The 243,779-nt window shown below is 40.7% G+C and overlaps 1 protein-coding gene and 2 pseudogenes across 6 annotated transcripts; 2 read left to right on the top strand and 1 right to left on the bottom strand.

Moving 5' to 3' along the window:
• Nucleotides 1–87,613: 87,613 nt before the first annotated feature.
• Nucleotides 87,614–223,379, top strand: ARHGAP28 (Rho GTPase activating protein 28). Of its 6 annotated transcripts, none has more exons than XM_059706593.1 (18): nucleotides 87,620–88,017; nucleotides 137,570–137,660; nucleotides 162,197–162,414; nucleotides 163,909–164,126; nucleotides 180,739–180,828; nucleotides 185,692–185,776; nucleotides 186,457–186,599; nucleotides 189,034–189,199; nucleotides 189,304–189,395; nucleotides 191,683–191,760; nucleotides 199,488–199,650; nucleotides 205,286–205,368; nucleotides 208,706–208,903; nucleotides 209,240–209,353; nucleotides 211,675–211,731; nucleotides 214,061–214,185; nucleotides 217,663–217,727; nucleotides 220,608–223,379. In XM_059706593.1, the coding sequence occupies exons 3-18, from the start codon at nucleotides 162,231–162,233 to the stop codon at nucleotides 220,700–220,702; spliced, it is 1,956 nt and encodes a 651-aa protein (XP_059562576.1). In that variant the 5' UTR covers nucleotides 87,620–88,017; nucleotides 137,570–137,660; nucleotides 162,197–162,230; the 3' UTR covers nucleotides 220,703–223,379. The 6 variants fall into 6 exon arrangements, with proteins under 6 accessions (XP_059562573.1, XP_059562572.1, XP_059562571.1 ...); XM_059706592.1 differs by lacking the exon at nucleotides 87,620–88,017 and adding an exon at nucleotides 128,597–128,796; XM_059706589.1 differs by lacking the exons at nucleotides 137,570–137,660; nucleotides 220,608–223,379 and adding an exon at nucleotides 219,774–220,088 and having other exon boundaries at nucleotides 87,616–88,017.
• On the bottom strand, nucleotides 122,220–123,359 carry LOC132240107 (interferon-inducible double-stranded RNA-dependent protein kinase activator A-like; annotated as a pseudogene).
• A 5,457-nt stretch (nucleotides 223,380–228,836) lies between the features above and the next one.
• Nucleotides 228,837–230,101, top strand: LOC132239071 (sodium/hydrogen exchanger 9B1-like; annotated as a pseudogene).
• Nucleotides 230,102–243,779: the final 13,678 nt, after the last annotated feature.

A 243,779-nucleotide genomic window follows, 5' to 3' on the forward strand; every position in this document is an offset into this window, starting at 1 on the left:
AGCTGCAAACAGTTTCACTGAATACTGTATAAAACAAGCAGCATACTAAGCTCTTTTAATCTGGGTAGCCAAGGTCTTAAGCTACCGACCTTGGGCTGGGGCTCTGCCTCCACAGCAGCTCAGGGTTTAAAACAGGGGGAAGCAAGGTCTTGAGTTGGAAATGGGAAGGCAGCCTGGCTCTCTTGGGACTGAAGGCCATGCCACCCTCTCTCGGTTCCTGCCTGGTCTGCAGGATGGGGAGATGAGAGCTAGCAAGGGACCCCAGCCTGCAGTATGTGATGTTTCAGGCTGAAAGTAACAAGGCCAGATCATCCTTCCCCACGTGACCAGTGAAGACTGTACAGCATCCTTCAGACCTGGTAATGGACACAGAGAGCGAGTGCTGAGAAGCCACCAGGAAGAATGACTTAAGAGGGCCAGCATTGCACTATAAATTTTGTGAGGTCAGGGACCAGGGAGTTGGCATACAGTAGGTGCTCAATAAATGTCTGTTGAATGAATGGGTAAGCAAATGAATGGTGGCTTCCGTGGATGACAAACGGTCACTAAATAGAAGGCCTGAACCTCCACATGACACAGTAGAAGGAAGGAGTGTGAGGTGTAGGGCAGGAGGACAGGGGACTACTGCTCAGGGTGGGAACTGTAAGGTTCCAGAAATTCTGACAGGCTGCTTACTGTCATTTTCATTACTTGCACATTTTCTCTCAGGGTGGTATTGCTGACTATACAGTTATTACACTGATAGCCAGCAAATAATTAAGTTGTTTAGAGCTTGAAAAATTTGTTCCTTTACTAATTAAACTTTATGTATCTAGCTGTTCACTGAACATTATCCTAACATTGCTCCATGAACATTACCACCTTGTGTACCGTAAGTACCGTTAGATTGACATTAGTACCTGCTAGGGAATATTTTATGATGTATGCTATTAAACTCCCAAAACAGATGAACTGGAGACATAACCCATGAAACAAATCCTATTGGACTTGCATTAAGCATTTAACATTCACAATTAAAATGATAATGTAATACCCTTTTGCACAACACATAAAACTTGACAAGCACTATGAGAACTCCATCTTTTTATCCACATCTGATATGCTAGCACAGTATACTGTAATGTATTCTGTGTGGCAGTTGAAAGTAAATAGATTTTACATTCCAGCTGTGGAGCACCCTGCAGCTGCAATCCTGGGACCATCCTAAAAACTTCAAATGTCAGTTTGTGAATATCACTTAAGAAAGAATCTCTGAGGATTTACATGTATTTAGAGAGCTGACAGTCAACAGATACGGTATGAGAGTACTAATAGTCCTTTAAAGAAAAAAAAGCCAAAAAAATATGCTGTATACTTGTAGATGTCAAGCAAATACTATAAAATAGAATAATAATATCTATTCGGATTTATGAACAAATGACATGTATCCTCAGATCACACTGAGAAACAAGCTATCTTCCTGCCTCTGCTGTTAGAAATGTATGCCATGCTAGCAGCTTTCTTCTCCACGCTGACAGCGCCTTGGCTGGCTTGCTGCAGAGGCACTAACAAGGAAGACTAGAGGGTGGCACAAAGGCCCTCACCTGTCTGCAGCTCCTGCCCAACACTCCCTTTAGGCAAAAAACCATTCCTTAGTTATTTTCTCCAACCCGTCAAATTTTCTGTTCTGCATTATAGAAAAATAATTAGGTGGTTACTATCATATGGTTGCGGTTACTATGGAATTTGGAACCACTGAGGAATAGTGTGATTTATAAAACATAATGAGGAGTCACCAGAAACTGCTTGTAATCTTTTTCCAGCCAAAGATTGCAAATTAAAGAAGCTTCCGTGGAATGGGCTGACCCTGGAGAGCAGCAGCGTGACAGTCAGATGGTGGACACCACACCGACTCCCAGGCAGCATGGAGAGGCTGGGGCCCAGTGGCTGGCTTACCATCCTCGCCCACACTTCAGCCGTATTATCTATTCCCTGCAATCTCCAAAGGGGCCAGGCATTTCCTGAAAACATGATTTGTTTCTCCAATATCAGAAATGCAGCTAGAAAAAGGATTTGGGATGTATAATACAGCAGTTTGGGTTGGGCAGACTCTTATTTTCCTATTAAAAAATCATTTCTGAAATACAAACTAACATAAAAATGGATAATGCTTAGTAAACGCGGCACACTGCAATCTGGGAAACAGGACGTCCTGACTGCCTGCAGAGCACAGAGACTTCCCTCGGAGCACCCAGTGCCTCCGTGTCCCTGTGCTGTAGAGAAGCCAGAGTCGTTTGGGGCAGCTGGCGTTTTAAAGCTCTAACAGGAAAAGCAACAATCACCAGAACCCAATCTCCCACAAGGGGGCAAGTGAAACTGAGGCTGCACATGAATCACCAGATAGGACAGAAGAGAAGAGATCGAACATTTATTGAGTTCTTACTGGGTGCCAGGGGCATTATATATCTTTGTCTCATTTATCTCTCATAATAACTCTATGTGCTAGGTTTCATTATTCTCAATTTACAGATTGGGAAATTTAGCTAGGAAAAGTTACTCCCGCAGCTCGGTGAGCAGCTAGGTCTGAGGGTTCACCTGTTACCAATTACTCAAGAAGGTAGTCCATTGGGCCACCCCATGTCAGCAGGGAAGAAAACTCTGCATATTTGGGGTTAGTGAGCACCTCCTCAGTGCCGGCTATTGTGAGGCATCAAGTCTAAGCAACAGAGAAGGCTCAGTCCCTGAAGAGGACAAGAGGTGGCACAACTCTCATCGCAGCTGGGAACCTCTAAGCAAGCCTCAGCTTTCTTCCTGTAACTATAACCATGTCCAAAGTCATCAAAGCACCATAGAAAGACAGCTGCCATAGAGTGAGTCTAATTTGTGTTAAGTATTGTTAGGTTCTTCAGAGAATCCAAAGAAATAAGACCGTGAAGGAACAAATATATCCAAAGATTGAGCCACAGGACCACTTGGAATTTGCTACAGTATAGCAAAAACAGTTTGGTAGGCCTTCCCCCATACCTGAATATGCAGCATAGGGACATTCTCAAATTAGTCTGCACCACCAGGACCTAACTTCCTGCCCAGTGCGGAAGCTTGGGAAAGCCAGAGCCCCAAAAGTGGCACCGTAGAAAGCTTTTTGTCTACATAGCACAGAGGAAAGAAAACAGCTTCTGAAGTTACGGCAGATATGGCCCAATCTCTGTTTCGGACAGCAGATTTAGCGGATGCGTGATATTTTCAACACATTTCTCAACGATTTCTGGGTTTCTGCTCTGATTTCAAAGGGAAAAGTCGTGTTACCTTTTCAAATTTGTTTATTCAACCAGGGGATTACTAGGCAACTTGACATTTACATTTTAACTGCTCATTGTGCTAACAATTCCCCCATTGTTTTCCAGAATCACTGCAACTGCTTCGTTTCTAATCAACGTTTTTCCTCCAGGACTGTTTTCTCTTCCTATCTACTGAGAAACGATATTGGTTTCTCTCAAGAAGATTCTGTTACCTCAAAGTCACCAAGGACAAACCAAGGCTGTTCTTTTATGAGGCCTTCAAAAGTATTTTGATGACATTGTAATGGTTTCCTCTGATCAAAAGAAAGAGGAGATGTGGCTGGGAAAGTGAAATAAATAGAAGGCTGAACCTTAAAACAGTTGTGTCTAGGCAGCCCTGCTGGGCCAGAGCCACCACCCAGAGGAGTATTCTGTTAGCGGAGGAATGTCATTACCAGAAGACCCCCCACTCCTTAACCTGGTTGTTTAACTGAGATGTCACTTACTTCCCCCCAAAATGATCAGCCAGGGAATCAGCAACAAGCAGTGTTATATTTTTTTTGTAGACAATGAGAAATGCCAGGAAGAAGGCCACTTACATACACAGCATTCCTGTGGGGCCTGAATCCGCTCCCTCTCAGGCCCCCACCTGGCACAGGCACTTCCTGGCAAGCCTCCTGGACAGCAGCTGCTCAGCCACCTGGCAGCTGAGGGCTTAACCAGCAGCTACTTGTTTCCGTTACATCCAGAGGTGACAAGGACAAAAATTCCTAAGGGCCAAGTGCCAAAGTAGAAAGAAGAGAGAGGGAGTCACAATTTGTGAGACAGCTAAGGCCTCCCTGGAACTCCAGAATTGTCCACACCTCCTGAAGGGCCCTGACTGTTGGTTATTTGAGTTACTTGTTGGGGTCATAGAGTTGTCTTACCCCACCTGTCATATTTCAAACAACTTGTGGGTATAATGCTATTTGATTAAAAATTATGTGCTGACTTTTTCCTTGGGCCTATACTGGGATAGTGACTAAAGGAATAAGAAATAGTTCTTGTCCCAAAGAATATCCAGGTGGATGAAGCAACTAAACCATATACTATAATGGCAATTGGGGCAAATACGAAGTGCTTAGAATCAGAGGGAGAATGGGAATATTTGTGCCCTGGACTCCCTGGGGTTTGAGCAATGAAGGGAAGGCTGCTGCCAGCAGAGCATGGAACCAAGGCTGTCCTGGGGTGAGAGGTAGGACAGCTGTGCCTTAATGTGAATAATGGGAGAGATTGAGTTTTTGTCTTAACCACTGTGCAATCTTGCATGACACTCAACAATTTGGTCTCCACTCTCTTACAAAATGGAAGCTTTTGTAATCTTGTAATTCCTTTCAGCTAAAGATGTTATGTTTTCATAAAACATTTTTATCTGTGTGCTATGTACAAATAATGTTGACACTGTGTGGCAAGTAAGGGTGTGAATACAGTCTGAAAAGGGTCACAGTGTCACTTAGGGGTCCTTCCCTCACCTTTTCCTTAGTGATAGTAATGGCGACTGAAACCGTGCAGTGGGATAGGGACTACACTAATGCTCACTCCCATGAACACCTTTGATCCTCCGATGGGAATATGGGAAAGGCTCTATGACTATAATCTTCAATTTGCAAATGAAGGCACAGAGCCCTGGATAGGTCAGTTCACTTGCCCAAGGTCACACAGCCACTGAGTGGCAGAGCTGGAGTAGAGATGGAGGCGATCAGAGCCCAGAGCCTCTGTGCTTGCCCATCACTTCCTATGGCTTCCCGGGGCTCACCATAAGCAGCCACGGATGGATGCTAATTCCCTGCATAATAAGAAGAGAAAGTAAGAAGAAAGTTAGCTATAGAAAGTGCCTCAGACACTTTATAGGAGCTGGAATAAGGAACTAAAGAAAAGACAGAATCAGAGATCAGAAGATTGCTGAAGGGCGTGAAGTTTTATTACCAGAAACATGAATTGGTGAAGCAGTCCTGGAACTGCAACATGGCTTCAGATCTCAATTTGGAAGAGCCACCTTGGTAGTGATATGAAAGACACTCATCATATGTCATTAGGGAACTGCAAATTAAAACAACAATGAGACATTGCTACTCACCTATAAAAATGCTGAATAGCCAAAACACTGACAACACCAAATGCTGGTGAGGATGTGGAGTAACAGGAACTCTCATTCATTGCTGGTGGGAATGGAAAATGGTACAGCCAGTTTGGGAGACAGTTCGGCAGTGTCTTACAAAGCTAAACATAGTCTTACCATAAAATCCAGCTGTTGTGCTTATAGGTATTAATTCAATTGAGTTGAAAAAATCCCATCACACAAAAACCTGAACTAAAAATTAGGAGAAACCAAGATGCCCTTCCATGGGTGAATGGGTAAATAAACTGTGGTTACCTACACCATGGAATAACCTGCACAATCTGATAAACAATATTGGGAAAACCAAAGGAACTTGATCTAAGTGGAGGTGCTTAACCTGGGCTGCCCATCAGAATGACCTGAGAAGCTTTACAAAAAGTACTGATGCCTGAGGTTCACCTCCAGAATGCAATTCATCTGGATTTTAATACTCCTGCTGCCTTGCTGGTGCCAATTGCAGGTGGTGCCAATTGCAGCTAAGTTTGAGAACCCTGGGACAGAAAGCACTAGGGCAGCGGTTCTCAACCTGTGGGTCACGACCCCTTTGGGGTTCGAACGACCCTTTCACAGGGGTCGCCTAAGACCATCGGAAAACACATATATAATTACATATTGTTTTTGTGATTAATCACTACACTTTAATTATGTTCAATTTGTAACAATGAAATTGGGGGTCACCACAACATGAGGAACTGTATTAAAGGGTCGCAGCACTAGGAAGGTTGAGAACCACTGTACTAGGGCCTTGTTCTAGCCCACCTCTTCTCAGCCCCCAGGGGTGAGAGATGGCAGTCCATGGAGCTGACCCAGCCCAGTTCCAGGACATAGGCAGTGATCAGGTGAAGACGGTCCACCCCAGGCTAAGGCAGGAAATAAGACCCCTCATGCTAAGGCGGCACCTACAAGGGCAAACCCAAGGGTACTAGGGAGATAACATTTTTTACATTTAAAAATACTAAAGAAAGCTTTTGCCTATCATAAATGGAAAAACCCAGCCTGACCCTCAGGTCTGTGCCATTTGAAAGCCCACGCTCCCTTTCAGAGACCCAAGGGAAGAGAGTTTTGTCAGTGTGAGCCTATCTGAGCACTGGGATGTGACCACCTGACAGTATGCACCACAGAACCTACAGGCTTATAGGATTTATTTTCAAACTAGTGGCCTGGTGCATGAATTCGTGCACAGGTGGGGTCCCTCAGCCTGGCCGGTGATCAAAGCCTATGGGGGTGGGGGAGGGATGGCCAGTTGGGAGGAGGGACCATGGAAGGTGAGCCAGCTGGCCGGGGGGAGGGGCCATGGCCAAGGGAGGTTGGCCAGATGGGGAGGGAGGGGCCACAGGAAGTTGGCTGTGTGAGCACACTGACCACCAGGGGGCAGCTCCTGCATTGAGCGTCTGCCCCTGGTGGTCAGTGTGCATCATAGTGACTGGTCGACTGGTCAACCGGTCGTTCTGGTCATTGTGGTCGTTCAGTCATAACGGTCACTTAGGCTTTTATATATATAGGTATCTGACAAGCTCTTCCATCTGCAGACTGCATTCACTTTAGAAAACACAGGGATGGTCACAGGTATTTGTTGTGTGTGCAACAAGACCTGTAGCCAGGACTGCTTAGGAGAGGAATAGTCCTGGGAGCTGACAGTGAACCCAAAGGAGACTGAATCTCATTCTAGCTTGAGATTTTTTTTTAAGCATCATTTTCTTTCTTTCTTTCTTTTAATATATATATTTTATTGATTTTTTTACAGAGAGGAAGGGAGAGGGATAGAGAGTTAGAAACATCAATGAGAGAGAAACATCGACCAGCTGCCTCTTGCACACCTCCTACTGGGGATGTGCCCACAACCAAGGTACATGCCCTTGACCGGAATCGAACCTGGAACCTTTCAGTCCGCAGGCCGACGCTCTATCCACTGAGCCAATCCGGCTAGGGCGAGATTTTTTTTTTTAATCAAAGACAGAAAACTAAATTCAGCTACTTGGGCAGCACTTAGTCTAGTAATGCTCCCCAAGAAGCAGAGAACAAAATCAAGGAGGAAAATCTGTAAGTCATTGTTTCATATTGTCCGAATTCGAACCCAGCATTAAGCTCAGGGACACTGCGGTGGCCTCTGTCTCCTAAACAACAGAGGGACAAACTACACCACCACACCATCCTCCCCAACAAAGAAATCCTGAGGCTGATCTGCTCACCAGCATTAGAGTGAGGCTCGTCACCACGTAGTCTCAGGAGCTGAAAGCAGTTGTATTTGGTAGAAACTGAGGCAGAATATTCACCATCTGGGTGTGGGGAACATTGGAACAATGCGGTTCCCTCCAGAAATAGTCCCAATCCTTCCATAAAAAAGAGCAATCTCACCTCACAGTCTGACAGACAGTACTGAGCAGACCAAGGGGACTAGATTTAAGTAGGGATGCTCAACCTTGGCTGCACATCATCGTAACCTGAGATTTAAACAGTACGGATGCCTGACTTTCATTCCGATGGCCTCCGTGATCTGCCTTGTTTCACTGAGGTGCTCGACTGAAGCCGCACCTGTAACTGCGCAGCTGGGAAGTCACAGTGACCGTCAAAGTTGGGGGCGAAACCGGCGTGATCTGCCAGTCTGCCAGACAGGTGAACGGACGCGTCTCTGAGGGAGATGTGCTGCCTCCATCCTTTCCATCAATACCCATTAGCAGATAATGGACAGAGCAGCACTTTAAAGAACATTTTTCTCCCAGGGAGCAAAGAATAGATGGACCCTGCAGAGGACGGTGTGATGTGAGGCAGAGTTGGAAGGGAACATTGGCTGAGCACTTGCTCTGCACTAAACTGAAGCACCGAGAAGAAACATCGGAAGGACACTGCCTCTGTTTGAAGGGGCTCGTGGTGGATGAGAGGTGACGGACATCGACACACACCATACCCACCTCGTGCTTAAAGTACTCCAGGCTGATATGTGAAAGTCTTCCCGATGAGCAGGTGTCAGAGCGAGGCCAGGGGAGGAGCCAGCCAGGAGGAGAGCAAAGGAAATGCTCCGAGCTGTGGGACAGTGGGAACAGGGCAGACGTGGAGTCGAGAAGGATCCGGTAGATGTTTTCAGAAGTCCTAACAGGTTCTCCAGTTATGTCATGCACATGTTACTGCTGCATCATCATTTGTGTGCAGAGTAATGCCCAGAGACGTCAGGACCACGGTTGGTAGCCACGTGCTCCCTCGTCTCACTATTCCATACTGACTCCCTCCATCCTCCATGGACGGCACCCCTGAGGTGCTCCCTTTCCTTCTCCTCCATGCTGGGAGAGCTGCACACCCCACGGCTCGCTCTGGGGACACAAAGTACACTCTCGCCAGTATTTCAGAAGTGAGCAAGCTGTCACCATGTCCATCTTGAGTGGGATTTTTACAGCATTCTTCTCTTCATCTTTTCTACTGTGGAGTAGAAAGGACAAAATCAAAGCCAGACAGTCCCAGGTTTGAGTTTCTCCTACACCACCTGTCAGCTGGGTGGCCTGGTCCTCTGACTATTCCGAGAAGTGTGAGGGTGGCCTGAGCAGAGCGCTCGGGGAGGGCACTCTGACTCGGAGCTTGCCCTCCATTCCCTTCCCTGTGCTTCTCTCCAAGCCAGAGCCCATTCTGAGATGCCCCCGTCACTGTGCAAGCAAAGCCTCCTGGGTCTAGCTTCTCCATCCTTCACCTTAGAATTCCCCCTGAGGTTCACGCCAGGCAGTGCAGCCTCAGTGACCTCACTCGCAGGAAATGCTCCGAATGGGTCCCTTCTCCTCAACACAACGCTCTCCCTCCGTTCTTTAAAGTCCTTCAACGGGATTGTGCCTCCCTGGGAACATGTGTTCTTATTGAGCTGCATGTGCTCTTATGATTCCAATCTGAAGCAAATCATCCCATTTTAGTCTCTCTACTTTTTCTCAGAGCTCCCTCCTTTCCCAGAGCTTGCCCTTTCCCCACTCACCTTCACTAACTGGCATGACCATTATCTCGTTATATCCTCCCCTTCCCCTCCCTAGGCTCGCTCCCTCCTCTCCTGACAGAAACACCATAACTGTCCTTCCCCGAGGGCCCTGGTGTGCTCAAGCTCCTTCCTTAGCCATGAGAGGGAAGAGGTCGAGGAAGGCCTGCATGGAAGAAGACAAAAGAACAACTTCTCAGGGGTTTCCCCATCCTCAGTTCTGGTGGAATATCTGCTCCTCTCCCCCAGCAGAAAAGACAAGAAAATCAATCTAGACAAGTTAAACAGAGTGATTGATTTTTGTTGAACTCACTTTATCCTTGGTCTTACTATATCATCTATTCTTAAAAGATTTTGCCATTTTATGTCAAAAGATTTAGTGATTTGGGGTTAATCACTTAGGTCTGGGTAATTTCTTTTACAGTAAAGACAATAACATTCAATATAGTGAATCAAAATAATCTTAATGCTCTTCACTTGGCAGCTACAGGGCCATCGTCATGATCTATGTGCTTTCCATGTAGGTAAATAATGATAAGAAAACATTAGGAGCATAGCTGGTGCAATAATTTTAAGTGCTTATCCTCAAGCAATTTTTCACAAGGAATATTCAATTAGATTTCCAAAGGAAATGAGCAAATGGCATTCTTAGTATTCAAAACTAAAGGCATTGTACAATGGTTTACTTCTTAATATTTTTCAAATCACTTTATCTCTATCTTTTTAGGGAGGGAATATGCAAATCCCTCCCACCCTCAAAAATAGGGCATAGCACAGAAAGAACCCATCTGTTTGTTTATATCAGATTTCATGATTTCCCAGGAAGCAATGATTTAGTGGCAGGCTACTGGCCTTCCATGCACTTCTCCTGTGCCCAGCTCAAACTGCTGCTCCACGTTCCTGAGCCTCCAGCAGAACTAATTTCTTGAACCCTTTTTTCCTTCTTGCCCTTTACTTCAGCCTCACCCTGTTCTCATCTTTCCATGCCATCCAACCCTACTCATGAAATCCCATCAGAAGCACTTAACCTACCAAAAGCACTGAGCATAATTCAGGCCAAGACAGTGACTTCATTCCTCAGACTTTGATATAGCTATTGTCTTAGTGCCCCCAGAAGCCCTCCCTAAGCCCACCATTAGAGTACAAGTAGTTCATCTGGGAGATGATTCCAGGAAATTCCATAGAGGAATGGAGTAGAAAAGAAAAAGAAGCAAGTGAAGGTTCATTATCAAGCAAATAAATATTGTAAGTCCATAGATATGATAACTATGTATGTGGCTCCCAGAGTACCCCCAAAGGAGTTATATCTGAGGGGAGAGGGAGCTGAGGTATTTATACAATAATTCTCACCAGCTATATAGCCATTTATTCTTAATTCCCAACATTTCCAGCCTTTTTATGGAGGTGGGAAGTGGATTCCATTAGCTATAGAGGACCTCCAGGCAATGGAATCCAGATGCTTGCAGCTGGAGGTCCAGCAAATCCACACTGAAATTGTAAGGACAGGGACATGGGCAGGTGTGGCAGGGTCTGCAACAGCCACTGTAGTGCTTACTTGCCTAGCTAGTGATGGAAAATGTGTTTCATTTGGAGTGTTAAATCAAGTCAATGACTAGTGGCTTTGTTGAGAAAGATTCTGAGGCTGTGTTAAAGATCAGCAGGAGAGAGAACCTGTGGTTGACCAGAGATCTCTGACCAGCGAGAGTTGGACAAAGACTGGTGATGTCTTGCCTGATGTTTGTTGACCTGAATCCTGCAATTGCGCCTGAATCAAGTCCCCTGAGAACCACCAAAAAATGAGAATGCCAAAGGGGAAGGGAATCAGGACTCTGTTGAAAGAACCCCCTCTCCCCCTCAAATCAAACTTCCTGCTGTCCTCAGAAAGCCCACACATTCTTAGTGCCAGTATTACTTTTATTGGGTTTTCTGACATTATCTGGGCTTTTGCTGTTATGCCTGGGCAGAAGTGGGAAAGCTCACCAGAGGGAGAAAGAAAATGAATTAGCTTGAGTCATGGCAAGTTTTAGGTGAAGATTGAATATTTTATGTGATTTCTAAAAGTTTAAACCTACATTTCTCCTATTGAATATTAAGTAATGCCGTTATTTAAGAAGTTCCTTCAAATATATGTTATATGCTCTTTGGAAAATAAAAAGATGAATGAAGTATAGTCCAGGCCCTCAAAAGTTCCATAACCCAGGGAAAGGGTGATACCCATCCTCTGAGGACAGCCTGAGAGAGCTGGTAGGTAAGAGCACAGATACTCTGGGCCTTTGTCTTGAGCCTGACACTTGCCACCTAGGGGACCTGAAGATGTTTATTTAATCTCTTTATGCCTTGGTATCCTCATTGCTACCTACCTCAAGGGATTGTTTCAGCAATTGCATCCAGTAGTACCTGTAAAATCAGAATAGTGTCTGATGCATTGTCAATACGTGTTCACTCTGCTGCTCCTATGAAAGCACAGACGAGGAGTATTGCATTTCCTATTGTGGAGAATTGGGAAGACTCAAACAAGGAGCTGGTACTTGAACTGGGCACTGCTGGCTGAATGGGATTTCACCAATGGAAAGGGGAGGAAAGCTCCTCCAGGCAAAAGAAAGCCACTGCAGAGGGCAGAGGAGGGAAGCAGGGAGTCCAGGGAGCAGCCACCACTGACTGCCACGCAGAGAGAGTACAGCATGTCACACTGTCTTTGTCTGCCAAGCAATGAACATGATATGAACATGATCAAAACTGTATTTTTAAAATATACTCTGACAAAAGAATCTATAAGTATATATGAATTGCGATAAAATTGCCTCACCCCTTTCTCTCTAGGTTTACCAAATAAGCATTGAACGTAAAATAAAAACATTCCAACTCAAATGTCCTGAGTGACTTAGCCCAGTGTGAATCCATGCAGCAGCAATGCAGGCAGCCATCCATAGTATCTCAGACACGCTGGGAGCCACTCTGGACCCAGCTCCTCTGGGAGGCCAGTCACAGCATGGAGCTCATGCAGCCAGATGGGGCCAAATGCCACCCGAGAGCTAGGACTCCAGATGCCTTTTGTCTGCAAATGTGCAGAAAAGTCAGCAGCTTCCACTAAGGCAGCTCCAGGAAGCCAGCTAAACCGACCTCTTTGAGTCTGATTAACAAATTATTGTTTGCACCAACTTTGGATACATTAAATCCAGGAAAATAAAATTTTTGCTGAAATTTAACTTCACATAGCACAGCTTGCAGGGGCATCTGAAGGGCAAGGTGAGGTACAGGAAGCAGGGGTTTATAAAATATATTAATTCCACAGGAAGATTTCTCTGCTGTCCTAAGCTAAAATAAGCAATAATGGCAGAATTATATACTGCTCTGTTCCAGCTGAAAGAATCCTTTGACATGGTCTAATTCAGTTCCTGTATTGTCACATGGGGGAACTGGGGACCCTGAGGGAAGCAACTCAGCTCCCATCTTGCAGCAGCTATTGGCAGATCCAGGACTAGAGTCTGGTTGGTAAATATGGGGAGGAAGATGCTTAAACAACACTGAGAGGTAACACACTGACTTCATGATTGTTCTCACAAAGGCATAGACCAGCACTAGCAATTGGAAAATACTGCGAACCACTTAGGTGATTTTTTTTTTCCAGGAAGCCACAATGAAAAAAGGAAAAAAGAACAGGTAAAATTAATTTTAGTATTATATTCTACACTTCATTAACTCCATATGTCTAAGATGTTACTTAAATATATAATCAATCTAAAATTATTAATGAGCTATTTTACACACTCTTTGTGCTAAGTCTTTGAAGTCGAGGGTATGTTACACATATGGCACATTTCAGTTTGGATGAGCTACATCTCAACTGCCCACTAGCCATCTGTGGCTGGTGGTGCCACCATGGACAGCACAGATAGGACAATGTAGTTTCAGCTATTCCCTGTGAGAGGTTTAGCGATATTTATTAATTTATTCACTGAATATATGGAGGGCTCTTACTTTGTGATTCTCTCTGGATATGAAACAAACACACATTTCTTGGTTTTAGGGACTTAAGTGTTCAGTTCAGGAACCCAACAATAATATATATATATATATATATATATATATATATATATATATATATATATATATATATATTCTAATATATAAAGAGCCAGGGTTCGTCACAACCTAAATGTCCGGACGGACAACCGAATACCAGACTAGGGTCCCAGTCGGCACAGCGGGAGTCAGTCCTGGGTCCTGGCCACCTGCGGTTTGGCAGCAGGAGGGAGCTGTGGGAATGGAGCCATGCTGCCATCAGACTGGCCTCTTGGTTCCTCCCCCCGCCCACAGGCTCTGGGGAACCAGAGCCATGATGCATTCTGGAAATCTTGGTCCCACCCTCCACCTGCAGGCTCCGGGAAACCGGAGTCATGCTGCATTTGGACTGGCCTCTTGGTCCCAGCCCACAGGCCTGGGGAACCAGAGCCATGCTGCAATGGGACTGGACCCTACCCGAAAGGTCCCGGATTGTGAGAGCGTGTAGGCTGAGCTGAGAGACACCCACCCTTGAGTGTACAAATTTTTTTCGTGCACCGGGCCTCTAGTACACACACACACACACACACACACACACACATACACACACACGTGTGTGTGCATATATGTGTGCACATGCACAAAATTACTTTTGAATTGAGGGTGGTAAATGAGCATGGTGCTGTTAGACATTGATGAACAAGCAGGGTAGGTGTTCCTTTATTTAGATCATGAAGCCTTGGGTCACTGCCCCAAGGATACAACAGCTAAGCCCCAACCCGAGGGAGAAGAAGCTCATCGTTTGAAGAACCATCCAGGGGAAAGTATTCCAGCCTGAACCAAGGACCTTCGAGAAAGAACCAGAAAAAGACCAGCGTGGCTGGAGTGAAGTGCCGGGGAGCGCTGGTGTTTTCTCCCCGGCTTGTTCACATGTTAGAGCCATGGGTTCTGTATTATGCATTGTTCATGATTCTTCTGAAAATAGGAAGTAGTTATGCCTTAATGGAAGTGTGAGGTCTGATTAGGAAGAGCAGAACAATGGCACAAGGCCCTGGGCAATCCAAAGGAGAAAGAAGAGTCTGACCCAGTTCAAGGCTAAAGCTATCCTTAAATGCATGAAGGATCTTAACATAAATGAGGTGACCATCAATCCTGTGGTGCTATATTGGGGCATGCCCCCTCTTCCTAGGAGAATCCCATTATTTAGCACTGGATTAAAACACCAGGGAAGTGATGCCTTAGGATTACCTGGGAAAGCACTCTCCTTGATCTTTGCTCCTATTAGTCTAGAATCCTCTCATCTCAGAACCAGGAAAAGCTGTAGCCAAATTTCTAGGGCAGTCACTTATCATTAGGAACAATCACAATGAAGTCATTTCAGAGAAATTAGTTGTCTTACCCTCCAAAGAAAAAAAATCTCACATTTTCCTTGAATAATGGCTTCTAGTGGTTGAAGCCTTTTCCAGGAAACCACCCTTGTCTGATCACACCCTCCCATCTGAGTTTAGCAGCACTACTGAGTGCTCTGAAGGCAGAGTAGGTGCTTTAAAGGGGTACAGGAGTGGGCAGGCACACAGGGCCGCGGTGTAAGCCTCTGTGCTTGTTCTCAGTGGAACCAGTGGAAATGCATATTGTGACTCTCACTTTCTCTAGAGAAATGTTCACATTTTCTCTCTCTCTCTTTTTTAAGCCCTTCTTACGACTCCCTGTGGAATTGTCTAATTGTCTTTATGTTCTCCTTTACTTCTTCAGCGGTGGAGAGCAGAACAAGTTGCTGGAAATTCCCATCGACAGAGACAAACCACTGGAAGGTGGACTGACTTCACTACTGAGCAACACAAAAGGGATGTGCATTCAAAATAGCCCCTGTCACCTCCTAGGCACTCAAATGCCTCTTAGGATGAAATATATATTAGGCCATGGTCAGGTACAGGACTTAAGTTTGATTCAGTCAATCAGGTTACACAGCAGGACTCCAGAAGGTGGGGGTAGTGAGCTAAAAGGATAGGGAAGTTTTCATAAGGGAAGGTGGGGGAGAGAGGTAAAGGAAGAAAAGGGACTGCTAAGAGAGGATGCAAGGCCTCCAACAGAGCAGGGGGCGTGGGGAGCAGGGGAGTGGCAGGCCTGTGAAGAATACAGAATGGGGTATTTAGGAAGCACGAAGGCTGTGAGAACCTAAGGCAAGTTGCCAAAAACAGAGCCAGAAGTGGGTAACTTTTTACAGAGTTAAGGCAAACCTCATCCACTTCACAGTTTTTCCTAAGGCCAGCCTGCTAGAAGTGCAAACTCTTTTGATGTCTGAGATGTTGCCTTGTTTGCATCAATGCATTGCTCCTCCATTATTCCACATGTACTTATGAATGTCCACTGTGTGCAAGGCACCATCAACTCCTGGGTATGTTACCATGTCTTGACTAGACTTTTTAATGTATCTGGTTAACTTAGACCATCCTTCAATACGCCTTATCTTGTACCATTTTGGTTTCCATTCACTTAGCTAACTCCTGCTTTCTATGTTGTATGATCCTTTGTTGGTGTCTCAGTATTTTTTTTGATGATTGATTTGAAAACCAAACATTATATTAAACACTTAGATTTATTTAGCATCTATTATCAGCTTCTTCATCTAGTCTAAATGATGGAAAATTAACCCCTTGCTTTTCTTGTGCTGCTTATCAGAATGGTGATCAAGAATGTAAGAAATAAGGCAAGCCCCCCAATTCAGGGGTCTTGGTAGAACACAAAACATACTCAGGAGCCAGGCAGTAAGGCAAATATTTTTACTTCTATGTAGAAGGGTGAGCAGCACATGGTCTGGAAGCAGGTGCACACTGTGCAGGTGATCTGCTTGGCTTTATAATCCCTGCACATGACCTGCCCCTCACTCTTGATTGGTGCTCAGGCACATAGTCTTTCGTGATTGGCTAATTCAAAGGGAGAGGTTGGCCTTTGCTGTTTCAAGATGGCAGCCCCCAGGGGAGCTGCAAGCCATGCGGCCAACATGGCAACTGTCTAAATTGTTCTTTGACAGAAAAGATGACTTGTTTATTCTCACAAAGAAGAAGCAGGGACTAACATTAATTTAGCATCTCCCACTGTGCCAAGCATTTTACTTAAAATATTTCATTTGATTCTTATAACAACTCTATTAAATTTATTTTATGGATAGAGAAACTCAAGTTCAGAGAGCTAAGTAACTTACCTAAGCATGGACAGCTGAAAAGGAGAAGAGTCAAAACTGGACCCAGATCTTCCTAAGCCACCAAGCCAAGCTTTTCCCACCAATGTACAGAGTTTCCTGCTAATTTCAAAACATGGTGGTGGTTAAGAACACGGGCAGTGGGCCTACACAGCATGGGCTTAAGTCCCCACCCTGCCATTTGTGAGCTGTATAAACTTGGACAAGTAACTTCAATCTTCTGTGTCTCAGTGGTGTTATCTATAAGATGGGGTTGCAAATAGTGCCTTTCCCTCATCGGCTGTGGGTGAGAAATGAGCTAATATTGTCAAACCCTTAGACTGCTGCCTGGAGCACAGGAGATCATGAATAAACACCAACTGCTATAATTTTTAGTAGCACGTTAATGAAAACAGTGGTGACTGTAGAAGTACTCCATGGTTTTATTTTCAAAAGCATTTCTATATTAACTATCTATGATAACTTTTTTTTTGCCTTCTGCCTTAAAGTCATCATGTATTTATTTTAAGCTAAAATTCTTATTAATCAAAATTTGCTTCACCACTTAATTCCCAATATAAAAGAGTTAAGAAAAATATGCTATAGTTACTTAGTGGTATATTAAACAATTTTAAATGATGGCAAAAGGACTACATGCCCACCCAACCAGTGTGGCTCAGTGGTTGAGCGTCGACCTATGAACCAGGAGGTCATGGTTTGAAACCTGGTCCGAGCACATGCCCAGGTTGCTGGCTTGATCTCCAGCAGGGGGTGTGCAGGAGGCAGCCAATCAATGATTCTCTCTCATCAGTGATGTTTCTATCCCTCTCTACCTCTCCTTTCCTCTCTGAAATCAATGAAAAGTATATTTTAAAAAAGGGCTACATACCCAAATAAAGACATACGTTTAAAATAAAAAGTGAAAAAAAGGAGTAGAAAATTATGCAAATACTATGATGACATGCCTATGAAAAAACAGATAGGAAGGAAAAGACCAAAAGTATAACAGTCTTTATATTATTAACCTGAACTTATGTGTGAGTTTTTCCTCTTTTTTCTAACATTTTTGTCATATGATTTGATTACTTTATACATTGTAAAAAAAATAATCCACCACTCCAATGCTTTCCAAAATACACATAAAAATTATAAAAACATCTGTATATAACCTGCTATAATAATTTTAATCTCACATGTACGTGAGAGGGTGAGTTTTATATGAAATAAAACATCAAGCATATTTAGGAACATCATATAAATGAACAAAACCTTTTAGAAGAATAAGAATCTAAGTCTTTCATAGAAAAAATTTAAAAAAAATTGTCCTTAATGGCTCAAGTTGCCTGTCTGTGCTAAGAAAACACTAGAGGAGCCAGGAGGAAATCGGAGGCTGCTTGCATTTCCGCTCGGGAAGTATTTCTGACAGATGGAGGCCTCCTCTCCTTCCCCCTTTCAAGCCTGCAGGAGCTCAGCCCCAATCAGGGGCCACTGTGCTCCCGTGACCCCTCACCCCACTCCTTCCCCAGAGTGGGGTCCCTCTGGCAGTATTTGTCCCTTGTGCTTCAGCAGTGCCCCAGCTGGTTCCAAGACCTGGGCAGGCGCTCCCTTCTACAGCTCTTGCCTTAACCTGTTCTCCCCTCCCTTCTCCTTCTCTCCCTTCTCCCCTTTCCTGACATTAGCGGGTCAGTTTATGGTTGTTACTAGAATCTGGCGAAAATATCTACTGCTATTGTTGGGCCAACCAGTCACAGAGAAACTTAAGGCGTGTGGTGGTGGCCAGGCGTTGTCCAGCATGGCGGTCATGCAGGAGCTCTGGCATCTGATTGTCTGGTTTGAATTCACAGCTTCACCACTTAGCTGCTGGTTCATTTCAGGCATGTCCGTTCAACTCATTAAAATCAGCTCCCTGTAAAGCTGGGGAGATAATGACATCTGTCTGATGGCCTTCCTGTGAGGAATCAACAGGCGACTATATAAGGTGTTGTGGTCAGTACTCAATGAAAATGACCTACAATTACTACTTTTTTCATGAAAGTTTCACTCCAGTTCTGCCCCTGAGATACTGGCCTCAGCAACCCTTTTCTGAATCCTCTTTTTAACCTTTAAGTCAATTGCAGCCCTTCCTCCCCTCCCACCCCTCTCTCTCCCACCACTTCCACTAGACATTATTCTATAAAGGCAGGAAAAAAAGGGCCTGATAAACTTCAGTACTTGCATATCTAGAGAAGGGCACAGCCACCTACCCACAGAGCCTAGTGAGAGCCACCACTGGGTCCCATCTAAGCTCGAGTCTCCATTTTCATCCTGTGAGACCCAAGGGAAGTAGGCAACCTGCCCAAATCTCTGCAACAAAGTGGTGGGTCTGAAAGACAAACCATACTGTTCAACAAACCCAAGTCCAATATAATATATATATATATATTTCTCCTTTCCTTTTCTTTTTAAACAGATTGACAGATATACCAAAGAATGAATTGGGTACCAATAAGGGAGGGCCGAGAGTCACACCACCTGAGAGTCCTCTGTGGCTGCCCAGGGCAGAGTCTCCTTGTCCCTTTGTCCTCCATGGAGTTCCACACCTCCCGGGGCGAGGAGCACCCACACTTCCTGTGTGAGAGCAGGACCGGGGCAGAGAGTCCTCTCTGGCTCTTCTGCAAAGGAAATTTATTAAGAAACTAACTATACTGTAAATCATTGTAATTGTATTCTATTTTCAATTTAATTTCAGCAACTTGTTCCACAAAGAGAAATCAGTCCTAAGACCACAAAAGAATACAGTAACCATGTACAATCATGCATTTAGATGAAAAATATTATAAAATGTTTAACACGTCCAATTCAGTAAAATAACGTGATAAAAATAGAGCAGAGGTCACCAGGCCCTGTATAAAGAGGAAAAAGACTCACTTCATTGGCGCAGCTCTTGGGATTTTCAGGTGTATATTTTTTCTTCTTACACCAGAATGACCCTCAAAGGTCTATTCTCCCAACAACTCTTCTCCCCTGGGGGCTCTCGGTGGCCCTTCTCACTTACTGGCCTCTTTGAAAACACATTCCCTCCAGCCTGGAGCTCCATCCCAGCCTCCGGATGCTCCCTGGGGTTTCAGTCCTAGCAAACGTGAGCACACAGAAAAGTAAGCCCTTGGTAGTTATTTGTTTCAGTAAAATAGGTAGACAGGATGGAACTTTTCTTCTCAGTATGGCATCTAAGAGGTATTTAACGACGAGGAGGTCAGCTGGGGGCAGCGGAACCAAGCTGGAAGCCTTCTGTTTCTCCCCCACCTGTCCTCTCACCTTGAATGGTACCTCACATTAGAGCCTGTGTCACCAATTTGGACAGGTCATGCTGGAGAGGGTAATGGTTTCTGAGAAAGGGGAGAGTTAAGGGACCTAGAGGGTGGTATTGAATGAAGAGGTTGCATTCCAAAACATCCATGTGATTTCTAAGCATTTTGCTCTTAATGGTAGTTAAGGCCTGGCTGCACTACTTAACCCTTAATTCTGGGAACTAGATCTTAATACTCAAATTTGTGGACTGGTGAATAAAGGATAGAAAAAGAAATTTCAGTACATGGGGCATCACAGAATATTCAAACCCTTCCTTCCACTCATGTGCAGTTTCCCGAATCAGGGCCAACTCTGCTGAAAATGTGAAAATACCTGAAGTTCCTCACTGGTATCCATCTGCCTCTATCTGAGTTGATTTCCACCTGCCTCCGTTTTTGCCCAAGGTCTGCAGAGCCTGAGTCCCACAGAACAGCCCTTCCCCCAGAACCACGCTGCCCCAGGGTAGCTGTGCTACCCCCCTCCCTCGAGTCCACTAATTTCATCCAGGTGTTCGAAGAAAACCAGTGGATTAACTCAATCTATCCAAATGTAAGAATGATTGACAGCTACTGAACTCTTCAAAGACTACATGCATTTTTGAACAGTTTGATTACTGACCCCTGAAACCTTTTTGCTATGGAGTGAGAGAGGAAAAGTGTCACCAGGAAGCTAACACGCCGGCAGGCCTGCTCCGACCGGAAATACCTCCAACCTCTTCTGTGTTCTTTCTTCCTGCCTCCACTGTTGAGTCTGCAGTTTCTTCCCCAACTCCAGGTTGTTCCCAACCTGTTTCTGCTGGTAAGTGGCCATGGGTACAGTTGCCATTATGGCCATTGTTTTGTAAACAGCACCTGTCATCTCCCTGAGCTTTAGTTTCTTCGTCTGTAAAATGAAGTTTAACATTATCTACCAGAGGAGGCCGTAAATGTTAGTTCCATTCTGCAATAAACCCTGTGTTGTCAAGCCAAGGAATTACTTGCATCACATGGGAGGTACTCAGAGCTCTTAGGGGAAACATGCTTTTGAAAAATAATCTTAGTGGACTAACATGATTCTTGCCTAATAGCATCTATTCCCACTTTTTCTGAACCCACCATGACCTCCCCTCTCCCCCTACCCTCTCCCTCCCTCTCCCTCCATGACCTCCCCTCTCCCCCCACCCTCTCCCTCCCTTCTCCCTCCACACACTCACATGTCCCACAGTCGATTGTGGTTTGCATAGAACCGGTCTCTCCATTCCTGTCTAAAGATGAGCACATGATCCAAGGAGCTTATTCTACACTACTGGGCATATTTTTATGGAAGAAGAGAATCAATGCTTCTGAGGTTTGCAAGCCCTCTAAATGTTAAAAATGTTGTAGCCTTGTGTTCTATTAAATAAAGTGGAGATTTTGCATTCCAGTTGAAAATATAACCATTGTGTTTTTAATTATAAAAACACTTTAAGTTATATTGCCTTAATTTCTCTTCCACCCTTTCACATTTTTGAGGAAAATTGGTGCCATTTATCCTGTGGATTGCTTCATATCCCAGGGGTGCATGTGACTACATTTGAGAAGTACACATTAAAGGAAACCAAAACAAGAGAATAGGCCGTGGTCTCAGCCCCAGGAATGCCAACCATCAGAGAAGTCTGCCCTTCTGCTGCTATGTAACAGTGATTTAAACGTGCACACTTACTTCAAAAGGGACACATTTAAAATCACATCCTGTAGATATGGCACCTGCAGTGACATTGGTATAGACGTAAAGGTCCTGAATATTGCCTAGCTCCATGGTCGGCAAACTGCGGCTCTCGAGCCACATGTGGCTCTTTGGCCCCTGGAGTGTGGCCCTTCCTAAGCCTTAGGAGTACCCTAATTAAGTTAATAACAAGGTACCTACCTACATAGTTTAAGTTTAAAAAATTTGACTCTCAAAAGAAATTTCAATCGTTGTACTGTTGATATTTGGCTCTGTTAACTAATGACGTTGCCGACCACTGGCTAGGTGTTCTGTGACGGTGATGGCAGAGGAGAGAGCAGAGTCCGTGTCCCCTGAGAGAACACGGGCGATTGCCATTAGAAGGACAGAATTGCTGAAGAAGCTATTTCATTTCATCTCTGTTTTAACCTTCCCAGTGCTCAAAACAAAAAACGAGCACTATAAAAATGAGGACAAGGAATGATTAATGTTAAAAGTTAGAGTTCTGCCTTTTTCTAACAGTTATCTCATTTCTTGGCTAGTTGCCTTTTTGGCCTCCACCTCTTATTTTGGATTGTTTTTCAATCTTTTCTCCCTAATTTGCTCCTTCTCTGTGGGGAGTTCATGCCTTGACCAGCCTCCACATGGCTACAGGAGGTGGAGGTGGAAAGGGTTATGTTCTTCTAGAACAGCGGTTCTCAACCTGTGGGTCGCGACCCCTTAGGGGGTCGAACGACCCTTTCACAGGGGTTGACTAAGACCATCAGAAAACACATATATAATTACATATTGTTTTTGTGATTAATCACTATGCTTTAATTATGTTCAATTTGTAACAATGAAAATACATCCTGCATATCAGATATTTACATTACGATTCATAACAGTAGCAAAATTACAGTTATGAAGTAGCAAAGGAAAATAATTTTATGGTTGGGGGTCACCACAACATGAGGAACTGTATTAAAGGGTCACGGCATTAGGAAGGTTGAGAACCACTTCTCTAAAAGGATCCATGAATTTAACCTCCTTTTGCATTTTAAAAACTGCAGCTGGATTTGCAAACCTTTCCAAGATTATGAAGTTTTCTATTGGCAATCATATTTGATTGTCATGTGGTAAATGCACACCAGTATCGAATGTTAACAACTAAATTGAATTCTATTGATTGTGATATTTCAACTAAATAAATTAAAAAGTGGGGGAAGTTGGAGTTAGAAAGAGTTTTGGGGTCAATAATTACATGATAAGCCTAAGAGGCTTGCTTCCATCTAGGAATCATTCAAGAGAGAGCTGTGGTTTTGGCCAAAGATAGAAAGATTTGGAAAGTATATTAGCTGCAAATCCTTTACTTAAAATGGAATAAATCATACACGGCATTTGGAAACTGCTGCTCTAGCAAAAAATAAAGGTATTAAGGTTTCTCAAACGTAAGATTGAGATAAAATATGAAGACTTTTTGAGAATTTAAAGCATAATTTAGAAACTTGGAGGAAAACTCAGTTTCTTGGAAGAAGCTTGGTAAAGATAATGTTTTTCTTGGCATCATGTGCTTCATTTTTCTTAGGGAAAAATTAGACAAAAAGAAAAGGTTGAGAAGGGCCAGTTTGCATAAGTGGGGCGGGGACTGAAATAAAAAATAATAAGCATTCCAAGCACATTTCTTTTTCATTTCAACCAAGTGGGAAGGAGCAAGCAAAGAAAAATGAAAAATAATTTGATCAGAAATTATTTGTTTTAAATCAAAAGCCCTGTGGATGCCAATCAGCGGGATGGGGGGAGGGCTTCATGTTATGGAGAAACATCCTTAGCAATAGAGTGAGTACGATACTGAGTACTGGGATGTTATCAAAAACCTCATCTGTCTGAATTCTGAACTGGAGAATAGAAGACTTACCAATATCTAAGTCAGCAAAGGGCTCTGAGGCACATCAGCCTAAATTCCTTAATGTCTGGTTTATGGGATAATCTTCACAATTTCTCTGTACGGGGGGGGGGGGGCGGGGGGAGGAGGGCTGTAGAAATCTATGAGTCACCTGTCTGCTTACCTATATGCAAATACAAATATGCCCGTATTCCTAGATATAATCAAAGAAATTGCAAAGTGTGTACAAAATCACAGCTGGCTGTTTCCCCTTCAAATTTTCCACTAACACAGAAGTCGGAACCTGTTTGTCAGGTTTTGGCCACAGCTAGTTTCTAGAATAAAATCGTAAACCTAACAATGGAAGTTAATGACAGAAACTCCGACGGAACTGGAACCAGCAGTTCTGGTAGAGCTCACAGACAGTTTCAGGATATAGTCTTGTTTTTAATATCTTTTTATTTGACTTGAGACTGAATGTTCATCCATTCTTCATCAAACTGAAAAATGAAATGATACCAAGGAACAGGATTAAAGATATGGGTGTTGCCCTAACGGGTTTGGCTCAGTGGATAGAGCGTCGGCCTGCGGACTGAAGGGTCCCAGGTTCGATTCCGGTCAGGGGCATGTACTTTGGTTGCGGGCACATCCCCAGTTAGGGGTGTGCAGGAGGCAGCTGATCCGATGTTTCTCTCTCATCGATGTTTCTAACTCTCTATCCCTCTCCCTTCCTCTCTGTAAAAAATCAATAAAATATATTTTAAAAAAAGATATGGGTGTTAAATATCCCCAGACAAATCTCTCTCTCCAGTTTCAACCTGAATCCCAACGTGCTTATTACTTTAATTGGAGTCTCCAAATTCCAGTGATTTTCTGAACTCCAGAGACTACCACACCCTTCCGAAGAGCGAGGAACAGCTCCGTCTGACCACAACATCCATCCAGTCTGTAGCATGCTTCCAAAACATGCTTTTGAAGTTTCTAAACATGTAGCCATCAAATAAAAAATCATGCAACAGTGAACCTTATGTCTGTCTTTCCAGACGGATAGACAGATACCTAAAACTTTAATTATCCAGAGTCTAAGTACCAAGGAAGTGCAGATAGCTGAACATTTTCTCTGTACAGAGTGAAAAGCCAGGGCAAGAAAACACAAGAATTTGATAGTTTAGTCAAAAGACTATTTGTAGTTCACTTCTCAGGCTTGGGAAACATTCAGGTCATCTTCCTATGTTGATACCAGTTTAGTTCTTGCTCACCTCTATTTACCCACAGATGTCAGGCCGTGCACAGGGCATTTTCACAGCTGCCCTTTCAGTTATTACTCCCAGATAACTCTGTAAACAGGCATCTTCATTGTGGGGTCCAAACTCCAGTTCTTTTCCCAGGTCAATGCTGGGCCCTGGGAAAAGGAAACCCTGCCTCTCAAGTAACATGCTCTGTGAGGATATGGACTACTTCAACGACATGAATTACATCAAGGTTTTCATTTGTAAAAAAAAAACTTTTTTTAATGTAAAAATTTCACTATCTTCAACATGCCTCCCAATTATTTATCAAGAAAATTTGTTAAGCTACATTTTCTGAAATTTATAGGAAAATAATATAATAAATGCTATAACATCAAATTTGCATTCAACACTAAAAAAGAAAAATATATATTCAATGCAAAGCAAATGCAATATTATAACTTTCTCTTTTTTTGTTGATTGATTTGAGAGAGAGAGAGAGACATCAATTTTTGTTCCACTGATTTATGCATTCATTGGCTGATTCTTGTATGTGCCCTGACCAGGAATCAAACCCACAACCTTGGCATAGTGGGAAAATGCTCTAATCAACTGAGCTACCCAGCCAGGGCTTCTATTATAATTTTCTACCTGAAAAAATGAAAGTTATTAGGACTTTGCCCTGAAACTCTATAGCACAAAAGAGACAAGCAGTCTTCACCAACCAACCAGACAAGCAGACAAATGAAAGAAAATTTTAAAAAGAAAGAGAAAATAAATTTGTACTCAAGTGAGATATATTTACAGATCCCCTCTTGCCAAAATATCAAATACAGCAGGTCCTAGAATAATGTCACTTCGTTCAACGTTGTTTTGTTATAAAGTTGCTGAATTGTATAAGAACTTAACTCTTTTTATATCAATTACTATTACACTTAGCTTATTATGGTAAAATGGCTTTTGTTATATGTTGTTTCACTTAAAATTGCAGAATATCTATGATGTAAGTGAGGACTTAATGTACTCATCACTTCAGGGACATATCTTCTATTAGTCCCCCCAACTCCTGTAGAGCTCCACGTGGAGCATTAGGTGGGCTAAGTAAAGACATGAGGATTGAGAGGCACACTGCCCTAGGATTTTCTGCCTGACTCATTGATTGGAGGGTTGAGAATCTAGTAACAAGAGACATATTGTCAGCAGGTATTCCATCCGACCTCAGCATATCTTTTCTGGAAGCTTCCAACTGCCAGGAGAAATTCATGGCAGAGCTGGCTAAGAATATCAGGTGTTTTTGAATCATAGTTAACATGAATGCAGCTGGACAAAAGTAAATGGAAAGGTGTCAGGGTAAGTCGTTGGAAACCCTGTTAGAGCTGTTCTGTGACCGGGGTCTTTCGTAGGGTCTATTCTGAACTCCATCCTGACAGCAGTTTGAAGGGAAATGTCCTTGAGCTGTGAACATTCCATTACAGCGCCCTTATGAAGTCTGTCTTTTGGGGATTCTAGGCTGTGCATTATGGCTTTCTCAGTGATTAGGATGCTCTGGTTTGATCCCTGGAATGCCATTTTAGTAAAGTTCGTGTGAAGACAATCCTTTCTTTAAAACGTTTTTTATATATTTAATTAGCATTGAGAACTGACCTTGAGAAAAGTGTTCATCCCTGGCGTCCTGGGAAGAATACAGGAAGTGTTGTCATCTGGCCGGCTTGGCTGTTCTGTCCTGTTGTGGAATGTAAAAGAGGGGTTGAGGGGTCTCCATGTGAGAGCAGGCTTTTAACTGTGGTAATTCAAGTGAGCCAACTTTGGAAACTTCTTTGGTCTAAAAGTCAAATTCAATGGGCTGTATTGTTTCTTTCAATAAAATGCTTGACATTCTGTCCTGCAGCAGACTGCGAGCTGTGCATTAAAGGTGTCTTAAACATTGGGATTCCTAATAAATAAGATACTAAGAATGGTGCTCATATATCAAATGCTCTCAAAATCCTTCAATAGATCTAGTCTACTTGTCTTTGCTTTAGTAGGATGGCCCCTGTCATCAAAATTACTCTGATTGCCTAACCCAGGGGTGGGCAAACTTTTTGACTCGAGGGCCACAATGGGTTCTTAAACTGGACCGGAGGGCCGGAACAAAAGCATGGATGGAGTGTTTGTGTGAACTAATATAAATTCAAAGTAAACATCATTACATAAAAGGGTACGGTCTTTTTTTTCAATAGTTTTATTCATTTCAAACGGGCCGAATCTGGCCCGCGGGCCGTAGTTTGCCCACGGCTGGCCTAACCGGTATGGCTCAGTAGTTGAGCATCGACCTATGAATCAGAAGGTTACAGTTTGATGCTTGGTCAGGGCACATGCCCGGATTGCAGGCTTGATCCCCAGTGGGGGTTGTGCAGAAGGCAGCCGATCAACGATTCTCTCTCATCATTGATGTTTCTATCTCTCTCTCCCTCTCCCTTCCTCTCTGAAATCAATAAAGATACATTTTTTAAAAATCACTAGGATTATATGAAGCCATGATGAAAGTGAGCTCCTTCCATCTTTAGTGCGATTGAATTCTCACCTAAGTTGCTTTCATTTTCTCTGCGGAATTCTGATACTGCTCGTGGCTGAAGAAATCCTCCTAAAGGAGCAGACAAGGCCCTCCCTGTTAAAGAGCATCCTTTCCTACAGGAACTCTGAACACTCGGTCAAGGTACTCACCCAGTGTGACCAAAATTCCAATTTTGTTTTACAGAACCTTCAATTTTTCCCTGTAAAATGTCTTTATCTTCCTCAAAAAAATAAAATAAAAAAAATAGAAATACATTTGAGTGCTTTCTGTGCACCAAATACTTTATTTTCATCATCTCTGTAATCTTCCCACAAAGACTATGATTTATGCATTCTGAAAATGAGAAAAAGTTACAATGCCAGCTCTTTATAATCCTGTTTTCTGGCATACTGTGCTTTTTACATGGTAAAATATGGTATTTTGGTGATTACCATTATTTACGTGAATCAATCTGAATTTAGAATCATATATATTTTAAGATAAAATTTGATTTAATTATATGTTAAAAAAAGGATGTGTGTTCTGCAAGCTCAGACAGGACAAAGCCTGCAGGATTCCCATCCAGTCTGGCATCGTGGTGCGGCAAGGTTTCTATCGCAAATACAAACTCTAGTTCAGAAACTTCCAAAGAATTGAACCACTATGTGACAATGTGAAAATGGTACAGATGGATGCTTCATTGGAAATTCCTTTTTTAAAAATTGAGATATAATTTACATATAACATCATATTAGTTTCAGGTGTACAGTATAATGATTTGATATTTGTGTACATTGTGAAATGATCACCAGGATAAGTCTGTTTAAATATGTCACATTACACATTTACAAAATTTTTGTGTGTGAAAACTTTTAAGATTTGCTCTCTTAGCAACTTTCAAATGTGCCACACAGTATTATTGCTAGTAACTATAATCACCATGATATACATTTTATCTCCATGACATTTATTTTATAACTGGAAGTTTATACCTTTTGACTCCCTTCACTAATTTCCCCCACCCTCTAACCCCTGCCTTTGGCAACCACAACCTGTTCTCTGTATCAATGAGCTTGGTATGGTGTGTGTTAGATTTCACATATAAGTGAGATCATATGTTATTTTCCTTTCTCTGACTGAGGTTTCACTTAGCATAGTGCCTTTGAGGTCCATCCAAGTTGTTGCAAATGGCAAATTTTATTCTTTTTTTATGGCAGAATAATGTTCCTTTGTGTATATATACACCACAATTTATTTATTGATAAATGTTATGCCCAGAATTCAAGATCCCCAAGATACCACGCCAGGGAGCCAGTCCGATGCAAAAGCAGAAGGTCCTTTATTGAGTTAGCTAACCCGACCCGGGCCTCCAGCCGATGCAGCGACCGGAAAACCGAGTGATATCCATGAGAAAATCAGGGCTTTAATAGTGAGGGGAGGGAGCTAGCTGTGGGCCTTGCCGATAGGCCAGGCGCCAAGTCGGGTCTTGTTACACAGGATGTGGTCATCTCTATGGCGCGCACATCCCTTGCTTGTCATTGGCTAGTTCAAAGAAATCCCGGGCGTAGCCAGCAGGGGCCTGGGTTTCCGGGAAGAAGGCACTCTTCTGAGCACATGGCCTCTGCCCCAACATGGAGGATCCAGGGTAGGATGGAGGGCATAGCCCTCGCCCTTTCAATATATACTTAGATTGTTTCTATATCTTGGCTACTGTAAGTAATGCTGCAATGAACATGGGGGTGATAAATATTTTTGAATTTGTGTTCTCATTTATTTATTATTTTTTAATATAAATGCCCAGACATGAGGTGTTGGATCATATGGTGGTTTTATTTTTAATTTTTTGAGGCACCTCCACACTGTTTTCCAGAGTGACTGCACCAATTTACATTCCCACCAAAAGTTTATACGAGTTCTTTTTTCTCTACATTCTCTCCAAAATGGTTCAGCCTTAATATTACTAACAAGGAGTGACCACTTTGGGAGTCTTTACTGAATGCCTTGAGTGATCACTGCATATTCTTCACTCTGGCTATTCAGATTGAGAACTGCTTTCCAACATGAGTGAGATTTGGAATTGTTCGATTTACCTACTCTTTTCTTGCCCACCTTTGTGGACAATCACTCTCTGCAAGCCTGGCCCAGTATTCAGCAGACTCTGGAGCACATCGTGTAGATTTCTACAACTGTTTCTGTGTCATTCCATCCTTTTAGGGGGCTCTGCCCTTCAATCTCCACCTGTCTCAGCCTCCCATGACTCTAACTTTCATTTCATTGTCTCAGCAGGCATTGTGGACCGTGTGTAGAGTCCCCCTATTTACACCTGTGTTTGGGAAACTGATTCTAGGCAGAAATATGGGGCAATTGTAGGGCTTGCTTTGTTTGTTTTCCTACCCTTAGGGGTCATAGTCCTGAGCTGGGTATTGTCCAATGTCTGAAAACAATTATTTCACATACTTTGTGCAGCTTTTAATTGTTAGTGGAGGGAAATTATATTTGGTCCTTGTTATTTTGTCTTGCCTGGCTGTGAAAGTTTAAGATATTTTTATACTCTTGAGATTTCAATTTGTAATCATAATTAGATCTTTCACACTTTGTCTTAAGATTGAATCTAAGAAGCAAATAAACCAAATAAATATTATTTATCATATTAAAAAGTTATATAAACTTCATTCACTATAGAATTAGAATGTGGTTCTATTATACGTCATATAGAATGAAATATAAATGCAATGCTGTGCAACTTAAACTCGGAAGGACAAAGGAGAATCTTCCAAGCACCACGTAGTAATTAATTACATTTGAATTTATTTCTAGCATTACACATTTCTCCTAGTCATAGTCATCTATGGCAATTTTTATAGGAGTATATCCCATATTGTCCTCTTTCTTGGATTCTTCCTTTATCTTGTTAGAATACTATTGTGGGAATGCCTTCCGTGACATTTGTGCATGCCTTGTTGCAGCCTTTGACCAAGACTATCTTTTCTAGGACATTTACAAAGCAACATTAATGCCTTCCTCTTAGGCAGAGGGCAGATGTGTTTCCTGACTAGATAATAAACATGATGTCTTTATTTTTTAATCTTCACCTGAGGATATGATTTTTTGTTTGTTTGTTTTTTCATTGATGAGAGAGAGAGAGGAAGGGACAGAGAGAGAGAGAGAGAGAGAGAGAGAGAGAGAGAGAGACATCGATGTGAGAGAGAAACATTTATCAGTTGCCTCCTGTATGCACCTGTTCAGGGATGGAACCTGAAAACTAGGTACGTGCTCTGACTTGGAATCAAACCTGCTATCCTTCCGTGCACAGGACAACACTCTAACCACTGAGCATACCCAGCAGGGCTAAACATGAGGTCTTCTTTCAAATTTCAAGGGAAATTTGGTCAGGTTTCTAGCAACCCCTTATCCAACTGGAGGTTTCCTAAAACCAGGGCTCCTTGACTGTGATGCAAACACAGTGTATAAATAGCACGTACCTGGGCTGCTCCACATCACTCCCTCGGCACTATGGGGACAAAAGGAACCAATGCAAATATACCTGCTATGCCATGAATAATAAAGTCATTTGTCTCTCACTCTCACTTGGGACTCTTGTGTCTTTTGTGAGCACCTATGAAACTGGCAGGCTAACTTGTCAGCTTGCAAACAGAGCAAGATCCTAGATTCTTCCTGGTTCTTGACAAGTACCTTTGAGTAATTTTCTCTTCAAGTATGAAGATGATAAGATTCATGTATGAACAGATTTTGTTTTGTCTTCACATTTGATTGTTATTTTGGTTGAGTGAAGAATTCTAGAATAAAAATACTTTTTTTTGTCAGAAGTTTGAGTGGATTGTTTCATTTATGTCTAACATAGTGTTTCTAACTAAAAGATTGATTGTTCTCATTTCTTTTTAGAGAATTGACTTTCTTTCTTGGAGTTGTCTGCTGGGGTTTTATCCGCATCTAGAAGGGTTCAGGAATCTGGAGAAGGGGCTGCGACGTAAATTAATAAAGAGACTAGACATGAAATATAAAATCGGGAGGCATTTTAGGGGAGCCAGGGGAGGCTTAGCTTTAGTAACTAAGTTCCCCAAATCTCCTCACACCCAGGGCGTTTATTCCCACATTTTGCCATGTAGCAAAGCAGATATACATATCAAGGGTAATGTTTGGTAAACAATAAAGTATTATCAGGTTGGGGGAACTGCCTTCAGCTGTCTGGCAACAGGCAATAATAATGCAAATCTTCAGCCCTGCTGAAGCCCCAAGGTTCATCAGCCTTTTGATGAACTTCTTGCATTTTAATATGCCCTGCTGGAATTTGCTTCCAGCAGTTCTCTATCCACAAAGCTTTTAGTTATTGCTTTCATTAGCCTTTCTTGGTATGTGGTGATGTCAGTCTGAAGACTCTTGTCCTTTTTTCCCTTCTATTACTTTTTAAAATTTCTTCTAAATTTTCTTTAGTCTTCCTAGCTGGAACTCCTATTGGATACATTTTGGATTCCCTATATATCTCCTGGCTTTCAACTTTAAATTTTTAATCTCTTTATTTTTTGGTCAATATTATAAAATATCTCCTTAACTTTGCCTTTCAGATTAATAATTTAACCTTCAGTTTTGTCCAATTTAAAAATCCAGCACATCCACGTATGTATGTATTTTAGGCAATCGTATTTATTTTTATTTCCAATCATACTTTATTCAAACTTCTACCTAATCAGAATCTAATTACTTCCAATCAACTTTACTTGTAATGTCCAGATTGAAGCTACCATCACCCTCAACTAGACTATTAAAATAACCTCCTAACTTGTATTCCTTGCTCTCCCTCTCTCCAGATTATGTTCTCCCCTCAAGCCAGAGTGATTTCTTTAAAAGATAACTACATCTTCCAGAGCCTTGATCTTGGCCTTCTCAGCTTCCAGAACTATGAGAAATATTTGTTGTTGTAAGTTATCCAGTCTAAGGTATTTGGTTATAACAACTTGAACAAACTAAGATGCCTTCTATTTAAAATCCCAGCTGTAGAGTTCACTCCCTTACTCAATTCTCTGCTGTTTCTCTATTCAGTGGTTCTCAACCTTCCTAATGCCGTGACCCTTCAATACAGTTCCTTGTGTTGTGGTGACCCCCAATTTCATTGTTACAAATTGAACATAATTAAAGCATAGTGATTAATCACAAAAACAATATGTAATTATATATGTGTTTTCCGATGGTCTTAGGCGACCCCTGTGAAAGGGTCGTTCGACCCCCAAAGGGGTCGTGACCCACAGGTTGAGAACCGCTGCATATTGTTTCACTTACTTACGACACTTGTTGTTCTTAATCCTCACCTGAGGATATTTTTCCATTGATTTTTAGAGAGAGTAGAAGAGAGAGGGAAAGACAGCGAGAAACTTCAATGTGAGAAAGACACATCAATTGTTTGCCTCCTGCATGAGCCCCGACCAGGGCCCAGGTGGGGAAGGAGCATGCAACCAAGGTACGTGCCCTTGATCAGAATCTAACTCAGGACCCTTCAGTCAGCAGGCTGACGCTGTATTCGCTGAGCCGAGTCAGCTAGGGCTATTTTTTTCTTATTGATTGATTGATTTGCTGTGTGCACATGTATAATTTGCAAGAGGGCAGGGTGTTTTGTCTGTTGTGAATACTGCTTTATCCCCAACACTTAGAAGAGTGTCTGGCGCATGGTAGACACTAATACGTATTTGTCAAATAAGCAAACAAATTGGTGAATAACCTCTTCTCACATTTTTACCCTAATATCCTCTAGATTAAAACTTCTCTGAGACATGATGACAATTTTAAGGTTCTATTCTGTTTGTTAAGCCAACTCTATTTTCTCTGAGATCAGTTATTAACATTATTCACTTTAGTCTAATACCTGTTCTCAGTTGTACTCAGAGTTCTGATTTTTCTTCATAGTGCGTTCTTCTTCAGTTACATTTTTCTCTTCTTCCTTCTTTATTAATTTTACCCCATTCATTTATATCTCCCATATACTCCTTAATATTTGGGGACCACTTTTGGTAAATTTATGGTTGCATAGTTTTAAAAATATCTTATTAGTAATTTCAGAGGGACATTGGGTGGACATAGGTACAAGCACTGTGTCTGCCGTCTGTAATGGGAAGCCTCTGCTCTCATTCTCAAAGTTGATCATTTATTTTCAGTGGCTCCGATTTGTCCACTTGGCTCTCTATTTAAGAATACCTTAATATAATAAATGTTGTTGAGGGATTGTTGCATAGAATCTGCTTCCCTTCATAAATATTCGTATCTCCTTTCCTGATATTTCAGAATGAACCAGAACCATCAAAAACAAACAACAAAGAAAAATTTTTGTTAATTGAACATTTGCCTTTGTGTCTTGAAGCACATGTTTTTAAACTGTCACATCAGCATTCTGTAAGTGCATCTTCCACTTTTAAACATAGTCAAAACTTTTTAATTTTAACTACTTGTGTGTGTTTTCTGCTTTCGTCTCATCTTTTCATCCTTAATATGAGAAAAACACCAAGTGACATGTGAAGAAAACCATGACCAGTTCATAGGAGGAATGTATAGCATCATTTTATGTTCATTTATTTTTGATTTCCTTGTATTTATCTTATTTTGATGTTCTTTGAAGCTGGATTAACTGTGTCCTCTGAACTTGGGGATTTCTACCAGATGAGCCATTTAATTAACCCACAATCCTGTATAGAACATTTTGAATGAATAAATCATCCCAGAGTTAACCTGTCAAATTAAAAGAGATTTTTCGGTATTGGGAGTTTTTTGCCTAAAACTATTTTCAGTTGATAAATAACATTCCAAAATAGTTAAATCTGCAGTTGGTTATCTGAGCCTGTATAGTCTCCCAACATAGCAAATATGATCCAAAAGGGAAGGAAGCAACTGGAGAAAAGCCTCAAGCTTGAGAAACAGTGTTAGGAATAACTCTATACTCTGTTAAGTGATTAAAAGGCAACGTTAAATGAACTCACTCTCTGAGTATATTTAGACAGTTATTTAACTAATAAATTTTAAAGAATACATTTTATTTCCAATGCATATTTGTTGATTTTGTGTTGTTGTTGCTGTTGTTTAAATCTCTATAGGCCTGAATGAGATGGTCCATTCTGAATTAGAATGAACCACTTTGGATTACTATTAAATATGTGGAGACACCAAAACTTCTTCTTAACTAAGTGATGGCATAGGACAGAATTCCACCTCAGAGTTATCATACTTAAGAAGTCATTTCCATTTCTCTTTGTGAATTCTTTTTTTGCATCAAGGTTTTATTTTCTAATAAGGACATTACCATTTTTCTCTTTTCTTACCTAAAGGTTGTTAAAATCAACCCAGCTACTTCATTATTTAGTTAAGAGAAAACTCCCTAATTGGAAAGCATGTGCCTTCTGCAGCCAATTTTAGAATTTATAGTCTCATAGCTGTGGCTTAGGAGAAATTTAGCAGAAGCACTTCAAGGTGCTAATTATAAAGTTACATAATTTACATAGATTTACATAGGCATTTCAATTTTTCTGAAACTTGATCTAGTGCAAACTGATGAGGGTAATTACTGGGGTATTTTAGGATTTTTCTCTTGTGATCAATCCAAGCGTATCATGTATTTTCAAAATGTGTATACACTTGTTCTAATGAAAAGTATCTCAGAAAGATATAAATATTGTTATTTAGCATTCATGAGACTACATGGAATAATTATTTAACAATGAGAATTGTAGTCCAGTAGTTTTACATTTGTCTGGGCAAAGAATCACCCGAATCTTTAGGAAACACAGAGGCCTGGGGCTGCCCTCCAACCTTAGGGTTTAGTTGTTTTAGAGTGGGGTCTAGGCCCCAATTCTTTCAAAGCCTCCTACTGAGCCGTCAGGTGGACTCAACAATAGGGCACTGATGTGGCACATATCACATTTCAGAAACCATGCAACTACAAAATAGTAAGTGAATTATTATAAATAAATTTCAGCCAGGGAAATATTGTAATGTTCTTTAAAGTTAATGATCCCATTGGAAAATCCTTATTATAACTAAGATGAAATCCAAAATTCATCTTCTTCCCTCCCTCTCTTTCTTTCTGTCATCTTTTGGTAGTATTCAAAATGATATAGTCTTCCTAGCTATCGTAGGTGATTAAGAAGAAATGTCCATAATTGTTAATATTGTTTTTATATCTGATATGTCTTTTTGCAAAGTCTAAGTAAATCCTTCTATATTCTCGTTTATACTAAATGGGTGCAATGTTATTTCTATACACATAGCATAAAGTGTATAATCCTTAGTGTCAAGCTAGTAAAAACCTGGAATGCTAAAAGATTTCTAAATTTGTGTCTTTTCATCATTTTTCTCATTAAATTGACTATTTTATATATATACTAGAGGCCTGGTACATGAATTCGTGCATGGGCAGGATCTGGCTGGCTTGCCCTGATGGGGGCCCATCAGGGCGGGCCAGCAGGGGGGAGGGGCAGCAGGCAGTTGGCCAGCTGGGGAAGGGCCGCTAGCTGTTGGCCAGCTGGCCCTGCCCCCAATTGAGGTGTTGGGAATTAACCAGGGGCCAGGCCATCTGGGGGGGGGGGGGCGTTGATCAGGGCTGGATCAGGCTGGTTGGCTGCCATAGTGCATATCGTAGCCACCAGTCATTCTGGTCGTTCCACTATTTTGGTCGCTGGGCTTTTATATATATATAGATATATAATTTTTTTTTTATTGATTTCAGAGAGGAAGGAAGATGGAGAGAGAGATAGAAACATCAATGATGAGAGAGAATGCCTCCTGCATTCCCCACACTGGGGATTGAGCCTGCAACCCCCAGGTATATGCCCTGAACAGGAATTGAACCACAACCTCATAGTTCATAGGTTGACACTCAACCTGACCCATACTGGCTGGGCTTAAATTGACTCTTTCTGATTACAGTGGTCTGTGGCAATATCTTGTGTTATCACAATCACATAGTCATTTTTTCAATGTTAATGTTTGTCATTACTAATTAATAAACTCTATCAAATACCAGTTTATACCTGGCTCAATCTCAGGACAGTTGGAAGTTCCGTGTGCCACCAGGGCACATATCCAATTGCCTGTAACTCTGGAAAGCAAAGTTTAACCATTTTTATTTTAGTTATATAAATATCAATGTATCTAGATTTAATAAAGGAAAAGGCACTAAGGTTTATTACTCTTGCACTTATATCAAATACTCATATTCAGGTAATCACAGCACAGTTCCTTTATTGACTTGATATACATGTATGTTAGAAAGCCACTGGTATGAGTCAACTGATAATTGTAATGAACTGATCCTCAAATTAAAAACACCCAGATAAAAAGAAATCATGAAGTTAGATTTGAGTATCTCTTAACAAGATTAAGTATCTAGCCCTTTCACATAAATAAGGAGAAATTGTATTTTCTTCTGATTGAGAAGAGTGTAAAATTATAGAGTAAGCATGTACAGTGAATGTGTTATTTGTACTTCTGTAAGTTTTTTAAATGGCTTATGTCAAAGTAAGTTTCTGCAGCCATTAAGAAATTATTCTAAAATAGTAACCTTTGAGGAGGGTTTATTGTCCTTCTACTATTTCTAATTTTTCTCTTAAAATTATGCCTAAAAAATTTCCTCTAAAATGTTATCAGGGAAAAAACAGTAAACTAATTCCAGCCTCCACTTGTAAGCATGCCAATTAGCCCACTGTATCTATTGAATGCCAGCTGGCTAATTGTACCCACAGTAGTATATTGTGTCAGCATCAGGCTTCTTTCTACACAATCATTTTACTACCAAATTTTGCATTTGCCAATGGACAAATTATGAATATAAATTAGAAAATTATACTGTGTTAAAATAACCCTAACTGTAAAACTACATTTTTTTTATTTGGATGTGGTTCCATATTTTACTTTCTTAGATAGAAAATTACTGAATTAAGACAAAATGTGTACATAAATCCTATCTCAACATGCCATCATTTCACAACAGATTGACACCAATATACCAGTGGCCTTTGAAGGGTGCATCTGTAGCAATTAAATCAACTTTTCATTTCATGTTATATTTCCTAAAGTGTGTTTCATGGGATTTTAAAATGCTCTATGTAGAAAACAAAAGGTAAGGGAGAAAGGAGGACCTGGCCATGTAAGTTTGGGAAATATTGTCTTGGAGTTTTAAAATACAGTGATTTTTAACTCATTTGATGGGTCAATATCTTCGTGAATTTCCAAGAGGGCATCAAAATATGTAGCATTTCCCAAATGTATTTGGCCATGTAGGACCTACAAAAAATGCTGCTTAGTGAATCCAACTACACATTTGTTTAGATAACTTTCATTCCCACTTCCATGTTATCATAATTACTTTTAACTTTTACCACAAGCTTGCCTGCATTCCAATAGTGTTACAGATTTTACTTATCTCCTAAGTATATATGCAAAGACAGTCTCAGTGGTTAACCCAGACAGCTAACTTTCCAGAGACTTGTCTGAAAGTTGGTATTACCCCTATTTGGACACACCACACAGGATCTAGGAGTGAGCAGGTTCTATGAGGTGGGCCTCATGGAGCCACCATGGCTACGGAGTTGAGCCCATTTACATACCTTGGTTCAAGCCACCTCCATGCACAACAGATATGATCTTTCTATTAATAAATGTTACTAGATACAGATTAAGGAAGCAGCAATAACCATGCACATAGTCGTTTGAATAGGAGCTACTCAGAAATTAATTTTTAGGCATGTATAATTTTCCATCATATCAGCCAAAGGATATTTCTGGGGTTTGTTCTTGGATTTTTCTGTCCCTTTAACCACTCTCAAATCCACACTTACCAAACTCAGGTTTTGCCTGTACTGCTTCCAGCACCTGTTGAAGATAAGGTTTTCTCCCCCTGAGCAATCCAGGATCCTTGGCCTGATAGGGTTTGTGTGGTACCAGGGGTGGACACAAATGGGCTTCTTCACATAAGGCTCTCTGGAGATAAATGGGTAACTGTTTCCAAGGCATATCCTGATGCTCTTTTTAAAGTCGACTTTATTGAGATATAATTTATATGCAACAAATGCACCTACTTCTATGGGTTTTGGCAAATCATGCCTCCATGTGATCAGCACCACAATTAAGATTTAGAACATTTCTATTACACTTGTTTCCCTTCGTCATCAGTCTCCTCAACCCCTGGCCCATTGTAAAAACTGATCTGTTTTCTCGTCCTATAATTTTGCCTTTTCCAGAAAATCCTATAAATAAAATAATACAATATGGACTCTTTTGTGTCTAGTCTTTTTTAGTTAGCATATTTTTAAAATGCACCTATGTTGCATATTTCAAAATTGTTTCTTTTTTAGTGTTGAGTAGTATTCCATTGCATAGATGTACTACAATTTGTTGGTGGACATTTGAGATGTTTCTAGTTTAGGGCTATTATTGACAACTAGTGGCCCAGTGCACAAATTCATGCACATTGAAAGGAAATTAATTAGAAGAAATATTTTAATATTGCTATTCATCCTTTCTCTATAATAGAAGTGTCAATCAAATTCACAATCGACAATGACTGATGGAAACACACGCATGTGATTGGCACCAGTGAGAGCTTTATATGTATTGCACATGCATGAGTCAACTTAGCCTTTTATATATATAGAATAAACTTGCTTAATTAGACCTGCTTGGTGATTCAGCAAAACTTTTTCCAGCCCAGTGAAGCACCCCAACTTCTTTTTCAGGTAATTGTCAGCAATACAGCAGTAAATATCAACACGAAGCAGATTATTATTGTAGATCACACAGGGAGAACAAAAGGTAAAATATTTAACTGCAGCAGTATTTGACTATATTCTGTGCAGTGAGAAAACCTGAAGTCATTTTCAAGGTCCACCATTTCTTACTTCTTTTCAGTCAGGTCAAGTTTCTAAGCTTTCTAAATCTCCATTTTCTGGCTAATGAAAAGAAAATAGGATTCCATCGAGTCTCCTATCTACCTACTCCAGGACTTCTGTGAGGATCAAATGAGATGAGATACGGAAAAATGCTTCACAGACATTTGGTTACAGTGTAAAGTGTTTGCACCTGTCTATAAAGCAAGTCGTGTTCCTGGGCTGAAGAAATTCCAAGGAGGCTAGTTGCTAGAGAGAGGAAGCCAGGTATTGCTATATGAGGTCATTACCCAGATGGTCAGACACTTAGCATATTAGCCTTTTATATATACAGATGCTGCTATGAACAATAGTGTTCAAATCTTTGTGTTGCCCTGTGTTTTCACTTCTTTGGAATGAATGTATAGCAGTGGCAGAATTATAGGATTGTATGGTTAAGAGTGAATTTAACTTTTTAAAACAATTGGCATTTTTCCAAGATGACCATACCCCTTTATATTCCCATTAGCAAATATATATTGCTCCACTGGAGCAAGTATTAATAAATAACCTTTATTAATAAGTATTAATAAATAACCTTTACTAATACTTGCTATTGTCAATATTTTTTATTTAAGCTTGTATTTCTGGATGGCTAATTTAGCATTTTTCATTGTTTTAACATTACTTTTATTTTATGTTGACCAAAATTTACTTTTAAATGTTCAGTACTAAAGAATTTTTATGGAGGCAAATCTCATGATCTCAAAATATTTTAGTTTAAAAATTAAGCCCCCCTTAAATATACAGAATTATTTTAAAACTCAGCTGTCATCTTTTGTCAGATATTTTGGCCTTGTCACCAGATAGAATTTCTAACCTCCTGTTCTGAAGTGCAGGGCCCCTCCCCAATCAGGAGGAGGGGAGTGCTGTTTTGAGGAGAGATAATACTTAATTTCACCAAAGCCTGGCTGTCTCCAGTGAACAAATCTGGGAGATTGATAACTGCCTGCCCAATATTCAGTCTCTTCTTGCTTTATAAGAGAAGTCTGCTTTTATTCAGTGTGGGGATGTGTCCAATGAAGAGACTATGTTTTCCAGACTTCCTTGTGGCATGGGGGAACCTTGTGGTTGGCTCTGGCCCACAGAAATAAGATGGAATGTTTGATGGGATGTCCAGGAGGCTGCTGAAAGGAAGCTGTTCCTCTTTTTGCCTTCCTGCCTTCTGCCTTCTCATGCGTGGCTGGTGGAGGTGATGGCTAAGCTTCAGAAGCCTCATGATGCCCTTGAGGACAGAAGTGATAAGGTAAAGATGCTGACAGAAGCAGAAAGAAGAAACCTGTGGAGCTGCCTTCCTGACCCAATTTGCCCAACTCAACATCCATGATGTGAGGACAGTTTTTTTATGATAGAACTAGAGGCCCAATGCACAAAATTCATGCAAGGGTAGGCCTTCCTCCCCCAGCTGCCGGCACAAGCTTCCCTCTGGCACCTGGGACCCGGGCTTCTCTCGCAGCCCTGGCTTTGTCCAGAAGGACATCTGGTCTGATTAGCATGTTATGCTTTTATTGTTATAGATGATGCTTATATACTACTATTTAGGATTTCCTCTTTTCTTCAGCCTGAACTAATCCTAAGTCCTACTGCCAGCAGAGTAGAGGCATGAGCACTGCTGCCAGCTACAATGTCCCTATATCTCCCCAAGAAGTACAGCCAACGGTAAAGGCGGAGGGACAAAAGCCAGCCAGAGCAGCTGGAAGCAGCAAGTAGCAATATCTACTTGGAGCATATAAGTGGGTCCTGACCTATTGGCAGATCTAGTTTATTCTAGCAGAGAGCTCCTTTTCAGGCAACATGTTCATGAGCATTCTGGTCATCTGAAAAAAAATTAAATCAGATTTATTTCATAAAAATTATGCCATGCAATCAGCGTGGGTAGAGTATTGAATGAAATATCGAGAATTTGGGGTTCTAGTACTGTTTCCATATCTAACTAACTTTGGGCAAATTGTATATGAGGTTAAGTGAATCACTCCACTGCTAGGAGGAATTAGACATGTTAGTCTTGATTGGATCCTTCTTTTCTTTCTAGTGATAACCTAATGGTCACTGTAGGTGCAGGTGAATGGAAAGATAGTGGTGAGGTAAAATAAGGTCAAATCACAGGAAGATGGCAAAACAAGCGAAAAGTATACTTTTGTATAATATCCTATGCCTGTTACATATAATTTTATATAGTATTATTTGCTAAGATAACTAGAGGCTAGTGAAAAAAAAATACAAATAAGCTTATTTAGAATCCATTCTGTGGCAGTAGAATAGAGGTAAGTAGCCAAGCTTTTGTCTTCTTTTCCACCTTCACTATTTTCTGTGTCTTATGTGGGCAGAGCATACTACCTGCATTAGACTGTAAAAATAGGCGCAGTTCTTCACCTCTCCTTGCATGCACATCTGGCTGTCCTGTTGTTGCCTCTGTGGCCCCGCTGGCAGCCAGCTGGCCTCTAGAAGCTAGCTGCTACCTTGCAGCTGATTTCAGACACACGAGAGAGCCCAGTCAAAACCAGAAGAACCATCCAGATGAGCCCAAACTGCTGACTTACAGAATCATAATCTACATAAATGGTGATTGTTTTAAGCCACTAATTTTGAGCGTGGTTATTCAGAAAAGCTAACTGATACTTATTTCTGTGAATATTTTCAATCAAATTTCCTATCTGCCCTTTTTCCTTCTCTAAATATGAGAGAAAAAAATAAGAAGTAGTCTTTGCAGTACAAAATTTCTTCCCACTAAAGTATCATGTCTGGGGCAACAAAACAGTGGTGGGGATGAATGGTGTCTTCTGTGTTCACCTTAAGGCCATCAGACTGACGGCATTTTTATTTTATTGTGCTGAAGCAAATGCCTGACTATCACAATATTTCTCTTTTCTTTATAATTGAGGTTTTATTGTTTTTTAATGCCATGGTAGGCTCTGCCATGAGCACACTAATCCAAAGTGAACTGCCAGTGCTTTAGGCACCTGGGCTATGAGGCCTCTGAGTAAATCATTCATTATCCCCATCGCCACCCTCTGGAAACTGATTATCTCCAGCGGCCCCTGTGACTGCCATGGGCTCAGTTGTGGGCTCACTCCCAGTGCAGAAAAACCTCAGACTGCTTTTATTTTTAAGCTTTCAAAGTTGGTTTTTGAAATCTGTTTGTCTTCCATGAAATTCTGGAGGTTTCTGAGGGTAAGTGCAGGTATAGGCTCATTAAATTATTTGTTTTCTGATGTCTCACCTCATCGTGCTGAGAATTGACAGTGGCTGTGGAGGGCTTATTACAAGTAGACAGATTGATTAGGAGGCCTCTACAGGAGGTAAATTTAACGGTGCTATGAAAACTCCTCCCTCATGCTGTCACCATGCCCGGATTCACTCCATTAGCTCATTATTTCTTCTGATCTTCAAGGATTTTTTTAATGTTTAAGTGTTCCTCATTAGAGTAAATCTCCCTGCTATTATAACTTAGCACATGAGCAGGGATTGGCTGAGAGCTGGTCAGGAGAAACCCTTTAAGAGAAGGATGTAGGCTGGGTCTTGAGAGAGGCAGATGGTGCCATTTCATGTGTTTCACCTTGTATTTGGGGTACTCCCATGTTATACTTCAGAGCTATCCTTCGGAGGCTCTGCTGATTACTAATCACTGCCTCTGAGTCTCACATTCCGCAGATGACAATTTATTTTTGTTCCCTGAGAGCTTAGTGTTCCCTCATCATTACTTTGGAAGCAGCTTTATTTCATTATGGAGTTTGTGTTCTGATTATAGAATTGCATAAGGATTCTTGGAGGTCATCTCTTTTCATCCTCCCTCCATCCTGATTTTATAAACCAGGAAACGAGGATCAAAGAGCAGAAGAGACTTCCCTGGGCTCTGAGGCTCCCCAGCTGCCTTGGTCCTCCCCTTAAACACACGCGCGCGCGCGCACACACACACACACACACACACACACACACACCTAAGAACCCTGGGATTTGGAGGAATCTAGTTTGGGATTTAGAGGAAAGGGGGGGGGGGAGGAAGGAGAGGGAGAAAAGGAAAGGACAAATAAAAAAATGAATGAATGCTTCAATGATTTTATAATACATATAAAGTCCCAATTTCCTTAATCCTCACCTGAGGATATCTTTATTTATTTTTTAGAGAAAGGAGAGGAAGGGGGAGGAGAGAGAGAGAGAGAGAGAGAGAGAGAGAGAGAGAGAGAGAGAGAAACATACATGTGAGAGTGAAACATCTATCAATTGCCTCCCACTCGAGCTCAGGCAGGGCATTGAACTTGCAACCTAGGTATGTGCCCTGACCAAAATGGAACCTGTAAGCTTTCTGGTGTACAAGACGACATTCCAATGAATTGAGGCACCCAACCAGGACAAAGCCCAAATTTTTTAACATGGCATTCATACGCCTTCATTTTTTACTGCAATATCACTGTTTAATCCCCTTTGCCACCTCCCTACCTCCTCCACATTTTATACTCCATCCATTAAAAGGCCATGTGCTATTTACCACCATAAATTGTACATGCTGTTCCCACCTTCGTATAAAATGTCTTTCCCCACTTGCTCTGCTTGGTGAATGTCTTTACTTCCTAAGGACTTCCTTGACCATCACCACTGCTGTGAGTCCCACCACTAGACTCCAAGTCCCCCGTCAGACTCTATTGCTTTGTTTATGTGTCCTACTCCTTTGTTCCTCAGGCACCACTTGTGAAAATAAATTGCGGTTGGTCACATGCATGCCTCTCTCCCTCCTTTGGTGTGTCCGATCCTCCTGGGATGAGAGCATCTAGGCTGCCAACCATTCAATAAATATTTGTTGAAGGTTAATGCCTGTGACTTTGCTGCTTTGGGTGATGTTTAGATTTCTGTCTGCCACATCTACTCAGGGTCCTGTGGGTTATTTCCCTGGCCCAGCTAATCAAAGGCATTCAATGCTACTAACTAGGTGGTCTGTGCCTGGTGGAGTCACAGATCATTAAACTTCACCCTGGAATTCAGTGAGCTGTTTAATAGGCCAGGCCTTTGCAGCGACCTCCTTTTGCTGTTCTCTGTTCTGTCTCCTCAAACTTGAGCCAATGGGTCTGAAACATCCTTGGTGGATATGTGCTGGAAATCAACATGTTTAACGTCCTTATTGAAGTTGTCCTTAACTTAGCCCAACTAATTTTTATTTATTTATTTCGGGGTGAGAAAAATAATAAGTGTATTTTCACTGACCTCAGACTAAAATTTATAATTTTATTCAAATTTGAATGAAGACAACAAAGCGCTGTGACATTAGAAGTTCCTATGATGCTACCAAAATAGATCACAGATCTTTTCATATCACATTACACATGTGGCAGATTTATGCTTATCACTACCTCAAAATTATATGAGGTAGTTAATTCGTTCAATTTATTTGTGTGTGCTATTTTTCCTCATTCTTTTCATAGAATGGGAAACTGTAGGTTCTTGCAGGTAATTCTTTTTTGATTTCTGGATGGATCCTAATATTGCCTTGCAAAGATAAATAGGTTTTAGTCTCAGATTGATATTAATCTGAGAGGTTTTGTCTTTGTGTGTATATGGGCACTGATATTTAGAGCCAGGTTTGGGGACAGAGAAAGAAAAGGAATCATGAATAAACATTCCCTAATGCAGGGCACTGGGACCCAAATGTGGCTGTTGAACTCTGTTAGCCGCCTATGCTACTCAGTCATCATGGGTTAGAGACCAGAACACCTGACAGGTCCCTACAACTCTGTTCTCAAGCCCGTTTCTCTTTATTTTGAGGTGTCCCCCTCCTCCCACCAAGCCTAAAGTCTACATCAGAGTATTGTCAGGGTTATTATTTTCTTGATTGAGCTTAGTCATATGAAACCAAAGAAGAAACGTTCGCTGAGGCCTAATATTCAGACATGTCTTAGATCTACTAGTATCTAATCACCCAAATCACATACTTTCACACATGCACACACAGGCGCAGGTAGGATAAATGGCTTTAAGTAAGATTCTAATGTAAGACCACTTTTGTGCCTGGTATTGCAAAACTAGTTTTTTAAGTGTTAGAGTTTTGTACTAAGAAATATAATGTGGATTTAAGCATTACTTTGTGTTGATATCTATGTTAAAATGAGTTGATAAGTCTTCAAGTATAAAAAGGAGGAATATACTAAAATTTAAAACTAATATTTACAACATGAGATAGATAGATGCAATATTTTATAACAACTTGCATAACAGGACCAGGATACAGTCAGTTGCAGTTCCTGAGCTGTATAGTGACAGATCATCTCAGAGGCATCATTATCATGTAAAATGACAGAAATGTGACCTGTTAAGTAGTTGGAGTAACAATAGGTTACTTTTAGAGAGTTGGTGTCTAGAGAGATAGCTTCTACACACCCTCATTCAGATCCTTCCTTATTTATTACTCCCGTTTCATAAATGAGGAAATGGAGCTTCAGAGAACATTAAGTAATTGCCCAAGATTACAAACTGGTAAACAAATTGAAACTCAGATGTGCCTGGTTCCAAAACTTACGTAGGCACAAATATGTTACAATATCATCTTCTCTAATAATTGCTCTCTTTTATTTATCACCTTCCTACTAATTTCCAACCCCTCTGAGCAAAGCTAGATCAGTGTGTAAAGAGAGATAGATGACTCAAAGGATATTCAGTCGAGTTAATGAGCTAAATTAACTTTGTCTTTGGTACTCTCTCTTAAAGAGCTAAATATACCTTGTCTTTGGTATAATTTCTTGAAGAAAATGTCTAAAGCAGTGGTTCTCAACTTTCCTAATGCTGCAACCCTTTAATAAGTTCCTCATGTTGTGGTGACCCCCAACCATAAAATTATTGTCGTTGCTACTTCATAACTGTAATGTTGCTACTGTTATGAATCGTAATGTAAATATCTGATATGCAGGATGTATTTAGGCGACCCCTGTGAAAGGGTCGTTCGACCCCCTAAGGGGTCGCGACCCACAGGTTGAGAACCGCTGGTCTAAAGAGATTAACTTAAATAGGGGAACCCAAAGTATATGGATTGTCAAGACTTATATATAGTAAGCACTTCTCTACTCATGAGTGGACTATCTATATATATAAAAGCCTAAGTGACCATTACAACTGGACAACCAGATGACTGGATGACTGGCCGGTAGCTATGACATGCACTGACCACCAGGGAGCAGATGCTCAATGCAGGAGCTGCCCCCTGGTGGTCAGTGTGCTCCCACAGCCAACCTCCTGCAGCCAGCCAGCCTCCTTTGGTTCCTCCCCTCCCCCACCACCCTTCCCCTGCCAGATCGCCCTGATTGGGACTGGGTGAGGCAGCCCCAATCGGTCCTGATTGCTGGCCAGGCTGAGGGACCCCACCCATGCATGAATTCGTGCAAGGGGCCTCTAGTTTTACCATAATCTCCTAATTGATTTCTGTGTCTCAGTGACCTCCTCTCTCATCTCTTTTGTATTCTGCCTCCAGGAAACTCTTCACAAAGCACGATGCTCTTCTCTTAAAAAACCCGTGGTTTAAAATTCAAAGTTCAGATCTCTTTCCCTCTGAATAAATATGTTCTTTATACTACTTATGTGATACTTAACTTACACCATCTTGTGATTTAGCAATATGGATACAATTTATGTTTCTTTACAGATTGTAAGCCTTTTAAAGATTGAACCCTTAAGTATGTGGCCAAAGGAAACACTTCATATGTAATTATCAAACTTGGAAGTTTCCACTAGGCAGAAGAAAATGCAGAATTTTTGTCCTGGCTTTTCAAATGAAATCAGCTCAGCCATGCTGTACATTCCTGAATACCTCAAACACTTCTCATAGTCTCATCTTGGTTACTACTAGATCTCCCTCCCTCCCTCCTTTGTTCCATCCCCCTATTCCTTGGGCTTTTCTTCCATAATCTCTTGACCCTCCCGATAAACCCTACCTCTGGCTTTGCTAGATTTGATGGCACATTTGACCTCCAATTATGCTTCTCCAACTCTGACTATTGGCTGCCGCGGGGCCAGGACCAATTCTCAACAACCTCCAAGGAGTGGATTCCCTGGTTGGTTCACATAGTGAACAGAAATTACAGGGAGGCATGAAAAGCCTGGTGTGAAACAATTATATAACAGGTTCAGGTTGCCAGGCTCTATTTCTGGTAGTGAGACTCAAAAAGTATTAGGACTAAGGAGTTTGTTTACTTGTTTTCAGGATTAATGAGTATGTTTTTATTTACCTTTTTAAAATAAGTATTTATTACACTTAATTTTTTTTATTGGTCCTCAGGAACATATACTTAGTCATTATTTGCTCTCTTGCTCTCTCTCTTTTTAAAAACATTGATTTTAGAGAGAGAAAGGGAGAGAAATAGAGAAATAGAAACATCCATCAAAGAGAGAGAAACATTGATTGGCTGCCTCCTGCACACCTCCCACTGGGGATTGAGCCTGAAATCCAGGCATGTGCCCTGACTGGGGATCGAACTGTACCCTCCTGGTTCATGGGCCCATACTCACCCACTGAGCAACACTGATCAGGCTCTTACTCACTTTTTAACATTAATGAATGCATTTTTAATTGAGATATAATTGACATATAATATTTTATTAGTTTTTTTTTGCTTTCTTTTTCATTTTTAAACATTGTTTTAGTTTTAAGTCTACAGCATAACTTTATATATGTCAAATGTTATTTGATATAACTAAACTTACCACAATAATTTTAGTTGGTTAACACCCACAACTACACATGGTTACATTTTTTTTCCCCTTTGTGATGAGAACGTTTAAGATCTACTCCCTTAGCAAGTTTTAAATATACCATACAGTAGTGTTCACTGTGGTCACCATGCTATTCATTATATCCCAGGACTTACCTATATGTGGAAGTTTTATACCTTTGACCACTGTCATCCATTTACTTTATTTAGAAAGTATTAGAAACAAAGACTTTTACAGCGGAATCCAACCTTAAGGTAGAGAATCTATCCGTGGGTAACACACAGCTCCTGCTAATGTTTTGCTGAGAGTAATTTGTTGGAAACAAATGCAATTAAACTTGAGACTTGCAGGGATTTGTGTAATCGCTTGTAGAGTCTTAGATAGCTAAAACTATCTGAATGGTGGATGAAGTGCCTGTACTTCAAGTCTGAACACTGAGAAATTGCAGCATGAGAGAGACAAAGGATCCCCAGAGTCATTATACAGGCCTGAGGCCTGTGCTTATCAGCAGGTGATAGGAACCGTGTGGGTTAAAGTCATAAACACAGAGGCCAGTCTAGCTAAGCTCAGAGGCCCAATTTCCTTTGTCACACTTAATCAAGTGTTTTAGCAAGAGACAAGACCAGACCCGTGGCATACAACATTCGCAGTTTTTATTTGAACTGTCCATACTTTATTCTATAAGTTTACTTTAATCATTTTCATTTCTTAGTTAGCACGTTTGGTCCTTTTTATAGAATTCTTAGAAAAAGATCTCTTTAGTGTTATGTGAATGATGGTCATCAGAATTAGATGACACACCTGGTAACTGTGCTTATTTAACTCTGAGCTGAGGTCCAGGGCAGCCTGAGCAGAGGCCAAGATAAAGCCTTTGGTCTGATGGGGTTCGGGGAGAGGGGCGGAGAGAAGTTTTCCTATCCATAGACACCACGCAGGAGAGTATTCAGAACAAGGTTGTTTGTAGAAACTCACAGCTGGAGTTGATGAGGAGGGGAGGAGAAGTACTCAGTAGACCAAAATAGGTCCAATGACCAAAGGTATAAGGCATGGTGAGCAGCTTGCCCGAGTGGGAAAATTGTCACGAAGAGCCAGTCAGGGTTAACCCACTGAGTACCTTTTGTGTATACATACAATCGAGAAGGTTCTCCATAGCAGAAAGCTGGGATCCATTTGATCAGGATGGCGGCAGTGTGCAGGGTGGGCATTATCTGGCAGCTCACATTTTCTCATCTTTGTTGATATATCTGCATTCTTTAAAAAGCACCTAATGTGGACTCTGGCACCCAGTTTTCAGTAAGTAGCATCCCTAACGAATGGTGCTCCCATAAGGCTGTTGGAATCACATTTGCCTATTGGAATCCACGTAGCCTTCCAACGTTTCATCCTGAGCTTTGGGATGGTGAAGCAAACCTCTCTTCCTTTACTTAGGTGGTGCTTGCTGTTGATTGGAAGAGTAGCTTTCCAGGGTAGGGCCTCTCTGCAGAGCCCGCGCCCACGTCCAGAGCAGGGGGTTTATTCAGCAGCCGTTTCCAAACACACTGCCTGTGGGAGACAGCTGATGGGTCTACTGGGTGGTGAGACAACAGCTAGGGGGAAAGGAACTACAAGTTAGGAATAGGGATTCGAGGACAGGTTTATAATTGGGAAAGGCCGCAGAGCCCAGCTATCTGCCCCGACGCTCGGGCTGCGCTGGGGCAGGAGTGAGGGTGAGAGGCCTCCCTGGTGGGAGCACCGAGTCTGGGTAAGGACAGACTGGAGCAGGTACCCTTCTCCAGAGCTCCTGCCCAGAGGTCACACCAAGTATGCATTAGGGCCACCCTCTGCCTGAGAGGACCAATCCCAAGTCTCCAACAGTTCATCTCTACAGCGTCCTTACTTACAAAAGTGGTAGCAAATTCACTGAATACAAACACTAGTTAAAAAAAAAAAAGTGGGAGGCATTTAAAAAATTGCAAATAGAAATGTTTCATCCCTCTCTTCGCTGACTTAGAGGTTATTCATTTTTAGACCCAAAGTCAGGAACATTTGCCTTATAAATGGCTCTTGAACATCTCCTGTGTCTTGCTTCTTAGCTGATGCTAATAAGTTCCTGCACCCTCTCTGTTCTGTGAGATGCATGCCTTCCCTTCCTGCGTCTGTTTCAACCTGGAGGTGGCAGGGGTCTGGCAGAGCCGTATGCACCAATTACCTTCCTAGTACTAGATGATCACTGCCCTCCTGAGCTAAGCTAGGCAAGAATTTATATTGCTTTTCCATCTTTCCCTCCCAATAATGAGGATTCATAGGTCTGGCCATTCAAATTAACAAGTATCTCAGCCTTCTATGGATCAGTCTCTCCCCAAACCATGAATTTTCCATGACAGGAGGGATTAAGACTAGGAGGGTAAATAGTCAGATTTCTTTTATTTTTATTTTATTTTATTTTTTTAAAATATATTTTATTGATCTTTTACAGAGAAGAAGGGAGAGAGATAGAGAGTTAGAAACATCGATGAGAGAGAAACATCAATCAGCTGCCTCCTGCACACCTCCCACTGGGGATGTGCCCGCAACCCAGGCACATGCCCTTGACCGGAATCGAACCCGGGACCCTTCAGTCTGCAGGCCGACGCTCTATCCACTGAGCCAAACTGGTTTTGGCTTATTTTTATTTTTTACATTTATTGATTTCAGAGAGGAAGGAGAGGGAGGGGGAGAGAGAGAGATAGAAACATCAATGATGAGAATCATCAATCGGCTGCCTCCTGCATGCCTCCCATTGGTGATTGGACCCACATTGGGGATCGGGCCCACAACCCCAGCATCAAACCTGGGACCCTTCAGGCCGAAGGCTGACGCTCTATCCACTGAGCCAAACCAGTCAGGGCAATAGTCAGATTTCTTAATATGAATTTATTTTTCCCTGGTTTAGGGCAAAAAACAAAAATACCTGGTGGCAACACTATAGATTATTTATTTGCTTTATCTGATTTTTATACGCTAAAGGGGTCATTTCTTCAATAACAATATGCATAATTCTTTGAAAGCAAGTTAGAAATTCAAGTGTACAAAGGAAATGTTTTAACCAATTCTCTTCCTAAAGAGTGAGGGACCCAAAGGAGAACTGAAACACAGGATCACAGGATCATAATCCTGGAAAGGACTCTAGATTAGCAATTCTGTAGTAGTGTATACACCAGACCCCTGCCATGAAGATGGGATCTATGCCGAACAGTGCTCTGTGGGAGGCCATCTGCACATAGGCAGGTGACTCCTGCATCTTCACTTCCTGAGACCAGGTATGCATGTTTACCCCACCTGGGGATAGCACAGCCTTCTCAGCCATGCAGGTAGAACTCACCATGCCTTCCAACTACGGCCCTGACTCCTTCTTCTCATCCACGTCATGCATTGCCTTTAGTCATCAAGTTCTAAGCTTGAAGCAATTTATTTCTTCACAAGCACATTTCCAGCCTCAAAAAGCCAGAGGAACCATTTGCTAAGGGAGGTACTGCAGGGAGTGAGTTGCATCCTCTGAATTTGGTCTTGACCTGCCCTTCAATTTGTTGGTAGCTAGTCCCATCTGCCCATCTCTACCCCTTCCCTTTTCATCACTGCAAGGCACATGTCCCATGTGCCCTGCCTATTGGCTCCCCACCTTATTTCATGATGTTTAGATTGTATCCTTCCCTACAAAGAAACTGCATAGACTGGCAAACTGGCAACAGGATGCTCTTTGGTTTGATCCACAGCATCAGCGCCCCCATCATGTCCTTACGATCAGATATTTTCCCTCATCTGTGCTTGGGATTGTGCCTCCCACCTGGACCTAGAGAACTGGCTCATAAATGGTTGCTTTTTCCTTTCCTTCTCCCTCAAAAGGGGCTCCCAGTTCACTGGGGCACACAGCATGTTCTCAGGGAAGCATCTGATGAATAAACAAATGATGATCAGACATGCTAATGAAAGACAGGCCAGGGAGAAAAAAAATAATTTTTGGTAATAATACATTCTGCAATTCACCCTTGCTACCTTTCAGCTTATTTGTTTTAACCTGAGATAACAGAAAGCCTGGTTTTGCAGACAATGCAAAACCTACTTTAAAAGTATGTTTGCAGAGAACATGGGAAAGTTGTTGGCAAGCTCAGAAGCTCATTCGCATACCTATAGACTAGGAGGGGGTATTTCATCAATAACAATATGCATAATTCTTTGAGAATTTGAGGAACTGAGTGAGACTCAGTTCCCATTGACTGGAGCACAAGTTTATAGTGTGCCTTGTCCACTTGGTATTTGCTGACAGAAGCTCATAGCCACATTTGATTCAACTATAGCAACCATTATGAAAAGATTATACTAACCATATGCAAAACCTCTTCCTTTGGCCTTGATTACTTAGTTCTCTTTTATTAACTTTCTCATACATGTCTTTGTTCTTATCTTCCTCATTGTATTCAAAGAGTATACACATTAAAATAAATTACCCAAAGGACTTCCTTCAAAAATGTTGAGGTCTGCACTCCTCCATGGCCTTGTGCCATGGGATGGAATTAGACACTGGGTTTTTGTCATTCTGTAATGCATTCAGCCTTTAAGGCCAAAACTCGCCGTGCTTACAAGGCTCAATTCCCTGCACTGTCAAGTCTCATTTGTGAGCTGGAACCACTCGGAAAACAACTTTCTCATTTTAGGAAAGTCCCCAGGAAATAAAATTATTAACATTAAAATGTTCTATATTAAATCGCTATATTACAAACACCCCATAACAAGGAGAGCAAAAAGAAAGTGCAGAGTAACAAGCTAGTTAGGATGCCATCTCTTTCTTTATTTCTAATTATCTCAACAAATTGCTGAGTCCATAGAAACTCTCACCCTCATGGTCTACACGCTACAGAAAAGAGAAATTTGTGGTTAGAACAATGTATCCCTAGTTTAAAGCTAATGCAAACCAGAAGTTTAAAGCTCCAATCATTCCAATGGTACTGAACTGAGGAAGAATTCTAACCTGGAATTGTGTATCCCTCTAGGGGGCCATGGATTTCAGACACTATTCTAAAGCAGAATTAGGCCTCATCCTGATTCTCTCTCTACTCCCCTTTTCAGGTATGTGTTACCTAGGAGCCTAGAGACACATTGATGGTCCCCAAACAGATGGGCTTTTTTTTATGCGTTCCTTTCCTCCTGGGCAAGAAAAGCACAACTTCATTGAGCAATGTTGTGTAAAAGATTGCTTAAACCCATCCACAGCTTTCACCTTGTCTTCAGCAGGGAGCTGGAACCTGGAAGCTTCTAGACCAGTGATGGCAAACCTATGACACACGTGTCAGAGGTGACACGCGAACTCATTTTTTTGGGTTGATTTTTCTTTGTTAAATGGCATTTAAATATACAAAATAAATATCAAAAATATAAATCTTTGTTTTATTATGGTTGCAAATATCAAAAAAAATTCTATATGTGACAGGGCACCAGAGTTAAGTTAGGGTTTTTCAAAATGCTGACACGCCAGCTCAAAAGGTTCGCCATCACTGTTCTAGCCCATTAAGGACTAAGCATTCTTATTCAGATCCTTATCCATTCTGTGCACAGATATGCTTATTAGCAATCGTTACTATCTTCGGAACCTTTTACTCTACCCATTTCCTAGGCTTTGCAGTCAGGAGTAGGCTAATTATATTAACAAATATTCCCTCCCCCAAATACCAGAATTTCCAAGGAATGCAAATGCTTATTTCCCCCTCAAGTCATAGGTCTAGATGTGGGGGGCGGGGGTTGGGCCTGTGGTTGTTCCCCAGACTCCTTCCATCTTCCATCCTCTTCTAGGTCCTCAGTGCCCTCTTCTTTTGGAGCCTAAGACAGAGCAAGGAAACTTGTGTGAGAATCTTTTCTGGGTCAGGCCTGCAGGTGGCACCCTTCATTCTGCTCAAGTTCTCGGTCATGTGGACACATCCATGGGCAGGTAAGGCTGAGATAAGTAGTCTGCTCTGAAGGGAAAGGAACTGGGGTTTAGGGAGAGCACACAGCGGTCTCCCCCTCATTTTTTGTTGCCCTGCCCCCAATTTTCTATCTTCGTTATATTAACAATTTTTGGTGAATGGGCTATTTGCCAGAAATTTACTCCAATGAGGAGCAAGCTGTTCAGTTTGTTCCTTAATTCTATTTTAAACCATATTTCCAAAGTCTCTACTTTCAGCATCAATACCTACCAGGACCCGTGATTCACTTCAAGTTTTGTTTGTTTGTTTCTCTCACCCAGGTGTCTTAATCAGAAGAACAACTCACATGCCTCTAGAGGTCAAGGCCACAGGATGTAGAAGGATGAATGTAAGAGAAAGTGAACTGCTGAAGCTGCTGAAAACAGGGAGTGCACCCCCCATGGAAAGAGGGGCTACTACGTGGCTCCTGCCAAGCCTTCCCCAAAAGGAAAGTGGCCTGAGGTTGTAAGAGCTTCTACTTGTTTAAGAGGCCCAGCAACCCAGATTTTAAGTAAAATGTCTTCATTTGTAAATGTTGGCCACTAATTAAACTACCTTTAAACCTCTGATCAGGCTATTCAAAATATATCCAAGGGCCAGACTCAGTCGGTAGACTAGCATTTTGCAACTTCTCTTTTAACTTTTCTGCTCTGGTGAGGAAAGGTAAAGGTTCAGACGAAATCAGAGCTCTTAACTGCAGGCCTCTACATGGAGCAGAAATGAAGGGTGCCTTCTGCTTCCGCACAGCCTGGTGGTAGGGGCTTAAGGGCATTCATCTCTGGAAGGGTAATCTAAGATTCAGAATTCTACATGTTGAATAACCTTGTTATTTCTTCGCAAATGTTACAAATACCAGATGTATTTGAAAAAGACAAAGGTCTTTCATGATCACATAGATCACATTTGGATGCTACTGAGTAGGAAACGTGTGTGTGCATGTGTGTGTGTGTGTGTGTGTGTTCTTACTGGACCAAACTAGGTCCAGTTACTCAGTAGTTGCCAGCCAAGAGACAACTCCAAGAAGCTTTCATGAGAAGGTATGTATTCATTGCCAGCCCACAGGCAAGGACAGGGTAGAAGGGTCACTTCCCCAAAGCGGTGTGCCCCTGAACAAAGGATCTTAATTCAAGGAGATCGTGCATAAACATCGAAGTGAGCTTCAGCATCATAACATGTACAGGTGGGGACATTCTTGTTCATGCACAGTTAGAAAACATGGCTATACGTACATCGAATGCTCAAAAATGGCGAAAATCTGCCCCCTGGGAGGAGAACTTAGTTTATAATGAGGGTGTAGTTCATGGAGAGATCAGTTTAGAGCCCTTCAGGCTGCTACCTCCAGCATCAGGCAGTTCAAGCCCGGTAAGCCCCTAGTTTTGGAAACCATCCTGGGCTTCTCCCTGACAAGACAGTTCTGACATGCCTCAGTGTCAGGGATGGCACAGGGATGGAAGGAAGTTTAATTAAGTCTCAGCTCCCCTGTTTAACTCCACAAATTGCAGGATATGGTTACACAAACCTTACAGCATCCAGGGTGATTTAAGTGGGTTTACAGATTAATTCAAGCAAAGTTGTGAATTCTAAATAAAAGTTAGTGCATATATATTTTAGATTAAAGTTTGTAGTGTAGTAGGTGCACGGTGGTGTATGTGTGTATGTGTGGTATGATGTGTGTGTGGTGTGTGCGTGTGTAGTGCGGTGTGTGCGTGTGTAGTGTAGTGTGTGCTGTGATGTGTTTATGGGTGGGGTGGTGGGGTTTGTGTGTATATGTGTGTGCTCACATAGTCAATGGACGTTGTCTATATTTAAAGTGGCATATACTTTTAGCCAAATTAGCAAGAATGCCTGGTAGAAATACATAATTTTATAGTATTTTGTTTTTTAAATCATGTTAAAGGGTGGTAAAAAAAAATGAAAGGGGCCCTGGCTGGTTTGACTCAGTGGAAAGAGCCTTAGCCTGTGGACTGAAGGGTCCCAGGTTAAATTCCAGTCAAGGGCACATGCCTAAGGCTTGTTCTCCATTAGGAGGCATGCAGGAGGCAGCCAATCAATGATTCTCATTATTGATGTTTCTATCTCTCTCCCTTCCTCTCTCTGAAATCAATTAAATATATATATATATATATATTTAAATGAAGGAGGAGGAGGGTGGAGAAAGAAGGAGCATGGTCAACTGCCGGAAGCCAATTCCAGCATGTCAGCAGGGCTGAATCATCTGGAAATGGCAGAGGGCATTTCCCCAAACCTAAAAAGGATGCATAAAATGATTGCTTGCTGCCAGACAGCTGAGGGCATCTTAATCTACATGTTATTGCCTAAAAAGCTAACTATTTTAATCCCCATATATTTGTCAATACTTTGAAAATTGCTTAATTTTCACTAGCTAATGATAGAGATTTCTGGAAAATATGTAAGAACCTCATAATGGCAGATATATTTACTCTAAAACCCTCTGCAGGTAAAAAAAAAAAGATGAATTTCCATGAACTCAGTAGGTTTGAGACAAAATCCCACTTGACTTTGTTTCCAGAAGTTCTATTGCCTTCATTTTTCAAGGCACTGGATGGAGCCTAAAAATGTCAAAGGTAGACTAACATTTAAATCTTACATTCCTTTAGTTATATGCCAAATTTGATTAAGGCAAGTGAACTCTTCTGAAAGGAATAGACAAATATAAAATGCCAAATAGCTGAATTGAAGCAGAGAATTCACCTTTTTTTGCCCCATTAACACTACAACACACTTAGTGCTGAGGGCGGGTCTCCACTTAGGGCTCTGAATGTTCCACTTCAACAATGAAAACAATCTAAAGAGGGAATCTCCTAAAATACCTACCCATTGTTCCCACACACATTTGGGGATTTCTTTTTAGTTGCCATTTAGGACTGAGAAAGCCAAGAACTGCATATTCTCCCAAACCAAACCACCAGCAGCAGCCACAACAATACAGGAGGGGAAACAAAGGGAACTAAGGAACAAGGAGGAATAAGCAAAACCCCAGTTAAGACCAACCAACTTGCCAGACTCCCCATGCTCTCCCCCATGTGTGTGCTGCTTCTGCTCACCTCTGTACCAGGGCATGTTTCCAGCCTACGCCGGGACACATAAGCACGGGCAGAATGACATACATAGCATGTCCATTGATTACAGAATGAAAGAAGTTTTGTGAATTCCCTTTGGGGCACTAGAAAACATACAGCAGTGAAATTCCCACTTTATAGAAAATTCCTACTATATAAGCATCATCCCTAATAAGTAATCCTAGAAAAATATGTGGAAGTGTTTGCTGAGAAAGAGAAGACCTGAGATTTTATCATTTCCCTTCACTAAGGTATTTGGTTCAGGAATGCCTGAACTGAAGTTGGTGTTGGTTTCTAGCTTATGTCTTATCTTTGAATGCATTACGCAAAGAATGTCTGTTCATCATGGTTAGCCCAATAAAATCTGGCATCTTAAAAATGTTAATGCTAGCCCTGGCTGGTGTGGCTCAATTGTGTACCAAAAGGTTGGCAGTTGTATTTCTCTGTCCAGGTACATTGCCCGGGTTGCGGGCTCGATCCCTGGTGGGGGTGTGCAGGAAGCAGCTGGTCTATGTTGCTCTCTCACATTGATGTTTCTCTCTCTCCCTCTTCCTTCCTCTCTTTGTAAAAATCAATAAAAATATTTTTTTAAATGTTGACGCTATTTTGGAGCTATGAACTCCAAAAGATAATTGCATAAATTTAAGCAATTATCACAATAACCATTTTCATTATGATTATTTAAATTAATGTTCAGTAACATAATACAATAGTAATGGCCTTGCAGGATGCTTATATTAGCTTAATTAAGCAAAATTTTGATATATCCGCCAAAACCGGTTTGGCTCAGTGGATAGAGCGTCGGCCTGCGGACTGAAAGGTCCCAGGTTCGATTCCGGTCAGGGGCATGTACCTGGGTTGCGGGCACATCCTCAGGGGGTGTGCAGGAGGCGGCTGATCGATGTTTCTCTCTCATCGATGTTTCTAACTCTCTATCTCTCTCCCTTCCTCTCTGTAAAAAATCAATAAAAAAAAAAAATTTTGATATATCCATAGTGTCAATTTAATATAAATTCTTGAGATTGTTTTCAAATTTTTGAGCACTTAATAATTTAGAATTTGGGGCTATATGATACTTCTTGGTATTATAAACATTTCAGAAGTTCTTACAAATGGACCCTGAGCTCCAACTTTGTGGTTCTAGCAGAACAGCCTGGCTACTCACCCACTTTTAGCCAAGGCACCCATTTTTTCATCCAGGAAAGCTCTGCTCTTCAGTGAGAGTGAAGAGGTACAGCTGTCTGACAGGTCCACCTGTCCAGGGTTGCAGATGTCACAGCCAGAATCTCAGTCAACAAAGAGGAAAATACATGGTGAAGACACGTGGAAGATGATGCAAATCTGTTTCAAAGAAAATGTTCCTGCTATTTTACTCATTCCCTCAACCATCAGTGCACAGATCCTATTTGAAATGGCTTCTGACTTCAATTTTCTGATTATGATGCCTGCTTTAAAAAAATTAATTCAAGGAATGATTGCAAGTCTTTTCTAATGTTTTTCCTGAGTATTGACGTTTACTGATGTCTCTTATATGTCCGTTATCTTCTCAGAGCTGCAGACATTATTCTGAAGAGTAAGGAGAAGAAAAGGAAACAGAAAGGAAGAAGAGGGGAAGAAGGAGAATAAGAATAAGAATAAAGTGGCAGCAGAAAATAATTATCGAACATTTATTATACGTCAAGTACTATGTTGAGTGAATTATCTCCTATCTGCTATCTACTAGATGTATTATCTAATTGAATTCTCTCAACTCTTTCAACTAAATAAGTAAATGTTTTTACTTTTCAGATAAAAAAACACTGAGTTTCACGCAGAGTATATTACTCCAGGTCAAACGGCTAGTAAATGACTGATCTTGTTTTAGAACCCAAGACTCTGATTCAAAAGGCAACACCTGATTATGGTACAGAGCATGGTCTCTGGAAACAACTGTAGGGTTCAAATTCTGGACCTGCTTCTTCTTGGCCGTGTAACCATAGGAAAGATAACCTGCCCCTGACCCAGTCTCCTATGGAGTTGTTTTAGATTAGATTCACTAGGATCTGTAAAGCACTCAGAATAACACTTGGCACATAGTATGCACTACAGAGTGTTTTTATCATTTCAAAGCCCATACTCATGACTATCACTTTCCTGTGTTTAGCAGAGAATCAAGATCCACAGATAAACCATTACAATGCCGTGTGACGGGCTCAGGAGAAGTGGAGGGCACTAATGTAATGTGCTGGTGGTCTGGAATCCACACTTGGAGCTTCAGGGAATGCAGCCTAGAGCAAGGGGCATCTGAGCAAAATTCCTGAAGAAGGAGGAAAGAGCTAACTGAGGGTTCAGAGAGTTGGCACTTGTGCACAGGGAAAATCTCTTATTTATGAGAAACACAAGTTCAAAAGAATTAATTCAGACAATTATTGCAAGTCTTTACTAATGTGTTCCTGAGTATTGAAGCAAAAAATAGCACACTTGACAAGTATAGTGTAAATAATATTTACAAATATATGCTAATGACTGAATCTGGAATTAGCATTTCAGAAATCAAGGATTTTTAAAGTACTTTTGATAACTGTTGATTGGTGTTAAACACTTAATACCCACGCTGTGTATGCAGAATACACAGAAATGTACTTTCTCATTCTTTTTCTGTGGCCTACTAGTCCTTTTTTTGTCCTTCCCTGTTTCTGTCCCTGTGCTCCTCACTGGCATTCCCCAGTGCCTGTATTCACATTAGGTTTAGGTGACTGCATAAACCTCATTGGCATCTCAGTGTGTGTAACAGCCTCAGTGGTGCCCCACTGGGGAGAAAAGACAGCTTAAACAATAGAAAGCTAGAGGAAAAAAGGTATATTCAGGAAAACATATTACAGTCTCGTTATTCTCTATGGCATTCTGATGTGTGTTAAGACTTACTCAGCACTCCGGTCTGCTCTACACTCATCATTTCCTCATCTTCAATAAAACACCTCAATGTTCAAAAAGTAGTATTTTCCTCTAAAACAAAATTAATAATATAATAAAATCTATATATATAAAAAGCTAGTGACCAGAACAACCGGTCACTGACACCTACTATGGCCAGCGAATTGGCCGATCAGGGGGTGGGGCTGGCTGGCCAACCTCCCATGGCCCCTCCCCCAGCTGTTGACCCCAGATCAGCCCCCTCACCCTATTTGAGGGCGGGGCTGGCCGGCCCATTGACCACAGCCCCTCCCCACAGCTGACCCCTGCCCCAATCACCCTCAGCCCCTCCCTCCCCCAGCTGGCCCAGCCCTGATCTGGCCCTGATGGAGGCAGGCCAGCCGGCCAACCTCCTGAGTCTCCTCCTCCAGACAGGCCAGGCCCTGAACAGCCCCGATTGGGGCCCGGCCGGCTGGACCCTACCCATGCAAGAATTTGGGCACTGGGCCTCTAGTTAAAATATAACATGATTTCAACCAAGACTATTATGAACTCCAGCCTTATCTTAGATGTAAAAGCCCACGCATGTGAAACCCATATTCCCTCACCTCTTAGCAAGAGAGAACATTGTAACTAATCTCTCAACTCAGGATTAGGCAATCCACAGAAGAGCAAAGGGAGAAAGATATTGCTTTTGTTAGCCCTGGCCATAAATTCCAACTGCTGTAAGAAGAAAAATGCAGCCTCGCCCTCCCCTGCAACAGAAAAAAAGCAAATGCTAGACATTTTTATTACAAAATTTCAACCACACAAAAGGAATTTTCAAGTTAAATTTCACATTCTTTTTTCTGTATAAAAAGACTTGTGCCTTTAAAAAAAATTCCTCAAGGAAAGAGTATTCCTTGTGAATAGTGCCTAATTTTCTGTAAATTTAGGTTTACTAGCTTGCCTGTGCTCTTGCTGTGTTATTTGTGGCAAGGCAGCAAGGCCAGAGATGCACAATGTCATATTCAAAGGGACACTCATGCTATCGATGAGGTCTTTTAAGTGTGATGATGGTTATAACAAGTGGGTTTTTTTAAATCTCTATTTTCTATGGTTGTAAAGAAAGAAACACTTGTTAGCAAAGTCTGGAAAGAGTCACTTTCTTTTTGATGACCTTTCTATTATATTGCTCACCAGAACACAAACTCATCTGAATCACCTTTCTTTTAATGGGACCTAATAGTACACCTGCAAAATTACAGTATAATTTTGTGAACTATATTTAAAAACTGATTACATCTTACTTGACCAATATTTTTTTCCATTAGAAAACCTAGAAATGTTTCACAATATAAATATGAAAATGCTCCAGACCAAAATATATCATTGTTTTAGCCATATTTTTATTTGTAAGGCACTGCACACTGAAATTGTGTTCTTGATAGCTTCATCCTATTAATTCATATAAGTACAAGCAATTAGGATAAAAGCAGTGTAACTGAGGAGGGTAGATAATTGCATGATCCTTCCTTGCTCTGAACACTTTCAGAATCACTGGCATACTTGGTGAGTAGTATATCACAGCCAATCCACAAGAGCATTAGCGCCATACATGACCCAATCCAAGAACCACAACTGGAAGATGTGTATTTGAGGAGCAAATAATCAGTATCATTAAAATATTCATTATTATATTTTTCAATCTACACTGCTGCCCTTAGTGCACAGACCCTATTTGAAATGGCTCCCAACTTCAATTTTCTGATTACAATGCCTGCTTTACTATTTCCTTTGGCTATTATAATGTCAAAACTCACTACTTTGCACTATTTTCAGTTTGACTTTTTAGAGCCATTCTGAATTTGAGGTTCTTAATCTATTGGAGACTTTTAAGAGAAGGGCTGGTGTGCTGAGGATTTGTGACTTCTATTTTGATGCCTGTTTTGCTTTGTTCCTGATTCTCAGTGGTCATTTGGTTAGTTGAGGTTTTCAGATAAATGAGGGGTTTACTATACCAGGCCATAGTGTTTGAAATAGAAAATTTGTGCCTCAGAGTGAGCAATTCTGAATATGAAAATATGTTTCCTATTAAAATAATCTGGCTGTCTATATCTTAGACATACCACAGTTCAGATTAATTCTAATTCAATTCTTTGACCAAAATCAAATGTTTTTACTATGAAAACATCTCCCCAAAATAACTTTCTTTTCACTTGATGCCAAGTGATTATTACCTTATTTCTAACATCTTTTACAGTTCTCTTGTTACAAGAATGTGGCTATGGAAATATATAGCTCTTTACTTTTCAACACATCTGAACTTGATTTCAGCTAAAAACAAAGCACATATTTTAAGCAAATGAGCAAAAAAACATTGACGCATAAGAACAAAAGAACAGTTAAACTATCATGGTTATTCAATCAGTGTGTGATTATGGCAAAGCATTTCCAGTATAATACATTTGTTGAACACATGCTTGGCAGTCTTCCAAAATAGTTTCATAGAAAATCAAGAGGGGAGGAACTCAAAGTGCTTTTTACATAAGTTTCTGCTAAGGCTACAACATGGATATAATACAGTTGTAGAAATATCAGGTAATAATTAACTATTTTATTTTCATTTCATCTTTTATATTTAATGCAAATTTTAAAACTTTTGGTAGAAACACCCAAATCAAAATCTGCCATAAAATATTCTTGGGCAAGCTGAAGTACAGGAACATCTCTGAGACATTGTACATAGTCCGTGTTGAAGACAATTCTCGCACTAAATCTCTTACTTTCTATACAATTTGGTATTCTTGAACAAAGGAAGAACTAAACCAATTAACCAGATAATTTCTTCTCAAATAAAGGTAAGTTTACTTTTTAAAATTTTAATTATAATATATACTCATGGAAAAAATTCAAGCAATATAGTTAATCTTCTATGGATTAAAATTTTGATAAAATTCATGTCACAAAACAGTCAGCTGGTTTTAAACTTGAGGAAGTTAGGCCACACAGAGTTAGATATTCTAAAGATTTAGAACACCTTTATAACCACCTCTCTCTATACAACTTACATGGGTAGAAGCACAAAAACAAATTCAAATGAATAGAATTATATGTTTTATTTCATAATCTGCTTTTAACTCAAGGTGGCATAGAGATCTTTCTTGTCTATGGATATAGATAGATATAGGTCTTCTATCAGAATTACACAGTATTCTTATATACATCAGACCATAGTTTAACTAATTCTGAATTAATGAATTATCAGACAACTTCTAGGATTTATTATTTTAAAAAAACAAATACTGTGATGAACATCTTGCAAATCTGACAACTTATGTGAAATGTTTGTAAAATTCCATTTATGTGTTGGAAACCCATGGACATATCCAAGCAATTATTTTTTGTTTCTCCTGAGAAGTGGACTTGACATTGCCCATTGCCTGTGATCTTTTATTTTTTACTAGAGACCCGATGCATGAAAGTCATGCATGGGTAGGGGCCTTAGACCTGGCGGGCAATCAGGGTCACTCGGGGCCTTTTGGCTACTGACCAGGGCCTCCCTTCATTTCATGCTGCCCCCTGGTGGTTAGTGAACGTCATAGTGAGTGATCGAACTCCTGGTCTCCCAGTCGAACTCCCGCGGGGATACTTTGCATATTAGCTTTTTATATATATAGATAATGATAGAATGAAGGTCTTTTTTTGTAATATACTGTTATTGATATCAGAGAGGAATGGAGAGGGAGAGATAGAAACATCAATGATGAGAGAAAATCATTGATCGGCTACACCCTGTATGCCCTGCACTAGAGATCCAGCCTGCAACCAAGGCATGTGCCCTGAACAGGAATCAAACTATGACCTGGTTCATAGGTCAATGCTTAACCACTGAGCAACACTGGCCAAGCCCATTGCCTGTGATCTTAAGCAATGACTGCAAGGATCTATGTTGTCCTTTCCAAAGTAGAAAATATATTTTTATAACAAGAAACAGAGCATATAATGTTTTAAATTTCCTTCTGAAAAGCCCTTTCTTGTCTAGATGGATATAGTTTTCCTTTTGTGTATGGTATTAAAATGATCTTGGAGAGAAGAAAAAGATGCATTTCATCCCATACAGTTCAGCTAAATAATGACAGCTTTGACTGTGCTTGTCTCCTAAGAAAGGACAGCCTTATATTTTAAGAAATTATGTTTGAAGCAATAATGTTATTGTCAGATAAACCTTTACCTCTCAGGAAGAAAGGGGTTTTTTTCTGGGTCTTCTTGTTAATAAAAATAAATCAAGTATTTGGATTGTTTGCTTTGACTTGGTTTAAAAATAAAGAGTCAACAAAAAATGGAAGAAACAGTTTTAAGATCACTGAGTGGCTTTTAAAGACTAGAATGAAGGCTTTATGCTAAAGGAATAAGTAGACACAATTATGCTGAATTGTTTTAAGAAGCTCCAAAGGGGGAAGAAAGACATTACTCTGAGACGGATGTATAACAGCCAAGAATCATTTAGAGCTTCCAGAAAACTGGGACAAAATCAATAAGAATAAGGGGTCTTTGTTTATAATGGAATTTGAAATTCAGAAGTAAAGGTTAGGAAGTCTCTAGAGCTCCCTGAAGAAATGCTCAGTGAGTGAGTGAGTGTGATTTGGGGAGGCAGAGGAGAATAGAAGGAGGAGGTGGAATAAATCTCTGACAGTTTCAAGGAAAGAGGAAGCCATGAGTAATTCCTTCAAGCAAACTAGGCTTTATCATGGGAGACATTCATGAATATTATATAAGGATTTTTCAAGTTTTTTTCTCTTCCTTCAGGTAAGCTGAGTTTTGCCTAATGCTCAGTGGAGATCCTTGGCTTTCAGTTTACTGTAGCTCTCTGTTATTACATTGGAGACCAATACAGAGTATACTCGTATTGATCTATTGTTTTGAGCTGATTGTTTTGAATGGTAAGATTAAGGGGATCTCTAAAATTCACCCAGACCTTCCATTAATGGAAATGGCCAGCTAGATGAACCTTCCTGCAGAAAACAATGAGAATGGGGCCAGTAGTTTGTTTTGTTCCATGGGAGAAATAAAGGCAGGGTGTTATATTGGAATGGCATACACGGAGGCTTCTGGGGTTCTGGCAATGTTCTCTTTCTTGATGTAAGGTTTCCCAGGTAATACTTACATCTCTTGTTTAATCTGGGTGGTGGTCACTTGTTTTTGCAAGGTTTTGTATGTAATTCATATATCATAATAAAAATTAATTACCTAATTTAGCCCTCAACCTTCAGGCAGACAGATGTTGCCCAGTCAAGATACATTTTCATTCTCCATGAATCACTATATTGTTTTCCTTTAGGATCCAAACAGCACTCTCAAATCCCACTTCCCAATGACTTTAGAAATATTATATATCAAATTGAAAGCTATAAGGTTCCAAGCTAAAATATTGAAAAGATTTCCATGGACGTTTTTGTCTAGAGCTTTAAAGTTATGAGGTGGCCTAGTAGAATAATTTGTAATAGGTATAGTCTCCAATTTTTCTACTACAACAATTTTGGTTTAGCAAATAAGTCCTATTCCTTTCATACAACTGCTTTAAATTTTGCAGTAGGATGACTGTGTTTATGTCCTACAGTGATTATGAGGGATTGTTTTTGTAATCAGAAAGAAAGAGATTGCATCAGACCCTTAATAAAGATTTTTGAGGAGTTTTTCCTCAATGATAAAATTCAAAGTCTAATCTGCCATTTTCTTTTCTCTACATTTCTTATATCTCTACATTCTCTGAGCCCATATTTTTCTTGAATAATTGGTTACTGCTACTGTTTTCCTTTCATACATATGATATTATCTGGTTAGACAGCCTTTTCTAGAATATAAATTAATGTTTCATCTCTAAGTGAAATTGGAAATAACAAGTCTGAAGGAATGAGAAATTTATTTTTTTAAGTGTAAAGGTAAAGCAGATTACAGTAAAGTTGTCTGATAACTCTATCTTCCTAGTTGATATGGAGATATCATGTCAGATTTGATTCCAATGAGACAAAGTTACTCAACTTCTGTTTAGTCTTAAATTTGGTGGTACATCAACCAGAATTTATTTAACAATCATACACATAGATAATGTGTAGTAGCGATATTTGGCCTATAAAAATTAACCAATAGTTAAAGGGGGTTAGAGTCAATATTGGTTAAACTGAAGTGTTCAGGTTATTTACAAAGTTGCTTTATTATATTGTTGGTAGGATTCATTTAAACTGCTCAAAGTGATGAATTTAAAGAAGGGGTCTACTATCTCTATCTCCTTTAAGCATGGTTCTATTCTCTGCTTTTTCTACCAAATGTGATATATTGTTTTGGCCTGTGCACGCACGTGTGTGTGTGTGTGAAGGAGAGTGAGAATTGTTCCAGAGGCTTCCACTTAGCACTGCCCACTATGATAAATCTTACCTCACAAGCTAAGGAACCAATGTGAGGTTCTTGCTATTAATCAACAATGTCCATTTCAACTAAACAGGTGGGGACTGGGGAAATTTCCCCTGGTTAGGTCTATGGACTGACCTACTGTAAGCTAGGCCTGGGCGAGGACTCCATTTGTTACGTGGCTCTTTATACTCCCCACTAACAGCGCACATCACAGTGACTGGTTGTTCGGTTGTTCCACCATTTGGTCTATTTGCATATTAACCTTTCATAATATAGGATGACAATCCCTATTAAATAGGTTGAAATTCACTTGCAAGTGGCATGATACTTAACCATCATGACACTTGCTCTAAATTTCTACCTGGAAGTCACATGATCATCACATTTGGTCAACCTCTAAGTAATAAGAAAGCTGCTTTTTCTTCTGGTGCTCACCTTTCCCATCCCACCTCAGTTCAGTTCTCTCCTGCATCAGTCATTACGGGATAATGTTTAACCCAAGAGACAGAACCCAGTGACAGTTCTCATTTCCTAAGAAACCTCACGAACTTGGAACAATATTTCCTTTGTGTAAACTGGTATTTTATTTCAGCCTTTGCAAGGTTCGCTGTCAGCCCCCAATGCTGTGCTGACTCGGCAAAGCAGGGAGAAGTAAATTGCCTGCTTTTTCAGCTTCTCTGCTTTAAGAATATAGTCATCCGTTTACATCCCACAATTTCTGTGTCATTGAAAATGATGTCTGATAACATTTGTAATCTGCTAAGGTGAAAGAATCTTCCAGGTGTCAAAATATATATGTGACACGGCTTTCTAAATCCTTTATTATGTTCTCAAATGCAATGGCAGAGAAAAAGTTGAACAGGACTGAACATAATACAGAGTGGGGCAAAAGTAGGTTTACAGCTGTGAGTTGCCAGACAGAGTTTATTCTTGTATTATTATTTATTAATTATTGTATCATTTTCTATATGAACAAGTATAAATCTACTTTTGCCTCAACCTGTACATAGTCTGACTTCACCCAGTTCTTGATAGGTACTGAGTATTGGTAAACTTTTGAGAGTTGCATTTTCAGTGTGAATGTTATTGTTCGAAATGAGAATCTTTTGTTTAATGTAAGATATCCAGCATTGATGAGCACTACAGTGCCCATGAAAATTTGAATTTCTACCAGGGCACCTGCTTCTAAATATGTAGCTTTGGTATGTATATGTATATCACTCTGGGTGGGCAGAAATTGAATGCACTTGTATATACATCAAATAGACCTCCAAATCATTAGACTTAACAGTAGGAAGATCAGAACTATAATTTATTAATTTGCTAATTATTCTTCTAAGCTTAGTACAGTTTGCTGAGGTTACCTTATTTTGGTATCAAAAGTTATATAAAACACTAGAGGCCCGGTGCACAAAAATTTGTGCTCTCAGGGGAAGGGGGGGTCCCTCAGACCGGCCTGTGCCCTCTCGCAGTCTGGGACCCCTCGGGAGATAACGACCTGCTGGCTTAGGCCTGCTCCCAGGTGGCAGAGGGCAGGCCCAATCCCTAGGTGCAGCCCCTGGTCGGGCTCAGAGCAGGGCCGATTGGGGAGTTGGGGTGCCTTCCCCTGTCATACACAGAGCAGGGCAGATTGGGAGGTTGCAATGCCACCCTCAGTCACACTCAGGGTAGGGCCGATTGGAGGGTTGGGGCACCGCCCCCTGTCACACTCAAGGCAGGGTCGATGGGGAGGTTGCAGCGCCACCCCCTGTCACGCACAGAGCAGGGCCCATCAGGGGGGTTGGGGCTCCATACCCTGTCATGCACAGAGCAGGGTCAATCAGGGGGTTGGGGAGCTCCCCCCTGTCATGCACAGAGCAGGGCCGATCAGGGGGTTGAGGAGCTCCCCCTTGTCACTCACAGAGTAGGGCCGATGGGGGAGTTGGGGCACCGCCCCCTGTCACACTCAGGGCAGGGCGGATCAGGAGGTTGGGGCACCGCCCTCTATCACCCACAGAGCAAGGCCGATCAGGGGGTTGGGGCGCCGCCACTGTCACATTCAGGGCAGGGCCAATGGGGACGTTACGGCTCTACCCCATCACACACAGAGCAGGGCCCGTGGGGGTGGGGGGGTTGGGGAGCCACCCTCTAACACCCACAGAGCAGGGCCGATCAGGTGGTTGGGGCACCGCCACTCTCATACTCAGGGCAGGGCCAATGGGGAGGTTATGGCTCTACCCCGTCACACACAGAACAGGGCCCATGGGGGGCGGCGGGGTTGGGGCCCCGCTCCCTGTCACACACAGAGCTGCAGGGTGATCAGGGGGTTGGGACGCCTTCCCCTGTCATGAACAGAGCAGGGTGGATAGGGAGGTTGTGGCCCCGCCCCCTGTCACACACAGAGCCGCAGGGCTATCAGGGGGTTAGGGAGCTCCCCCTTTCAGGCACAGAGCAGGGCTGATCAGGGGGTTGGGGTGCCTTCTCTTGTCAGGAACAGAGCAGGGCGGATAGGGAGGTTGTGGCCCCGCCCCCTGTCACACACAGAGCCGCAGGGCGATCAGGGGATTTGAGCGCTGCCCCCTGTCACGCTGATCCCGGTGCTGGGAGGCATATTACCCTTCTACTATATAGGGTAGAGGCCTGGTGCATGGGTGGGGGCTGGCTGGTTTGCCCTGAAGGGTGTCCTGGATCAGGGTGGGGGTCCCCACTGGGGTGCCTGGCCAGTCTGGGTGTGGGGATGATGGCTGTTTGCAGCTGGTCACACACCCTTCAGGGTGGGGGTCCCCACTGGGGTGCCTGGCCAGTCTGGGTGAGGGGCTGAGAGCTGTTTTCAGGCTGGGACTGAAGCTCCCAACCGCTCCGTTTTTTCTTTTTCTTTTTTTTTTTTATTCTGGGCCAGCTTTAGCTCTGAGGCCTCGGCTGCTGAAAACAGCTTTCTGGCCTTTCTTTACCATCTGTATTTGATACAATGTTGCAGTCCAGCTGGCTGAAGCCCCGCTGAGTAAAGCAGGTTTCTGGGGTCTTTTTAGCTTCTTTATTCGCAGCATAGTTGCTGAGAGTTGCAGCCGAGAGGCCGGCAAGTCAGGCGGGGAAAGTTGGAGTTCTCCGTCACTGAAGCAAGCAAGCCTCCCTGTTCCCCTCAGCTGCCTGGCTGTCGGCCGCCATCTTGGCTGCCAGTTAATTTGCATATCTCGGCCCTACTCTGTGAGTGACAGGGGGATTAGCCAATGGGAAGGGTAGCAGTCGTACGCCAATTACCATGTTTCTCTTTTATTAGTGTAGATGATAATGGTTAGACAATGTAGAGTAGACTTTCCAACACTCCTGTTTAATAGAAATATCTGCTCAAGAATGTCAAGGGTGGAGACACAGAGGCTGTTATAGCAGAGTTGCTTGGGGTTTGGGAGATACAGTAGTACCTTTTGCTCTGAGGGTTATTGAAAGTTTCCACTACCTTTTATTTTATTTTATTTTTTAATTTTTATTGAATTTATTCAGGTGACCAATCCACTGCCTTTTGAACTCAACTTCTTGGAGCCTGCCGGGAGCCGGTCCATCCTTGCTGTTTCAAGGGACCTGGCATATATGGCATATGGTTCTTAATATGTTTGCTCACCTTCTTGGCGCTGTGTTTTAACCAAAGTCACCTCTCCGAGAAAGGTTGAATCCCCAGGTAGGGATTTTCCCCTGAAGTTAGGGAGGGAATAAAACCCCTCAACTAAGTGCCAGGCGGGTAATTAATCCCTTTAACTACGAACAATCATGCTTAAACTACATAATCTTTTCTCCCTGGAATGGAGATAAGAAACGCCCTAACCTTTGTAATAGAGATTGATAGGATTGAATCAACTGGTATAAATACAGTTGTAATGAGACAGAACTCAGAATCTAGAGACAGAAGACAGAACTCAGAACTCAGAACTCAGAACACAGAACTAAGGACACAGGGCTTGGAAGACAGGACCAAGAGAGACAGAGCCTAGGCACAGAGCATGCCGGAGGATCCTGGACAGGGACTGGCCTTGGAGCCTGGAGGCAGAGCCTGGCGAGAGAGCATGGCAGGGATCCTGGACTGAACCTGACTGCGGAGATTGGCAAGAGAACCTGACCAGGACCTGGCCACAGAACCTGGCTGGAGATCCGAAGCAGAACCTCTCTGGAGATTGAGACCATTCCTTCTTCACCGACTCCGTCCACACCTTTGGGGACCCCTGGACCTGCTGGGGTTGGACCCCGGCATATGGCGCCCGAACAGGGACCCCTAGGTAAGCGCCCCGCACTCGGGACGGATAGGACTCCACCGTAGGAAGAGGGTGGATAGTCTTTGCCCCACAATCAGGACGGATCAGACTCCACCATAGGAAGAGGGTGGATAGTCTTCGCCGACTCCGTCCACACCTTTGGGAACCCCTGGAACAGGATTCCCTTAGGTAAGCCCCCCCATTGAGAACCTCCACACTCGGGACGGATCGGACTCCACCATAGGAAGAGGGTGGATAGTCTTCGCCAACTCCGTCCACACCTTTGGGAACCCCTGGAACAGGATTCCCTTAGGTAAGCCCCCGCATTGAGAACCCCACACTCGGGACGGATAGGACTCCACCAGGGTGCTACAGACCCCCCTATAGAGGATAAGTAGGGTAAGAAGGTGGATAGTACAGAACTTAGATTGAGAAGATGTGCCATACTGAGTACAAAGAAAGAAGACTCCGTATTGATCTTTTAACACATATGCTTGCTAGCAGAGGAGTTAAGGTTACTCCCAGTCAGATGGAACATTTTATACAAGAAATACGTCCATGCTTTTCTGAGGAAGGAAAGGTGCCGGAAAGGTAAATGTAGAGGCATGGGAGAAGGTAGGCCCAAGGAGCCTTATCCTTAACCCCACTGCAGCCTTTCCACCCCGGGAAAGTGCAGGATTGGCAAGCTCTCCCTGGGGTGATAGATCAGGACTCAGGTAATAGCAGAAAGCGCCAATCCTACTCTTAAAATGGATACAAGAGAGCGTTTCAGGTTTTTCTTTTTAATGCTTGCTTTTAAAAAATAAAAAAGGGGGAATTTGCCGGGAGCCGGTCCATCCTTGCTGTTTCAAGGGACCTGGCATATATGGCATACGGTTCTTAATATGTTTGCTCACCTTCTTGGCGCTGTGTTTTAACCAAGGTCACCTCTCCGAGAAAGGTTGAATCCCCAGGTAGGGATTTTCCCCTGAAGTTAGGGAGGGAATAAAACCCCTCAACTAAGTGCCAGGCGGGTAATTAATCCCTTTAACTACGAACAATCATGCTTAAACTACATAATCTTTTCTCCCTGGAATGGAGATAAGAAACGCCCTAACCTTTGTAATAGAGATTGATAGGATTGAATCAACTGGTATAAATACAGTTGTAACAAGACAGAATTCAGAAGACAGAAAGACACAGAACTTAGAACACAGGGCTTGGAAGACAGGACCAAGAGAGACAGAGCCTAGGCACAGAACCTACACAGAACGTTCTCTAGAGACAGAAGAACTTCGCTGGAGAGAGCATGCCGGAGGATCCTGGACAGGGACTGGCCTCGGAGCCTGGAGGCGGAGCCTGGCGAGAGAGCATGGCAGGGGATCCTGGACTGAACCTGACTGCGGAGATTGGCAGGAGAGCCTGACTGGAACCTGGTGACTGAGCCTGGCTAGAGATCTCAGACAGAACCTGGCTGGAGATCCGAAGCAGAACCTCTCTGGAGATCCAGACCAGAACTTGGCTGGAGATCCTGGCTGGAGATCCTGGCTAGGCTGCTGATCAACTGAATGCTGTCACTGTGTCATTCCTTCTTCGCCGACTCCGTCCACACCTTTGGGGACCCCTGGACCCGCTGGGGTTGGACCCCGGCAGCTAGTGAAGAGTACAGTGCTTCCATGGAACATATAATAGATGCTCAGTCAATATTTGAGAAATTGAACTGATTTTCTAGTCATTATTTCCTCATCTTAACTGCACTGTGAGGGAGCCTTTCAGAGAGGAAGGAACTAAAGTTAGTTAGATGACCAAAGGTAAGTACCTAAAATATGTTTTTTGTTGAGGTTTGTGGAAAGGGAACTTGTGGCCAACAAGCAGCCAGGGGCTATTAGGGAGTTCAGCACACAGGGCCAAGTAATTTTATCCAGTTGTGATGGTGGATGGGATTGAATTGATAGCCTTGAGAGTAGTTCAGAGCTGGAAGTCTGAAGTTGGTCAGGTCAGGAATTCTGGCTGTCACAGCAAGGAGGAAGGTAAAGTTACCAGGCAAAAACACATTAGGGCTGGGGGCTGTTTGGGTGTGGGGAGGATAAGTGAGGAACGATAGGAAAACTAAAGATCACTTTCGTCCAGTTACTGGTCAGAAGAGAGGACTAGACTACAACAGGAGTGAATCTGAGGCCTGGGTAAAAGTAGGTTTGATTACATTTTCCAAACCCCAAATCAGAATATGTGATAAATACAAATGAATGTATCTGAACACTAACACAGAATATTTGAAACTGGAATGATTAAAAAAAAAAAAAACACATATGGTCACTATCATCACAGAAACGATCATTGGAGTAGGCTGAAAGTGATGTTCTTTTCTTTCTCCTAGTTTATGTTATCTTTCCCCCATGTCTAGCCTGAATACGGAAGAGAAATACATTTTATTATGCTTTTTTCCTAAGAGAGGTGAATTGATTTTCTAATTCTCTTTCTTAAAATGTTGAGTAAAGAAATTATTGATTGTCTATAGTGCTCAATGGATTTTTCTCCACTGCTTAAATTCTACCCCCTTGCTCTAATATATTCTTATAAGACAATTTAAGTTCCCTCTCATTATTTCCCAAGATCAAGAGAATTTCTACTTTGCTTGGGGTTACCCCCTATTTGTCTTAATGGCTTAAGGAATTGTGTTCACTTCTTCCATTATTCTTACAATATTTCAATGAACAGCACTGGCAAAGAAATTTTTTTCATTGGATACTTCCATCTAGCACAAGAATATTTATACCACTAATCCTGAGTTTAAATAAACTTCAATATATATTTATTTTTAGGCAGTGCTTGTTGTCAGGGATAGGGTACCCAGTTGATGGGAGTGTGGGTCAGCCACAAAGAAGTAAAAGAATACTGTTTCTGTCAGTGGCCATTTTCTCAAACTAATTGTAAAATGGGCTAATCAGAAGCACCCTTTAAAAAAGAAGCCATTTTATAGATGTACAGCTTGGATAAATGATAAGAGAAAGGAGCTGTAGAAACATAAGTAAGTAGGGTCCATTTAACACACTCATAAAAAAAAAAAAATTCTTGCCACTCTGTACCAGAATCTTCATTTTAATTACCAGTCAGAATCCATGCAGAGGGGGATATTTAACTTAGATTTTTATAAAAACATCAAAAGCATTTCTTGAGGATGACTAAACCCATACTCTGTAATAAGATCTCTGTACCGCAGAACATGTGAAAGGAAGCAGCGTGTACTTTTATACAGGTGTCTGGATCTTCCTCCCTAAGGGACTGATGGCAGTGCTGCAGTGGTTCTCAACCTGTGGGTCGCGAACAATGAAAATACATCCGGCATATCAGATATTTACATTAAGATTCATAACAGTAGCAAAATTAAAGTTATGAAGTAGCAACGAAAATAATTTTATGGTTGGGGGGTCACCACAACATGAGGAACTGTATTAAAGGGTCACGGCATTAGGAAGGTTGAGAACCACTGAGTGGCTGAATGACCTTGCTGGCCCCAGTCACCTCTTCTGCTACATGCCAGCCCTAACTCAAAATATGCTCTGTTCTGAGATGTCTGTGTCTGGTTTCAAAGTTCTGGGTACAAAGTCATTTCTTATGCATTTGCCCAAAGTCCACACTGAGATGTGAGACTTGTCTGCTCCAGGGGTGACTGAGCAAGTCTGCAGCTCTTTAAGTCTTTCCCCAGTGAACAGTATCTCTGGGACTGGGATTTCACTAGGGAATGAGCATTCTTCTACATCGCTTCTGGGTTTTCTCTGTGTCTGATTTTAAAGTATTTTGGAGGAAAACCACTTCTTGATTGAGGTCTGTTCTGAAACAGGTCTCCATAGTGGGGCCATTCCCTGGGCAACACTAATAAACATACTATCTGAACCTTGCTCACCTCCCTAGCAAAAGCATATAAAATACAAGTGCCTGGGATCAGGTCACCTCTGGTATCATGAGGGGTTTATTGAGTCCAAAAAATGCCACAATGAATCAGACCTCAGAGCTACCCAACTCATTTTCAATTTTTATAGAGGGATTGAAGAATGGCTTATGATGATTTTGTTTAATAAAGAAACCTGACAGACTTCAGGCTGGTCCCTCTCAGCATTTGCATTTCTTGATTGTTTTATCATCTTAATACTTCTTTTCATAAAGCATTTTCCTTAATTGGTGATTATTTAGACTGTCTTTTATGGCTCTCACCCAGCTCTATTACATTTCTCTCAATCGGCACCAGGTTGAGGTAGAACATTAGGTCTTTCTAGACTTTACCTAGTCTCACTTTAGCCCCCACAGGCCTCATTTGCAAGCATGACATGTTTTTAGCCATAAAATGTTAAGATCAATCATATGCAAAATTATAAGGCAGAAAACTCCTCACTTTCATGCCTCACTTTGTAACACACCCTTAGATGATAAGCTTTTTACAGCGGACATTTTATCTTATGTTTCTTTATGCAGTGGCTTTTACATTTTGAATACAGTCCTAAGTCACATCTACAAACACATGTACCTTTATTCATCTATCCTTGAACTCATCTTAGCTCTACCTGCCACATCAAGGAGATTCACTGTCTTCTGATTTACAGATTTTTTTTCCAGGAAATCACTATATTCAGGATTTAAGCTCAGTCAATCAAAGTTCCAACTTCCCTTCATGGGGGGAACTTGTGGTGGGGTCTTGTCTTCTGCCTGGTACCCTGAAATTGTGTCTGGGCACAGGAGACATTATATAACATGGTGGGGCTGGTGCTGTCTCCAAGTCGGTTATCTGCTTTACTCTGGTTGTGTGTGTGTGTGCGTGTGTGTGTGTGTGTGTGTGTGTGTGTGTGTGTGTGTGGTGGGGTGGGGGGGGGAGAGGGGTTGTCCTCACTGTCCCCACTGACGGTGGAGCTCCTTATGCACTTTGCCAACGCAGGCAGTGCCCCTTGGGGACTCTGACACTTCCCCCTGCTTATTAGGTCTCCACCTCAGAACTTGCTGTCCTGAGGCTCTCCTATTGCCTGGCTAGAACTATCCTTTGGCTCCCCAGCTTGGGCTATCAACCCGAGACCTTCTGCCACCAAGTCATTTCACTTCAGCTATAGTGAGTGTCCTGAGAGCTTGACTGTCAGTTCCTGCTGGGGCACCTGGGAAATTGTTGATCCCCTCCATGATACCTTCTGGGGGGTGTGGGCCATCTGAGATCCTCTGCAGGACTACCTCGTCCAGAGTTTCAGGTAGGGGATGGCACATAAGCTTTACCATCTTCAGGTACTCAAGTCTAGTGCTCATATCACCCTGTGTCCCAGAGATTTAACCCAGGAAGGGGCAGATTGGCTAACCACTCTTCCCCCCTTACCATCTCTCCCAAGCTCTGAGAGTCTTCAAGTCCCTTCTGTGTAAAAGCAATGCTACCCCTCTCTTTACATCACGGTCTGCAGCTTTACTTGTCACGTTTTAAAAATCTCCACATTCAGTCTTCCAATCTTTGGTTTTGTGATTCATGGGACTTTTTTTAAACAGGAAACTCAAGTGCTGAACTCTAGGCATGAAAAATCTAGTTTTCTTTCTTTCTTTTTTAAAATATGTTTTTATTGATTTTCAGAGAGAGAGGAAGGGAGAGGGATAGAGATAAAAACATCGATGAGAGAGAAGCACCTATCAGCACGCTCCCTACTGGGGATGGAGCCTGCAACCCAACATGTGCAGGAATTAAACCAGCAACTTCTTGGTTCATGGGTTGGCACTCAACCACTGAGCCACACCTGCCAGGCAAACCTAGTTTTCTTGATTGATATATCTGAAATGTCCTTCAAGAGCCAATCTTGAAAGTGAAAATCTGACACTTAAAGCTTTAGCCGTTTCTCTATTCTAACTATAACAACCTCTATCAGGTTCTATATCTGCAAATGTAAAATGTTACCTTACTGTGACTTCCTCTAAAACAGTGGTTCTCAACCTTCTGGCCCTTTAAGTACAGTTCCTCATGTTGTGACCCGACCATAAAATTATTTTCATTGCTACTTCATAACTGTAATGCTGCTACTGTTATGAATCATAATGTAAATATCTGATATGCAGGATGGTCTTAGGTGACCCCTGTGAAAGGGTCGTTCGACCGCCAAAGGGGTCGCGGCGCACAGGTTGAGAACCGCTGCTCTAAAAAGTAGGACTTAAAAATCATAGGAGGTCAGTGCCAAAGGTTCTCCAAACTAGGCTGCCATGTAACTTATGCCCTGGAGCCCTGCAATGCTGCCTGATGGAATGGCTTTGAAGACAGGAGTGTGAGGCTAAATTAGACAGTGGTTGTTGTAATAAACTTGTGTTGGAGGCAGAGGACAATTCTGATCTGTGCTCTGTCACCTGCTAGCAATGAGCCCATGTTGCACTTCTTTTGTCTGTTTGGTATTTTCGTATGGAGAATCCACACTAAAGTAGCTGTAATCTCCAGCTGAATAGAAAGAATATCATGATGGGAAATATAAAAAAGAAAGCATAGGAATACATTTCATAATGTAATTCCACTATATTTGTATTCTCAGACCCCAGAATGGTGTCTGGCATATATGTTCTCAAGAAATGTATACATTTATAAACATGTTTAATAAGTGACTCAAGTAATAAATAAATACATGAACGAATAGAAAAAGTATAACCATAGATAATATCCAACTCACCCCCAATACTGTGGTTTTATAGATTGGGAGATAATTGGGTGATTTTTCTCTTCAAGAGCTATAAGGAAGTGACTCCATCCAGGAATGCCTCAGCACGGAGCACATCCCTTTTCCCCGGGGAACCTCGAGGAGCAAAGCAGCCCAGAAGAGGGAAGTGGCTGTGTGTCCTGTGCCTACAGAGGAGAACAGGTCCAAATGAAAATGAGGAAGCTGCAGGGGGGAAATCATAAAGGAAACAGACTCTAAGCGACTGCAGTTACCTGAAGGTAAATCGCTCCTAATCAAGTTACCATTAGAATTACATTTCAATCTGATTTGTAATCTGTAGACCACAGGAGTTCATCTAATTTAGGAAATAAATTTTCCACCATTAGCAATTGAAATGAATTCAGAACAAAGGGATTCTAAGTTCTTTGAAGCACTTCGATTAAGGATATAATAATTCTTTCTCAAGTATCTCATCATCTTCAGTCTCTTTTCACTCACTTTGAGAGGATATTTCTAAAAACAGCCAAGCCTCAAGTGACCATTTATTCCTGTGTGTGATGGCAACCGCGACAGACACAATCAAGTCCATTCTTTCTCTGTGGAAAAAAACAAGACTGTTACTTGTTTTTAGAGAACAGACTATCATGATTCTTAGTTTTCATTCCAAGTCCTTAACATTGTTTGTAAACATAAACTCATTTATTCCCACCCACCAGGCACCACTCAGAATGAAGGAAATGGAGTGAAGTAGTGAAATAATTACAAATACTGCAACCACTACTGCTTACGCAGAGCCTACTCTGATAAAGTGGAGGCTCAGAGATGTTACTTGCCCAGGTTCAAAATCTAAGTCTGGGCAATTAAGAGCAGGATGCTGGAGTTGCTAACTTCCTGGACCTTGGTGCCAGATTACCTGGGTTGAATTTCACCTATACCTTTTTTGAGGTCTGTGACTTTGGATGAGTTAACCTCTCTGAGCTCCCATTTCTCCCACTGCAAAGTGGAGAAAATGACAATAATGGTACCTACCTGACGGTGTTAGTGTGAGTATTAAGTGAGTCAATGATTAGAGTAACATGTGGCACCTAGTAAATGCCATGTGAGTGCTGGCTATTGTTATCATTGTGGTTGCAAGTCGTAAGAACCCAACTCACGTTAAGTTAAGCAGCAAAAGAAAGAGTGGTAATATTTGCTCCAGAAGAGCCTGAGGAAAGAGGTTCTAGTGATATTGCTAGGAAGCTCCCCAGCATCTCAGCTTGCTTCTCTTAGCTTCAAGATATATCAGACCAGCTTTATGGTAGCAAGGGGGCTCTTTGCAGCTACACGGTTGCACTATCTTTACAGAGAAAGAAAAATCTTGTTGTGAAGATCTGGCAGAGGTCCCAGCTTTAGTTAAATACCCGTTCCTGTTCTGAGGCCTGAGTCATGAGACAAGCACTGACAAACCACATGGCCTGAGGTGGCTTCCTGTGTAAAGGCACTCAGTGTGATGCCCCCAAAGAAAGGGATCAGGAAGATGTATATATACATACATGGCACGCACACACACACATCCACACACACGCACACACACACACACACATACACACAAATACACACACATACACACATATGCACACACACACAGCTTCATCATCGCTAGCAGGAAAAAGAGCAGAAGTCAGGAAGAACAGTGTTCACTCCCTTCAACACAAGTTTTACTACAACTGCTGTGTAATTTCAGCCTTACACTCCTACCTTCAAAGTACAACTGCTGTGTAATTTCAGCCTTACACTCCTACCTTCAAAGCCATCCTAACAGGGCTGCATGCACTGCCCACGGGGTGTAACTTTCACAGCATCCTATTCTCTAGGACTCTTCTCTTAGGACTTCCCTGTCCTCCCACTTTTTCCATAAAGTCGCAGTAAGGTACCAGCCTTATAGTTTCATTATACATTGGAAGATATAAACACTGAAGATTGAGTGGCAGAGGGGTCTTTACTCATGAAATCATTGTTTAAGCCTACTTTGCATCAGATGCTATACTCAGTGTGCTACAGGCTTCTGAGAAGCCAACCAGAAGTGAGTGATCTGGAATGCCAGTGCTGTGAGTCAAGACTTCCTCTCAGGAGCATGCCGATATTCTGGCTTGGCCGTCAAGGCATCTGTGACTTTTTTGAGCTGGGTAATAATCAGTAACAACTAGGTACATCATTGAATAATGTTTCAACTGACAAACATCAATTTCCTATCTGCTGATGCCTGCTCAAAACATGGCTTTGTTACACTAGCATGACCTTTTCTATAGAGATACAATCTGAGTGTATTGAAATGTCTGTATTAGCTGACTAATAAATTAGCTAGGGTTTATTGAATTCCCCCTGAGACATCAAATAGGTATCACTAACAAAGTAGAAGGTAAAATAACAATTTCTTGAAAGCATGGCATAACAAAAGGAACATATGTTTATTGAAAATTACATACACAGTGATTTTACAAGTCCTTTCTAAATCCTGGCCAACAACTCCGTGTGGTAGGTATTATCATCTCATTTTACAGATGAGAAAAATCAGATCTCAGAGCGATTAATAAAGGCTCATATCCTAGGGAACTAAATGGATGAAATGGTATTTATTCATAAGCCTGTCTGGCTTCAGACCCTGCCTTCCTTCCACTGTACCATTTTAACCACCCATTGCATAAACTTACTTTAAGATTATGCATTCAGTAATACTTCTCCAGACTTAGTTCAGGGCATGTAAGTCTTATTGAATGATATAGTCTGGGCCCTATTTGAGGACTGATTAGCCAATATGGATTTGAACCTTCCTATGCTCATCACAAAATCGAGGTCTACTCGATTTGTAAACTCCAGGAAATAAGACCCTCCTTATTCAGGGCCACATATAGGCAAAACCACAAGAGAGGCAAATGTATTCTTTCTCTGGGCCTCACTTATTCCTCCCACTCTCTGGAGACTCCTTCCTGTCTCAGCTCTTGGATGTCTGTACCATCCATGACCCAAGTGTGCCTCTTGGCCAGTGCTTTCAGGCCAACCCTGCCTCCCCAAGGCTGCACCCACTTCCCTCTAGTGAACACTGGTCATTTGATGGCACGTTGGCGTTCCCTCTTGTTACCTAAAAACACCCGGGTGTCAATTTGGGGACTTTCCCGCCACATGGTATATGACCTCTTGGCCTATTTTACCATTAGAGAAGGCAAGAGCCCTCAGGGGATGTCCTACTGATGGTTTAGACCTGCTCAGAGTGGGCCTATGCTGAAGTCTGGCCTCCCTCTGCAGGAGGCGACTGGGCCAATCAGGGGAAGGTGCTGCCCCCATCACTTTGCTGCTGCTGCCACTGCCAGCGCCGGCCCTCGCAGCTGCCCTGGCTGCCAGCCCTCCTCGGCCCTCACAGCTGCTGTGGCTTTGTCCAGAAGGACATCTGGAAGATGTCTGGTCTATCTGGTCTAATTAGCATATTACCCTTTTATTAGTATAGATTCTTCCTTGTTTCAGAATCAGGAATATTTTTGTGGTTTCCAACCAAAGAACTCTTGTAATAAATCTTTTCTCCTCATTGGTAGCCCTGCCTGCCACATTTCTCCCCAAGCATCTTACTGTTGTGTTCTTCCCTCATTAGTGGAAATCTAATGTGATTCCATCACTTCCCAGGCCAGGTGGTCTGTGCTGCCTAGAGTGACTGTGAACGAAGCAGGTAACTGATTGGCAATAATGAGCTAGTGACGGAGGGGATTGATAAGGTCCTGATAAGCCTCCCCTCTGAGGCACGTATTTAACTCATTAAGCTAAACTTCTCAGCAGCTACTTAGAATCCATCTTGGACTTTGGGGCTTAGCATCTGGTCATTTAAGTCAGCTTTCTTCTTTCCCAGGCTCTGGTGTACACTCTTCTCTAAAGGAGGTTGGGAGGCATAAGAGATGTAGGTTCAGAATAACTAAGTGAAGAACGGTTTATGCAGAACCCGGGTAGGGGTGGCGGGTGGTGGGGGGGGCACTATCAAAAAGCACAGGTAGACCCCAGAACTTTCCTGTTTGAAACCTACAGTGGATTTCCCATCTGAACTCAAGGATGAAGTTTAAAACCCTCACATGACGTTCAGGTTCCCCCAGTAACTGGCCTCTGCCTTTAGCTTCATCAGCAGCATTCTCTTCCTTACACCTATTCTCCAGCAAAGCTAAACTAAAGGTGCTTCTCTGCACAACCCACTTGATTCTTTTCTCTGTGCCTTTTTTCCCAGTCTGTTATCTCTCTTCAGAATGCCCTGTTTCTCATTCCTCACCCACTGTGGACACCTACTCCTGAGCTGGCCCGTTGTTACTCATTTTTAAGACCCATCTCTAGCATTACCTCCTCTGGGGAGTGTTCTTTGATGACCTCCTACTCCAGCCCCAAGCCCCAGCCCCTGCAGAAACTATGCGTTCAGATTATTAATTTTTATATTCCTGGTGCTTAGTATTGTGGGTTCTGGTGATGATTGTAGGTTCTTGGAATGGATGGATGAGTAAATAAAGCCCTTGTGTAATTACAAAACACGGCACTGCTGAAAGTATTTCAAATTGCAAAGCTTTACAGACCAACCCTTCATGTCTATAGCTGGTCTATTCCCTTCCCCGACTCTGCTGGGTCTATTAGTAGTGATTCATTTCCAATCAATACTGATTCAGTTTACTAGTAGAAGCCACTTATCACATTAAGTCACTTAAGTGACTCAGCTATGCCCATCACATAAATAACAAAAGTCTTGACCTGGCTGATAAGCTCTCATGGAGACATAGTCTGCATGACCTGATTACCAAATTGATCATAGAGCACAGAAAAATTACTGAGGAAAAATAGGCCCTTATATCTCTTTAAAAATTGATGCTAAGAAAGAGCAATGGAAACATCAGAATAGCCTAAAAGTTGTGTCATAATGAGAGGATTCAGAATATAAATATGAATAATTTAAGTAGTGCCAATAGGTTTTTAAAAATATTTTAGGGTAGCAATTCAAGATTTACACATTACCTTTTAAAATACTTTATAAAATGATCACCTCATTAAATTATTTTCTCTTTATATTAAATGCAGTTTGCATTCGTCCCCCCTCATTTTACCCAGTCTTCCTAGAGGATGTTGGGGAAGCGTGCATGTAGGTAAGGTGGAGTTTTGATAGAATTAACATATTCCCCCATGTAGGTAAGAACTGTGCCTTTGTTTCCTGCAAGATAGGGCCAGTGACTATGTAACTTCAAACCCTCTTGCTGAGTGGATGGGAGTCAGTGGCTGCAAAGATTCCAGCAGCTGCACCTGTTTTCCTGTTCCGGACTTAAACGATTTTCCTGGAAGCAGTTTTGCTAGAGAAGCAACCAAGGCCACAGGAGGCACTTTTCTTTGTCCATGTTGAGGTTTTGCATAAATGCTCTGTTTTCTTGCCTTTCTTCGTGAGGGTGAATTTGCTGAAATATTCTATACTTCATGACACTTACGGCCATGTCACTTACACTCGGGGCCTGAGTTTGTGAGCTTTCCCAGGTAAGTTTATTTCAGTTGAGTTTGAGTCATTTCTCAAGAAGGCTATAAAACGCCTTTGGGTATTCCTAAGAAACGCTTTTGGAATTCCAAAATCAGATTGTTTACTCTGGAGGATTGAACTCAAATGCTGCTTCCAGAAAGACTGGGGTGGAAGATGGGTGACAGGAGATAGTAAAAAAGGGAGAAGAGAACCAGCATGTATTGAGTGTCTATGGAATGCTTGACACTGTGACTGGTGTTTCAAAGATGCTATCTCATTTACCCTCCCAACAGCTATTTGAGGATATTCCCTATTTTTCAAATTAGGACATTGAAACAGAGAGAAATTAAGGTAACAAAGACAGTCGTTAGCAAATTCATAATTCAAACTACAACTCAACTCTGACCCTGTTTGGTGGTCTATCACTCTGCCTCCTCTGTTTATTTGGAAAGCGCAGAGTCTTTGTGCACCTGTAGTTCATCTATGTCACTACTCTCCAATGACTTATTTATGTGTATCTACTCACAAATTTGCAAGGCAGATGAAATACCACTGAATTAACCTTCAGCACATTCTAAGAGCAGTTGGTGAACTGCTCTTAGCAGTTAATGAAATAGATATGTCTTTGAATAACCTTAGTATTGTATATTGAAAACACATGCAATCCTTTCACTTATCACTATTTTCATCATCATTATTATATGCTAATGATATCTAGCCTTCAATATGCTAAGTAGATGTATGGAAAGCTGCAACAAAGAAACATGGATCCTACCTACTTCATATTACATTATAGAGGAGGAATATATTTTGAATCTCAGCGACTCTTTTATGAAATAGAAATATATTTAAAAGCATGGATTCAGGGAGCCAGACTGCCTGGGTTTGAATCCCAGCTTTGCCATGTCCTCGTCTGGGAAGGTTACTACAGCTGGTTTCTTCAACTGTAAGATGAAGATGCTGTAACTCGTGCCTGAGAAGGCTACAGGGAGCATTTCATGAGTTGGGGTTGTGATGCCTAGAACAGAACCAGGCACATGATACACATTCCACAGATGTGGGCTGTTTTCTTTCTTTTACATGGGAGAAACAGGTGTGCAGTCAGCGACTGGCTCCATGCTCTGTTATGGGCAGAGTTGGTGCTGGCTCCCAGGTCTCCCATTCTCACTCCAATGCTGGGTGCTGCAGGGACACCCAGAGCAGCACTGGGTGGGAAACTAGGCTTTCCCTCTACTGTTGCTCTACTCCAGATAAACTGGAAATGCTGCTTCTAAGCCTGAATGGCCACTGTCTACCAGGGGGGCGATTTATCAGCCCAGTTCCCAGATGAAGAATCTTTCGCAGGGTTCCCGGTTACTCTGCGCTGAACCAGTTGTCACAGTCCTGTGCTGCCATCCCCTAGCCCCGTGATTCCCAGCATGCCAAGAGTGTTCACAGACCCCAGGTCCACAATCCCATAGCTGTAATTCTGAAATGCAAAAAGCTCTTAAATCTGAAAAATTTTTGTAACTAATTTGAATGCAAAACTTGTTCAGACCTGAACTTATTTGGTGACCTGAACTGACTGACATGAGAGTGTTTATTGTTTGTATTCATCCCTCATGGTGTGTATATTCATACAGCTCACTGCAGACATGCTAATGTTTTTGTCTACGGGATACTGCCTAAATCTCTGATATGTATCTGTCAGGATCTTGGTGGGAAGAGATGGGACACTCAGTAAAGGGACTGTCTATAAAGGTGTGGGTGGAGTGAGGGACCAATTAGGGATTTTGCAGGAGGGAAGACAGAGGGATTTCTTGATGGACCAAGTGCTGTTACCACCCCTAGATCTGAAGGGCCAGGTAGAGGTAGTGTTACAGGACTCCAGAGAGACCAGCAGGGGAGAGAGCTGTAGTCAGGAACTATGACTTTGTAAAAGGAACCAGACAACAGCAAAACAGCAGAGAAGAAGCCTGGGAAATAAACACCCACCTGGTTTTCCCTCCTCCCTCTCTAGATCATCTGGTGGCACCTCTCTTTGGGTGCCCCTTTCCTGAAGGTAGAGGCAAGGGGGCATGGATGCAGACACCAGGACTAAGCAGGGTAGTGAGGGTGGCAAGTGGGTCTGGAGGGCAAACAGAGGCTATCTTGCATAGAGTATTCTATAGTATGTAATATTAGAGGCCTGGTGCACAAAAATTTGTGCACTCCGGGGGAAGAGGGGATCCCTCAGCCCAGCCTGTGCCCTCTTTCAATCCAGGAGCCCTCAGGGTATGTCTGACTGATGGTTTAGGCCCATTCCCTGGGGGGAGCAGGCCTAAGCCTCAGTCCGGCCTCCCTCTGCGGGGGGGGGGGGGGGGGGCGACTGGCGGGCCAATCAGGGGATGGCGCTGGCCCCCCATCACCCCTCCATCGCCACTGGTCGCTGCTGCCACCCCCGCCCTGCCCTCTCTGCTCACTGGAATGCACCTTGGCTGGTCTGGCACCCCCTGCTCGCCGGCCCCGCTCCCTGCTGACCCATCGTTCCACTGTTCGGTCAATTTTCATGCTATGCTTTTATTATATGGGATGTGCACTCTACCATCTTTATGAAATCCAAAAACTCAAGAATACTTGCAGAGTTGTATTTTATTAAGTGTATATCCCCAGTTGAAAAATATTAATACATACATGTGAAACACTTTTTTTTTTTTAGTTTGCAGTGCCATATAGACTCATGGACCATGTATAATAATAATTCCTTGGCTACTCTGAAAGAACAGAAATATTGCACTAGAGAGTGCTATTTCATCCACTGATTCATTATTAGATTCATATGTTCATTCATTGAACACATATGCCTTATTGATTGCCTACTCTGCAAAACACGATGGGCTCTATGATATAATGACAAAAATATGACACTAGCTTACAATGTAAGAAAAGGCACTAACTTGTTGAGGACAGTAATACAATCTTGGGTGGGCAAATAGTTTTGTCTCAAAGTTATCTTGCAGCTGGGGACTCAGTTTTGAAGAATTTTGTGGGCACATCTGGGCTCAGTGGCAAAAACCAGTCTGATGGAATTGTTACGTGTGAGGTGGGCACAGGAGCAGAGCGTGTACACACTGCAATCTGAGTAACTGTGCTTTACTCCATGGCAGAATGCGATTATTCCTACCACAGAAGTAAGAGCAATTTTCACAAGAGGCCAGAGGAGGGCTTACTTTGAATTAGGAATACCTGAGAAGCCTTTATGGGGTTAGATAGAGAGTTTTTAAGGTTCCCAAATAGGAAAATGACAAGGAGGAGCAAAGGCAAACTAAGAGTGCAGGACAGGCTAATGTGAATGGGCCATAGGGTCTTGGGAGTGAGAGAGTGTTTAGTAATGTTTAGTAAGGGGGTTACACCTGAGGACACTTGAGAAGGGGCCAGCCTGTGCTTTAGGGAAATCACTCTACCAGCACTTGGAATAGGAGCAGGGTTTAAGAGGAGGCGATTGAAAGTAATCTATGTCAAGGAAGGATTGGCGGTGGTGGTACTGGGGTGTTGGACATCTTGAGGCAGAGTTACGGCCAAAGTGCATTCAAGGAAGTACCTTGCAGGTATTTAAAATTGTGAGTCTGTAGTTCAGAAAAGAAAAAAAAAAAAATTCCAAGGAGAAATCCCATACCCATAAAAAGTTCCACTACTACAATTCCTATGGTAGTTCCAAAATTCGAAAAGCTGTAAAAAGTACACCTTTAAAAAAAAGTTTGGTGCCAAAACTTATTTGGTGATAAACCTGACCTGAATTGATGTGAGACTAATCATAGACTTTATTGCACTTAGGATCAATTCTTTTTGCTAAAGAAAATATGTTTAAATATAGAGTGCTGCCCCTAATTGTACCGGGCGGAGGGTGTTCTATGTTAAATGGTGCATGCACCACGTTACTTTTAAAATGAAAAAATATTAATAGATTCTGAAATGTATCTGGTTCCAAGGTTTTAGATGAGGCATTGTGGACATGTATCCATACTTACACTATGTCTTTATTATTTCACATTTTAAGAAAGTATTGCCATGGTTTTAATGTATTTGGCATTAGACACAGTAGGTAAACAGATGTCTCTTTGTGTCTGCAAGTTTTGGGGAATGAAACAACCTTTTCAGTGCCTTTTCCATACACGGATGCTTGATAAGTTTCTTTAGTCAAAAAATTCGGGTAATAATGCCTCAGAGAGTTGTTTAAAGAGCTAATGTACAGGGTCCAATACATGACTATTTTGGTAAATGTTAGTTATTGTCCCACCCTTTCTTTAATCAACAAAACATGTTTTACAAAAGCATTTTGGGTGAAAAATGTTTTGTTTTCCCAACCTCTGAAATTGCAGTGGAAACAAATGTCTCCCTGGATGGCTGTAAAGGAAGTAGCGGAGAGAACCATGTTTCTTGAGAACTTAGCATGTCACTGGTGCTTTTAATGCCCTGAGAAGAAAGAATATTCTTTTCCCCTTGCACGGATGCAGAAGCAGATTCTGAGATGTTAAGTAGCATAACAGGCCATCCCTCAGCCAGGGGTGCACTAACTCCTCTTTCCATTCTACCCAGCTCCCAGGGGAGTGTAAGAGACAGCAGCTAACACACCCTGTCAGGGTGTGAAAGACAGTCAAGGTAGGCTCTTTCCAGCCAGCCACTCCCCTCCTCAACCTCCCATCAACACCTCTGGCAGTAACAAGCTTCAGCTCAGAAAGCCTGATTTCCAGGCCGGCTGAAAGCGGTCTGTTAATTTGATCAGGACTCGGAGGAGGAAAGGGATGTGGGAGTGAGGTCAGAGCCTGGTTGTTGTGGCCTGGAGGGCGAGGGAGGGACATGTTCTGCCTGCTGTAAGCGGGAATTACCTGCCCGAAAGGAAAGCAAGTTTATTGTAACTTGACTAAGTACACAGCAACGTAATCCGGCTCTTCCATTTTTGATGTGGATGCTTTAAATGAGAGTCGCATTTTCTTCCTTTCTTCCCAGACCACAAGCGTGGCCCTGGCTGCTCTCCTGCTCAGCCCGGGCTCCTGGGCAGGGTTTCTTTCTCTCACTCCAGGCTACCAGGCAGGAAATGTTCCTAGCGATCGGATAAGCCTCCCGGTGGAAGGGGGGAGGTGAGAAAAGGAAAAGGAAAAGAAACAAAGCAAGAAAAAAACTTGACTAGAGCAGCTCGCCCGAGCCCTGAAGGATCACAGCCGGTTTCCAGTTTCCTAGAGACAGGGATCCCACCCCAGCACCTCGTCCTCAGGGCCCCCCACCCCCCTTCAGGGCTCCGGGGCGTGTTTTGCAATCTATGCTAATAGCGCTGCCCCGCGGGCGGGGCCGGCTGCCCTGACAGCCCGGAGAGAGCCCCCGGGAGCTGGATGGGCCCTGCCTCCCCGCTGGTGACGGGGTCCCGGTGCTGGTCCATGCTGGTCCCCGCCTTTGTTCTCGGGCGGGAGCCAGGACATGCGCGGCTGACGATGGAAGTGGAGGACTCGGGCGGCGTGGTGCTGACCGCCTACCACTCGTACGCCCGCTCCCAGCCGCCCAGCTCCGAGCCGCGCTGCGCGCCCCGCGCCGCCGCCAGCCACCCGGGCAGCAGGTACTGAGCCGCTGGGGGGGAGAGGGGGGGAGCAGGGCTTTCCGGGTTGGGGGGTTCCGGCTCGCCCCGGGGTTCTCTGCCTGGGCATCCCTCTACCATCCCTTGATTGTTGTTGCAAGTTTGGGTGGACAGGGGAGTGAGCCTGCTGTTCTTTGCATTGTTCTTGATTGGAAGTGGGAAGTGCACGAAGTCGCACCCGCCACGGCTGAAGGCAGCGATCGGTAGCAGAGTTGTGTTCTTGAGACAACTTGGTGATAGCAGGTATCTGCCTCGTCTTTGCCAGGTTCACCCGTGGAGGTATTGGAGAATTTTTTTAAAGGCATTTAAAATGAAACACAAGCAGAAAGTAAAGAATTTACAATACATTATCCAAAGTCCTCGAATCCTATCTAGAGCTTTTTAGGTAACTTCATGCCACCTGAACGAATGCGTACTAGATGGAGAGATTCTCCAAAAAGTAAATCTCAGTAGATGTTTATAAACAATTTTATTTATAGATTTAAAAAACCCCCACAACTTTCAATTGTATAAATACATTGGTATTATTTCATTATTGCTAATGTTGACTATTCTTTAAATGCAATTATAACATTTCTTTTGGGTTAAAAGACCTATAACCATCTCATTACGTGCAGTTTAGATGTAATACATCAGGAATCTGTGTTAAATTATTCTATCAGTTTCCATCTATTTGATGCAAGATCAAGGCCAATGAAACTTCCATGAACGAAACCAAAGACGTTAGACTTTTAGGAAGTTTCTGTGGGTAGACAAAGATAGTTCACTGATAAGTAGGATGGTTTGATATCTGACACATATTTAGGGGAAATTTTATTTGTTTAAATGCGGCTATTTTGCAGCTATGGATCCACTGATGGTTTTCTTTACAAGTGGGGAGTTTGTATATTTATTTTTTAAGTCATTAATTTTTTCTCATGATTTTTAGTTATGTGATAATGATGAGTTGTTTCCTAATTTAGTGGACTTGTGAGGCTTTCAACAGATTGTGACTTTTATTTCAAGGAATATCTTTTTGGCTAGTATCCATGACAAGAACAAAATGCCTTGGCATGAGATCTGTTTTGGGCTTGACTAACAAAGAAAATATTGTTTCTTCCAAAAAAGTGCAGGTTGAGTAAAATCTAATTTTTATATATAAAGACAATAAGAAAATAACATTTTCCTTCCAGTCTTAGGGGCTGTGCACATTATTTTAAAGGCTGCTTGAACATACACACTTGCATTTGTCTTTAGGGTGTTTTCTAAGCATAATCATTGACTCTACTCAAATTATGAGTACGAAATAGATATGAGTGATTTGATGAGAACCTGGGGACCAGGTTTGTGCATGTTTAGATACAACTTGGCGGTAGGAAGCATATGCCTCATCTGGGATAGCTGTCCTGTCTATAGCTCCCAGCAGCTGTCCAGGAGCAAGAGCCAGATTGTGCCATTTGGGCTACTTGAAACTACATCCGTTTCCAAAGCAAACTGGAGGACAAGTTCCATTATCTCAGCATGTGGTCTTATGGAATGATAATACATGAGAGCAGAAGAGTTGTGTGTCAGAGCTAGCTAGCCTTTTGCCACGCCAGTTGCCAGTTAGATTTATGTTGCTTCAAGTTTGCATTTGTTGGCGACTGCTCTGTACCCTCTCTGTAGGGACCTTTGTGCCACTCACCCTCTGATGCAAGAGATAGACGACGCCTGCCCCTGTTGCAACTAAATGACTAGAGAATGGCTTAATTCCTTGGTTCCCAGTAACAGCAATCAAAAGGGGGCTCCTGTCTCTAGTGGAGCCAGAGGACATCATCAATCATGAGTCAGATAACAGAAATAATCAAGCCCAAGTTATTAACCTTTTGACTCACTAACTACTGATCAATACTTCCTTTCAAGCCAAGGAGCAAGATCTTATTGTTCTCCTTATGAAGAAAGCTCTCTCTCTCTCTCTCTCTCTCTCTCTCTCTCTCTCTCTCTCTCGTGCTCTCGCTCTCTCTGACCCTTTTCTTTAAATTGCTTACATATGTGTGACATATTTGTGGAGTAGTGGCCAGCATGGCACTAGGAAGCATGGACTATTGTATCTACCTTCCTAAGTTTCATTCTTTAGCTCTGGGCGGCATGGGCTCAATTCAAAGCAACCCATCTCCTTATTTTCCAATCCTCCACTCCATCTGACTTTATATTCTTTTGTTTTTGTTTGGCCTGTTTCTCCCACGAAAATATTATCCTCTGTTGCTTCTCTCTCCCCTTTCTCTTCACTATTGTATCCCAAGTGCCTAGAGCAGTGTCTGGCACATTGTAGTAGTTCAGTAAATATTTGGTGAATAAATTAATGCATTCCTACCACAAATATAAAATGGCAGGGGTTGTAATAGCAGAAGGCAACCTTTTTGCACCTACTATGTGCTAGCAGCACATTAGGGATTAGGTATACAAAGATGAATGAAACCAAGTCCCTGCCATGAGAATATGGCTCTTTACCTTTCAGACCACTAGGATTTTTAGAAAAAGTTTGAAATAAGCAGTAACATTTCAAAATCAAGACATAAATCTAGACTGCCACTTTCTGAGAGAGAGAGAGAGAGAGAGAGACAGAGAGTGAAAGAAAGAAAGAAAATCAAATGATTCAGCAGCTCAGGCCTCCGCTGCGCCTGCCAGCACTCCCTGAAGCTGAGTAAAGGCTGCTCAATCGCAAGCTTCTCCCTGTAAATCTTCAACACTGAAGCAGGGTGTCCATTGCAGTTTCTTTCGGGCCTGCCCATTTTGTTTTATTAAAGTAAGTATCCAGTATAAAGCACCAGTTACTCAGGCTTGGGGTCAGACTCCACCTACACCCTTTACTGCCATGTGGCCTTAGGCAACTTGCTTCAGCTGCTTAGAATAGTGTCTGACCCAAGGAAGCATCTAATTGTTAGCTGTATTATTACTATTATCACTTTTAACCACAGTGTTGATGTAAGGAGAAGAGTAAGATAGTCTTGGTACCAATCCCTACAACTTGCTCATGCAGGAAAGAGACTCAAGAATACTAAGTATTTGTTGGGAAGAGAAGTAATTCATTTTTTATTTTTTTTTAACATGCTGTCCTTTACATTTTATCTTGTAAAGAAAAACGAGAATGAAGGCTTATACATTCTCAGTTCTGTTACAACAAATGGTTAGAATTGTCTTTAGAATCAAGCTTTAGGCTAAGCTTCTACACCCTCATTCAGAGTCCATGGTGAACATGTTGACATACATACAAAATAACTTCACTTACAAAGTAGCTGAAGAGAAAGCTGAAAATCTTGTTTCAAAGATCTTCTAAGTTATACACAGATAAAATATACCACATTTTTCTGTGAAGGTGTAGTGTTAAATGGCCATGAGTATTTCTTATGTTTATCTCATTATGCCATAAACTTCCTGAGAGAGGATAAAAATAGAAGAAGAAAAGAACCAACTCTTCCTCAAAAACAAACATAGAAGCTAACCAAGGTTATCCTGGGCATTCTAATTCTACAACAATGTTAAACTTTTGTAAAGGGGATGTGATTTCCTCATATCATAACTAGAATGAGAATGATTCTATTAAAATGAAAATGATGACTGGAAAGTAACTATTTTGTAGAAAAGACCAAGTTTAGGAACTTTTAATGACATGTTAATTGGTACTTGCCTGGATTGAAATTAGTTAAAAGACATTTCTGTGAGCTTATGGGCATATACATAAGCAGAGCAGTTGGACTTTATCTAGAGGATTCAGAAATAATAAAGGAAATCGGAGTCTTACGAGAGAAGAAGATATTTATAGGTCACTATGTTAGGGTTGAAATCAGAGTTTGTGTCTCCGGTTTCTCTTTACAGTGGGCCCCTGCTGAGTGGGGTGCCTCCCTGCATAGAGCGAGTGGAAAACATCTGGCACATTTCCTTTGATCCTGTCGTTTGCCCAAACATTTGGCCAGTTGCTTTGTCCATTTTTAACCTACTCCGTCCTCCCTGGTCATTAATCCTTCATGTGTCCACAAAGTTTAGAGAATTTAGGATGTTACAGAGTCACTTTCATGAGGATAAAGATGACAACTTTTTCTTAACTTTTATTTTGATACAATATTAGACTCACAGAAAACTTTCACAGGTAGTTCAGTGAGTCCTGTGTAAGCTTCTCCCAGCTTCCTCTATGTTAATATTTTGCAAAACCACAATTCCATTATAAAACTGAAAAATGAATACTGGTAAAATGCTGTTAACTGAACTGTAGACTTTATCCTGGTTTCACCAGTTTTCCACTAGCATTGGAATTCAATTCTGTTGTAGAATTGAATCCAGGATGGATTGACTCATGCCTCCCAAACCTCCGCCAATCTGTGACGGTCTGCCCATGTCTTTTATGACCTTGGCGCTTTTAGAGTACTGATTGGTTGTTTAGAAGAAGTCTCTCAACTTGGATTGGTCTGATGTCCTATCGTGATTAAACTGAAGATATGCATTTTGGGTGAGAATTCTGCAGAATGATGTTGGGCCCTTCTCAGTAACATCATATCAGGGGTACGTGATGTCATATGTCTCACTAATGTTGATGTTAACTTCGATCACCTGCTTAAGGTGATGTCAGCTAGGGTTCCCTATTGTAAAACTATAATTTTCCTCTGTGTGATTAATATATGAGAATGATCATGGGGGAGTTACTGTACATCTTTAAAAAGTCAACCAAATAAATGTAAAAAGGCATCAATAGTCATTTAACCTACTTTTCCCCCCACAGTTTTGTGATAGAATGATTTACTTTTTTTTTCTGGTCTGAGTTCGTGAAACCTATAAAAAGAAATTCTCTAATTTTCAAAGTTTCATCATTCTTTGGAGGGAAAATTTTAATATTGGAATAAAAGAAAACTAATCACAAAGATGCTAAGTGAAATTCTGCATCAAGAGGGTAGTTATTAGCTCTGGGCAGTTCTGCTTAGTGGTTTGGTTCCTGGTCAAGGGTGTGTACCTCCTATCTCGGTTGCCTGCAGGCTTGATCCCTGCCCAGTCAGGACACATGCAAAAGGCAACCAATCACTGTTTCTCTCTCACATCCAATGATTTTTTTTTTCTCTCTCTCTCTCCCCCTCGCCCTCTCTCACTCTCTCCTTCCTCCACTCCACTCTCTCTAAAAAAAATCAATGGAAAATATACCCTTGGGTGAGGATAAGGGAAAAAAGAGGGTAGTTGTTAGTCTCACGTTGCTGGGGTCTCTTAGTGAGGCTACGGAGGCTTTCTGTTTTCTTAGAGCTGTTTCTCCTGATGGAAAACATTTTTCCCTTCTAGTGTTCCTAGGATGTTACTTGAACATTTGCAAATGTGTTATAATGAAAGCAAACATTCTAATATGCATATGATCAACATTTCTTCTCATTCCATCCTTAAACCAAACTATTTCATTTCTAAAGTAACTTCTGTTCTCTGTTTTCTCAATGTATGGTCTCTAGATATTAGTTCCAGCAAAGAATAAAAGTGAAATGTTTTGTAGCAAAGAGAATAAAATGTTTCTTTGACGCACATTTTGGGAATAAAGTTTATCCATTTAAGCAATGGAGTGTTTGTTTTGCCTTTAAGTCTCTTTGTATGAAAAGTCAGACGTAGCCTTAAATAATGTAGAAATGACCCATTTTTTAAAAAAATATATTCTATTGATTTTTCACAGAGGGGAAGGGAGAGAGACAGAGAGCTAGAAACATCGATGAGAGAGAAACATCGATCAGCTGCCTCCTGCACATCTCCCACTAGGGATATGCCCGCAACCCAGGTATATGCCCTTGACCGGAATCGAACCTGGGACCTCTCAGTCCGCAGCCCGATACTCCATCCACTGAGCCAAACCGGTTTCGGCCTCTGCCCATTTTTAATGGCTCATTAGTAAGACAGCGTGGTTTCTAGTGCTGTAGTAAAGGCATCTATTGCGATGTGTAAGTTTGCTTGCCTTAATAGTAAATAGCTTATGTTGGTGCAGTGTTTTATTTCTTATGTAATTTAAGTATTATCTATCATTGTTGTTATTTTCCCCTTATTTTTAGGCAGTCCTGGAAGCCTTTGGCAGTACTTTGTTCTTTCTACTATGGCTATTTTTAACATGCTTTGTAATCTACTTTTGATTAGATAATTAAGCTTGTTAGAGCTGTGTAAAGAAAATGCTGTTCAAAGGACTAAAAATGTGTAATTTAACAAAAGATTTTGATAGCATTTATGTCGGTTTCTTTGAGTTTTTTGGTTTGCTGGTTTGCTTTCAGTTTCTTGCTATGCTCTGGTTACTTGGATTAGTGAGTTTCAGATCATGTGTCATTCTTCATCCCATGAAGTTTCATGTGTCCATTTCTTTGTGATTACTAGAGGTGTACATCAAAACAAAATAATAAAGTTGCTTTATTCTCTAAGATGGGAACTAAAGAAAGCAGTAGATTGTTTTATTGTGTTTTCATCTTCTTAAATATCTGGGGGTTATGAGACATTCTTCGAGTATCAAATGTGTTAAATCACTCCTCGCTAAATGAATATTTTTGATAAAACTATCCTTTTGACAGGCAGTAAGTGCCAAGTAATTCCAAGGGTGGGAGAACATGCTCTAAGTGTCACTTAGAGAACCAGCTGAGTGTCTCATGTTACTCTTAAAACTAATTAAACCTGTGCATTCCACTTCTGATCCTGAACAGATGAGCACTGCACACAAACACACAATACAAAGGACAGGAAAGAGAAACGGAAATCAGAGACAGAGTAGTATGTGGTTGTTTTGAAATTGTCAAACACTTGGGATTTATTTGTACTATTTTAGTAATTCTAAATTGTGGTACTGATTATCTTTTATGTATAAGAGATAAGTCTTTACATCTCTACCTGTATATCTGTAATGTATAAGGAAGATAATTCCTTTGACATTTCCTGTTCAGAATTCATTTATGAAATCAATTTAGAAAACACTGGCCATTGCATTTATCTTTCTACAAAGATCTTAAAAAAAAGGATTTTATCTTTACAGATCAGTAGAGAAATCTGACAGGTGTTTAGAAAAAATGTTAAGTGTATTAAAATGACATTATAGCTAATAATATGATATTTGATGTCTTTCCTTACCACTTTTCCCTATCTTCATTACCACACTGAAAAATTCACACAGTAGATGAAGTTAACATGTCAATGGTTGGGACTAAACCCATATTTAAGTGGCAGGAGATAAAAATGCAAAACAGAAGAGAATAAACATAGTCAAAGAAGTAAGGACTAAACTTCTGAAGAATTCCTTAATCCTAGTAGCCAGAAGAGTTTTCATCTGCCGTAACAGTAATCATTTGGTAATTCATCATGCACTGTCTGGCGGTGTCTGCTTTAAAAAGAAGGCCTAGTTTTATTGGTACCTTAACTGAGCTTGACATACAAGACTTCATTTAGTCCTTACAGCAGTCCTATAGCAGGAAGGAACTGAGGCCCAAGATCACACAGTGAGGTAAGGAGACAGCCAGGATTCCCTCCCAGTCCTTCCAAAACTGGTGCTTTTTAACCTGTTATTTCAATATTGAAACTTTACTCAATATATTATGTATTTAGTATTTTTCTGCCTGAATTTTGTTGTAGGTTTATTGAGAGCAGGGTCCGTATTATTGTATCCCCCTTAGCAACCAGCATCAACAACTTCCACATGGTAGATGTTATAAATGCTTAGTTTTGGTTTAGTTTTTCCTTTTGCAACCATTCCTACTTTGTTTTAATGAAATACACATGAAGTAGGTTATTAGAAAAATGTTATCACTTGAAAGAAGTGCATTTACAAGATTATTATTTTTTTAATTTTAAAAACTATTCTTGCCCTTCATGCAGTCTTATTTAGGTAAGAATATTTTAAAATAGACAGAATGTGCTAGAGAAGTCATTCAACTTGACCAAGAAAGTGAGACCCAAGCAGTCAGTGACAGGAAATCTTCCTTTGGCTTTTTTGGGCAGAAGCGGGGAGGGCAGTTCTTAATCCTTTAATCCTTAGGTTTATGTTCTTAGTAACTAGCTCTTAGAATTTTTCATTTTAGTTTTAATAATTGCTTTCTTTAGCCACTAAGGTAGATTTCTGTGGTTAAAAAAATGTATATTTTACTCTATTCCTGGCAATATGACTTATAACATACGAATTCTTAATGTATGTTGAGAAAACACTCCACAAGAATTAGTGGGGCCTTCTTCTCTGTCTCCCAGTATTCAGTCAGGTTTTTACCTTACCTCTATTGGAAACCAACCGAAGGACAGGACCAAGCCAGGTCCTGGACCATACCTTTGTGAAGATCAGTTCTGTTCTAAGTCTTGCTCAGAAATTTAGGGTAAGATACGATAGGTTGTGGCCATCTGGACCCATGAGCCATCTCTAGTCTCTCATAAGCCTGGGCAAGTTCTTATCCATCAGTGACCTTGGAGCCACGGATAATACCACACCTGGATTGGGCTTCAAGGGTTTCTGTTTAGAAAACAAATCCAGGGCCCATTATAGCCTGGACTTGAATCTTCTGGAGAAGTCAGAATCAGAATGGCCTCTAGGCTCTGGGCACTTGTTTATTTTTTAAGGTATTCATTTTGATAAACTTTGGTTCTCAGGGCACCAGAGCTACAGAGATTGGACAGTTATTTTAGTTATATATAAACAGAGTGGTCTGGCTCCTCTGCTAACTGCCATGTCTTCAGAAGTCTTCTCTAACTGTTCTTATCAGCCAGGTTGCTTGGAGTGTGTTATCAATGGGAACTGGGCATCATGAAAATACAGTCATGAGTGAGGACTGCAAGGAACAACCTCTGTGATGCAACTGGGAAGAGAGTATGGGAAAGTGCCTCGCTGGAGCCTCTGAAGGAATAACCAGTTGTTGAGCCAGGCTCTGACTACCGTCTGCTGCCCCCTGGTCACCAGCTCCCCTTAACCAGGGGACTGAGGCCCACAACATGGTCCAGTGTGTTCTGGGAACAGCCAGGCCAACAGCAAGGAGATCATGGATGAGGGGAAAACGGGCTTTCTCACTGGGAAGCAATAAGAACTAGCATAGAACTAGAGAAAAGGTGGTGGTGAGAATGGCATTTCCTTAGCTTCCTTTCAAATACTATTACAACTACCCGTGCACATTATCTCCGTAACTTTTACGTGGAGAGTCTGGAAAACACACTGGCTGCAACTTCTCATTGGAATCTTAAAGGAAAACATGTGCTGACCTCAATAGAGTAAGCAATTAAATGGGGAAAAAGCTGACTAAGTTTCCGCACATTCTGTTTTGGAAACCAGAGGATGGCTGGCCCTGTGATTTTTAACATACCACAACCTAACTTCTTTGCCTCCTCGTTTGTAAAGCTCAGTGATTACGAGGTTGACTTGGCAACTGTTTTTATGAAATCCGAATTGTGCTTAGTTGCAGAAAGATGGGCTCCAGAGAACGCCCACCTCGCCCAGTGGCTGGAAGCGTGTGTGGAGCTGGAGACAGCAGGCCAGGCGGTGCTCTCCCTGTTCAAAGCTGTGTCATCCTCTGCGGGGCAGAGAGTCAGCACCAGCTAAAACAACATGAGTCATTGCTTAGAAGAAGCCCCAGTGAAGCTGATTCTGATTACACCAGTCCTAAACAAACATGAAAGTCCTTTTATCCAGACTAAAAAGTTCTTGTGAGAGTTAAAAAATTAGCAACAATTCTCTTATAGTTCGTGGAAGTTGCTACTCAGAGGACTTTCTTATGTCTTAAGAAGGAGCTCTCTTCAGCTAACCACATTTTACCCAGTTTATTCTCTCTTCTGTCTCTTCCCTTCCCCTCCCTGCTCATACTGGATTCAGATCATTGCTGTTTTAATCTGGCTTCAACATTATTGGGTTAAAATCTATAAAATAAAATTGTAATGCTGTAACTGTTAGATCATTCTGTTCCAGGTTCCCCCAGTTTCTGGAGAATAAAAGATGGTTTTAAGAAGGACCATGACTTGGGGGTAGAGAAAAAAAATTAGAGGGCTAATGCCATTCTTCAAGGAAAGGTGATAAGGGCCTAAACTAGGGTCCTGGGAATGTGGGTGAAGGAATAATAGATTCTGTGGGAGAAACAAGTAATGCAGTTGGTTTGATGTGGTGATGAAGTGTCTACTGGGGACTAGGAGAAATAACCTGGGTTTCTGTTTTGGAGTGGTATTAATTAAAATTGAGAATTCTGGTGGATGAGTATTTCATAGATGAAGTCACTGAGGCATAGCGAGGTTATGCAACATTGCAATCCGTTTAGTAACTGGTGAGCCAGGATTCAATAAAATCAGGTAATTCCAGTCTGAATAGAAAAGAGTGATGCTATTTTGTTCATTAATTCATTTCTTAATTCAGCAGATGATCTTGGATGACCTACTTCACGGGTCACAAACTAAGGCATCTACAGTTGCCAGGCCAGGAAGGTATTGTGTGAAGTCAGCCAGGTACAGGACATTGGAAGTGGTAGGGACTGTGCACAACAGGAGGCCTCAGGCTTCATTTAAAGGAGACAGCTACTCCTTACCTCCAGCCAGCTGTTTTCACATGGGTTCTGTATTATCAGATTTTCCCGTTTGTCAAAAGAAGCTGACTTTTATTGGAAATCTTTCACTTTGGGAGAAGTGTCTAGAAAGAGTTGAGTTCTAGACATGCTGTGTTGGAGACAGCTGTGATACCTCCAGCAGTTAGGAATTTGAATGTAGTTTCAGGAGAATGATTTGGGGGCAAGTATGGATTTAGAAGTCTTCAACACAAGTGTAGATGGGGACGCCCATGGAAAAGGTAAGAAGAAAACGGGAGGACCAGGAACTCCAGCATTTAAAGAGTTGGTGGAAGAGTCAGCAAGGAGGAGCTGGCATAGAAGAAAAGTCAGAGGAGAGGAGCGTCTGAGACACCAGAGGGGGAAGGTGAATGAGCAGGATTACCAGTCAGTCTGTTCTTACTACGAGTTGATGTACTGATTCCCTCGGGTGGAAGGGTTCCCAAACCTCAGTAATAAGAGCTATAACAAGTTCAAAGAATGATATTTTTAAAAAATATTTTAATTGATTTTAGAGAGGAAGGAAGAGGGAGAGAGATAGAAACATCAGTGATGAGAGAGAACCATTGATTGGCTGCCTCCTGCACACTCCCAATTGCATTGAGCCTGCAACCCAGGTATGTGCCCTGACCTGGAATCAAACCATGACCTCCTGGTTCATAGGTCGATGCTCAACCACTGAGCCATGCTGGCCAGGCAAGAATAATTTTTGAAAGTCCAAATGGGCTATGACTTTTCTGTATGAAAAATTGGCACTAGAGGACAATCCTAGCACTTTCCTACTGCTAATCACTTTAATGACTCTAATTTAAAAGGTAAAAAGAAGTATTTTACTTTCCTTTCCCGGATTTTAGTGATTTTATTAGCATAATAATTATTCCACTTCTTCAGTTGTTTGTTTTTTAATATTTTGTTTGCTCTTATGACATTGGGAAACTTCTGAAATACTTATCAAACCTCACCAGAACCACCTGTGATTTTGTGGGAAAGCAGAAATACCCATTTACTAGTAGGTTTATGACATAAAAGCGTTTTCATACCTACAAGTTAAAACTTGGTTCACATATCAAAAATTATTTATAACTTTGCTCAGATACAATTTTTTTTTCAGTGTATTTAAGAAACCTTATTCTATGAACAAGGAAAACAAAGGAATCTATTTGTTGGGTTCTACATAAAATCTATTCTCCCTGCCTGAGTTTAAAATCAACTGAACAGAGGCAGGCAATGGAAATCAGAAGAGCACCTTTCTTACAGATCAGGTAGGTTGGAGAACATGGCTTGGTGTTTGCAGTAGACTTCACCTCTGACCTACAACACAGGCCTTCCCACCAACACAGACCCCTCTGGACCCACAGCGAGGCAGAATGCAGTCCTGGACAGAAGAGTTCTGCCCAGCTCTTTCTCCAAACGCCCAAATCAGGTACATCACTCCTTCTGCCTTAGGGATAAACAATCCAGATGGAAAGAGTAAAGCAGGTTTTTCTGGTGGAAGCCTTTCCACACAGAAGCCTGTGGTCAGGGAAGTGGAGGCCCCTCTATAACATTCTCTACTGCCTTATCTCCTTTCCAGCTCATCCCACAAGACAGGTCCTATTACTCCACTGGGCTCAGACCCAGGTCATAGGATTTCAGAACAGTGACTTTCACATTACCCTGGGAGGCTATGCCCCCGAGGTTTGGGGTTAAATGAAATAATCCCATTTAAATTCATTGGGTAGGCAGTTAGGGAAGAGGCAATAATGAAACAGTCAAGAAAAGGCACCTTTCTGGCTAGACAGACAAGGAGACCTAGATGAGGAGGCAGCGGTGCTACCAAATGGTTGCTTGGCTATGGCAAGTCATTAAATTCTTCCTTTGTACATCCAGTTTAGCAAATCCTGCCGTTCTACTCCTTGGACGAGGGCTGGGGAGCATCTGGCCCAGAGGCCGTATAAGGCCCGTGAAATCATTTGTTCTGGCTTTGCCAAGGCATTAGGGGTGAGTTAATTCAATTTTTGACCAAATAGAGCAGGCTAATTTTTAAGTTGATAATTTTATGTGTTCCTTGAATGATATTATAAACATCCAAATGGCCCTGGACAGAAAAAAGGTTCCCACTCCTGACTTAGAGGATTAAATGAGCTAATTCATAAAAGCACTCTGAAGCAGCATCATGTTATAGTAACAAAATGACAGTTATTATTTGGGATGAAAGTATTATTTAAGTAATTTTAAAAAATAGGGAAACCAGACTGTTTTTCTGAATGTTTACTTTTAAAGAGCAGATGCTTTAGAGCCTAGCAGAAGTGGATTTAAATCCGAGTCCCCCACTCATCACCTGTGTAAATTGGCCAGGTATTTGATCTTCTGAACCTTGAAGAGGATCAGAATGTGCCACCCCAACATATGCCACTTTGGCAGAAAGGTACTTTTGAGGTGGAGGCAATTGGAAGTCAGCAGATGCAGGAAGAGTTCTCTGCCCTCCCTTCATTGCCTAAAAGCAGGATATAAATTCCCTCTGAGGAAGGTGTTCCTCCCCCCCATTAGGGAGAGAAGAATGACTCCTATCACATCAAAGATGGACATGATGAGCTTGCGTAAACAGGACTTACCAAAATAGCCCTTCGCTTGTTTCTCCCACATATTTCCTAGTCATTTCCCCACAATTTATCATCCCTTGAAGCCAAATATCTCCCTTACTTAAGAAGCACACAAAAGCTTCTAAGTATAACTACTTCTTTGAGTTTTACTTATTTTCTGTAAATTCCTGTGCATGTAAGTATTAGTAAAAATGGTGTGCCTTTAAAAAAAAGAGAGAGAGAGAGAATTCTGGTGGATGAGCAAATTCTGGGTGGGGAGATAAGTTTAACATCTGGAATCTTGAGCTAAGTGTGTATGCCCAGCAGGCAGTTGGCTATACAATTAGAAACCGGAGGGAGATCAAGGCTGAAATTTCTCAGCTCTATTCACAGGAGACTTCAGCATTTGGGAGATAGAGACTACTGGGACCTGGTAAGATCTGGCAGGAGAGCATAGAGTGTCTATAGAGGCAGCAGTGGAACAAAGACGAAACCTGGAGCAGGAGCAATGTCAATCAGGGAAGGGAAGAGCATCGAGAACCTTTGATGGAGACCAAAAGGATAGCAGCATTCTAGAAGCCAAGGTGTTAGATTCAGAAAGAGTGGACAATCATATCAAGAGTAGCTAATGACTGCCCTGGCCGGTTTGGCTCAATGGATAGAGCGTCAGCCTACAGAATGAATGGTCCTGGGTTTGATTCCAGTCAAGGGCACATGCCTGGGTTGTGGGCTTGATCCTCAGTGTGGGACGTGCAGGAGGAGGTGGATCAATGATTCTCTGTCATCACTGATGTTTCTATCTCTCTTTCCTTCTCTCTTCCTCTCTGTAATTAATATATATATATTAAAAAAGAGTAGCTAATGACTTATAAGGTGAAGACTGAATACTGGCCACTGGACTTGTAGCATGCATAGCAATGGAGATCTTTGCTAACGTGTCTTTAATAGAGTTGTAGAGGGGAAGCCAGTTTGCCACAGGTTGAAGAGTGTGAGGTGAGGAAATATCGGCAGCAAATAGAACCTATTATAAAATTTTAGCTTTTGAGAAGGTGAAGAGGGAGAAAAGGCAAACTGAAGGGGGAGATTTTAAAACTTATCAAAAACTATTAATCTGATAAAGTCATGAAAGAAATCTAGCATTTATAAAATGTAAGACTTACCCCGGCTGGTGTGGCTTAGTGATTGAGCATCTTCCCATGCACCAAGGAGTCTCTAGTTGATTCCTGGACAGGACATATGCCTGGGTTGTGAGCTTGATCCCCAGTAGGGTGCGTGCAGGAGGCAGCCACTGGATGTTTTTCTTTCATCGATGATGTTTTCTATATCTCTCTCCCTCTGCCTGCCTCTGTCTCTAAAAAAAAAAAAAAATCAATAAAAACATACAAATTTAAAATGTAAGACTTAAACACATTTAATCCTCTACTTAGATTCTTTGATAATAAGGTTCTTGCATATAGGATGAAACTTTATCACTAGTCCCACAGTAGTATATGAGCATTGTTAGGACCAAAACATGGCTATTTCCTTCATTGCTGTATCCTCAACCACCTTCCCCCTCCCCCATTAAAAGGCATGGCACTCAATAGTCTTAATAAATGGTAGCTGAATAAACATAGCGGTGGCCGAAATGTGGAAATGTGACCTCTCCTTGGGTTGAGAAGCTATCAGAGAAGTCTTCAAAATCTGAGCATCACTTCCTTTGTGAAGTCTTTCCTGACTGCCTCTCACTTCAGTCTAAGTTGGCCTCTTCCATCTTTGTGTCTCCTCTACCTCATACATTCTTCTAGCATTGCATGTATCTCACTATGTGCTTGTATAGCTGACTTCTCTAAGGAGTTTGCTGACACCTAGGACCATGTCTTATTCATCTCAGTATCCCTGGCTAATTCCATGCCAGGTACATATATGCTTATTGAGTAAATGAACAATTCATTAAATAGTAGTGAAGGTAATAATCTATATATATAAAAGCCAAGTGACCGAAACAATGAAACGAAAGGAATGACCAGAATGACCAGAAGGACCGGTTGCTATGATGCGCACTGCAGTGGCCAACCAGCCCGATTGGACTCCGGCACCCCCAACCACCTGCGGTCCCTCCCTCTGGCTGGCCCTGTCCACAATCAGACCCCCCCCCCCCACCAAATGGTGGCAGAGCCTGCCAGCCAACCTCCCGCATCCCTTCACCCCCCTGCAACCGTCCCAACCCCAATTGGCCCCCATCAGAGTGGGCCGGCCAGACCCCACCCACGCACGAATTTGTGCACTGGGCCTTTAGTCCTAATATACTGTATCAGGTCCTGGTATGTATCAGGTCCTGGGGCACAAAGATGGTTCATAGTCAGTCCTTTGAAGAGAATAGGTGAACTCATTAACAGGTTATTTCAGCTCCATATGAAGTGTGGCTCCTTTGAGGGCAGCTGTGATGTCTCTCTCTCACTCTGTACCCCTAGCATTAGCCCACCAGCCAAAAGTGGGCACTCAGTGTTTGAATGGGTGAAAGAATAATTGAGGAAAAATGCCTGAGGTGCTCTAGGAGAGCAGAGAAGGTGTAACTAACACTGAGGAGTTACATTGGTGAGAGTGAGAGGAGGTTAAGAAAACTCCTGGAAGGAGTTGATAACCAAGTTAAGTTTTTAAAAGTTAGTAGAGGGGGCCCAGCCGGTGTGTCTCAGTGGTTGAATGTTGACCTATGAATCAGGAGGTCATAGTTTCTGCTCAGGGCACATGCCTGGGTTGTGGGCTCGATCCCCAGTAGGCAGGTACAGGAGGCAGCTGATCAATGATTTTCTCTCATCACTGATGTTTCTATCTCTCTCCCCCTCTCCCTGCCTCTCTGAAATCAATAAAAATATATTTTTTAAAAAAGTTAGTAGAGGGAATGAGAGTGGGAAGAATGTTTCTGGCAGAAGAACCTGTCTGAGGAAAAGGAACAGCAGCATGCATCCAGCCGCAGTAGCTGATATGACTAAGGCCAGGTAATATGAAACTAGAGGGAAGGTAGAGACCACTTCCTGTGCACTTGGGTAATGATTAGGGTCAGACTGAACTCAGTTACATGCCCAGTTTCTTCATTTGGATAATGAAGAGGTTCCATTAGTTGCCCTCTAAGGTCTTTTCTAACACTTAAATTTTATTTTCTCTATTATTAAGTTGGAAATGAAGATAATTAGAAAATCCTATATATTTAACCAAAACATGGTTTCAGACCTGTACAAATTTTGTAACAACACCCTTCCCATCCTCATTTAACTTTGCTTATTTAATCTCTTGAGTACTTATGCTGTCTGGTAGTAAGCATAAATTGTTGTCTAATTTCAGTGCCTTCAATTACTCTAAGTAGAGGTTGGCTTATTTTAATCAAGCTACCCTAGTCAGGATTATATATTAGTAAGATGTTAATCTTTCAGCTTTTCTTTGAAAAATATAGCCTGTCCAATAAGCAGAACTGATCTTTAGAGAATTATAAATTTGGAGGCCAATTAATAGAAATGTTGGGTACTGTTTAAGAATTCTAGTGAAGTGATATGAAAAATAGCAAATAAAGTTTCAAAACATATAATAGAGAATTGAAATGCATAAATGTCACAATATATATTTATATAATGTAGATGAGGCCCCTAGAACCATAAGAAATGCAAAAAATTCACTGTTAATAACTCATTCTCGAATTGCCCCCCATGTTGGGAACCACTGGGCTAGAGGTTTAGAAAATCTCTCTCCTCTTTCTCCATTCTTCTCCTTTCACTTGTCATCTCATCCTCTAATCTTACTACAGGAGAAATTATATAATGGCAATGATCTTAAAGCTCTCCAAGATTTCTGAATGCATATTCCCAAACAGATTCTTTATTTAGTGATAATAGTTACTAAATTAAAAATTGAGATGTACTCAACATTTTATAAAATGCTCAGTTAAGTGTTCAGCTAGATTACTTTCACCCATGTAACTACCATCCAGAACAAGATATAGGACATTTTTATGACCCTAGAAATTTCCTTCATGCCTCTTTTTCTTTCATTACCCCCTCACTACCAGTTTCTGACTTCTGTCACCATAGATTAGTATTGCCTGTTCTTGGAAGTCACATAAACTGAATAATACTATATAAATATAGTATAATACTATATATAGAATAATACTATATATATATATATGTATATATATATAATTTACAGTTATGGTGTTTGAGATTCAAACACATCATTTCATCAGAGCCCAAAAGTGATAAAAGTGTACATAAACCCTTTGATGGTTTTATTTTATTGTTATAACTGATTGTCATCCAGCTGTGTTACAGGTATTGGCTGTTGCATATAAGAGAGGCTAAGCAAGGGAGCAGGTTTAGGTTAAAACCCATTACAGTGTCAGAATCTAAAGACTCATCTTGGTGGACCCAGGCACAATTGGGAGGTAAGCAGATCTATTTTTGGTACCTGCTCAGTTTGCTTTGACTTCTGGATGCTTTCCATTATCCTTCTAGTGCAGTGGTTCTCAACCTTCTGGCCCTTTAAATACAGTTCCTCATGTTGTGACCCAACCATAAAATTATTTTCGTTGCTACTTCATAACTGTAATGTTGCTACTGTTATGAATCGTCATGTAAATATCTGGATATGCAGGATGGTCTTAGGTGACCCCTGTGAAAGGGTCGTTAGACCGTCAAAGGGGTCGCGACCCACAGGTTGAGAACCACTGTTCTAGTGCACCAGGTAGGAATCATTTGTTTCTTATCAAGGGGCTATCTGCTCAACACTTAAGGTGTTTTGCCTTTCCAAAGCATATGTAAAATGTTTAAATCTCTACTGGTGGAATTCCAGGTCCATTCAGGGAACAGAGGAGAGGTCTTTAGGCGGGAAATCACATGCCTCATGAGTATCATTTAGACCAGGGACTGGAAAAGTTTTTCTAAAAAAGTAGTTTGGCTTTGCTGGCCACATGGTCTCTGTTGCAAACCTGCTATTATTAGCATGAAAGCAGCAATACATAACCCAATAGATTAACTGTTATAATAAAACTTTATGTACAAAAACTTTATGTAAAAAAACTTTATTACAAAAAACTTTATGTGATAAAACTTTCTGTGGTCCTTGGGCCATAGAACTCAGTCCCCTAATGTACACAGCTTCTTCTTCTGCCTACTGTGAGGCTTATATAGTAGCTTATCCTAGCAAAATACAGACAATTAGTTCTCTAGAATAGGTAAAGCCAAGAGGAACTGGAGATTTCACCTATTACAGCCTCTCACTTTTCAGCGAGGATTCTGAATCTCAGAGCAATAACTTTTGTTGGAAGGTCACAAAGAGTCAATGGAAGAGCCCCAGACAATTCAGAACTCTCAAGTCTTTGACCAGGGTTCTTTGCTCTATTCAGATTGTGATGGATGTAACTCACAGTACCACAGGACCTCAAATATACTATCAGATTGACATTGGGGAAACTGTCAAACTGTCTTAGCTCACTTATTTTAAAGGAAAGAGAGAGAGAGAGAGAGAGAGAGAGAGAGAGAGAGAGAGAGAGAGAGAGAGAGAACAATGGGAGTTCAAGTAGTAGCACTCTGGAAACTGAATCAAGGGTTGGCCAAGAAAAAATGAGAATTACATATTTAGCCACCAGTTTAATTAATGAAAATAAACAAGTTGCCAAAGAGATATCAATTGTTCTAGCCAAAACAATGAAAATAAACTAATAAAAGTACCTCACTTTGGGAGGGTCTCTTCAACTCTTCATAGATATCATATAGTCTATTGAAGTAAAGCATTCATTTTAAAAGAATCAGACTCAAGCAAAAACTTAATTTCTTTTGGAACTCTCAAACAGTTTATGCCCTTCCCCCCAAAGAAATTGAATAACTGATACAAATTGACTTATACATTGGAAGTAGCTGGCTTCATAGTAATCACAAACATGCTGGGATCCTAGTGGTTCTACCAAAATTCCAGTTTTCAGACTTCACATTTAGCAGAGACATATATAGCTCTAACCCCCAGTTAACGTGGCCTGCGATTGCATGACCCAGCTGGGGATGGTGATGAGGGTTTTCCTAGTGTGTGCACCAGAGGGATCCAGGGCAGGCAGAGGGAGAAGACTTTGGGTCAACATGAATGAAACCCTGGCCCGCATAGCCATTTTGGTAAATCCATGAAGGCAAGAATGTTGCTAATAACAGAGCAGATTTTGGAGGTCATCTCAGACTTGGTCAGCTGCAGTTAAGACTGTGGCTGCTGGTGTTATGGAGTGCACCCCTATTTGTTTGGGGAAAGTGGTGAAAGAGATTCAGTTACAGGTTTTCTGCCTTCCTGGAATGATGCCACTCTGAGAATAGAATTCTCCACATATCCAAACATGATTGGACTTCAAATTCAGCAAATATTCTATTAAATGACCCATTTACTGCATCGGTACTAATTTTGGGGAACTGTTTTACATTTAATTTACCTCTTTTTTTTCCCGCTGTTAGGATGAATTTATTCAAAGCCAAATTAAAAATTATATTGTCAAAATTATTTGATGAACTATTGAAGCAAAGTAACTAACTGTTCACAAACTGAGCATGTGTGGCTGATACTGTCTTTTAATTTGGAATGTACTTTCATTGCTCAGAGATATTCAAATGGAAGCGAAAAGTGATGTATTTTGTGTTTCCTTGTTACTCGTTGCTTGGGGACCTGAGTTGTATTTTTACATACTGACAAAAAAGGTTATTATTTTTATCATGTAGTTCTTAGCTTTTTCAAGTCATAGAACTCTTTGAGAATCTAATAAAAGCATTAGGTCCCTATGAAAAGTATCCATATTATGCTATACAGACTTGCATATGTCTTTTCAGGTGAGCTCATGGGCTATAGGTTAAGAATATGCTGATTAAATTAGTATTTTAAATGCCTTCCTTTTTTTTTTAATCCAGGATATCTTTACATTTATAGCTATGATGACCATTTTCTGTACCCGGAGAAACCTCTCATAATATTAAGAGTGTTTCCCTAATACCTAGAGATTAGCTTTGAACAAATGTGGAACAAGTTCAATATAAACATAGCACATGGCTAACCTAGGGAGAGGCTGCTAGAATGCCTGCTGTGTCCTAGGCGGCCATTCTATGTTGTGTCTCTATAATCAGGACACTTCTGGGTGGCTTTGCTGTGATGAGCAACATCTGCAGCTCAGGCATTTCTGGCTGATGTGAGAGAGCTGACAGGGCAGAGTCTGGGAGCGCCCTGGGCTCATGAGATAATACCTGTATGAATAGGATATTTATGTTCTCAGAAGGGAAAAATGTTGGCAATCAACACTTAATGAGATCATGGTGCAAGAAGGTACTGAGTTTTAGCCACTTCTCAAGGAAGGAGTAGAGGAAACAGAAGCCCTTCCGTATTTCACATATGAGGGTGGGCATTGTCTAATTTTGTTTAATAGGAAGATAAGGGAAATTAATCTTTTTTTTTTTTTTTTTGGCCCTCACACCTACAGTCCATGGCCTATTTCCTCATGGGAGTCTGCTTGGTGTTTCTAGTACTTTCCTCGGATGCCTATGCAGGGGTGTGATCTGCATGTGAGACCACCAATTTCTAGTCTTGGGTGCTAAGACAGAGAGAAAAATGTTTGTTTATGCAAATGAAGCATTCTGAGATTAAGGTTAAATCTTCTAGCACATCTCTGACCAATATTATCAAAATAACATGAGGCAATGTGTGCACTAAGTCAAGCAGAGCAAACACCTGATCTGTTTGCACATCATCCAGTTGGTAGGCCACAGGCAACAGTACACTAAGAACAGATTCAAGAAAGGTTAGAAGTCATGACTAGTAAATCAGTAGCATATCCTTATAGGAAAGTTAGGAATGTAAGCACCAAATATTACTGTGCTTGCCCCTGCAAACAGTTCCTGGTTGGCATTGTCTTACAAAATTTCTGGACTGGACATATATTCCTCCTTACCCAGGGGTTCATACCCTGCCTTGATTCTATACAGCCTGTTCATCAGTCAGTTCATAGGACATTCATGGTTCCAAGGATCCTTAGAAACATCTAGACTTATTTATACAATGAGGAAACTAAGAAATTAGCATCTCAGGCTTCTGCTATTCTAACATTTCTATACCATTTTTTTATTGTTAAAGTATTATATGTCTCCCTTTTCCCCTGTATGACCCCCCTCCCCCGCCACTCCTACCCCTGAGGGCAAGCCCCCACTGCCCCAGTGTCTGTGTCCATTGGTTATGCTAATATGCATGCATACAAGTCCTTTGGTTGATCTCTAACCCCACCCTCCCGCCCCGCCTTCTCTCTGAGCTTGGACCTTCTGTTCAATGCTACCTTGTCTCTGTCTGGATCTATTTTTTTTTTGTTCATCAGTTTATGTTGATCATTATATCCCACCTATGATGGGATCATGTGATGTTTATCTTTGACTGGCTTATTTCGTTTAGCATAATGCTTTCCAAATTCCATCCATGCTGTTGCAAATGGTAAAAGTTCCTTCTTTTTTATAGTAGTGTTGTATTCCATTGTGTAGATGTACCAAAGTTTTTTAATTCACTCATCTGCTGATGGGCACTTAGGCTGATTCCAAATCTTAGCTATTATAAATTGTGCTGCTATGAACACAGGGGTGCAATATATCCTTTTTGATTGGTGTTTCTGGTTTCTTGGGATATAGTCCTAGAAGTGGGATTACTGGGTCAAATGGGAGTTCTGGAAGAGCATACTGTGTTCATGGATTGGTAGAATCAACATTATTAAAATTTCCATACTACCCAAAGCAATTTCTAGATTCAATGCAATACCCATTAAAATACCAATGGCATATTTCACAGACCTAGAACAAACTCTCCAAAAATTCATCTGAAATAAAAAAAGACCCCAAATAGCCATAGCAATCCTGAGAAAGAAGGACAAAGTTGGAGGGATCACAATACCAGATATCAAGGTGTATTACAAAGCCACAGTTCTCAAAACTGCCTGGTACTGGCACAAGAACAGACATAAAGACCAAGGGAACAGAACAGAGAACCCAGAAATAGACCCAAGCCATTATGCTCAATTAATATTTCACAAAGGAGGCAAGAGCATACAATGGAGTCAAGACAGTCTCTTCAATAAATGGTGCTGGGAAATTTTGTCAGATACATACAAAAAAATGAAACTAGATCACCAACTTACACCATACACAAAAACAAATTCAAAATGGTTAAAGGACTTAAATGTAAGATGGGAAACCATAAAAATCTTAGAAGAATCCATAGGCAGCAAAATATCAGACATATGTTGTAGCAATATCTTCACCGATATAGCTCCTAGGGCAATGGAAACTAAGGAGAAAATAAACAAATGAGATTACATCAAAATAAAAAACTTCTGCACAGCAAAAGAAACCATCAGCAAAATAACAAAGTCCACTGCATGGGAGAACATATTGCCAATACTATTTCAGATAAGGGTTTAATTTCCAAAATTTACAGGGAACTCATACAACTTAACAAAAGAAAGATAAACAACCCAATCAAAAAATGGGAAATGGACCTAAATAGACACTTTTCGAAAGAGGACATAGAGAAGGCTGAGAGACTATGAAAATATGCTCAAAGGCACTAATCATCCGAGAGATGCAAATCAAAACAACAATGAGGTATCCTCTCACACCTGTCAGAATGTCTATCATCAACAAATCAACAAACCACAAGTGCTGGCAAGGATGTGGAAGAAAAGAAACCCTAGTGCACTACTGGTGGGAATTCAGATGGGTGCAGCCACCGTGGAAAACAGTATGGAGTTTCCTCTATACCATTTTTTAAATGGGAAGGACTGATTCATCATAGTTTCTCATATTGTTGTTTTGTCATTATAACGTGTGGCATCATAACATAACATTCTTCTATCCAGACTCTCAAGTGGTGCTATGTAACCAAACCTGGGTTTCTGTGGGATGCTTAGCATCCATAGCTTTAGGACTGTGCTCCTTTCCAGGCCTTGGGAAAGGAGGTATATTTAAAGTGGTATCGTCAGTCTGCCCTTCGAAAGGAGTATTTTAATCCTGGAAGATGTAATTACTGTATTTTGCATTGACATGTTCTTCTCAAGTAGGAAGGTATAGTAGGTAACTTCAAGGATGTATCCTCAGTGCATGTTCAACGTTCAGTGAGGACCTCAGGGAGGTAAAAGTGATATGTTCAAAGCCAGCCTTCCTTCCTTCCTTCCTTCTTTCTATTATAATTCTTTTTTCCAGTTTTTCAAGACATAATTGACATACTTTGTATAAGTTTAAGGTGTACAGCATAATGATTTGACTTACAAATATAGTGAAATGATTACTGCAATAAATTTAATTAACCTCCATTATCTTATACTAGAGGCCTGGTGCATGAAAATTCATGCACTGGAGGGGGATCCCTCAGCCCAGCCTGCCCCCTCTCACAGTCCAGGAGCCCTCAGGGGCGGGAGGTGACCCAGCAATCAGGGGAAGGCGATGTCCCATCACACCTCTGCTGCTGCCACTGCCACTGCCGCTGCCACTGCCGGCAGTGCAAACCTCGGCTGGCCCTGGTTACCTGAGCCTCAGGCTGGCCCTGGGTGGCTGGGGGGCTGAGGGGACTGGGGGACTTGGGAGGCAGGCACGCGGCAAGGCCGGGCCCACCTAGTGATGGGCCCGGCCTTGCCACCTGCCTGCCACCCCAGCAGGGCTGAGGGGACTGGGCACCGCCATCTTTGAGGGCAGGGCAGTCAATTAGCACATTCCCTCCTTATTGGCTGTGGGCTCTGCCATCTTTGTGGGCGGGGCAGTCAATTAGCATATTCCCTCCTTATTGGCTGTGGGTGCCGCATCTTTGAGGGCAGAGCGGTCAATTAGCATATCCCTCCTTATTGGCTGTGGGTGCTGTCACCTTTGTGACAGCATGAGGGTCAATTAACATATTCCCTCTTTATTAGATAGGATTATTAGATAGGATAGATACAAAACAAGAAAAATGTTTTTTAAAAATGTCATTTCTGATAACATTCAACTCAGTTCCTATTTCTGGGTTTCTTCTATGTCTCCTGGACCTTTCCTCTTGAAGAAGGGAGCTTAAACTCACCATGCCTGGCAGGTACCCTGCCCTCACTCCTCTCTGGGTCTGGATGCACAATAATAAATGCTCACATTTATTTAGTTCCTCCTCTAAGGCCTGTAGGGGCCAAACACTTTGTGTGTGTTAACCCCCAGGGTTTTACTCCTAGGTGGTAGGTACTATTTTGCTTCTCATTTTAAAGATTTGGAAACAGAGCGTAAGTAACTAGCCTGAGGGAAATATAATTACCTCATTTCAAAACCCAAACTGCTGCTTCTTAAAAAAAAAAAAGTGGCAAAGTATACATGTAGAGCTTGTCATTCTTAACACCACATTCTGACCCCTTTCTATATATCCTATCGCCCTTGCCTGAGGAGCCAGTCTTCACCCTGTTAAGTCCTATTGTCCTTGGGGATCCGGTCACAGCTTACTTTGCCTAGAAAGCCTTCCCTACTACCTTTCCTCCTCCCTTCCAGTCTGGCTCCATTTTATCTCTGCTGTGCTCCCTGTGAAGCCTGGGCCAATGATAATTGTGATGTTATTTTGCCTGCCTCCTGCTCCCACACTGGACGGCAGCTCCCCGAGAGCAGAAGCCACGGCCTGTCTTTATGATCGCATGCCCAGTAATGCTCTGTAAATGTTGATGGCACGAAGGGAAAGGAGCAGTGTATGAATTTCCTTTTCCAAAATTGAAAAATGAATTTTCTTTTCCAAATTTGACTCTGGTTAAAATTTGTCACAGAAGACAGTTTCTTACAATAAGAAGTAGAAAATGAAATGCGGAGGAAACACAGGGAAATGCTAATCAGGGTCAGGTTCCACAAGGTCAGCTGGTTATGTTTTCACTTTGTCAGATTTTATCTCTTGTAAAGAAAAAAAACACACACAAAAAACCACTGGAGGCGAAAGAGAAAGGAAATGCTTTTGTTTTTCATACTGTAAAACCAGCGTTTCCATGACCTCATTGTGAGGCAATCCCTCCTATTGTAGATAATATGTCTCCTGTGACAGATTTAGGCATCTAATTTAGGGCTTGGTAACTTGGGATAATTCATAGGATATCAGAGACTGTAATTTTAAAGACTTGAAAATGATGGCCAGGAGGAATATGCATAGAAATTGATTGTTGGGGCTGGAGCATAGAAAGGCAAAATGAACAATGCCAACTAAGTCAACAAGAAGGAATATCACCCAACTGGTGGGCTCAGGATACTCTGTGGTTCTCTACTGTGGTGTTCCACCCCCAGATGGCACTGCCAGACCCAGGAAAAGCAGCTGCAGCGGCATCATAGATTACAAAATACTGTAGGTAGTGCTGTCTCTCTGCAATTGTGTAAACCATAAGATTTGCTATTTAACTTTTCTTTCTGATTGTAGTTTGATTTCATGTCCTTGAAATTCTCTAGGGTCATGAAGGTAATTGGCAATTGCTAAGGCAAGGAGCCAATTTTCCTATTAGAAGAAATAGCAAAGTCTCTTTCAATTTGAAGAAATACCTACAAGACTCTTTAAAAAAATTGCAGGCATCTGGGAAGTTGAACTTCATAAAATAGTGCTTAATTAGAGAGGAAGGAGAGCTACATTTGTAGAACAGACCAATTTGATTATATTTTAACTATTAAGTAGATTAATTTTCAGGGTGGTCATTCTTTATTATATACATTTAATTGACATTAAATTATATTAAGAATTTAATTTTAGCTCCCTTTACAAATTTGCCAATGCCCATTCACCCTAGGTAGACTAATAGAATTTCTACTCAGTCATGCTATTTATCAATCGTCATTACTTTTCTTGAAGGGAAAACATGAGTGGGCCAAGTGGATTTCTTTCTTCTAGTGAGTTTAATGACCACAGTTTCTGGAACTATTTTAAAAGAATGTGAGCATTATCATAAACTAGAGTCCCAGTGCACAGATTTGTGCATCGGTGGGGTCCCTCAGCCTGTCCTGCGGGGATCAGGCCAAAACCAGCTCTCCGACATCCTCCAAGGGGTCCCCAATTGTGAGAAGGCAGCTCTCGGGTGACGCACCTCAGAATCAGGCTGCCTCCTCTCTGGTTCCCGGTGCATCACCTGAGAACCATAGCTGCCAAGTCACTGTAGCTGAACAGATCCGGCGTTGAGCAGCTGCCCCCTGGTGGTCAGTGCATGTCATAGCTACTAGTCAGATGGTCAGATGGTTGGACAGTCGCTTAGGCTTTTATATATATAGATTATTGAGTCTTCAGACCCAAATTCAAACAATGAAGCAAAACAGACCCTTCTTCCTAGTCTGATTGCATCACTGGCATCACAGGTCAATCAAGGACTAGTGCTTAACTTAAAAATTTCCTTAGGAGTTTTCTCTTGATCCTCTCTCCCTAATTTGGTCCCTTTACTTGAGGCCATTTGTGTCTTTAGTTAACACGGACCTCAGGCAGTGCAACAAAGGTTCCAGGCTCAGCAAAACCAATTGCTAAATCACTTCAGCCACTGCACAGAGGACCATGTCTAAACAGAAAGGACTGCTGTGAAAAGGGCCCTGGAAGCTTCTCATGGGTGCGAGGTTAATTCTTAGCCTGGGATTGTTGTGTGATGATACAACAGGCTTTTCCCCCACTCCACTAAGGAGCACAGACAGGTAACAATGAGCTCGCTTGTTCCTCTCAACACTTCTTTATCATCTCTGGTCACAGTTCAAGAATGCAGAGGCTAGGTTCCTAAGCAATGCTCAGTGTCATCGCACCAGGTTATTTTTCTGCCTCTTTGTATGCTCATAATTATTCTATTTACTCTTGTCTTTGACCCAGTGGTTGACTATTTCTTTTCTCTTGTTGCTGTAAACACTATATGTAGGAGTAATAGATGAGGTAAAAATAGTGCTTCAAACCATTTCCTAATAAATCAATAGCTTTTGTGTATTACAGAAATGCCATTTAGTCTAGTGATTATGAATCTAGGCTGAGTCTGGGACTTGTAATATCTAGATGCTCTGTTTGAAAAGGTACTAGTGGTCTTATTTTGTAGTTTTTTTTGAGTCTTGGAAAGAGACTATTAAATATTTCTGTTTACTAAAAGCTTAAAGTAAAAGCATTACTTTGACATAAGAGCCACTTATTTAATTAAAAATAAATTTCTTCAAATTAGCCTTTTAAAATGTTTTTCTTTGATACATATTTCTATTTTATCTAATGCAAAGTGACAATAAGTATTATATTTTCAGTGAAACCAAATTGAGATCAACTATTTCTTCCTTCTCTCTCCCCTATTTGATTTTGAGATTCATGGGGTTCATGCCATCTTATGATTTACTCTATACCATATACTAAGGTTTCAGCTTATTCTATAACTGCAGACCACAGTTGGAAGAACGTAATATACAAAACCTCACATAGCATGAGGTTTGATTCAAGATTAACTGCTAATAAAGTGGATATTTTCTAAATTAAATGAAAGGATAATATTTGGAGCAGTGGGTTGAATGAGTTGAGGCATCTTATTTTTGTTTCTGTTTTTAAGTTTGAGTTATGATGGTCTTCCCAGAGGCATGGCTCTTGCATGTTTCTGACTCTGTGTAGTCAAGATTCATCTAGAAACATTTCAATCCAAGCGCACTGATTTTTGTCTTAGTAAATATGGTCTGTGCTCATAACAGACAAAGAGGTTGCTGCAGTTCTTATAAGAGTTTAACTATAAAGCTGACACACAGAATCAAGCTCACATTTTGTGATTAAGATTTGGTCTAGTACTGGTCTACCTTAAGTGAACATGTGCTTATCTTGAGTATCACATCAATAGCTCTAAAATATGTGATACAATTGATTCTCTGTTTGCAATAATTATACCTTTTTTCTTGATGTCTACTTATCTTAAATAAGACCATTTTCATGAAGGAATAAGGTAACAGGTAATTAGGAAGAAATCACTGTTTAAAACATTATTGTAGAATGGAATATATAATTTATTTTTGGCCATGTGACTCTGAAGCTATAATTACTTTTCTTCTTACATAAAATATCCACTTCTTTCTATTAAATGTGATCTTCAGACCTTATTGCAGTTTCTCCCCAAAAGGTAATACACGTAAGCGACTTTTATAGAGAAACTTTTAATGGTATGTCATTATCATAGTGACGTTAAACCTATCTTTGAAAAACTGAGACCAGTTAGCAGTGCTAAATCATGGTGGGATAAGGTATATTTCAGGGAAATTAGAGGTGAATACAGTTCTGTATTGGGTATCATCATCAGGATAAGTTTAAATACTAAGATCTTAAAAAAAAACCCACCATGCTGGCTAAGAAAGAGAAGTTCCTAGCACCAGGTGAGAAACAAAGTCAGAATTCAGCAAGTACAATGTACAGTTATATCGTATAATGAACATACAGTAAAATGTTGAAAAGTTAAATACACAACTTCTATGAAATTGTTTTAGAAAAGAATTTTTAAAAATAGTAAAAAGCTTATTTTCTACTGACATTTATATTGTTTTTCCAGCACATTCAAAACACTTTCCAAAGTCACTGGCAGTTCCTTAGCAGTATAAAAGATTCATAACTAGAAAAAGGGATTAATTGGATAAAGCAACAATTAGAGTTGATTTCAGATTTATTATCTAAAGCTCATCTCAGTTTACTTTAAGCTACTGCAATATAACTTTCCCTTTAAAGCCTCTCTCGCCATTACTATTACTTTACATTCTAATCTTTAATTCATACGAAGGAATTTGTTACAGTTAGTCGGGGTCAGAGACTCAGTCTCTTCCAGAGGACCAACACGGAAATAGGCCTTGTCCTCCCCTGGATTTATTTCACATGACTGACTTTACCTAGGTGTACTTCAGAATACAAATGTCTAGGCACTATACATTCATGTCAGGGGTCCTTAGAATGCAGGAAAATGAATTCATGAGATTATACTTATGTCTATCTACAATAACCCTTTCCCCCCAAGTTAAATAGCAGGTTTTAAAACCCATGTAGACATATAGAGAAAAGTGCATACACTGTATGATTCCATTCATATACCATACAAAAATAGTCAATACAAATCTACGGTATCAGAGCTCAAGATAGTGGCACCCCTAGGGTGGGAGTGGGGCAGAGTGTGGGAGGAACCTGAAGCCATGGCCAAGTTATATTATGTACTGAAGGTTCAGATTCTTCATCTGTAGAAAGGTATTTAATAGTATGTATAGTTCTTGGCATACTATGTGGTGCATAGTGAGGCTTTAACAAGCACTCAGTACCAGTACTATAAATAGCCAATGGCCTACTGATAAGACCCAGAGGTTTCTTAAATTCAGGAGACCCATTTGACTTTATCTTCCTGCACAATTATTGACCTATTTGCTGGTAACATGGAAATCATTCTCATTTCCCCCCGTGCCCTCCATCAGTCACCAAGTCTGTTTAGATTTTCAGAGTACATCAGTTACTTTCATCCCCATGGCATGATTCAAACTATCAGCGTTTCTCAAATGCCTTGATTCACCTCTTGCTATTTATTCTCTAACAATCTCTATTGCAAAAGGGTTTTATTTCATTCAGTTTCTTTTTAATGTACTACACCATTCTCTTTCAGTTAACACGTTATTCCTTCTATTAGAAAGAGTTCTCTGTGTCTCTCGTTGCCTCCCCCACTGTTATATGCTGAGTTGTGTTCCCCCAAAGTTTATATGTTGAAGCCCCAACACCCAGTACCTCAGAATGTGACTGCATTTGGAGGTAGAGCAATTAAAGTGGCAATTGAGTTAAAATGGGGTCATTAGAGCAGGCCCTGCTCCAGTCTGATTGCTCTGATAAGAAGAGGAAGTCAGGCCACATACTGGCACAGAGGGAAGACCAGGTGAAGACAGAGTGGGAAGAGGGCCATCTTCAAGCCTAAGAGAGAGGCCTCAGAATGAAACCAGCAATGCCAACACTCTGATCTCCGACTTCCAGCCTCCTGTGAGAAAATAAATGTCTCTGTTTAAGTCACTTTAGGATGGTATATTGTTGGGGCAGCCCCAGCAAACTAATATATCCACAATGAATTTCTTTCATTCCTCAGGACTGAGCTTTGACCACCATTCACTATGGGCCTGGGCCTGCTCACATTAATTCTCAAAAAAACCTTTATGATGGGGAGGCAGTTTTATCATCCTAAATATACTGATCAGAAAACAGGGAGAAAGAGAGATTGCCAACCAATGTGATTGTGTCCAATAGTCTCTTTTCTCTTATTTGTCAAGGTAGAATATTCTTACACAGTATGAGAGTTTGACTCCAGACTAGCCTTATTTACCTTATCATAGCATTCATCCAATGTTACTGCAAATAGCTGTTTAATTTTCTTCTCCCGGAGCACAAAGTCTGTCTGTATTTTTCCTCTCATCTATCGGCCAGTGTCCAGCACAGTGTGTGGCCCACAAATATTTGTTGGATGCTCCCAGCTCCGGTGCAGATGAACTGCCATAAGGAGCCCTGTGCAGCCTGCAGATGGGGAAGGAGAATAGCAGCGATGCTCTGAGGTGGAGGGGATGGAAGAGCAGAAGTGTGGCTCACAGGGCTCAGGTAAGCATGGCATCTCTTAGCGTCTCCCTCTTCTTCCCCCACAGTGTGTGCAAGGCTCTTTATTTGTGGTCAGGGAAAGAGAGTATGAAAGCAGACAAGTAATTATCAAGAAATATTTTATAACCAATCTATATTCCTGTATCTAGTTGGCCCTCTCCTGGCTATTTTGTTCTATCAAAACATTAAAAAAAGATAGTGTTTTCTTCAGAATTTTAGGAATAGATGATAAAATCTAATTCTATACAGTTTAAATTGTACATGGGAAGAGTCCTCATAGAATAAAAGAGTAAGACTAAGTAATTCCAGTGAAGGACAAATAGCTCAATTATTGAATTATTTGATGTTAAAAAATAATGCAAGGTGACACATATTTTATAATTTTGTAGGTACTTTCCACAATCCAAGGTCCATTAACACTGGCACACTGGCCCATGTCGATTCCTGTGATCCAATGAAGGCTGGCCCACGCTAATTCAGAATTATAATTTTAAACTTAAGCTTTTAATTCATTTGATGAGTATTAATGAACTACTTAGTGAGCTCCAGACATCGGGGACATGAAGGTAATAAGATAGTCTCTGCCCTCAGAATATTTTGTCTAGTGGAAGAGACAAATGTGAGAGCAAATACATGCAATGAGGGAGATAGGCTGGGATGGAGGTATGTTCAAGACCAAGGGCACAAAGGAGGCAGCAGCTGTTACCACCTGGGAGACAGGAGAGCTTTTAGAGGCAATGGCCTTTATCCTGGGTCCTGAGAGAGAAATCCTTGAAAACATATAGCTCCACTTAGAAATAAAACAAATTATTTCAGACAGTTCTTTTGACACATGACATAAAACTTTCTAAATATAGGATTATCATCAAAAGTTACTTTCATCGCTGGCCCGTGTGCTTCAGTTGGTTGATTGTTGTCCCATGCACCAAAAGGTTGCCAGTTCGATTCCTGGTCAGGGCACATGCCCAGGATGTGGGCTCAATCCCCTGTAGGGGTGCATGGGGGAAGCAACTGATCAATGTTTCTCCCTTACATTGATGTTTCTCTCTCTCCCTCCTCTTCCTTTCTTTCTAAAATATTAATCAAAACATATTTTAAAAAATTACTTTCAAAAAATGAACATAGCCACAATCTAAGTACACCTACTTTCTACTCTAGAGTTCATTTTTTATTTTATACTTGGAATGATATTTTATTAATAACATTTATATGATCAAGGACAAGAGCGATATTTCCTAATGATAAAAGGCTAATTTCATAAAGAAAATTTAATAACCCTATATGTGTATGCATGAACCATAAGGCTTCAAAATATTTGAAGTAAAAACTTTCAGGACTGAAAGGAGAAACAGACAACTCCCAGTGATAGTTGGAGATGTCCGCACTCCTTTCTCAGTAACAGAACAAATTGTGGCAGAAATAGAGTTGTGCTATTCAGACTACTTTTCCAAAAAGTAGTATACTTAGCTATACCTTCAGCTGTCACACTTTGGGAATCTAACACATAGTCACACCATGGCTATCCTGTCAGCTCATGTCTGAGCACATGAGTGGGGCCAATATCTGCTGGGGACTGCCGATTAGCCTGGCTGAGACTTCCTTGGACCTGCACTCAGGGTGAGGCTCTTTCTCTGTCCAATCCTGCTCCCTCTCACCTTTATCTTTCACAAGTGTTTCCTCCAATAAGTCTCGTGAACCTTTGATTCAGTTCTTGATTTCTGTTTTCCTCAAGACCCAAACTGACACAGAAGTCTGCTTTGTCTGAATTAATATGGCCATGCAAGATTTCTTATGATTAATGTTTACATGGTAAATTTAGTCCATCCTTTTACTTTTACTCTGTGTATATAATTGAAATGTGTTTCTTGTAGGCAGCATATAGGGCTGGATTTAGTCTACTATCTTGCTATATGTTTTCTATTTATCCCATCTGTTCTCTTTACCACTTTTCCTCTTTCCTGGCCTTCTTTTGGATTACATAAGTTTTGTTTTATTTTGTTTTTTTGTATTCTCTTTTATCTCCACTTCTGTATTATAACTCTTTGTTGGTTATTTTTAGTGGTCACTCCAGAGTTTACAATATGGCACTTTATCTTATCACATCCCACCTAAAAGTAATATTATATTATTTCACATATATGTAAGAACATTATGATTTTATGCTTTCATTTTTCTCTTTCCTGACCTTTTTGATTTTGTTGTCATAAATTTTATTTATTTCATATGTCAAAAACCTTGGTATTATTTTTGTTTTAACCAGTCAATTTTATTTTAAAGAAGTAAAAATATAAGAAAATTCTTTTTTATGTACCTACATATTTACAAACTCCCACACTTTTATTCTTTTGTGTAGGTCCAAGTTTCTATCTAGTATTACTTTCTTTCTTCTTAAAAAACTTTAACATTTCTTGTAGTGCAGATCTGCTGTATATAAATGATCTGTACTTTTGTTTGTCTACGATTATATTTATTTTGTCTTTTTTAAAAGGATATTTCCACTGGATATAGAATTCTAGGTTAACCTTTTTTCTTTCATTACTTGAAAGGTGTCATTCTACTGCTTTTTGCTTGGGTTGTTCTTAATCAGAAGTTTGCAGTCACTCTTATCTTTGTTCTTCTGTATATAATATGTCTGTTTTTCCCCTGCTCTGCTACTTTTGCTTTTTCTCTTTATCTTTTTTTTCTTCAGCAATTGCATCATGATATGCCAGGCTGTTTTGGTGTGGTTTTTTTGTTTTGTTTTGTTTTGTTTTTGGTGGGGTTCATTGAGTTTCTTGGATCTCTTGTTTATAGTTTTCTTTGAATTTGCACACAGTTCAGCCATTATTTCTTTATATCATTTTTATCCCCTTTTCCCATCCCAGGGCTCCAGTAACACATATGTTAACTTACTCGATGTTATCCCTAGGGCACTGAGACTCTGTTAATTTTTCAGCCTTTTTTCCCCCCTGTGTTTTTCAGTTTGGATATTTTCTTTTTATTATTGAGACATTATTGACATATACTTTTTAATTAATTACGTTTCATTTTATAACAACAGCTTTTTATTACATGGACCAAATACGCAGCAGACCAGTCATGCCCCCTGACATTTAATAATCACATTCAATAAAAGTTTGTTAGAGCATTCCTCAACACTCTACTAGTAATTCTAAGGGGCTTCCTTCAAATTCCCTTTACAAAGCCTTGCACAAAGAAGTTAAGCACCAGAAGAAAGATTGTCGTTAACAGTAATTTTACTTCATCCTCCTCCTCCTCATCATCAATAAACATACAGTGTCATCCTTTTAAATGCATGGCTTTGTAAAATGGGTACTACACTCTGCCTATGGTACAAAGTACATAAGTACAGTATACCAATACAAAGTTGAAGCCATTAAAAAGAGCTTAATAACAACTACTAGGAGATGATGAAATCTGGAATGTCAGTGGAATCTAAGAAGATATTTAGAAACAACACACAAACTCAAACATTATAGTGAATGTTTTACTTGGGAAGGGGTGAGGGGATTTTTTTATGTGGGTTTTCTAAGTTGCTCTTAGTTTATTTTCTTTCTGCTGTTATCATTAAATACTGCAAAGCATTGTGAGCTGTATCACTCTGCACATTGCCACAGGGGATCCCAGTGCCATGATAGACTGTGATGGGATTGGTGTACACTTTAGTGCAACACTGATAATGTTCCTTGGCCCTCAGTTTGCTTATATCCAAATATGTTATATTAAAACCTTGTTCCTTGGTGATTTCACTAAGCAGCTGGATGTAATCTGTATTTGGAATATTGAGGAAGCTTCTTTTCAGTAAGTTGATCTTTTCACCAGGAGAATTCTTCAAATAATGCCAAGTGCATCCTAAAGAATGACCTACTACTTTTGTTAAAGAATGTGGTTCTTTGGAGACGTATTACAGAATTTCTTGAGAAATTTCTCAGCAGTATTTCTCTTGGCCTTTTTTTTTTCTTGATGCTCCCTTTCCAGTTTCCATAAGTGACTCGAGCCTATGAATTGTGGTATATTCTTCTTTATGAGCAACTAGAGGCTCAGTGCATGGAATTCGTGCACTGGTAGGGTTCCTAGTGCCTGACGCCACCAGCCAGGTAGTCCCTCCCTTCTCTTGGACTCCTGCTGCTACTGCCACCACCAGCAGGGGCCTACCTCCCGTCCCCCAGCCGGCCCTGCCCCCAGGTCAAACTCCTGGATGAACTCCTGGTCGGTTGAGGGTACAATTTGCATACCACGCTTTTATTATATAGGATTCTTCCTTTCTGGGAGAGGGTATATTCAGGAAGTCTCCAGCCATGATAAACAGCCAATTCCTGTAATGAACAAATAGGATTAAGTTTGGTTGTTTGGAAGGATCAGGCATTAAGGGGTCAGGAACTACAAAGCAAATACTTGCATTGGCTTTCAAAATGTTTGTGGTAGATTCTGCAGCTCTGTTTCACCAGCTTATTATTTGTACCTTCATCTGTGCAGGTTGTCACCAACGATTACTCTGAAGGTGAAAGTGGGCACATGTATTTGCACATCAGATCTTTCACATCATAAATCATCCGGAACATTCTTGGTCTTTATGCCATGTTTGTGTAATACCTAAATTTGGTATTTTCCCTAGCATAGCTATAATCATATTCCCCAGACTGAAGGTCCTGCTGTCTTTGTGCCCCAGTTGCGGGGCCACCATGCAATGCCTGCTCTGGGGCCTGGAGAGAAGGGAGGGCTCAATGGTGGTAAGAAAAGTGGTGCATTGGAGAGGGCATGCCCTTTCTCCCAGGGTCATCCAGTCCCTGAGAGGAGCACTCCAGTGTCAGCACTGGCACTACCACTCAATATTTTTTATTTTTTTTTAAATTGACATATAAGGTATTTTCTATACTGTTTTGCCTTTTAATTTACTGGTCTCTTCTTTGGAAATTAGTTAATGTTATGATAATTCCATCTGGTATATTTTCATTTCAAATTTTAAAAACTCTAAAATCTTACTCTTTTTAATCTTTCATTTATCTCCTCTTTGTTTGAAATTCTTAAGTATATTGAGCATAATTATAATTATCCTTTTGTACTAATTCATCAGCTCTGTCATTTGAGTTTGTTTCTATGTCTTCTTTTTCTGATTCTTTGCATGTGTCATAGTTTTTAATTGAATGATGGACTTGTGATATTTTTTGTTTGTTGTTTTATTTAGTGTAAATTTTTATTGTCTTTCTTTCTTTTAAAAGGGTTGTTAGGGCAGGTCTACAATAGTCTTTGTTCTAGGGCTGAGTTAGCTCTACCATTAAACTGATACTTTAAAGTATCTGTATATATAAAAGGCTAAGTGACCGATCGTCCGTCTGTCCAACCGTCTGACCAACCAACCGGCTGGTACATATGACGTGCACTGGCAATTTAAAAATAAATGTTGACTCATGCATGCATGATACATATAAAGCTCTTGCTGGTGCCAATTGTACACATGTGTTTTGATTTGTCATTGTTGATCATGAATTTGGTTGACACTTTTATTATAGAGAAAGGGCAAATAGCGATATTAAAATATTCCTTCTGATTAATTTTCTTTCAATGTGCATGAATCTGTGCACCGGGCCACTAGTCAAATTACTAAAGCGTTTTTTGGTGTTGTGACCTTAAGCCCAGGTACTCATCAAAGACTTCCTATTCTGGCTGGTAACAACTCAAGTGTCTCCTAGCACTCTGGCAGATCTGGGAATTGGGTACTTATAGATCTTCATTTGTTTTTTTGCCCATAATTATGAAGTTGACCTTGTGTATGTCAACTTAATATTCAGCAGCAAACTCAAGGAAACCCCTGTATTGATTTCTTGAGCTCCTTGTCTGCATAGATCCTCCCTGTAAGGTGCTTTTCCTAGAGAATTCCATCTGCCTTAGCCTCAGTGCACTCTGTTCTGTGGCCCCGTAACCCCCTGAGGCCCCAGTGTTCTTGGGTTTCCTCTCACTGCACTGCTGGTCTGGAATGTGCTTTCAGGCTGAAAGATGGGATGACTGTGGAACTCACTGCAGATGTTCCCCTTTTCTCAGGGAGCACATTTTGTGCTTCCTTTAATCGAATATCTATAAACAGTTTTTCACATATTTTATCCAGTTTTCCAGTTATTTACATTGGAAAGGCTAATCCAGTCCCACTTAATCCATCATTGCCAGAAACAGAAGTTTTCATTTTTATGCTCTGGATGTTTTCTCCTACATATAAGGTAGCCTTTGAGACCATCTCTGGTGTTGAGAGAGAAGTAGTTTTGTGGGAGAGAGAGAAGAGACTACAAGGCCATTTGCTGTGATGTAGACAAGCACGGGCTAAAAGTTAGGCACAAGGCCATGGTTGGGCATCCCAGAAAAGAAGGGGGGATGGCAATGGGGACATTAGGGGTGGCTGTGCCCCTCTTCTTTCCAGGCACTCTTGTACCCATCATCTTACAAACTTAAGGGATATAAGTCAAGGATAGTCTGCACATTCACACTATTCTAAGAGGGCAGTTTCCTGACTAGAAAATTGTATATCTCTTATTTTAGTTATGGTTAGACTGTGTGTTTTTTTCTCCATTGAATGTTCATGGTGATTTATCTTTTAATAGTTTTCTTCTGCATCAATGCCATTTATTGAGGACTTCCAAAACCCAGGCACTCTGTTAAGGATTTGCATTCATAAATTCATTTTATTTTCACCATCTCCCTATGAGGCAGGTCTAATATGTTTTCTATTTTACCCATGAGGAAGGCAAGGCTTAGAGGAATTAAGAAATTTGCTCAAGATTATGTAGCATGGGTGTGGCAAAGCCAGAATTTAAGCCTATGTCCTTCTCACTTTGTGCCTGCACTCTTGATATTAGGCTGTACTTCCCCCTTTACCACACACTACCTTTGTACTTTAGTTATCTCTGTACCTGTCTTACCAGTTCATGAATTGATGAAGAATCAGAACCCACTATTTACACATCTTGTGTCTTCAAAGCATCTAGAAGAGCCCTTGTCCACAGCAAATTGAAAGGGAGAAGAAGAAGGAGAAATATTATCTCCTTTATTTCTCATTTAGGAAAAGAAATATCACTAAACTCAGAATGAACTTGCTATCACAGACCTTTCTTATTACTAAGATTAATCTTTCATTATAGCTTTGCTTTACTTATTTTATTTCTAACAAGGCATAGTTACTAGAGTCAGCAGACAGGAAATCAGCTGTCCTGTAAGGCAAATGGAGAGATTCATCATTGTTCTGTTGTGCAGTGCACATGCCCAGTAACGGCAGATCTGTGATAATGTGCTCTACATTTGCTCCTTTTAGTCTTGCCTGTAAGTCGTCTCTCCTCTTGCACGATGTTTATTATATCTATAGTATTAGATAAATAGTCATTAAAATTAGATACATGGTCTCAAATAATGATAGAAATTGCACAAGAAGACTGTGTAATCAGTAACTTGAAGTTATCTTTTTATTTACTAACCAAGTAACACATTGATATCTTGATTAATTCTATTGGTAGCCAGGGCAGTCCCACTATTAATCCAGGAAATAGCTGGCAGGTTCCTCAGAATCCCCAGGAGAGGCTGTCGGAGCGGAGCCTCTGGGTGAGTGCCTACAAGCTTTCTTACATTAGAGGGAGAAGCAGCTTGACTATTGGATGACAGTTTCCACAATTCAGCCTCCTGCTCCAGGGTCAAATGTGCATGTTCCGGGAGGCATTTAAGCCACATCTGATAACCCTCTAATTGAACTCACAAGCTCCCTGCAGATGGCATTTGTTAGGCCAGAGGCCACGTGTCAGGGGAGAGAAAGCCTTGCTGCTGAAAGCTGTCAAAAATCTATTTCAGAACTTCCTTAGAATCTTTAATTACTCAGTTAAAAATGCCTCCAGCAGTAGAGAAACTGCTTGGGAGAAGGAGAAGGGATGTGGCGGAAAAACATCTTCACAGTGTCTGAAACTTTGACCTTAGAAAAATATAGAGGATAGATACTTGCTCTAGGCAGTAAATTCTATTTTTATTTGACCACCACTCTGTTTTTCAGAGATTCTTTTTCATCAGCCAAAAGCTGTAGAACTTTCATAGTTTATGATTATGAAGTGCTTCCTCATACTTTGGAACTAAAATGACTTCATTCAGAGGAGCGCCTTTAAGTCTTCTCTCCATGTTGAAGCCTTGCGAAAGGTCTGCAGCAGGAGAGCTCTTGTTCTCCCTGTAAAGTGGGAGCCGAGAGAGGGCTGAGAGGAGAGGAAGAGAGAGGCTGCATGTTCCTCTTTCTCGAGCAAAGCAAGAGAAATCCTCAGAAGTAAGAGGGAATTCTGTTTCACATGATCTTTAAGATTCAGGATTCTTCCTCCTTGGTAATTTGCTGACGTGGACAAATATCCACGAAAGTCTCTATCTTTTGTACACATAATAGATTAATGAGCAGCTATCAAATAGTGACGTTTGGTCCCTTAGTGGCCTGGAGTGGCCCGAACTGGACTCAGACAACAATGTGAAGGCTCAGAATGAAATCTGTTTCAGATCCCGGAGACTGTCCTCTCTCCTGGCATGTTATGTTACATTAAACATTAGTAGTTGTTTCATAAGAACCACAAGGGACCACAGGTCTTTATCCTTCTTGTCTGGATAGTGCTTTTAAAGAAATCAATGAGTCCTTATCAAGTCAAATCCCACTGCCACCAAGCTAGGACTTCCAGGGCACCAGAAAAGAGTTTCTATTTTTAACAGAAATAGGCCTGAGGAATGATTTTAGGTCCATTCTAAACTAAGCTAAAATTTTTTTCAGTGAATTAATTTATATTGAATATTGTACCTAACATTCATGATGTAAGAGGTGTGTACATTAACCATCTTAATAATATGTTTGACAGGGTGATTTAACAAAACATACAGTCATATTTATCTCAAATGTTGGTAACAGCTCCAACTTGTCTTAAAATTCTATTATTGCATTTTCCTGGGATGTTTCTCTATAGAAAAAAAGTTGTGGTTCATTCACTAATTCAATACGCATTTATTTCAGACTTATGTGTAGAGCATCGTACTTTGATTTTGTCTGAAACTATGCATTTATCTATTCATTTATTTAACCAAACATTGCATGTTGCATAGTAATATATGCCAAGAGCTGTTCTTGGTACTGGGAATATGTTAAACCAGTCTAACCAATGAGGTCTCTGGCTCTCCTACAATCTTGGTGCCAATGGGGAAGTCAGACAATACACAAGCAAACAAATGCAGAGAAGAAGATGTATTTGTACTTTTTATCTAGCTACTAATGCCTGATACACTTTAACAGCAGCTGGGAAATTAGATAAGTCAATGTAATAACAGCATGGTCTGACATCTGTAAGGCACAGTATAGGGCCTTTTACAGTTATTAATGCAGATTTCATAACACATCTAAATTACATGTTATTAGTCCCATTTATTCAGACAAAGAAACTGAGGCCCAGAGTGAATTTCTTTAATTAAAGCTAGTAAAAGGCAGAGGCTTTTTGAATCCAACCCTTGCCTCTGACCATAAGTCGCATATATTTTTTTCTGTTTTACTATGTAATACATGTTGGGTTAATGATCCACAATTTTTTTTTCCTTTGTACATGTCAGATTAAAAATCTTTCAGAAGTAGAAAACCTTTACCAAACCACAACAGATAGTTTTTGCTTTTGACTTTTAAAGTACTTTCAAAGCCTCATCTCTGCTTGTGGAGAAAAGAAGGAAAGGGAAGACCTGTTTCTAAAAATTGCCCTTGCACACTGTTTTCATAAATCTCAGCCTTCTCAAGGCTTACTACACTCTGTAGTCTTCCTTAGGAAATGGATGGAAATGTGAGCGAGGACACAAACAGGAAGGCTCGAAGGCCGCATTTGTCCTGCAGGCCCCACCTCTTTAAATAGCTCCTGTGCAGTGGGAATTGGTTCTGCACTTGGGGAAGGAACTCCGCTGCCCTTAAGGAGGCCGCCAGCCCAGCCCTGCCCTGCCCTGGAGGTGGAGGCAGCACTCTGTGGTGTGAGGTGGGGAATGTGGGCTGGAGGGTGGCCTCCCCACCGCTGGGCCATGAGGACACATGGTCCCAGAGATGTTTTGTGCTTCTCCCCTAAGCGTATCATCCCTGAAGACTTTTAACCTGCAAAGAGGTAAGGTTCCAAGAACTTTCTAAATCAATAACTTCGGCTACAGACTTCTTTTGACAGTTTGGGTCTTTCTGTCTTTTATCTAAGAGAAAAGAAGAGAGCAAATAGTACAGCTTTTTAAATAAATCAGTTTTTAAGTGAATGCATAGGTGGGGGCTTATAGTTTTATTAGTAGATTGTAGGTACATACTGTTAAGTGATAGTAAACTGTAATTTTTTAACCTTTAAAGAAGATTTTTGTTATGGTGTGAATGTAAACTTCTCAAGATCAGATATAGTAGGACTATAGATCAACCCTTTTGCTAATTTGGGGAGACTGGTTAAAATAGGATCTTAATAGATGCATAAAAAAGAATAGCTTAGAAGTTTTGTATTCCAATTCCTGCTTTTGAGCTGGATCTTTGAAACTATCTAATTCAGTCTTTCCTTATAATTACCTATTTTTAGAAACATCTACTGAGGTAGACTCTATTACCCAAGCCAGCTCTTCCACTCTTTAACGGAATTAATGTATGTCTCTGGCGAGGCTACCAAGCGCTTCCTCTTGTGTTCAGTGCTGGGACAAAGGGCACCAACCCAGTGGTTGTGTTTGCTGCCCTTGTCCTAGAAAAGACAGGTGAGTGGGAAAGGAGTTCTCATGTGCCTACCCCACAGAAAAGCACTCTGCCTGAGGATTTGTGTGACTTGAATCTGTCCATTTCTTCTGCTTTTTTCCTGGCTTCTGCCTACTCTTCCCTTATATCCCTTCTCCGAGAAATTGGTATCTGTGTTAGAGTGTACTCTCTAAGCCATGATTAGTCTGTTTAATAGCAAGCAGGTAGAGGGTCTCCTTCAAGAAACACAAAGGGCCTGCTCTTCCCAGAATGGTTTCCATAATATCGATTAACCCCTAATGTTTAACTTTTAGAATACTGTTATCATACAGCCACTCTGTCAATACTTCATTCTTCTTTATTTTCTTGGAATTGTTGTTCAGGTCCTTTGTGTTATCTTTCAGAGGGAATGAGAAATGTTAGGAAGGGCGGTTTTGGTGGTTTATTTGAATTTCATTTCCTTTAAATTAGATGAGAATCATTTGCTTTAGAGGGTTCTGTGGGTTCTCCTTTGTTAAGTAGCATCATGTTATAGTTTACAGTTGTGTTTATAGTTTCTTTTTATTGTTTTAAAATTGTTTCACCAGTGTATTTTATAATCAAAGGTGATGTTTGTTTTGGCCTCTTTTTAAATTCGCGTGTGGTAAGAAAGCCTTCTTAGATGGAATATTGCTTTTTTGTATAGTTTGGGAGAAGAATAAGAGTTTTACCTCAGATTTTAGAAGGTGGTAAGCAAAACGAAGGTCCATGATGAGCATATAAATTTCCAGCATGGTGTCTAGGTGTGGCAGTATCTCGATGTGCTCATTTGTTTGTGAAAATAATTTAACATTTATGTGCTTGATGATTATTGCCAAATGGGGAGAATTTCTTCAACTTTAAATCTTGTAAGTAATAAGGAATTTACATTATATTTAGAAATTGTTTTTAAGCCTCACATGCTACAGTTTCATTTTGAGGGTCCCTAAAGTTCTGTATATAATCCCTGCCCTGCCCCCTTTGTATATGTCCAGTCTTTTACAAAACCTTTTATAAGGCTCTTGTTAAACGCTAACCAAGGGATTAAATCGAATAGCAACTGTGCTAATCAAAGGCAAGTTTAACAAGATAAGACTTGTGTTTACATCTGAAAATGTAAACAAAAGACTTTATGATCCTAAAGCTGAAGAAAAAAAAAATCAGATGGAAAGAACATAGCTTAGCTTACCTCAATCAGCAGGACCTTTACAGATAAGGGATTCTGAAGACAACAGGCATAATAATGCAAGGGTCTGTTAGCCAAGGCTCTGGCAGAATATTTAGGAAAAAATAACAAAATGGCTTATGAGATGATCTAAAAGGAAATCAGAGCCCCTGTGCAATAAGTAGAAGGACAAGCGAAGTAGCAGATTTACTGGAAGGCCGCCTCCTGACCCCAGCGGCGCCGAGTGCACAATGTGTTTCAGAGCCTGTTTAAAACCTTGGAGATGGTATTTTGAACCAGTCTTGCTGACGTAAACACAGACCCTGCCTGGAGATTTTCCAAAAGCAGAGGGTGAAAGCAGTTCAGTCGAGATGTGCTGTGTTATTGTAGTAAACGTGCGGGGCAGCAGTTCCCAAGTGCCCTCGGCCTGGCAGCACTCTGAGTGTGGCGTGACTGGTGATAAGACATTCACAGAGAGAAGATAGCACCAAGAGCAAACACCCCCAGTGCTTGTCTAAACAGAAGGAAGGAAGGATGGAGAGAAGGGAATTGTTTCTTAGTGATAGAGAAGTCTGTGGATTATTTGAGGGGGGAAAAGCGACTGTGAGGAGTGTTTGGACAAGGTAAGTGCTGATTAGCTGGCCATTCATTGCTAGGTGACTTTAGTGATGAATAAATGATGGGTTTACAAAGCTCAGATACCACACACTCAGGGTTTGTAAGTGAGCAGAGTAAACAAGTCTTGTCTCTGTGAGCTATGACTGAAGTAATTCTCTATTTGTTTGATGTATTTAATTAAATGAACATAAAGATTTAAACTTTTTTCTTTCTCTTAAGACTATACATGGTAAAATTGGAGCCAGGTATGCAAATATTTTCTGCTTAGCTGTAGATCAACCGAGTTTAGACTTTCCAAGAAACCAACCTGGTGCTTCACAAAATAGAGTGGTGAAAGCCTGGGAGGGGTGCGTGCGGGTGGAGAGGGTCAATGGGAAAAAAACACACCAAACAAAGGGGACATCTGTAATACTTTCAACAACGAAGATAATTTTTTTAAAAATATGTTTTTATTGATTTCAGAGAGGAAGGGAGAGAGAGAGAGAGAAACATCAATGATGAGAGAGAATCACTGATCAGCTGCCTCCTGCACGTTCCTCTACTAGGGATTGAGCCCGCAACTCTGGCATGTGCCCTGACCAGGAATCATACTGTGACCTCTTGGTTCATAGGTTGATGCTCAACTACTGAGCTACACTGGCCAGGCTAAAGATAAAATTTTAAAAAATCACATTTTGGTTACTTGTATACTTAACCACCTGAAACTTCCGGAATTAGTAGATGTTATCAGAGATATTTCACCCTGTTTTTCTTCTTGTTCCACAATTTGCAGAGCTCATGACAAATAGGGCTTCCATAAACCTCAGAAGGAATGCTGGAGGAATGAGGCAATAACCCCTGCCAGTCCTGCCTGCTGAAGGCGGGAGTTATGGGGAGCCCAGCTGGTTGATAAGCGCTTTCAGCACTGGTGTGCGACACCTGCAGGAACTGTGTGAATAGTGAAGACAGGGTGCCCTTTAGACATAAAAATAAACGGAGGCAAAAAGTTCACTTCAGAAGACTCTTTTTAAATAATGGAATATTAAACATTAATTGTCTTTCATTTCATTCTGTGCCAACCTCAGATTATTCAGATGGTATGAATCTTCCAGTATGTTATAGTTAAAGTGCTACGGGATTTATCACTTGATCTGGCTCTAGAAGTGGCAGCTCCTCCTCTTCTTCCTTCTCACCCCACCTCCTCTGCCTCCTTCCTCCCACCCCCTTCCTCCCACTCAATCCCCCCACAGAACCTCCACCTCTTCTTCTTTACAAAACAAAACACCCTAAAGCATAATCTCTTTTTGCGAAAAGGTAAATCCATGGAAATCCCTTACTAATAAGGAGTTGCAATCCCTTTAAAATGTATGAAATGGAAGAAATCAGAAAGTGATCTTAGATAAACTCATCTTGAACTTTTCCAAAAAGTGGTATAATTTCCAAAGAACAGAGGTATCTGAGCTGCCCAAAAAACATCTACCACTAGACATCTATAGGTTATGGCGGTAATGGTAGGAGTGGAATTACAGAACGTCTGCAGCATTTTAGGAATACTGTTTCATTAATCTTCACGAAAACTCCATGCAGAAGTGGCTATCCACAGTTTACAGAGAAGGAAACTGAGGCATAATGAGGCTACATGTGTTGACCAAATCTAGACAGCTGATGAGTGGCAGGGCAAGAATGTAAAAGTTTGACTCCCAGGCCTGGGCATTTTTCCCCACACAATGCTGACTGAATGACAAATTTCTTATCTGTCTGTGTTTTTCAGTCTGGAGATAATAGGAAAACTCCTGAGGTTTAGGTGGAAGTATCGGGCAGCCTTTGAACAATTCAGAGAGGCTGTTTCTCCTCATTTATGGGGTCCCCTTGTCCTCTATTCTCAGACCATTTTTACTTCTTTTCTGACCTACTGTCTTGAAGAAGCAGTACCCATTTCTCTTCCCTAGTAATATATAAATCTTGTCACTGTGCTTGTGTGTGTGGGGGGGGGAGGGGGGGTAGCGGGGGTGGTGGTGGCGGGGAGTACTGTTTTGAGAAAAGAAGAGCAAGGAGTCACATCACCTCTTAGGAATGGTTTGAGAAGCGGTGTATTACAGAGAATTGTTGTACATTCTTAAACCCTAAGTGGATTCTCTGAGAATTTTCAGTAATCTGTTTGCAGTTTTGTTTACTGAATGTTTTGGCTTTGGGGTGGTGACTTTTGCAAACGGATTCATCTGTCAAAGTTTAGCTCAAATTCCAAGCCTCTTTTATCCTTAAAACACTGTCTCACCACTTTCCTCAACTTTGACTTCTCCAAATTGGTAAAGACTAGTTACCAATATCTTTCCTTTCATATTTATGTGCTCCCTACTCAGAAAGATGAGTATTCTTTTTAAAAGCACTATCTTGTCTCTGGCTAGCATGTAGGCCCCATGGGTATTGATTACTTCTTTTACCTCAGTAACATTCCTCCTCCCCCATAGCTAATACAAAGTTGGCATTAATATTAGTTTATTTATTTGTTCTATTATCCTCCCATTGGTTCTATTTTTATATCATGAGTGACTCTGCACACATTGTTCTTTCTAAGACGGGTCTTGAAATATTTGAAGACAGTGATCATGCTTCTCAGAGCCTTCTACGTTTCTCCAGTGCTTTCAGCATTTCTTTCACATGTGGCATGGCTTTTTGATGGTCTATCCTCACCCAGTCTGCTCTGAATTCTGTCCTGGTTGTCAGCATCCTTCCTTAATGCGATGCCCACAGCTGAATTCCAGTTCTGCTGCATTTAGGGTAATTACCTCCCCTTGCTATGTGATATACTTCTATGCCACTTAGGGTCCAGTTAATTTTCTTGGCATCCGTCTAATGCTGTTGGCTTCTTCTGACCTTCCATTTGGCCAAAATCTCTTCATCTTTTTCACATGAGCTGTACTCGTGCCAGGAAGCAATCATCCTAAACATGTGCAGCTGAAGTTTCTTAACTTCATCCTCATTCCTGGTGTTTCATCCTGTGAGTTTCAGTGTGTTAGTCCTCCCAATGGAAAACTTCTTGATTTCTGGATTACAATTCAAAATAATCTATTAGACTAGTAGGTTATCATGCCTATTCCATCTCTGCCAATCAGAATCCCTGCACGAATTTCTCTTTGAGTTCTTTCCGGAACTTTAATAGGAAGTACTTTCTTCTTCCTTTGAGTTCCTAAAGAGTTGTCTAAAACTCTTAGCACTTATTGAATTCTACTTTATGTGAGCAGAATGGCATGGTGGTTGAGAGCAGAGCTCCTGGAATGGACAGACTGTGTGCAAACCGAGGCTGTATCCCTAAACCTCAGTTGTCACATCTGTAAAATGTAGGTAGTAATACCCACCAGTTAGTATGTGTGAAGTGCTTAGAATGGTGCCTGGCACATAGTTACTGCTAATATCATTAGTTATACCCATACCCAATAAGTGGATTTTAATGAAGCTCAGAACAACTTGTGGACAGGATTTTTTGAATCCTTAAAATATGGCTATCTAAAGAAACATACATTCTGAGTGGCAAAAAAAAAAAAAAAAAAGAAACATAAGTTATAAATTCATAGAGACAGAATATTTGAGAGGAACAACATTTTCCCAGGGAGGCATTGTGAGATGGTCTCCAGCTAAAGGCCAGACTTACACACTTGTTCACTTGCAGTCAAATATTAGCTGATATTTTTGTAAGCACTGTGCACCTTTACTGATGTCAAGTGGTGCAGGTAACCTGGAGAAAAATGGCTTCCATGTTATGAACTCTGTTTATCAACATTATAATTAAAGTACTTAATTGCTCAAAACTTCATTTTAACTTCTGTGTCCATGGGCTCATGCTAATTGGCATTTTGCTTTGTTTAGCATAACAAAAGAAATTGTAAAATATTTTTTTCTTTTATGAAGTATAATCTTTATTTCCTTGGAGAAAAAAACATCATGGTGCACCAACATCAGAAACTCATGAATTTAATTTTTGGCATTTACCACGGGGATTAGCAATCTTTAGCATGATAACTTACTCTGACCTAATATTTATTGATAGTCTACTAAGAATTTTGTGTTGGGCTATATAGTGTTGAGATGCCAAGAAGTATAAGATAAAATTTCTATACTCAGGTATATTTGGAAATACAACTCATAGTAAATAAAAGCAAAATGTAAGATCTATTATATGGAAATTCTGTAATCAATGAATTACTAAGTCAGTGGTAGAGAAAAGTGAGTATTATCAAATCCTCAGCAGGATAGTTCTTCATTGCTACAAACTTATTTCAGTTTCTTTCCATATTATCACTTCAAGAACCTCTAGAGACCAAAGAATAAAAGCCTTGAGGACATCATTGCTTAAGTAATAATAACATATTTGCACAGTGTTTCTTCTTTGAAAATTTGCTCTCCATTGAAGTATAGTTTTATATATACCTGATGATAAGGATTATAATAGTTAACTCATTCACTTAACCATTGCTGATGATAACCTTATTTATCTGTCTTAGAGTGTACACATAGCTTATTACATTGGTAAGAGGTAAGTCTGTAATTCACTTCACATCAGTGCAATTGAAAAGCCCTCTGTCTTAACCACTAGAATATCTTGTTCCCATTGACTCCTAATCAGTAGCCTACTTAAGGGATCCATTATTAGATCATTATGAACAAACTTTGGAGTGGGGGATAGAGATGAATTGGAAATGGTAAGCTAAGGCAGGTTGTAAAGAAACTCCTATATAAGCTAATGAGTTTGGAATATCCTGCCAACAATTATGGAAGCCACATTAGTTGATTGTTACCAAGAGAATGGCATTATATAACTTTTGTTTTAGCAATATAATTCTTCAATTGTATGTAAACAGTATTAAAATGGGAGGAGACAAGATATTGGGAGACAAGTTAGGTGGTATAATGCCCTAGATATATCATAAATTCGTACGCAGGACATACAACAAAATAAAAAAAGGTGGATTTGAGAGATGTGTCTGAGGTAAACTTGCCCAGATTTATGGACCTGTTCGATATGGAGGGCAATGAAGAGGGAAGAGTAAAAATGGCAGAATGTTAAATGACGCCATTCCTGAGGTTGGGGAAAAGGAGTTAGGAGCGGCTGAGCTTTAGACATGTTGAGTTCCAGGTGAAGGAGAACATACCGAAGGCAATTTGACATCCTGAAGAGTCAGAGCTCAAGAGCAATCAGACCAAAGATTTGTGGATCCTCAGCCTGTAAGTATAACCATGGCAATAGATACGGTCATGGCAAGGGGCTGGGGTGCCATAAGTGGAGAGATACTGAAAGAGGTTAAACCCAGGAAAGCCACAATTGTTGAAGGTACGACCCTTTTTAGCTATGTTCCAGGCTGATGGGTACAGTAAAGACTCTGGGATTGGACTTAGGTGTTTCTCAAGCCTCTGTCAACATGATTACAAGCTTTCCTTTAGAGTAGCTTCCTTAGTGGCTGAGCCATTGACTGTTGTTTTTACTAGTGTCACTCTCAGAGGATTGACTCCAAAGCTGGGAAATGGTTTGCTCTCTGTAAATTGACTAAGGATTGGTATAGTCTGGAGATATGTATAACTCACTCATAAATTGGTTGTTAGATATCCCAGGTTTTCTTTAGGATTTTTTTCCCCCCATAAAGTTTGCATGTTGCATTTCTAGTTTTAAAATAAATTAGTCCAGCGTTGGAATCCACATGACATGATTGACAACCCCTTAATAAGTTCCAGGTTTCTCGTGAAATGTCTTGGAAACTTTATTGGCAGCTTCCTAGGTCCTTAAAATGTATGAGTGCTTTGATTCTACTGTGGTGTTCTCTTTCAGTAATGAGCAGAAGCTTCTCTACAAATTGGCTGTGCTGTCCATCCATTGCATGAGAAGTTACAGCACTGCAAGTAACCTAGGGAAAGTACCCATGCTACAGGGCAAAGAGTTCTGGCCTGAGGTTCTTCTGCCTGAGCTCCAATCCTTGGTCTTCCTCTTACCCGCTACAGGTCCTCGGGCCATTGATTCTTCTTTTTAAGCTTGTGTTTCTTTATCTGTAAAAATAAATTGTGATAGTACAAATAGTACTTTTCAGAATTGTTGAGGATTTTCAACAAATATTTACCCAATGTTGGACACTAGGGAATGCTGCATGTAATTACTGAGCATTAATGCACATTGACTGGAGTCCATTTCTCTCTTCAATTCTGTCTTAAATACCTTTGTACTAGTAAGTGCTGTACTATCTGGAAATCTGTTTAACTGACTTCCCTGAATGTGATCCAGTTCCTAGATCTAGTTCCTGGCTAACTGGTACTGGGAGTAATTATCTGATACTAGAGGATATTGGACTATCACAGCAGGTCATTCTAATGGATTTGGAAGACTTTATTTTTTCAGGGTATCCCTCCCTTCCTCTTACAGAGTCACCACTTCACATCTGTAAGCAGAGCGCTGGCCTAACTCTGCAGCTTAAGCAGGGGTCAGGACATCGAAGCAATCTGCTGACATTCTGGTATGTTCATTTCCTTTGTTCTCCAGACCAGGTCTCAAAGAGCACTGCCTGAGTACTAAAGACGTGTTTCTTCTAATGTCCATGACCCGGAGTCATGCAGACGGGAGAGCCCAGGCCTTTTCATGGGCCATTAGAAAAATCAAATGTGGCTCAGCCCCGGTTTTATTGCGGGGTGCACTGTGTCCGCATAGAACAACCCGCATCATGTTGTTGGGTGAATTCCCCCAAATTGCAGCGTTAGACGTGGAAGTTCTGCAAAGTTAAGCAGAGCTGTTCTCTTTGGGCTTCTGACTGGGGGTGTGGAATTCACTTGATAGACACTGAATAATATTGCTGGCAAAATTGTCCCTTTCAGGAATTGCATACATTTATCACATTTCCTTGTGTAGAACAATATTGCAAGATGGCTTTACCATTACTCCTATTTGGTTTTCATAAACTGACTATGAAGAATGTGTTTGTATCAAATGTGTCTCCATGTTGCTTTTATCGAATTCTACAGTTAAAGTTTCAGTACATAACTCCCAGGGCATAGGTATCCCAAGATCCCCTAAACAACCATTTTATGAATATTTGCCCTGTTAGTCTAAGGCAGAGGTCACATTCAGTTGCTCATCAGTCCTTATGGAAAGTAAAAACATCTGCCTAATCTTGTACAGCATTTTAACATCTTTCTCATTGATCAGGAAAAGATGTGTTAGTTAATGGTGAAAATTCATTTGCCCAGGTGTGCAATGGCCTCTAACTCTTCTTTATTGCTTCGAAATGACTCTGGTCAATGTGTGTCTTTCTGAGAAACCTCTGGCAGAAATTCAGCCATCCTGCTATAAAAGTAAATTGAAGAGAACCCAACACTTCACTGACATAGAACCTGAGAGTCCCTAGCTTGTGTAAGAGAGAGCCTTATGAACTGACTTAGTTTGGAAAACTCAGGGGAAATGTGAGGATGCAACAAGACATTAGGAAGGAGGTGAGCAGAAGGATCAGGTTCTGCTTGTGACATTGACACATGACGGTGGTTTTGTCATGCATGTGAGCAGGGCTTGGCTGCACATTTCACCTCTTAGGCCGGACGAAGGACCTGGATAGGCTCAGGTGCTTCCAGGCAGGACTGCCCATCGTGGAGTCTGGGCTGGACCTATGAGGCCATTCCAGCTCTGACCTCGGGTAAGACCAGGTCAAGGCCAGATGGCCAATCAGAATCAGCTTCTTTGCAGATGGCAGACCATGGGGCTGCTGTTTCTGGATAGAATTTAGGCTTAACTGAATATTCACATATAACATTTAATCAGTGGAAACTGAGAAAAATCAATCAGTCTTGTAATGCACATGGATTTCACAGTCACAGAATATAATTTTTTTATTTCTGTCAATACATTTATATTCTAATTCCCTATTTCTGACAGACAGCAGAAAAACTTAATCTAGTCACAGCCACAGCCAGTCTGCTTCATCCAATTTAGTGCTTTCTAAATTGCTCTTGGTTAAAAATCAGGAATATTCAGGATCTTCCCCTTCATCCCTCTCCTTTTATTCCATGTTGTTGCTTTAAGTCAGTGCCTCTATAGGGGCAGTCAGGGGGGACTGTGTTTTGGATTCAGCTCCCCTACCCCGACTTCTCTGTTAGCTCTAATGCAGTGATGGCGAACCTATGACATGCATGTCAGAGGTGACACGCGAACTCATTTTTTTGGTTGGTTTTTCTTTGTTAAATGGCATTTAAATATATAAAATAAATATCAAAAATATAAGTCTTTGTTTTGCTATGGTTGCAAATTTCAAAAAATTTCTATATGTGACACGGCACCAGAGTTAAGTTAGGGTTTTTCAAAATGCTGGCACGCCGAGCTCAAAAGGTTCTCCATCACTGCTCTAATGGGAAAGTAGCCCACCTTAGGGCTCTAGAGCTGAAACATAACTTAGGTCAAGATGTTGTCTTTACCCTGCCAGAGGCTGGGACTATGTGACTATCAGTCAGGTTCAGGCTGCTCTCCTCTGCTGCCTCGCAGGTTGCTGGTTATCCTGGGGAAAGGCTAGGTCTCTGAGGAGTAGAGGGACTTGGGTGGTGGGGGGAGGGAGAATGGAAACAAAGGCCAAAGTTATCAAAATTAGTTACTTTGCTTAATGAATGTGAGGAAATCCCTCTGTAAAATCCCGTGAAAGGAGTGTTTTCTCATTTTAGTCACATCTGCAAATCTTGAGTAAAGATATCTGATTGTAATCCTGAATCCTCAAACTTCATCCTAATGTCACATTTGACAAATAGCAGTCTGTCTCCCAGGAGCGGTGGCGTCAGAGTTGTTTGTATTGAGACAGATGCTGAACAGCCAGAGCCCTAAAGAAATTAAGAAGCTGATTTTTTTCAAAAGGAAATCCATGGAGAAAACAATCACCTGATTACCTCAGAAGCTGGCCTTGGAATTAGTTTCATGGCTTGTTAAAGAATCTAAATCCCCCTTTATAAAGGTTCTCATAGGAGTTCCCAATTAGGTCCCCATCATTTGTCACCTGTAATCAACATTCCCATTCAAGACTCTTTATAATTCATGTAAATGAAATAACACAGATTTTAAATTACCCAAGCAAAATGTGAGGACAATTTTTTATACCATTATGAATTAAAAAAACACAAATATTGGCTTAGGGCTCTGAATATTGATTACTTCATTTATTCATCATTCAAGAGAACTAAATGTATCACTCAAAATGTATTCTTTATCAGTGGGGAAACATGGGACATCTGTAATACTCTCAACAATAAGTATATATATATTTTTGCTACCTCTTCCTGGCACTAGAACTGAGTGAGAGAGAAAAGATACCTTCATCATTCTGGATTCTGGTGCTTCAGCTCTTTCTTCTTGATCCAGACGGGACCTTGGACCAGCACCTGGCTCCATCCTCTCTGCTTCCTCTGCTTGCAAGCAGCTAGAACTTGGATTAACTTCTGTGGATACTGACAGTTAATGCCTTGATTGTGGCTCAGTTATTCTTACACCCCTGTTATGTCATAGTCCTTACTGTATGCTAAGTGACTGAATCAACCAGAAGGTGCTGGAATTCCAAAGAAGCAGAGTTACATTGCTAAAACTGAGAAAGGATCATTATTGTGCCCATGATCTATATTGAGCTTCCCTGTACCTTCAGTACTAGCCTACGATGGAAATCTGCTACTACTATTCGGTAGTAGGCTATCAAATCAATTTATGAGGCCACTGTTAGCATTTGAAGAAATGGAATAGAAGAGGAAATACATCATAGTACATGTATAATGAGACTCATGCAGTTTGTATTTGTTCCAAGTATGACATACGTGTGTACTAGATAGATATATAAATTATATTGCTTTATATGGATTGAGGTTAAACATTTTTCAAAAATACTCCCCTAGAAGATGCACAATGTTTGAAATAAGAAGTCTTACTGTGGGTGAGGTTGGAATTGAGAGTAAGGCACTTATCTTTAAAAAGAGCAGAAAAAGTCAGTGTAACAAACAGCATTTTGATATCCAATGACCAAGATAAATTCCAGAGTTGTTAATCTATACTAGCCAAATTGCACTATTAGCCACTATTGATCACAAGTTTATGTATTATAAATTTCCCATTTTTAACTATTTTATTTTCCTCTTCTTTCTTTAATTCTTAGTAAATAATTGGAAAAAGTATCCTGTTATATAAAAAAATTTAAGAAGATTTTCTTAACTATGCCAGTTTAAAAGGGGCAGGTATATACCCAAGTCAGGCTAAACTGGCTGCAATGAGAGTAAAGATGTGAGAACCCGAAGGAGAAAAGGAGCCCTCAGGAAGGAAGGGTCGGAACCCCGTGTCCCCACAGTTCTCCCTCTGTGACCTTCTCATCAGTACATGCCTGCCAGGAGGCTGTGTTAGGATGACTGACCACACACTTCTCTTAGTTGTCTGAAATCACCATCACTATTAAGTGAATCCCTGAAAAAATGAGTTAAGATTGTACCATTTAAAATTTGATTAAAGGGATTAAACACATTTTTCCCACTGCAAGAACTGCCCAACAAAGCTATTAAAATGATGCTATGGGGGGAAATATCCCTAAAGTAGCAAATTTTCTTTTTACATCTGTTTCCTATAAAATTTTTTATTCTCTAGGCTTTTTTTTTCCTTTGGCCTAAAAACATCAAAATGTTCAGTGTGATCATTTATTGAAATTTAAATTTTATGTTGAAAATGTATTTTCAAAGTAGGGAAAAAATCAACTAACATAAAAACCAGCATCCCTGACTGAAGACAGTTCTTTAAACTACACTGTGTTATTTACCTTTCTTTGATAATAAGAATATTTCATTTGCTTTCTCTTTTTAAGAATGGGATTAACAATGAAGATAATTATGAAGATACAGGTTTCCTTCCAAGGAGATGGTCGACAATTGGGGAAAACTGTTTTCATGTATGTTAGTGGTTCTCAATAGTGGGAACCACTAGTTCACATTTTCTCAAAAAATGCTTGATATCTGGGCTCCAGCCCCTGGGATTCTGGTTCAGTTGACCTAGAATGTGGTCCATTTGACTCAGAGTTCTTGAGTCAAATGATATGATCATTATAATGTTATCTATACCCACTAACAAATTCCTCTTCAGAAATGTATGCTGTTTACTTGTGTCATCCAACATTGGGTATTATTTTTAGCTTTTGTTTTTTGTTAAATATAATTTGAATTTTTGTTAAAGACATAGAAAGTTTGCTAAGAATTCTTAATCATTTCTTTAAACATGTCACTCTTATTAAACTTTTAAGAGTCTGGAAATGGAGCCCATGACCCCAGAGTAGGGGGAAAAGTGTTAAGCACAATTCTCAAAGACTCCTGTATTTTAAATACATAGGTACAAGAGATTTTTTAAAAAATATATTTTTATTGATTTCAGAGTGGAAGGGAGAGAGTGATAGAAACATTAATGATGAGAGAGAATCATTGATTGGCTGTCTTCTGCAAGCCCCACACTAGGGATGGAGCCCTCAAACCCAGGCATGTGCCCTGACTGGGAATTGAACTGTGACTTCCTGGTTCATAGGTTGATGCTCAACCACTGAGCCACACTGGCTGGGCCACATGAGTTTGGTTTTTTTAATGTAAAAGTGTAAGTCACCTTTTTAAAACAATTCCCAACAGTTGTCAATCACTGCTTAATCCAACTATCATTCCTCTTTAATTTGAGTAGTTCTGCTTCTTTCAATACATTTTGGCTCCTTCTGCCTTCTGTGTAGATCAGAAACTTTAGCAGAACTTCAGTTTCTGCCCACCAAATGGGTATCCAAGGTGCTTGCTGGCTTTCTTTCTACAGGTTTTGGCCACAGACATTAATTTAGTGGTTCATCAGCTACTTTCTTGGTGCCTGTTGTGTGTCCAATTTTGTATCAGGGCTTGGGATACAAAGATTACTAAGATACACCCTAGCCAGTTTGGTTCAGTGGATAGTGTCAACCTTTGAACTGAAGAATCCCAGGTTTGATTCTGGTCAAGAACACGTACCTCCATTGCAGGCTTGATCCCTGGCCCTGGTCGGGGCATGGGGTAGAGGCAACCAATCGATGTGTCTCTTTCACATTGATGTTTCTCTCTCTCTGTCTCTCTCCCTCCCTTCCACTTTCTCTAAAAATAAATGGAAAAATATCCTCCGGTGAGGATTAAAAAAACACACAAACAATTACTAAGATACAGTATTTTCCCAAGGAGAGGAGTTCTAGTGGCTATAGCTCTCTTATATCAAGAGATAAACATGAGAGTATCCACAACAATGTTTGGGAGGAGAGTGTAAGTGGCTCCTAACTTTGTCAGCAAATGCTTCAGAGAGGCTATGGCATTTGAATTGAGTCTTAAGGATAAATATGTGACTTTATCTGGCAGCAAAGCGTGGAAAGGACATTCCTATCAAAGAAAACTGCCTTCCAGAACATGCCACAGTCCATGGCTTGTTCAGGCAAAGGTGGCAAGGTCTCTCTGTTGGTGAGAAATTGCAGGGGATGAGGCTGAAAAAACAGACTTGGGAGAGAAGTTGTCTGACCTTTCTATGGTATGCTGACGTGTGTGCTGCTTGGCCTTTGCATGGTAGGGAGCCAGTAAAAAGGGAACTCCATAAACATCTACAATTTAAAAAATTCACCCATAGCAGCATGGAGGAGGAATGAAGGGAAAGGATGCAGGAAGCAAGGAAAGTGCTTTTGGAGGCTGACCTGTGGTACAGGCATGATTGACAAGACCTGAAAAGGACTTAAACTAATTATTTGTAGGAAAACCATGAGCACTGTGGAAAGTCTGGGAGAAAAAAAAATACTAAGAGGAAAATACAAATAATCTATAAGATAACCACCAATAATGCTTCATTCTAGTTATTTTCTCCTGCACATTTCATATGGTTAAGATAATTTTAAATCTTGATGTTTCAATTTAACACTATGAAAAGCAGTTATTATTATAAAGACACTCCATTAGCAAATTTAATGGCTTTTTGTATGGATGCACAGTAAAAATACCAAACTTTTCCCTTAGTTGGTTGTTTCCAAGTTTTCATAAAAATCTTATATTTAACATCTTTGTGCCTAAAATTGTCTAAAATGATGCTTTTCATAGGCTGTATAGCTTAAGTAAAATTAATGAGTTAAACCACACTTAATATTAAGATTTCAATACTGTTGTGTTATATTTCAGAAAAAGTGTAAACATTTGTGCTTTAGATAGATTTTAGAAATACTCAAGATATAGGATAGTTTGGTTGGATGTGGTGAACAATTGCTTTGGTAAAGTAAAAACTGATGAATTAATCTAAAATGATTTAAGTTTTCTAATTTGTCAGACTTGTTAAATTATATCATCACTAACCAAGAAAATAAAATAAACAGGTGGAGCAGACTTTGCATGGAAGATAATGTGTTCTGTTTTGGACTTGCTTCATTTGAGATACTGCACTGGTAGGATGTCTAACTACTATACAGTGACAAATGAAAATGTGGAGTGAAATTCAGCAAAAGAGGTGGGGGCAATTTGGCCAATAAGTATTAGTCAAAGTCCAAGAAGTAAGAGGGAGAGATAAATCAGTAAGAATAGATTTATCTCTCTCACATCGAAGTCTCTCTCTGTCTCTCCCCCGCCCTTCCACTCTTTCTAAAAATAAATGGAAAAATATCCTCCTGTGAGGATTAAACTTAGGTGGGGATGAAACTATGGGGGACACTGCTGCTTTTAAGAGTTGGGTACATGAAATAGATGAAGAAAAAGTGTTCAGGAAAACCAGGAGATAGCATAGTTACTAGTACCTAGGCCATGAGTGAGAGATTATCCAGAAAAAGAAAGAATGGTCCACAGCCCTGGCTCTCAGTCCTGCCAGACACATTGTCTCCTTTACCATCCCAAATAAAATGTATAGAGAGTATAACCTACCAATGCACACAGTTAAAAAAATCAATATAATGCCCCAGCTTTAAGCTAACATAAGTGAAAAAATAAAATGAAAGTATAGAGAATAAGTATCTCCATATGTAAACTCTGGGAAATGAGTAAAGAAGATGACAGGATGAAGGAGGCCGATGGTTGCTCTGCTGTGCAGAATTACATGAATGGGATGCTGCCAATAGAGTCTGGTCCATACGATCTGTATTGCAGTATTGCTGCACGTGACCTGAATTTCCAGAATGGCAAATATTTGCACAAAACAAAGCATAGTTTTCTCTCAACTTACATTATATTAGTGTTGCTGGAAAATTCTGTACATAAAAAATACTTTCTATTAAAGTTAGGGTCAATCAGGCTCTAAGTTCCGAAACTTATAAACAGGTCTCTCACCTGTGGTGACTGTCCACCAGGGTATTTGAAAATCAGGTGTGACACTGGACAATCCTTTCTTGGCACAGGACGGTCCACTGCAGTGTAGGACTCTTAGCATTCCTGGCCCTGCCAATTAAATTCCAGCAAGGCCCCTAATTGTCCCAACAATCAAAGAGCTCTCCCACAGCATTCCAGAGCACTCCCTGTAGAGTGACACAGTCCATGAGAGAGGCATGGGTTCAGTGTCAAACACCCCTCCTTGGGGTCCTTTAGTCTTTAGAGCTCAGCTAAACAAGAAGTGAAGGGGGCTAACGTAATGGTGTAATAATTGTGATCTCTGTGATCTCTGTTTCTCCCTTTCTAATCAGATGATAGAGTTTTTCCACTGTTTTTAAAATATTTTTGCAATCCCTTCCTTCCTCTTTCGACTATACATTCTTAGGTTAATTCATTAGACATAAGTATGGCAGGTCCCCTTAGCAATGGCTCTAATCTAGCCAGTTTCCAGCCCACATATAAGCAAAGTCCGTTCCTTTTACAGCTGCATCCAGGCTGATGTTCATAATCACCCAATTATAACTTGTTATTTTAAACATTTAGTAGGACATAAAGAGGATCTTGAAAGAAACACCTTAGTTAGTCTGGGTGATTTGTGTGGTATTTATACTGACTATTTGGATACAAAAAATCTCTACATTTCTGCCCAAAAGACTATTCCACTTTAAGTCATGTGACCGTGGGCAAGTTAGTTAACACCTGGATCTTCCATTTCTTACCACTTAAAATAGTTATGAGGCCTGATAAATCTAAAATGCTATAAAATATAAGGTCCATAGTTATTATGGATCATGATTACCATGGAACACCTTGGTATGTAAGAGTAGATAAGGTTTCTTATACTCAAAATTAGGACAAATGAGGAAGGTTGCTCCTCCAATATTTCTTTAACTATTATTTTAGGTATTCAGTTCATGGATATGCTCTCTCTCTCTCTCTCTCTCTCTCTCTCTCTCTCTATATATATATATATATATATATATATATATATATATATATATATATATAATGTTTATTTTTCCTTCTTTGTATTTTCCCATGCCCAAAAGAAATGAACACATTTGGAATAGATAGAAAGGTCTGGAAGAAAATTAAATATAGACCTCTGAAGGTTATGTTGTCAGTGAAAGAGAATAAGGAATTGCAGTGATTTTTAGGAAACTGTTTAAATGTCCTTTCCTACTCTCCTTTCTTCTCCCACCTCAGTTCCACGTGAAGTCATATTGAGAATTGTAAAACACAGTATTTGTTTCTTGGCAGTGGCATTTAAAAGATGATAGGTTTGTTTGTTTTCAACCGTGAGGGATGTATATTGGCTTCCAAATGAACGTTAAGGGTAATCAAGAAGGATATCAGAAAATATAATTCACAATATAAATGGAAAATTTTACACCCCAAATCATTCATCAATATGAGAGTATGTTGGATTACTTGCTCAAGGCTCTGTTCGATCATTCATTCAATGGATATGAAGGGGAGAGAGAGGTTATACTTTGTAAATTCTGTACAATGATAAAATTAATATTGACTCTTTACTCATTTTCAGTTAGGGAAAATAGGAATATCAGATAAACACTATTAAATTGTTTCCCCACTCAGTGCTCAATAATATTTCCTTTGAGAGAATGTGTATGATGTGCAATTCCAGATTTATGGCATTGTAAAATAGATACACAGAAAATTGTGCTTAAAATAGCTGCCAAGTTGGTTCTGTGTTTTCTGCGGCATATCTCCCTCCACATGATAAACATCTTCCCCTAACTCCCTCTGATCCTCCCCACTTACTCAGGTTCGTAATAGTTGCCGGGGTCCAACCCCAGCGGGTCCAGGCGTTCCCAAAGGCGTAGACGGAGTCGGAGAAGAAGGAAGGACACGGAGACAGTGTTCAGTTGATCAGCAGCCTAGCCAGGATCTCTAGCCCGGATCTCCAGAGAGGTTCTGCTTCGGATTTCCAGTGAGGTTCTGTAGCCATGTTCCCTCGCTAGGTTCTCCAGCCAGGTTCTGTCCAGGCTCTCCAGTCAGGTTCAGTGTCCAGGTTCCAGTCAGGTTCTCCTGCCAATCTCTGTAGTCAGGTTCAGTCCAGGATCCCTTGCCATGTTCTCCCGCTAGGCTCTGTCTCTAGGCTCCGAGTAGATTCTGTCTTCTTGATTCTGTTCTAAGTTCTGAGTGTTTCTGTCTTGTTACAACTGTATTTATACCAGTTGATTCAATCCTATCAATCTCTATTACAAAGGTTAGGGCGTTTCTTATCTCCATTCCAGGGAGAAAAGATTATGTAGTTTAAGCATGATTGTTCGTAGTTAAAGGGATTAATTACCCGCCTGGCACTTAGTTGAGGGGTTTTATTCCCTCCCTAACTTCAGGGGAAAATCCCTACCTGGGGAAAACAACCTTTCTCAGAGACCTTGGTTAAAACACATAGTGCCAAGAAGGTGAGCAAACATATTAAGAACAGTATGCCATATATGCCAGGTCCCTTGAAACAGCAAGCATGGACCGGCTCCCGGCAAATAGTCTAACTAGTTTTGTCTGAATCCATTTTTTCCTTCACAATGCAGTAAGTGAATTGCAGTGGTTTTTCATTAATGTTTCATCCTGACTTCAGAAATATTAGAGAAATTGTCACTTTTTAAAATCAGCTCATTGATCTTTGGCATGCAATAGGAAAATGGGGCAACATTCCCGTGAGTTGCAGAGGGGTCTGGGACCTGACCAGTCCCTGCAGGGGGAACTTGGTCGTTTCCTGTCTATTGCTGTTCTGTGCCTCCCAGGACATAGCTATGCTCCAATACGTTTATTTTTAAAGTGCATTGTCTTCTTCACTTGTGATATTAAAAATTCCCAGTGGCTTTCCGTTTTTCTTGTACATTGTTTAGATTTACTAAAGGGTCTAAAGCCTTTATTTCAGATCCTGCTTTTTGTTCCCACAACAAATCTTGAACCTTGGAATTTAAAAAATCACATGATCAATTTAATTTTTCAGTTACAGTTTTTCCTAGGTGCATGAAGGCAGATTAAATACTGTTAAACCTTCTGGAGAAGTCAACTGAAACACTGAACTTTTATTTTTACAGATTGCCGTTAGTGTTCTCCTGCAAATTTTTTTTTTTTTAAAGGCTAATTTTCTAAGCTTGGGAGTGGAACTCAGAGCATTGTTCTCTCTGGAGGAGTGACCTTTATACAAAGATTCAGGCTCGGGGTATGAAAACAGCATGAGCAAGTTCTGAATGAGCCTCCATTCTTCCCGCGGTCCAGCAAGGACGGTCGAATCTTAGAGCTTCTTAGTGGTCCTGGTGGAAAAATGGGGAGGCTGTTGTTCTAACAGCCATGGCTCCTCAGGAAACAGTGTGTCCCCTTGATCTGGAGGGAGTGGATTTTTCTAGACGTGTCCTAGGTAGGCACACAGCAGCAGCCCACTCCCTCGTTCTTTTCTGTGGGCCAGGAGTCAGCAAACTTCCTGTACAAGGCATGTACGTACTTTCTGCTTTGTGGCTCATGGGATCGGTTACATCTATCCAGCTCTGCCGCTGCAGCATGAATGCACCTGTGGGCTGTACTTACACAAGTGGAAGCGGCTCTATGTCAGTAAAACCAACTTTTCAAAAAGCCAATGCAGACTGGATTTGTCCACGGTAGTTCACTGACCCCAGCTCCAGGTCACATGCCACCTTCTTACTGGGCTAGCTTGGAATAGCCCAGCCCTAAAGGTAAAAGGAGGCATTGGGGGGCCTAGTTTCCATTTACAAAAAGGGTGACCAGATATTTAGAGGTTGGACCACCCTAAGCACATGTGGTATCCAGGCCACAGCCTGGGACATCCTAAGGAAGGTTTGAAAACACATAGCCAAGTAAAGTTATACCATTACACTTCATGGGCTGCCTTGGAGTCTAAATTTAAATTATGGCAGGTAGCAAAGCCAGATTGTTATATCTAAGGCCTATAGGCTTTTCCTATACTTGGACAGTCTGGTAAATGGAAGGATAGAAATGCTTAATAAACCATATACAGCATGCCAGGGTGATGTTAGAGATATTTAATAACTCGTAGAAATGTCCAGGCACCCACCAAGAGCAGCAAGCCCTAGTAGACAGCCAGCAGGTCTTGTGGACAGGACTCACTGGGCAGGTCTCAGTAGATGGTAACAGAGGATGCACACACATGCATATCTACATTTTGTTGTTGTTGTTAATCCTCACCCAAGGATTTTTTTTCATGGATTTTTAGAGAGTGTAAGGGAGAGAGAGAGGCATCAATTTCAGAGAGACACATCGATTGGTTGCCTCCCGCATATGCCCCAACCAGACCGGGATGGAACCTGCAATCCAGGTACATGCCTTTGACTGGGAATCGAACCTGCCACCCTTTGGTGCACAGGCTGATGCTCTGACCACTGAGAAACACCGACCAGGGCTGCATTTTTTAAGGGAATATCAAGAGCACATGGGGCTTGCTTTTCTCCATTACAAATCTTCACCTTTTCTCTCTTTATCCCTGACTGGTAAAACAGGACTTCTGCGAAGTTCGAACCTCTACCTTCCCACTCTCTTGGCAGCCCTGCTTGGTACCCCCATACTCCATACCCCCAAATCAGTCTCTCCTTTTCAAAAAGCTTCTTGCCCTTTGCCTTCAAAGGTACTCAGCTCTTCTTTATCCTAAATCAGTATCTAGTTATTTGAATACAACAGTTTATATTCAACATGTTAGTCATTTCTTCAGAAAAAGTTAGGTGTTCATGCAGGCAAAGAAATTCAGTGGGTAACCAAGTCACTGAACTCTTTTTAAAATTAATATCTCTCTCTCTCTCTCTCTCTCTCTCTCTCTCTCTCTCTCTCTCTCTCCCCCCCCCCTCTCTCTCTCTCTCTCTCTCTCTCTCTCTCTCTCCTCCCCCCCCCCTGAATTCTGTTAAGTTCAACTCAGTTTTCTTTTTCCAAAAATACCTCATTACAACATCCTATAGGTCTTATAAATAATGATATTGCCAAGTGTACTTATTTAACAAAAGTCTACCAGACCTTTGGAAATAAAAGGGTCATAGTCCCCTGTGGGTAAAATGCCTATTTGTATTTCCTTCTCCTTTTCACACGCGCATGCGCACACACACACACACACACACACACACACACACACACACTCTCACACACACACTTCTGTGATTTTATATTTCATTCAAAAGTAATATAAAAGTTTTAATTAAATAGCGCATGGAAAATGAGAAACAAACATTAGCCAGGGTGGTTGGTTGGTAGAGAGTTCTGGAAATTGATGATGGCCTTAAGATAAGGTATATCTAGGCAGACTTAAGAGCTCATCAGAGGGGAAAATTTTTTATGTGTTTATGGTCAATAAATATTTTTTGGAAATAAATAGGCTTTGGGTGCCTGATTGGTCTCCGCCTGCTGGTTTGCTACCCTTCAGGTGTGTGCAAGGTTAACTTTTGGTGGCAAGATGTATCCACTTTCAAAATCTGTCCTTTGTGGAAGATGGCCATGTGCCCCACCTGAAACAAGATTTTAGAAATGGAAAATAGCCTAAATCACTTTGATGCTTTTTGGAGTTTGTTCTGTGTCACTCTGAGAAAAGGAAAATAAAAGATGGCTGTCAACTCACAGATCCCTGCCTTCCGGATGCTCTCCTCGCCAGGCATCTGTCTCCCTTGCTTCCGAGTGCTGTCTGAGGCCAGACGCCCAGGCAGTTGTCTCTGGGACAGTGCATACAACTTAAGGACTTTGGATTTCCATAAAAGATTATGTGGTATTTCTTCCCCCTCCCTCTCTCCCTCTCTCTAGTCTTCTGTTTCCTTTTCTTTTCCAAAATAGCATACCTTTGTTATCTTTTTGGAGCTGGCACTGCCTGGAACCAGTTTCCACAATTTGGAGGTCTGTGAGAGAAAGGAAATTAGAGAACAGTTATTAACTTCAGGTTTTTAAAAACAAGTTGTTGGGTTTTATTTTGTTTTGTTGTTGTTGTTGTTGTGTGTGTGTGAGAGAGAGAGTGTTTTCTTTTAGTGAAAACTTGCATTTAAAGGAAAATCATTAAATTTGGAAGGAGGAAGAAGATAGATTTTTATTTTGTTTAATAAAATTCAGATTTTTCTACAACACATTAAAAAGAAATTATAAAATTATTAAACCTATAAAATCATTTTCTGAAACATGTTTTTTGATACAAAGTCACTTAAGAAAGGTTTTATCGCCCTAGCTGGTTTGGCTCAGTGGATAGAGTGTCGGCCTGTGGACTAAAGGGTCTCAGGTTCAAGTCTGGTCAAGGGCACATGCTTGGGTTTCGGGCTTGATCCCCAGTAGGGGGCGTGCAGGAGGCAGCCAATCAATGATTCTCTCTCATCATTGATGTTTCTGTCTCTCTCTTCCTTCCTCTCTGACATTAATAAAAATATATTTTAAAAAAAGGAAAGAAAGGATCTATCTATACTGACCATTATTCATCCTTATGCATTTAGTATTTACTCATATGAAGCAGGCATCATGCCAGGATCAATGATAGTCTGAGAGATGTCAAAATAAATCTTGTAATTTCTAATATCAGGTAGTTTAAAATTGAATAGTTGAGGTGAGTCATATCTTCAAGTCCTTGTAATACATGATGGTAAATGGCATACGTTGGCAGATTATTTTTATGTGGTAAGAACAGGGATAGTATCTTAGAGTAAGTGGTACTTACTTTCATTCTTAGTTTATACTTCACCTCTTTTTTTCCCAATCAATTTTATTCTTTGGTGAAGTGTTCAAATATTTAGTCCATTTAAAAAAACCAGGTTTCATTATTATCGAATTTTGAAAATTATTAAAATATTCCATATACAAGTGCCTAATCAGATACATGATTTGCAGTATGACTTGTTTTCATTCTTTTAATGGTGTCTTTGAAGAGCAGGTTTTAAATCCATTTTATAAATGTTTTACTTTAAGGATCATGACTTTTGTGTCTTATCTTTGAAATCTTCACCTAACCCAAGGTCATAAAAATTTTCTCCTGTTTTCTTCTAGAAGTTTTAAGAGATTTTAGGTTTTACATTTAGATCTGTGATCCATTTTCAGTTAGTTTTTGTATGTGGTCTGAAGTTTATTTATTATTATTATTTCTGCATATTGAAAGTCAGTTGTTCCAACACTATCTTTGAAAAAATTATTATTTCCTCACTGAATTGCCTTTGCACCGTTGTTAAAAACCAGTTGACAACATACGTGTGGATATATTTTTGGTCTGTATTTTATTTCATTGATTCATGTATCTATTTGATAACATTGCTGTATTGCTTTCTCCTGTAGCTTTATAAATAAGTCTTGAATTTAGATATATATTATGATTTTCTTTTTCTTTCATATTTGTTTTGGATGTTCTAGGTTCTTTGTATTTCCATATGAACTTTAGAAAACTTGTCAGCTTCTAGAAAGAAAGCTTGCTGGGCTTTTTATTAGGATCACATTAAATCTATAGATCAGAATGGAGAGAATTGAATTTTTGAGATTGATATTTTGAAGTGTTGAATCTTCCAATCCATGAACAAGTTACATATCTCTATTTATTTAGGCCTTCTTTAATTTCTCTCAGCAATGTTTATAGTTTTCAGTATACAGGTCTTGCCCATCTTTTGTAATGTTAATTTTCCTAAATAGTTTACATTTTTAATGCTATCGTGAATGGCATATCTTTTAAATGTTGACTTCTAAGTGTTCACTGTTAGTATATAGAAATACAACTGCTTTTGTATATTGATATTTTATATATCAATCTTTATCTTATAACCTTGCTGAACTTATTTATTAGTTTTAGTAGTTTTTTTCCTAGATTGTATAGGATTTTCTACATAGATGATCATATCTGCATGTAAAGATACCTTAATTCTTTCTTTCCAATCTGGTTGCTTTTTTGTCTTTTTTTTTTTTTTTTTTTTTTTTTTTTTGCTTGATTGCACTGGTTAGAATCTCCACTACGATGTTGCATAAAAGTGGTGAACGCAGTTATTCAGGTCTTATTCTTGAGCTTAGGGGGAAAGCATTCAGTCGTTTACCATTAAATATAGTATTAGCTGATCTTTTTTTCTTAGGTGCCCTTTACAAGTGGAGGTAATTCTCTTCTACTACTAATTTTCTAGGAGGGTTGTTCTGTTTTGTTTTACAGGAATGGATGCTGGATTTTGTCCAATAACATTTTCTGTATCTGTTGTGGCAATCGTGTGGTTTTTATTTTTTACTGCTAATATATGACTTAAACGGTGATGACTTTGATGAATTAAATGGATCAACAATTTTCAAATGTTAACTCATCCTTGCTGTCCCAGGATAAACTCTCTTGGTTATCATGTATTAACCTTTTTATGTATTCTTGGATCTGATTGGCTAAAATGTGTTAAGAATGTTTGCATCTACATACGTGGGGGCATTGGTGGTGCTTTTCCTTTCTTATGGTGGCTATCTCCTTCTGGTATTCAGGTAATGGTAGTCTCATATATTAGCTAGTAAATGTTTCCACCTCTTTAAATTTCTGGAAAAGTTTATGTAGGATTGGTATTATCTCTCCTTTAAATGTTTAGTGAAGCAATCTGGGTTTGAAGTATTCTTCTGACAGGGTGTTTAACTGCAAATTCAATTTCTTTAATAGATATAGGGCTACTCAGGTTATCTATTTCTTCTTGAGCGAGCTTTGGTAGGTTCTATCTTATAAGAAATTTGTCCTTTACACCTAAGTTGTTGGACTTACTGGCATAAAGTTTATAATATCCCTATATTATATTTTAACTAGAGGCACGAAATTCTTGCACTCAGGGGTGGGGGCCCCTTAGCCTGGCCTGTACCCTCTCACAGACTGATCGCCCTGCAGAGGGAGGCCCTACCCACTTGCTGCAGCACCGCCGGCCAAGTAGCCTGGGCCTCCCTCTGTGGGGTGATGGATCATGGGGCTCCGCGATCCGTCGCCCCACAGAGTTAGTTCCTGCCCACCCAGCCGATCGCTCCACAATCGATCGCCCCAAAGAGGTAGGCCTTCCCACCTGGCTGGGGCCCTGTGATTGATCTCTCCCGCAGAGGGAGGCGCAGGCTACCTGCCACAGCCCTCCGCAGCCCTCCGGTCGATGGCCTGGGCCTCCCTCTTCAGGGCGATCATGGAGCCCCTCCGATTGATCGCCCAGCCGGCCAGTGGCCTGGGCCTCCCTCTGCACCACGATCATGGGGCGATGGTGGGGCCCCAACCAATCGCATCGCACCTGCCTTGGCTGGCCTGGTACCAGTGGGTGTCATAGCGTGGTCGTCCAGATGGTCAGATGGTCGGACTTTCTGCTGTTTGGCCGTTCAGTCAATTTGCATATTATGCTTTTATTATTATAGATATCTGTCAAATGTGTAGTGATGTAACCTCTTTCCATCCTGATATTGCTAATTTGTGTTGTCTCTCTTTTTTTCCTTAACATATCTGGATGGAGGTTTATTAATTTTATTGAACCAGAGTATATCCATTCACCTACTAAAGAACATCTTTCTTATTGTTTTATTTTGTTTTTGTTAATCCTCACCTGAGAATGTATTTTCTATTGCTTTTCAGAGAGAGTGGAAAGGAATGAGGGGGAGAGAGGGCCGAGAGAGAGAGAGAGAGAGAGAGAGAGAGAGAGAGAGAGAGAGAGACATTGACTGGTTGCTTCCTGCACATGCCCCAACCTGGGGTGAGAAGCAAACCCATCACCCAGGTATGTGCCCTTGACCTGGACTCAAACCTGAGACCTTTTGGTGCAAGGGCCAGTGCTCTAAGCACTGAGCAACACCTGCCAGGGCAAGAACATCTGAATTGCTGCCTGGTTTTGCCAGCTATGAATAAAGCTGTTTTAAACATTGAACCGAAGTTTTTAAATCCTTTGGGTAAATTGCTGAATTGTATGATAAGTGTATGTTTAGTTCTGTATGAAACTGCCAAACTGTCTTCAAAAGTGGCTGTACCATTTTGCATCCCCACCAGCAGTGATTGAGAATTTCTGTTGTTCTACTTCCTTAACTCTATTTGGTGTTTTCAGTATCAAAGCACTTTTAATCTTATCAAAATCTTTTAAAAAATTTAAAATGACAATTTTTTTCTGATATAGTATTTTTTGAGATATAATTCACATAATATAAAGTTCATTCTTTTAAAGTATATAATTCAGTGGGGTTTTTTTTGTTTGCTTGTTTTGTTTTGTTTTAGTATATCCACAAAGTGGTGATACTATCACCACTAATTCCAGAACATGTTCATCTCCAAAAAGCAACTCGATACCCATTAGGGTCCACTCTCCATTCCCCCTCCCTCCAGGCAAAGTAGGGAGAATTTAAGAAACAGATCATATTTTGATTTTGACATATAATTAGTATATTTTAATTATGTGCTAACTATACAAACATTGATTTCATTTAATCTCATTTTCTTCGGTAGGTCAGTAAACTGTATAATATAGCATAGATTACTTTGAGTTAAGCAGATGCAGTTGTTTTGCTCTCATAGCTAGAAGTAGAGAAAAGCATGCTGTCCTCTCCCCAGCCCCAGGAAAAGATTCTGTCATTCTCTTTTACAAAAGAGCTTGCTGCCCCGTTTGAGCCTCCTCCTTTGTAAATCACTGGGTTTGAGTGTATAATGGTTTGAAATTGCTCTTTCGTTCATCCTTCATCGCGGCATTCCCCATTTCTAACAAAGTGCTTGTACTCAGGGTGATACATAGATACGTAAGAATTTAATTGCTGATGTGAACTTCAATTGGTCAAAAACAAAACAAAACACAAAAACACAAAACACTCCAGCTTTTAAAAACACTTAGAATGTTCCTTGTTGAATGACTGAGATTTGTTTGCTGTTTTAAGCCTCCCCCTAATCTACAAACACATTTTTCTGTATCCTTTACTGCCAACAGAGACATACCTGTTTACCTCCTGATGGAATACCAGCTTTCTCCTGTTCCTTAAGAGGGTGAGGCAGGCCAGGAAAGGAACAGAAAACTTGGATGGCGAGTGGCAGGATGAGCATGAGAGGACACCAGAATGATATTGAAAGGCACAACCAGGGAGCCTGAGAAAGAAAGTGGGGACCTCCTCTCCTCTCTGTTCTGGCTTCTATTACTCTGACGCTATAACTTCCTTTTATCACCATTGCCTTTCAAGTGCTTTTGCAAGACATCCAAGTTAAGCTTGTTTATATGCATGTTAGAATCCAAAGATTCCTGAGAAGCCAGAGCATAAAAACAAAGGATTTGTCCTCTTACTTTATCTGAATGGCCTCCCGAGGAAGCTAAGAAGGCAAACAGCTGCATTACTGGGGCTGTGCCCAGGCCTTTTTCAGAGAGCAAGCGATTTGTCTTGCCAGAGCCCTGCTAGTCAGTACCTACCACCATTCCACTCTGTGCTGGCACCAGCATCATTCAAAGACACTGACAATGAAGAATTATGTTCTTATCTTCTTTCAGATAGGGAAGGGGAAACCATTGGTTTTGGGTGTATTCTTCCTAAAACTCTTGGAATATGTTAGATTGAAGAGCAATGTGAATATATTTCCTGTATATTTAGACAGGTATGTCTTCACCATGAAGCTTAACTCTGTAGTATAGGGATCAAGGTCAGACCGAGACCTGGGGTTAGGCTCATAATTGGGCAGTCTATAAAATAGAAAAGCATTACGTTAGACCTCACCTTCCTTTGGGAAGCAGGTTATTATTGACAGTTTAGTTTTATTTAAATATTCCTCTTAGTGTGGTAGAGAAGGTGTCTTATGTCACCTCACCCCAAATGACTTAAATATTTTTTCCAATTATATCAGTTAAGAACTATTTTGGCTGCAAGTAACAATAGCAACAACAAAGATTAATTTTTAAAAACAAGAGTTTATTTTCTCACATTTTTGGAAGTACAGAGATAGGCAGCATTTCACATTATTTCTGAAACTTAAGGCTGATAACTGTAATTTTCTTGTTTTTTATCTCATAGTTGCAAGATGGCTGCAGATGCACCAGTCATTTTGTCCACATTTTAATAAAGGAGGAGTAAGAGAAGGGAATAGCACCTATATCAAGAAAAATATGATTTTGCTGAAATCATGGAGAGGAATAGTTCTTATGTGACTTTGGCCAGAATTGTGTCTGATGTCCACATTGGCCTAAGGGAGTTGGGCAAACAAGCCTTGAAAATTATGGTGGGTCAGAGAGGAGTTCTGATTGATCTAGTTTTGTTTATCTCTTTACATTCTAGTCATATGTTAGTGCCCCTGAGATAGTCCAACACCTGTTATAGCCTGATCCTGAATCTAGCTATGAGCATGCTAACAAATATAGCTATCACTTAATCCATGGGTTTACTATATGCAATGCATTTTAAGTATATTAACTCACTTAATCCTTATAATAACTCCATGAAGTATAGTATATGATAAATATATGTATATATATATATTAATTCTCACCTGAGGAATGAGGATATTTTTCCATTGATTTTTAGAGAGAGTGAAAAGGAGGGGGGGTGGGTGGAGAGAAAGAGAAGAGAGAGAGAGAAGAGAAAGAAGCATTGATGTGAAAGAGATACATCGATTGGTTGCATTCCACACACATACTGACAGGGAAAAGGGATTGAAACTGCAACCCAGGTAGATGCCCTTGACCAGGAATCAAACCAGCGACCCTCCAGTGTGAAGGCTGGCACTCTAACCACTGAGCAACGCCAGCAAGGGCTGATTAATATTTCTGTTAGATAGGACAAGGCTCTCAAGGTCTGACCAGTTCTAAATATTATTACTAAATGCTATTCTGGCTAAACATTAAAATATAGCACAGTATTTTGTAGATGCAGATGGAAACAGGAAGCGCTTGACAGGAACTCAACCAAATAAGTGAGTCCACTGCAAAGAAGAAATCAATATGTAATTGACTAAATAGTGTGTATAAGCAAAGGCTAACCCTCCCTTTGAGGAGACAGCTTTGAATGTGTCTCCTTGCTGTAAGTAAATAAAACTGCCTTGCAACAACCACTTTGCATTCGTATTTTATCGATTAAGAAATGGAGGCACAGAGATTCAATAGCATGTTCTAGGTCATAGATCTTGGAAGTGGCAGAGCCTGTATTTAAACCTGGACCGGCTGGCTTCAGAGTTTTCCCTCTAAATCTCCATATTCCTTCTCTGGAATAAAAATATGTATAGCTATATGCAGATATACAAATATCTGAGGGGACTTACGAAATTAAGTAAGATGACTGTGGGGAAGACATTTGGACAACATGGAAAAGGCTTGAATTTAAATCCTGGCTCCTCTATCACTAGGGTCAACTAAAGGTCATTGGCATCAATTCAACACCAATAGGAATCCCCAGTTGGAGTAAGGAAACTTTGTTCAGTGCAACAGCTCAACTGTAACAGAGTAGGGCTGTGAAAACAGCAAGGGTATGGGACAGCTCAATAGTGATACAGCAGGGCTGTGAAAACAGAGCTGCTGTTAGGAGGCCCTGGGGTGAGGCAGCCCTGGGCAAGGTGGCCCTGAGGTCAGGCCCCTCTCCTGCCAGACCCCTCTGCTCTGCCCTGCACTGAGTCTGATCTGCTCTTCTCTGGCCTGCTCTTCCCTGCACTGGTCTATCCAGCTGTGGTTCAGCAAGACATCTTCGGTGTTTTGTCTCCAGCCAGGGCAATGAAGTCTGAAGTCTTTGGTGGGAAGGGAACGTTCACTCTCAAGAGCCAGAGGGGAGCTGACTTATATAGACAGAAATCCCCACCCCTAGACTCCAATTGGTGTGTCCTCATCTAAATGAGGACTCCAAATTCTTCTAGTTTGATTGGTCCAAAAGGCACTGACCTGATTGGTTATAAAGGAGCTTCTCTGATTGTTTGGTGAAAAATCTGATGGGGATATCGCTGCACAGCTCCGATTGGGTAGGGACAGACTCAGTCTAGGATTCCAGGAACTCCTGTTTGAGGGCTGGCTCCAATGGCAGGAACACAGTGCAGGCAGACAGTTTAGTGCAGAGGCAGGTAGTTCAATGCTGGCTTCTCCCTGAAGTGCAGCTTGAATGAGAGGTTCCTCTGTAGAAATGGCTGGTTTTTAAAAATGTGTGCTCAGTTAGCCACCTAGATCTGCAGTAATCATTAAAATATAATACAATTTATTCCTTAAAATACAATTGAGGAAAATACAATAATAAAATGTATTTTTAAATGCCACTTTGAAGTTATGGTAGTTAGCATGAAGTTAAAACCTAATCTTAAACCTAATGGTGTTTTTCCCAAAAATAGTTGCTCTGTAATACATTTGTATTCTGTTTTCATGTAATGTTTTCCTGGAATTGTTATGAAATTAAAAATAATACAAACAGCTGACAAAGCTTAGACTCTATTTATCCTAATATGGTGAGGTATGCAACGCCAAATTGAAGCTCATCGAAGTGTTGGATGAGCCTGAGGATCACAATTACTAGTATGTGATGCTTCAAAAATGGAAGGTCATGGTCTCTACTCCCTGCGACGAAGGAGGAAATATTTGTATCCTTAACTAAGAAAGTGAGAACTCTTCCAAATGTGCTTATCCAAAAAATGCTGTCTGTGTACTTAGCCAAAAAAGAATAGTTGATCATTGCAATTAAAGCCTTCTTTAGGTGGATTGTCTCAGATGAAACCAGCGTGTTACTCAGATGCTCATGATCTGTATTTCATGTCTGTTCCCCCAGCCCTCAGCAGTTTTATGATAACGTCTTCTGCGTACCCTTTGCCTCCTCACCCCAGTAGGATCCCTCTACCTATGCAGGTGGTGATTCAGTTCTCCCTGAACTGTTCAGGGGTCTCTGTGCTGCAGGTTGATGTCCCACTTCCCTAGGTTTCTTTTGTGTGTTTTGTGTGTGTGTGTGTGTGTGTGTGTGTGTGTGTGTGTGTGTGTGTGTGTTTAAAAAAATATACTTTATTGATTTTTTACACAGAGGAAGGGAGAGGGATAGAGAGTTAGAAACATCGGTGAGAGAGAAACATCGATCAGCAGCCTCCTACACACCCCCTAATGGGGATGTGCCCGCAACCAAGGTACATGCCCTTGACCAGTATCGAGCCTAGGACCTTTCAGTCCGCAGGCCAACACTCTAGCCACTGAGCCAAACCGGTTAGGGCTGTTTTTTGTTTTTAATCCTCACCAGAGGATATTTTCCCATTGACTTTTCAGAGAGAGACAGAGAGAGAAACATTGATGTAAGAGAGATACATCAATTGGTTGCCTTCTGCATGTGCCCCCACCAGGGCCAGAGATTGAGCCTGCAACCGAGGTATGTGCCCTTGACCAGAATCGAACCTGAGACTGTTCAGTCCACAGGCTGACACTCTATCCACTGAGCCAAACTGGCTAGGGCAAGGGTTTTCCATTAACTATTATATATTATTTCCTATCACTATCTCATTATCTCAAAAGGCAACATAAAAATTTTTTTCAATTAAAAAATTCTGGTAAAGAACACATGAGATAAAATTTACCATCTTAATTATTTTAAGCTTGTATTAAGTACATTCACATTGTTGCACAACCATCTCCACCATCCAACTCCAGAACTAATTTCATCTTGAGAAAATAAAACTTGGTACTCATTAAGCAACTACCCATCCCCTCCTCCCCGAAGCCCCTGGGAACCACTATTCTACTTTCTGCCTCTATGAATTTGACTACTCTAGGAATCTCATCTAAGTGGAGTTTCTAGTATTATCTTATTGTGCCTGGCTTATTTCACTTAGCATAAAGTCTTCAAGTTTCATTAATGTTGTAGCATGGAGCAGAATTTCTTTCCTTTTTTAAAGCTGAATTATTTGTATTAGATGCCATATTTTGTTTATCCATTCATTCAATGACAGCCATTTGGGCTGTTTATACCTTGTGGTTTTTTTAAAAATATATTTTATTGATTTTTTACAGAGAGGAAGGGAGAGGGAGAGAGAGTTAGAAACATTGATTAGAGAGAAACATCCATCGGCTGCCTCCTGCACACCCTCTACTGGGGATGTGCCCGCAAGCAAGGTACAAGCCCTTGACCGGAATCGAACCTGGGACCATTGAGTCTGCAGGCCGACGCTCTATCCACTGAGCCAAACCGGCCAGGGCATACCTTGTGGTTTTTGCGAATGATGCTGCTATGAACATGGACGTACGAAAACTGTCTTTGAGACCCTGTTTTCAATTCTTTTGTCCTTTTACCCAGAAATAGAATTGCTGGATCATATAGTAATTCTATGTTCAAAATTTTTAGGAGCCTCCATATTGTTTTCTACAACAGCTATACCATTTTACATTCCTACCAACAGTGCACAGGGATTTCAGTTTCTCCACATTCTCATCAACATTGTTGTTTTTGTTTATTTTTTGTGACAACCCTAATAGGTGTGAGCAGTTAACCTTTTACCTCCTCTGTCATCATCTTAGATCCTTTACAGAGACAGACCATGTATGTTTTGACTAATACAAATAACTTTCTACTTTATGAGTATGTGAAAATTTTAAAAGTGTTTTTTATGGTAAGTCCTGATGGCCACAGAGTCATTATGAATTAGAAAAGGTTTTTTTAAAAAGGCCACCACTGAGTGGAGATTTTCCCCTCAAACCCCTCTCTTCCACACTGGCTCCGTTTCTTCACTGATTTTAAACCTGAATTGAATTTTGTGATTTACGACATAAAAGATACTGATTTTAATTCACAGATATTCTTTCCTCAGAAAATCCATTCCTCGCTGCCGTAGAATTAACAGGATGCTCTCCAATGAATCCCTACACTCTCCTGCGTTCAGCCGCACCAACTCACAAGCCTCCGTGGACAGCGCCTCCATGGACAGCGCCTCCATGGAGGATTTCTGGCGGGAAATAGAAAGTATTAAAGAGAACAGCATGGGAAGGCAGGAAGAGCAGGCGCCAGCTGAGGTCAAGCCTGTGGATGGTAAGTGCGAGATTCCTTTTCTTGTCTGCTGACTTACTTTCTTTGTACGCTCTCTCTTGTTCTGTCAGCAGGTAAAACTCATTTCATTAGTAATTTAACAAATGAATTTAGTAGAATTCAGCATATAAGCTACCTGTTCCCACTGATTTATATCTACTGGACTGACTCAAAGTGGCTTCTTTTTTAAAATATATTTTTATTGATTTCAGAGAGGAAGGGAGAAGGAGAGAGATAGAAATATCAATGATGAGAGAGAATCATTGATCAGCTGCCTCCTGCACACCCCACACTGGGGATTGTGCCTGCAACCCAGGCATGTGTCCTGACCAGGAATTGAACCGTGAACTCCTGGTTCATAGGTCGACGTTCAACTCCTGAGCCACACCGGCCAGGCAATTTTCTTTTTAATATGGTTCATCAACAAACTTACTGATGTGGTGGATTAGTACAGAATGCTACAACTTAGGCTCACCTTTGCATTTTCTGTTAAAGGATAGTTTATAAAGCAAATGAGCAATAAAAACAAGAAAGAAAATGAAGGTTTGCCTTGCTAAGAAATTAGAACTGTGAAGCACATTGGAGACTTTGGGTCACATACCAGTGCTGCAATACTGTAAGCATGTCCAAGACTACTAGACTGATACTTGGACAGGCACTTACAAATCAGTCCAATCTGCTCTTTAGACAAACCTAATTCAGGAATGCCTGTTCAGTGTAGTTCCCCAGATTGTATGTGCAGTGGATTTGTTGTTACAAGATGTTGTTATTCTGAATCCTTTATTATTTCTGTACCTCTAATTTACAATAGCGATTGATTCTTATTATGACTAATTTTGCATTTTTTAATTGCCTTCTGAAAAATGGAAAGATTACCTAACGTTCAGAATAAGGAGAAAGTAAGAGAACAAATAACTGTTGAACCACATACTCTGTTCAAGGCTTTTTACCATTTGTCATAATGGTAAAACAATCCTCATAGCCGAGTAAAAATTTTGTTATTATTATCTCTATTTTGTCAATAACACACTGAAGCGAAAAGATACCTTAAAACCTTCCAAATCCATGTATCTAGTAAATAGTAGCATTGGGATTTGAACCTGCCTTTGAGTGATTAAAAGCCCTTTTGGATGCTGTTTAAACCCCTATTTTTCTATTATGGTTTTAGTTTAAATATTCATATTTTTTCCTCTTTTGAATTGATAGTCCAGATATAGCTTATATTTAACTGTCTGGCCAAGAAAAAAACCTTACTCAATCTTCCAATTAACCTTATTGTACTAGAAAATACTTTAAAATTTGACTTATTTAAAAAATACAGTACAAACTTTTCATTCATTTTAATAGGCCTTTTCTATAATTTGGGGGGAAAGGACAGTCTTAATATATTGACTATTGATATTTCTCATTCACAGATATGCACAGACCTACAGATACACACCTCACCCAATCAGACAGAGAATGTGCTAACCTCCTCTTGATCATGTTATTTTTCAGAAGGAGAACTTGAAGCAGAGTGGTTGCAAGATGTGGGTTTATCAACCCTGATCTCAGGTGATGAAGAGGAGGATGGCAAAGCCTTGCTCTCCACATTGACTCGAACCCAAGCAGCTGCAGTGAAAAAGAGATATAATACTTACACTCAAACCATGAGAAAAAAGAACAAGCAGTCTGTCAGGGATGTCAGAGACATCTTTGGAGTCAGCGAATCTCCTGTAAGTACTGAGCATGGCTCCAGAGGTTTGGTTTGGTTGGGGAAAAGATGAAGGAGGGAAACGGAAAACGTATCATCATCTAGGTTTTAAAGACAACTAAAGCAGACAGCACAGTCCAAAATTTTACAAATTTGAAACGTAAGCTATTCCATTCCTTATCCCATTCATCAATCTCCCTCAACATTAAATGTATTCCCTTCTTCACTGAAGTTACAGAATAACGTTTTGGCAACAGAGCAAGTCTTTGTGGATGGGCTACACAGAGCCTTTACTTAAATCTAAGCCCTGAATGGAAACAGGTAAAAGTGGCCCCAGTATTATTAGAAGTCTGGGTGGTTTGTTTTAAATGGAGGTGGAGGTGGAAGAGTAAGTAGGATAGCCTTTATGGTCAAATAAGTTAAAAAGGTAAAAAAATGAAAGGTATGAGCATTAAGTAGGAGACAGATGATTCATAAAAAGCATGAGGGAAGCATGACATGTTTCATGAGGAATGGCTGGTTGAAATTCCACCTTACCTGAGAGTTCCAAGGCCACACACACTTTTACTTCTGAGGCTGTTAATCATGTTCTCCTATTTCTATGTTTGTTTCATTGCAAACTCTGCCTTACAACTCATTCATTCATTCATTGCATCACTGCAATGTTGTATTGCATCATCATTGATGCAAAAAATAGTTATTGAACACATTATCTGTGCAAAGTCCTGTGTTAGGTTCTATAAAGATGAGATTCTTAGAACTTTGAGGGTAATTAGTATAAAGATAAAAGGAAACTTGATATTCTGCTGCAGTTACAAATAAATTTCCCTGGACAAGTTAGTTAATCATCTGACTTAGGTTTTTCACCTGTGTAATTATAATATCAATAATGACATAAATTAAAATTTCAAGGATATTGCGTAGCAAGCATAGTTGAAGCCAGTTTCTGATTTGAGTTACTTTAGGTTGTCTATGTCATATCTTCCCTTAGACATATTAATCACATTGGGTAGTTGCCAGGGAAGCTCACTTATACTTTATTAACCTTTGCATTTGTGCTAAGAATAGCACTATCCTGTAGAACTTGCTATAGTGATAGAAATGATCTATTTCTGTGCTATCCAATATGGTAGCCACATTCACATGTGGCACTAGCATTCAAAATATGGCTGGTGTGACTAAAGAACTGAATTTTTATTTTTATTTTCTCTTTATTGACTTAAATCTAAATAGTTACATGTGGCTGATACCTAATGAATTGAATAGCATGCTTCTAGAATCCTGTATAATAAAAGAAAAACATGTAAATTGTCCGTCCCTTCACTACGCTCACCAGCCAATCAGGAGTGAATATGCAAATTAACTCAACAAAGATGGTGGGTTAATTTGCATACACAGGCACTGGGCAGAGAGCAGAAATGGGAGAGCCGGCAGCTTGGGGGGACGTGGCTCCCTCAGTCGGTTACTCTCAGTGCTGGGAGCACCAGGAATTCTGGAAATAGTAGTTCTGATGGCAGCCCCAGGACTGGAAGCGGAGGCCCAGAGTGCGGGGAGCACCAGGAATGCTGGGAATCGTAGTTCTGGTGGCAGACAGATCTCCTAGACCAGTGGTCGGCAAACTGCGGCTCGCGAGCCACATGCAGCATTTTGGCCCCTTGAGTGTGGCTCTTCCACAAAATACCATGAGCAGGTATGCATGTACAGTGTGATTGAAACTTCGTGGCCCATGCTCAGAAGTCAGTATTTTGTGGAAGAGCCACACTCAAGGGGCCAAAGAGCTGCATGTGGCTCACGAGCTGCAGTTTGCCGACCACTGTCCTAGACACTAGAGCAAAGTGAGCCTGGAGCAAGTTACTGTTATGGTTGGGGATGGAGGGAAAGCAAAGGTGAGAGACATAAGTAAAATCAGAGTGTCTAGGAAAAATTAAAGGGAAGATATCCTAAAACTTCCAGGAAATCTCCACCAATGAAGCAAAGGGGAAAAAAAAGCCTCTATTATTCTGTGAGCAACAAACCAAGCCGGGTTGGGGGTCTCAGACAATTCGCTCATATGATTGCAAAGACAGACAGAAACTCCCGGATTGGGGAGGGCTCCTCTGAGGGCTCCCAGATTGGAGAGGGTGCAGGTCGGGCTGAGGGACCCCCCCACTCTCCCCACTCCCCCACTCTCCCACCCCTGTGCACGAATCTTCGTGCACCAGGCCCCTAGTCTTCTATATAATGATATGCCTTGAAGTAAGTGTGTTTTGAGTTCTGTGATGTTTGAATTTTCAAACTACCTGAAACCTATGTCGTCCGGGATGGTGAGATTTTCTACAGCTATAATTAAATAAATAGAGGTGATGCCCACTACTTAAGGCAAGGGCTCCAGCCACAGGTTCCCAGCCAAGATGTCTATCCAGGAAAAGGTTTACACTGCTGGTTTAAATTTCCTCGGTCATTTTCCAGTTATCTCCCAGATCATTAGGAGAGAGTCCTGAGAATTGGGGTACATGCTTTCCTTTCCACTTCTATTTCCAGCTACCTCAGACAAAGGTTGTTGCTCTTCCCTATAAAACTACAAAATAGCAAAGGGTCTGTAGGCTTCTCCCAAATCCTCCAGTTACTCAAGAAAATGCACAGCTGGTCTATTTAGGGTTCCTAAAACTTTGGACAGATAGTAACAGGATCAGGGAGGGAAAGAGATCTTTTGGGGCTCCTTCTTCTTCTTTCACTTAGATCCTGAAGGGAAACATAAAATAGGCACTTCCCCATTAGGGCTTTAGGTATCAAAATAAATGAGCCTTTTCTTTTTACCTCATGTACAGGTGCATACACTGTTTGGTGTTCTCAACTCCAGAGAGGGCCTAAGACAGTGCGTCTGTGATGGTGGAGGTGGCCAGGGAGGGGTGGCTCTTCCTCCTGTCCTCTTCCTCTTCTCCCTTCCAGTCCTGCTGCAGAAGCCTCAGCCCTAGGTGAACTGAGAATGGGAATGAGGCAGGAGGTGTGGTCGCAGGTAAAAGAAAGGCCAGGTTCTCAAGAAGCAGAGGTCTTGTGCTATCCTGGCAAATGGGCCTCAAAGTCAGTGAAAGCCCAGCATTGTATATGCTGCTTACAAATTCAGTTGTTCTTTGTCAAATTGTAAGCAGCAATATTTTTAAAAATATGTACATTTACAATATATAAAGCCTAATGATCATCACAGATTTCCCCCTTCAGTATCTCTTTCTCCAAGTAAAGAGATGTGCAAGTTTTTTAGGAATGTACCTAAATTTTTCAGTTTCCTATTTGATTTGGCAGCATAAATACCAATTCCTTCCCCTCCTTCTTTTTTTCAAAGTATCTGCCCTGATCTGTCTTTTTGTGTGTCCTCCTCCTCTCCTCCCCTCCTCTTCCTCCTCCTTCTCCTTCTCCTACCCTCTCTCCCTCTCTCCCTCTCATATTCTCTACTACTCTTTATTCTTTTTTTCTGGCATCATTTATCTACATTAATAGATTACCTAAAATTTTCCATTTCACTTTCTTAATGAAACTTTAACATAATTTCCATATGGTAATTTTGCACTAATCTTAGGCATATGAATTTGACCTAACAAACTTACCTAGTGGAGATATAAACTCAATGATTTGACAGATAGATACGTAGATTAGACTAGTTGTTCTCTTCATTTTTTGCACATAGAAGCATATGCTCAAAATAATTTTTCTTCAGAATTTTGAAGATATTTGTCCAATATCTTCTCTCCTGCACCATTGCAGCAATGTATATATCAATCTCATTTCTTTATATGCAGATGTGGAAGCTTTTTAAATTTTATTTTTTATCATTGGAACCTTGAACTTCTACCTGTTTCACCTTTTTGAAAAATTCATCCTGGTCACTACTAACTGAGCTCTTGCAATCTGAGGGCTCATTCATTCTTCAGGTTCTACATATTTTCTTCTAACATTTAAAACAAGTATTGATTCCGTCCATTTTCTCAGTTATCTCCTTTTGGAATTCTGTTAGATGATTGCTGTATTGCTTGGATTGAACCTCTGTTTCTCTTAAATGTTCTCATATATTCCAAGCTTTGTTTGTGTGTATGTTTGATCTGCCTTTTTTGATATCCCTTCAACCTCATTTTTTATGTTAGTAATTTTCCATGGTTGTATGCATACTTCTGCCTTTCACTTATTTAAAAAGATTTAACAGTCATTTTGTTAGTTTATCATAGGCTCTCCTTACCCTTGACTTCCCTAGGGGCTGAGGATCAAACCTGCAACCCAGCCATGTGCCCATGACTGGGAATCGAACCTTTGACCGTTTGCTGTGCAGGCTGTCGCTCTATCCACTGAGCCAGGGCTTTTTTCATTCTTAATATGTGTCTTTTTTCTGGATCAGCATTCACCTTTTGCACATTTTCCTCCTGTGGAAGTTTTGTAGATTTTTAAAAGCTTCCTGTACCTTTTTTCAAGCTGAGGTTTTCCTCTATTCTTATCAAACCATTCTTGCTTGCTTTTTATCTTCCAGGAACATTCAGCAGTTCTCTTCTACTAATGGAAATGTTTAGTGGTTTCTAGATCTACTCTTTGCAAAAGGTATCTCTTTTAACACTTTGAGTGATTTGCAGGGAGACCCGAAAGTGGTATATATAATTCGCTATCTTGATCCAACTCCCCTGTGCTAATTCTTCAGTAGGATTTGTTTCTTTCTAAAAATATTTTTCCTTATTATAAAAGTATTATTAATCTTTACTAGAAGCTTAGAAAATATAGACAAGCAAGGTAAATTATGACTATTTCTATGGATCCAAATAAAATTTTATTATTTCATTAAATATACAATAAATTTTATTTTCAATGGAGTGCTGACCATAAAGGAATAGAATATTTAACCCTTGTTTTGGTACAGCCATTATATACTAAATCACAAATACTAAGTCAACCTCTGGACACATAACACAAGATCTACAGTCTTATTCATCACAAACAGAATTCTAGTGCCTAGATACATTTTTATAATATTCAGAAGATGTGAACCAAATATTTCTTTCAGTAACATTTAATTGAGAAAAATAGTCAGTCTAATTTATTTCCACTTTCATAATTGATAAACAACTGTTAAAGGTGATACTGACTTATAATTGACCGTATAAATGTGGTCATACATTCTGTTTTAAATAACATATATACATATACACATTTGATTGCATCTAACTGAAAATCCAAGAAAGCATGAGTTATAAAAGTATAGATTTGCTTTTCTCTCTTTAAGAAGCTAAAGGTTGATGATTCTTTTTCTTAGCATTGATCTAGCTTCCTTCTACATTTCTATTTGTGTTTCATATGTGGCCTTCATCCTTTTGTTTACAAGTTGGTTTGGCCACACCATGTTAGTGTTCCTGACAGTTCCTGGAACTTAGACCGACTGCTTCTGTCCCTCTGACCTTGCTTTCCTGGAAATCTGATGTGGTAGAATTCCATTTACCACCTGTTGCCCAGAACTGTTATATGATCATCTTTAGTTGCAAGAGAGCCTGGGAAATCAATTTTTTTTTAGTTGGGCAAAAAAGTTCCTGGAAAAAAAATCAGAATTCTGTTAAGGGAGATAACTGCCTAGGTTTGGGGTGGGCAGTTGACAGTATCTGGTTTCCACAGAGACCAGTGTCCATCATCATCCTGGCAGGTACTGGCTGATCGTGGCTAAATGCAATGATCAGTGCAAGGCTGTCATATGTATGTATAGCTCCACAAACATGTAGGAATATACACATATTATGCAAAACACATAACTAAATGCACAATGACACTTGGGAGAATATGCCTGAATAAAAATGCACGCTCATTTTTTTCAATAGCCAGATGATTTTTGTTGTATCCCAACTCCTCTTTTGGATGCGACCCTGGATGAGGAAGGGATATCAGTAATTCCCCCCAGAAATGGTCTACTGGTAACATAAGCAAGGGGATTTAAGAGTAAGCAGTTTAGAAAACAGTAATTATTTCAATGCAATCAGGAACATTTGAGAAAAATGCTTGCTTGTAACAAGAAAAAGAAGACTCTTAAACTCAGGAATGAATAATTAACCAGTTAAAACCACAAATAACTATATGGCCTACCTGCACCTACAACATCAAAAACAGCCACAGCTGCAGCTACAGCCACAGCCATAAAGCAAAATGGGGAGTAGGTCATCAGCTAAAATTTTGTTTTCTTTGCTGAGCGCATAATGGGAAATCTTGCACTACCCTCCATGTAGCTTTCAATATTAATTGGTAGTTCTCACCATAAGACATATTTTGACATTTCAGTTATTTTCTAAATGTAAATATTTGGTATGGGGGGATGGGATTAGCACAATAACATCTTAAACATATTGTACTAAGTGGGGAAAGGTGCAAGGTGCACTCTCTGGCACAGGAGGTAGATAGTTGTCATTGTGTCACAGGGCGGGAGATACTTCATTAGAGCACTCCTTGTTCGTTTTAGTAGAGTTTCAAAGAGAGCTCACCTGAGTTTATAACTGTCAGTAAAGCTATCTCAGTAGAAGGCTTTATTTTTGTGAGATGAATCCATGCCACGATCTGTACCACTTGGCATGAAGCTGGTCCTCCTATTGAAGTGGTGTGCCCCGAGTGGGAAAAGTGGGAGGTCATGGCTTTACTGATATCTTTCTCCACTTGGACTCAGGGCTGCAGAAAATTTGCAGTGGGAGACTTACCTCTTATACGTCAATGTTTTCTTCTCACTAGTTCTGCTTTTCTCCCTTCCTAGCAGAAGAAGGGGGATTCTTTACTATTCTGTGAACAGTCCCTATACCACCTCTGATCTGATGAAGATGGCAATAATGATGCTTAGTCTCTACAGTTTATGTTCATCTTCTGCATATTTTGCATGGGGCACTCACTCATGGTTACTCCTGGTCCCTTCTGAAATTCTGCTGTCGGGTTTGCATGTGGCCAGTTTGTGTTCTGGCTGCCTTCTGTGACGGAGAGTAAGCCAAGGTCTGGAGGTGGAGCCTGGGTGATTGCAGCTGTGAACAACCCTTTTTTGTAGAAGTTGTCTCTGATTTTTTTTTTCTTACTGTATTTCTCATGAGAGTGCTAACTCTTTCTAGTCAGAGGTTTTCCGTTTTCTGTTGGGCTGGAAGAAGGTGTCCTCTGGTTTCATGCTGTGCCCATAGTGCAAGGAGTCCCGGATACCTCACTTCCAACCAGGAACCTGCCTCAGGGTTATTTGTTCTTCTCTGCCTGCTGGTTTTCCTTCACAGCAGCCACTGCCTCTCCCCTCCGCCAGAGAAGGAGCAGGGTAGACACTGATGTGTTTCCAAATAACGGGTTTCTATGAGACTTTACCCCTAACTCTCCCTACATTTTTGATTGTCTCCTCTGCACCTCATAGGTGAGGGAGGGGTTCCTGCCCTGACAATAGGTTAATAGAGGTGGTTGAACACATGACACCTGACACTGGACAGATAAGATGGACAGCATCTTATTAGTCACCTAGTCTCACAGCCTGGGGGAGGAGGACACCACACACCACCCACAGCCACACGTGGAGCACCTGGAGCAGAGTGAACAAGAAAGGCTGCAGGAGGCAGGCTTAGTAGTAACGAGAGTGAGGTGCTGCCTGGTTCCCATGGGAGGGTGTGATTGGCTTGTTTGTATAATTTCTCAGCTGGCAAGGAACTGAAACCCCCGACTCAGGGATAACGAGGAACTATGTCTGGTAACCTGGATAAGGATCTTTGTCTGGCTGGGGTGCCTTATCTGGGGGAGCAGGGTGGGAGGGGAAGTTGTGGTTAGGCCACTTATGGCCTCCCCGAGTTTTCCAGTGGTCAAGACAACACTTAACAGTGGTCCTTGTGTTAGGCCTTAAGCTGCACTGACACCCCCACACCTAGCCATGGACTCTCATGAGTAGTGTGGATTTATTTTATTTCTTTTCTCTTTCATCACTTTTATTTTATCACTTTTATTTCAATTTCTTAAAGATTTTATCCCCTTTTAAAGGTTAATCAAGGGGCCGATGTAGTGCCAAACACATGAAGAAACTTCTCACTGAAATGGAAGAGAACATTTAAGTTTCACTCCAGCCACACCCCGAACTGCTCACAAGTTTATAGAATGAGAAAGCAAGTACAACTGACCCTTGAAGATATAAATGAACCGAGCAGTTCAAACTCCTGTTGTAAAGGGTCAGCTGTTCTGGTCTTTCTCACAGGAGGAGAGCTAGCATCACAGAATGACTACAGAGAATAGTAGAAATGTTAATTTGCATAACCACATATATTACAGAATGTTACATCTTCTTAGCAGATTGTACCGTTTTTTTTTTCGAAATAAGAATCTATTGAATGATAATGCAGTTACAGATATTGCAGCAAGAATAACCAGAGACAGCTAGTAAGAGCACAAAAGTACGGAGTTAATCTCTGTCCTAACATGTGGTCTATCTTTGTAAATGATCCTATTCACTTGAGAAGAATGCGTATTCTGCTGCTTTGGGGTGAAATGTTCTATAAATGTCAATTAAATCCATCTGATGCAGTGTGTCCTTTAGGGTCACTGTTTCCTTGTTAAGTTTTTGTCTGGAAGATCTAGCCATTAAAGCGGGTGTTAAAGTCCCCTACAATGACTGTATTGTTGTCCATCTCTCCATTAAAGCCTTCTATATATATTTATATATTTTATATATTTAGGTGCTCCTATATTGGGTGCATATATGTTTACCAGGGTTATATCCTCTTGTTGGATCTATCTCTTTAGTATTATGCAGTGACCTTTGTTGTCTCTTGTGATGGCCTTAATTTTAAAGTCTATTTTGTCCAATATGAGTATTGCTACTCCAGCTTTTTTTTCTTTTCCATTTGCATGGAACAAATTTTTTCCATCTCTTCACTCTCATTCTATATGTGTCTTTTGTTCTGAGGTGTGTCTCTTGTAGACAGCATATAGTTGGGTCATGTTTTTTTTTATCCATTCAGCTACCCTATGCCTTTTGATTGGAGCATGTAATCTGTTTACATTTAGGTTTATTATTGATAGGTCTTTATTTATTGCCATTTTAATTCTGTATGGCTAGGTTTCTCTCTCTGTTTCTTCTTTTCATTATAGCAGTCTCTTTAGCATTTCTTGTAAATGCTGGCTTGGTGGTGATGTACTCCTTTAGCCTTTTGTGTGTGTGTGTGTGTGTGTGTGTGTCTGTGTGTGTCTGTGTGTGTCTGTGTGTGTCTGGGAAGCTCTTTATTTGACCATCTATTTTGAATGATAGCCTTGCTGAATATGGTAATCTTGCTTTCAGATCCTTGCTTTCCATTACCTTGAGTATTTCATGCCATTTCCTTCTGGCCTGTAGAGTTTCTGATGAGAAATCAGTTGTCAGCCTTATGGGAACTCCTTTGTGCATAACAGTTTGCTTTTCTCTTGATGCCTTTAAGATTCTTTCATTGTCTTTAACTTTTGGCATTTTAATTATGATGTGTCTGGGCATGGGCCTGTTTGGGTTCTTCTTGCTTGGGGTCTCTGTGCCTCCTGAACTTGTGTGACTTTTTCCTTTACCAGGTTAGGGAAGTTTTCAGCCATTATTCCTTCAAACACATTCTCTATCCTTTTCTCCCCTTCTGCCTCTTCTGGCCCACCTGCTATTCGAATATTGTTACATTTCACATTGTCCCATAGCTCCCTTAAGCTGTCCTCCTGTTTTTTAATTGTTTTTTTTTTCTTTTGGATTCTCTGATTGAGTGATTTTTTTTCAACCCTATCTTCTAATTTGCTGATTTGTTCCTCCACTTCCCCTAATCTGCTGTGTATTCCTTCCAATGTATTCTTTCTTTGTGTTATGTCATTCTGTGTCTCAGACTGTTCTTTTGTTACTATATCTTTTTTCATTCTGTTGAGCATCTTTACCATCATTACTCTGAACTCTGTTTCAGATAAATTTTTTTTTATCTCTGCTCCATTTATCTCTTCTTCTGGAGAATTCTCTAGTTCTTTCATTTGGGGATGGTTTCTTTGTCTCCTCATTTTGGCTGTCTTTAAGTTTGTGACTGTGTATTAGGTAGATCCTCTATGCCTCTCAATCTCTAGTGCAGGACAGTGTTAAAGGCTCTTTCTGACTAATTAGATCAGGCAAAGAATCAAAGCCTCCAGAGACCACCTCTGCCTATAGCATTCCACTTGAATTGCCCCCCCAAGCCATCATCCTCACGTGTGTCCAGAGTTTTTTCAACAGGGTAGGGCAGTTGCTTCTGCTTGGAGGCTGTTATTTTCAGTCTCTTAAGTGGCCTCAGGGCAAGATTTTTTCCAATAGGGTGGTCAACTGTCTTCCCCCAAGGCAAGGCAAATGTCTTTGTGGGAAATATGTCCTCCTTTGCTGCATGTGGGAATGACTCAGCCTAGGAAACTGGGGGTGTCTGCCTTCTGAGCTCTAACCCCCAAGTCCCCAATCCTGGCTTTAGTCCACTCTGCCCTCCTCTTCAGAGCAGAAGGTGGGCGGCTCCACAGGGAATTTTGTGTGTTGGCCCTTTAAGAGGGTATCTGAATTTTCAGTTGTCACTCCCTGGCAGACAGCAACCCTGCTGCTTTTCATAGCCAGATGTTATGTGGGTACCATTCTCAGTTGTGGTGCTCTCTGCTGGGGGGCCCAACTTGGGTATTAGATCCCAGAGTTTTCAGTGGCAACCCCCCACAGCTGAGATATTTCTGTGGAACTTCAGTTGCTGTATCTATGCGGTCTCTACTTTAGGTCTCAGGTATTAGGGTTCTCTCCTGAGAGTCTTTGGTTGATGATTATTCTGGAAGTTTTTCTGTATTTTAGTTGTAATTCCAGTTTGTTTCTGAGAGCATGTCCGTGCAGCATTCACTTACTCTGTCGCCATTTCCTCCAGATTGCACCTTTTATTCTTTCAGCATATCTGGCAAGAAATATCTCTGGATACTAAAATTTCATATCTACAAAGCTTAAATCCTAACTTGATGAGTATCAAAATGCTAGGCCTTAAGTCAGTTTCTTTAAGATATTCGTAAATATTAATCTATTTGCTTTTACATATAATGTTACTATTGAGAAGTCTGATGCCTCTCTAAATCTTATTCCAGTGTTTATAGCCTGCTTTCATTTTCAAATTTCTGGAAGTTTTTTAGTTTTATCGTTTTTGTTAGAGACTTGGACTATCATCAGAATATGAAATAATTTTTTTTTCATTCTTATCAGTACTCAGTTTTTTTTTTCCTGAAAAATGTTCCTTTCAGTTCTGAACATTCTATTCCCATCATTTTTCTATTTTATTTTTTTCATTTTCTCTATTTTTCATTTCATTCCTTGCATTAAACTCATATCTCTTAAGATTTATTTTACATTTTACATGTCTTTTTTTTCCTGTTTGTTTTGTATGCTAACAACAAAGATTTTGTCTACATCATTTTGTAGATCCCTAATTCTAATATTTGTCCTGCGTGGTTATAATTTAACTGCTATTAATTTTTAAATTCAATTATTTGTTAATTCAAATGAACTCTTCATTTTTTACTAATTTCCCCTTTATTATTATAGTTAATTCCTGATTAATGGATACAATAGCCTCTCAAATCCCTCTGAAATTTTTAAATCATTATAAGCTGCCTTCTCTTCTCTCCATTATCTCTTTCTCCCAGAGTGTTTATCAGTATATGTCTTTTCAGGATATTAATTTTCTCCATGGCCGACTTATTAATGTTGATTTTCTCCAATGACTGGTGATCTTTGGTGATTAGTTTATATTTATTAATGAACTGGGTTGATTAATTAATGACTTAGGGTATGTCACTGCTATATGATTTCCTGTCATTGTATAGCTATTTTCCCAATTAACTCTTTTTTGAATAATAGGGAAAACTTTGGGTCCTGTATAAGTCAGTCAAGTATGAGAACTGTGCATGAATGGAAGTAAGTTTAACAGCACACATGCATTAGTACACACAGACACACACCGCACACACACATACACATATATACACCTCTCTTGCACACACACACAAACATACATCTTTAGTGCCAAAGGGAGAACAGTGAATGACCTCATTTTCTCTCCTAGACAAAGCTGCTGTTTTCCTTTTATTTTCCCATCCATGTCTTTTGTGGAGGTTCCGAGTGACCTGATTAAATGAAAGTCTTCTTTGGTCCCAGCACTGAACATCTTACCAAGGCAGGTGGCTCACTTCATTCAGAGTGCCTTCCTTGGGTTCATACATAGCTGCGGCCTGCTGTTCAGTATAAAGGGGCTGCTGGGAGGTGAGGCTGGCCCCTCTGTTCAGAAAACACTTTACAGTAAGTTATCCTGGCCATTACCCTGGGCCCCTTACTGCCCTTTAAAATTTTCACCCTGAGCTTTGTTGTTTGTTTGTTTGCTTTTTGTGGATATGTTCTTTCCTTGCCAGCAAGGTTGTCTTATGCTGTTGTTAATCTGAGAATTTCTGTACAGTTATGTAATACATTACTTACTTTTTACTTTCCACTCTCTCTAATTTTGAGTGATCGGGAGTGGTGCACCCTCAGTCCTCCATCCTCACCTAAGTTTTCTTGTAGTGCCTCCTTAGCATTGTTCCCACTTCAATATCGGTATGTGTTTTTGTTATTAATGCAATACATATACTTTTGTAGAAAGAAAATACAGATAAGCAAGATGAAAAATAAAAGTTTCTAAGGTCTCATGTAAAACGTCATGGTTTTATTAATATCTTTTATATTTAATTTTGCAAAAGTTGGCTTTAGTCAGGGAATAGAATATTTTCATATTATTTTGGGGAATGCCATTGTATTGCAAATGCTGTTAAAAATCTTAGAGCATAAGCAAGAGACCTACAAAGCAGCCCATGACTGTCAGAATAGACTCCAAATATGCTTCCTGCTTAATGAAAACCAGAGCATTTCCAGTGTCTGTGCCTGAGGATGAAATATTTGTTTAGGTCATATGTGCTTGTGAGATAATCTAATGCATTTTCAATCTTATAAATGAAAAAACTGCCTATTCTTGCTATTCATTTATAAATCATTGCAAATATAGTCATGATGTCTGATGTTAAAGCAGCATAATTTTATCACTAAGTTGCATGACTTATACCTAAAATTAGAAGTTCATTTTCCTTACAAAATAAGAAATCTGTAGTTCTGAAGTTTCTCAAGGACCTGCCCTTTATTTCATTCATTTTAAACACAAATCGGTGTTTCCTTTCCATCTGAGAACCGTTTTGTCTCTTCAGTTTTTGGACATTGTGTTCTGTTATGTCTTCATTTTCCCCCCATTTTCTGTGTCCCACCCTCTAGAACACAGATTAAATGGTTGTTACTTTGCTTGAATTAGATTTCAATATCCCACAATTTTTTATCATGTTAGTTTATTTGCTTTGTGTTCTAGATTTCTTCTTTATGTTCAAATTAGTAATATTTTTCTTGGTTGTTATTGTATTATTTTTAGCTGGTCTCAAACTTTTTATAAATTTTAGCAAGATTATTCTTATTTCCCAAGAACAACGTTTTTCTCTCTGATGTACTCATTCATATAGGTAGGCATAGGTTCTTAACTCATAGCAGTGATCCATAAATCACCGTGAATTCAGTTATTGTAAGGAATCAAATTATTCTGATGTGTTCTTTTTATTGAGGTATAATTCACAAACAATAACTGCATACACTTTAGGTATATAATTAAGTTGTTTTAGCAATTGTTTGCACCCAAGCAACCACAATCAGCCAAAATATTGAACATTTCTATCCTCCAGAAATTTCCCTCAGACCCTTTCCAGTCTATTGTCCTCCCACTCCTGTAGAGGCGAGCTGGTTGTGATTTCTGATACCTTAAGTTGGTCTCACCTTTCATATAAATGAAATTATTAATATAATAGACACTTTTGCATCTGGATTCTTTTACTCATAATAATTTTTAGATTCATCCATTTGTTGCTTGTATTAGAAGTTTGGTATTATTACTAATAATATTTCATGCATAAATATACTACCTGTTGATGGACATTTGGGTTGTTCCCAGGTTTAAGCTATTATGAGTAATGCTTCCATGAATATTCATGTAATATGAAGGTTTGTATATTCTCATTTCTCTTGGGTAAAGATGCAACATAATTCATATTTTTGGCAAACACTGATACCCACAGCCCCATCACTCATAGCTCTTAAAATCAACAAGGACTAATTTAATAAATAAAAAATAACTAAATTCCATTGTTTTTTAAACAACAAATACTAAGTGGTTTTTTTATGTGTATCCTAAGTGGAGGATGTTCTCAACTAAACTTTGGTCCTTGTGGTTGAGCTCATAAAGAAAAATAACAGACTGCCATGTAAATACTTTTCTCAGCATTTCAGTATCAACTAGATATAAATATTTAGTTTTCTCTCGTTATGTTCCAAATGTAAACATCTGTGTAGGGAACATGTTAGGTTTTGGAATGTTAGGCAGTAAGTGGTGCAAACAGTGAAATGTCTGCCTGCGTGTGGATACCGTCTGGTCAGGGTCGTGTACATGTGTCCTCAGATGGCAGCAAGTATCCTCAGGTTTTAGGATTGGCCTCCAGTGTAGGGAGAACTTCTGATCAAGACTATGGATCCTGGTTGTTTTCTCCTGTTCAGCTCCTAGTCCCTCCCCCATAGCCCTGTGTATCAGAACCCTGTCACTGCAAGAAAGTGAGATGATCCACCAAACACTTCATCCATGAAAACATAGGGTGGAAAGGGCTCTCCAAGGCATAAGATACCAGCACACTTTCAGGCAGAATTACAGCTCTCCAGGCCCCTACCGTTCTCTTCAGAGTTAGTGGTTTATGATTGATTAGTGTAGGAAGGGAGAGGGAGAGAGAGAGAAACATCAATAATGAGAGAGAATCACTGATCAGCTGCCTCCTGCACGCGCCCCTACTGGGGATCAAGCCTGCAACTTGGGCATGTGCCCTGACCAGGAATCGAACTGGTGACCTCCTGGTTCATAGGTTGACACCCAACCACTGAGCCATGCTGGCCTGGCCCATTTTCTCTTTTTTTTCCATTTTATTTTTATCTACAAATTTCTATCAGTTGATATCCTACAGAATTCTTTACTGCTTTAAAGTGCTGTTAAATATCTGTTCCTTTAAAAAATATATGTTTTTGCTCTGGCCAGTGTGGCTTGGTTGGTTGGAGCATCATCCCATGTACCAAAGGGTGCAGGTTAGATTCTCTGTCAGGGCACATACCCAGATTGCATGTTCTATCCATGGTCAGAGTGTGCGTGAGAGGCAACCAATTGATGTTTCTCTTTCACATCAATGTTTCTCTCTCCCTCTCCTTTCTTTTCTTTCTAAAATCAATGAAAACATATCCTTGGGTGAGGACTTAAGCATAGATATATAGTTTTCTATCATTTTTAGTAACTTGAGGTGGGAGGGCATGTAGTGATTGTCAAGTCACCATCTTGACTTGAATTTCTCTTAGAATTGTGCTTTATGTGTGTGTGTTTTTTAAAGTGTCTTGTTCATGTTGTAAAATAATACATACCTTCTATAGAAAATTTAGAAAATACAGTCAGGCAAGATGACTGACAGTTTTTTAAAAAGACAAAACTAAATGTTTTCAAGTATAAATTATATCCAACTTTGTAATAGGAAAGAATATTCAGGTCTTAAATTTCAGCAAAGCCATTGTACATTGAAGCAAAAATTTCTTTGTCCCAGCTTTATAAATTAAAAACAACTTGATACTATTGCTACTGAATTTTAATCTCTGAAAAAGGTTGTTTTAGAGCAGTGATGGCGAACCGATGACACGCGTGTCAGAGGTGACAACGCGAACTCATTTTTTTGGTTGATTTTTCTTTGTTAAATGGCATTTAAATATATAAAATAAATATCAAAAATATAAGTCTTTGTTTTACTATGGTTTCAAATATCAAAAAATTTCTATATGTGACACGGCACCAGAGTTAAGTTAGGGTTTTTCAAAATGCTGACACGCCCAGCTCAAAAGGTTCGTCATCACTGTTTTAGAGTCTGTTAAAAAAAAATAAGATGAGATGAGTTAAGTTTGTGTTTGGCTGCATGTAATAGAAAATGAAGAGTTGTTTCGCCTCACACAAAGAGACCTGGGCCAAGGGTGACAGAGAAGCTACATGATGCCCCTTAGCATGGACCAACCTCAGGTGACCTTCTGGCATTCTTCCCTGTGGCCATTGTCCTTACTCATACAAGATGCTTGGCAGTTCCAGGCTTTCATCCATGTGCTGTCATGAGCGTTCACAAACTGACCTTGCTCTTTTGTTCAGGAAAGCCGTAGCTTTTCTGGAAGCACTCGGTAAATTACCCTTTCACCTCATTGGCCACACTTGTCACATGATCGCTCTCAGCTGCAAAAGAACCTGGTGATCAAGGTCTGTAGTTTAATACTCAAATCCCTGGAACTAAACCAAGATATTGCTAAGGAAAATAGAGCTTGTGGTAGGCAATAGAAGCGTTTGCCACAGAGGCCAGTGTCAGAGCATGTTTAGGTGGCTACAATAATGAACCCTGAAGGGCTGGATGCAATTGTTTGGGCTCAGGCGGTTGTAACTTCATAGATTGCCACACATATCCAGCTATGTACACAGTGGAATGCACAGACATATTGGAAAGTACTTGCCTGAATAAGAATGCACTTTCATTTCTCCATTTAGCCAGATGCTGCTTCTCTCAACAGTACTACCTTGTCAGATGGGTCCCAGGATGAAGAAGGGAAGTTTGCACTTCCCAGGAGTGGCTCTGTGGTAAGTCATCGCATGCCAAGACAATTGCATGTCAGGGTAAAATTGCCAGTTCAAGGCAAAAGGAAGCAGTTTCTTCAAAATGGATAAGGAAAACTGTAAATAAGTTTGCAAGAAAACCACAGCTGCCAGTAGACCCAGGAACCTTGAAATAATTAGGAGGAAGGAGACTCAAAACTGAGGAGTGAATATATTTCAGTTTAAAAGAGGACTTCATAAATTAATATTACTGCAGCCAGAAACCAAAGGGTGTTCTTTACATCTGTCAAGCATGAAGGAATTTTATTAACTTTGGTCCTTTTAGCTGAATTCACACACATGATCTAGCTTAATTCTGCCATCTTGATACAGAAGTCCCTTTAATTGCAGAATAAGGTAAAACTCCTTATCCTTGTTGAAGTTTTTCCACTGTTGCCTCCCTTTCCAGCCTTAGCTCTCAGGACTCACCCATGCAAACCCTCTACTCCATACACACTCACTCACTTGGCCTTGAGTAACAGAACCTCTACTTTTCTTTGTTAAAACTCTCATCACTTACCCTCTCCCCCTTCACTGGTGTCTCCGTGCAGATGCTCTGGCGGGGGTGATACAATGGACCAGAAGGAGTGAGAGCTCCTGGTAGAGGAGGCAGTGGTTCTCTGATGGACAGAAATAGCACTTCAGACAGACGGAGATGGCACATTCAGACGCCCCTGCGGGACAATAGTTTCTCCTCTGTTGACCATTTTGAGACACCGTATGGTTGACATTCACATGCATGACACACTCCCAGTCCATCCCATTGTTCAGGGAGATAAATGTATTATCCCCATGAAAATTAGCTTTTCTGTTGTGTTTTCAGATCTTCGGTTATGGAGTTGTTTTGTTTCATTGTACAGTGATCACATAAGAAACATAAAATAATGTGAGTGACTTTTGTCTAATAAGTTGTCAGTGACACTACAGGTGTTGGCATAGATAGACTAAGAATGACCCATACTGTCTGAACAACTGGCTATAAATTCAGCCCTTACTTTCCCATTTAAGACCATGTTGGAATGCAAATGAGTATGTCTCATAAAATGAACTCCAGTCCACCGTACTTATTAAAACAAAGTAAGCCATTCACAAACTCTGGTAAGTACCAGAAGTAAGTAGTTGCCTATACTATGCCTTAATACAGTTGTGCTGTGCCCCTGTGACTGGGGAGTCCTACTTTAGGTTCTTGCCCACCATCCTTTATTCTCTGCCTCAGCTGGTGATAGCCAGGTGCCCAAGATCCAGATGTTAGTCTCAGAATCACCTATCCTCTCCCCCTCTACATGCCCATCACCGAGACCTGTGGATTTTAGCATTTTAAGTAGTTCTAGAGTATTTCTACTCCCCTCTTTTCCTACAACTACTTCCTTAGTTCAGAAACTTATCATTATCTTTCTCTATTGCTGAAATATCTCCTTAAGTCATCTCCTGGATGTTTGTTTATACACCTCAAATTCACCTTTCCAACAGCTTGCACGTCTTGCTTAAAGCCCACCATTCTTCCCCCGACCTTCTAGTTAATATGAAAGCTCCTGGCATAGTCTGACCCCTCATCTGCCTCCCTAGCTGACTCTGCCACCCAAGACGTTTTGTATGAGCCTCAACAAAGCATTGCCTGTGGTTCCAGGCACACAACAAGCAGAAATTGAAGTGGGGTGTTTGCACAATTGAGTTGCTAAGAAAGTTGGTTGGAAAGGCCTTGTTTCTGAGGCTTTTCCATGGCAGTTCCATGACCAAAATTTTACTTGAAATCGGACTAATGCTAGTCATGTTCTTTCATTTCTTTATTCTTTTCTGATAGCTTCTCCATATCATTGGTTGCTTCATTCATTCATTCATTCTTTCACTATTTTAAAAATCCTTACTGAGTACATATTTTCTGCAAATAGGATTCTTGAAAATTTGAGAGTGTAAAAGAAATAAATGATTTTTATTGGAATCATAGAGCTTCCTGGGGTAGATGACTTAGATTTTGGTTTTATTTTCATTTTGTTTTCTAAAAACTGATTTGATGCTGATAATGACATAAATAAAAGTTTAAGAAAAAAAATCTCTTTGGCACCAGTCTCCAATGTGACTGACTTTGACTTTGGTTTGTTACTCAAAATATCTTTACTAAGAAATGTCCAAAAATTGGGTATTTGCTAGAGCAGCCCGCAGAGGCCAACTTAACTCTTAATGCACCTGTATTGAAAATCATTCTAGAACATCTTACCAAGAGGTAAATACATTTCGCTTCCCCTGTTTTTGGTTATGGAAGCTATAGGCACTCTAGTTGGGTTCCCCAGTTTTTAGCTGGTGAGATTTCCAGTGATTCAGTGAAGTGGTGGCATGGGCTCCAGGGGTCCTGGCATGACGCCGGTGAAGGTAATCTCACCTGCCTACATAAGTTCCCCGGGACATTTTACTGTCATCTACAAGACTACCGAGACTCCTGATAAATTGCCACATTGAAATTTATGTTCTGGAATGGTGTAAAGCAGGTATCCTAACTTTATCTTTTCCAAAGGGATAACCTTGGCTTGACCAATATTTTTTTTAATCTTTCATTTTTTCTACACATCTGAAATGAACCTTTATGATACATGAAATATCTATAAATACAGTGTTTATTTTGATTACTATGACTTTATAGTTTTTTTAATCTAGGTTCAATCTCATTATTCTGCATCAAAATTTTCTTTGCTCCTCTTAGAAATGTTTTCTTTCAGATGAACTTAGAATAAGACTATTACTTCCCATTAAAAAAAGAAATCTTGTTAGGACTTGACTGAGAATTTTATTGAATTTAAAGATTAATGTCATGGAAAGAATTCACATCTTAAAATATTGTTTCTTATTGAGAAACAATGATTCGGTCTTTCCATTTATTTATGTCATCAAAAAAACTTCATAATTTTCTATCTTACATTTTTTTTCTTACACATCTTTTCACTGTTTAATTACTAGGAATTTAATAGTTTTCTTTCATATTTTAAATGGTAGGGTTTTTATGATATCTTCTAGTTTGTTTTTGCAGACATATAAGGAAATTATTTATTTTGTTCTTTTACAAAAGTATCTCGTATAGCTTCCTTTCTGAAATTTATTTTTAATTATAAATTTTCATTTGATTTTATAATTTGTGTAGATATCATCTGAAATACTTAAAATTTTATTTACCCAATTTATTTTTTCTTTTCCTTGTCTGACTGACTGACCACAGTCACTTATAACATTGAATAATAATTATGGAGATCTTTAGGTAAGTTTTTATTTTCTCGTGACATTCTACTAAGTTTCATCATTAACTAGAATATTTATTCTAGGTATCTTGCTTTTTATCAGGAATGGAGGTTGAATTATATAAAATGATTATTCATCATCTATTAAAATGAATATATTATTTTTCTTATTTAAGCAATTCAGGAAATTACAGTGATAGGTTTTTCTAATGAACTATAATTTTGTTGCTTAAATAAATCCTACTTATATGTTATATTATTCTTTTATTATACTACAGAATATGCTTTGCTACTACTTTAGCATTTTTAACCACTAGTCTAATATGTGGGGTTAGTATGTGTGCATGTGTATGTGTGTGTGTGTAATTTTTTGTTATTGTTACCAGAGCTATGCTAATCTTGATACAAATAGGTTGTGAATTTCTAATGTTTTTCAATATTTGGTATTTATCACTCTATTTTATAGTGAAAGAATTAATATGTTAATGTATTAATAGTAGCTAACTCTTATATAGTGCTATCTACCAGATACTGTTTCATGTAATTTTATATAGGATAAGCCTTTTACAATTCATAATACCTCTTTGAAATATGTTCTGCTAACATCTTCATTTTACAGATTAGGAGATTAAGCAATAGGGAGTTCTAGTAACTTGCTTAAAGTCACACAGTAAGTGGCAAAGCCAGAATTAAAATTCAAGCAGTCTGGCTCTAGCATCACTTTTAATAACACCTAGCTATGTCATGATTAGAGTTTATGAACAAAATGTATGACCAAGTACATCAAGAATAACAAATGTTGCTCAATGGTTATTGTTGGCCCAATGTACCAAAGGGTCTCAAGTTCAACTCCTGGTTAAGGGCACATACCTGGGTTGCAGGCTTAATCCTCAGCCTGGTCTGGGCACATGTGGGAGGCAACCAATCGATGTGTCTCTCTCACATTGATTTTCTCTCTCTCTCTATCTCTCTCTCACACTCTTTCTCTTTCTCTCTCCCAGCCTCCCTCCCTCCTCCCCTTCTTTCCCCCCTCCCTTCCACTCTCTCTAAAAATCAATGGAAAAATAACCTCTGGTGAGGATTAATAACAACAACAACAAAAAAAGAATAACAAATACGGTGTCCTGGCCAGTGTGGCTCAATTGATTGGAGCATCGTCCCATAGACCAAAAGGTGACTGGTTTCAATTCCCAGTCAGGGCACATAGGTTGCGAGTTCAATATCCTGTTGTCGTGTGTGTGTGGGGAGGCAACTGATTGATGTTTGTCTATCACATCGATGTTTCTCTTTCTCTCTCCCTTCCTCTCTCTAAAATCAATTTTAAAAATACTATATTTGTCAAACTCTGTGACATCAAGAATGTAATATCTATGTGTTAGGAAAGCTATGAGCAATAAATATTTAAGAGCTAAGAAGCTGCACTTATTTTAACCTTGACCTAGTTCTCTTTTGAGTAATTGTGTGGGCCGTACAGGTCTGAACTGAATGAAGAAACAAAGGAAATTAGATGCCGGCCCAAGAATTTCTTTTAATTCTCTTATACTACAGAACATGAATCAGATTGAAATGTAGGGTAGACTGTATTGACGGCAAATGCTTTGTGTTCATCTTCTTTGTTTCCCAGTCTATCCTCGAGACTATTCCAGATATACCAGTTCATTCCAATGGATCGGCCAGCCCTGGACAGTCAGTTCAGAATTCCGTGAGTGGTGAGTGACACGGCCTCCTGCTGAAATTAAGCTATGTCTTCTCATTTTTGTGCTGGTGTTCCATAGAGTTAGCAGTGAATTTCTTAAAGGGAAATGTAGGTGTTATTCTCCCCATGTTGACTCTATCACTCCAGCATGCACTCCTTCCACCTCCAAACACCCTGTTCAGCCCCACCAGACAAAAGTAATAAAGCCAAACTGGGAGCAGAATCTTTTCCTCCTTTGCCACCACCATATCATTTAGAAACCACTCGCTTGGGTAGTGTTTGTTTTGGGGCCCCTTTCACAAGTAATCTGGATCTCTTAACAGTTGCAAACAAGCCGGAAGTAGGCCACTCTAAATACGCTTCCCCAATAGCAGCAACATTAGGTCTAGATGGACTTAATTTTAATATCATAATAATATATAAAATATGCCATGTTTGGACTTCCTCTAGTTATCCGCAAGGCCTTTCATGAGACAAACATCCAAAATTGAAAACATCAATTAAATAGAAAATTTGTTTAGATGATGATTATAGACATTTATTCATATGGAAGTCTGAGGATACTACGTTACTGGGTCTGACACCTTTCCCTGAACGTAAACATTCTAACATGCTGATGGATTAACTTGTAAATAGTTTGTGCTTATTTTAAAGTAAGTGGCATATTAAATATTCTGTATCATTTTTTCTTAGATGATGTTTATCAGGTAAAGAACATTCCACCTGAAGCTGAAGAGCTGTCCTTTGAAGTATCTTACTCAGAAATGGTTACAGAGGCTCCAAAAAGAAATAAATGTAAGAAGTCAGATTTTAAGAAAGAAGACTATGTTTTTACTGTAAGTAAAAGCTTTTATCATTATTCCACTAGCTGCCTGTGACTTCTACATGGCACAAACTAGAATTTTTAAAAACTTCATTGGGTGTGCACAGAGATAGGGAGAGGCCAAGCATCATAAACTCAGGGCGTTATTTGCTGTGCAGAGAAACCTGCCTGGCTGTTGCTGGCAGCGCTGGGGTGAGGAAGAGTTGTGAGGGTGTGTGTGCTTGAATATTGTTGTAGAGATGAAATTTCCACCTGGCGGTGTGTTTTCATGCACTTTGTGTCCTTACTTATAGGTTAATGCAGATTCTAACAGTATACCTACTTGTGCCTCTAGACCCACCTATCACATGGGAGCATTGCAAAAAGTCATAGTCATAACAACAAGACATGAAGCTTATAGGACAGACACTAAAAATTAATCAAAAAACAAAGTCAAGAATTTATAGTTTTATTATGGATGAGCAAGAAGTGCTCTATACTTCATTATCCTGAAAGCCCCATTATGTCTAGGATATTATATCCTGATAGCCCAATACAGGAACTATGTTACATTGATCTGCTTGCTATTCAATAAATGCATTTGAGAAGAGTTCATGATATGGAGCCCTGAATTTCTGTGATAACAAGGGCAGGCAGCATGGTGAGCAGGGCTCAGGTAGTTTCAGAACTAAAGGAGGGAGTCATCTAGAAACAGGTGGTCTGCCCCAGGAGGCCTGGATCTTTCCCAGACAAGCATCCCATGATGGAGAGGAAGAAGCAAGCAGGGCAAAAACTGTAAGACTTGCTGAGTGCCTTCCAGGGGCTTGACATTGCACTAGGTATTCAGCTGTAAGCATTCCTGTGATTTGTCCCATTTTTCAGCTGAGGAAACTGAGGCCCAAAGAAACTAAGTAGCCCATATCTAGTAGATTGCAGAAACAGGATTTGAACCTATGTGTATTAAACTCCCAAAGCCCTCTTGGTCTCTAAGCAGCCTCTATGGTGAAGGGCACAGGGGCATTCTAGAGCAAGAGAGGGAGTCCAGTGGGACTCTGGTTTCGTGGGGAGTCCCTCAGAATCTTTAGAGAGAGCTAGCTGCCCAAGGGAGGACGCTTGCCCCTAGTCCTCTCATCCAAGTGTGTGTCTCCTCCTGAAGTTTTGCACACCCAGGGTACAGGCCAGCCTCCCTCCCATGAGGAACTTTGCATAGGGTTTAAAATGCAATAATTGCTCAATAAGTGATTATGGTTCTTGTCTATATTGTTGTTGTTATGTGTTGTTATATGGGGCCTTGGTCTCAGAAAGAAGATAAAATAACTAAACATTTAATAGCACAAGTTATACCCCAAAACACATCCTACATTTTGTTGTTTAACTTTTAAATACTTGGAGTTCCAATGAATAATTGGTGATTGATTGAATGAATGAATGAATGAATTGGATGGATTTAAAACCCCAAGGAAGCTCTAATTTAAGGAACCCCTATGAAGACTGTGTACCTAAAGCTTTGTAATTTAAATAACTATGGTATTTTTCTACTTTAACTTTTTTCCCCAATACTAGGTTTTCTGAGAGAAAAGTATTTGTTATATACTATATATATATATATATATATATATATATATATATATATATAAAATACTTATATAATTATATGTTAATTATGTATTTATTATTTAATACTTATATTTTATTATTATTTATTATATAATATTTATAGCAATACTTATATATTAATAAGAACAGCCTTTTGCTTTTTAAAGGTCTCATAGTCTTTACAATATTTCTGGATTGTTGAAGGGTTTTTTTTTTGTTTTAGTATATTTTTCTTTCTAATATGGAAATAGAGACTATAACAATAATACTGTCTTCAAAGTGATAGTAGGATTATTTGGCACTTTCTTTGCGTTTTTCTCTTTTAAGACTATTTGGAATCACCTAAATTTTATTTTGAAGGTAAAATAACTACTCTTTCAGCAGCATGTGCGATCAGTTTCAATTTGGAAATTTCAGTATTTTAAACTATGCAGAAGAGAACAGATGATGCCTGATTTAAGCACTGATAGTTCAAAATAAAAAATATATTGAAAGCTCTCCGGGGAGTACCTAGATGATGGCTGTATGCCTGTCTCACATGTGCCCTTGGTGTGTACATTTCATGCGATGCCTGGGATGTCTGCTGTTGACCATCTAGGAGGGTCCTTAGAAGAAGGCAGTTTTTACGGTTGGCATGACAATGTTGTAGTATTTTCAGACCACTGTTTTGCTTCACATTTAGCATAGTAGTAACCTGCAGATGTTCTGAAAATTATATTCATCATCTTTTTATAATGCAGTATGCTCCTCAGAGATTTTTTTTTTTTTTTTGCAAATAGCATATATATTTAGAATGTCCAGGTAGCATTTGAGTGAAAGCATAGTAATTTTTCTTTGCAATAAAAAATAAATATCCTTAATATATATTTTAGAAATTTATTGTTCAGAAAACCAGATTTGGCTTAACTGAAGCAGGAGATCTGTCTGCTGAAGACATGAAGAAAATCCGCCACCTCTCTCTGATTGAATTGACGGCCTTTTTTGATGCCTTTGGAATTCCACTGAAGAGAAACAAAACAGAGAAAGTAAAAGGAAGAGGTAATTAAGAAAACTGGTTTCTTCTGATTTTAACGCTTTGACACTTTGGAATAAGATAGTGTTTTTCTGATTCTTTTTTCTTTCTCAACTATTTTCCAATGAAGACAATGGGATTTTTGGAGTTCCACTTACAGCCCTGCTGGAAAGTGACCGAAAGAAGGACCCTGCAGTGAAAGTGCCCCTTGTGTTACAAAAAGTGAGTGGAATATAGAGGAATGGGGATTGATAGAGCCTCATGCTTGTTGTTTGCTAGTTGTAAACCTGCTAATGGATTTCCCTTTAGAGTTAAGGACATAAAGCTAAGCCCTGTTAGGACTCAGGCCCAGCCCATTTTCAGCTTCCTTCCATGAAGCCCCTGTCATCCCACAAGTACTTGGACCAGTTTGCCTTGCGGTGAACTTCTGGAGCCTGTTGAGCATAAAGCATCAGGTGGTGGACACGGATGCTCTGTCACATGGCTTACTCTGGTTATATCTGGTTTATTCAATATTTTAAAAGATATTATTTGTGTGTATGTATGTCTTTATGTGTATTTGATTATTCTGTCTGAGATAAAATATGACAATTATCAGCAATCTATTTACTGATCATACACATATTTGCTGAACAGTATCATAGGTTGGGCATTTCAAAATGTGTATTTGTAATCATTTAGATGAATTTTTCCAAACAAAGCTTCATAAAATCTAAAAATCAGCTTGTTATGATAGTTTTTTAGGTATAACTGGGAAGATTTGATACAATTAAACAAAGAGGAATTTTTATTTGGGAAGTTTTAGAAGTGATATGATTTTAACTATCCTATGCTAATATCTCCCTATCATTGGTGAATGGCACATTTGCTTTTAAGTCATGTTTTTTTTATACCCAACAATTTACACCAGTTTACCTAAGTATGCATTTATTTAACAGTGACATCCAGTGCCATAATTAAAATTCCAAGCCCTAAACATAAGTCTTATTGAATTTTAAATTGAGGTTTTACTAGAAATGATATGTGAAAATATTGATTGAGGAAACATATGTTTGCATTATTCACAGTTATAACTCTCCATCTCTTACTATCTTTCTAAATTTTGTTGCCACTAATTAAAGTTGAACTACTCCTCAAATTGGGTGATTAGTTAGCTGCCAGTGGGAGCAGGGAGGATGGCAGAGGATGCCAGCAACCTGCCAGTGTGCATGGGGGCCATCTGTAGGGTGCCTCTCCTGCGGGGGGCTGTGCCAGTGCCTTCCATATCCGGTCACATCTCCTCAGCACTGAACAGCCAGAGGAGGTTGGTGTCATCGTGTCCCTTCTACTGATAAAGCAACTGAGGCAATAGTAGGGCAGGGTAATTTAACCATGAACACAAGCTAGCAAGAGGTAGATAGGAAAAGGAGTTCAGTAGATATCCAAGGCCACGGTCCATGGTGACTCTAAGATTTTTCTTTCCTTCCTGAATTAGAACCAGAATGATGTCCTTTGTCCTCTCTGTACACGACAGAGTTTTAAGAAAAATGCATAAAAATCTAAGACTGAGAATATTCAGTACATGAACTTATATTATTATGTAAGTGCAGAAACCTAGCACAGGACATAGCAAATGGATGGTGAACAATAAATGCTAGTTAAACTAAGTCCGGATTTATATTGTATTAGCAACTCAACAAATGTCAGCTGTTATTCCTACTGGTGTGAAGTGTTCCTCATTTAAGACAGTTTGAGGTATTACCTTTCCACTTCTATGGGAGAGTCTTTTCTTGTGAATGTGTTTCTTCCCCTTAAACATCTATTTCTCTCCACTACAAGTAAGAGCTACCTTAGTTCCAGGCATTATGTCTTAAAGGAAAAATAGCAAGAGACTCTTGCGTGAAGTTGGGCAAGTATTCATCCTTACCATACCATTCACCCTCAGCCTTATTGTGAGGATTTAAATGAGCTGATAGATGTAAAGTACTGAGAATGGCATCTAACACACAAGAAGTACACACTCACTTGTTAATAGTTATGATGATGATACTGATTTTAACACCATCACCATGAGAGGTCATGAGAGCTATAACCCTTTATAATTTCTCCCTCCTTGGTTATATTTCTTGAGTTCCTATAATTCCTTAGCCAGCGTGGTTGTAACTAATGATAGTGAATTTAGAATATTTTCTTACTGGCCAATCTGCAGAAAGAGGTGTAATAATCAGACCTTAAAGTAGTGAGGTGCCAGCATATTTAAGTGGCGAAGAGCACAAGTTGAGAGTGTCAGTGCCATTTGATGGTTAATCTTGGGAAAGATATAACAGCTCTAAGTCTCCATTTCCTCATTTGCAAATCAGAGGCTAATGTTGACCTCATAGGGTGATTGTGAAAACTTAACAAGGCATTCAAGTACCAGGCACATATGTATGCTTGGTAATTTATCATTTGTTGTCATCAACAGTGTTATTTCAGATGTTTGCAGGCATATTGGAGGTATTTATTTTTGTAATGTATCATTGTTTTCTAGTTTTTTGAGAAGGTTGAGGAATCTGGTTTGGAATCTGAAGGAATTTTTCGACTTTCAGGATGCACTGCCAAAGTCAAGGTAACAACCATTATTTTTCTCTTCCTAGTTAGAGATCTAAGGTAGCTAGACCCAGGTCACACAAGCATCAGGTATCAAGTCCTTTGTTGTTTTGATACTATCACTTGGCCTTACCTAGTTTTCCTCCTTACCTATGATTAGATGTTGTTTATAGTCCTAAGTTGTGTATTCTCTTAAATTAAAACAATTAAAACCAACAACAGTGAAATGACACCTCAGTTCACCATCAGCACTGCTGTTTGTCTTCAGTTTGGAAAGCTGAAATGTCCCATCACTGTTCTTGGTGTTGAACGCTTTAATTTGCTGTGTCCCTCTCACTCATGGGATTCATTAAGCCAATTATTACACGAGTCCTTATTTCCATTACCAGTTGCTTTAGATTGAGAAATATTCTTTGGCTCTCTTTTTAATGAATGTCCTTATAAGAATTTGAGAGCTTGTTTGGAGGTTCTAGCAGGGGAGCGCAGCTACTCGTATACCCTTGACCGAAGACCGGTCCTCTCCTCGGGGGGGCGGGGGGGGGTGGGTAAGGTCGTCCTCTTCGACCGAGCGCGCAGCTTCGGGAGGGACACACATGGATCGGTGAGGGAGGAGGGGGACACCCGCCTAGCCAGCCAGATCAGCCGAATCAACCCTGGCGATCAATGGGGTGACAGATGTTGCAGCCAGATCGCCCTCACATCTAAGAATTTGTAGGAATGACCATAACCACTACAATACTCAGTAGTTCTAAAGCCCAATTCCACTTAAAGTAATGTTAATTTCTACATATAAAAACACCCGTGTGCCCAGCCGGTGTGGCTAAGTAGGTGAGCGTCGATCTATGAACCAGGAGGTCATGGTTCGATTCCTGGTCTGGGCACATGCCCAGGTTTTGCAGGCTCGATCCCCAGTGTGATACATGCAGGAGACAGCTGATCAGTGATTCTCTCTCATCATTGACGTTTCTGTCTCTCTCTCCCTCTCCCTGCCTCTCTGAAATCAATAAAAAATTATCCTATCTAATAAAAGAGAAAAATGGTAATTGGCGTACGACGATACCCTTTTCATTGGCTAATCAGGGCTATATGCAAATTAACTGCCAACTAAGATTGGCAGTTAACTGCCAACAAGATAGAGGTTAATTTGCATATGTAGGCACAATGCAGGGAGGCAAAAGGGAAAGCAGGAAGAAGCTCCCTGCCACTGACAGTGATCAGAAACCCAGGGGGGAGCTAAGAGCTGGGGGGCAGGGCAAAGGCGGCCCTGGGGCTGCCTTTGCCCTGCCCCCCAGCCATGATCAGAGAATCAGGTGCCTTTTCCACCCTGGCCAGTGATAGCAGGAAGTAGGGGTGGAGCCAGCGATGGGAGCTGGGCACGGTCGAAGCTGGCAGTCCCGGGAGCTAGGGGTCCCTTACCTGGGCCTAAAGCGAAGCCCACGATCGCGGGGCCGCTGCAGCTGCAGGTTCCCGCTGCCCGAGCCGGACGCCTAGGCCAGAGGTGTCCTGCAGGGGCAGGGGCAGAGCCTGCAACCGCGGGGAGCTGGGGGTACCCTGCCCAGGCCTGACACCTCTGCCGGAGGCCTCAGGCCTGGTCAAGGGGCCAATCCGGTGATTGGTGATCGGAGGGTGATGAGGGTCAACTCCTCTGGCCGAGGCCTCAGGCCTGGGTGGGGGCCAGAGCCAGTGATCGGGGGGAGATGGGGGTCCCCTGTCCAAGCCTGACACCTCTGGCGGAGGCGTCAGGCCTGGGCAAGGGGCAGGGCCAGCAATCCGAGGGATCTGGGGGTCCTCTGCCCAGGCCTGACGCCTAGGCCAGAGGCATCAGGCCTGGGCTGGGGGCAGAACCAGTGATGGGGGGAAATGAGGGTCCCCTGCCCAGGCCTGACGCCTCTGGCCCAGGCGTCAGGCTGGGCAAGGGGCTGATCCTACGATTGGAAAGTGATGGGGGTCAACGCCTGAGGGCTCCCAGTATGTGAGAGGGGGCAGGCTGGGCTGAGGGACACCCCCCCCCCACACACACACCCAGTGCACGAATTTCGTGCACCGGGCCCCTAGTAAATAAATAAAAAATAAAAGCACCCATGCAATGTGAGTCCTTTACTTCACTTTCTTACTTCTGTATGGTGCAAACTCTACCATTCAGTAAAGAAAAGAATCATTAGAAAAGAAAATCTTTTTTTCATAAATTTCCAGGAGGATATGCCACTTTATCTACTGGTGGGCATACACAATGAAGAATTCCTTCCTGCCTGCGGACCTCTCTCTAGCTGGTGGACATAGAAACATGCGCAGTTTAAATGATGAGTCCCTCAGAAAAATGTCCAGGGAGAGGGAAAAGTGAACCCTATTCTGTTTAAAACTATTAAAAGGAAATGCATAGAGGCAGAAAAGCATCTCTTCATTTTTCTATCAGAAGTTTCCGAGCTTTTATATAGAAATCTGAGAAGATGTTTTTCTAAGTGGAAACTAGAAAATAGGCTGTGTCTGTTGGAAGCTCCAGAAAGCAGATGCTGGGATGAAGTGAGAAGAGCGTTATTGGGGGTAGCGCTTCTGCAAGAAAAGGGGATGGAGGCAGGATTGGGCAGGCTGAGCCTCAGACCACAGTTTAGGTCTGACAGTTCCTTCTGTCCCATGAATCAGCCCTGCACTGAGCAGATGGGCCAGGCCCTAGCCCCGACACCACACTCAATCACGGCTAGGGCTTTCTGTGGAGGAGGGGCTGGGCAGACCAGAATGTCCTAAGAGCTGGGCAGTCAACTACCTGGATTTTTGCAGATGATCAGCAAGTTCTTTTCTGAAGGGAGATCTGAGAAGGGCACCATACTTTGTCAGTGGCAGAAGGGAGAAGGGCATTTGGGGGAGTTGTGACTTCCCTGCCAGTAGAGATTCCTAAATTCTGGCACAAGTTCATGTGAAAGGCAGGGGAATCCCTAGTGGCTCCTTCAGGTATATACTTTCTAAATTGAATCTGCTTTCATCTCAGGTTTTATAGGTATGGTGGTTATATACTGCTGAGCAAACATATCCTCAGGCCAAGGGTGAAGGCTATCACTACTTTTGGTTAAACCTTTGCTTATATTTGGCTAATCTTTTTTAAAAATATATTTTTATTTATTTCAAAGAGGAAGGGAGAGGGAGAGATAGAAACATCAATGATGAGAGAGAATCATTGATTGGCTGCCTCCTGTATGCCCCACACTGGGGATTGAACTTGCAACCTCAGCATGTGTCCTAACCTGGAATCCAACCATGACTTCCTGATTCATAGATTGATGCTCAACCACTGAGCCATGCTGGCCAGGCTATTTGGCTAATCTTTGACTGGAAAATGCTTATCATTGGCTTATTAATTCCTTGAAAGTGTCTCATGGCACATGCATCTCTGAATCACATTGGGTAGAAGTCCCTTTTCTCCCCTAATCAGTTTTATGTCGTTTCAGCCTACTTATTCCACCTCTTATTAGTCCAAAAAATGGAATCCAGATGTTTCCATTGTTTGAGCTCCAGGAAAGCCAATGTGAAAAAATCTGGGCCAGTGAACAAAAACAGGGAACATGCAGTTAGAAAGGCCTTGCAACCTGATATAGTAAAGGGGTCTTTATTTCTCTCCTCGTTCAAACTTTAAACTATTTTTTTTGGTAATTTCATCTGTTAGACTATTTTTTTTTCTAGGAATATGCTTGAGGAAAGACCATTTCAAAAAACTACATTATAATTATCTTCTCATTGTGCCAAGAGGATGACACTAACACTGATGTCTCAGTTACACTCAGGCCCAGTCTTGTGCTTTTGAGGCCTGGTGAGGCCGACAGGAATGTGGTGCTGAGGGAAGCTGCTGGTGTTACCCACTCAGGCCCACAGCTGCGGAGCCCATTCCTGCATTTAAGGCCTCAGATCATTTGGAGCCAATTTAATACTTTGGTGTTTTCAATAATCCCCACCCCCCTCCAAATGACAGACATTTGAGTCAAGCACTGGGGAAGAAGGAAAACTATTTGATATGTGAGGTTTTCTTTTCTGAATTATTCTGGGGCTCCTCTAAATGTTTCATAATTGGTACCTGGCCTGCTGGTTTCCCTTCCTGCACTGGTTTTTTGAAGCTGAAGGCAGGTTCTTTGCACTGTTTTACTATCTCAGAAGTGGAAGCAGGCTGTCTATTTGCCAGAGATTTAAGGACGTGGTTCTAACCCTGGCGTGGTGTTCTCATTAACATTGGACAGAAAACATGATTCTCTTTGGCAAGGTCAATTCAACACCTGATTTCTATGGTTTCACATTTAGGGCCACAGAAATACTAGCTCTGCTCCTATACTCCTCTGTTGGCTCTGCCTAAATCCAACAGAGGGCATTCTTTCTTGCTCTGTTTTGTTTGACACTGGCCATGAGACAAAATGAAGTGATATTATTACCCAAATATCCACAACCACATATGCATGTGTTTCCCTTGGTGACAACACTAATGGTTATAACAAAGAGACGGGGACATAGCTAGCAGCTGGAATTTATTGAGCACTTACTGAGTGACAGGTCCTGCCTCCTGAGCTTTACATTGTATCACCTGATTTCATCTCTTTGAGGTCACTTCAATATCCCTGTGAAACAGTGGGAACTAGTTAGGCACAAGCCATACAACTAGTTAGCTGTGGAATTGGGATAAAAACCTAAAGAATCAGGTTATAGAGCCTGCTCTTAACACTAGAGCCATATTGCTTTTTAGGTGACAGGGATCACTGTTAGAATGATGACCACATTAGTGTTCAGGTGGCTTCCTATGGCAGAGGTATGTAGGAAATGAATTTGAATTATTTTGTCCTCGCTGGTGCTTCCTGCCCTCTTGAACACCATTTCCCTTTTGCTTTACAGCAGTGGTTCCAAACAATGGATGAAAAACATTTTTCTTCTCCTATATTTACTAGTAATTATCTGTTCATATTTTTCATTTCATCATGATTCAGAATTGGTATATTGTATGTTTCTAAGAATTTATTTCTTCTAGGTCGTACAATTTGATGGCATGTAATTGTTCATAGTAGTACCTTATGATCCTTTGTATTTCTGAGGTATCAGTTATAACCTCTCCTATTTCAATTCTGATTTTATTTGAGTTCTCTCTTTTTTTCTTGGTGAATCTAGGTAAAGTCTTCTCAATTTTGTGTATTTTTACAAATAAAAAGTTTTTAGTTTCATTGATCTTCTCTATTGTCTTTTTAATCTCTATTTTAATTTATTTCTGCTCTAATATTCACTATTAACTTCCTTCTGATAACTTTGGGCTTTTTTTTTTTTCTTTCTTTAGTTACTTGAAGTATAAAGTTAGGTTGTTTATTTGAGATTTTTTTGTTTGTTTTAAAAGGTAAGCATTTAATCACTATGAACTTCCCTCCTAAAACTGCTTTTGTTGCATCTTACAAAGTTTGGTATGTAGGAATATAACATTTTTGTTTGCCTCAAGGTATTTTTTTTATTTTTCCTTTGATTTCTGTTTTGATCCATTGATTTTTCAATAGCACATTATTTAATCTCCACATATTCGTCAGTTTTCCAATAACTGATTTCCTTGCCTCCTGCTCTTCTTTTTGTTAATCCTCAACAATGGTAGTTTAATTGATTTTTAAAGAGAGTGGAAGGGAGGGAGGGAAGAGAGAAAGAGGGAGAGAGAGAGAGATGGGAGAAAGACCATCAATTGGTTGCCTTCTGTACAACCCCCAACCAGAGCCAGGGAATGAACCCACAACCAAGGTACGTACCCTTGACCAGGAATTGAACCCGAGACCCTTCAGTGTGTGGGCTGACACTCTAACCACTTAACGTCGGCCAGGTTTAGCCTGCTCTTTAACTAGTGCCAAGCACCACATTCCTCCAAATCACTTTTGCATCGGGCTGTAAGAAAAGATAAATGTTACCATGTCCTTCTCTTGGAGATGGTCCATGTTGCCTCATTGCCTGCAGAATGAAGTCTAGTCACCTCTGGTCTATTCCTCAGCCTCATCTTTCTCTTTATTCACCTCCTTGCCTGTGATGCACCAGCAACACTGAACTAATTGGAGTTCCCCAGACCCCCTGGCCCTCCTTGGATTTGTATCACTACTTGAGCAGTTTCTTCTGTCCATGACACCCTTCTATTTCCTGTTCTGGCAAGCTCCTTACTAGCCTTCATGACTTTGCTCTAGCAGAGTTTGATTCTTTCATGAATTCATAGCATTCAATACGTGACCTTTCTTAGAGTTTTTAACACCCTAAGTTAGCATTATGAGTACATGAAATAGTTGTATCCACTGAACTACAAGATGCCTAAAGGCAAAGAATCTACCTCATGCATCCTCCTCTTCTTAGATCCCAGTCTACACTCTCTTTTATTCGGCAAGAGTTTTATATGTATGCTTCAGTGCTTTACTAAGTGAATTTATCAGCAGAGGTTGATTTATTAGCTATATATTGAGAGCTTCTCAAGGAAAATAAGAAAAATCTCTCGATGTCTTCAAAAGGTGGCTTGAAATCATGTCTGTGTCTATTAAAGACGTGTCCTGCCAGGGCACCCATGTTTTGCAGGCTCTGGGAGCCATGAGGGCATTTATTTCTGGGGTGGTTAATGAGCTGCTCCTTGGGAGGAAAAAGTCTGATTTAAAAACTGACTCTGGCTATGCATGTCTAAGACTGGAAGGATTAGGCTCCTCATAGGAATAAAGCAGGGATCTTAAAGAAATTGAGAGTTTTCAAAGTTACATTGTAAGTATCCTTTTTGGAACTGTTAGGGTCAACAAGGGAATTGACTTCACTATCTGCTATTAATAGTAACATCTGTAGTTGAAGGAAGCAGTAGAAAGTGAGTTTGACTTTGAAAAAGAAACATGAAGAATTGGTGGCACTGATCAAGTGAATTGATAATGTAAAAAGTATCACCCAAGTAGAATTTAAGCAGGCTTAGTGTTTTGTTTCTTAAAGTATTTGCACAATGTTCCAAACCTTCTGAAGGATTGGGCAAGCATGCACACATGTGGGAGACATGTGTATGTCTTGGCTTAAAACTTTGCCATAACTGCTCCAGGAAGATGTCATTGGTTTGTAGGTTGAATGAGATCAGAGTTTCTTTATTCTGGATGTGAATTAACTGAGAGGCATACATTCATGATCTAATTTAGAAATTCTAGATGGCCAGGATAGAAAAGAAATGGAGTCTTTGTCAAAATCTAACAATATAACTGCATTATCATGTAGGGATAGGTGGCATTCTGCCAAAACCACATAAATGAAATTATGACCTGAGGAAAAAATTCTTATATTTGTGTAGAATTAGCAAATGATTTCAAGATTAACATTGTTCAAAAAGATTCTAGAAAACCATTTTAAAAATTAATTCAGGGCCCTAACCAGTTTGGCTCAGTGGATTAGAGCGTCGGCCTGCGGACTGAAGGGGTCCCAGGTTCGATTCCAGTCAAGGGCATGTACCTTGGTTGCGGGCACATCCCAGTAGGGGGTGTGCAGGAGACAGCTGATCGATGTTTCTCTCTCATCGATGTTTCTCTCTCATCGATGTTTCGAACTCTCTGTCCCTCTCCCTTCCTCTCTGTAAAAAATCAATAAAATATATTTAAAAAATTAATTCAGAAATGACTATTTCAGTTCTTTAATCATTTTGGGAAAAGTTAGGCTTTTTAATAGTTTGTGTGTGAACAGCTTTCAAAGTGGGGTGGAGGGCATCAGGTGGTAAAAGCTCATTAAATATTGACTGTTTTCCTTGATTTTCAGCAATACCGTGAAGAACTGGATGCCAAGTTTAATACTGACAAATTTAAATGGGACAAAATGTGCCATAGAGAAGCGGCAGTGATGTTGAAAGCCTTTTTCAGAGAATTACCCACTTCTCTCTTCCCTGTGGAATATATACCTGCCTTCATCACTCTAATGGAAAGTAGGTGGAAGATGTTAAGTGTGAATGGACTAAGATATAAGGTCAATAAAGTGAATTAGAGTAGAAGAAAGATACAAAATAAAATGTGATCCGAAGTGTGTGTTTGCTCTTTCCTGGCAATGCTTGGTGAAATATTGTGTTTGCTGGTAAGCAGTCATCTCTTTACATAATTAGTCTGATAGATATGATTGAGAGAGTTTTATAATCATTAAAAGGTAGAGGGGTTTGCAGAAGAAATATACTCTCGAGATTTAAATTCCTGCTCAACCGATTGTTAGCCATGCAATGAACCGTTCTGGGCTTCATTAGTGTGCCTATCAATTGCAGTTGATAGTTATGTGTCAGCGTTGTTGTGGCTATTGAGTGAAAACATCTAGAATAGTGTCTGGTGTGTAATAGTCCTTAAAAAATGTAAGTCCTCTCTATTCTTTGAATCTAAAATCCTACCCTCATGATGTAACACATAATACACGTTATACAGAATGTGTCTTCTCTTTGAAAATTATATCACAAAGTACTTCTGAAAATTACAAAGACACATAGATTAGGCCTTAAGTGAGTACTGTGGTAAAAGTATAGCAATGGAAAGTATGTGTTGTATTTGGCAATGAGGGAATGATTTGTCATGGCTTCAGCCTGAGGGTTGAATATTTCAGAGGGTGTGACAAGAGAGAAATTTAGAAAAGTAGAATGGAGCTAGATAGTGGGGCTTTCACTACTAATCTGAGGAGTTCAGGGATCACAGACCTAAATATGTACAGTAAATCCTCACTTGTCATTGATAGATTCTGCAACTATAAGTGAAACAATTATGAGGAAACCATAGGCTAATTGATATAAACAAGAGTTAAGTCATGATGAAACAATGTTGAATGCGATGATGTTATTCGAGGACTTACTGTACAAGGCTGTTAAGTAAATGGTGATTCTACATGGACAGAAAAGGACTGTGGGCAGACTGAGAGGACACGCCCCAAGTAATGAGGCAGCCACTGCTCAGCTCTGCTCTTCCCTATCTGTCTGCAGCCAGTACACTTCATTTAAGGGAGAGAATCTGGAAAGTATCCTGAAAAGGTCCACAGAGGAGTCCATAGTTCTTTGTGTGGTTTTGAAAGTGAAAAATACTACATTACAGTGAGTGATTTGAAACCAGCCAACCCCACAGGGAAGCCCAAAGGTCAGGGCTACTACCAGCAGGGAATACAGCCTTTTTGCCAGGTAGAGTAAACTTTAGTTGTAATGAGATTTTCTGAAATGAAGAATTTATAGACGTGCGTATGTGTGTTAACTCTGCCCCTCTTCATACTCTGAAACATAGAGGATATAGAGTCACTTCCACTAGGGTAATTACTTTATATTTTCAAACTTGGAACAAATATTGTCCATAAAATTAAAGGACTAATAGTTCATCAATCAAACCTGAGATATTTGCATGAAAACGTTGATAGCTTACTAAGGAAATAATGACCTCAGGACAAAAGAGACTTAACTAGGATGCAGTAAATGAATTAAGTACCAAACCATTAAACACGAAACAGAGTAGGGCCAGGTTTCCTAAATAAAATGAAAATGGATTATTTGCCAGTGTAGATTTTTAATCTTAACAGGAACTTTATAATTTATCTGAAATTGACGGAGATACAGTCTGCATCTATTTCTCCCCCATAGAAGTTTTTGGGGTTTACATTGGAAGATTATAGACAGCCCTTAGCCTGCTGTGTACTTGTTAAAATAATGCTTTCTCTGTCCCTAAATACTTGTACTGAGATGTGCTCTTGATAGTCCTGTTATTCAGTCAAACTCGTGTCAGCATGCATTAGCTGTTTTCAGAAATATCCTGCACCTGTGTCATTTTTGTTTACAAATTTGACATACATTTCTAGAAATCCACATGGGGATTGTGCTGAGAAAATATGACACAATCCCCTAAATACTCCTTCCAACTGTTCCTTCATTATGTGGTTATTTGTATTTGTCATCTACTCCTAACTTGGGTGCACACAACCTCTTGTAGCAAGTACCTGGTCACAGGAGTGTTGCCAGTATTGTGAAGCTAAGTGACTAGAAGCAGCTGACTGCCTTTCATCCATTGACTATACATAGATAGATTTTTCATCAACTTGAGAACTCCCCAGGGATTCTAGAACATAATGCTTTCTGCCAGGAACTCCCCACTAAGAGGCCATTTTGAGGAGAATACAGAGAGACAAAGCAAAACCTGGCTGCTGTAGTAAACTCCACATTTTTTCAGCACAGCTGGTTGTAGATTAACCAGTTGTGGACGGAATTGCTAAAATTCCTTCCCTGAAACGGGAAGAGTTGGCATTGAGAACAAAAGCATAAATGCCAAACGTCTAGCGCCATCTTCTGTCATTGTCAAGGAATAAAATATCAACAATCTCCAGAGATCCAAATAGAATCACCTTCCCTAAATGTCCATTTAAGATCTAGAATACGTGTCGTTAATCAGAACAAGAGAAAACACACATAGAGGTAATGACTTAGAGGCACTGAGGTGAACACTGTACACATATTAACTTATTTAATCTTTCTTTTTTAATGCCGGGCATTCTGTTTACAGAAGCTACCTTGTTTGAAGTTTTAAGTTATCATCTTTGCTGATAATATGCCTTAGAAATGGCTCGTGATTGAAGCTTTGTTGGATTCCCCAGAAGCAGCATCTCATAGTGTGTATGGAACATTTATTAGGGTGTACACATGGGTTCCACACTTCTGAAAGGGAAGGGTAAGGAAGCAGAATTGGGCAGAGGATAAGGCTGGGCAGTGGTGCAGTCTCAGCCAAGCCCTCATGCTACCCTCTGGAGAGCTCTGAAGGTGGGTGGCCTTTCAGAATGGTTTCTCAGTGCAGGGAGAAAGGTGGGTATTTTTATTCTGAATCAGGCTGTGAGTGGATATAGACTGAACCTCAGAAGACAGCATGACCTTAGGCAAAACAGCCTGGGAGAGCCATTTCTAGGAAGGCTGCCAGCTGAGGGGCTAGATCCTTCAGTCCTGAAGCGAGGATGCAGGCCGGCATCATGTTCCCTGTCCCACTACAGGCATGACGTGAAAACAAAGAGACTTTCTAAGTTCCTGAGACACCCCCACATGAAGAAGAAACAAGTGAATTTTTAGAGGCAGTCCAACATACAAAGGAAATCTTCGCTATGAAATAAAGCCCACATTTATTTTTTCTTTATTTCTTTTTTTAATTTAATACTTTATTGTTTAAAGTATTACATGTGTCTCCTCCCCCCCCCCCCATTGATCTCTCCCTGGCCGCTCCCACCCCCCAGCACATGCCGTCACTCTCGCAGTCTTGGACCTCTTAGAGGATGTCCACCCGCTGGCTTAGGCCCGCTCCCTGGGGGATCGGGCCAAAGCTGGCAGTCAGACATCCCTCAGGCAGCCCAGCAGCCCTTGGGGGATGTCCACTTGCCAGCAGGGAGCAGGCCTAAGCTTCAGTCGGACATCCTTAGCAGTGCTGAGAAGGTGGGAGAGGCTCCCACCACCACCGCTGTACTGGCAGCCGGCAGCCTGGCTTGTGGCTGAGCAGAGCTCCCCTTGTGGGAGTGCAGTGACTACCAGGGGACAGCTTCTGCATTGAGCGTCTGCCCCCTGGTGGTCAGTTGTGTCATAGTGACCAGTCATTCCCAGTTGTTCTGCTATTAGGGTCAGTTTGCATATTACCCTTTTATTATATAGGATAGAGGCCTGGTGCATGGGTGGGGGCTGGCGGTTTGCCCTGAAGGGTGTCCCGGATCAGGGTGGGGGTCCCGCTGGGGTGCCTGGCCAGCCTGGGTGAGGGGCTGATGGGTGTTTGCAGCTGGTCACACCCCCTTCAGGGTGGGGGTCACCGCTGGGGTGCTTGGCCAGCCTGGGTGAGGGGCTGATGGCTGTTTTCAGGCCGACTGAAGCTCTCAACTGCTCCTTTTTTTCTTTTTCTTTTATTCTGGGCCAGCTTTAGCTCTGGCCCCAGCTCTGAGGCCTCTGCTGCTGAAAGCAGGTATCTGGTTTGTTTGGGTTCTATAATCGAAACAATGTATAACTCCAGCTCTGAGATCCTGGCTCGCTGAAAGCAGGTTTCTGGGGTTTTGTTTAGCTTCTATATTTGTTACAATGTTTCTTAAACTGCAGGCGCAGAGGCCGGCAAGGCAGGCAGGGAACGTTAGAGTCCTCCATCACTGAAGCAAGCAAGCCTCATGTTAGTTTCAAGCTGCCTGGCTGCTGGCCGCCATCTTGGCTGGCAGTTAATTTGCATATCACCCTGATTAGCCAATGGGAAGGGTAGCGGTCATACGCTAATTACCATGTTTCTCTTTTATTAGATAGGATTGGACACTTGGGTTGTTTCCATATTCTGACTAATGTAAATAATGCTGCAGTGAACACTGGGATGCATATGTCTTTTCCAGTTAGTGTTTTCATTTTCTTAGGATAGATACCCAGAAGTGAATTGTTGGATCATATGAAAAATTTGTTTTAATTTTTTGAGGCACCTCCATACTATTTTCCATAGTGGCTGTACCAATTTACATTCCCACCAACTGTACACAAGGGTTCCCTTTTCTCCATATCCCTGCCAACATCTGTTATTGTCTTTTTTATAATAGCCATTCTAACAGGTGTGAGGTAATATTTCATTGTGGTTTGATTTGCATTTCACTGATGATTAATCATGGTGAGCATCTTTTCTTGTACCTGTTGGCCACCTAAATGACTTTGGAAAAATGACTGTTCTTCTGCCCATTTTTAAATCACATTGTTTGGGGTTTTTTGCTATTGAGTTGTATTAGTTCTTGATGTTTTGGATATTTGCCCCTTAATATATAATGATTCACAGATGTAATGATTTGCAAATGTTTCTGACATTCAGCAGGTTGCCTTTTCATTTTGTGGATGGTATCCTTTCCTGTATAAATGCTGTTGAGTTTGATATAGTCCTTCTTGTTAATTTTTCTTTCTGCTGCTTTTGCTTTTGGTGTCAGATTCAGAAATTCATCACCGAGACCTGTGTCGAAGACCCACTGCCAATGCTTTCTTCTAGGAGTTTTATGGTTCCAGGTCCTTCGTATAAGTCTTTACTCCATTTTGAGTTTTAAGTCATTTAACTTTTATAACAGCCAGCGAGGGAGGTGTAAAGACTACTTCCATTTTGCAAATGATAAAATAGAAGCAACAAGGGGTTAAATAACCTGCCCAAGGTCCCTCAGTGACTAAGCAGTACCTGCAGGATTGGAAGCTGCTTATGTGGCCCATGTTCCTAATAATTGTATTTTGCTGCTTCTTTATGTGGAAACAAGATTTATTTTCTCTTGAATTGAACTTCAAGCTTTCTGTTTATAGCATAAAAGTAAAGTAAAGCCTATGAAAGCACTTTGAAATGGGAAATGTTTTATAAATCCAGAATTATTTTGAGGATCTTGGCCACTTGCCTCTACAATGGCATCACGGGGTGTGAGAGGGGAGCTGATAGACTGTCCACGTGAACAAATTTAATTGTTGGGCACAAACACTGAGTCCTTACCACCGAGAGCTGTCAGGAGCCCTCCTCTGCCAGCAGACGTAGCGAGGAATGCTGTCAGAATATATCAGTGGTGTTCCAAATAAGTGGTTATTTCTGTTTTCTTGTTAGGAGGGCCTCACATCAGAGTACAGTTTCAAGCCTTACACCTCATGGTCATGGCACTGCCTGATGCCAACAGGGACACAGCTCAGGTATGTTGTATTGACCTCATGTTTTATCATTGGCTCTTGTTGGTCAGAAGAAATGGCTCAGATGGAAAAGCGAAAAACAAGCTGAGCATGCTGTAAACCTGTTCCCTTCCATGCTCCCATTGCTCTTCTCCGGAGGAAGACAGGAAAGAATATAAATCTTGGAGTCTTCCTTGACCATTTCAGTGTCATTCATTCAATCTGTTAGATAGTGAATGTCTACCATGTGCCAGGCCCTGGGCGAGGGTTAGGATTAGGAAAAGCAAACATGGACGACTTAAGTAGAATCATGTCAGAAATAAACAAGAATATTATGTAAGTTGTAAAATATAAAACTCTATAATTGCTGGTCCTCAGCTGCCCACCTCAGTCTAGTGGCAAAAGATCTGAGGAGTGTACTTGGGAAGGAATTTTAAAATCAGTGATTTAATTTTTTTAAATATTCATGCCTTAACATTTGCAAATTCAAATTAAAGAATTCTACAATCTCTGAATTTTAGAGGTTACAAGCTAGGAACTTGTCATTGTATGGATTAGGAAAATTAAACTCAGAAAAGTGATTTCTCCATTAACATATGATGGAACATTTAATAGAATCCTGTTCCATAGTTCTTCATCCCAAATATCCCTCCTTTCATTTCAAATTCATTCTGTTGCTGTATGATGGTAAAAAATCAAAGTTTCTCTTGCTATTTTGATAGTGATTCTGTATACGATAGGGCATTTGTTATAAGTATGATAGGTGTTGAGAATCTTTGAACTGAGGTTAGATGAGTTAGAAAGAGCTAGTAATTTTGAGGCCAGTAAAAATAATGCTTAAAAAAATATGATTCTTTTTAAAAAATATTTTATTGATTTTTTTACAGAGAGGGGTAAAGAGTTAGAAACATCGACCAGCTGCCTCCTGCACATCCCCTAATGGGGATGTGCCGGAAACCAAGATACATGCCCTTGACTGCTGGGGTCCAACCCCAGCAGGTCCAGGGGTTCCCCAAAGGTGTGGACGGAGTCGGCGAAGAAGGAATGACACAGAGACAGCGTTCGGTTGATCAGCAGCCTAGCCAGGATCTCTAGCCAAGTTCTGGTCTGGATCTTCAGAGAGGTTCTGCTTAGGATCTCCAGAGAGGTTCTGTCCAGGTTCGCCAGTCAGGTTCTGTAGCCAGGTTCTAGTCAGGCTCTCCTGCCAATCTCCGCAGTCAGGTTCAGTCCAGGATCCCCTGCCATGCTCTCTCGCCAGGCTCCGCCTCCAGGCTCCGAGGCCAGTCCCTGTCCAGGATCCTCCAGCATGCTCTCTCCAGCGAAGTTCTTCTGTCTCTAGAGAACGTTCTGTGTAGGTTCTGTGCCTAGGCTCTGTCTCTCTTGGTCCTGTCTTCCAAGCCCTGTGTCCTTAGTTCTGTGTTCTGAGTTCTGTGTCTTTCTGTCTTGTTACAACTGTATTTATACCAGTTGATTCAATCCTATCAATCTCTATTACAAAGGTTAGGGCGTTTCTTATCTCCATTCCAGGGAGTAAAGATTATGTAGCTTAAGCATGATTGTTCATAGTTAAAGTGATTAATTACCCGCCTGGCACTTAGTTGAGGGGTTTTATTCCCTCCCTGACTTCAGGGAAAAATCCCTACCTGGGGAAACAACCTTTCTCGGAGAGGTGACCTTGGTTAAAACACACAGTGCTAAGGGGAGCAAACATATTAAGAACAGTATGCCATATATGCCAGGTCCCTTGAAACAGCAAGGATGGACCGGCTCCCGGCACTTGACTGGTATCGAACCTGGGACCCTTCAGTCCGCAGGCTGACCCTCTCTCTATCCACTGAGCCAAACTGGTCAGGGCTAAATATGATTCTTAATGCTGCCTCTTATCAGACATTTTAATTTAATGAGGACCCTTCCTCCCACATAGTGAAAATACCTATGTTAATTATATGTTAATTATATTCTCAATCCAAAGGTGGGGGTTGACTATGACATAAGAACCTTTCTCTAATACAATTTGGTAATTTTTCAAAAGCTGGAATTTATTAGTTTTTTACTTTGTCTAAGCAATGATCTTTTATCCAAAAAAATGCATCAGCTATCAGATATCTCAGTCAAAATATTATCTATCCTTTCATATAATTGAGGATGTAGTAATTATCAGGAAATTCATTACATTTCTAACAAAAGATCTTCAAAAAACATTGTGGAACTTGTGAAGAATCAATCTCTCTCTCTCTCTCTCTCCCTCTCTCTCGGCCTCCCTCCCCTCTCCCCTTTTCTCCCCATCCTTTCCTCTCTCCCATTCTAAATTGTGACTGGAACTAGATTGACATTGGTGTGGTGTACATAGAAATCAAGAGCTCTGGCTCAAGAATCAGATGTCTTCAGTTCAAATCCTGGCTTTGCTACTTAATGAACTGATGCTTGACAAGGCTATCAATTCTTCTCCACCTTAGTTTCTCATCTATAAAACTATATTAATATTGGTACCTACCACACAAGATTTTGAAATATGATAAAATCAGTGGATATACATAAAGTACTGAGAATAATGCCTGGCTCATAATAAACCCTCAGATAAATGTTAACTATTATTATTCTTATGTGCTGTCCATTTTCTCATTACAAATACTATAGCAGAATTCAAACTTGAGAAACTAAAATGCATCTCCCTTCAGGATTTCAGTCCTCTTGGTGAATTTCAGAAGGTCTGATAAACATTTATACTTTGTTGGCTTAGCCAAACTGTTATTAAGCTTTCTCAAAGCTTAAAAAAAAAATTTTAAAACAGCTGCATGTAAGCATTTCCCTTTGGTCTACTGAAGATTCCAAAATTGAAAAACAATGGAAAAATGATATCCACTAAGTAAAATTTAAATTTTTTTTCAATTGTGTTTACATTTGGCCTGAGGAATGAGATACTCACTTTTTTTAAAAAATGAATCTTCCTTTCCCAAGAAAACAGTAGTTTTTAACAGTGAGGCTTTAAATTAAGAGTTGTTTTTTTAATTACTTTTCTTCAAAATGAAATTACATGTTATTTATCTTTTTTGAGATACAGTATTTTCTAGTCCTAGTTTACTATTTATTTTTAGTATTTGTCAAAAGGATAAAAGAAAAGAAAATGCAAACTATTATTTATAGAGATTCCACTATAATAAACTCCATAAAAACTATTCACATTTCTCATCAGCACTTTTAAGCAAGTAAAGGGGAGCATGACATTGAGCCATTCTGTACTTCTGAGAATAATCTGACAGTTTTCCCGAGGCACAGTAAATGGGTGCAGAAATGGATGAAGATGATCATTGGTGCCTTTTGATAATTTACATTAGTGTGACACGATGCTGTATCTTCTCAGGCCCTCATGACATTCTTCAATAAAGTGATTGCCAATGAATCAAAGAACCGAATGAGCATATGGAACATTTCTACCATAATGGCACCAAACCTTTTCTTCAGCAGAAGCAAGCATTCTGACTATGAAGAATTACGCTTAGCAAACACTGCAGCTCACATCATCCGCCTAATGCTTAACTACCAGAAAATTCTATGGAAGGTGAGTAGTAGTGTGATAACCTTAATGGACTCCTTTCAAGTCTACCAGCACCCAGGAAACAATGGCTCCATGAGGAAGCAATGCCCTTAGTCACAGGGAAGAAATATGAGAATATAATCCCAGGTTACCTGTAGCATCGTTATGCATTCTTTGAGGGCTGCTCCTGAACTTGGCTTCTCTTTTTAAATATGAATTCTAATAGTTTTTTCTAATTTTTACAAGGACAAATGCCACAGTATACTGAGTGGCTATGAATTACTGTAACTGAAGACAGAATCTACTGGGAAGGTTTAATTCAAGTGTTTTCCTTCAGGTCAAGCTATTTTTCTTCTCCAGGTCCCATCTTTCTTAATCAATCAAGTCCGAAGAATGAATGAAGCCACCATGTTGTTAAAGAAGCAGCTCCCAAGTGTCAAAAAATTGCTACGGAGGAAGACCATAGAACGAGAGGTAATAATAAACATGGATGCAAATGTTAGAACCCAGATTTTTATTTCTCAGAATGAGGCACAAAGTAGCTTCTCATTTAGAACCAGAAATTTTATATTCTCACCAAATGCCAGTCTTGTGACTATAAACTTTGTGGAAATTGTGTCCGTGGCAAAATATTGTGATCTTTTCGTTTTGCTATGCATTTTGGTTGACGTTTTTGAAATACCTTTCTCATGCTTACTGTTTTATTCTGTCAAGTACTTTAGGCTAAAATGGTTCTCACAAAAACTGAAAGTTGGCCGAAACCGGTTTGGCTCAGTGGATAGAGCGTTGGCCTGCGGACTGAAAGGTCCTAGGTTCGATTCCGGTCAAGGGCATGTACCTGGGTTGCGGGCACATCCCCAGTAGGAGATGTGCAGGAGGCGGCTGATCGATGTTTCTCTCTCATCGATGTTTCTAACTCTCTATCTCTCTCCCTTCCTCTCTGTAAAAAATCAATAAAATATATTAAAAAAAAAACAAAACTGAAAGTTGATGTTTTAGTCCCTATGAATTAGATTTAAGAATTTAAAATATCTGATACATAGAGAAGGAAACTTCTTTAGTGATTGAATTCTGAAAGAATATCTTAGCCTCAGGTTGTTTTGTGTAAATTCATTGCATTCTGAAGAATATTTGCATTAGCACAGTTTGTATAGAGGCGAATAATGGAAAGAGGTGCAAAATATCCTCACACTAGGATATTTTTCCATTGTTTTCAGACAGAGTGGAAGGGAGGGAGGCGGGGAAAGCGGGGAGAGAGAGAAAGAAAAACATCAATGTGAGAGAGACACAATGATTGGTTGCCTCCTGCAGGTGCCCTGACCAACCCAGCAGGGCTAGGGATCTAACCCGAGGCACATGCCCTTGACCAGGAATGCAACCCCAACTCTTTGGACTGCAGGCCAGTGCTCTAATCATCGAGCCAAACCGGTGAGGGCTAGAAGAATTATCTTTATTGCTTTAATTTAACTTGAGGATGATTATGAGTGTCAGGCATAGCGTTTTACCTTGAGGAGGATAGAGAGATACATGAAACTCACTTTGCCCCTTAAAGGAATTTACACCTAATGTGGGAGACAGGTGTGTAGAGAGCTAGGGATATGCATTAGGTGCCAGATCAACTGTGCCCACAATGTGTAAGGACCATGCAGAGGAGAAAGAAATGTGCTCCAACACGGGAAATCGTGAACAGCTTTGTGGAAAAAGTGTAACTCGAGCTGCATGTTGAAGGATGGATAGCATTTTGAAGGGAGAAAAGACGGGAAAGCTCATCCAGGGAGAGGAATGGTAAATGCCAAGGTGGTGAGTGCTGCTGGTTGACTTATCACAATCATAATGAATGGTTGTATTCCCTTATTGGTAATAGGCAAAGTGACTTTAGATCAAGTAGAACCAAGACATTTATATATTTTAAAAAATTGTTTTGACAAAAATTCACATAATAGAAAATTCACCATTTTAATTATTTTGAAATGTACAATTCATTGGTTTGGATGTATTCACAATGTCATGCAACTATCACCATCATCAGATTCCATAATATTTTCATCATCCCTAAAAGAAACCCCGTGCCAATTAAGCACTCATTCTTCATTACTCCCTCTCCACAGCCCCTGAAAAACATTAATCTACTTTTTGTTCTGAGTTGACCTATTTTGGACATTTCATATACATGGAATCATACAATATATGGTCTTTTGTGTCTGACATCTTTCACTTAGCAAAATGTTTTCAAGGTTCATCATATTGTAGCATATATTACTACTTCAGCTCATATAAGCATCTTTTCATGTGCTTATTGGCCATTTGTATATCTTCCTTGGAGAAATATCTACCCAGATATTTTCTCATTTTTGTTTGGGTTATTTGAATTTTTATTATGTTGTAAAACTTCATATATTCTATATACAAAGTCCCTTATCAGATGCCCTGCATCTTGGTGATGATTCCACACCAGCCCACAAAGCCTTCGCCTCTGCTTCTTCTGCACGACATTCCACAGGCACATCATAATCTATTTAAGCTACCCCATATTATGAACAGTTAGATGGTGTCCAGGCTTTTGAAGAGTTTTATATCAGTGAATAAACTTGTTTTATGTCATTTTTCAAAAATGAAATATAGTTGTAGGATAAATTTGTAGATTTGGAATTGCTGGATTAAAGTACATATTTATTTTATAATTTGGTAAATATTCCAAAATATTTTCCATAAAGATTGTACCAGTTTGTACTTCCAACAGCAGCAATGTTTGTCTTTCCAACATTAATCCTAAAAACTAAATGTGTTTTATTTAGGTTACAAGCCCCAAGACTTCAAAGGTACTACAAAAATCACCCTCTTTAAGAAGAATGGTAAGAAAACAAATAATTTCCTTTCCTCCCTAATTATTAGCTTCCTACATAGTATTCCCTGGCTACATCCAGGATATCTGTGTATAATTTTGGTCATGGTATATCCTTCAAACTTGACATTTTTATTGTGACACAACTAAATGATGATTCAAAATGTGTGGTTAGGCATCTCTACACAAGCAGAAATTAGAAGGAAATGTGATTTTTATGATCACAGGTTCGATAATGTCAGGGGTAGGGAATTTATCTTACAGAGGCTTCTGGAAAGATGGGAGGGGAAGGATATGAAATGAACAAGGGTAGCTCAAGAATACAGTCTTGGCTGCAATGAAGCAGGGGCACTCTGCCCCATTCCAAGTCTACATCCTGTCTGTATATTTCCCACCGTTCTCTCCTGGTTCTGCTGGGAATAGTAGAATAGTCCTATAAGAATCAACCCTATTTTAAAATATTTTGTATTCGTTTTCTAGTGCCGCCATAACAAAGTACCACAGACTGGATTACTTAAAACAATAGAAATTCACTCCCCATAGTTTTGGAGGCTAAAAGTCCAAAATCAAGGAATTGGTTTGGTTGATTTCTTCTGAGGGCCATGAAAGCAGAACCTATTCTTGACTTCATTTCTAGATTTCCATAATGCCATCAATATTTACATTCCTTAGCTTGTCAGTGCATTCCAATCACTGCCTCTGTCTCTATATGCATTCACTCTGTGTATGTGTCCCCGTCTCTTCTCCTCTTTTAAGGACACCAGTCACACTGGATTAAGGGCCTTCCCTACCTGGGATGAGCTTATCTTAGCTATTATATCTGCAATGACCCTATAAATAAAGTCATATTCTCAGATATTGGGGGTGAGGACTTCAACATACCTATTGTGGGGAACACAATTCAACACATAACATTCTTTCTAGGGTAGATATTAAATCACTTCACATAAACCTACATCAACAATTTCATCTTTTGAGAATATACAGATTTATAATGATTACCTGAAGAGTAGCCAGACCCTCAAACAAATAGAAACTTGTTTCTATTCACCTATAGTTAGAGAATTAATCATTAAAGCACTCAAAATTTTGAAACAAAGGAATTTTCCAATCAATCTTGACAAAACAGAAATTTCTATTAATTAGAAAGCAACATTTTTTAAAATATTTTTTTATTTTTTAAAATACATTTTATTGATTTTTTTTCAGAGAGGAAGGGATAGGGATAGAGAGTTAGAAACATCGATGAGAAACATTGATTAGCTGCCTCCTGCACACCCGTCACCGGAGATGTGCCCGCAACCAAGGTACATGCTCTTGACCAGAATCAAACCTGGAATCCTTCAGTCCGCAGGTTGATGCTCTATCCACTGAGCCAAACCGGTCAGGGCAACATTTGTTAATATGTCATTTAGATGGGAGTTCCAGAGTCCCCAAGCCAATTATGTTACATAATAGCAGAGACATTCTCTTTCCCAATAGCAGTCCATGTCTGCCCTTCACAGTGTTATTAGCACACATGGAGGGATAAGTCTCAAGTGTCCATCTGGAGTTCACTTTGGGCTGACTAAAGAAAAGGGATATTTAAAAAGTCATATTTTCTAATTGATTTTTTACTTTTTCAGGTTGATATTAAAATATATTGAAATATAGAACTCTGCTTACAGTAGGCTTATTTAGAATACTAGAGGCCCAGTGCACGAGATTTGTGCACTCAGGAGGGAGGGGTGGCCCGCAGCCCAGCCTGTGCCCTCTCGCAGTCTGGGAGCCCTTGGGGGGGTGTCCGATTAATGGCTTAGGCCCGCTCCCCCAGGGAGCATCAGTGTGACATCCTATTTGCTGCTGCAGAGGCCACCACCGCAGCCCTCGCCAGCCTTTAGCAGTGGGCCTGGCTTCTGGTTGAGCAGCGCTCCCCATGTCGGAGCTCACTGACCACCAGGGGGCAGCTCCTGCATTGAGTGTCTGCCCCCGGGTGGTCAGTGTGCACCATAGCCACCGGTTCGATTTGCATATTACCCTTTTATTACATAGGATTGTTCAAGGAAATGCAGTAATAGAAACTTTAGTTGTTTTATTATAACCCAGGCCTACTCCTCTCATGATTTGAAGGCATTAATATACAACCTAAGTTTGTGGTGACAGTAAAATTCCAGGTTAAGTTTTGTCGAATCTCCCATTAAAAAGAAAGCAGTGTTTCATTCTGGTTAAATATTAGTCATGTTTACATGTTTTCCTAGTTCAGAGTGCCACTGGTTTGTATATCTCTTAAATGCAAACATTGAACTGATTGATGTTCATCCTAGTTTGACAGAATGTACTGAATTTTTCCTCATTGTCAGTCTGATGTGCCAGAAGGAGTCATAAGAGTCCATGCTCCACGTCTCTCGAAGGTTTCCATGGCCATTCAGCTCAGTAGTCAAACCAAAGCCAAAGACATACTGGCAAAATTTCAATATGAGAACAGGTGAGTAAACGTGAATAAAGGTCTCTGTACAAAGATGATGAACTTTTTTCAGAGAGTAACTTTCCAGGAATTTACAGATTTGGCCTTTTTGAAAAATTAGAACCAGTTACTTTGGAAACTTTACCAATAAGTGAAAAGTCAAAAGTAGAGTAAGAAGTTAGTAGGCCAGAAAATTGTCAGTAACAGAAGTTTTGGTTTATTTAAAGGAACTTCTACAAGTGGGATTCTTTATTTTCTTTTTTTTAATTGAGGTATAATTAACATATAACATTCATTTCTCGCATACAGCATAATAATTTGAGAGTTGTATATATTGCAAAATTATCACCACAGTAAGTCTAGTTCATATTTGTCACTGTACAGTTACATTTCTTTCTTGTGATGAAAACTTTCAAGATCTACTCTCTTAGCAACTTTCAAATATACCATCACATTGTACATTATATCACCATGACTTATTTATTTTATAATTGGAAATTTGTACCCCCTTCACTCATTCCCCCAATTCCACCCCCTTACCTTGGCAATTGCCAATCTTTTCTCTGTATCTGTGAGACTGTTTTTTGGTTGTGGTGGTGGTTTTGTATTTTTAGATTCCACATATGAGATTATGTGCTATTTGTCTTTCTCTGTAGGACTTATTTCACTTAGCACCATGCCCTGAAGCTCCATCCATGTTTTTATTGCAAATAGCAAGGTATCATTTTGATGATTGAATAATATTCCATCATATATATCACATTTTCTTTATCCATTTATCCATCAATGGACACTTAGGTTGTTTCCATATTTTGGCTATTGTAAATAATGCTGAAAAGTTCCTTTTTTAGATATGGAAGCTGGTTATATGATGTGTACACTTTTTGCATGATTACTACTATATAAGTTCATACATATAAAGCTTTCATAAAAAAAAAAAGAAGGGTAGACAGAGGCCAACAGGAGTCTCACACATTTACTCCTTTTCTGCCGCTGGCCCTGATACCTACAACACTGTAAATAGTTACCCTTGGGCAGTAATAGAGGGACCTGAAATTCCATTTGAGGGATTTGGGCATCCAATAGATTTCTACTTACAAAGTTGTTTCTATATGCTCATGTATACCTTTTGTAGAAAGAAATTTTGGACATTCATGAGCCAAAAAAAAACCCACCCAGAAATGACCTTGATCTAAACCTCACATTTTATACAAAAATTAACCCAAAATGGATAATAGAATTAAGTGTAAAACATAACTTTTGGAAAATTGCTTACAACAAAACTTTTGTGATATAAGGCTAATGAAGAATTCTTAGACTTAACATTGAAAGCATGATCCATAAGAGATAAACATTTATAAATTAGACTTTATCAAAATTGAAATATACACTGAAATAACCAATAAAAATGATGAAAAGACAAGCTAAAGACTTGAAAGAAAATATTTACAAACCACACATTCAAAAAAGGTCTAGCCCTAACCGGTTTGGCTCAATGGATAGAGCATTGGCCTATGGACTGAAGGATCCCAGGTTCGATTCCAGTCAAGGGCATGTACCTTGGTTGCGGGTACATCCCCGGTGGGGGCTGTGCAGGAGACAGCTGATCGATGTTTCTAACTCTCTATCCCTCTCTCTTCCTCTCTGTAAAATATCAATAAAATATATATATTTTTAAAAAGGTCTAGTATCTAGAATATGTAAAGAACACTCAAAACTCAACAATAAAAACAAATAACAAAAATCAATACAAATTGATTTTTGTTGTTGTTCCTTTTTGTCACCAGAAAGGATATGCAGATGACAAATATGCACATGAAGAAATATTCAGCATCTTTAATCATTAGACACCTATAAGAATAGCTAAAATAAAAAAAATAATGATAAGTTCAAATAATGACAAAAACATAGAGAAACTTGATCACTGGTGCATTGCTGATGGGAATGTGAAATGGTACAGTCATTCTGTAAACCAGTTTGATAGTTTCTTATACCACTAAATATGCAGTTATCATGTGAACCCAGCATTTACACTCCTAGGCATGTATCTCAAAGAAATTAAGACCCATGTTCCCACAAAATGCTGTGCACAAATGCTTACAGCAGCTTTATCTATAATAATAAAAACTGGAAAAAACCCAGGTGTTCTCTAACAGGCAGATGACTAAACAAACTACAGTATGTCCATACCATGGTATACTATTCAGCAATAAAATTTAGCAAATTGAATGAATATCCAGGGAATTTATACTGGTGGGGGAAAAAAACAATACAAAAGAATTTCATACTGTATGTTTCCATTTCCATTTCCATAACATTTTCAAATGACAAATTTATAGAAATGTAGATAAGGGCTAGAGGATGGGGGTATGGATAGGGACAGGGAGAGAAGGTGGGGGTGACTATAAAGGGGAAAGGAGGGATCTCGTGGTGATGAAAATGTACTGTCTCTTTTTTGTTGTTCATCCTCACCCGAGGATATTTTTTCCATTAATTTTTAGAGAGAGTAAAAAGGAGGGAGAGGGAGAGAGAGAAAGAGAGAAACATCAATGTTAGAGAGACACTTGGAATTGTTGCCTCCTACCCTGACTAGGGATTGAACCTGCAACCCATATACGTGCTCTTGACCGGGAATTGAACCTGTGACCTTTAGGTGTGTGGGCTGATGCTCTAACCGCTGAGAAACACGGTCCAGGGCATGTTCCATATCTTGACTGAATCATTTAGCATGATGGTTGTAATATTGCACTAGTGTTTAAAGACTTTTCTATTAGAGGAAATTGGGTAAAGGGCATACAGGATCTGTCTGTATTATTTCTTACAACTACATTCAAATTTACAGTTATTTCAAAAAGTTTAATTTAAAAAAAAACAAAGGAGAGCGTACATATTCTTCCTCACGATAGTGAGAAAAATCTTTTTGAAGAAATCAAGCTGAAAGTCATTCCTGAAGTGGGATAGAGATCAGAAATGGTCTTTTCAGACTCTTCTACCCCAGCATTCTAGTCTGGGGTAGAAAAATTTCATGGGGCAATCATTTCTCTGACTGACTTTTACTATAGGGCAAAGTCATGGAATGAAAGCAATGTTAGACAGTAGCAAAGCATTAATTAGTCAAGCTTAGAAATGTGACATGGGCTGAGGAGAGAATCCCATTCAGTTTTGGGAAAATATGGAAATGAAACCTGACTTTTTTGAACTAAGAGTGATGCGACCAATGACCAGGCATAATGAAGCACCCAGCTGCTCCTTGGCCAGTGTGATATGTCAGTAGCAGTTACCTCTCTAAGTGGAGCTGACAGTTGTGGATAAATGGGCCCCAGTTGCCGTGGAAGTCTGTGTCAAACAAAAAGCTTTTATCATAACTTCAGTCATAATGATTTGTGGGTATATTTCACTCAAGGTAGAATGAATTGTGTGTTGCCATGGTTATTTAATCTACAGATTAACCTCCGATTATGAAAGGGTTAAACTTATGTTGCTTTCTCTTTTTTTCAGTCATGGTTCTTCAGAATGCATTAAAATTCAGAACCAAAGGTTATATGAAATTGGAGGAAATATAGGTAAGGATTCTTTAACATTTTTACTCGTAAATTCTCTGGTTACTGTAAAAGAAATATGATATTATTATAAAAGTATATTTTATAAGTTTCTTAGATATAAACTCAAAATCAGTGAATTTTTTATTTTTTAACCTCATGTAAAAACAGTATGACTTTCCTAAAATATTTTCAGAATTTAAATGTGAATGTTTTAGTTTATATAGAGTAGACTTTTGGATCTTTTAAATGTGCCTCAAAGTTGGAAAATCTCTTTCTGGAGATTCTTGCAAAACAAAGGAAAGAACATCATGGAACGTTTAGTTAACTTCCCTATTTTCACTAGTAGCCCAACTTCATTCTTCCTATTTCCCTGACGGTGAAAAAGGAATCCAGAGCCTAACCAGTTTGGCTCAGTGGATAGAGCGTCAGCCTGTGGCCTGAGGGGTCCCGGGTTCGATTCTGGTCAAGGGCATGTACTTGCGGCTGATCGATGTTTCTCTCTCATCAATGTTTCTAACTCTCTATTCCTCTCCCTTCCTCTCTGTAAAAAATCAATAAACTATATTTTAAAAAAGAAAAAGGAATCCAAAGAAAATTCCCTCTACTTTCTTCTGTGTCTGTGTCTTCTGCTTGCCTTCCTCACAGTCCAGAGGAAATATCTGTGCTCCTATTTAAGACCAACTCTTCCACTCAAGTCTCACTTTATGTCCCCCCTGCCCAGTTAGGACCTTGATACAGGTATTCCCCCATTCTCTCTTGTATCATCAGCTTTCCCTCCAACTGCATCATTTCTATCTGCATAAAAATTTGGTAATTTCTCTCATTTTTAAATTTGTTTTTTATTGATTTGAGAGACAGAGGAAGGGAGAGAGGGAGAGAGAGAGAAACATGAATGAGAAGGAAACATCATGGATGGGCTGCTTCCTGCATACCTCCTTTCTGGGGATCAAGCCCACAATCCAGGCATGTGCCCTGACCAGGAATAGAACCGCCAACCTTTCAGTGCATGCCCTGAACCACACCAGCCAGGACATGTCTCTCATTTTTACAAAATTCTCTCTTGACCCCCTTCCAGTCAACACCCATTTTTGTTCTGCTTTACAGCAAAAACTCTGAGAATCAGTTGTCTAAACTTCCATTTCTTCCTCTTGTTCGCTCTTAAAACCACTCCAGTCAAGCTTTAGCTTCAACACTTAATCAAAATTGCTCTCTTGTCTAGGTCACCGGAGAACTCTTACCTTGTGAAATCCAACAATTCAGCCTGTCTTTATAACTACCTGAGTTGATCTTTCCCTTCTTTGAAAAACACTTTCTTCATCTGGTCTCAAGGACAACCTAAGCTCTGGCTTCCCTCCCGCTACGCTGGCTACTCATGGGTGTCTTTTGCCCATTACTTATCCTCTCACCCTCTTAAGATTGGAGAGCTGTAGGGTTCAGTCCTTCCACCTCTTCTTTATCTACATTTAACTTCCTTGGGGAGCTCAGTTTATCTCCTTGCTTTGGATACACCTGTATGTTGATGCCTCTCACATTTACACCCTGACTTTCCCTCAAACACCAACCTTGTGTATTCAATCACTGGGCACACTCTGCTTTGGGTCTTTGCATTTGCTGACTTTTGCCTAGAACTCTCTCTCTTTTAGATTGGTCATTCCTCGCTCCCTCTTGCAGGCCTTTGATGAATATCACCTTCTCAATAAACCTTCCTGGATTATATCTTCTCTATGTTCCTTCCATGCTTGGTTGTTCTCTGATGTTCTCATCATTATCGGACTTTGCTTTACATTATACTAGCTTATTTCCCAGTTGCCTTTTCCACTTTTAGAATGTGAGTACCCATAGGGCAAGTACTTTTGACTGTCTGATGCATTGCTGTAGCCCCAGCCCCTAGAATCGTTCCTGGAACATGATAACTCTCAATAAGTAGTTGATAAATGAATGACTCAAGCGAGCAGTCAGATCTTGGTAGTTTTGCTTGAGACTTTAATATGAATTTCAAACACACTGTATATAAAATACACTGTATGTATTTTATCACATAGAATGATCTTTTGTTGTTATTTCCAGATCTTCTGCCTATGGTCATTGTATCCATCGTAAAGAAATTAAAATGAACTTGCTTTTAATCTTCTCTAGTCCTGGTCAAGTTACTATCTGTAAAACCATTAGAGGACATGTATTACTTTATAAATGATCATTTTATACCTGAAACAAGTCCTTGCCATATTTTTTCTAATAAGTGTGGCGAGTCTAGGAAACAATTTGCCTGTGGTTGATACGTATTTTCCACAATTTCACATGGGATTTATTTTAAGTACTTGACAGCCAGGAAGAAACAAAGAAAGAAAGGAGGGAAGGAAGGAAGACAGGCAAGCTTTGATAAGAATCTTTAAGATGTATCTACAGTCATGTTTTTGGTCAACAATTGACTGTATATATGACAGTGGCCCCATTAGATTATATTGGAGCAGAAAAATTCCTATTGCCTAGTGACATTGTAACTGTCATATATAGCAGAACACATTAGTCACATATTTGTGGTGATGCCAGTGTAAACAAGCCTACTCTGTTGCCAGTCATATAAAAATATAGCACACATAATTATAGTAGCAGGCTGTACCTTCTAGATTTGTGTAAGTACACTGTGACATTAGTCATCTAAATTTTTTGTGTCATTATATATTTTAATTGTTTATTGTTTGTTCAATCATCAGTAAAGGCATGGAAATATTTAATAACTAAAGTACTCTAAAAATAATAAGGAAAGTGCTTACTGTACTTACTTTTGGCTAAGAGAACTACAGTGGCCTTATCGAAACCTTACAAACTCACACATACTTGCACACACACACTCAGATGTGTTCACTCTTAAAAACATACTCTGATTTTCTCTTTCCTTAGGACAGCATTGCTTGGATCCAGATGCTTACATATTGGATGTATATCATGTAAATCCTCAAGCAGAATGGGTCATTAAACCCCAATCAAGTTTTTGAAATACCCTCAAGATGGCAGCTATTATGTTTAATATGCCAAGAAAATTCCACATTAACTAGGGGGGAAAAAAAGGCTGCTTTTGACATGTTTGTTCCTATAACCCTAGTGGTGTTTCTCAGCTCAAGCGGTGTCTCCCAGCATTGTCAGCATGAACTATGGAAGAGGATATGGTTAATCATTTGAACTAAAGCTTTCTCGTGACAGTTCCTTGATAAGAGTGAAAGAAAGAGGTCATAATCCTTCTGAAGAGAGACCAATTGAGAACAGGAATTCTGATCATTTCTAGTACGTTGGCTACAGCAGAAATGAACTTGATCCTTATCTAGGGATAAGAAACACTTCTCTATGTAGCAAATGCTACCAAACACAAGAGGTGGATAAAAGACTTTTTGTACTTATGCTATATATACATATATTGTCCTGTTTAAGCAAGAATGCCAGAAATATCAGTAACTTCCACTCTATAAAACAATTCAGCTCTACTTTCTAGTGGAATCAGTTTCTAAAGTTACACATACACTATTTATGCTCTGACTTCCTCCTGAATTGAAGGAGAAACTTCTGTTTAAAGACACTGTACTATTATGTACGTTGTACTGTATCATGATAAGCAGCATTCTGGTGCAAATGAACATTTCTTTTTCTTGGACTGGTGAAAATTTACAGTTATAAAGCTTATTCCCTTATGAGCACAGGGCCTCCTAGGCAAGCTTAGTTCAACAAAGGGTATTCTTATGTTTTCATAACCTTCTGTGTAGTCAGAAGTCACAGAACCTCTATTTTTCTCATCATGATTATGGTGCTCAATGAACAGCTTTCCATGTGCCAGGCATTGATTTCCTTTTCTGACCAAACATATCACTTTTTATATTTTACAACTGTAGATAGTCATTTCTGCAACCCCAGTTTAAAAATACAGAACTGCCTTTATCCACGAGTGCTTAAAAATACCGTTACATTCAGATTTTGCATGCTGTAAAAGCAGGTTTTGTTTCTGTTCATCAATCATAGTCATGGCCAAGCACTGGGGATTAGCATCAGGTTTTAAAATCAGATGCATATTTTGTAAGCGGAAAACTGTCTCGCTATCAAGATCCTGTGGAGCCATTTTCAGACCTGAAATTGATAAGAACACACAGTCCCCATGATTGTAATTGAAAGCAAATCTAAAATATGCAGAAGGGTCAGACAGCTCTGCCTTTCATCTTGAGAATGCAGATATAGTCCTTTTGGGGTGAGCTAGAAATGGGGCCGCCATCTCATTTATCCCACATGCTTTGGATTAGAATCCACAGATTGGTATTTTGTTGACTTTATATCAGTTTTAATGAACTTTGACACTCAAACGACTCTCTTGCAGTTCAAACAAGAGACAAGATTACTCACAATTGCAGAAAACATATCTGCTTACCAAGTCTCAAAACATGTGATAATTAAAGACCACATATACAAGAAATTTTTATATGCTGCATTATGCCTTGATGTCTATAAAAACATTACTTATATTCAACATGTTGATAATTCAGTTTCTGATCATTAAGATTTTGCTATATTTTTGTAGAAAACTCAAATATCTATTCATTTTATTTGTTTGAGAATTCTCATTTCCTTTTCCTGAAAACGCATTAGGAAAGAAACATGTTCTGTAAGTTTAGACTTACGTTTCATTAGCTTTCGGTATGTGGGTAATTGATGACATATGAGTTTACATTATGAGTTTCAAGAGTCTGAAAAAATGCTTTTATCATTTTTGCAATTTAAACAACAGGAATAAACATTTCACTTTATGTTGTTACTATGTTCCAAGACATAAGATGGCAGTAATATATGCCTATACACATGGAAGAAACTCTTCAAAATAACTACCTTACACTTCTATGTATATATGAAAATAATGATTGATTTATCTCACTGTATTTCTTATCATTTAGAATAAATTGTTAATATAGAAAATTCATGAATCTAGTCATTCAATTTTTTATTTAGGAGTTTTCATTTCTTTTGATTGAAAATACATTAGAACCTATACATAAGTTCTAAGGATTTCAAGATTTACCTCACTTGTCATCAGTTTTAAATAAATTGCTAGCAGATGACAGGTAAAAACAATAAGTTTCTGAATTTCTTAGCCACTTCGTGTGTTTTCATAGGTCAGAGACTTAACTGAGTCAATGAATTTACTCACTTTAATGTATTCAAGGATGTGTGACAACTTTCAAATAACTGTATTATATAGAAGGCCATGTCAATACCAATAGCATTATCCACTGATAACTTTTATTCTTAGTCATAGGGTTAACTGATTAGAGAAGAATTTTCAGTAGACACAGACTAATTTTATGTAAATAAAAAGGGGTTTGGGGTTTTTTTTACTAATTTTATCTTTAAAAAATAAACAAACCCTTACAATTGAAATTTAAAAATGCATGCCACCTAAGTATTGAAAAACTATCTTTGCCTTATCAAGAGTTGTTTTAAAATAGTTATGGCAATCTGTAAAGATGAATAGTATATTTGCAAACAAAAGCAGTCAGACTGGGCTTTTAAATTCTGTTTTTAATACCTTCACACCCCACTCACCCCTACTGCCCTTGGTGTACAGTTAGGAAAATAATATCCAGAAAAGAACTAGAGAAAATTAACATTTTAGGAACACTTACTCATTTAAAAAAACAACAACCTAGAACTGGCTCACTTTTTTATTCTGCAAAAGAGAATCCCTTTGCTAAGCAGCTCACTTGGGGATATAATTTTTGGAGTGAATGACCTTCGAACAAACTGGAATGTTAATTTCTTTATAATGTATACACAGTATCAACTACCTCACTTGCCTTTCTTGGGGAAAAATTAATGGACTTTAACAACTTTTGTTACAAACTGTCCCTGAGTCTTATTTGTCACTTCAGTTAGCTTTCAGTGTACACTTAATAATATACATTTAATAATGTAAAATATTTTTAGCAAAAGCTTGAAGCCAAAAATACTCTGTAACTGTTATCTGTGGTATGCTTTGAGAGAGTTCCTGTGCCTTGGTCATTGTCTTGTGTGTTTAACCATACTGAGATGCAGGTTTTCAAGTGTAGGGATTAATAGTCATCTCTTCTTGCAGGCATTTTTCAACTGCTTTTCCTCTATTGCAAGTGACTGAAAAGTAGGATTAGATTAACATGACCCTTCTTTTATCAAGCATATTTCAACTACTTTTCACAAATGTATCACATGCCTGAAAATCCCAATTGTGGGATTGAATAGTTCCTAGTTTCTGATAGGCATTTTCAATTCTTTTCCATAAATATATCACTTAATAAAAAATTATATAACATGGGTTGAAATGTTTCTGTCCAGCATTTTCAGTAGGTTTACATACACGTGCGCCTTAACTTTAAAATAACATGTTTTCTTTTAGGCATTTTTCAACTCTCTTCTAAAACTGTGATTTAATTGAAAAATTGTATGTCACGAGGAATGCCAATGTTTTATGTTGTCTCCCACCCTAAAAGTTAATGATTCTTTTGTCCCATTAGCTTTTATTGTTCAGTATAATATGTATGTTGCATTTTATTGATGAAAATAAAAATAAAAAATAAAAGCATTGCTATGAGAATTCTTATATTTAACTACTCTGTGGCCACCATGGTGCTGATGAAAGAGCAGGAGCTTGAACATCGGGGGGTTTGTGTCTGAGCCCTGTAAGTCTCTGTCACTTACTAGCCAGATGGTGGTCTTGTGCAGAATCCACTTTGACACCTCTGTCATGGTGGGTGGTTGTGGGTAGGGAAAAGATTGAGTAAGTAAACACTATTTCCCAAATTTGGTGTTCTTTCTGGACAAGCTTTTAGTAGGAGCTTAAATTTTTCTGAAAATAGATATAGAAAAGACATTTGACAAAGTTCAATACCCATTTGTGAATTTTTTTATAAAATTCAACATTTTACCATATATCTATGCAAAAGGCAAGAAAAAACATAAAGATTAGAAAATAAGAAATTGCCCAGCTGGTATAGCTCAGTGGTTGATCATTGACCCAGGAGTTAAGAAGTCATGGTTCAATTCCAGGTCAGGGTGCATACCTGGGTTTCGGGCTCTCCCCAGTAAGGGTCATGAAGGAGGTAGCTGATCAATGATGTTTCTGTCATCAATGTTTCTATCTCTCTATCTCTCTCCTTTTCTAAAATAATAAAAATATTTTTAAAAAGGAAAAAAAATGGACGTTTGCAAATTATATGGTTATTGATATAGAAAAGCCTCAGGTATCCTCAGCTATTAAAATAAGAATTTGCAAGGTTATGACAAGATTATTACATAAAAATCAATTATATTTTTCTTAACAGCAAACAATTGGAAAATGAAATTTTAACTGCCACTTCCTATAGCATCAAGAAACAAAATACTCATGAGTACATTTAACAAAATATATGCAAAACATATGCTAAAAACTACAAAATATTTTTGGTAATAATTAAAGAATAGCTAATAAATGTGTAGATATACAATATTGCTGGATAATAAGATATGGGTGGATGAGAATTGGCAAGATGTCAGTTTTCCACAAATCTATAGATTCAATGTAATTCCAATCGTAATACCAGTAGGCTTTTTAGGTAGAAATTGATAATTATAAAATTTATATAGAAATATAAAGACTCTAGAATATCTAAAGTAATCTTACCAAAGAAAAGAACAATATTAAATTAGAATGAATGGTGCCAAAATATCCTATGTGGAAAGGAAACTGAACAGATAGTACTAGAACAATTGGGATGTCCATATAAAAAAAAAAAGTTGACCCCCTCACAGGATACACAAAAATTCAGCCAAAATGGATCATAAGGCTAATTTAAAAACCTAAAACAAGGCCTTCAGAAGAAAAAGGGGAATAGCTTTGTGACTTGGAAATGGGCAACTGATTTCTTAGAAACAGCAATGCTTAGAAAATAAATGATAAATTAGACCAACAAATTTTAAAATGGCTGTGTATCCAGAGATCATTCAGAAATCAGCCGAAACCGGTTTGGCTCGGTGGATAGAGCGTCAACCTGCGGACTGAGAGGTCCCGGGTTCGATTCCGGTCAAGGGCATGTGCCTGGGTTGCGGGCACATCCCTGGTGGGGGATGTGCAGGAGGCAGCTGATCGATGTTTCTCTCTCGTCGATGTTTCTAACTCTATCTCTCTCCCTTCCTCTCTGTGAAAAATCAATAAAATATATTAAAAAAAAAAGAAATCAAATAAGCAAACCACAGATCAGGAAAAAATGTATATTTGTAAAGCACATATTTGACAAAAGACAGATTCAGGATATATAAAGGAACTCATTCCCTTCTGGCCTGGTGTGTTTCTGTTGCGAAATCAGTTGATAGTCTAATGGGAGATCCCTTGTAAGTAACTTTTTCTTTCTGGCAGCCTTTAAGATTCTTACTTTGTCATTGATGTTTGATGTTTGCCAATTTAATTATGATGTGCCTTGGTGTTGGTCTTTTTGGGTTTATTTTGTTTGGCACTCTGTGTTTCTTGGACTTGCGTATTTTTTTTCTTGCCAATATCAGGGAAGTTTTCTGTCATTATTTCTTCAAACAGGTTTTTTATTCCTTGCTTTGCTTTCTCTCCTTCTGGTACCCCTATTATGCAGATGTTTCATTTTGTGTTGTCCCAAAGCTCCCTTAGGCTCTCCTCTTGCTTTTTAAGTTTCTTTCCAGTCGCTGCTGTGTTTGTTTTTTCCTACTTTGTCTTCTAATTCACTGATGTGGTCCTCAGCCTCTTCTGTTCTACTGTTAAGCCTTCCATTGTGTTCTTTATTGAAGCTATGTTGTTCTTCATTTCCTTTTCATGTTGGTGACATTCTCATTCAGCTCCTTATAATTCTCATTGAGTTGTGCATATTTGTCATCCAGCCATTTGAGCATCCTATAACCATTACTCTGAACTCTTTCTCTGACATATTACTTGCCTCCATTTAATTTAATTCTCTGGTGGTTTCTCTTTTTCTTTCCTTTGGGGATTGCTTTTTTGTCTCCCCATGTTTTGCTGTAACGTTTCAATTGTTTCTGTGCCCTAGATCCAACTGCTTTGCTACCCAGGTTCTTTTGAGGGTGGTGCTACTGATGTGATCCCTCAGGTCTCCTGGGCTTGGTAATCTATCGGAGCTCTCTACTTGAGCTATTTGGGTTCTCTTGATGTAGTTGGATCTTGAATGTTAGTTTCTTATTCGTGGATGAAGTCTCGTCATGGGTTAGCAATGTGACTTACCTCCAGCTTCGTTGTGAAAGCCAGAGTCCATGGCCTGGGAGGACGGAGTCTTGGGAATTGAGGCTCAGGAACTGTGACTTTGGCCAGTGTGGTGTGACTCTTGCTGGATTAGCATCACTCTGCAACTCACTACGAGGGGCCCGGAGCCTGTGACAGTGGGAGGCGGGTGTCTCGTAGTCTGTGATTAAGGCAGTGGGACTCTGGCCAAAGTGATTTTTCTCTCTGAATCATGAAAGGGGTTAAGGATCCAGCAGCAGGCTGTCCATAGGTAAGTAGCCAGGAGGGGGATGTCATGGGTCCTCCTGAGGGAGCTGTGCACCCTTGGTTGGAGAGGCACATGCCCACTGGCAGCACACAGAGGGGCCCAGGAGCTGTCTGCCAGGGGTGTGCTTGTGGGGCCCACACACTGGATCGGAGTGATTGTGGCGTGCCACCGGCCCCGTGGAGGGAGAAGTCCCAGTTCCTGCTTTGGGGGATGTGCGCCTTGGTTGCATATGGATGCCCAATGGCTGCTTACAGAGCTGCCCAGGAGCCATCTGCTGAGGCAGTGGGCTCAGGAGGCCCTTGTGCTGGAGCAGTGCTACTGCAGGGACTGGATGCCAGCAGCCAGGGTTGTGCCTTGTGGTGGCTCAGAGAAGCACCCAGGGGGCGCCTGCTGGGGCAGTGGGTTCAAGAGGCTTGCACGCTGGATTGGTGCAACTGCAGTGACCGGAGGTCACCAGCTGAGGAGGAGGAGGAGGAAGCGGAGAAGGATATACAAGTTTCTGCTGCCAGGGCCTTGAGTCCTTGATTGGATATGAGTGCGCCTAGTGGCAGCTCACAGAGGCACCCGGGGGTTGCCTGCTGGGGTGGTGGCCTCAGGGGGCCTGCGTGCTGAAACCATGCAGCCACGGTGTCTGTGGGTAGGCAGCCAGGAAGGGGAAAGTCCAAATTTCTACTGCCGGGGCCGTGCTCCCTTATTAGGATATGAACATGCTCAGCCGGGGCTCAAGGAGGCACCCAGGAGCCGCCTATAGGGGCAGCGGGTTCAGTAGGCCTGCATGATGGAAAGGTATAACTGCGGTGTCCAGAAGTCAGCAGCCAGGGAGGGGGATGTCCAATTTTTGCTGCCTTGTGCCCTTGTTTGAAATCGCATGTGCACAGCGGGCGCTTACAGCAGCACCCAAGAGCTGCCTGTGGAGCGGTGGGCTCAGGAGTCCTGCGCGCTGGAAAAGTACCACTGTGGTGTCCAGAGGTCTGCAGCTGTGGGGTGGGAAGACTCAGTTTTTGCTGCTGCATCTGTGGTTGGATACACGTGCACCCTGTGGCGGCTCACAGAAGCACCCGCGGTGCGTTTGCCAGCGCAGCGCACTGACACACTCTGAGGGGCCCTGGCACTGAAGCCACGTGACCCAGGTGTCTGTGGGCAGGCAGCCAGGAAGAGGGAATTCAGAATTTCTACTGCCAGGGAAGTGCGTCCTTGTTTGTATAAAAGCACACCCAGCAGGGGCTTACAGTGGCACCCCAGAGCTTCCTGTGGAGCCCTGGGCTCAGGAGGCCTGTGTGCTGAAAATATGCGACTGTGGAGTCCAGGGTCTGCCACTGGAGAGGGGGGATGTCGCACTTACTGCTGTGGGAGCTGTGCACCTTTAGGTCGGCAGGTCTGTGGGTGGGGCAGCAGGGTTTTGGCTGGAGTGGCTGCCAGGTCGTGGGTAGTGTCCAAGGCCTGTCTGGGTGGTGGTGTTGATGAGTTCCTAGAAGAGGCCACTCTCTCCAAGATGGCGTAGGCTTCATGCCAGAGTCCCACAGCCTGGGGAGAGTCCGCAGTGGTGTTAGGTGCTCCCTATCCAGGAGAGCCTGGTCTGCCAGCCCTTACTATTCCTGCCATATTTTCTGGAGTTTTACTTTTTATGATATTGTTTACAATCTGGTCAATCTCAAGCCCTGGTCATTGCCCTGATGAAAATTTATTTGGACTATTCATTGTCTTTTATTATTCCCTAATTGGGGGGAAACTTTTGGAAGTCATTAGAATACCTTCAGTTCCTCCACTACCACCTCTTTTTGGGATGTTATTGGCTGGTTTTACCATTAGGAATGCTCCATATATCACTGAGCGCATCCATACTAGTTACAAGTGGTCTTCAACTTTAAGAAATACTGCCTTTACCCTTATCCTAATAAAAGCTGGGCTTGGACTCTATCCACAGGCTTTGAAGCATTTGAAGAGAGTTTAAGATTGCCTAGGAGTCCATGCCTCATGGAGGCATGTTTGACTGCTGTTATTTCCCTCTTCCTTATGAATTTTCCCTGGGAATGGGGATTTCTTTTAGGTTTTGTGGTAGGTGCTGTCTCTCCTGCTATTGTCCTTTCTATGCTACATTTGCAAGGAAAAGGATATGGTATTGAGAAAGGCATTCCAACCTTACTAATAGCTGCTAGTAGTTTGGATGACATCGTGGCTATCACTGGATTCGGTACATTCATAAGCATAGTCTTCTCCACAGGTGGCATACTTCATAATCTCCTAACTTCTTGTAAGAATGTAATTATTGGTGTGCTGCTAGGAACATTTTGGGGAATTTTTCTTCAATATTTTCCAAGTGAAGAACAGACAAATATTCCAATAAAGAAAGCATGCCTGATTTTGAGTTTGTTTCTGCCATCTTAGTCAGTAATAGCATCAATATATATGGAGCTGGAGAATTATTCACACTAATGTTGACTTTCACTGGAGGAGTGAATTGGACCATAGATAAGATTGGAGTCCAAAAAATTATTTCATTTGCATGGGATATTTTTCAACCCCTTCTTTTTTATTTGGTTGGATTGGAAGTATCTGTTGCAGCTCTTAAGTCAGATGCTATTGGTATTTCTATTGCTTGTATGAGTTTGGCATTATTGGTTTGAATTTCTGTTACATTTTTCTTTATGTCTTTTGTTGGTTTTAATTTTTAAGGAGAAAATATGTATTGCTCTCTCATGGATACCCAAAGCTACAATCCAGGCTGTGTTAGGTCCTCTGGCTTTAGAAACTGCAAGAATCAGCTCACCCGCCTTGGAACCATATTTGAAGGATGTGATAACAATAGCATTTTTAGCCATCTTGATCACAGTTCCAAATGGATCTCTGCTTATTAAGATACTAGGATCTGTGCTCCTTCACAGTATTTAACATAGTCCTAGATTCCTCAAGCTAACAACTTCAAAGCTGGTTTAAAAGAGAAATATGTTATTTTAACAATATTGCTTCAGCATGTATTGTCACAGTCATTGGAATTACAGGTACCAGATTATAGTTAACTCTGGACAGTCGTGACAACAGAAATAATTGTAAGAGACTTATAGATTCCTTAGACACACGGTCTGTTAGGACATGTGGAGGGGGAGAGGGAAAGAGGGCTTTACTTTAGCCTTCCCTGGGGTTCCAGATGAATGTGTTTCTCTTATGAACTAAAAATGGATCTGAAGTCACAACTTTGACATTAAGAATGAATTACCAAAGCCAGTCTTAAATGATTTAAGGTGGGAATGAAACTTGAAGCAATAAACAGAAAGAACCCTTATGTGATATACACTGCAACTATTGCTGGTATTGAAGGAGATAAAGTTTAAATCACATTTGATGGCTAGAGAAGAGCTCTCCTACATTTCAACTTGTGTAAAGTTGCTAGACAGAGCCGCTGGCCTTCCATTTGGTCAAGGATGGCATTGCTGAGCCAACCACCAGTGATGTCTGCAGCCTGTGTCCTGGAAGCAAACAGGGAGGCTCTAGTGCTCACTGGGATCAGAAGAGAGCCCCACAGCTGCCCACACTTGCTGATGGGACCTCAGGGGTGGGGCGCACTGGCAGGCCACACACACCGTGTGGATTGTGCCCTCCAAGATGGACTGTTTATGGATTCCTCCATAGAAAAGACGTGGCTGCGGCCTCCTCTGGTGGGAACATACTCTGTCCATCTGCCTTCAGTGAAAAACATTTTTTTCAAGATAAAAATGACAAAAATAAATCATCAAAAGACACACATCAGGAAACAGAAGTGTCCAATGACATTCTCAGAAGCCTCCACCTTATGTTATTCCTCTGTCCCCTGAGCACTCACAATAGAGCTATTCCCATCAGATGCAGAACTGCTGTTTCAGGAGGAAATGGCATCCCTCACGCCTGAGAGCAAAGGCTTTTGGTAAAAACTGCTTATTCAACCAACTACCTCTCCAGGCTGGGCCTGGAGAAATTCCATAAACTTTTACCTTTACCAAAGGAATTATTTTCAGCCTGTGTCAACTACATCAAGCTCATCACCACTGCTGAATATACTGCCATTGATTTCTACCATGGACAGTTTTCCATTCAGTCAAGAAGTGTTACAGAGAAAAGTCTGCCTCTTCTCTCCCCATTGCTGGTGGGAGTGGGATTCTTGGGGGACCACTGGAATAAGCATTTCCAGAGGCCCCTGTGGGAGAATGAGATGTGCTAGAAAGCTTGATTTCTGTGGAATCACATCTCTGGGTTTCCGAAGTCCTATTTCCCTTAGTCCACATATAGAAGAAGTGTAGCTGGGGTTTCAGTAAAGCTAAAACTAGAGTCCGTGTGGAGCTTCCATTCCATGTTGGAGCTGGGTCCAGTAATCAGGCAAGTTGCAGTCCATTGGGCCATTGTGTGTGGGGGGGTCCACATGGTCATGGGTCACATGAGAGAATGCCAGGAAGCCAAATGTGAAGCACAAGCTAAGCATGCCAATAGGAGCCAAGCGCATAAGAGCATAGCCTTCTTTGTTGAGGGGATTATATATCCCAAATTTCTGTGTGCTGGCAGTGGACACATCCATTCTGCCCAGCCATCTCTGTCCCCAGGTGTGATTGACAGGCAAGTACTTTCCCTATGTCATTCCAACCTTGCCAGGCATGTGTCTGTCTTCCCATGTCCAGTCCCCTTTCCCCAATGTTTTGCAGGAAACATGCCTATGATGTCTGACTTCCCTTTGCTCCTTTCTTGTTATTTATAACTAATTTAAAAAGTATTAGAAGGACAATCAAGACTGTCTCCTTTGCACAGCATCTTCCTGTGCTCCTTTCACACAGTCCAGGAAGCCTCTAGCTAACAACTTCAAAGTTGATTTGAAAGGGAAGCATGTTACCTTTACTGTGTTGCTTCAGCATGTATTGCCACAGCCATTGGAATTTCAGGTGCTAGATCGCAGTTAACACTGGACAGCAGTGACAATAGAAATGATTTTAGGAGACTTATAGGTTCCGCAGACACACAGCCTGTTAGCACATGTGAAGCGGGGGGTGCTGTGCTTCAGCTTCCCTGCGATTCCAGATGAATGCGTCGTCATTGCCAATGTTTCTCTTATGAACTATAGGTGGATTTGAGGTCACAACTTTGACATTCTTTGAGGAGGAATTCCCAAAAACAGTCTTAAATGATTTAAGGTGGGAATGAAACTTGAAGCAATAAACAGAAAGAACCCTTATGTGATATACACTGCAACTATTGCTGGTATTGAAGGAGATAAAGTTTAAATCACATTTGATGGCTAGAGAAGAGCTCTCCTACATCTCAACTTGTGTAAAGTTACTAGACAGAGCCGCTGGCCTTCCATTTGGTCAAGGATGGTATTGCTGAGCCAACCACCACAGTGATGTCTGCAGCCTGTGTCTCTGGAAGCAAACAGGGAGGCTCTAGTGCTCACTGGGATCAGAAGAGAGCCCCACAGCTGCCCACACTTGCTGATAGGACCCCCGGGGTGGGGCGCACTGGCAGGCCACAAACACCCGTTTATGGATTCCTCCATGGAGAAGACATGGCTGCGGCCTCCTCTGGTGGGAACATACTCTGTCCATCTGCCTTCAGTGAAAAACATTTTTTCAAGTTAAAAATGTCAAAAATACATCATCAAAAGACACACATCAGGAAACAGAAGTGTCCAATGACATTCTCAGAAGCCTCCACCTTATGTTATTCCTCTGTCCCCTGAGCACTCACAATAGAGCTATTCCCATCAGATGCAGAACTGCTGTTTCAGGAGGAAATGGCATCCCTCACGCCTGAGAGCAAAGGCTTTTGGTAAAACCTGCTTATTCAACCAACTACCTCTCCAGGCCCAGCCTGGAGAAATTCCATAAACTTTTACCTTTACCAAAGGAATTGTTTTCAGCCTGTGTCAACTACATCGAGCTCATCACCACTGCTGAATACACTGCCATTGATTTCTACCATGGACAGTTTTCCATTCAGTCAAGAAGTGTTTACAGGGTAAAGAATGCCTCTTCTCTCCCATTGCTGGTGGGAGTGGGGTTCTTGGGGGACCACTGGAATAAGCATTTCCAGAGGCCCCTGTGGCAGGATGAGATGTGCTAGAAAGCTTGATTTCTGTGGAATCACATCTCTGGGTTTCCGAAGTCCTATTTCCCTTAGTCCACATATAGAAGAAGTGTAGCTGGGGTTTCAGTAAAACTAAAATTAGAGCCAGTGTCCAGGGTTTCCATTCCATGTTGGAGCTGGTCCAGTACAGCATCAGGCAAGTTGCACACAGCCTGTTAGCACATGTGAAAGGGGGGAGGGCTCTTCTTCAGCCGTCCCTGGGATTCTCTCTGAGGAGAAGTAAAGTCCCAGTTTAAGACTGGAGCTGGCCTCAGAGTACTGAAGCAAGGTTCCACCACAGCCTCCACATTGGTCTGTGGGGAAAGTTATACAATTTGTGACGAAGGCAGCTCCTCAGACTTTGGCACCACCTGAAAACTCTTCAGTAGGTATGAAACTGATGCAAACTCTGCTGTGACTGAGTGTTTGATATGATGATGAAATATATGAGACGGAAGCTAACGCTAGCATTTACTGCAGGGCACCACATCAAAAGACAATAATAACTTGGTGTCCATTCAGACTGTATGCACTATTCAGGTGTTACTGATGCCTTCTTAATTGAAAAGTGTGTTTCCTGAACAGTCTTCTTTTAGCAGAATGTTCACCTAAAAATTGTAAAACGAACATTACAATCTACTTCTCTAAAAACTGCTAAAAGTATGAGTATCAGCCTACTCAATTGGTAGTTCTTCGCATCTAATATTTTATTACACAGGATACTAATAGACTTTATTCAGGAAACTGGAAATGTTTCATTGATTTTGGTAAGTACTTACATATAGTAAATACCCGGGATTAGCAATTTCTATAAATATATCCATGAAGATGTTACCTTAGAAAACTTAAAGCTATAACTAAACCATGGTTTCTCAACCTGACACTACTGAGATATGGGGCCAGGGAAGTCTATGTTGCGGGGACTGCCTGGGTATGGTAGGATGTTTGGCAGCATCCCTGGCCTCTACCCAGTAGATGCCGGTAGCACTTCCCCTTTCTCTCAGTTGTGACAACCAAAAATGTTTCCAGACAAATGTCCACGGGGGGACACATGGCACAAGCTGTGTACTTGTTGGGCATAGCAGGACTCCCTTCAAATGTGTATCTTTGTAGGTTTGGCAGCTATAACCCAACATGGTATAATCTGTATGCATTTATGATTCACTGATAATTTGTTTTTAAAATCTTTTTTTTTTGACTTTTAATTAACTTTTAATATAAATACACACATATTTAGTAGCTACATTAGGCAAGTAATTTGTATGGCACAGTGATAAAACCATAGTGTAGTTTATGGAAAAGCACTGACTATTGAAGTCATTAATTCAACTGGTTCTTAAGTGAGGTTTACTTATCAAATTCAAAACAAAAAATAATTGAGAGTTTTGAATAAAGAGGCAGATGGAAGCAGGTGTTTGGTATTACATACATAAATATGAACACTTTTGGGGGTTTGATTTAGGATTGTTCTTTAGGTTGTTAAGACTAAAAAGCCATTTATAATTGCTGAGTCAAAAGACTGCATTGGGGAAGTTTGCTTAGAAATGGGTGAAACCCAGAATTCAAGTACCACTTTCCAATCTGATGTGTTTTGGAACTGGCTACTAAGATATAAGCCCAACTCATAGACTATAAAGCTGCTCATTTTTCACTGCAACTTGACAACTGCACAGATATTGTTACAAATGACGATTTTTTAGTATTATGTAATTTGAACAGGATATATATTGAAAAGATACATATTTTTCCAAATTTATTATTAACAAACACAACTAGCTCTGAACTGAATAAAACTATGAAGGATTGATTACATTGTGACAACTTTAGAATTTAAGTTTTGAGTAGAAGTTTGTTCTGTTGGCACAACTGTGTGAGAAGAAAACATTTTGGGTTCACAGATTGAGAGCTTGCAACTAACTAGAATCAATTTACAACTTTCTTCATGAAGAAAAGACTTGCTATGAAATATGTCAGCAGAACTAACAAGTATGCTTAGTGACTCAGCAAAACCTAATGTGGTAAATTTAAGATTATTCCTTTGTTATGTAATAATATGGAAGTTGAATCATAACTGGTACTGCATGCTGTGTTAGGATCTTTATGGGGTGGAAAAGTTGTGTAAGAATGTTTGAACTATAACATAAATTCTTCATGTTTCTACAAAACAAGAAACTAGCTTGGTTTTAATATTTTTAAGTGTAAACTGGATAGTCAGTCTTGCTCATTTTTCTGTTATCTTCAATATCCTTAAAGATGCTTATGCTTCCATACAAGGAAGTATGGCAACATGTTTTGCCAAGGAATATATGACTAAAGGTCAAAACACAAGTTAGGAGCTTGGAAGAATTGCTATACAGATTTTTGACATGTTCCACATTTTAACAATGACTATCATTGAAGTAGGTGATTATCTTATTACTAGAGGCCCAGTGCATGAATTTCGTGCACGCGGCGGGGGGGGGGGGGGGGGGGGCGGGCGGTCCCTCAGACCAACCTGCACCCTCTCCAATCTGGGAGCCCTCGGCAGATGTCCAACTGCCCTGCGGGATCGGGCCTAAACTGGCAGTTGCACATCCTTCTCACAATCCGGGACTCTGGCTCCTAACCACCCATCTGCCTGCCTGCCCTAACCATTCTGCCTGCCTGCCTGATCCCCCTACCTACCCTCCCCTGCTGGCCTGATCTCCCTAATTGCCCTCCCCTACCGGCCTGGTCACCCCTATTAACTTTTTTAAAAAATCTTATCCCCTTCACACAGGATTGTATTTGACTTTCTTATTGGCTTCTCCTTGTCACACAATTTTTCTCTCCTTTATGTAACACTTTTTCCTACTGACTCATCATTTATAAACTTTTCTTTCCTACTTCTGTTCCATCATCCTTCTTCCCATCTTTCCCCTATCCTCCCTCCCTCCCCACATCCCTTCTTTCCTTTATCTTTGCCCCTCTCCTCCCTCCCCTTTTCCATCCTTCCCACCTTAATTTTTTTCTTCACTTCCTCCCCCGGACCTGCTTTGCTCCCTCCCCCATTTCTCCCTTCTTCTCATTCTTTTAAGCTCTACCTGCTCCCTTTAAAACTTTCCTTCCCACCCTCTTTATCTCTCATCCACATCCTTCTCTACTTACTTCCACTGTTTTAATATCTACCTGCCTAATTATTCATTATCATTCATCTTTTTTCTTTTCTGACTCCTACTTTTAAAATCTGTCCCCAGTACAGTTCACTCACACATCCTCTTTCCTTCTTTAACTCTGCTCTCTACTGACTCCTTTATAAAGTTCTTCCCTCCCTCTTTCCCTTCTTAAAGCTTCTGTTGCGGGGAGGGGGGGTGGTAATGCCAGCCCAGGGCTCAGCCCTGGCCAGGTGTTCGCTGCCCCCCACTTCCCCAGTCTCCCCGCCATTGTCCTGCTCCCATTCCCTGCCTGGGACGCCTGGCCCAGCGAGGGTGGCCAAGGCCCGCGTGGCCCCGGCACTGCCTCCGCTCAGAAGGCCTCAGACCTTCCTCCACTCCATCCTGGACCCGAGGGTGCCTCCCTGCCAAAGGCTGCCACCGCCCTTCTCCTGCGTCTGGGCTGAGCTCCCCACTCCACACTGCCTGTGCCTCGCCCCTCCCCAGGCCCACCTGCTCCACCCCTCTCGGTCGTGCCACCCCCTTCCACTCCTATCATATCCTATCCTACCCTGGGCCTTGCAGCTGCCTGAGCAGAGGGTGGGGATACAGCCTGTTGATCCAGTCATGACATGACACTGTAATGGACAAATTTGCATATTCCTCTATCATTAGATTAGATTGACAAACTGAAAAGTTGTAAATATCTTACGAATTTGACAGATTATTTAAAGTTTTGGGTTTTTTTTCATTTATAGAAGATCCATAGGTTGGAAAATCATGGCTCTGTATTCATTGAAAGGTAATTTAATTGAAATGTAACTATAACTTTATAAGATAAATTGTGGAACAGGTACTGATGGACTGAAAATGAATTTTGAAAATATAGCATCACCTGTTTTATTTTGGGTCAAACTTAAAAACGAATTAACTTGAACTTGCTGGAGCTATTTTAAAATCTCCTCTTACAATGGCAATCATCAACAAATCAACAAACGACAAGTGCTGTAGAGGATGCGGAGAAAAGGGAACACTCATGCACTGCTGGTGGGAATGCAGACTGGTGCAGCCACTATGGAAGACAGTATGGAGTTTCCTCAAAAAGTTAAAAAGGAACTCCCATTTGACCCAGTGATCCCACTTCTAGGAATATATCCCAAGAAACCAGAAACACAAATCAGAAAGTATATATGCATCCCTATGTTCATAGCAGCACAATTTACAATAGTTAAGATTTAGAATCGGCCTAAGTGCCCATCAGCAGATGAATGGATTAGAAAACTGTGGTACATCTACACGATGGAATACTATGCTGCTGTAAAAAAGAAGGAACTCTTACCATTTGCAACAGCATGGATGGAACTGGAGAGCATTATTCTAAGTGAAATAAGCCAGTCAATGAAAGATAAATATCACATGCTCTCACTCATTTATGGATAATAAAGACCATTATAAACTGATGAACAAAAATAGATACAGAGGCAGAGCAGCATCAAACAGACTGTCAAACTACAGCGGGAAGGCTGGGGAGGGTTGGGGGGCGAGAGGGGGAGGGTGAGAGATCAACTGAAGGACTTGTATGCATGCATATAAGCATAACCAATGGACACAAGACACTGGGGGGTAGAGGAGGCCGGGGGGATGTCAAGGGGGGGGGGGAAGGAGACATATGTAATACTCTTTGTATTATTTTAAGCAATTAAAAAAAATCTCCTCTTACACTACAATTAACAACTCTGTGAGACTAGTTTCTCTGAGTTTTTTTAAAAAAATATAAAAGTCATTTTGATATAATTTACCCCCTAGAAGGCATGTCATAAACCTTAAAAGATATTAGATAAATTAAGAAGCACAATTGTGCAATGGCAAAATGTATAATAGGAATTCTCTATATCGCCTATATACTTATTTTCATAATGTGTACTAATTTAAAATTCTTTTATCTTGTCCCTGTTATATTTATTCTAATAATCTATAATAATAAAAGCTTAATATGCTAATTAGACCAGACATGGTTCCGAAGGACCTTCCAAACGAAGCCGGGGCTGCGAGGGAAGCCCGGTTCCCAGGTGCCTGTGGGCAGCCGGGGGAAGGAAGGCTTACTCTTGCATGAATTTCGTGCATTGGGCCTTTAGTACTTAATAAAATGCAGTTTATTGTGCCATCTTTAATTTTAAAAACTGGGTTTGTATTATGTCTGCTTTTTCATGTCATTTTCCTAGTAAATCATTTTCTTAATGTTTTACAAAAATATCAGCCCACGATAGGAAATTTTTGATAAACCAAAACTAGTCCTTCACTGTAGACAACTCAGAATCACTAGTTGAGAGGCAAATTGTTCAGTATCACCTCCTCGCCAGCTCTCCATGTCTCTTTACTTAGGTCTGCCTTTGTTACCAGGCACCTGGTCTGAATCTTCTGACCATCCCAAGGGATATTTGCCTATTGATAGGCTTCTCTTACAGGTAAAAAGACTATTGCTGGTTCAGAGAAATTAAACTATAACCATGTAGGTAGAGTTGCTAGAATCAGCAAATCTTACTGCTGGAATGAGAAGAAATGTAGTTCAGTGTCTTGCCCAAATTTGGAGTTGGTGCTGCAATATGCCGAGAGCAGCTCACTGCTGAGAGCAGACTCTGGAGTCAGTGTGCATCAACTCGAGCTTGTTCTGCAGCTACTAAACCACAGCAGCCAGATCTCCATTTGTCAAGGGAGGATAATATATGCACCACCAAGAGCTGATGTGAGGATTGGAGGAGTTGCCGATAAGAAGCCCCTTAGAGGACTGGGATGGAGTCAGCCCTTGTTAGTTCTTGTCATCACTACTGTGTAAAGCACATTCACGGGTTGCTCTCAAATTTAACCTCAGCCACAGTTTGAGGTAGCAAGAATGTTCTCAGCGACATTTTAGAAATGAGGACATGTAGGCTCAGAGAGTTAAGTGACCAACTCAGACCCATAAGCAGAGAGACTCCCATTTCCAAAGCCAAGCTCTTCCCACCCACCGTAAGTGCAGCCTTTGTGGCACAGGATCCCCTGATTGCAGGAATGGGGTGCTCACTACCCTGGGCAGCTGCATCCTTACCTTCAGTCACATCTAAATTGCCCTCCCGTAGCTTCCATCTGCTGGGTGCTGCCCAGCCCTCTAAGCCAGAGAATGAAAAGGTATATGACACCCTCCGTTCTAGAAGAGAGCCCGCCGGAGCCAAGGCCACATTCATGGCTGGAGCTTGCCCCAGAGGGCGCACAGCCCAGGCCCCACCCTTCTCAGCTGCTTTCGCCTGAGGCTCCCACACCACAGCTTCCTTTTGCCGCCCACAGCCTCTCCCCGCGACCCCCCAGTCTCAGAGGAACTCCAGGGACATCACCACGGACCCACCATCGCCCCATGCAGGGCTGCCTTCACGGACAGCTCCCCTTATCCTGTCCGCTTGTTGCCCCAGTCCACTCTGGATAAAGGTTAGTCTGCTCTCCAGCTTTCTAAAAGATCGTACAAGGCTGACACGTGGCTTCACTGGAAACACCCGCTGGACCCCCCCTCCCATCACTTTCTGAACGTCCAGGGGACCCCCGTCCTTTCCAGCCCCCCCGCCCCACACACACACCTCTCCCCTCTCCCGCTGGTGCCCAGATCTATGCAGGATGCGCGGGGGGCCATGCTCCTGGCAGTCGGCAGCCCCGGTGGCTGTGGGTCTCCGCCGCCTGCAGAGCTGCACAACGCCGTCAGGTGAATGGCTACGCCCCTGGTTCCGAGCCCACACCGCCCACACCTTCCAACGGCCACCAACGGCCACCAATTGCCACCAACGGCCACCAAAGGCTAAACCCAAGCCGCAGGGCGGCCCCACTCCCCCATCCTCAGGGCTCCCTGACTCCGCCCCTCCGCCGGCCAGCCCCGCCCACCGGGCCCTCCGCGCTCTCAGGTCCCGCCCCGCCCCTGCCTTTCCCGGGGGTGGCGGGGAGGCCGTGGAGCCGTGGCCAGCCTGGCCGCAGTGACAGCCTCCTGGGCCGGAGCGACTCCGCATCCCGGGCCCGGGCCCCCTTCCCGCGCCCCGCCACGCTGACCCAGAGGACGTGGCCGGGAGGAACTTGGCACTGTGTTCCCTGCCTGTCGGCTGGAGAAGTGGGGACCGGCTGAGAGAGCCAGGCAGCTGCTGCCCCGCAGGGGAGAGTCTTAAAGAGGCCAAGAAAGCGGCCGTGGGGACCCGGGAGGGCAGACGCTGACTCCTGTGACCGGAGACCCACGATCCGGGGTTAGTTGCGCGGGCAGACGGGTCAGAAGCGCCTGGGTCTGGCTCTGAGCAGAGACAACGCGCCCCGAGGCGGGAGCCAGTCCCAGGCCAGCGGCCACTCCCAGCACCCTTATCCTGGCTGCCAGCTGGGCCAGCTGTACTCCGTGCCCCACCCGCTCCTCCCCCAATTTGTGTACCATTTCTATCGGAAGTAGACCAATGCCCACGTCCATCCATAAAGATGACCGGAGTCCTGTCCAGAGATCCTGGCTGGGCGGAGGTCGGGGTGGGGGGTCAGGAAACACAGAGTCTGAATGGGGCTGAGGATCTGAGATAAAGGAGGCACAGGCAGCAGAGGTTTCAGGCGAGATTCCAGGCCAGGGAATCAAACTAGGGTGGAGGCAGGGGCTGCTTCCTGGGCTGAGGGCCGCTCCCGGCTGTTATGGCCTGGGAGTCAAGGAAAGCGCTCAGGAAGAGCCACGGGTGCAGTAGGACCTGGTAGATGTGATCCTGTCACCTGCTCAGGGAAAAGTGGGTGAGGCATCAACAGCATCTGCTCCAGCCTGGTAGCTGCTTGCTCGGGAGTGGCGGGAGGGTGATAGAGAAGTGACCACCATGGCCTCTGCTGGTGGGAAAAGGCAAGGCAGGGCTGGATTACAGGATGGTTAAGGTTACGTGCTCTCTTGACAGTGGTGGCTGCGGCTTATTTCAAAACTAGATGCACAGAAACAATGGATAGGGCTTGCTTAAGGCAAAGATAAACCTTTCACTAAGAAATTATATACCTGGGGTATGACTACCCACCATGACCCTGCCCAATTAAGAATTTGTGATCGGATCACCCCCTGAGGTTACTTTTCATAGAACCCCTTTTTTCCTCCACATTATAATGGGATCTCTACCATCTAACACAGTGGCTAGCACGTGATAGTTGTTCAATATAAATTGAGTAAATGAATGTTGTCTTTAATAGCTTGGAAGTAAAAGACCTTGCGATTGATTTCTTATTCTCCACTGTTCATTATCTGTGAGAGTCATTTATGTAATAAGTAAAAACCCATAAGGATTATCTTGATTAATAGCTTGGTCTAAAAATACTCCCCTATGGATTATTTTTAGTCTAAATAGTCCAAAAATAACTTCACTTGTGAGGTCAGTACTACCATTTGGGAAGTAGGCAGCTGTTTCCAAAAGTTTTAGACCAGTATTCAGATTACTTGGGCTCCCTGTTATTTATTAGATGTGATATATTGTATATAGGATATTGACACTCCTCCTCTGTAAAATGAAGAAACTCATTTCTGCCTGCTGCCTAATCATTGTTAAAATGAGATCATTTCTGTAAGAGCACTTTGAAAATTCGAGGACTCTTTCTAGAATTGTTGGAACTTAGTTATTTTTGTTATTTCTTTTCAGTAATTGATCCAGGCCCAACCACTACTCTACCTTATGGTTTGTTTACAGTTCACAATACCCACATGGAATGATGACAATACCCTCCCTTGCTCTCCCCCATTTTGAACTTGATTTCTTCTTAAAGACTAGAGGCCCAGTGCACAACATTTGTGCACTGGAGGGGTGGAGGCGTTTGGAGAGGTCCCTCAACCCAGCCAGCGCCCCTTGCAGTCTGGGATCCCTCGGGGGATGTCCGCCTTCTCCTCCCGAGGGGTCCTTAGCACTGCAGCAGAGGAGGGAGAGGCTTCGCCACCACTGCTGCGCTGGCCAGCCCTGAGCCCAGCTTCTGGCTGAGTGGCACTCCCCCTGTGGGAGCACATTGACCACCAGGGGCAGCTCCTGCATTGAGCGTCTGCCCTCTGGTGGTCAGTGTGCATCATAGCGACCAGTCATTCTGCCGTTCAGTCGATTTGCATATTAGGGTTTTATTATATAGAATATTTGGTTTCTTTAATGTTTCTTCTTAAAGGTATTTACAGATGCAATTAATCCTTTTATTGTCTGTGCAGGAGTAAGCTCTCTAATGTTTTATTTGCATCCTGTATTAGATACAATGCCACACACATTTCCTTTGTCCAGTTACTTCTTGATGGCAAGAAAACTATTTGTGGATTGAAATATTAGGTATAAAATGTGCCATTCTTCACTATCAAACAATCTAAAAGCACATGAAACTTGAAGTGATTCTGCAGAATAATGACTAATGCTCACCTGACAAAATCCCAAACTCTGTTTTAGCTCTATTAATAAGTGGGCAGGGAGAGTAGGAAGGAGGAAGAGGGAAGAGGGAGGGAGGGGCACAAAGTCTGCGGCAACTCTACAGTCTGCTCTGTCCCCTGGCTTGAATCACTTCTTCACCCAAGGTGCTAAACTGAGGTCTAGAATGGCCAAGCTGTCATCTCCTGCTGTGGATGGTTTCCATAGGAACATGAACAGAAAGGCCACCCACAGTTCCCTGAGGGCCCCCTTGTGCATTTTCACTGCTAAGATGCAAATGCTCCTTTCCTAACCCAGCGGCCCAGGTGGCTGCCTTTAGGCTGCAGGAGTGTGCATTCTTAAGTTGCCAGGTGCTACAGAACTCAGACTTCCCAATTGGCTGCTACCTTTCTCTAATATCTTCATGCAGAGACTTAACTGGGAAGGATGTGCAGATGGCCACAGGAGTTCAGAAACATGAGCAAGGCACAGAAGATGGATATAGAGAACATGACCACAGTTGCCTTTCTTGTTTATCAAATTAAAATCTCTCACAGAAATAGAAATTGAATTTATCATCCTCCAGATTGGAAAAGTAGGTCACTGCTAAGAGAGGTAGAGACCTCTTCTCCAAGTAAGCATTTGAAAAATGAAATCAGTTTTCTAAAGATTATGGAATAACAATCATTTTGACCCCAGCCATGGCCACAGAGCAAAACTAAATATATTTGGAGGGAATCAAATAAGACTTCAGAAATCTGGGTTTAAAACTGCTTAGTTCATTGAAAAGAATGTATGTGTGGCTTTTAAATTTTCCTTCTTTTGAAACTGTACACATTCTCCCAGAGAAAGTAACTGATTAAGGAAAACTGTCTCATTCCAAGGGGTGAAAATAAAAAGACAATGAAGGAAGAGCAAACTAGTTGCAATGCCTTTTGTCCTGAAAAGTGCTGTTATGTCCTGGCTCAACAACGATACATCTAAAGGAGGTCC

This window comes from Myotis daubentonii, chromosome 8 (genome assembly GCF_963259705.1).
Source record: "Myotis daubentonii chromosome 8, mMyoDau2.1, whole genome shotgun sequence".
NCBI lineage: Eukaryota > Metazoa > Chordata > Mammalia > Chiroptera > Vespertilionidae > Myotis > Myotis daubentonii.

Coding starts and splice junctions, on each gene's coding strand:
- ARHGAP28 (XM_059706588.1), top strand. CDS start 87,797: ATGGGCCCTGCCTCCCCGCTGGTGACGGGGTCCCGGTGCTGGTCCATG. Junction 162,415..163,908: donor TGAGGTCAAGCCTGTGGATG/GTAAGTGCGAGA, acceptor GTTATTTTTCAG/AAGGAGAACTTGAAGCAGAG. Junction 199,651..205,285: donor CTTCATCACTCTAATGGAAA/GTAGGTGGAAGA, acceptor TTTTCTTGTTAG/GAGGGCCTCACATCAGAGTA.